At 45.5% G+C, this 288,358-nt stretch overlaps 1 protein-coding gene across 1 annotated transcript; it reads right to left on the reverse strand.

The window, feature by feature from the left end:
* Positions 1-95,247: 95,247 nt before the first annotated feature.
* Positions 95,248-227,457, reverse strand: LOC133349261 (eyes absent homolog 1-like). Its single transcript, XM_061562612.1, has 20 exons — positions 227,439-227,457; positions 167,578-167,633; positions 164,512-164,639; positions 163,449-163,532; positions 158,741-158,818; positions 156,624-156,690; positions 155,360-155,501; positions 154,867-154,870; positions 154,110-154,253; positions 140,683-140,768; positions 137,732-137,906; positions 133,266-133,402; positions 131,338-131,421; positions 120,769-120,858; positions 109,840-109,898; positions 104,379-104,539; positions 102,937-103,051; positions 101,939-102,060; positions 100,051-100,151; positions 95,248-97,990 (listed from the first exon to the last, which is right to left on the reverse strand). The coding sequence occupies exons 3-20, from the start codon at positions 164,633-164,635 to the stop codon at positions 97,910-97,912; spliced, it is 1,854 nt and encodes a 617-aa protein (XP_061418596.1). The 5' UTR covers positions 164,636-164,639; positions 167,578-167,633; positions 227,439-227,457; the 3' UTR covers positions 95,248-97,909.
* Between the last annotated feature and the right edge of the window lie 60,901 nt (positions 227,458-288,358).

Here is a 288,358-nt window from a genome sequence, read left to right on the forward strand (position 1 = left end):
GGGCAAACCGCCCATATATCGATTAACAACAATTGATAGTTGATTATGATTATAAAAAAACAGCAAACCTACGACCCACTCCTGTAATCCTCTGATATTCACTTTATATCAGAATATTTGCTTTGGTTAAATAAAACAATTGCAGCATCGGTAAATGTTCTTGACTTAAAAGTTTTCGTGACTGCATGAATTCATATTCTTTGGGTCTTTCAGTAAAGTCACGTCGATAGGTTCAAAGAAAATAACGAAACGTCGTCGTTTTTTGTTATTTTGTTTGAACTTGTATTTGAAATGTTCTGCGTGACTTTACCGAAAGAACCAAAGAATAGTAAATGTTCTTTTATGAACAATTTTCTTAGGATACAAACGTTTAAGTTAACTTTTATTATTACTTGTAAATTTTTTTACATGCATAACACCGTATAATGGCCAGCAGTTGAGACTAATAATAAAGTGGCAGGCTCAGGAAGAAACACAGAGGCCACCTACGGAACAGATGGAGTGATTACATCATCTCGATTGCCGGAGCTAAATTAATTGTTGCTTCGTAAGGCCATCACAACAGATATCAACAGCTTGGTGACGCCTTCATCCAGGAAGGATAGATAATGGCTAATGGTGGTGAGGGAGCATGAGTTTTATTTTTAAGCATCGCATTGCTCTTGATGTGTTTTTTAAAAGTTCCATCGAGTGCAGAATCAGCCACTCGATGGTCTAGTTTCCTCTACTCATGCAAGTGATTGCGCCACAAGAGCCATTCACTTCCACGTGCGCCCATGAAGACGGCAAAATTACGCAGAAGCCATAATTAACCTGCCCTTTGATGTCAGACATTTTATGTTTGAAGATTGGGTTTGAGTGCCCTTGAACACATTTTTTCCCTTCCACCCCTACAGCTAAAAAAAAGAAAAACATTCGGAGGACATCTGTTGAATGTGGTCAGCAAGACAACTTATTTGCGGGAAGCAGTTTTCTTTTGCAGAAATTATTATTCCTTAACGTTTTTGGGTTCAGAACTTGGACACTTTTTGAAAACAAAAATGTTCGGACCTCCAGCAGTGGTTTTTGAGACACGTAAAGTTTATGTGGCATTCGTCAATATATAAAAAATATGTCTGTGATCCTCTAAACTACTGGGCATAAAACATAACCACCAATTTAAGCAGCTACATTAATGTTGTGGGCCTATTGACCATGTGTCTACCATCAAATTTCTCACACTTAGTTGAAAGCTCACTCCACCTCATGCTACATCACAAACTTTTGGGATCTGCGTCTTTTAAAATCACATTGGAATCTCGTGAAATATATTTTCTACGTATGGATGTGCTAATAGAATAACAATCAATCTCTTCATAGCTGTGATCAATTTATATTATGTTTATGCACCAACTTGGAATACTAAGTTATTGTGTTTTTTGAGACCTTTGTTTTTGCACAAGCAGAGCCAATATAATTGTATTTTTACGATCAACATTGGAACTGCATTGGTGCTTACTCGCATGACAATGATTCACCACCCACGGGAATTTGATGAATCGCCGCCTTGCAGGGACCCGATATAATTTAATTGCTGATTAAGCATCGTATAAATTGGGAATGCCTATAAGTATCTGTCGGGGGGTGATATGAACCCATCACAAGCAATGTACGCGTACAGCCCTTTTGTCACTCCACTGCTGGATGGGTGCATCCCCACACCATTGAGGGTTACTTGACCACACGTCATGACACTGGCCAGTATGGATGAATGAAGATGGGAGGATATATATCGGAGCACAGTGCAAAGATTAATGTTGCTGACAATGTAGTCCCACAGCGGCCAACAAAATCCTGTTTTCTGCATGGTGGTCACCCATCCAAGCCCTCTTCAGTTTTCAACCCTGATAAATCTCCGAGATCTGACAAGATTGGGCGATTTGATCACAGCATCTTGGTTGGGGTGCATGTTGGGAACTAGGTTTGAATCAAATATAGGACCTGTTAACTTCTGACAAACATCTTAAGTCGTTTATAAATCTGCAAGCAAAATATGAATAGAAAAAAACATTCTCATAATTCGATGTTTGTATAATAAGCTTTAAGATGAATCGATTAATAGATACCGTATATCGTTCCCCCTAAAGTGCTTTTGGTAGATAATGGAATCAAGGCTGGAAGACATTGGTTCCCAATTTGAGGCCAAAGCTGATTCTAAGCTCGCATTGGTAGGGGCCTACTCTTGGCATTTTACTTGGCTTCAAAGGGATATGGGGTCCTGACCTTTAGAGAATACTGGGCCGTTGAACCTGGGCCCTCTGGGCTTTATGCATAGGTCAGAAGAGAACCACGTGGCGTTTATTATGCCCATCGCGTCAACAAAAAAAGCAAAATACAATGCTCACAGCACCAACGGTCTTTTCTTTCACCAAAAACCCCGACAATTATTCACTCCAAACCTTTAGCTACTGTTAATTGCCAACACGTGAACATTTTTCCTGTGCAAATGAGAAGGAAGGGGAGCGGAGGGAGGAACAAATATTAAGTGGTTGCAATAATGCACTGGTTGTTGGGAATCGCTTTTTTTTCTTGAGAATTGTTGAATGAGCAGTGTTTTCAAATAAACGAACCATTGTGTGCCTGTTCCAAAAGGTCAGTTTTTGTTTATTTAGAGCTCGCGGCATGAATACATTCCAGCGGAGGATTTGATGTAGAAATTCTTGGTGGGGAAGCACCTCCGTCCACAGTCACAATTCCACCCCCAATAACTACGACTTCTGGTGCACGCTCCAGCTCCCCCAACTGCACACCCACCCATCCCCCCACATTCCCCCAAGCGACTGGGACAAATCCAGCACTGCTCATTCGGGGATGCTGGTTTATTTGGGCAGCAGGATTTTAATTGACACATGACGAATGATGAAATTACTCATCACAGTTTGCTGTCAAGTATTTCCGGAGGAACCATTGCTGCCAATGTTTTCTTATTAAAGCAATGCCAGTTCCAAGCACTCGCAAACAAAGCGTCCGTCTCTGTGTGTATGTCTTTATGGGAGGGTTTTGCGGATGATGAGGTGTGTGTGTGTATATGCGGAGAGCAGTTAGCACACTGCGCTATGAACCTGGCGTCCCGAGTTTGATTCCAGCTCACGGCCAACATCAGTAACAAATATATAAAGCCATCCTGGGCCTCCCCTATGTCGACTTAGCCTTAAGTGAGGCTCCAGTGCGTTGTACAAATAATCGGCACTGGGGAGACAGCTGGCTTTATTGGTGCTTGCTAACAACACTCGCCCAAACACTCTGTTAATGGCTATACAGGGGATCTTAGTATTTGGGGATGGTTAGATGCGTGTATGTATGTGTAGTGACTAACTCGGAGAGAGTAAGACTTGGAGGCACTTATTTTATTTAACGAGCACCATTGGGATAATACACACCCTACGTGGGTACACACTATTACTGTTGCTAGCCTATACACAACACGAACCGTCTAACACTGACGGCGCTGAACGGAGACAGCCAACAACTATCTAGCAGCGCAATATCAAGTGAAGACGACAGCGACGATGGCGACGAGACGGTAATGACGAAGATCTTGAACAGCACGACAGGGATCCCACTTCCAGCAGAGGTCGCAAACGGGTTTTGATTCCTTACCCCTCGTACCCGGCCGCACCAGGGTCGCAAACGGGTACCCGTACCCGGCGGTACCCTACCCGTACCCGGCCGCACCAGGGTCGCAAACGGGTACCCGTACCCAGCGGTACCCTACTCGTACCCGGCCGGGTACGGGTAGCCGGGTATCGGGTAGGGTACGGGTATCGGGTACCCGGTTACGACCTCTGACTTCCAGTAACAGCCACGAGGTCCCCCACAGGGCCCCCTCTTATACTCCCAGCGTGGCCTCGCCCCGCCCACGGCCACGCCCCTCTCCGCCCTGGCCACGCCCCTCTCCGCCCTGGCCACGCCCCTCTCCGCCCCGACCACGCCCCCTTCTCTCTAGAACCTACTAGCGGGTTCCCCAAGCTTCCCGATGGGCCCCCCTCTGTGACCTTTCCCCCCTAGATGTCCCCCTCTCGTGTCTATCATGGCCTGCCGACGTCAGTACTGCCGTACACCACAGTTAATCTTTTCCGCCAGCAGCCAGCGCTATGCCACTACATATGTATGTGGGGAGTGGCGATGCAGTGGTTAACGCACTGCGTTACAAACCCAGCGTTCATTCTCATAACTCGATTCCCGGCCATTAAAAACATCAGCATTAAGTTCTTTCTTAAGCAGTACTGAACCACCCATTTTGGTCGACTCAGCCTAAATTAAGTACTTGCTGTAGTGTGTGTAGCAGCACTAAAGAGACAAAGGTGGACGAGCACAGCTGCACCACCTCATTCATCTATAAATGATCCTATATGGGGGACCTTTGTATTTGTATTGGGATCTTGCTAGAAGTCATTATGTTGACTTAAAGCTTTCGTGACTGCAGGAATTCATATTCTTTGGGTCTTTCGGTAAAGCCACGTAGATATAAAAATACTAATCAATATCACGACGTTTCGATCGCAACACAAACAATCGTCATCAGGTGAAAAAATATAGCGGGAGAGCTGCTGAGGCAGGATGTTACATAGGTTTGAGATGGGTGTAGCTCAAGGGTAAGTGGGCGGGGCTAGAGATGGAATTTGCGTGTAAACGTAAGATCAGAGAGCTGATATACCTCCACGACTATAAATCTGTGGAGGTGGCCATTGTATTGTGAGAGATTAGCATGTCAATCTGTTAATGTAAGATTAGCATGTCAATGTGAGAAAACCGGGTGCCACCGAATGTCAACAGATTGACATGCTAATCTCTCACAATACAATGGCCACCTCCACAGATTTATAGTCGTGGAGGTATATCAGCTCTGCGATCTTATATTTACACGCAAATTCCATCTCTAGCCCCGCCCACTTACCCTTGGGCTACACCCATCTTAAACCGATTCAACATCCTGCTTCAGGAGCTCTCTCGCCATATTTTTTTTCACCTGATGACGATTGCTTGTGTTGTGATCGAAACGTCGTGATATTTATTTTTATAATTTTTCTATCTACGTGGCTTTACCGAAAGACTCAAAGTATAAGTCATTATGTTGCCTAGCAGACTGATGTGTTGAATCTCAGAATCCAGCTTCGATTACTGGAATCGACCATAGTGTGCAAATTGTATTTGCTGAAGGAAATGTGGCCTGGCTCTCGCCTTGGTCAGCTTAGCCTAGATATCAACACGGGGTGTAGTTATGTGGTGAACAATAACGCTGGGGAGACAAAGGTGGCAGGGCACGAACAACGCTGGCTGTCTTTCACTCTGCGAAAAAATATCGTGATCGAGGAAGCTGTACTCATTGGAATTTCAAGGGGTGTTTTTTTCCAAACGTGTGGGATGCATCTGGGTTGACCTGAAAGTCACCCTACGACAGTATCCTCACTGATGCTTTTAAACAACAACTGCAATGTATATTACTGTCCATATTCTAGAGTGTGCTCCACCATTTATATAAATGTACACTGAGAGCTCAGTGTGCCTTATTTTTCCAAATTATCACGTGTTTACCGCTGTGAAGAGGAGTGAAAAAAAGAAAACGGTCATTTTAATTTTGAAGTGATTGGCTTCCACGTGCCATTCATTACATCTGGCTTTGGGAAAACATTTTCACTAGTTATAGGCAAGATTTACAAGTGGGGAAAATGTTGAGATTGGCCGATAACTTGTCAAAGCAATTATCACGGCAGTAAAGGATCTAAAACAAATACACACACCTTATTTCAATGAATGTAATTTGTGGCTACTTTGATGCCTCATAAAAGTTGTGCCCTTGTCGGCCCTTGGTTTATTTTGACAATGTGGCCTTAAGATAAATTATTATTTGTATATATGTATAAATGCACATATTGAAGTGCTAATGTTAAGCTCAATTTAATTTGCCCCACTCAGAGGTTTTATGAATCACAATCGAGCTAGGGTCAGATCACAACCTGACTATTCATACATGTTGTATTTTGTTTTATGTAATGTCAATAATTATTTACGCATGTAAGCCTCAGTGAGTCTCAATATTATTTTCAGGAGGGTCATGCATGGGGATGTATGGCCCGTACCATTAATTCGCGCTTTGTCTTGTTGTGGCAGGAATTTTTGAGAACTTGGAAAACAAAACTCAGCAGGATGGAGATGAGACTGCCGTTTCTGCTGTCTATCCTGCTGCTCCACACCTTCAACACCTAGCAAGCCCTGGTCGTCACCTATCCTCATCATGACCTAGGCCACCACCGTTTAGCTTTCGCGATCTGATGAGATCGGGCACATTTAGATTTAATTGGTCACAGATTTAATCGAATTTGACTTACAAACTGCGGTAGGTGCTGTGTTGCCAGTCTAGCATATCACAGCCAGTGAGCTCACTCTGCTCTTTTCTGGTTGGGACTCTACAATACCCATCGCGGTCCACCAAGACCACTTATTCTGATGTTGTGGTCAAATGAACAATGAGCAATAAGTGCTATCGTGCATTCTGTTATGCTTACATCCGAGTGCTCTTGATGAGGACAGTTTTGTTGTCCTACTTAATGTTCCGGTGCAAAGTTGTTCAAGATATATTTAATATTGCACACATACAGGAAAAAAACATATATGTGGTGGGATATACGTACAGTGTAAGTTACACAATGCATCTATTACACAAAAATTGTGATGTTGTTTGTATAAATGTTTGAATACATACTAGTATTTAATGACATACATGTACGTTCAAGACAATGATGGTGTATTTGCAAGAAAAAAAAATCAATAGCAGCACGCGATAACAGGAAATCTCGGCATCCTTTGCATGTCAAGAAGATGTCGCCATTCTGTCGCACTTTCTGCACACAGCCTCCTGACAGCCACCAACTCAAAAGAGCCGACATGGTGGTATTTCTAACTGTAATGCAGGTTTGTATCCTTCTCAACAAATCCATACATACAACTGGAGTTATCCAGGGCTGAGTTCCAGGAATATATGTCCCTGCCCCACCTCCAGCTGTTGGCGGTGGTGGCAGGTTATTTGGGGTTGGCGGTTTGGGGGCGACCCCTTGGAATATATTCATATTCCACGAGAAATTAGGAGACATGCATACCTTTGTGGACGCTCAAATCTAACCCTTGTCGTTAGCAAAGTCTTCCGTCGTCACTTAGCAAAACACTGCTCTTGTGACAGATTCCAGTTATAGAGAGGACATCAGGGAAAGGAGTAATTTAGTATCGAAATCTGCGAACAGATGTCCCGTACATTGCGGGATGAAATGTCAGTGTGTCCAAAGCCAGGTCTCCTTTGCAACAAAAAAAGAAAACGAAATAGTATTTCCCCATGGACTTTCAAATGTATTTACACGTGGCAATTGCGTTACGTGTGAACACCTCAGACCTCCGCATGAATCAGAGTTTAAGCGCAAAAATACACGAGCCGTACAAAACTGGATTGAATGACGACCAATTAAGTGGTCATTCGTACGAAAAAATACGGATGAATTCTTACATACTAGAAAAAAAAAGTCGAATACATTGGACGAAAAGGCTGTTGTTGATTGAAGGCTTTCATAGCTGAGGGTTGGGTGTGTGTGTTGGGGCGTTCCCCTCAAAGTGCACCTGGCCTGGCCCAGGCGCCGTGGTGACGTCCCCGCCACTTAGTGGCGAACGGCAGCTGTATTTGGTGTTGGCTTAGTGTGGGAGTGGATCTGAAGAGGAACCAGAACACGTCGTCCTTACTCGCAGCGTGACGAACATTGCGCACTGAGTGCAGCTCAAGTGACGTACGTATAATATGGGACCTTTCTTTCCAGTATTATAGCAACAGGTTTTTTACCCTTTCTGGCAATAAAACAGGTGTTAAGATGTTAACACACAAAACAGAATCTTTTTCCAAGGAATCCTGTCTGCATTAAGCACACGTACTATATGCTCTGATAACACTGGTCAACACACTTTTTCTGGCATAAGGTATTCCAACGGTTTTAAGGTATTTTTGGGGTGCTGATTCCAAATCTGGCAGTTTTTGTGAGATATCAAATATTGCATTTTCAATAAAAACTGCATAAGAAAAATATTAAATAAATGTGGATATCAACATAAAATTGTATTATAAACACACTATCCTAAAAATACAGCACCATATTTTAACACTAAAGCAGTCACTGACTCGCAACAACTTGCAATCATAAGTGACAGAGTTAATTTAGGGTAAAATCAATGAAAATGGGGTATGCCGATAGCATAAAAATGAGATGTGATAGAGCAAATCTGAGATCAGATTTGGAATCAGCACCCTGAAATTAGTCTAAAGCAGCTGCAAAAGTCCAGGCCAGAAAAAAAATGTTTTTTTTGTTGACCAGTGTAATATATGCATTGTCTTTGAAACTGTTTTATTGCCAGAGTAAAACATATGTTGACGTATGTTTGTATATTCTTGGGTCTTTCGGTAAAGTCACGTAGATAGGTTCAAAGACAATTTAACAAAAATAACCTATTTACATGACTTTACCGAAACACCCAAGAATATAAATTCCTGCAGTCACGAAAGCTTTAAGTCAAGATTGTGTGTATGTACTTTGAACTTTCAACGCACCGTAGGTAGCCAACCCCGCTAATCAGAGACGCGGGGGGATGACAACAAACTAAATACAAAAAGCAGTTCTAAAGAAATGAGTTTTCAATCTCGATTTTAAAGCTCCCAGCGGCTTCCAAATATTGGAAGGAGCGTTCAAGACGGCCGCAGAATCAGCATGTGAAAACGCGCGTTGCGAGGGTGACCGGAGTTTGCGTGACGGATTTATGCTCCTTGACGAGATCAACGTGATGGTCAAGGCTCACCGGTCACATCGCGCTAATGGGCAAACGTCCCACCACGTGTACCGTGACTTCGTTTCCGCTACACATAACTGAAAATCGACGACGGTGCCGAAAGATCGAGTGGCCAAGTTGATGCCGCTCTATTTTCGTTGGGCGTATGATAGTATGATAGTATGTACGTTGAACCTCTTTCGGCACCGTACGTAGCCAACCGTGCTGCTTTCACAGGGGGACCATGTGATCTTTACCATCTTCCTCTCTTTGAACTCTTGCCCGAAGATATACTTCACAAGAAATATCGATTGTCTCCACGTGACCACGGGGAGAACATGCAAACTCCAAATGTACAGGGGGCGTCAGGGTGGGGATTGAACCCACAACCTCCTGTAGACCAGGCGAGGTAGTTAACATCTCCTAGCCACCGTGAAGCTAGGACTTCGTAAATTGATTTTACAAGTTGTTACTATCAGTGCCGGATTAAGCTAATGCGGGGCCTTATCATATGTGATAAAGGGACCCTAAATAAATAAAAACACTTAAATATTAAAACACAAATGTTTAACTTGCATAGTAAAGTAATTGTATATTTTCATTTGCTATACAGCCAGATAATATGACAAATCGCTAACCTTAAACACCCAGTCGTTCAGTAAACTTGAAGGTAGTATAGTACTCTAGTAATAGAGCAAGTGCAGAATCACTGAACCGAAATTGATAGCTTGAAAGCATTTAGCGCGGGGCCCTTGAAAGTGCGGGCCCGTAGCATATTGCTACTTTTGCTACGAGGATCATTATCCGACACTGGTTATGATGAACTGGATGAAACCCTTGACTGAGTGTGAATATGCACATCTGCGAAGCATAGGCTGACCTTTTAAAATGTTACATCTTTGGATCCTTTCCTTAGAACAAAAAATAATAAACAGGTGCTTTGTGAATAAAGGAAAGGAATTGCTATTCTTAATACATATATCTTCTTAACAATGCATGCTCAGACGAATCACATTACCTAATTTGATAGTAATAAATGTATCAAATTGCAATTATAGCTTCAATCAAGGCTTAATTCCAGAGCTTTCATACGTAATGAATAGCATTGAAAGGTAAAATCATATGCTGACACTAGGATTTTTATAACAAGACGTGTTTCATTCAGCAGTCTGTAATGTCATTGTTTGTCAGTGTATATTTTAAGCAAGTACTGTACTGCATAACTATGTCACACATTTCTTTACTCTCTTATATCACCCGTTCTGTTTGTGTGTGTGTATGTATCTTGCGTTGTTTGCGAGCAGTAGTGTCGCAGTCAACGCGAGTGACGATCATCTGAATCCGTCCTGGGCGTCCCCTAGGTCGATTCAGCCTCAAATGAGTACCTGGTTCAGTGTATAAACATAGCCACTGGGGAGACAAAGGCGGCCGGGCGTGGTGCTGGCCACCCACCCCCTGGTGTGCCGTGCCGGCCTTCGTAGTTCGTAGGTGCTCGCTAGCAGCACTTTGTTTTTGTGTACTGCGTTGGTGTGGAGCGGTGGTGCAATTCCCGGCCACGGCTCACATCAGTGGCACGTGATATCAGAACTGGTCCTGAGTCCCCCCTCTGGTTTGACTCAGCTTTAAAGGAGTGTCTGGTGTGGTGTGTAAACATCGGCAGTGGGGAGACAAAGGTGGTGATAGCCCCCCCCCCCCCCCCTCAAGCGCCATGCCTGCCTTAATCAGTGCTCACTAGGGGCCATCCATAAATGACGTCACGCACCTGGGGGGCGGGGGAGTCAGACATGTGCGACGATGTGTGACGAGGGGGGGGGGGTATCTCGGCCTCGCTGTGCGCTGCGTTGCACCGCTAGTCGAGTAGATAACCTTGCGTTCAATAAACCCTCGGAGCCAGGATGAACGTCCAACTCCAATCGTCATTTATTGATTGTAACAAGGTAAAACTGGTGAGAAAACACAGATATAGCATCTGTTATAATCCGGAAACACCAACACAATGAACACCACAGCATCAGAACATTGTCTTAGATAACAATAGATCCTGGACGGACCAGGCCCCCACATTACCACTGAACAACTAGACAAAAGCACAAGCCGGTGCGTTGCATACAGGCTCATCGTGTATTCATCCCACTGCACCCCAAATGTACAGCATTACACATAACACTAAACTGTGGATGAGATACTTCGTCATCTTTACTCTCAGGATCGCAACATAGGCACAAGTCTGACTCGACCTACTAAATCACAAGTAACATCCACAATAAGGAAAGTCGCAGGCTTCGTTACTAACTAGGCCTCGTATTTACTACAACAACTTAACGGCACCATAAAGGCATTTACATCACTATAACGGTCATTCCAACATTACAACAGCATTGCCAATATTATATGAATATAAACAATTTACAGACAATGCTTCTTAAGCTCCCACAATGGACAAGTGCGGCTGTGGTCTAACTGAGATGCGATGCGTGCCGCCATCTTGACTTATCTATCGAATAAAAAATACTTTTCTAAACATTGTTTTGTTAAACATTTTCTTACAAATGATTCTTTCAACGTGAATTGCCTGATGAAGGTAACATTTTAAGTTGTTCGTATTAGAAACGGCTGCAACACCACGGTCTGACGTGCGTGCCTCGGGGAGGTCTCGGGGCGGCTGTGAAGGCGTCCGAGTGAGAGATTTCCCCTCGTTCATTGCGATCGGCTTCCAGCGTCGTAGCCGCGGCGTTTGAGACCCGTGCAGGATGGTGGACAAGACGCCCGTGGCTGTAACGAGACGACGTCACCGTGCAACTGGAGCAGCTGACGCACGGCTTGGGGCAGTGTCAAAGGGGTTGTGTGGTGTGGCCTTGAGGGTCATGGGGACAGCTTTTGAGTGATTTGTTGTTTAGTTTCGTATTGTTTATAAATTCCTACCGTTGATAGATAAGACATTTGTATCATATTCTTAGGTTTTTTTCGGTAAAGTCACGTACGTAAAAAATTAAAATTTATAAAAGTAAAAAAATAAAAATCACGACATTTCGGAGGCAACGCAAGCTTCCGTCTTCAGGTGGAACCGTCACAGCACGATTGCTGTATCAAGTGAGAGAAATTCCAAGAAAACCGTTCTTGTATATATACTGGTTGAGGGTGGGAGGAGCCAAGGCAGGCCCCTGGATATAATTATTATTGTGAAGTTGACGGAAGCTTGTGTTGCCTCCGAAACGTTGTGATGTTTATTTTACTTTTATTAATTTAATTTTTTTACCTACGTGACTTTACCGAAAAAAACCTCAGAATATGAATCCTTGCAGTCACGAAAGCGTCAAATCTACAGTTGTATCACTTTGACGGGAAGGCCAATAACATGACGAGGTTTTCCTTAATTAGAACGCAGTCTTTTCAGAGGTCACTCACAACAGCCCCACCTCGTGGCGATGTCACGAGTCGCCACTGGTATGTGTGTCCACGTGGGGAACAGTGGGGGGTCGTAGTGGCGGAGTTAGTGTGCCGCGCTACGAACCTGGCGACCCGAGTTCGATTCCCATTCACCGCCAACACCAGTGACGATTATCTGAACCGGTCCTGGACCTCCCCCCTTAGGTCGGCTCAGCTTCAAATGCGCACCTGGTGGGGTGTGTAGTAAACATCGCCACTAGGGAGACAAAGGTGGCCGAGTGTGGTGCTGGCCACCCATCCCCCCCCCCTCGTGCGCCGTGTCGGCCTTCATCGGTGCTACTCGCTAACAGCACTTGCCCCAACAGTCTGCGAAGGCTACACGAGGGATCTTTGTCTTACCACCGGGCGAGATAATAACGCCAACCCAACGTGCAGCGCGCAGTCGCGTGCTCCTCGCTCTCTCTCGAGAAGACGGAGGAAGCGCAGAGAATCGGTGGTGAGCCGGTGCCAAATCCCCACCCCACCCCGACCTGAAGCTCTGCGACCCTCTACATAACCAGCGAAACTCGAGAAAACTCACGCACGTGACCGGGGCAATACTTTGTCCCATACAGATGAATCAGATGAAGCTCACATTTTGTCTGAACCACCCGCTCGCGGCAAGGCAAGGGGTTATGGCACCTCGGCTCACGTGGGAAGGGAGTTTCACAACGCTTGCGTGATCCTCCAAGCCCTCGCCTCCACAGTGCTGGATTACAGGCGTGCGTGGTAAATACCTGGCCGTTTGCATCATTCTCTATTGGTATCTAAACCTGGCCCGTGCTTTCCCCGAGGTCAACTCAGTCTAAAACTAGCACGTGGTTGCAGTAAGCCAACATCTGAAGCTGTGCTGGTCTTAATAGGCGAATCAAACAAAACACTTTTCCTGACAGTCCACGAGGCCAACACGAGGATCTTTCTCGATCTTTAAACGTATGCCTTCTAAATATATTGCATTCATTTGTTGATAGTCTAACAAACCAAAAACTCGATGTACACGGTGCGCATACAGGTGATTGTCAACATGTTCTGAAAGTATCAAAACGAGTTCCCAGGTATCGCTAATGTTAGTTGTGGCCAGTGATAGACGTCAGGTCATTGGATTCGCAGCGCATTTTGTGTGTTTTTTTTGTTCTGTGCCTCACCACTCCATCCCAACCACTTTAATGCACTGTTATCATTAATTCATGGTACAATGCAATTCGTTAAGATTATACACTATGTAACACAATTTGTGTTCCTCGGTACTAAGTGTTATTTTTTAATTGGTTATGCCTAAAAGTATAGAAGATGGCTATTATTCCCCACAAATTTTGCTTTTGTGACCAGGACTTTATGTGAACGAAAGACACATGCACACGTTTTCTCATTGAAAATAGGTACATTTCAAAATATTATTGTCCTGGTCACAAAAGCAAAGGTTTTGGGGAATAATAGCCATTTTCTGTACTTTTTAGGCATAACCAATTAGGAAATAACACTTACTACCCGGGAACAATTTTTTTGTTTGTTACACTGTGATTGTGGTCGATTAACATAAAAGTAAATGAGCCCAGCGTTCGGTTAAGCAGGTCGAAATCTGGACCAGTTTCAACCGTCTCGGTCTTAGCTGCAGATTCAGGCTATTTTTTTACGCAAATACGGTTGTGTTTCCAGGCGTTATTGGTAAGAGCCTCCACATCTTCGCAGTGAGTGCCCTGTCAGCACAAACAACAACGCACTGTGTGCTGATGCGTGTATAAATTTGGAACGTCTTTCGGCACCGCACGTACCTAACCGCGATAATCGGAGGTGCGGACCATTGTTACCTGTAATGGTCCAACAACAGCACATATTTTGAGTCGTTATGTAATTATGTTGAATGGAAAATGTCACGTGTGGTGTGCATGGACGTGTCGTATCCTCCCCTCAAAGTGACTTGACCTCAATTCTTACCCTCCAGTAATATTAGAACACACATCCACGCACACACCAAATGTCTTTTTTCATTGCACGTAAGAGAAAGCGTTAATTAATTCAACTTAATAATTGTTTTTGACATCCCAGGCGGGGTCCCAGATGGAATAGTTGCTGGAGAGTTTAAGGTTGTGTGTGAAAGCTTCTCGAGTGAGCCTTTAAGTAAACACCTCCTGCTAGTTCCTACTGAATGGCAATGGCAGAAAGAACGGCAGCGTTCACTTTGCCAGAAGGAGGGCCTCGTTTCAGTAAGACTGCAATCATGGCCAGACCGATGAATATTAGGAGCAAAAAAAACAACATTCAAAAGTATTTTTACAGTGTGCCGCTGCATGCCTGCAATCAAAGCCACGGTCAGATTCGTTTCTTCTCTCTTTCTTCGCTTTGAAGGACCATTGCCTCTGTAGCTAACTGATTAACAACTATACAATACTACTTTACCACCATTAAATATATATATATACTGCTGGCTGAAAGTCTCCCCATGTCATATCGCTCATAGAGGTTGCTTGACCATACTTCACCACGCTGGTCAGTGCGGGTTGGTGAATTGGGGGGGGGGGGCAGAACCGGTTCAGATTTAGCTCGTCACTGATGTTGAGTTGGGGCCAGAAATATAACTCGGATAATTCCTTTTTTAACGTATTGGTGTTTACCACTGTGCCACCACAACCACCTAGTTACAGTATGTTTCATTACCGTGAAATGGCACAAGACAATTAGGAGAGACTATGGTGGTAAAATGTCCTCAGCCTGTGTATGTTGTTTGTAATATATAGCTCAATTATGGCGAGTCAAGGGATGGCTTTGTAACAGTCACTTCGTAGCCATGTGCCAGCTATGTGTGGTAATGGAAACATTTAAACATCGTATTCGCATACTAATTCCACGTAAACCTTTTGCCATGCAATGATAGTATTAACACAGAAATAACCAAGGGAAATTAGATTTTACGTCTGTAATTTCAATGTTGTCAATTTCTTTTCAGGGATTATTTGGGGCTGAGTTATTAAAATCGTCATGTGTAAAGGGGGTTGTGTTCTACCATATTTCATTGTAATTTAAATCAAAATCAAATATATTCTTATTCTAGAAATAAAGAAATGTTGCATGATCAGACTCGATGTAAAAAACCGACGTATTAAACATATATTTTATGGAAATAATTAATAATTTTGAAATGCTAACTCGTCTTACTCAATTACGACTTTTCAGACATCTCCTGATGGTGATATTGATTATTTTTATTCATATATCTTGCCCTAATGAAACCTACCAATCAATGCTCCTGTGCTCAGAAGCTCAAGTTGAGTTCTTAAGTTACAACTAAAAAATGCCATTGTTAAATTTTTTAAAGCTGCTTCGATTGATCTACAGTAATTGGTCATAAATGTATTAATACGTTTATACATGTATTCATTAATGGGCGCCTGAGCTATACATTGTTCATCTTGAAGCTCTTGCAATCCCACTCAAAACCAGCCTCTTGAAGCTTGATGTATAATATTGAGTGAGACATTAAGCACTCGTCAAGGTGTAGCTGGTGGGTTTATGATGGTCATTATGAAGTGAAGTAGTTGGGTTAGCTAAATGGTTGAACTGGACTGGCAATGTGACCCATGTTGGATTTCCGTTTTGTCCTTGGATTTCGGAGTGTCGGACTGTGGTGCCTACTGTTGCGTCCGTCTGTGTGTGGGTGGTGTGTGGGTGGTGTGTGGGTGGTGTGTGGGTGGTGTGTGCCTTCATAGGTGTGGGGAGCTGCAGTGTCGCAGTTAGTGCGCTGCGCTAAGAACCCGGCGACCCGAATTCGATTCCTGCTCACGGCCAACACCAGTGAGTATTATCTGAATGGGTCCTGGGCCTCCCCTAGGTCAACTCAGCTTAAAACGACTACCTGGTGCAGTGTGTAAACATCGCCACTGGGGAGCCAAAGGCGGATGGGGCCTGGTGTTGGCCACCCACCCCCTCGTGTGCCGTTCTGGCCTTCATAGGTGCTCACTAACAGCACTTGCCCCAACAGTCTATTAAGGCTATACGGGTGGATCTTTAACTCTTTTTTTGAGTGTGTTAACTCATCGTCATTTCACCAGGCTGCAGTGCCCTAATATATTTACTCTTTTATGTCTCGTCAGCATAATTACCAGCCACGACCAATCCAATGCTTGATGAAGGCCTCCTCGAGCCGTCAACAATTCTCACAATCCTGCGATGTGGAATTCCAACAGGCACCTGCGCGCCAGCTGATTCCGTCGCTCCATCTCCTCGGTCACACCAACTCGGAGGCGTTCCATTGCTGCGCTGCCACTCACGTTATTGTTGACCATCAGTCATTATCTTTTTCTGCTTTTTTTTGCACATTGAGCTTATTTCGCACCGTGCGTAGCCAACCGCCCTAATCGCAGGTGCGGGGGAAGGACAACAAACTAAAGACAATAAGCAGTTCTCAAGAAATGAGTTTTCAATTTAGATGTAAAAGTGCATAGCTCCAGTGGCTTCCTAATATCGGAAGAAAGAGCGTTTCAGAAGGCAGAAGAAGCGTCTATATCCCCCATTTGCCCCTTCTCTGCCCTTGATATTTTTACGTTTGTAAATCGCTTCAAGATGATACCTTATTTTATCGCGGAATGAATTCAAATCTGTATCCTTATTAATTCATCTATCTGTCCACCCATCCACCTGTTTACCATTTGCTATGCTTTCCAAACAGCTGCAAACTATCATGTCCTTTTGAGTAGATAAATTAATAGCTTATACAGTACAGTGATGTATGTTGCTTGCGATCAGTTATTCACATTGGCAATATTATTATAATTATTATACAGGGTGAGTCATTATTCATAGCTACCCCACTGAATCCCATTTCACAGATATCCCACTGATTTCCCAACAGGTGATTGACTTGTGAAAGCTGTGGCCTTGTACCCTGCAGAGGAGAGCGCTGAAAGAGGCAATAAATGTAGAGATTTGGTGGGCGGCATGCAAAGGCTGATGGTGCATGAATGTGTTGGACGGAGCGCAGGGCACGTCAACCACTGCACCATCACGACTCTACCCAGAAGAAATAACCCCTCACCACCCCCTCTTCCCCCCACCAGCACTTAAAGCATCTCTATCGGCGTGCACGAGTTGCTCAAACAAAGCAATCAAACTGCGGTGGGCATTCTCTCTGGGGCATATGCATGTACAATGTTGAACTTATTTCGCAGCGAACGTAGCCAATCGGAGGCGCGCGGGGAAGGACAACAAACTAACACACAAAACGCAGTTCCGTCATTAGTCATCAGCACTGGCCATGATCCCTGCTACCCAAGCCCTCTTTCTTTTCTTAAGATTCAAAGTTAAACATCCTTCAATGTCCACTATACTAGCTAAAAACACCAATATTTTCTTGGAAAGCAGCTGCTAACTTTTGGAAGGAGGCAACTCTTATATCAGCTATTGCCTGGAGGCAGTTTTGGCCAAGTTCCAACCATCATAGGTTGTAACTTTAAATGGAAGCAGTTGTTGCGAGGGTTATTTGAAAGTCTGTGAATGATGTTACATCAAGGCCGTAGCCATGGAGTCAACATTGGGGGGGACCAAATCTTCCAGGGGGTCTGCCCCCCCCCCCCCAGAAAAAAAATCTACATTTGAAAACTCATTTCCTGCCTAAAATATATAAAAATTCACTAACACATAGGATGGACTTTTTATTTATTTTTTACAATAATGTCTAATAGTGTATTGTATTTATTACATTGCTCTGTTTGTTTCTTTTTTACCTTTTCTTGTTTCATTGTATGTAATGGCAGAGATTAGGGATTAATAAAGTACAACCATAACTACAATCATATAAACAGAAATCTATTTTATAGCAATATATTGGGGTGGGGGGTTGGGGACATTTTGAGCATATTTGAATGTGTCCCCCCAAATATATATTATAATTACGGCCTTGTGTTACATGCCTTGGCGACAATGTCCGCTTTAAGAACAACGTGATGAGGGTGAAGTGACGAGCACGTGTGCCGGTGAGTCAGTGTCCCGGGTTCAAATCAAGTCACGGTATCAGGATGTCAACTACCTCGCCTGGTATACAGGAGGTTGTGGGTCATATCCCGACCCTTACACCTGCTGCTGTATGTTTGGAGCTTACATGTTCTCTCTGTGGTCACGTCGATTTTCTCCGAGTCCTCCGGTTTTTTCCTGAACATTTAGAATCAACATGCGTTTAGCGTATCTAGCTGCTGTACATTCCCACATGATAAGCCACTTCGTAAAGCTTTCATTTGTGGCCAGGTCGCTTCTGAAAAAGAGCTGTATAGCTCAGTGGCCCTTACCTGGTAAAATTTAAAATAAATACCCCTCTTGATTTAATAAAAAAGATGCGTGTAAGATCAAAAGCTCAGTAGTACATCTTTCATATTGAATTTTTTATACAGAACAAAATAAAATGACAGTGATTTAATAACCAGAACATTTGCAATATCCACCAATCCTCAAAATATTCTACTGTGCTGCTCCTACAAGGCAGTGGTGAGAGACAATGTTTGAGCTGCTGTGCTCACAATCTTGGTCTCAGTGATGCCCTCATTCAAAATGTCTGTGGTGAGGTTTCTTTAAGGTGGAGATTGAGACTTTATCTTGGTCTCGTGAGTTCCCGCATGGATAAATGTGCCGTAATAACGAGGCAAAAAAAATATATTTGCTTTGGTAATGTGATTGTGACCACTAATCGTCTTAATCGAATCGCAGGGGAGAGTGGGGTCTTGATCAGCATACGCCGTTCTCATTGGCCGAATGAATAATTGGGGCGGGAAGGTTTTTTCGACCGGTGCTGCTGTTCTTGTAAGCGCTTTATAGAAATTTGATTGACATGTCCGTGTAAAACAGAACATCTCCAGTGCTATAACGAATCAGAGTTATACGGGGTCGCGCTAAACGAGGTATGCCTGTACGTTTAAGAGTGAAATGGCAACGTCGAGCTCTGCGAGCCACGAGAGGGCTTCAAGAGAGTTCGTGTATATTTTGTATTCCACTTTATCAGTGCTTCTTAACCTTTACTGCAGCCTGCACCCCCCCTTTGGTTCTCAATAATTTAAACATGTAACATGTTAATAACTACGGAGGTTTGATGAAACAACGTAGGTGTACTTACGTGCCCGTGTTAAATTTGTGATTTCGATTATTTACCTTTTTAAAAAATCTGGCCACGTCTCGCTCCCCGAGCAAGGGCATCTTGCATCCCCAGGGGGTGCGTATACCCTCGGTTAACAACCACTGTTCTCAATGAAAGAGCAATATCAACATCCTACACTGTAGCCATTCGCATCTCCCAACAATGCAGCGTCTAAATATGTTTCTACTGCTTCTGTACAGCTTTCAATTGTCTATATATATCCAAATCGCATTGTCTTTGATCCCAGAGATTATGATGTTTTGCTTTATTATTGCTCCCTTGCTTGCATTGCCTCATGTTTATTTTGTTTCTATTTAATTTACAGGATGTTGTTATTTAGCATAACAATTTCGGATCATTTGATTACATCAGAAATAATAGATTTTAGCATACACACATAATTAGATATGCTTATTGTGCAATAATCAATTTGACTAAATTAACTGAATCATTGTTACTCGCTTAGTAATCCCAGAATAGAATAAGTGCATTAACGATGAGTCACTATAAATCCTCATCTGTATTTAATACATATTTTTTTGAAGTTTATTTGGCCACCCTTTGTCTTTCCCTGACGTAGAAACGATGATTTAACATTGCCAAGCAACTATAAAATAATAATGTTTCCCCCAAATTTATTTTATTAACAAAACGATTCAGGTACATAACACAGAGAATATGAATGGGGTTGACACCAGCACAACCATACATTACGGATTACAGTCCAATGGAGACATGTCTAAACCACATGTTTCAATAAACCGTTTCGATAAACTCTACAAACGAAAATACTATATTTTTTTAAATCACCAGGCAAGCCATTGTGACAAAGTATTTGTTGTTGAAAATTACACCTCTGTGTCACACTCAAATGACTACAAAGACACCATTATATCCTCAGAATCATAAATAATAAGAAATAATTATTTTACAATCCTTTGTCAATCCACTGCTGGATTAGGGCCTGCTCATTATGTGCTAGTTGTGGGAAGTTATTTGACCATTCTTCACCACACTGGTCAGTGTATGATGGCAAAGGGGAGTTTTAGATATCATTCTCCTCTGATATTAGCCACGACGAGCAATTGACACTGACAAAGTGACAATGTCATGTTTATAGTGGATTGTGCGAACCACAGCACCACTGCTTCGCCCCCGTAACTGTTATTATTTATGTATTGTAATGCCATTGTTATAGTTATGAGCAGTGGAATGACGTGTGATTTAATAAGCGGACATGTCTGTTGCTCAGCATGGATCTTGATTGTGGCAGCCACACACAAACACCTACACATATATTACTTGTTCTCCAGTGCACACACACCTGTGCTGACTATAGCAGTGCTTCTGACACAGTGCACGTGTTAGCAATAAGCTTAAGAGCATTCCATTTGCAGACGGGTTCCGGACTCGTGGGGGAGGTTTGGGGTAACAGTCTGCATCCGCAGCCGAGTGAGCTGACCTCTGTGTCAAAATTAAGCACCCGGCTCGGTGGTGTTGTCTGCGTTTTGCACGATGGCCCCCGCTAGGCACGTTAACGCTGCAACGATCCGTCGATTAAAGTCAGATCCTGAGCTCGCGATCATCACCACCACCACCACCACCATCGTCTTCGGCCCATCGTCGATCCAATGCTGGATGAAGGCCTCCACACATCACCGCCATCCCTCACGGTCCAGTGCTGCTGTCTTTCCATCTCACTTCTACGCGCGAACTTATCCCATCCCTCCATCTGCACGGTGGTTGAACCTCATGGCGGACGCGTTCTCTCCTTTGCGTGGCAGTATCGTCCATCAACCCACCGTGCGATGTGTTCCGCCCAAGCCCATTAACTTTTCTTCATGGCCAACGTGTCTTTTATTTGCGTTTGTTGTGTGTATGTACATTGAACTTATTTCACACCGTACGTAGGTGCGGGGAAGGACAACAAACTAAACACAAAAAGCAGTTCTAAAGATATGAGTTGTCAATCTATATTTATAAGTGCACTAGCGGGAAGTACCCGGCGTTGCCCGGGCGAAAAAGACAGACACACACTTACAGACATTGACCCACACACACAAAGACATCGACTTACACACACACACACATATGGACTCACACACACAGACATCGACTTTAGATACACACACATGGAGTTACACACACACATGCAACAACAACAACCGCCATTCGCCACTAAGTGGCGGTGACGTCACCACGACGCTTGTGCCAGGCCATGTTCACCTTGAGGCCACGTGAAGTGTCGAACACTCACTGGCAGGAGGTCCTGGGGCAGACCCACACACACACAGAAATATGGACTCACACACACAGACATCGACTTTAGATACACACACACATGGAGCCACACACGCACCGACTGACACACACACACATCGACTCACGCACACACACATAGACTCTCAGACACACATCGACTCACACACACACACATCGACTGACACACACAGACACATCGACTCACACACACACACATGCACGTACACACACAAAGAAATGGACTAAGACGCTCACATGGAACCACACACACACATCGACTCACGCACACATCGACTCACACACACAGACACATCGACTCACACGCACACATGTACTTAGACAGACATAAATATTAAGAAATGTAGCATTTTAATTGTAAAAATCTTAGTTGTCTACGCACACACAAAACACGCACACACATCGACTAACACACACACACATCGACTGACACACACATATATCGACTCATGCACACACACATAGACTCACACACATACATATCGACGCAGACACACACGTAATTATTTAAAATTAAAGTAACCTAATTGTTAAATATTAGTTGTGTACACACACACACCACGCACACACATTGACTAACACACACACAGCGACTGACACACAGAGACTGACACACAGAGATATCAACTCATGCACACACACATCGAGTCGCACACACATCGACTGATACACACACACACACACGGGCGTAGACACACTCACATGGTGGCAGACACGCACATGTACTCACACGCACACAAGGACTTAGACACAAAAAAATATATATTAATATTGACCAAGTACATTTTTAAATCTTAGTTGTCAGCACACAGACATTATGAATGTAATATTTGCAAAGTGATTCTTTAAAATTCAGGTTTCTGTCAACGTTAATAAGACTATTATTAATGACCAAGGTATCGAAAGAATATTCGTTATGAGCACAAAAAAATCAATGCTTTTATATTTTGAAGGAAATAATGAAAATGACAGGATTATATGTACGTGAGTTTAGGGAAAGAAGCAAGGAAGAGAAAGATTAGTTGTTTGCACACAAACAGTATTAATGTAATATTATGAAGGCGCTTATAGAAAAAAAGTTTTCTATAAAGGTGAGTTGACAGATAATAAATATAATGACAAAGTTATTGTTAAAAGATTAGTTGTGAGCAGGCAAACAAATATAGTAGTCTGCACACAAACATAGTTAATGTAATATTAGCAAGGTGATTATAAAAGAACTGGGTTTCTATCAAGGTGAGGTTATGGAAAGAAGCAAGGAAATGGTACTTAACATTGCCGTGGTGAGGTCTAGTCCCGCGCAGAGCCCCTGTCCTTGCCTAGAGTGCGCAGCCGGCCGAGGTGTCACCTTGGCAGGCTGGGGGCTGGGCCGCTTCGCCCGGCCGTGCTACAAAAATGCAATTTAAGCGCTATAATAATATGTAGGGGTTCTATAGTAGTAACAGGACGCATTGGGGTGGGGTGGGGAGAAGAGGACATCGCCCGTGCAGAAATAACCTCAGCGTTTTGTGTGTTTTAGTTGCATGTTTAACGCGAATGAAAATTTGTGCCGATCGTGTGTGCGTGGCTAGGGGCAACCCCTGTCAGCAGTGCAAAGTGTAATTTTACAAATGCTTATGATACTAATGTGTGCGACTTACCTTGTAGAGTGTGCAGGCGAATAAAAAAGGCCGCACACCTCCGGCGATGGTGCGTGTGGGTTGCTCGGGGCTAACCGTGATGAGGGTTGTGCGCATGCGCAACTTGCTGAGTTGTCCCGCCCCGAGCGGTGAAGGGAAATAATTAAATAAGAATGAAACTAAATCAATATAGACAAATTGCAAAAAAACGCTATTTAAACTAATTTAAAGGTGACGGATGGGAAAAAGAAATAGCGCTTGCCCATCGCGGGGCTTACGGCGTGATACCTGGCTAATTTTTTTTTACGTCAACCCCACCGTTTGAGAGCCAAATCCCTCAGACAGACGGACAGACAGACAGACAAAAAATGCATTTTATAGGCCAGTGTCTTTCTAATGTAACGACTCCGGACTCGAGCTGTAGAGGTTTATTTTATTGCACGTAATGTGGCTTAGGACCACGTCGTCATGAGATAATGCCGACTTGGAGATCGAATGACCGAGCAGACAGTGACGACGTGAAGACAGCGACGACGTGAAGACAGCGATGAAGGCCCGAGTCCCTCTCGACTGCCCCGAACTTCCCTTCTTGCCCTGCTTTTATCCTCGTGGATTCTCTGGGGGAATTTCTCCAGCCGTATATTTTGGACACTGGGGAATTCCCCAACCAAGATCTTCCAGACTTGCTGGCGCCTTGTCTTTGCATCCAGCCTCGCTGACACCCTATCTTCACATCGATACTTGCTGACACAGTCTTTACACTTATATCAAAAAGAAGAGCGGTCCAGACGGTCGCAGAAGCACATTTTAATGCGCGCGATGAAGTGACCATCTTTGTCCTATGTGTTCCGTTCACTGTCTCGCAGTCTTAATTCCAAGCGGGTATCTCTCCGCACTACTTTGTGCACTTGAGCTCACGATGCACGCATTTAAATGTGGGTGTAAGAACGTATTACTTTGTGCGTAATATATATGCAAATCACATATTAATGGGAAAAACCTTGTTTTTTTACAAACGAGGAAATAAAAATGTGACAAAAAAGATGCGATTTTTGAATCGAATCACTTCCCCGAATAACAATCATTCATCCAATAATTTTAAAGGGGAGAGGGAGGGGGGAAGAATGATGACATGCTGCCTACAATCCAGCACACCTCAGCCACAGTGCGTGCTTGCAAAGCGTGTAAGCAGTCGACTGAACAAGTTTAAACCCATCTAAAACGACACTGATTATCAAAGAAAAAAATGGCATAAAAATGCTTCATTCAACATTTTTATAAAGCGGTCTGATTAGCTTTTAAAACCACTGTGTGGTAAAAAAAGTATATGTTTTAGAAATTGGCATCCTCTCCCTTTAATTGGTTAAAACTTTATTTCTTGAACAAATGCTCTTGGATTAATATTGCACTGGAAACCCAATCGGCGATTGGACAGTAAATATATTTTTATTTATACGTGAGGAAAGAACGGGGCACTGCTTAAAATATACTTTCAATCAAAACTCCCCGTAACAATGCGTACCGATTTGTGTATTAAATCGGTAAGGTTGGCAACAATGGCATCGCGATGTTTTGGTCGTCATACGGAAAGAACCGCTTGATGTTTCTCTACGTCAGCCGATGCTGGGTCGACTTAGAGGCTATCTTTTTTCCTACGTTATGTCGCAGGAAGTCGACAGCGGACATAGAACGACAAAGTTAAGTTTGAAAATAAGCCATCTCTTTTGGTTCTTTCCGTTTATAGCAGATGGCATATTCCCCGTCTCTTACAAAGACATTGTCATAGGGGGGCATTGAATAACAAGACACTGATATTTTTGCACCAAACTTTCAGCGCGTTAGTTAATAACACTGCCGTAAAAATGAAAAATATATTTTTGGGTTAGATTGGATAAATATGAATGCGTCGTTAAACCCAACACCAACCGACACAGGCAATTAGTAAGGGTTGTCATGTAAATAAAACATGACAATTCGTTACTCGTACAGTCCACCGGTGTGTTGGAGAGTCAACTCACACGTTTTATATTTACAGTTGACCGTGTTGGGTGGTGGCGGGTTTAACGACAGCCTACGTGTTAAACTGACATTTATATTTACGCGATCTAACCCAAAACAACTCTTTAAGGATAATATTGGCTTCGGAAGTCAACGTGTTCAACAAGAAAATTACGTGTTGGGCAATAGACCGTCTCAACAGCTCATATGCTATGTCTTATGAAGAAGGGCGATTGCCCAATACGGCACCTATTATAAATCCTTTTAAGGCAGTATTATGGAAGAATGTGTTATTTAAGTTATATGTCCATGTAATTTGTGCTTGTGCACCACTGCCAATGCAGTAGCATCAAAGCATGTTTTATTTTATATTTGGACAAAGTATGACATAATTAATATTCAGTCCACTCTATAATTTAATGTAGCATGGCTATATAATGTGCCTATAAATGAGCTTTAAGCAGCTAAACAGTTGTGGTGCGTAGAGATTTTAGCATAAAACATTTAGTATACATCACTGGATGCAAATTATAAATAAAAATACAAATTCCTATTCTATTTACATGAGCATGAGCTGCATAGGGTGTCGTATCAAATCACCTGGAATGCACCCAATAATATAATATTTTGGAAGCTAAGAGTTGAGCCTGGATAGTGCTTGGATGGGTGATGGGTACCAGAGAGGGCAGTGCAGAAAAATCAATGAAAACAAATCATTAGTTCGTATGGTTTTCTGTCCATTTTACAATTTAAGGCTAATTCGTGAGAGTGGTACATTTTCACAGGCGAGTATAATCTGCAGTAGTTTCACAGCAAGGGGTTGATGTGGCAATGTGTATTTATCAAATTGGGTAATTTACGAGTAATCTTCAAATTTGGCAAAGTGGGAGCATGTCCACTGGCACACATGGACGATTCGTTTTTCAAATAACGTCACGAGATCTTTAACGTCCACTGCGTAGCAGACGTACGCATTATTTTGGTTAGCATGACACTCGCAGTATTAACCTGGTTTAGCCGCTGGGCTCAAGCCGCTAAACCTCCTCTGCAACAAGCAGCAAACGCGTGACCACTCGATGACCACGTTGCCTCTAGAACCCATACGCTGTGGGGGAGGGCCCTCAGCCAGTAGCAGATTCACAAAAAAGAGCTCTGAACGTGCTTGAGCTTCATGGTTTTATACTCCAGATTTTTTCTCTCTCTCATAACTTTCCCTAATTTCCGCCATGTGATGCAGTCATTTTCCTCGGTGATCAGCACAAGAACACCGCGTGATCACAAGCTGTTAAGAAGTTCTCAGGGCCTCGCCTCTGACATGTCACGGTGCTCCACTGCAGTTCGCGTGCGTCAGTCGAGTGCTCGTGTCATATTGGACGCGTCTCACACCGATTACGTTCACCTTTGGGCTTAGCACAATGCAAAGCACATTCATGTATTTGCCTCAATGGATTGGCCGATTCTGATGATGATAAGTGTGAATCTGGAAGGAAACTCGAGTGCATGGAGAGAACCCATGGCATGTGAAAGATGGACATTGAATTGTCTGCACAGATTCGGTCATAAACCTATTTACTGTACAGCGAACTTTTGGTCAACTTGTGGCTTCAGTAGAGTTAGAAAGTTGCATGATCCACAAATCTTTGCCTCCAAAATGATGAATTATAAGCATTCATACATACAGCGTATGCACCAAGCCTTATGTGTACCACAATATTGTTAATTACCACAGGATAATGGCTATAACTTGTTACTATTTAAGTCATGAACTGTGATTTTATTGTTGTCATTGATTTTGTGTTCTCCTCTAACTTTTCTGCGATGCTTATTTGAGTGTCATTTTATTAAAATAAATTGCAGGACAGGAAAAAGGTAGCATTGTGATTGATCTTTTTTTTACTTTACAATAATCACCTCTGTTCTATACACTCTCGGATAAGATAATCCCCCGTGCCTTTTTGGCCATGGGAGATGTTTGAATGTACGCCATCATGCTGATCAGTCTGGTGGGGTGGGTGGGCAGGACTAGTTAGGAAATCATTCGCCACTAATATTAGCTGTGAACGGAAATTCAAATTGAATTCAGGGCTTTTTAGAGCAATGAGCCACGCCCAATAACGCTGCGTCACAACTCCCACCCCACTGCAATTTACACAGGTACAATTTAAAATGTCTGTGTAATGTTACCAGCAGAGGGCCACATTACACAACAGATCACGGAACGCCGTTAACAGAATGTCAATTGTAGCAGCAATGGCCTTTAGCCGTTGCTTATACATTCACACAGCGAAGGAATGCACTATTTATTTGGTTGAGAAAAGGGGATTACTTTATTACACTGTTAAAATGCTCATGGTATCTTATTGACGGTCTATTCCCTGATATGTCAAGAGAGTGGTGTTGAACGCAAGTATTTGACACTCCAATAAATGGAAAGGATTGTGAAGAAATAAGAAGGGTTGATCTTCCCACGTGTGATTTCAAAGGAGGTTTGAGCACGAGAAGGCCATCATGAGTGTCCCAATACTTCTATATGCATATCCAAGTCTATTGCACCAGACACCACTTTCTTGCCATTATCTTGTGTAATGCAAATTCACCTTAAGGATACCATCATCATCCACTGTTGGATGAAGGCCTTGCCAAGCTGTCACCATCTCTCAGAATTTTGCAATGTAACAATCCACCTAGCACCTGTGCGTGATCTGATCGCATCGCTCCATATTATTTGCACAATAACAATGTAAAATGTCACCGCTACTGGCTTCCTGATCAGTCCTGTCTGTGTGACAAACACAGAGCCATTTTGCGCAGACGTAAAGGTTGATTCCAATGTAAACCAAGCACATTTTGACTCCCAATACTCCTGCAGACTCACCTTTTCTCGAGAACGCGACATTTCCAAAGATAGAATTTCCCCCTAAGACGCATTTCTTCTTTTCTGTTTGAGTCATGGCAGTAACTAATTTAAGTGACATCACTCTCGGTTAACAACATGATTATATAACGCATGTTAATATTTGGGTGCTCGGCCATTTAACTCTTTCATCCTCGCTGTGAAATATGTTTTCATGCAGCCAGAATGTCGCTCCAGGTTAAATCGACATCACCTCCAGTTGGTCGTGGGTTCGTGGTGGTTTTTAATATCCGTTGTCCACATTTGGGTGGTCTTCCCTCCCCCCCCCCCACTACTTCCCCAACCTCATCTTTGTGAGAAAGAAAAAACACATTTTAAATGAGCCCTACTCTGGATCGGCATCTCACTGCATCATTCCTCTGAAAGGGAAATTGTAGCTCGATCGAAAAAAGGCCTCACTCAGATTGCTTGACAAGATATCTTGAAAGCGGCAAAAGTTAAGTTGGCATCCCAGACTTAAGAAATAACATTGTAACATGTCAGTTTCATGTTAATAAGGCTAAAACTCAATCTTACAAATCTGACAGTCTTAATATGAGACATATAAATACAACTGACTTGTGGTTTTACATATTCCTTGGAATGATGTCTGGCCACTTGATTTCGGTCGAGTTTTTTGATAACTAGTAAGTATATTTACGTCGTTTTTCACCATGGGTTTTTCGGTTTTTGTTAATGCAATCCCAAAAAACTCAAATTGAAACTTAAATTACGTGTATGCAGCCTTTATTACAGCAACATTCTCACATTGTATGTTTTTACCACAATTGACAACAACAAGTACAATGCTACTATTATGATAGCAATTGCATTACCATAGTATTTTCCATGAGCCTAAAAATTCAAGGATGCCTGTCAGCAAAAAATACATGGCACAGTACAAACTAAACAAAACAATTTTATTTTTTATTTTACCAGGTAAGGCCCACTAAGACATATGGCTCTTTTTCAAAAGCGACCTGGCCACAAATGATAGCTCAACGAAGTGGCTTACTATGTGGAAATGTATAGCAGTCAAATGCTCTAAACGCACATTTCTAAAGCAAGCATAATGCGCGTTAACCAGGTTCTGGTGAGTCACCTGTGCTGGACTAAGTCTCCAAAATGCTCCAGTAAGACCTGAACAAAACCACATTGTCTCATTAAATGCACTAAGCTGAATAAAGCAATCAGCATCCGGGCTCCCGTTACAAGCTGGTGGAGAGAGAGAGAGAGAGAACACTGAAGGAAAAAAACAAAGAAATAAGAAGGCAGAGAAAAAAAAAACCTCCGCACGAACAGACGCAGTTTTATCTCTGCGCACTGGAGCGATGTAGAAAGCTGTTCCCTCTACAGCACAGCCGCTGTGCGGGCTTCTCTACAATGTGGTCCTAATTTGGCATCTTCTCCTAGACGTGGTGTGCGGAGCGGGGCTATGCACACACACACACACAGGAAAACAGGCAGCTGCCAAAAAGGCACCCACCGTCGCGGACAGGATTTTAAACACAGACAAGTCTCTGTGGCCAGTAGGGCTAGACGCAAGACAAAACAGCGACTGCGAAAGCAAAACAGTCCTTGTGCACCAGCTGCAGCATCTTATAGGAACAAATTACGCTCGGCCCGCAGGACGACGCGCTGCTAACGGGATTCAGCGAACGTAGTAGGAGGCGCGCGGAGGTCTCACTGTTTTGAACGGTTAGGTGGTTTCGTGCCTTCAAGCCGTGTGTTGAATGGCATCCACCTCCGTTACCTGCAATGTGCAGCCGTCCTTTTGCACAATCCTCATTCGGACGAAGTGGGGGGGGGGGGGGGGGGGGCGAGTCTTCCTAACACTGCACGCGTTTGTGATTAATTATTGAACCATACTTCACCAAACTGGTCGCTTCGGGTTGGTGAAGGCGATGGGGGCTGTCGGTGTGGGAACGCAGAAGTGGCACGGCCACGAGGCATGGATAGGGCCACGGGGCATGGATTGGGCCACGGGGCATGGATAGGGCCACGGGGCATGGATTGGGCCACGGGGCATGGATTGGGCCACGGGGCATGGATAGGGCCACGGGGCATGGATAGGGCCACGGGGCATGGATAGGGCCACGGGGCATGGATTGGGCCACGGGGCATGGATTGGGCCACGGGGCATGGATTGGGTCACGCTGCCGAACTCTGCTGCCCGCCACGTGGCCCCTGCCGCCCGGTACAATCCACTGGGCGCACGGAGGCCGGGGGGGGGGGGGGTCGCCATTCCAAAGCACTATCCAGGCTAATGACCTGCTGAGCTTCCAAGATCTAATTCGCCTGTGCGTATTGCGGTTGGTTGATCGGATTCGAGGTCACTCTAATGCACCACCTTTAAAATGTGTAGCTTTGTAGAAATAAATGTTTACAGTTATGCACTAATTACCTTTATTTACGATTTAACAACCTGATCTAATGGTACACTGTTGTAGTCTCAACTTCCACTAGTAGTCTCAACTTTTGTGATACGGTATTGACAAATTGCGTGTGTTTACACTTCTCGTTGTATACAACTCATACATGTTATTGTTGTAGTATTCCCTCATATCTCATTTAAAACGGACGGTCTGCCACGCAGTTATTACAAGCTCTTTCCAGCTGTAAGGTCAAAGGCCTTCATCGCGGTCACACGTGCGAGTTGCCTCATCACCAAATTGTCCCCACCGAGGGTCATTTCGTGGGACACTTGCATGGTCTCGTGTGTACCGAAAGGACACACCTTCGCCCGGATACAAAGTTCTCCCCTGCTTCCATGCCATTAATTTAAAAAAATCCATAAACAGGCGAGTGAGAAATGCGCAACGATGGATATAACAAATCAAAAAATGTGTTTACATGCCAAAGTAAAACATGCTGATCCCAGCAAGTTCTCAATGCAATGGCTCCTTAACCACAAGCTCAATCGACGATGACGACCAACAATGGCGACTGCACTTGTTTCCTTCAGCCGAGATGTGCTATGCGTGTGTGAACCAGCGGCAAAAGGGTCACACTCATCGCCAACGTGCACGGCCACCACCACCACCACGGAGAGTTCACATTTTTACAGGGAACAATTCTGATAATGCACGCCGAGTAAACATTCCGCTTCAAGCTTACTCTGCGTCCATAATATTTTTTGGGGGGGTTATTTCACGTAGATATAAATGTGTCGATCTAAACCCAACAACCTCTATTTTGGATCATATTTGTCGCGAAAGCATGTCCACAATAAGGTCCCACTTATTACACACAAAGTGCTTGCCACAAATGACCCGCAATACTTTGCTGATCTCGTTAAACAGCAAAAACCACCATCACGCGAACTCCGCTCATCCTCGCAGCGGCTTTTGGCTGGCCATCGAACAAAGATGACCACTGCATCGCGCGCTTTCAGATGCGCTTCTGCGGCCGTCTGGAACGCTCTTCCTTCCGATATTAGGAAGCCACTGGAGCTATGCACTTTTAAATCTAGCTTGAAAATAAATTTCTTAGGAACTTATTTTTTCGTTTAATTTGTGGTCCTTCCACCGCACCTCCGATTAGCACGGTTGGCCACGTGCGGTGCGAGAGGAGAGCCAAAAAGCACTCAACGCCACGGCAGCTGAACCCACGCTCAGGAAGCACAGGAGGGCCTGGAGCAAACTTGCGAGTTGGACGAGAGGCGCGAAGTATTCCGCTGAAATCCACTTGACTCGTGTCCAGGCGAAGAAGGTGTTTCCTTGAGGGACACGCGACACCATGAGAACGTCCCCTCGGTGGGGACAATTTGGCGATGAGGCAACTCGCACGTGTGGCCGCGATGAAGGCTTTTTTTACCTCACAGCTGGAAGGAACTTCTAATAACTGCGTGGCAGATCGTAATCAAAACACGCGCGAAGGAGCTCTCACACGCACGCATGCCCTGGTACACGACTCCCAATGTGAGCCACACACGAATGCTGAGAAAGGCAAGCCTTGAAAATTACCCCCAAAGCCAATTTTACATCATCAACCTTTCCTACATCACTGACTGCATCTCTCCTTCCTGTTTGCTCAGCACCAGCAAAACACCGTCTCTGCTCTGTATCCCTTGTGTCGACAGTCTCTCAGTAGAGGTTGCTCCTTCTCCGGGGCTGCCCCCACTGCCTGGAAATCCGTCCTCCTGTCTGTCCGCACTGGAAATTCCCCCCTGTGTTTAAATCCAAACTGAAGGCTCCTTCCTGCTGCATATGGTTCATCTCTCAACCCGTTACCTACTGTATTCTCATCCTATCCCCCATTCACATTTAAACCCAGCGCAGACTCATATTTTAGTATCATGTGCACTTTATTTAAGGGCTGTATTTTATTTTTTTAAACGTATTTTCCCAAATGTGTTACAAATGTGCTATCGACATCATGTTTTTATACAAAATGTCCATTTGGAATGCTCACAGAATGGTTACATCGCCTCGCGTTAGGGAACCTGCCCACAACACTTTAAATCACAAAATATTTCCAAGATCCTTTCAAATGATGTGTTATACATATTTGTAATACTCGGAGATGTAATTTTGTGCCATTAAGTGAAATACTAAATGTAATTATTTGTTGTGTGTGGGTGTCATCATTGGTAACCAGGCTGAGACCAGCAACTGGAAACACTTGAGGACCCGGTTTGCGCCTTTTGGCGTCATCTGGTCCAACACCATGTGAGACTGGGCTCTAAGAAAAGCTGTCTCGGGTGTGGACCAATCAATTTCAAGGCAAGTGCATACATTATCAGAGTTGTGTTTTTTTTGTTTGCATTCCGACCGCAGGTATTGTGGTCAATGCAAACATGACTCCTTGTATTAAAAAGGTGTCAGATTTGTTGTCAGATTAAAGGGTAAAAAACCAATTATCATATTTTGCTACTGGCAAAGGAGGCTCCAACGGTGACCCGGTTTAATCACGTGAGTCTCAAAACCCAATTCAAACTCAGGTCTCAGTGGTCCTGGTTCAAAGCTCTGAGCCTTCAGCCATCTGGCCACCTCTTTTTTATGTTTTTGTCAGTTTAGAGCGAATGTGCACTGAGACACTTTACATGCTGTGTTCAGCGGAGTATGCGTGCTTTCACACACTACGTAAACACAATTTATAAATACAATTTTTTTTTTTACAGGCATTGGGTTTCAGTTACTTCTGAGCTGACAGTTGTGGATAGCTTGGGTTAGAGATGGAAACAGAATTAGCTTTATATATTACCACATTGTGTCAGGGCAGCACACAAAGCTTTCAACGGGATAATCTTAGGTCATGTCTGGACTACCATTGCAATGAGGCAGGCTCATTGCACGTGGTTGGTGCTTATTCTGGTCACCGTGTTTTTTGGGAGCCACACACGTGAGCACTTTTCACTGGACGTGTTCTCGCCACCTGGTGTTACAGTGCGCTGCGAGCGCCATATCAGCATGAGAATGGTAGAAAATAGGGAAACTAAATATTTTTCGCGAGGCATAATCGCAGAAACAAAACAAGAGCCTCGTTACGTAGAGATAGTGCAACGCTTAATGCTGGGACTGTTGAATGCTGAAAATGTAAAAATCTATAAGTATTATAAATGAATAAATTCCACACGCAGCACGCAAAAAACAATAACATTTACATTCCTTTGTCAGTCCATCAATTGGATCGAGGTGGATTGGTGAAGGGTGTGGCCCAGGGTCTGTTCAGACATCACTCACCACTGGCGTTAGTCATGGCCAGGAATTGAATTCAGATTACCAACTTCATAGTGCAGTATGCAAACCACTGTGCCACCCTCCACACCAGATGTACACACGCACATATATATACACACACACAAATAAATACATACATAAAGAAGGACTGATGTGGATTTGTATCTCAAAACACGTGGATCGAATGTTTTTGTATTAACTGGCTCACGTGATCCCACCAGCCACTAGAGGCCGCTACATTTATCTACAATGTAAAACATATATTTGTTTATTGAATCGTAATCCATAATCGAGAAAAGTTATATATTCAAGACAGGGACAAACTATTACATCCATGATATCTCATTTTGTGTGAGAAACATGACAATTTTAAATAAATGTACAGTTTTTTTTTTATATTTATCAGCTGAAGCCTTCTTTAAATCACGTGACCTGTGTTTGGCCACCCCTACTCTGAATCCCTCTCTCGTCCCCGCCCACTTTGAAAACAGACGCCGCTCGTCGATGCAGCAGCAACGAGGCCCACGTGGAGCCTCTTCCTGTCCTCGTCTCTCCTGGCCCTTTGCTCCTGTCCCTCTGTTCATTTCCCATCCGTTTCATTTTATAATTTCCCATTCTTTCACTGCTCTCTTTCCTTTCCCATTCCTTTTTTACAGTAGCAGGCATTACACCCTTGACCCTACTCTCTTTCCTGTGTAGTGCCACAGGTACAAAGTTTGCTCGTAGTTTTAAAAACGTAGTTTTACTATTTGTACAATACAGTACATGAGTACGTTGTACATGCATATATAGTTCTTTCACCCCCCCCTCCCACCCTGCCCCCCCCCCAAATAACACATACGTATTTGTAAATGATGTGCAACAAAGTGTAAAAAAACTGTCAGTGGAGCATGGACATAAGGCACTGAATGAGAAGACAATAATTCTTTGGGTAACAGCTGTCCCTATAAATCACTGAAATATTCTTAACGAGAAAAGGTCCTACGTAAGAGTTTAAAAGGGAACCCTGAAAAAGTGGAGTGGTTGGACAGCGGTGAACGTGATGCACTATGAGCCTGCCAACCTGAGTTTGATCTCCCAGCAACAGCTGAAATAATCGTTCGAAAGTCTCACGATACCCAGTTAAATAACCCTTTCCTTAAATACATGCAATGTCAAAAAGTGTTGAAACAACACCATTCATGACAATTGAAACACCTTTTTGTGAGTACAGTGAATTTCCTTAAATATTTATTTTATTAGTACGTTGGATTATTTTAACCAACATTTGTATCCCTTGCAATTGTGGTTCGTTGCAGAATTTATATAAAACGCTTGAAAAAAGCACACTTTTGATATATATACAATTCGCTTAATCGAATTCTAGAATTCACCACATTTACAGATGCACCCGAGATAGCGTCATGAATAACTTCGCAAAAACAAACACAAATATGCTTCACGCAGAACATACATAACCAATCGCACACTCCTTATGCTGTTATTTTTTTTCTCAATCTCATTTGTGGAAAAAAAATGTGTTTCGGCGACAGAGCGTCCAAGGTCTTAATACATTAATCTCACTTCATCTGTGACCCAGGAATGAAATTTCTCGATTATCTATCTGTGGTTATTGGCTCAGAACCAGCCACTTCGGCGAAACTCCGTACGCATCATCAGCATGACTGCGGGTGCTCCGGTACATCTCCCGAATCCCACAAGCACAGCTGTCGCGATGCGACGAGGGCACTGCTTTTTCAGCTCCTTACGCACAATCATCCAGTGCCAATGAATGAGTCCTTTATTGAGGCACGAAGGTGGATTCCACCCCCCCCCCCGATGCATGCCACATGCTTGGTTGCATCCACGCTCACACACGCAGCTCCATGATTTCTGTCGGCTCGGTCATCCACCCACAACTCACCCATCACCCCCAAAGCCCCCCACCATGCACTCCTTTCCCTCCTCATCCCCTCTCCATATCAAATAACCTCCAGGTATTTCATTCCAGTGGCGTTTAATCTCGGCTTTTAATATCTCCAGATTAGCCCTATTTGCTGACCATGCAGCATACGGGGTGGGGGTCGGCCCCATGTGGAAGTGCAGTTGCCAATGCGCACATTAATTCCTCGCGAGCTCCCGCGACAAGAATTAGATCGCATAAGCCGAGCTGAATGACGAAAAATTACTTGAGATTTCAGCAAGTTTCTAAATTAAAGATCTGCGCACGCGTCTGGGCTTTCACTGTGGGAGGGCTCCAATAATGTCGCGTTTATCTGCGGGCATTTGCTGCCGATCAGCCGTTACAAAGGACCTACACCTGCGAGCCACGGTGGTCTGGTCCAGGGAATCAGTGGCAGTCGGAAATTGTAGGGGTTTAAGCCTCGCCGTATCAATTTTAGCCATGCCTACTGGCTCAGATAAGTATGGTGCCCACCCGCCAATTTAATCTGGGCTTTAGCATCACATTTTGGGACTTGAACCACCACATAATGTTCCAGTAAAGTTTCTAATTCCGGAATTAAAAGTAAAAAAAAGGTTTTTTTATGATAAAGCGCAGAGCACCTTAAAAGTTGTCCATGAAATCTGCTGCCCAGCCCGGCTCAATTTCTTAAACCGATGGCATTGAGAAGACCCACGTCCAATTTAAATAATAAATTAATAAACAGTATAAAAACATTATTTAAATAATACATTACCGGCGAAGTCAATGCATTTGCTGATGCTTTTTTTCTTAAGCCTCTTTGGATTTTCATTTAAAATATATATTTTGACTCCCTGGCCTTCTCAATTGCATTTTTTTGCATATTATTTGGAGGAAAAAAGAATGCTGACAGCTATTGTAAAAAGCATGCATGCAGCGGCCAAAACATGCAGCAGGCACATGTTTACCGATCGCTCATTTGTAAATATATTCCACCGTATCCAGTTCTTCACGTCCTCATCGGAGGAACCGCACATACACTGCCCCCAAGACACACTGAGCCTATGTTAAAGGACGTTTGTAAAAAAAAATAACATGCACGAGCGTTCTCACCCATACACCAGCAGCATTCCTGCATCACCAATACACGCGTGCAACGAAGGACTTACATTTTGATAATTGGTTCTTTACCCTTCTATCTGGCAACAAAACTGACACCTTTTTGCAAGGAGTCATGTTTGCATAGACCGCAATACCTGCAGTCATAATACAAACAAAAGAACATAACTCTGATAATGTGCACTGTCCTTGAAGTTGATTGGTCCACACCCGAGACAGCTTTCCTTCGAGCCTAGTCTCATATGGGTTGGACCAGATGACGCCAAAAGGCGCACAACTCAAGGACAATGCACCATCAGAGTATGAGAGCTCGGGGCAAGCATCTACACTATGGGGACCTCATTTGCCAGTAAAAATATGATAATTGGTTCTTTACCCTTCTATCTGGCAACAAAACTGACACCTCCTTGAGTTGTGCGCCTTTTGGCGTCATCTGGTCCAACCCATATGAGACTAGGCTCGAAGGAAAGCTGTCTCGGGTGTGGACCAATCAACTTCAAGGACAGTGCACATTATCAGAGTTATGTTCTTTTGTTTGTATTATGACTGCAGGTATTGCGGTCTATGCAAACATGACTCCTTGCAAAAAGGTGTCAGTTTTGTTGCCAGATAGAAGGGTAAAGAACCAATTATCATATTTTTACTGGCAAATGAGGTCCCCATAGTGTAGATGCTTGCCCCGAGCTCTCATACTCTGATGGTGCATTGTCCTTGAGTTGTGCGCCTTTTGGCGTCATCTGGTCCAACCCATATGAGACTAGGCTCGAAGGAAAGCTGTCTCGGGTGTGGACCAATCAACTTCAAGGACAGTGCACATTATCAGAGTTATGTTCTTTTGTTTGTATTATGACTGCAGGTATTGTGGTCTATGCAAACATGACTCCTTGCAAAAAGGTGTCAGTTTTGTTGCCAGATAGAAGGGTAAAGAACCAATTATCATATTTTTACTGGCAAATGAGGTCCCCATAGTGTAGATGCTTGCCCCGAGCTCTCATACTCTGATGGTGCATTGTCCTTGAGTTGTGCGCCTTTTGGCGTCATCTGGTCCAACCCATATGAGACTAGGCTCGAAGGAAAGCTGTCTCGGGTGTGGACCAATCAACTTCAAGGACAGTGCACATTATCAGAGTTATGTTCTTTTGTTTGTATTATGACTGCAGGTATTGCGGTCTATGCAAACATGACTCCTTGCAAAAAGGTGTCAGTTTTGTTGCCAGATAGAAGGGTAAAGAACCAATTATCATATTTTTACTGGCAAATGAGGTCCCCATAGTGTAGATGCTTGCCCCGAGCTCTCATACTCTGATGGTGCATTGTCCTTGAGTTGTGCGCCTTTTGGCGTCATCTGGTCCAACCCATATGAGACTAGGCTCGAAGGAAAGCTGTCTCGGGTGTGGACCAATCAACTTCAAGGACAGTGCACATTATCAGAGTTATGTTCTTTTGTTTGTATTATGACTGCAGGTATTGCGGTCTATGCAAACATGACTCCTTGCAAAAAGGTGTCAGTTTTGTTGCCAGATAGAAGGGTAAAGAACCAATTATCATATTTTTACTGGCAAATGAGGTCCCCATAGTGTAGATGCTTGCCCCGAGCTCTCATACTCTGATGGTGCATTGTCCTTGAGTTGTGCGCCTTTTGGCGTCATCTGGTCCAACCCATATGAGACTAGGCTCGAAGGAAAGCTGTCTCGGGTGTGGACCAATCAACTTCAAGGACAGTGCACATTATCAGAGTTATGTTCTTTTGTTTGTATTATGACTGCAGGTATTGCGGTCTATGCAAACATGACTCCTTGCAAAAAGGTGTCAGTTTTGTTGCCAGATAGAAGGGTAAAGAACCAATTATCATATTTTTACTGGCAAATGAGGTCCCCATAGTGACTTACATTTTCACAAAGATCACGTGTTCCGCAATATCTCGCTGCCATTCCTGTGCCATTACACGACATCACATTGACATAATAGGAATTTTATTTTGTAAGATTTAGATTATTGGTTTTGCCTGGCAGTACACGATACACGTGGAAATTCGAATTGTAATGAAACTTGGAAAGGCCAGGCTGCTAGCACTGCAATGTATTACACGACAATTCTGTCTACAATTGTCTACGAGAAATTAGTTTAAAGCTTCAAATCTAGAATTAAAACCATACCGTTTGCCATGTCCATATGCACACTTATTAATTAATTTGCAATCTTACCTTTTTTTTACACGCATGAATTTGTTGTGTATCCTTACATGGACATCAATAGACATGTGTGTACCCATATATGCAAGCATTTGACTATAAATCATGGTTGTGTGTGCTCATTCATATGCACGCATTTGTGTGTAGACACACGGCAAGTGTAACTTTGCACATGTAATTTGAGGCTGAATAGAGATAACAGATTGCATTTTACCTTTGTTGTCTACTTTAACGGGCTTTCACAACACGTGAACTTTGCATCTATGGAATAGCGCATCAATACGGGATATGAAATGTTGCACTCACCGTAAAAATATTTGATCAGATTTGGTGATTTTCGGGTGGTTTGGTACCGAGGCTTGACTCGTGTGTGTCCTATGCCACGAGTTCACGTGACCTGTGCAGCCATTAAAGGTGCTCCATTCGCCACAATAAAACAAACGTTTCATTGAATCCTGATCCCCGAATTATGAGAGGTCATCGCATCACGGTGGGGGCGAGTGAATTTTACAGACATGCAATTGCACACCACCAGATACGCGGAGGCCCCGGGGAAGTGAGGGTCATGAAACATTTTCGACAAACGAAGATAATTCCCCGCAGCTTTGGGACAAAGATGCGGAAAAAAGGGGGAGAAATTCTCGAGCAAAATGATCAAAGTGTTACACAAAAGGGCCACAGGTATGGAGGAAAATATCTGTTTCGCATTTACAGCATTTTGCCCTGATCACGCGCGCGCAAGTACGCGTGCACGAGTGTTCGTGGAGACGCACGGCAGCACCGCACACCGGCGTGTGCACTCGCTCTTGATTAATACTGCACGGACAAGAGCAGCCAGCAATTAAGAGCATGTGCGGTGTGGTGGTTGGGTCGTGGGGTGGTGGATGGGTGGGTGGGAAGCATGAAACATGAGGCTCCAGGGAGCGAGAGGCATTCTGTGGCTACAGGGTGGGGACCACCTCTGGGGAGACGCCCGGAGCGCACTGCGGCAACCGCGACGCTCACCCGCAAGGCGAAGGGCGGCGGGGGGGGGGGGGTCGCTACGGGAAGCAAGCCAAATGCGCCAAGCAGAGACCTCCCGATAAATAAATAATGCGCGCATACTCCGGCGCGAACGTAAATACTAAACACATTGAACCGTTGGAGCGCTTCCGCGCTGCAACGAGTGCTGGGTGGCGTTTGGCTCCATTGGTGGTCCTGCGGCGGTGGTGAGAAACAGAAAACTACACGTTGCTATGCCAAGAGCCTGGAATGTCCGTAGGGGAAACCACTGCTGACTTCGCACCTAGCGGGAGCCTCGTCTCGAGCTCGTGGTGCTCGTTTTGACTAAACCTCACAGTGACCCGGTGGCTGGGATTTGGACTCGGAATCTCGCAATAGGAATTCCCTACTTGCTGTAGCAAATGAGCGATTATCCGGTCTATGAAACACAACAACATAACCATAAATAACAAATACACACTTTACTGGCTTACTGATAGAGAACTCCAGAAGCAAAAAAACAATCCAATCATCAACCATTTTCTATTTATTGCGAGATGAATTATCTCCCGAACACGAGCTGATGTAATTGCTCATTTCCATGCCGGACATACTCTCAAGCAGGCTCCCTCCTTTGGCTGTCACTCCAACGTTAGTCTCAACCATCCGGCCATCCATCCCAAGGACATGTCCCTGCGAAATCCACTTTGTTTTTTCTTAACAGTCAATATGATCCATGTAACGTGCACATGGGATCGAGCCCTCTTTTTGTTTCTCAGTGCAGTTCTCCATGATTCCTTACACATTGTAATGATTTCATTATTATTCAGATTGTTTTCATTGTTAACTTTTCCCGAAAAGATCATTTGCAATGGAATAATATGTCAAAAAAATCTTCAGCCATTATTTTCCGCCATACAGTAATTTGAGACAAATGCACGCAGAAAAAACTTGACTAATATCACACTAAATCTGAAGTCTCCAAGTGGACATTTATTTTACAGAGCCGAGATAAAGCTAGCAACATATGTGGGGAAAAAAAAACTATTACACGTAATAATATATTTATAAATGTGCAAACATTGCTTACATTACTAAAAATCAAGATCTTTACAAATATGCTTCACAATAAGCAGTTTGCGATGCTTTATTATTTTTTTCACAGTTCAGATAGGTCACAATTGACGCAGCAAAATACTATAATAAAAAATAAACACAATATCAAAGTAAAGTCCAGGTTTATGAAGTTCTTATTAACTCTGAGAGTTGCTCGAATCTGCCACTGTGCATTTCCTTTCCAGGAACAACACAACACATTTTTACTACATGAGGTTTGCGTGCTGTTATCTCATCAATTTAAATCCGCAACGTGGCTGACAGCCTCACATTATTTTTCTGTTTAACCGCTCAAAGGCCACACTTTATTTGTGCGACTGGGAATGCTTACACTACCGTGGGCGAGTATCTCTTGTCCAAGAGCAATAATAGGACGTGGAAACTGACAATCACATTGAATTCCGCGGAGGAACGGTTTATCTGCAGTGAATCCGTAGGCTTTTGGGAATGCCTGCGAATGGTCCATGCCATGTTTTGCTCGACAGGAAACCTCCTCATTCGTTTTACGTCGGGGTTCAGAAAGTATTGCGTATTTAAGTCACTCACTTTTGAACAAGTTGGAAAGTTTCAGATTAGAGACATGCTTTGGTAGTTTTGCGAATAGCGCTTCATACTTTCAACGAACCTTGAAGTCATAATTTACCACAAGCCTTTAATGAAGAGTCTTTATTGAATGGAATAACTTAAACTTGCGCAGGTATTGTTATGACCGTATTCTCTTGATAATTATAAGATGCACCACTAACGTATATCCGGTGTCAATAAAGTTAGACAAACCTAGTCACACACAAACACACACCTACTGGGTTATACGACACACCTCCACAATCTTTTGATTAAAAATACAGGGGTGGGGGGGGGGGGGAGTGCTTCTTATTATCCAGAGAAAACGTTATTTTGATAGCATGAGATATTGATAGCATGAGATAGAATGTGAAAATCCACCACTGGCTCAAGACTGGCAAATGCGATTGGAAATGTCAATGCTCGTTTGAGCAAAGGGCTTTTGAATACTATCAGTGAATGTCAATAAAAATGAATGCAATTCACGCTTTTATGAGAAATACTTTTAAAATGACCTCATCTTCCCAAGCTCATATCTCGAATGCCTTCTGAGCTCATATCTCTAAAGCAGGGGAGGAAAAAAACCAAATGTTTTCAGATCCGAATTTGAAGTTTAAGGTTGAAACCTTAATAAACCTAATAAAACAAATAAACCTCATGGTTTTATTCGCAATACTCCCAGAGCAGTACTAGTCCTCCTCCGACGAGTCCCAGTCGACGCCCTCGGACATATGACTGCATTCGGTTAACGCCGCACAGTTGCTCTTGAGGTAGACCAACTTTTCCACCGAACTGGGTGCCAAGCTGTTCCTGCTGTGTATGAAGCCCATGTGATAATTGGTTTTTTACCCTTTTATCTGGCAACAAAACTGACATCTTTTTTTACAAGGAGTCATGTTTGCATAAAACACAATACCTGCAGTCATAATGCAAACAAAAAACATAACTCTGATAATGTATGCACTGTCCTTGAAGTTGATTGGTCCACACCCGAGACAGTTTTTCTTCGAGCCCAGTCTCACATGGTGTTGGACCAGATGACGCCAAAAGGCGCACAACTCAAAGACAATGCACCATCAGAGTATGAGAGCTCGGAGTAAGCATTTACACCATTAAACTTGGTCCAACACCATGTGAGACTAGGCTCTAAGGAAAGCTGTCTCGGGTGTGGACCAATCAACTTCAAGGACAGTGCATACATTATCAGAGTTATCTTTTTTATTTGCATTATGACTGCAGATATTGTGGTCTATGCAAACATGACTCCTTGTAAAAAAAGGTGTCAGTTTTGTTGCCAGATAAAAGGGTAAAAAAACAATTATCATATTTTTTACTGGCAAATGAGGTTCCAATGATGAAGCCCATATTTGAGAAGTTATGCTCCGAGGCTGCAGAGGATGTCGCCATCGTGAACAGTTTGACGCCGATCTTCTGAAGATCGGGCCAGGCCACGCCGTCAGACTGCCAATACTGCAAAGGTGTCTTACATCCCTTGAGCAGCATAATGAAGCTAAACCCGCCGGCATCCTTCTCCTGCTGCGTCGAAATGACGTGCTTGGTGAGCTGCATAAAGAGCGCCTCTCGCCATCAACCGCCGTCTCATCGTCGATCGGTGTCTCCAGTAAGATGTTCTCCAGCTCTTTTTGATTAGCCGGGCTCAAGCCCTCTCCAATGAAGCGAAGATCTAACAGATACGCCTGTCCATGGGCCTTTCCATACATGAACTGAAAGCGACTTGCTGCCAAATTGATAAGGTAGTTGATCTCTTCAGTGCTCGCATGACCATCTTCGTGCAGCTTGGCAAACTCAGCAGGGAGGGCGTGAAAATCCGGCAAGACTTCAGAGACTGGTACGGAATCGGGTTGATATTTGACAATCAATGCTTTGATGGGTGTGAGAATGGCAAGGGATATCTGCAACAGACAGACGAAGTCGTCGCTCGTAATGACGGTCTTGATTCGCATTACGCTCAGATTTCTGAGCTGCCATCCCCTTGATGAAGTCACGAGCTGTGACAATGGAATGCAGAATCCTCTCCGACGACAACAGCGTCTCACAACAGCCTTTGATCGTTCCCCAATGTGTAGAAGCCAGCCGGACCAACGCTCGAACGCCAGCGATCTTCTGTTCAGCCTGCAGCTTGTGCCTTGAGAACGTGACTGTTGTGAAACAATTTGACCGTTTCCTTGCACCCCACGATGAACTCAAGCAGGTACTCGAACGGATAGTCGATCGGGTATGTGTGTTCTGATTGGCCGGCTTTCCTCGTCTTCGTGGCAGAGAATATGTCCTTGACAAGCAAATGCAGACCATGCGACGTACAGCCTTGGAAATAGGAGGATGGGTGAGCCTTCGAGCGCTGGTGGATGTGTTGTCGGTGACTGTGCTAGCGAATGTAGTCTTCGGATGGGACGCCATCACACGGTGAAGATCCGAGGCGATCCAGTCAGCGTTGTGGCCCTGCTCTCCAGTAGACACCGACTCGAGAAACAACGTTGTGGACGGAGATGTGACCATGTAGTTCACAATCGGATCATTCTTGATGCTTGACCACGCATCAGATGTCAGGCAAACGGTCTTATTGTCCAGGACAGTGTCAACCTTCTTCTTCGTGTCGATGTAGCCCTGTCGATCAATGGTCTGGCGCATGCATTCAGGTGCCTCATCGCCTGCTCACTCTTCTTGTGATGGTTGAATCTGGTGCGACAATGTTTGCAGACGGCACTTTTCAACTCGGTGAAGTAGTGCCAAAACTGGCCCATCGAGCGTCCTCTGACCTTCCCTGCGTTCGCCGACGCCTCGTCAGCCACTCCATTCTTCTCCATCACAATTACAACATCACTATCACATTCTTTGGAATCTAGTTAATCCTCATCCAGGTCCTGATCCATGATCCTGCTCGCGGTTCGTTTGATGACACTAATAACTCAGGTAATGCCAAGATTTCTGATTTCCGGGCTCCGGCCTTCTGCAGTCCGTTCTTCAGTCAGACTTCCTGCAAAAACCAAAATGGCGTCTTTTATAATAAGCCTCAAAACCTCACCCTAAATGACCCTTGGGGATATTGAGTTTATATTTATTTAAACCAAATCAAACCTAATTGTTTTAAACCTCGCCTTGCCACCCATGCTCTAAAGCTATATTTAGCAATACAATTAAATATATAACAGGCGACATTCTGGACAATGGCCCTTCTTCATAACGCAGAGATAGGCCAGAGGGAGAGAGTGAATAAGGGTTGGAGGTCTGCACTTAATGCCATGGGGCCTGATGATAATTACATTTTTTTTTATTCCTGATGAACAATTTTGTAATTGGAATATGAATCGTTACTCGTACCCACTGAGCGACAGACAAACCTTTCAATGACATTCATAGCTCTCTCATTGCCAAGCTTGACAAACCTAACGGCACGCAGTATGCCGTAACAACTTGCTCCTCTCACGATTCGATGAGCGGTCATGATTAATGTATGTATGTTGAACTTCTTTCGCACCATACGTAGCCATCAGTGCTAATCGGAGGTGCAAATGGCACTACCAGGTAATGTGAACCAATCACGTATGCCACATATGAGTCGAGCCCATACCAAATCTCCTAGAATGCACCCGTTCTCATTATATCTTGCAAGCTATGCAGATGTAGTGACATATAATGGTTCACTACGGCGCCTATCGCCATCTACCGACAGAGAGCGGAATAGTGGGTATAGTAGCCCTTTCTGCCTGAAGAGTATATGATGTCATGGAAGAGGTCTCTGGGGCTGGCAGAGTAGGGGGCAATTGAGGACATAGTAGTCTGATTGGCCTGGCAGGGGCACGTGATGGGATGTAGGCCAAAGGTGACAGAGGGGACACGTGACACGTGTTGTAGGGCCCAGAACCTTCGAGTGAGTTCCAGAAGGGGGCGTGGCCGAGGGCGGAGCCAGGCAGGGGATGCCAGAAGGTTCTGGATGGGGGCGTGTCCGAGGGCGGAGCGGGGCCACGCTGTGGGGCATAAAAGGGGGGTCCCGGGGTTGCATCGGGGCTGTTTGCTGGAATGGAACCCGCCGTGCTACGTCTTCCCTTCGGTCACCGGTCTTCGTGCTCAGCATCGTGGGTCAGGCAGTGTGCCGACGGACCTGACCCGTTTGTGTAGTTACCCCATTGTGGTTCCTGTAGTTACCCCGTTGTGGTTGTAGAATAAATGGTGTTGCCTCCTGAATCAGTGTGTCTCTCAAGTGAACCCACTACACAGGGATGAGTCTGGATAGAACGTGGAAGTGCTGATCATTAACCACTCACTGTCACTCTCGCCATCGTTTATTTCACGTGTCATCATATCACGCACTGCCATCCATCTCATAAACTCATCTCATCGCACTATTCTGCTGTACAAAGTGTTAATGTTTTGTTCAGCACCTTCGTCAAGGTGCTATATAACTTAAAATAAGAAAGCATGCAAAACGCAGCTGTTATAGGCTGTGGCGGGACTACCTTGTTCACAGCGGAGGGCAGGGAGTCAAATGTTTTGTTGCAGTGTACTTCTATGTGTCTAGGCCCATGCTACCCACCTTTACCAACCCACACTAACTAAGTAGCATGGTTGAAACTAACGTTGGAGTGACAGCCAAAGGAGAGTATGTCCTGCATGGAGATGAGCAATTACATCAGCTCGTGTTCGGGAGATAATTTGAGTGTTGTTATGCAAGACATTGAGAGAATGCCGGTTTCGGGAGGCCTTCATCTTGCAATGGATAGATCATGGCTGATGCTTTGATATATGTTGTTTGCTCTTGGAGTTCTCTGTTTGCATGGTCAAATAATCCTTACGACCTGTACAGCATGCGAAGACCCTCACCCAGCATTGGATTGGCCCTTATTTATGAGTAAAAAATAAATAAAATCGATTCTCACACGTACAATTCAATGCTTGTCTCGTGAACACAATGACTCATTTTTATCGATGAATAAATTCAAAAATATACCCCGAGTGCCTCAGTAAAACAATGACATCTCTTGAATGCTAGAGCGGAATTCTTGCTCACCACATATTGGACCAAAGCCAATCAGCTCCCACGACTACAACAAACTATCGATGGAGCCTGAGAGACACCCTCCCACGTCTCACAAAGGAGTTACAATAAAAGTTTTACTCACTTTCATCACCGGAACCATTCGAAACTCTTTCATCGCCACAGTTTTCGCAGCGTGCGTGGAAAGAAACCCGCTGAGGCTGGGCTGAGCCGTACAGGTGTCACCAGTGTGTGGGGGGGGGGGCTTATTTAAGACTTCTATCAGCATTCAGGTGTTGGGAAGTTTTGTAAATAGATGTGTGTGTGATGTGTGTGGTGTGTGTGATGTGTGTGGTTTGTGTGATGTGTGTGTTTGGTGTGTGTGATGTGTGTGATGTGTGTGATGTGTGTGGTGTGTGTGATGTGTGTGTGTGGTGCGTGCGTGTGTGTGGTGTGTGTGTGTGGTGTGTGTGATGTGTGTGGTGTGTGTGGTGTGTGTGATGTGTGTGATGTGTGTGATGTGTGTGGTGTGTGTGTGTGGTGTGTGTGGTGTGTGTGTGGTGTGTGTGTGATGTGTGTGGTGTGTGTGATGTGTATGGTGTGTGATGTGTGGTGTGTGTGTGTGTGATGTGTGTGGTGTGTGGTGTGTGTGGGGTGTGTGTGTGATGTGTGTGGTGTGTGTGTGGTGTGTGTGTGGTGTGTGTGTGGTGTGTGTGATGTGTGTGTGGTGTGTGTGGTGTGTGTGTGGTGTGTGTGGTGTATGTGATGTGTGTGGTGTGTGTGATGTGTGTGGTGTATGTGTGTGGGGTGTGGTGTGTGTGTGGTGTGTGTGATGTGTGTGATTGTGTGGTGTGTGTGGTGTGTGATGTGTGTAATGTGCGTGATGTGTGTGGTGTGTGTGATGTGTGTGTGTGGTGCGTGCGTGTGTGGTGTGTGTGATGTGTGTGTGGTGTGTGTGGTGTGTGTGATGTGTGTGATGTGTGTGGTGTGTGTGTGTGTGGTGTGTGTGTGGTGTGTGGTGTGTGTGTCGTGTGTGTGATGTGTGTGTGGTGTGTGTGGTGTGTGTGATGTGTGTGTGGTGTGTGTGTGGTGTGTGTGATGTGTGTATGGTGTGTGTGGTGTGTGTGTGGTGTGTGGTGTGTGTGTGGTGTGTGTGTGTGTGGTGTGTGTGTGTGTGTGTGGTGTGTGTGGTGTGTGTGATGTGTGTGTGGTGTGTGTGTGTGTGTGGTGTGTGTGTGGTGTGTGTGATGTGTTTGTGGTGTGTGTGGTGTGTGTGTGGTGTGTGTGGTGTGTGTGATGTGTGTGGAGTGTGTGATGTGTGTGGTGTGTGTATGTGGTGTGTGTGGTGTGTGGTGTGTGTGATGTGTGTGTGGTGTGTGTGTGTGGTGTGTGTGTGTGGTGTGTGTGGTGTGTGTGGTGTGTGTGGTGTGTGTGATGTGTGTGGTGTGTGTGGTGTGTGTGATGTGTGTGTGGTGTGTGGTGTGTGTGTGGTGTGTGTGATGTGTGTGTGGTGTGTGTGGTGTGTGTGATGTGTGTGGTGTGTGTGGTGTGTGTGATGTGTGTGGTGTGTGTGTGTGTGGTGTGTGGTGTGTGTGTCGTGTGTGTGATGTGTGTGTGGTGTGTGTGGTGTGTGTGATGTGTGTGTGGTGTGTGTGTGGTGTGTGTGATGTGTGTATGGTGTGTGTGGTGTGTGTGTGGTGTGTGGTGTGTGTGTGGTGTGTGTGGTGTGTGTGTGATGTGTGTGGTGTGTGTGGTGTGTGTGATGTGTGTGTGGTGTGTGTGTGGTGTGTGTGATGTGTTTGTGGTGTGTGTGGTGTGTGTGTGGTGTGTGTGGTGTGTGTGATGTGTGTGGAGTGTGTGATGTGTGTGGTGTGTGTATGTGGTGTGTGTGGTGTGTGGTGTGTGTGATGTGTGTGTGGTGTGTGTGGTGTGTGTGTGGTGTGTGTGTGTGGTGTGTGTGATGTGTGTGTGGTGTGTGTGGTGTGTGTGGTGTGTGTGATGTGTGTGGTGTGTGTGATGTGTGTGTGGTGTGTGGTGTGTGTGGTGTGTGTGATGTGTGTGGTGTGTGGTGTGTGTGTGGTGTGTGTGTGTGGAGTGTGTGGTGTGTGTGTGCATTTGGTTTGGGGATCGATAGTGGAGCAGTTGGCGCACTGCGCTACGAACCCGACTACCAGGATTCGATTCCCGCTCACGGCCAACACCAGTAGCGATGATCTGAACCGACCCTGGGCCTTCCCTAAGTCGACATAGCCTCAAATGAGTATCTGGTGCGGTGTGTAAACCTCGCCACTAGGGAGTCAAAGGTGCCTTTGACTCTTGCCGAGTCGATATGCTGTGGATATCTTTACATTCGTGCGCAGGTAATGTAACTGTAGTGGGTAGTGAACTTATCTACCAAGGAAAGCTGAATCTCAAGATTCGTTCTTAGGAGGGTCTTACAGTCGACTGTTCGGCCAATTACATTCGCGAGTGTTTGACATGTGGGAGGAATCGAGAATGCCCGCAGAAGACTCACCACGCACACGCGGAGGAGACACGCAACGCTGCTATCTATGGGCCACGTAGCAGCCCTCTGCCTGCAACACCTGGCAAGCGCTGATGATCACCCATCCAAGCATGAATTGGGCTCGGCTGTCCTTCATTTCGGAGATCGCCATGAGAGAAGGGCGCATTCAGGGTGATTTTTCGTCGAGATTACTACCCCAGGATTCGATTTCTACTCATGCACGACGGTAACTGGTAGCACGGTTATTTTGCTACGTACGAAGTTCAACGTACGTACATTAGTGCGTTAGGGAAATGAGTGTGATGTCAGTGCAGGTGTGGAGATCTTTGCTTTGCCAAACCAAATTTCCACGTTGAAAAAAAAACAATAGTAATAATTTAAGACCTTGGCCAAACCTCACAAATTACGCCATCGCAAAAAAACGACGTTGCACGATGGATGCGTGCCAATGCACACAAGAGCAGTGACACCTACAAATCACTGGGAGCAGTCGGCAGTGTGGCGAATGTGCAGATCTCTTGATATAGAAGCAGATGTAATCGGCATGTTCATGACACATCTCCCTGCGAGTCAATGAATCGTCGTGATTTCCTACGTCTCATTTTAACCACATTGTTTTTTTTACAATTCCGTATTCGTTTCGTCTCCTTTGTCGTCTCGTTACCACCGAATGTGAAATTTGCATTGCAATTTCGCAGCCTTTGTATCCCCAGTGTGTTCACATGAACACTGGGGATGCAAAGGCAGCAGGGTGTGGTGCTATGCACAACCACTCCCTCGTGTGCTGCTGCCAGCCTTGGTGCTTGCCAACGCACTGGATCGTGAAACGGGGGGGGGACCTTTCCATTTGTGTGGGGATATGGAGCTGTAGTCGCTAGTGCACTGATATTGTTTAGCCAGGAACTCCTCAATGAGTCTCAAGATTGTGTTCTCTGCATCGGGATGTCGAGTCAAGTTTCATTATTGGTTGGCTACGTACGATGTGAAAGAAGTTCAACACACATACATCGTTTTCCTTTTAATTACCTACTTTGTTTATTACAATGGACATCAATTACGTAGGAACGGCATGTTAAGAGTCGACTACATTACACCCTCAACAGGTGATAATTGGCATTGGGATGCTTAATGTGATACTGCAGGATCAGCATAATTAAATTAACTAAATTTTGTATTTTAATGGGTAAGGCCCACTGAGCTATACAGTTATTGTTCAGAAGCGACCGGCCACAAACGATAGCTCAACGAATTGGTTTATCACGTGGGAATTTGTAGCGGCCAAATACTCGAAAGGCGTATTTCTAAATTGTGGAGGGAAAAACCGGAGGACCCGGAGAAAAATCCATGCGACCACGGGGAGAGGAGACACCGCAAACTCTGTCTCCTGGAGTGCCACTGCCATGTTGTGTTTCATCATGATGACGCGCCGATTGTCATTAAGCTGCAGGAGTATATTTCAGTTATCGCCAAGGATACGCGCTTTACTCCAACGAGTGTCTTGCGTGGCGAGGCATCATCATCATTATTCTTAGCGCCTTACTGCTTCGCTGTCTGATGAGTTCATCATCACGCACACAACGTGATAGAAATGGTTTGTTGCCTTTGGGCTGTGTCAGACTGTGTTTAAAGTGACTATGGAGGGCTTGTACACACACAACTAAGCCTCTGAGGCACAAGGCATTAGGGAATGATAGCTGGACTTCACTGATGAATCCTAACAAGTATGACACCGGTGTATAGTGTCTCACTGGCCTGCAGTCGTTTAAATAATATTTCTACAATTTAGACTCTTTTGGATCGATCTAAAACAAGGCTGCATGATGATATTGCATATTGGTTTTCTCGGGAGTGCTTGATGCGTTGCCACGTGTACCGTCTGTCACCATCTTCCGATGGTTCCCTCCACGTGCTGGGGAACTAATTCCGTGAGAGCCCAAGTAGATCATCACACAGCCTGATTTGACACCACCGTTCCAAACTCCCGAATAAGCTCCTGGCGCTTGGCGCCAAAATGTCGAACATCATGCCAAACAACACTCTTGTTTTGGCGATAATCCTGAGCGTGCATTTCTACTCTCGCAACGGTGCGGTGTGATTGCACCAGACAGAATCTGGCATGAGTACACCAGGTGGAGCCCAGGAGCTTCTACCGCACGTGGCATTGCACACTGCACCCCCCCCGCCGCCCAAGACCTGTACACAATTTTTGTTTCAAAAGGACTGCGACGTTAAGAATGCCTTATTGGTGTGGGTGGCAACTTCCCCCTTTAATTAACAGCCATGAATCATTTTCAGGAGCGGCTGACACGCCATCCGTCATCTGTTCACAGAGCCGACTACCATTTTGTAAATTTACCGAAGAGTAAATGTGCTCGAATTGAGTGCATTGGCGTGCTTCTAACGTTCAAATTAATTACCCAGGGCATCAATATTTTCTGAGCAGCCACTTTCAACTAATTCAAAGGTTACCTTTGACGTTTTTTTTTATTTTCGCAATTCTGCAAAAGAAGTGCACACGTATACCTACGGACCGTAACAGAAATGACACAATTCATAATTAGTTGGTATGATGTCACTATTTTAACTATAACCCTCCACCATCCGACAGAGACAATCAAATCAAGTTGTCACGTGGGCAAATATGCCAATTACATTTTTTTCTCCAAACTGGAATGTTAAAAGGCTAAATGTTGTGAAATTTTCTCCAAACAAGAAAATTAAAAAAGCGAAATTTACAGAAAACCTAGTCGCACAGTTACATGTCCTTCACATGCGCTCTCAATAAAGCTCCCTTAATTTCATTGCGATTATTAATAAATGCATGATGAAGCGGCTATACATAACCTCCATAAAACCTTGCTCGCCATTCTTGTCACCGCGGTTGCAACGTTAGTCACAGCAATTCCCATTATATCTCAAGAATCTGCGGTTTTGAACAATAGTTTCGTGTGACAGGATGTGAAGGGTGAACATTAAAATCATACTTTGGCACATAACCGCACAAGGCCAGCCACTGCAGATACACACGCAGCTTGTTTCTGTGTAATGCAGAGTTTTATTTATTTATCGCGTAATGTAAACATCATTAGCGCCTACTAAATCAGCCACCTTTGCAGGCGGTAGCCGGATAAGTCGCGCACGTGTTCTAGACAGTGAAGCATGGGGCGTCTTGTGTGTTCCAAACTCAGTGTAAAAATTGCAATAATAATAAAATACCCTCAGCGCTGTAAATTGAGAATATCCACCTAAAAACGCAGCCTTTATTGGAAACATACTGGCCAAGTGGAGCACCTACTGCTGCATTAGGAGCTGGGGCGAGCCCGCGTTGATAGTTCGGCTCTGCAGCGGAAATTACACTGTAATCTATAACACATGAATTATAACCCGGGGTTTGCCTTGCTTAAAAGTTTTAACCGAGTAAATCTTTGACCGAATGCTTCGGGGGGGGGGGGGGGGGGGGAGTTTGTTGATGAACATTTTCTTTTTGAAGAGAGAGAAGAGAACCCATGGTAACGAGCGAGTACGAGCAAAACACACGCGGCGCGCATAGGCAGCAACGATTACACGGATGTTGTTTTATAAATGAAATCTCCCATTTATTTGCGGCCTCAATATAATCAACAAAATACAGAAGCATGAAAACAAACGCATTTTTGCAGCCGTCCGCCGGGTTGCGCGTAAGTGGATGGGACAGGCCACACAGTAGTAATTCAGTACAGGACACGAAGCCCAGCCTCAGTTGGAGTCAAATTGCAACTACATAAACAAGGAGACGACAGCTTTAATTTTTCATAAGGTCCCATTTCCTGCCAGGGCATAGCCTTAAAATTGCATGGGGGAGCTCGGTCTGCTGTTATTATTATTATTGAAAAGTGGTACATGAACAACTACTGTGCAGGCTAACCAAACTACATGCATGGAACCTCTTTGAACAAATACACGTTTTCATATTTTAGGTAGATACATCTGCATACCATTCATAGTACTAGTTACACTTTAGAATAATACTAATAATAATTAAACAAATGGCGAGGACCTCAATGAGACCTGAGACACTTTTAAGGAGCGTCTTGGCTGCGATGTTTTGGGAAATCCCCTTTTGAGTACGGTATTTTTTCGTGACACACATGATTGATTCTCGGCCATGGCTAACCACCACCAGTGGCGTCCGATCTTGTGCCCCCCAACTCTTCACTCGCCCAAACTGACCAGCATGGTGAAGTATAGTCAAAGAAAAAAAACCTATGTGACAACAATGCACGGAGAGGCCTTAACCCGGTAGTGGATTGACAAAGGATTGTGTATCATGCAGTCAATAAAATCAGGAAAAGTTACATAGACAGAGTGCAGACATCTGAAACATAACATCAGAAGGCAGCCAATCATCAGACAGGTTTCAACACACTAGAGGAAGCTGCCAGGGAGATGCATCAGCTCGGCAGATGGATGTACGCTTTTAAATACCGACGTGATATTTTTACAATCCCTCATCAACATTTTGAGGGTTTTTCCACTGTTGTTACAGTGCCACCCATACCAGCACGGTAGGCAATCACGTTTGCATTTTTGTAATTTTTCCCTATCAACTTCAACTGTTTCTTTGCAGTGAGGTGAGACCGAGCAGTTACTACTGGATTTGCAGCAAGAAGTGGGAGAAATAATTCGACTTTAATCATACAAGTTGAGTGACGTTTGCCATTATCTAAAAGAGAATTGTTTCTCTGTGGCGGTCACGACTGGTGTTGCGTGCTGTGACTTACACATTATTTTTTAAGAGCAGTGTCCTCATCATGATCGCCATCGGCTTCATCAGCCATGATCTATCGACTGCCAGATGAGGGCATTACACTTCTTCGCCATCTCTCATGGCCTGTTCCGTATTAAGATCCTGCACGTGAGCTCAACTCATCACTCAAACTCCACCGTGGTCTTCCTCTAAATTGTGTTCTCTACCTTTGCTGCAAACCCATCATCAGTATTGATCATTGGTCACCATTCCTTCCAAGAAATGTGTAGCGCCAAAGCCCACTAACTTTCAGTCAGTCCATGTGATGTACTGTACTTTAACTCGTATTTGTTCTCAGATAAATGTGTATTCGACAAAATAAAAAGGACATTTCATTCAGCTTGCGAGTAAAGTTATTTTTTTAATCAATTATATATGTTTTAGTCATCCCAGTGATGTTTTAAAAAATGTTTAATCGAATAAACAGTGTTTATTTGAATAAATAAGTGAATTAATTATAAACCCGATAATTGTACCTCACTTCCAGAGGCATGAGATCCCCATCCTCTAAGTGGATTCATTGCTTTAATTCCCATGATTGTGACTAAGCTAAAGAAAGTCCCTCGGGGGTGGCTGGGTGGCTCAGAGTTCAGAATGTCGACCTGGTACTCCTGAGAGCCTGGGGTTTAATTCATGCAGTCCCACATGCTTCAACTGGGTTCTCAAATCAAGTGAGCTGATGGTCTCAGCTCGGTCACCGATGACTAAGCAAAAATAAAACGTTGAAATAATTTCTGTACTTAATTTGGGAAAAATTGCAGCTATCAGAATGAATTTTTTTTTACTGTCGTGTGATGAACATTACTCTTCGAAGCAGGGAGGGTGGGAAAAGTACGGAAAAAGGACACCAAACTCAACTTGTTTTTTGTGTGTTCGTTTGTTGTCCTTCCCCCGCACCTCCTATGAGCGCGGTTGACTACGTCCGGTGTGAAAGAAGTTCAACATACATAGAGACTATAGCACTATACTAAATTGAAAACTCATTTCTTTAGAACTGCTTGTTATTGTATTTAGTGTGTTGTCCTTCCCCCACACATCCAATTCACACGGTTGGCTATGCACGGTGCTAAATACGTTCACTATACATACTACCGCTTATTGCATAGATCAGAGATCACCTGAAGAGATTATCATAAGCATTTCTGCAAAAAAATTACCGTCTGTGGGCTATTCTCTAACGCGAAGGATTCCACTGCCCAGCGAGAATTGTGCATGCTTCTTCATCTCATAACAGGTGTACAGCCCATTTTTGTCAATCTATTTCTGGATTAGGTCATCCCCAGCCTCTATGCCTTGTGGGCCGTGTGGGATATTTGACCTAACTTCACTACGATGGTCGTTGCTCGCTGGGGAAGGTGGGAGGGGGAAGTGGAGATCAACGATGGGTATTGCTGCGGTGCCCTCTGTTGCCCGCAAGACCTATTGCACCTGGATTCTGCAACGGTGATTACCCATCTAAGCATTATTTAGGCTTACGCATATTTAGCTTCTGAGATATGATGAGATCGGCTGCATTCCAGGTGGTTTGGTCACAAGGCAATAGCACAATTGGGATACATTTAGGGGGGGGGGGGAGGTCACTAAATAAATAAATATGCACACAAATATGCACGCAGATTAATGTTTGTCTATGTCAGTGTCTGGTTTCTCACAGTGACGATCATATTCCCTGCCGTGAGAACTCTTTACGATAAAACCAAAAAAAATTGCCCTGTGGCTGAAAACCAGGATCTCAGAGTTGCTGGCTCGCTACCCAGACATGGGGCATTCATCGCCTGGGTCACCCACACGCCACTATATTATCACCTCCTAACAACTTACAACTTCCAGTGGATAACACAGTTATACAGAATGCAGTGATATGAGAGATACTTTTCTACATTTGCCCAGGGGAGCCTTTTTGAGTGTCGAGGCTTATTTTTCAGGAGGATCCTGCCTGGAATATTTTGGCGATTGCTTGAGTTTTGTTCTCATTAGAGAACCTGGGGAACGCATATTTACACTTACACGAGAAGATAAGACGCGATCATGGCCATAGTGGTTTGGGATGTACGATCGCAAAAGTGTCTCTGTTCACACGAAAAAAACTGGTTATGAATTCGCGTTAATTTGCAAGTTATTTGTCGAGTAAAAACATCATCCAAACACGTTGATTGTCGACTTGCCTTTATGTTTAATTGACTGAATAAATACAAATACAAACATTCATGAAATAATTTATATTGCCATTTCATTGCACTGTCATCGACGTGTGTTGCATGGGTGGAAAAAACCCGCTTTTTCCAGCGGCAGGCATCGGGTTTTTTCTTTAATACAATTAAACCCGATTTCGGGGAATTAAATACGAAACTCTGATCCAAGGCTTAGGCTGCTTCCTCGTCGGTGCTGCTATCGTACTCGGGGGGCCATCGGGCACGGGGTAGTCGTAGAATGCGGCGGGCAGGTTGGTCGTGATGAGCACGAGATTCTCCTCCACAATCGTGGGCACCGCCAGTGAGTTCCTTAGCTTGGAATGGATGAAGCCCATCGTTGAGAAGTTGGCGAAGTGCGGTTCTGCAATTAGAACCAATTAAACCGGATTTCTCCCAATCTCAGATGATCGGGTTTAATATAAAAAGACAATTAAACCCGATTGTAACAAACCTGACCGTGCCACCCTTGCTGTGTGGCACGTCAGACTGATTATGGGGCTTGAACTGATGCACTCTCTCAGTAATCAGCATTACACTTTGATGTACTGTACATGCATTGACAATTAGTCTTCGACATCAATTAGAAGCATGCCACCCATGAGGTGGGGGGGGGGGGGAATGGTTACGGCAAGTTAGGACAAGCTCTGTGACTTATCATTGAAAAAAAAATGTGCATGTTTGGGTTTGAATAAAAAAACATTACTTTGATGTAAACATCATCAGCTATTTAACACGTAGGCTTTCGCGACCAATATTATTAATAATAAAGGCTTTTGGGTTAGATCGCATAAGTATAAATGCGTCGAAAACCCTCCACCACCCGACACAGCTAATCAGTAAGGGATTTGTCACCTAAACACAACGCCAAATAGTTACTACTTTAGCCCACCAGTGTGTTGAAGAGTGAATCCACGACATGTGTTGAAGAATGGGCTGAAGTAGTAACTATTTGGCGTTTTGTTTACGTGACAAATCCTTTACTGATTGGCTGTGTCGGGTGGTGGAGGGTTTCGACGCATTTATACTTACACGATTCAACCCAAAAACCTTTATGATGAATGTTCAGCTATCTTGAGGAGGATGTTGGACAAGTTGATGGCTTTTCCAGATGCGAAGTCACGAATATGTGGTTATTTTCGTGCACAATCAACTGTAACGTTTATAAACTATACCCGGCCAAATATCTTAACATAAAAAAGTTAATTACCCAATCATTAATAACCTGCTGGTAAACTGCATCGTTTGAATGGGTCCCAGAGGGATGATAAAGTGTTCGGGCTTAATTTATCAGTTCGCTTCAGATCATAGTACACTGAAATGTGTAACAGTTTACACTCCAGAAAGAAACGTTTAATCATGGCAGTACCCATTTTTTTGTGTTTTTAGAAACAAAACATGTGTGTGCCTGAAATCTACGATTTTTTTTTGTGAGGTCATTCAGCTCGATTTTTTTTAAACATTATTTCAATTCCAGAAGATGCCTGCAGGGTTTACGAGCTGTGCCGTGAGAATTTTTTGTCAAAGTTTAAAAAAAAACGACCAAGTAGTGTCCCACTGCGATCTGCCATTCACTCTGAGTGGAGCGCACGTGAGTTTGATACCCGTAGGGTACAGAAAAAAGCGCATGTTACAGGAAAAGTCATAACTCGCTCTTGTAGAAAATGAGAGAGCTGCATGCAATTGCATTGCCCTGATCGGTGTATTAATATGATTCAATTGACAAAAGAAAAATTGGAAAGTCCTGCAATATTTCTCAGGACAGCGATGTCAAAAGGAGAGAGGGGAGGGGTGAGGCTGAGAGAAGGAGGGGTGAGAGGGGATGGGTGAGGCTGGGAGAGGGAGGGGTGAGAGGGGAGGGGTGAGGCTGTGAGAGGGGAGGGGTGAGGCTGGGAGAGGGGAGGGGTGAGAGGGGAGGGGTGAGGCTGTGAGAGGGGAGGGGTGAGAGAGGAGGGGTGAGGCTGTGAGAGGGGAGGGGTGAGAGGGGAGAGGTGAGGCTGAGAGGAGGAGGGGTGAGAGGGAGGGGTGAGGCTGGGAGAGGGGAGGGGTGAGAGGGGAGAGGTGAGGCTGAGAGGAGGAGGGGAGAGAGGGGAGGGGTGAGGCTGGGAGAGGGGAGGGGTGAGAGGGGAGGGTGAGGCTGAGAGAAGGAGGGGTGAGAGGGGAGGGGTGAGGCTGTGAGAGGGAGGGGTGAGAGGGAGGGGTGAGGCTGGGAGAGGGGAGGGGTGAGAGGGGAGGGGTGAGAGGGGAGGGGTGAGGCTGTGAGAGGGAGGGGTGAGAGGGAGGGGTGAGGCTGGGAGAGGGAAGGGGTGAGAGGGGAGGGGTGAGAGGGAGGGGTGAGGCTGGGAGAGGGGAGGGGTGAGAGGGGAGGGGTGAGAGGGGAGGGTGAGGCTGTGAGTGGTGAGGCTGTGAGAGATGATGTTGTGAGTGGTGAGGCTGTGAGTGGTGAGGCTGTGAGAGATGATGTTGTGAGTGGTGAGGCTGTGAGTGGTGAGGCTGTGAGTGGTGAGGTTGTGAGTGGTGAGGCTGTGAGTGGTGAGGCTGTGAGTGGTGAGGCTGTGAGAGATGATGTTGTGAGTGGTGAGGCTGTGAGTGGTGAGGCTGTGAGTGGTGAGGCTGTGAGTGGTGAGGCTGTGAGTGGTGAGGCTGTGAGAGATGATGTTGTGAGTGGTGAGGCTGTGAGTGGTGAGGCTGTGAGTGGTGAGGTTGTGAGTGGTGAGGCTGTGAGGGGTGAGGCTGGGAGAGGGGGGTGAGGCTGTGAGAGATGATGTTGTGAGGTGTGAGGCTGTGGGAATCGCGATGTTCCTAGCGGCTACAGCGACCCAGTGTGACCGCCGGGCCGGAAACGAAGCTCTCAGATGAGTGTCCGCGCCACGTCAGAGTGACACCTGACAAATTCATTTAATTTGCCGCACCTTACAAAATAAAAATATAAATAAAGAGCGTAAAGGTCAGTGCACCTCCTAGTTTTGTTCAAGCTTCAAATAACAGATGCCATGTGTTATTTATTTACTTGAAATAGTGACAGTTTACTGTTGGCAAAAAAAGAACGTTGCTGACTTTACTTTTTTCATTCGTAAACAAAAACAATTCGTATTAATTTTGGGAACATCGAAGGAAAGGGGGGTTGGTTGGGGGCAAACTGCAAGCGGTATCCTCTGCCCCCTAAATTAATCACATTCATGTACCCCCCTCGCTACTTAACAATGGCCTTCAGTGCCTGTTTGCCACCGAACGCCACGCCGCAAAGTATTTTTTGACAACAAAATTCCAATTATTAAGTGTCCGTATGTCACCACATCTCAAAAGACTGCACAAAAAGAGGAAGATTGTGCCTTGTTAGAATCAGAGGGAAGGACGAGCAATGTGTTGCTGTTGTTGTTCAGGCACAGGTAAAGTTGGAAACGAAAGGGAGAGTCGGGTTACTTCGGGAGAGTTCGATGTCAATGCTGTTCAAGAAAACCAGAAAGATGGAAAATGGCCAGAGTGGGGTAAATGCAGCAGTTCCGGACAACCAGAGAGCGTTCCACCCTAACCCTCATCGTCAACACCATCAACTACCTTGTTTTCCATGTTCATCGTGAGTAATCTCCTGTATGTGCCTCTCTCCCTCCATTGTCCCCATTTCTGAAAAGTTTAGAGCACCAAAAAAAAGTAACTGCTCTAAACTTTTTTGCAACGAGTACTCTGGAAAAGCCAAATTTTGTAACAAAAATATTGCCAATTGCAGGCCGCCAGAAATGCACGAGACAAATGTGTGCAGGATGGGGGTCGCCATCGCGCGCTCCTCAACTTTCCCTGCTCAAGTCGCCTCTAAGCCCTGCCGCCCAGAGCGTGATGCACGCAATTTCAGCACAATGCTGGAGAGCTTTCACGCGTTTGCAATCCACGTTCAGCTCGTGCCTTGGCTCTGCCCTAACCCTTGCCCACTTTTAGCCACTCTGCAATTGTGTCACGAGTGAGTGGCAGGGTTATCGTGGGTGTTCTTGCACAGAATTAGTTGCGCGTGAAATTCAAATTGTAGCATGATGCATTTTTTTCCCCACAACCTAACATAATTAATTCTGCTAAAACAAAAAATGGCAGAATGGCCAGAGTAGCTACTTTCATTGGGCCCACTGCCCAATTTAATGGCTAGCTATCGAAGCCAGTCACTGCATCGTGCTGCATTCCGATAAACTTCTACGGCCGTCTGGAACGCTCTTCCGATATTCGGAAGCCACTGGAGCTATGCACTTTAAATATAAATTGAAATCTAATTTCTCTCGAACTGCGTTTTTGTGTTTATTTTCTGGTCCTTCCCCCGCACATCCGATTAGCACGGTTGGCTACGCGCGGGGGTGAATGATGTTCAACACGCGGACAAACAACTCAACCTCGATGAGCAACTTGCTCAATGTTGCGTTCCCTTTCCAGTAATGCGTTGGCAGTAGCTCAACTCATTGCCGATCACCGTCTTGACTTCCTGCGTTTGCCCGACACCTGGCACATCGTAGGCCCCTTGACGACGTTTCATTGAACGAGGACGACCTCGTCAGCGTTCTCTGTTTACGAGACGCTCCGGTAAAGTGGCCCCGAGGGGGGGGGTGGGGGGGTGGCATTAATTTACACCCATCGAGCAATCCTTCCTCCTTTTCCTCTAACCAACGTCTCAGTCACTTGAGCACTTGCCATTGGACTGGGGCACAGTTGTGCCCAGCCCATACCGGTCATACCCATCGATTGGCACCAATACTACACAATCTTAAATCATCTTACAGTATTCGAAACCCATCTGATCAGTGCCTCGTCGCAATGCGCGCAGTCCCGCGTGGCAGACACATAACTCCTTAAACATTTATTTTTAATTCAGCAGTGCTGGCATCGCACAATGGTTAAAAAAAAAGAAAAACCGCTCAGGTTTCATTGAGGATGCACGTTAGGGCCTCTGTATTTTGAGAGGCTGAGAAAAAGGCCCGAAGAGGTGAAGGAGCGGAGAACAACAAGAGATGATGAAATTTGCCATGAATGCTCCATTGTCGCCTTCTCCTTTTTATTTTCTGCTGCGCCGTAGATTCTTTTGAAGCCTGGGAACTCGCAGGTATCAAAGAGGGGCGAGGGGTTGGGTGGGAGATGTGGAGGGTGGGGGGGCATTGGGGGTGGGGGGAGCTGGTGGGGTGGGGTGGGAGGTTGCATTTGTAGAGCGAGAATGAACCTGCGTGCTTTCACAACATTTTTTGGGGGCTTGACAAATCTGTGCCTCAAGGTGCCTTGAGGGTGAGGATGCGCTCTGCGTTTTTGTTGTTGTTGAGGCAGGGATGCGGTGGGGGGTGGTGGTAGGGGTTGAGGTTGGGGGTGTCGACGCAGGCACGGAACGACGGAAGGATGGAGAGAGAGAATTGTGAGATCATGTATGGACTTGGGAGAGAGTGGGAGAACGAGAGGGAGAGCAACAACTCGAGCGGAACGACCCACGTGGGACAAAGTCAGTGGCCGCATGCATCGCACTTTCACGCTCGGCTGCACAAACGACTTTTGAAAAGCCCCAAGTGCGTTCACAGGAACTATCTCAGATGAAAGCACGCACGACTCCCTGCTGCTACTTGCCGTTCAATTGTGTACAAAACTACTTGTCAAAATGTGCTTCCTATTACGGGTATGTGAACGCTCATCGTATGTACTACGTTTAATTTATGAGTGTGCTTGTTGGGACTAGTGTGGTGTTGTTATGTTCAGTCTTTCTTGTGCGTGTAATACCTGTTCACATGTGCAATTCTGTGTGTTGTTGTCCCCCCCCCCCGCGCCTACGATTAGCACGTTGGCTGCATACGGTGCAGAAGAAGTTCAACATACGTGCAAGTAATTGAAAAAATATAATCACCAATAAACAAATATTGTCCGTGCAGTCGACCCGGGAGTCAGCAGTGGGTCGCGAAGTTATCTTCGCACCGCTGTAGCCGCAGGTGAAGGAGGTCGGGACCGTGACTTGATGTCAGCGGGGACGTTTCCCCCGCACCACAGCTGAGATTGGCCGTGTAGGAGTTAGCGCCCTGTTCTCGCTCGTGATCAATAACAGCGGCGAATATTTGAATCGATCCTGATCCTCCCCTAGTTGGACTCAGCCTCAAGTGGTGCAGTGCCAACATCAGAATTATGGAAACAAAGGTGGCCAGGGCGTGGTGCTGGCAACCCCCCCCTCTTGTGACGTGCCAGCCTTTCTCAGTGCTCGCGAACAGCACTTGCCTCAACAGTCTGTGAAAAGGCTATACGGGGGATCTTTATATTTGTATTGAAATAAATGTTTGCACAACGTTTCAAAACATTATAGTGAGATCATATTAAAAATGTGTTTCCAATAGATTGTGTATAATACATAAGTGCAATAAACATTTTTAACTCAAGATATTTATTTTAAAACATATACTTTGATTTGGTCGCACATTGTGCACGGACAAAATATGCGCGTAAAACTATTTAAACAAATAAATGCGAGAAGGAATTTGTATGTGTTTTATATTACAAAGGGTTAGTCGAAAGGTTTTCATAACAGGATATTGAAAGTATGCACACATTTACACTCCTTGCTTTGTTTTTTTCCTGTACACTGCAGTAATCCCTATTAGCAATTCACATTGCATCACATTACATGACCACTGCATAAAGACACGGTGGGATGGAGCAGAAACAGGGTGGTGTGGTTCGTCATTCAAAATCTGCGAGTTCAATTCCTGGCGGTGATTTTGGCTCAATCCATTCCTTTCTGTGCGATTTATAACCAAAAATGTACACAACTTTGTGCGGAAGTGAACATTATTGTTTGACGAAAGAAAAAGATTAGTTCACCACTATCTCAGAACCTGAAAACAAGAGATGCATGTCATCCCTGTGCTCAATTGAGCAGGAAACCACGTTGATGTTTTTTTCTTCCTTTAACGGAGACAATGCTTCAAACTTCTAACTTAACATGAGGATGCTAAACCATACATTGGTGTCCGCATTCGGGTTACCGAAACTGATCAGTTATTCGCGTGTGTCCCAACAGCAGTTGACATCCTAATGCTGGTGTGGCTCTCCATCCTGAATGACTCCGCCTTGCAATGCGTCGCCACGTGCAGCATCGTGGTGGAGTCAACGCCACCGAGGGGTGGACTTGCATCACAACACTGTGACTATAGAGATGGTGAGCTTGGGGAGGACTTCATCCAGCAATGGACAAATCAAGGCTTGATGAAGACAATGGCAGCGGTGTAGGCGACTGATGAAGGTGGTTAGGCGATGCTTGGTGCTGGCATCACCAATCATGCCCTAGCAGGCTGCTCGGCTGGGCCTAATAGCTGCTCGCTAAGGGGCCGTCCATAAATGACGTCACGCACCTAGGGGAGGGGGGTCAGACATTTGTGACGATGTGTAACGAGGGTGGGGGTTGAGAAATGTGACGTCACTTCAAAATGCGCAACTTTAAATAAATATATAAAACACGTTCTACTTAATTAAATAGACTTTTTTAATAAATGTGTTCTCCTACAACATCAGAGTGCAGCGCCACATTAAATACGCACTACAATGACAAGAGTTTAAAGCGATTTGAAGCATGTTTTATTTTTTTTGGGGGGGAGGCAGAGGTTTGTGATGTCATATTTGAGGGGGGGTCTGACTTTTTGTGACGAAGGGGGGGGGGGTCAAAAATCGTCCAAAATCGCGTGACGTCATTTATGGACGGCCCCTAACAGCTCCGGCCCCTAGAATGTTTACGGCTAAAAGGGGGCCTGTTTTGTTGTTGATTTTGTACCAAAAGCTGTTTTCGGCGATACATTATTTCCAGCAATAACTTGAAGAGACCGGTCCCGCATAGCTTTAGGTCAACGGTCAAACACTTTAGCTGCCTGACGCTGATGCGATAGGCACTGATATGCAGCATGCGCGCACGATGGCAGTTTTATTTAAAACAGCAACTGACAGCTCAAACATGGAACGGAAGAAAAAATCTATAATCCAACACAAGTTTATGGATGTGGACGGCAAAAGCAGACCCAGTACCTGCCTCCCGCCCCCCCCGCTACAGCCGTGCTCCCCACATCAATCACGGGCTGACACGCGCATGCACGTTTCCATCTGCGATCGGTTACAAGGGTAAGCGCTGTTAAATCTGGAGCGGCTAATTCGTTTCACTGAATCACCTGCCTTCAGCAGAGTCCCCCCGGAGAGCAGAATAAACCGGAACACCGTTTTTAAATGTTCCACACGGAAGCCGCTTCCATCGTCCACGGGAGAGCGAGAGACAGGGGAGCGGAGAGTGCGAAGTAGAGTTGGGCATCCCAGCAGACTGTGCGCGTGTATCAATGTGTCTGCCGTGAGCTTGCCGGATGTAGCAAGTGCACGCGTGCTCTTCATCACGCTCACCGAACTAAACTCAACAGCAATGTTTTTAATTTCCTGGGTAAGGCCCACTGAGCTACATCGCTCTTTTTCAGAAACGACCTGGCCACAAACGATGGCTCGAAGAAGGTGGCTTATCACGTGGGAATTTATAGCAGCCAAATACGACGTGAATAAAACATTGCTGAAAGAGTATGTCCCGTATGGAAACGTTTTTGTACACGCACACAAACGTGTAAGTACGGTGTGATTTTGAAATCAATTACAAGTATACGCTGATTATGTAAATTATTTCAAAGTGTAAATGTATAGTACGTACAATAGGGCTGTGCTATTATTATTTTTTAAATGCTTGAATATGTCTTGAACATGTTATTGTAAATCTGATACCTTTAAAACTAGCTTATAGTTTGTGTATCACTCAAAATTATGTTCCTTCGTAAAGAACCCTATTAAATAATATATATTTTATCAATAATAATGTGTGCATATTCACATTTTCATTGTTAAACCGCATGAAAAAAAATCAAACCCGAGGACATATCTTTCATTGGGCTTAATTGCAGTAAACACATATTTGGAATGTACATTATGAAATGATATCACACCAAAAGTCAGTCGATATACAGAGTAGTGTATATAATTGAAGAGAAAGAATGCTACATTTCTAATTCTTTGGGATGCACTGCATATTGTAATAAACAAAAACATATTTAAGTTACGGAGCACGGAGACATTTATTGTTTCTTATCCGAATCTAAATCCACTTTTCATTTGTGACCAACAGCCAAAGCGTTGCCACGTTGCGGCGATGTTTGGTCACATTTGAGGTTATTTCTTTAAAGCTGTTGTGAAATGCATTTCAAGAAAAACCACAACTCTTAAACAAATCTGTGCTCTTTCCTGGCCTCCACTCTGGCAAATGAGGCACTTTTGGGCTCTTCTGTCCAGAGGCTTGTGCGCTATTTACAAAAAAAAAACAATCTGACAGCCCTGATCTCAGGTCTCTTTTAATCACAATTATAACAGCCAGCAGAGAATGTAAGGAAGGGAATGGAGTTGGGGGTGGCGACGGGGCAGGGGGGAGAAGCACGGAGCTTGTTATGCTCAAAACGTCTTGGAAACGGGCAAATGATCCACTCACACGGGCAGGCGCTCCCACGAGAACATGCGCGCACAGTGACGCTAATAAAGCGAAGCAGGAGCACTGCGGCGGGTGCAGATGTGCGGCAGCGGGCGTGCTGCAACGTTTTGCGACAATCGCTCACGGTTCCACGTGCGGGTAACGCGCCGCTCGTTCGGTGCCTCGTGGGCAACGCACCGTGCTCGCTCGGCGCCTGTGCCCGCAAAGCGTAAAAAGCACCTGCAAGCTAAAAAGGCATGAACGCAGTCACGCATGAAACTCGAACATGTGTCCAGACATGTACCCCATATATGCTGGTAAGAAAATACTACACGGTGAGGTTTTCGGGGGTCCCAAAAAACAAGGCATAGCCCAAACAGCACGTCTCGGAGTGCATCACACGTGACACATGCAGACTAAACAGAGCAAATAAAAGAGACCAGACCTTGCCACGTGAATTGGATTCGGACCAGATTATTTTTTTTGTGTGTCCGCTTAACCAGACGCGCGCTTGTGTGTACATCAGCGCCGTGACTCCGTCTCGCCAAAGTGACGGCGACGGCACATTTTGACTGGCAACACGAAACGACGGCGGGATGAAAACCCACCCCTCTCCCCGAGCGCTGCTAATTGATAGGAAACTGAGCTCAAAATCACCTACAAGTGTGTTGAGCATTCTTTTTGAGTAAGAAAACGAAAAGAAAAAATGTACAATGTGGTGTACAAACACCATCAAGTCCAGTAACAGATGTTAGCCACGAAGGGATTGTATGAAAGTAGGGTTTGTCACCTGTGATGTAGAACTGAAACGGGGACATTTGATTGGACCTTTTGCCAGTATCCAAAATTATGAAAAATAAGAATAGGTTTTACGATTTCTGGCAATTAAATAGGTCTTAAGACGTTCAAACGCCAAATATATACCATTTTCAAGGCATCAAAAGTCTGCATTAACCACATAGTTGTGGGAAACATGCAAACAAATGTGCTCTGATAATAGATAGGCATTGTCTTTGAAACTGATTGGCCTACACCAGAGACGGCCGTCTTTAGAGCCGAGTCTCAACCAGTGTCAGACCAGAGAACGCCGAAAGGCGAACAGCACAAAGACACTTCTAGCTGGGGTCGAGCAGCTCTATCTACGTGACCTTTTTCAAAAGCTATCTATTTGGTGTTTGAACATCTTAGCACCTGTTTTATTGCCAGAAAGGGTACATCCTATTCTTATTTTTAATCATTTCATGGGAAGTATAGAAGACCTCACAATTCAAGTAGAAGGGAGAACTACGTGTTAATACATCGTCTTGAGTGGCACATTATGACAACATTTAAAACACCTTGGAGCTTGAATGTCCTGGGAATACTTGCAATATTCCTAGGATAGCTACATGGAAAATAAAAAAGTGACGATTCCGGGGAAATCAAGACAGGTGCTAACCCTAAGCTATTGGGGTGTATTTGATAATACTGTTCAAATTGTATGTATGTACTTTTGGATCTCTTTCGCACCGTGCATAGCCCAACCGTGCTAATCGAATTGGGTATAAATATCACAAGAGCCGTATGGGGCACTACTGCTCGAGAGAAAGATGGGGGGGGGGGGGGGCTTGACTCACCTGAAAAGGATTTCGCGGCATGTTTCAGCAGCAGAGCACAGTGGTCATGAAAATGGGTTCGTTTTTGGTGGGCGAGATTCAATTTCAAAGTCACATGATGAACAGGGCTATTAATTATATATGCAGGTACATGAAACCTGTCAGGAGGGTCTTTCAATGAGGCATAATTGAGGTGTTTTTTTACAGGGGAAAGAAAGTTTCCTTTCGTTTTGCTAACATCATAAAACAAAACATGGCCACGGAAGATGTATTTTGTCTGCGCAGGAGGGAAAACATAAAAACGTCCGCACCCCAAGGTTTACGTCACGAGAGTTAATTTAGTTTTAATGAAGAGACCGTTGTTGTCTTTTTCTCTCTCTCTCAGTTATGTTTCAAGTGTAGCATCCTGCTTCATCGCGATGCCGTGAAAAGAGAAGACATTGGGGACTTGACTTGAAGCTTTCGTGACTGCAAGAATTCATCTTCTTTGGGTTTTTCAGGTAAATGTCACGTAGATAGGTTCAAACAATAATAATAATAAATTAACAAAAAACTACGACGTTTCGACCGCAACACAAGTGACCGTCATCAAGGTGATCAGGCTGATGACTGGTCGTTTGTGTTGCAACCGAAACGTCGTCGTTTATTTATTTTTATTCTAATTTGAACCTATTGACGTGACTTTACCAAAAGACCCAGAGAATATGGACATTTGGAACTCTCGCAAAGCAGCGGTCCACCACCCACCTTGTGCCAGAGAATGTGGCCTCGGAAGTTCGTGTCACGGGGGGCTTCTGAGGTCAATTAAGTGGTACCTATTTACCCATGCCAGTGGAACACCTCTTATAAGCCCTGCAAAGTAAGCCAAATGAGGACACACACACAAAAAAAATAAACCTAATTAAGTGTAATGCTTTTTGCTTACTCGTTGGTGACCAGGCTGCGACCAGCAATTCGCTAAACTTGAAGACCTTGCTCTACCGCTGAACTGGCGGTGATGATGCTGTGTTGGCAGCGGTGCACAAGCACAACTAACCAACAAACAAGTCAAACAAGAAAAACTCAACACATTTGTCAACAACACCGAGTTAAAAATACGACAAAATATCACAGGTGACATTTCAGTCGACGTTATTTCTTCATAGCACGTAAATGTTTTGCGCACTGGTGGTTCCCCAGATATGAAGTCAGCATCTCGTTTTACTGTCTCCGTTCTCTGATCGAGCATTGGGTCTTGTTGGCCACCCGACTGCCTCATTCACTATTTCTTTAGAAAGTCTTAAATAGCATACAACTTGGAGAAAAAAAACCACACAGGAGTTTAGCATTGCTCATAAACACACCGCTTTGCATTTTGTAACATGCATTTTGTAACACATCGCTACAATTTTAGTGGAATATAAGGAGGTCCACAAGGTATTGTGAATCTTGGAAGATACGAGGTGAGGAATGTGCCCAGCAGTAGTATGTTAAGGCTCAGAAAGAAAGAAGTAAAACACGTGCGTATATTTATGCGTGGTTTTTGTTTACGTGTAGGGTTATCAGAGCCGGCCCAGCCACTAAGCGACCCTTGCAATTGCAAAGGGCCCCGTGGCCAGCAGAGGGCCCCCTAGAGTCACTGCTAGCTGGTGGGTGAAAAAAAATCATACATCAAAGGGGCCTCCAACCAATTTTTGCTTAGGGCCCCCAAAGGTCTAGGGCCGGTTCTGAGGGTTATGTACTGCAAACACTCTTGGTGACCACCTTTTGCAACTGGGGCAGCACTAGGGCACACCTTGGTCCAACGCCTTCTGCACTCTGTCTCCCCAAAGGTGAATTAAAGGGATGCAGGCTGTAATGGTTGACGCATTGCAGGTTGCTGGTTCGATATCATCTCGGGGAGCAGCAGTTGAAACAATTGGCAAGAATGCATCTGGGAGGCTCGGTTTCAGTTGTACAACAAATCCAGGCTCTAGGAAAGGAAGTTATAGCCGACGTGTAGGTCGAATCATCGTAAATGGCCACGGTGACCTCTTGAACTTGACTATCACAATGAGCACTGACAGATATCCATAGAACCATTGCTCATTGTGATGAATGAGAAAGGGCCAATAGGGAATATGCACGTGAATAAAAGCAATTTCATCTTTACAGAAAGTCAGTAACGTTATTGAAACTGAGTGGCCAAAACAAATTTTAGAGAAACATATTTAGAATGCTCTCACCAAACAAGTTTTGAAAAGGCTTTCGCGTGGAAAAAAAAACTTCCAAGATTGAAGAGAATATTTCTAACAAGTTGTGGGCAACATTCCAAACCCCGCTGCTGCACTTGCAAATATATGTAAAGAGAACGTGACAGATTTGTTGTAAATAAAGGTATGTAATCAGAGAGGAAGGCATTTTTTTTGTCCAAGGCATGTCTGTTGATCAAATCTCTGAATACATGTTTGAACATCGTACGCAAATCTACATTCACGTGGCTCTCGTAAAGACTAAAAAAAAAGCGAACGCATGCGTGGGGGCGGGATAATTGGGACTCCGTTCCGCTGCTCCTTCATTTGTTGGGGAGATATCCTTACATTCCCCACCTAATTACATAGAATTTCACAAGCCATAGCAACTGGATGCATTGAAACAAGCAAATTATGCATTTTTTTTCCCATCTCATTTAACCGCGAGATCCTGCCATGATCTCGCCACGCCTACTCGGAGGCTTGTGGAGAATAAAAGTCTCGGGGTTAAAAAAACCTTTCACATCAAATCTCGCCTTCTCGCTGTCAAAACCAATCCCGCGGCCTTTTACCAAAAGTTTCTGGCCCCGAACTTGTATTTTACGCTTGCACAAGTGTAACGCAATTTTCCTGTCTGTCTGTCTGCACATTGCTGCTGATCCACATTAAACGCCGGGGTCATTCGGTTCTAACAAAGCCATTTGAAGCCAAGAGTTTTTTGCGATTGTGAATTATTGCTACTGACTCGCCGCAGCCTTTTCCCAACAGACGGGGAGACTTGGCCTGTGCGGAAAATTATTTCCGTGACTGGCTAATTACTTGGTGCCGTCTTTGAACGGCGCCGTAATGTGTAACGTCTGCCAAAGCGCCGGCCCTCGCAGATTTTGCTCAATGGCCAAGAGATAGAAATGATGCTGCGATTGTAATTACTTGCAAAAAAAAATCTGATTGCCTTATTGAATCCATAATAGAAATTATTATTGTTATTTTAATTTCTTTCTATTATTACTTTTAGTAATTTTTTATCTTATTGAATTCAGTTGAATTCTCCAGAGCGCCGTGGCATGGCAGTGAGTCGAACAATGCCATTGATTTCTGTCACGTACAAAGGCGTTTTTCAGTTATGCTTATTTAAAAGTATAATCCGTCTAACCTTGACATACAACGTAATTATAATTTACAGCCCTTTGTCAATGCACTGCTGGATGAAGGCCTCCCCATGTTGTCGGCTTTTTGGGGGCCTGTTAATAAAGCCTCACTCACCACCGTCAAGCTACCGACACGACCATAACCTGGAAAATGTAACAGGGAAAAAAGGGAGAGCGTTCGTGAGGCGGCATAGACTCGTGGGAACAAAAACAAAACACAACCCCCCCCCCCCTCCGAAACAAACAAAAACCGCAAAACCCATTCACTGCTCCGCGCTTTGAGGTTCTGCTTTGACAGGCGCTGACACCGAGACGCCCCGTGGACGCAAGGCGCAGAGGAGCCCCCCTCAGTCGGTTCTCTTCCTTTGCACGCGGCTCCACCCCCCCCCCCCCTTAGCCACGTGGGTCTGCGCCGGTGGCTCCTTCACCAACACCAAGAGCACCATCGCTGGTGTCAATCGCCCCCCCCCCCCCCCCAGGGACTTCACGGCCATCCATCATTCATCAGGTTTAAGCCACTGAACATTTAGGAGGTGGGGGGAGGTGGGGGGGAGGTGGGAGGGAGGTGGGGGGGAGGTGGGGGGGAGGTGGGGGGGAGGTGGGGGGGAGGTGGGGGGGAGGTGGGGGGGAGGTGGGGGAGAGGTGGGGGGGAGGTGGGGGGGAGGTGGGGGGGAGGTGGGGGGGAGGTGGGGGGGAGGTGAGGGGAGGTGGGGGGAGGTGGGGGGGAGGTGGGGGGGAGGTGGGGGGGAGGTGGGGGGGAGGTGGGGGGGAGGTGGGGGGGAGGTGGGGGGGGAGGTGGGGGGGGAGGTGGGGGGGAGGTGGGGGAGAGGTGGGGGGGAGGTGGGGGGAGATGGGGGGGAGGTGGGGGGAGGTGGGGGGGAGGTGGGGGGGAGGTGGGGGGGAGGTGGGGGGGAGGTGGGGGGGAGGTGGGGGGGAGGTGGTAACTTTCCCTGCGGTGCTGGGGAAACGTCCCCGCTGACATCAATTCACGGTCCCGTCCTCCTTCACCTGCGGCTACAGCGGTGCGAAGATCATTTCGTGACCCGCTGCTGACTCACGGGCCCACTGCATGGACAATGTTTGTTGATTGGTTATTATATTTGTCAATTATAAGTGTGTACGTTGAACTTCTTTCGCGCAACTACGTAGCCAACCGTGCTAATTGAATGTGCGGGCAAGGACTACAAGCTAAACACAAAACGCAGTTCCAAAGAAATTAGTTTTCAATCTAGATTTAAGAGTGGCTTCCTAATATCGGAAGGAAGAGTCTTCTAGACGGCCACAGAACCGCATCTGTATGGATTAATTACTTAATTTTAATTGTTTGCCGATGACGGTATCGCCCAAAATGCACCCCAATCTCGTTAGATATCGGAAGCTAAGCCGAGTTGAGCCTGGCTTATGTTTGAATCGGCAACCACTATGTATAACGGGTGTTACAGGTTGCAGTGCTACGATATGGGCGGCAGAGGAACAGTGCAGTCAAATTCACTGTTGTACTGTACCACACGTCTATGCGTCCCATATTCACCGACCCGCACTGACCGGCGTGGTGAAGTATGGTCACAAAACCACCAGGACTCGCACGGTATTGAGAGGTCCCCATTCAGCAGTGGATTGCCACTTTCTTTGGCTTCATTCATGTATCTGAAACGCCACCAAACTACTCACCTATCGGTATACTATAACTTCCTACCTGCCTGCCTGCCTCGCCAGGTACTAAACTGAGTTTTTTGTTTGTTGGTAAACCGACAGAAAATAACACGCACTTTCATCGTGGGCATGCAAAATGAGGCCTGGGAATGCATTCACTGCAGCTATGTTTTTGTACAAGCGTGTAAATTTGTACTTAATTATTTATATAACTTTCCCATTTCATGCTTGACCCATCAGTGTACAATTATGCGAGATGTTTCTTGGCAATCTCTTCTTGTTTGCCGAGGAACTTTCCTGTTGCACGAAATTCAGGAAGCTTTTCTTTGCGTGGCCTCTGGTTACAGACTTTGCCAAATCAGCAAACTTTTTTGTGACCGTGGAAAAGTCATTAATGCACAGAGTTGCTGCTCGCTTGAGCCACGCATGAGCGAGAAACCTCCCGCCCGAGAAGCGGTGGCACGAGAACGGGGAGGCTCCATCTAGATGTTGGCCCAACGCATCCATCTCACACTGCATTTTACTATCAGCTGATGAGCGCAGCCCTAGTGGGACAACGAATGTCGAAACCGACCCCAGATGTTTGCGGCGTATTGAATCAATGCTGCAGAAATGATGCACTTCCAGAAAGCTGTGTGGCTGATGGAATGTGTAACGAAAAAATACCGCTTAAATTGTTGTTATGTGGAGACGCAAATATAGCAACTTTGCATCATTTATTTTGATCATTCTTATCAGCATCATAAATGTTCATCCATTTATAGATATCCCCACGAAAATAATATGAAAAAGCACTGTAGAGTTAATTAAAACATTTTCTTTTTAAAATCCTTTATTAAATCCTTTATATTAAGTTCGCGTGCTTGCTTGCTTGCTTGCGTGCTTGCTTGCTTGCTTAGGACCGTGCAATTTTTTCGGTCGTTTTTTAACCCACTTCCCGTGATCCAATCGAGCTGACATTTTCCACACAGACTCGTTGTGCCAGACAATTATTGTTCGTGAAAAAAAATTGCCAAAATGTTACACTTTTTAGGCAAAAAAAATTATTTTACATATATTCAAATAGAACGCATTCATGGCTTTGGCTGAACGTCAGAGTGTAAGAGCACAGAGCGTAACCCCTCCACAGGCCGTGGCGGAGTAGCGCAGTTGGTAGCGCCCTCGCTTCCCAAGCCAAAGGTCGCGGGATCGATCCCCGCGTCCTCCACAGGCGAATATATTTTTAAATCCTTCATATTAAGTTTGCTTGCTTGCTTAGGACCGTGCAAATCTTTCGCTCGTTTTTTAACCCACTTCCCGTGATCCAATCGAGCTGACATTTTCCACACAGACTCGTTGTGTGTGACAATTAATTTTCGTGAAAAAATAAAATAAAATTTTTTACACTGTTTAGGGAAAACAAATTAAATATTTAATTACCAATTGCTTAATGGTGGCAGACAATCATCTGACCCATAGGTGGCAGCCATCTCAAGCCAGAGGACGAGAGGACTCTAGCCGCCACGCATATAAAGGATTTATAGTGAAAAACTTTGTTTTTACGGGTTTACTTGTATTAAGTTCACTTGCTTGCTTGCTTGCATGCTTGCTTGCTTGCTTACGACCGTGCAAATCTTTCGGTCGTTTTTTAACCCACTTCCCGTGATCCAATCGAGCTGACATTTTGCACACAGACTCGTTGTGCGTGACAATACATTTTAGTGAAATTTTTTTCCAAAATTTTACACTGTTTAGGGAAATTTTTTAAAATATTGAATTACCAATTGCTTAATGGTGGCAGACAATCATCTGACCCATAGGTGGCAGCCATCTCAAGCCAGAGGACGAGAGGTCTCTAGCCGCCACGCATATAAAGGATTTATAGTGAAAAACTTTGTTTTTACGGGTTAATTTTTACTTCAAAGCATTAAAATCTTGAGCACTCTGTAAGATGTAAGGTCGTCACTCTCACACGATGTAGCGACCTTCGTATTTGACGGAAAAAGTCAAAGGGACAAATGAGAAGTTATCACTTTGCTATTCGTTCATTGAAATGTCTTCGTTATTCCGCTCATACGGCTAGAACTGAAAGAAGTACAAAGATGAAGCCCTTGGGAGTGAGCTGTACAATTGTATGCATCGTTCAATATTGGTTTGAAAAAAAACGATGAGCGATACGTTCACAAAAAAATGCGCAAACAATAAAAGTACCTCGATTTAAAGCTTTCGTGACTGCAGGGATTCATATTCTTGGTTTTTTCGGTAAAGTCACGTAGAATGGAAATAATAAAATAATGTTAATATAAAACAATAAAAAAAAAATTTCTGTGGATTTCACACCTGATGATTATTGCTTGTGTTGCGGTCGAAACGTCGTGAGAATTTTTATTGTTTTATTTTTATTATTTTATTATTTCCCTTCTACGTGACTTTACCGAAAAAACCAAGAATAATAAAAGTACCCTTTCCAAAAGTTCATCTCTTCGCCGGGGGCATGACCTGACCTGGCGGGCAGCAGAAACATTTGAATGCTATTAGCATTGAGGAACGGAAATGTGTTGAGATTTACCCGTCGTGGCCACTAATCGGTAGGTCTCACCTGCTGTGTTTGTACGTTGCACTTCTTTGGCACCGTACGGAGCCAACCGTGCTAATCGGAGGTGCGGGGGAAGGACAACAAACGAAACACAAAAAGCCTTTCGAAAGAAATGAGTGTGCAATTTAGATTTTAAAGTGCATAGCTCCGGTGGCTTCCTAGTATCGGAAGGAAGAGCGTTCCAGACGGCCGCAGACGCGCATTTTTAAATCGCGTGACGCAGCGACCGTCATTGTTAGATGGCCTGAGCGGTAATTGACCAACTCGGTTGGGGGACGGGAGCTAAAAGTAGCAAGGATGAGCTCCTGTGCACACAGTCACCTTCCGGTCACAGTGGCGATTCACTGCCAAAGGAGACAGCCGATGGTGGTGACAATCTATTATTATTATATTGCCGCCTTAAGAGTGATTTTGGTGGTAATGATCGTTAAGTCTGCCCCACCTCCCATAAGCCCCCACCACTACCCAAACAAGCCCAACCCTGTGTCTGGGGGGGGAAGAGGTGGGGCCCAAACAGAACAAGGCGGGGCCTAAGGAAGAAGGGGTGGGTCCTGAAAGGCGCGGAGCCGAGAGAGGAAGAGACAGGGGGCCTCATCAGGAAGGGGTGATGGGTCTAAGGGGTAAGAGGATGGGATATCTATATATATAAAATCGTGCATGTCTGTCTGTCCGTCTGTGTGTGTGTGTGTGGATTTCGGACCATACGCACTTTCATTGGACGGCGGTTGCCCCTGGCAACGGATAGCGACGCCTTCGCCGCTTTCATTGGACCTGGCAACGGCTAGCCACGCCTTCGCCAAGGGCTGCAGTTTCATTGGACGGCGGTTGCCCCTGCCAACGGCTAGCCACGCCTTCGCCACTTTCATAGGCTCCGTAAATAATTAAATAATAGCCATTACACAGTATTGTTGGAGCGCTGAAGGGGGGGGAAGGCACGCCACCCGTACCCTGCCTCTGCCGGGTGGGCAATTTAGGCCAGGCCGGAGGCTCTGCACGCTACTAGGCCTCGACACCCACCACGCCACTCTGAGGTAAATTCATCAAAGTTTTTCCTACTCTTCACTCCACCCCCACCACAATGTGTGCAATTAATATTACTTTTAAACCCAACGCGCCAAACATCGATTACTTAAATGTTCACTGTACAAATAGTCATTAAGCTGGGTCAGCGTACTGCCAGTCTATCATGTACACTGTAGCCTGCTTATTAAACTCGGTGAGCGTACTGCCACTCTATCATGTACACTCTAGCCTGCTTATGAAGCTGACTGCGTGTACTGGCAGTCTATAATGTGGACTGTAGCCTGGTTATTATAATCGATTCTTTATATGTTCTTTGTACAAATAGTCAATAAGCTGGTTGAGCGACCCCAGTTCGATTCCAACTCACGCCCACCACCGCAGACGATTATTTGAAACGGACCTGGCCCTCCCCTAGGTCCACTCAGCCTCAAACGCGTAACTGCTGTCGTGTGTGAACATCGTCACTGGGGAGACAAAGGCGGCCGGGCATCGTAAATCCAAGTCTCGGGCGAAGCCGGGTCATGTGTATGTGTTTATGTGTATGTCTGTGTGTCTGTATGTATGTGTGTATGTATGTGTCTGTATGTGTTTGTGTGTATGTATGTGGGTTTTTTTGTATGTGTTTATGTGTATGTCTGCGTGTCTGTATGCATGTGTCTATGTACGTGTGTGTATCTGTTTGTGTGTATGTATGTGTGTGTGTTTCTGTGTATGTGTTTCTGTGTATGTATGTGTGTGTATGTATGTGTGTTATGTGTGTGTCTGCATGTGTGTGTGTATTGTGTATGTGTTTGTGTGTTTACGCTCGCATTACACAAATGTGTTGCAGGTCTAAGGCGTTCCTCGCGCATCAAGCGCGTGTATGTGTACCTATGGACGCGCATAAAGTGTGTTGTGTAGGGGGAACGGTAGTGTAGTGCTTAGCGTGCTGCCTGTGTCTGTGTGTGTGTGTCTGTGTGTGTGTCTGAGTGTGTGTCTGTGTGTGTGCGTGTGTGGTGTGTGGGGAGCGGTAGTGTAGTGGTTAGCGTGATGTCTGTGTGTGTGTCTCTGTCTGTGTGTGTCTGCGTGTGTCTGTGTGTGTGTCTGTGCGTGTGTGGTATGTGAGGAGCGGTGGGTGTAGTGCTTAACGCTACGCTGCGCTACCAACCCGGCGAACCCAGTTCCATTCCCGCTCACGGCCACCACCGGTGACGATTATTTGAACCTCCCCTAGGTCGACTCTGCCTCAAACGAGTAACTGCTGTAGCGTATTAACATCGCCACTGGGGAGACAAAGGCGGCCGGCCGTGGTGGATACAAGTCCCGGGCGAAGCCGGGTAGTACAGCTAGTCTATATATATAAAATCGTGCATGTCTGTCTGTCCGTCTGTGTGTGTGTGTGTGGATTTCGGACCATACGCACTTTCATTGGACGGCGGTTGCCCCTGGCAACGGATAGCGACGCCTTCGCCGCTTTCATTGGACCTGGCAACGGCTAGCCACGCCTTCGCCAAGGGCTGCAGTTTCATTGGACGGCGGTTGCCCCTGCCAACGGCTAGCCACGCCTTCGCCACTTTCATAGGCTCCGTAAATAATTAAATAATAGCCATTACACATTATTGTTGGAGCGCTGAAGGGGGGGGAAGGCACGCCACCCGTACCCTGCCTCTGCCGGGTGGGCAATTTAGGCCAGGCCGGAGGCTCTGCACGCTACTAGGCCTCGACACCCACCACGCCACTCTGAGGTAAATTCATCAAAGTTTTTCCTACTCTTCACTCCACCCCCACCACAATGTGTGCAATTAATATTACTTTTAAACCCAACGCGCCAAACATCGATTACTTAAATGTTCACTGTACAAATAGTCATTAAGCTGGGTCAGCGTACTGCCAGTCTATCATGTACACTGTAGCCTGCTTATTAAACTCGGTGAGCGTACTGCCACTTTATCATGTACACTCTAGCCTGCTTATGAAGCTGACTGCGTGTACTGGCAGTCTATAATGTGGACTGTAGCCTGGTTATTATAATCGATTCTTTATATGTTCTTTGTACAAATAGTCAATAAGCTGGTTGAGCGACCCCAGTTCGATTCCAACTCACGCCCACCACCGCAGACGATTATTTGAAACGGACCTGGCCCTCCCCTAGGTCCACTCAGCCTCAAACGCGTAACTGCTGTCGTGTGTGAACATCGTCACTGGGGAGACAAAGGCGGCCGGGCATCGTAGATCCAAGTTTTGGGCGAAGCCGGGTCATGTGTATGTGTGTATGTGTTTATGTGTATGTCTGTGTGTCTGTATGTATGTGTGTATGTATGTGTCTGTATGTGTTTGTGTGTATGTATGTGGGTTTTTTTGTATGTGTTTATGTGTATGTCTGCGTGTCTGTATGCATGTGTCTATGTACGTGTGTGTATCTGTTTGTGTGTATGTATGTGTGTGTGTTTCTGTGTATGTGTTTCTGTGTATGTATGTGTGTGTATGTATGTGTTATGTGTGTGTCTGCATGTGTGTGTGTATTGTGTATGTGTTTGTGTGTTTACGCTCGCATTACACAAATGTGTTGCAGGTCTAAGGCGTTCCTCGCGCATCAAGCGCGTGTATGTGTACCTATGGACGCGCATAAAGTGTGTTGTGTAGGGGGAACGGTAGTGTAGTGCTTAGCGTGCTGCCTGTGTCTGTGTGTGTGTGTCTGTGTGTGTGTCTGAGTGTGTGTGTGTGCGTGTGTGGTGTGTGGGGAGCGGTAGTGTAGTGGTTAGCGTGATGTCTGTGTGTGTGTCTCTGTCTGTGTGTGTCTGCGTGTGTCTGTGTGTGTGTCTGTGCGTGTGTGGTATGTGAGGAGCGGTGGGTGTAGTGCTTAACGCTACGCTGCGCTACCAACCCGGCGAACCCAGTTCCATTCCCGCTCACGGCCACCACCGGTGACGATTATTTGAACCTCCCCTAGGTCGACTCTGCCTCAAACGAGTAACTGCTGTAGCGTATTAACATCGCCACTGGGGAGACAAAGGCGGCCGGCCGTGGTGGATACAAGTCCCGGGCGAAGCCGGGTAGTACAGCTAGTCTATATATATAAAATCGTGCATGTCTGTCTGTCCGTCTGTGTGTGTGTGTGGATTTCGGACCATACGCACTTTCATTGGACGGCGGTTGCCCCTGGCAACGGATAGCGACGCCTTCGCCGCTTTCATTGGACCTGGCAACGGCTAGCCACGCCTTCGCCAAGGGCTGCAGTTTCATTGGACGGCGGTTGCCCCTGGCAACGGATAGCGACGCCTTCGCCGCTTTCATTGGACCTGCCAACGGCTAGCCACGCCTTCGCCACTTTCATAGGCTCCGTAAATAATTAAATAATAGCCATTACACAGTATTGTTGGAGCGCTGAAGGGGGGGGGAAGGCACGCCACCCGTACCCTGCCTCTGCCGGGTGGGCAATTTAGGCCAGGCCGGAGGCTCTGCACGCTACTAGGCCTCGACACCCACCACGCCACTCTGAGGTAAATTCATCAAAGTTTTTCCTACTCTTCACTCCACCCCCACCACAATGTGTGCAATTAATATTACTTTTAAACCCAACGCGCCAAACATCGATTACTTAAATGTTCACTGTACAAATAGTCATTAAGCTGGGTCAGCGTACTGCCAGTCTATCATGTACACTGTAGCCTGCTTATTAAACTCGGTGAGCGTACTGCCACTCTATCATGTACACTCTAGCCTGCTTATGAAGCTGACTGCGTGTACTGGCAGTCTATAATGTGGACTGTAGCCTGGTTATTATAATCGATTCTTTATATGTTCTTTGTACAAATAGTCAATAAGCTGGTTGAGCGACCCCAGTTCGATTCCAACTCACGCCCACCACCGCAGACGATTATTTGAAACGGACCTGGCCCTCCCCTAGGTCCACTCAGCCTCAAACGCGTAACTGCTGTCGTGTGTGAACATCGTCACTGGGGAGACAAAGGCGGCCGGGCATCGTAGATCCAAGTCCCGGGCGAAGCCGGGTCATGTGTATGTGTGTATGTGTTTATGTGTATGTCTGTGTGTCTGTATGTATGTGTGTATGTATGTGTCTGTATGTGTTTGTGTGTATGTATGTGGGTTTTTTTGTATGTGTTTATGTGTATGTCTGCGTGTCTGTATGCATGTGTCTATGTACGTGTGTGTATCTGTTTGTGTGTATGTATGTGTGTGTGTTTCTGTGTATGTGTTTCTGTGTATGTATGTGTGTGTATGTATGTGTGTTATGTGTGTGTCTGCATGTGTGTGTGTATTGTGTATGTGTTTGTGTGTTTACGCTCGCATTACACAAATGTGTTGCAGGTCTAAGGCGTTCCTCGCGCATCAAGCGCGTGTATGTGTACCTATGGACGCGCATAAAGTGTGTTGTGTAGGGGGAACGGTAGTGTAGTGCTTAGCGTGCTGCCTGTGTCTGTGTGTGTGTGTCTGTGTGTGTGTCTGAGTGTGTGTCTGTGTGTGTGCGTGTGTGGTGTGTGGGGAGCGGTAGTGTAGTGGTTAGCGTGATGTCTGTGTGTGTGTCTCTGTCTGTGTGTGTCTGTGTGTGTGTCTGTGCGTGTGTGGTATGTGAGGAGCGGTGGGTGTAGTGCTTAACGCTACGCTGCGCTACCAACCCGGCGAACCCAGTTCCATTCCCGCTCACGGCCACCACCGGTGACGATTATTTGAACCTCCCCTAGGTCGACTCTGCCTCAAACGAGTAACTGCTGTAGCGTATTAACATCGCCACTGGGGAGACAAAGGCGGCCGGCCGTGGTGGATACAAGTCCCGGGCGAAGCCGGGTAGTACAGCTAGTAAAGAGGTAAAGGTGGGGCATGAAGATGAAGGAGTGAGGCATTTCTGTAATTAGCAGACAGCATATTTTTGTGCCACAAATGCAGCTCCTGAAATTGTTAAAAAGCAATTAGAATAGCACCTCCGATTCCCACACCTCTGATTAGGGGCCGTCCATAAATGACGTCACGCGATTTTGGACGATTCCCCCCACCCCTTCGTCACATGACGTCACAAAAAGTCAGACCCCCCGCAAATATGACGTCACAAAGCTCTGCCCCCCCCAAAAAAAAAAACAAGACATGCTTCAAATCGCTTTAAACTATTGTCATTGTAGTGCGTATTTAATGTGGCACTGCACTCTGATGTTGTAGGAGAAAACATTTATTAAGAAGTCTATTTAATTAAGTAGAATGTGTTGTCTATATTTATTTAAAGTTGCGCATTTTGATGTGACGTCACATTTCTCAACCCCCCCCCCCCCTTCGTCACACATCGTCACAAATGTCTGACCCCCCCCCCCCCCAGGTGCGTGACGTCATTTATGGACGGCCCCTCAGTTGAATTTCAGGTTTACATTTCAAATGGGCATGAGTCTCATTTGCAAGAGTGACCTGAGACGTTAGTCTGCCAGCAGGGGAATATGATTGCTGAGTATAATTCCAATTGAGTAATTTGTAGTGACATTTTCGAAATTGGCAAATCATCATTAATATGGTGCCTGCAATGCAATTATTTATTGAGGTTTCAGGACAAATGGGTATTGGAGAAAGCTACTCAGTAGGGAATTGACTGAAGATCAAATGCGATGTTCAGTAACAACGCAGCGTAGGAAAGGGGCCGTCCATAAATGACGTCACGCGATTTTGGACGATTTTTGACCCCCTCCCCCCTCGTCGCACGGCGTCAAAAAAAGTCAGACCCCCCACTCAAATATGACGTCACAAAGCTCTGCCCCCCCCCCCAAAAAAAAAACAAGACATGCTTCAAATCGCTTTAAACTATTGTCATTGTAGTGCGTATTTAATGTGGCACTGCACTCTGATGTTGTAGGAGAAAACATTTATTAAGAAGTCTATTTAATTAAGTAGAATGTGTTGTCTATATTTATTTAAAGTTGCGCATTTTGATGTGACGTCACATTTCTCAAACCCCCCCCCCGTCACACATCGTCACAAATGTCTGACCCCCCGCCTCTAGGTGCGTGACGTCATTTATGGACGGCCCCAAATACACAGAACAAACATGGTCACTGCATCACTCGCTTTCAGATGCACTTCTGCGGCCATCTGAAAGGCTCTTCCTTCCGATACTAGGAAGCCATTGGGAGCTATGCACTTTAAAATCGAGATTGAAAACTAATTTATTTCTAAGTGTCTTTTGTGCTGAGTTTGTTGTCCTTCACCCGCACCTCTGATTAGAGTGGTTGGCTACGTACGGTGCAAAAGAAGTTAAACACATAAATACAGAACATACAACAGATGAGGAAAAAACATTGCAAAGCTAAACGCGTGCTTCAGTCTACCATAATTTCTGTCCACTACATTTCTGCGCTTCATAGGCTGTCTGAAAATCACAATCATCACGACACATTGATAAACACGGGAGTGCTTTTCTTCAAGGGAGAGAAATGGAGTGTGAAATGAGTCGTGAAAGAGATGTAAATGGCCAGTCATAAGCAGACGAGAAGAGAAAACTCTTATGCCTGGATTGCATTTGATCGTAATTATGCGATTGTAACATCCCACATGTTCTCATCACTAGAGCACATCGCGAATGGGGTTCAAACACACGCACTGCGCATTATGTCCCTGATTGATTATCCTAACCTGATGAAAGTATAACGTCCCTGCAGGAGAAGTAATAAAATACAGAGACATGCCGAACCTCGAATTGAACCGAATTTACGCCACCACGACATAGCAGTGTCACGGGAGTGTGTAACCGAACGCCACAGTAACTCCAGGCACCTCACACGCCACCGGGACACATAACTTAAGACTAAGACAGTGGGGGGGAAAAGATGGCTCGGGTACAAAAACCGCCCCAACAAATGGCTGGCTTTGAGGTTTTCTGGGTTAAGTCCCGCTGTTGTGCCAGGTTTGGCTGCAGGGCGATGGTGGGCAGCCCTACACAAAAAGAGCTGTGCTCTGCAGAGGCCTGTTCTCTGTCTGACACGGAGCTCTTTCCCAGGCTGTCAAATTATCTGGGCGTCGCGTCTCGCTGACACACCGCTGACGTGCACCGTTTAATGGGTCACACAGGTAGCCACATCTTCCCACACTTTTCACGTCTCTTTCGCTGTCTCCTGGCTCTCGCTCGCTCTCGCTCTCTCTCTTTTTAAAAAGAAAAGTAATTTTGCCTTACAAGCGAACGACAAGGAAGATGATACATTTATAGTCACACCTTGTAAAACAGACTCCACTGCATTCCTTTGTTTGTGAATTTGTGAAAGGCTGCGTTACAAAAGATTCTTTCTTTACGTCCCTTTTTTATCATCTCCAGTAGCTTGTTAACCTTTGGTATTTCTTAAGGCATATTTTGTCTTTGAATTCCAATGTAACCGTATTACACCCACAAAAAAAGTTTAGGTTCGCAGCCAGACATTAATGATCACATGACATTAACCTGACATTATTGTAAGACTTTGCCAAAAAAAAGAGCTTTTTTAAACAATCGCCTGTTTTAAAATGAATAACATACTGGACATTCTTTCCACTCAATTTAAAAACACTATAGCTGTACGTTACAGCTTTAAGATTGTCAATTTATAGAATGCCCAAATGCGTCTTAAGTGAACGTAGCACTGTGTAACCATTCATTAGATCTGTATGCAAATGCGGCGTGGATCTGTTTATTGCTCAGGCAGCAAACACGGAACACCAAAGTTAATTCCTCTCGTCCGAGATTCCACATCAGACACCTTGTCAATTTGATTTATGTGCGTCCACTCTTTTGGATTGCTTCTGGAGAAAAGCTGTTTTTCTGTCTCTTTCTCAAGTTTATTTGGTTTGTTCGCTTTGATTTCTCTTTTTCTTCAACGTTGTGCTTGTCTTTGTGTTATTGTTTTGTGTCATGATGACGACTTGGGTTGCTCTTGCAGATGTTAACTACGCTCGTCGCTTGAGTTCTCACCTGGTTAAGCAAAATAAACTAACTGGCGTGCTATCGGCCTATTCTGCTGCCCTGTGGATGCACTTGAAATATCCAATTTGTGATACTGGGCGAAACACCTTTTAATGTTGTCAAAAACAAATAACATAGATATATCATACTAGATTCGAAGCTTTCGTGACTGTAGGTATTACTCTTTGGTTCTTTCGGTAAAGTCACTTCAAATAAAATAATAATAGAATACGACGTTTCGATTGCAACACAAGCAACTATCATCAGGTAAGAATGAATGATAAAACACAGACACACACTAAGTCAAACAGAAGTTATTCTGTTCGTCTTGGTGTCTCGCTCTGTGTGTTTTTGTGTGTGTCTCTCTCTGCATGTGTGTATGCCCATGCTGTTCCCGTGGCTGTATTTTATCATGCATTCTTACCTGATGATGGTTGCTTGTGTTGCAACCGAAACGTCGTATTCTATTATTATTTGATTTGATTTTCTACGTGACTTTACCGAAAGAACCAAAAAATAGATATATCACGTCTGCATGTTTAAACAATCTTTAGAGCAATTTAACATGAATTACTTCCACATGAAAGAACTGGCCATTTGGCAAGAGGGGGTTACGTGCTAGTGTTACGGCAAAGTCTTTAAAAATTAAACCACGATAAATGATCAGGTTTGTGCCTTCCTGAAGGCATGTCAGTGTGAACACCTCTGTGCTTCGCTATTAATTCTCCCTCGGGGCTGAATCTGCCGAAAGTTAACGACACTAATACTCTTTACAAACTCAGAAAATCTCCACTGGGTCTCAAGACACTTTTTTTCCAGGGAGAGTGTAACATTGTGACTTTTGGTCAATTCTTGTAATGCATGCTTGGTTTCATGCGAGAGAACATCGAAGTTCCCAGAGAAAACCCACGACGCATAGCAGGGGGTGACCCCCTCAGCTCTGCCATCTCCACGACACACACCTCACAGCTCCGTCCATGCCTACAATACCTGGCAAGCCCTGGTGGTCGTCCATCCAAGGACTCACCAGGCCTTAGTTTCCACGAGCCAACACAATCAGGCACATGTACGGGTGATTCGGTCGTACGACGATGGTGGTAACGATGGCGGAGTAAAATATATTTACGAGAGGCACGTCGAGGGTGGTTAACAAGCGGGTGACACAAACACTCCACGCGCACAGTTCTGGTCCGCACGGCACGAAACCCAAATGACCCACCTGTTAATTATTTGGGGAAATGTTGCGTTTCGCCGAGGATGCCGGCATATCGGGTTCTCCACGCGCACCTGCAAGCCACTAGCGTCGCCACCGCACGGGCCCCAAAGATGAGAGAGCATTCTGGGCAAAGCAAATGGCACTTAGATTAGCTTTCAAGGCTCGAAAATTTGTTTTACAGTAAAGCCTCGGCGAATTTAAGAAGTGAAACCTTAGAACACACCGGAACTACGACAATCATGTTTTCAGCTCTGATTAAGATGGGAAGCCCCATTTCTGTTACTGCTCGTTTGTATTCCTTTTGTTCTAAGGCAAGTAAAAAAAAAAAATGTCAGTCTTATTTATTTAAAAAAAACAAGGAAACGTTCCCAGAGGTCAATTAGGTCATAGTACTAATGAAGCCTTAAAGAACGCTTGCGTTAAGCATGCTGGCAAGTTGTCGTAATAAACAGTGAAATATGATTAGAAACCCATTCATTGGCTGTATAGAATTAGATTGAGTGCATTATTGAATTTAGGTACAACGAAAGAATTTACTGATAGAGGGAATCGTATTATTCTAGATAAATACACATTAGGATAACTTGGGTAAGTAATGCACACACAATGATAAAGGTTACCATAATTAGCCAAATAAGTTATTTGTATCAATGCCCATCGACAAGTGTTTAACATTAAATGTATTGATTTACTACTGTTACATTTAACTTATATATTTAGTTTAGCACAGCAATAACATACATTTACAAAGCAGCCATGGCATATCCATGCACCATTAATGTATACAACGTACCATTGACCATTTTTATAAAATACTTCAACATAAAATTTTTTTGGCATGTTATTAGACCATACATTAAATGCTACTCCATTCAAATTCATGCTAAGACTAATTTGACATTGTAAAAGTGTGACAAATAACAAAGATTAAGTTTAACGCTCCATAAAAACTTGAAAACTACTGCACTCAATGTCCAGTCTAAGCCTCAAGCACTGAGTAATGGCGGAAGAGCCATGTGGTGTTATAAGGCTTGGCATTCATCCAGCATTTAATACCTTTTTTTCTTCTTATAATATATTTCCTTTGGCATGGTGAAATAAAAAAAATTTGCATTCCGTTTAGAATATTCTCCATTATTTATGGTAAAAATGTACAACACCAAATTAACGTACAAAAGCAGCACCACGTGTCCCCCTCACTCGCGTGTTGTTAAAGTGGGCTTGATAAACGCTCTTTAACTAAAAATGTTGCAAAATCTGTTTCAATGTAAATTTACTTTCAATCATCTATCGCCGTATTTTCTTTTCGACCTTTAAAGGGGTTTCACAAGGTGTGCCTTCACGCGCCGAATGTGCTCACCGTCACGCAACACAACTTTAAATTTACCGCACCGATTTTTTATTTTTTTGGTGGGGGGGGGGGGGGGTTAGGGCTGCCGTGCAAGAACATTTTTGTTCCATATTAACTTCGACAAAACATTTATTATACCAAAATGTCATGCGGCGGCGCACTCGCGCATAACACGGGCATTGATGATGTCGATTACTTTAGAAATATTCGTGCTCGTTTTACAAGTGGCAAAATGTGACAATTTTCCGTGAAAATGTTAGCTTTTCAAAGGAAGGTCTTTCAATTAACACAGCAGTCATCCTCGTTCTATACAATAAAACACCAGTAAGTGAGTTGCATGTCGTATATCAGGAAAAATCCAAACCCCTATCCTGTGTTTCTAAGGCCCCTCTGCACGGCAGGATTGTAACACTTTCCTGCCAAATCAAACATCGTATGCATGCATAAACACTGGCTTCACAAGGATTACAGTAGTTGCACAGTTACTAGCCGGAGATTGATTATTTGAAATGTCTTGCGAATGTTTGAGGGACAGAAAGCCAGATAAAGTCGTGGTTTTTATTACAAAACAGTCAAGCAAACTTGGTATTCAAAGAGAGAGAGAGGGAAAAACGCCTCCCACACTGCTTGCATCCCTTTCTGGTTAAAGTTAACTTGAATGAGTTTTGACAGTGACCCTGACATGAACTTCAAAATGCAGACAACTGTCTCAACTGTGGTCAAAATGCTCCGTATCAAGACAACAAATCACGATAAATTAAACAATAAAAAAATAACACTACAATTCCGAAGATTTTGAAATTTCGGTAACAACGATTTTTTTTTAAATCGCACAGTCGAGGTGTGTTGACGATTTTTCGCGGCAGATGCTTTGTTTGGTGTGCGTCTGCAGCCGGCCCTGACCCCGGAGTGCCCTGCCATTGGAGTCAGCAGACCAGTCACATTGGCTTGAGAGAGACTCCCATTAACTCCGGTGCTGAGTAACAAGATCCCCCGCTCATTTCTACCTTCAGCTCGGTCAAGGAAGTAATTAAGACAATAGAAAAAGTAATCCATCACACACAGGGCCTGATAATTGCCATGCTGTCGTGTGTGTGTGTGTTCTCGTGTGTGTATGTGCGAGTGTGTAGGGAGCGGTGGTGTAGCGGTTAGCACGCTGCGCTACGAACCCAGTGACCCAAGTTCGATTCCCGCTCACGACCAACACCAGTAACGATTATCGGAACTGGTCCTGGGCTTTCCCAAAGTCGACTCAGCCTCAAATGAGTACCTGGGGTGATGGATACACATCACCACTAGAGAGATCAAGCCAGCCAGGCCTGGTGCCGGTCTTTATAGAGGCTAACAGGACTTGCCCCAAACGCCTGTTGAGGCTATATGGGGGATCTTTGTCTTTGCATGTGAAAAGCAGAAGTGTAGTGGTTAGCATGATGCGCTACGAACCCGGCGAACCGAGTGACGATTATCTGAACTGGTCATACCCCCCTCCAGGTCAACTCAGCCTTAACGATTACTACTTGGTGTGATGTGTAAACATTGCCACCAGGGAGACAAAAGCAGTCGGGCGTGATGCTTGCGACCGCCTACTGCTCGTGGACTGTGGTGGCCTTCATAGGTGCTCGTTAATGGCACTTGCCCCAAAAGGCTGTTGAGGCTATTACGTGGGTTCACGTGTAGTGGGTTCACGTGTAGTGGGTTCACGTGTAGTGGGTTCACGTGTAGTGGGTTCACGTGCAGTAGGTTCACGCGAGAGACACCCTTGACTTTGGAGGAAACACGTTTATTCTATGATCACAACAGGGTAACTACATAAACGTAACAACGTGATAACTATATAGCGGTAACCACCACGGGGTAACAACAGTTAAGGCACTGCCTGGCCCACGATGTCGAGTGTGAAGACCGAAGAGACGTAGCATGGCGGGTTCCATTCCAGTAGACAGCCCGGATCGGATCTCGGGACCTCCTTTTATTCCCCTCAGCGTGGCCCGGCTCCGCCTCAGCCACGCCCCGTTCTAGAACTCCCGAGAAGTCTCCGGGCCTTACATCACATGTCCCTTCTGTTACCATTGGCCAACATCCTTCCCGTGTCCTGTCACGTGTCCTTGCCAGCCAATCGGGCTGCTACGTCCTCACATGCTCCTTAGGGACCATTTACCATGGCATAGCACACCCTGCTGGCAGAGAGGGCTACTTACACTCCAGTTCTCCTGTATAAGTAACTGGCACTGTGCGCCGTAGTGACCCAATATACGCCACTACATTTGTATTCGTGCGTGTGCTCGTGTGCACCATAGCCACCAACAGTAGCAAGCACAATATGAGCGAGCACATTGCCGGTTCTTTGCTCGGAGTGCTTTGCTTTTATACTATGAAGCTTTAGTGACTGCTCAGGATCACTTGGACTGTGTAAATTATTTTTTAAAACACAGGGCATGTTTCTCGAATACAAACCAGAGGTGCTCTTAAACCATTGTTTATTTTCACTCGTTCTAATTTTTGAGCCACGTATGTTGAACTTCTTTCGCACCGTACGTAGCCAACTGTCCTAATCTGAGCCATGTGAAAAAGGAAGCCAAAAAGGTAGGAAAGCCACTGGAAGTCCAATGACATAACTGCAACATTTTCCAATTTTTGACCTTTTTTGTTGGAGATCTTCAGCTGTAACAAAAAACACTTACTTTATTATTATAATACGATGAAGGGTGAGTGGCACAGCGATTAGCACACTATGCCATGAACCCTATGACCTTGGTTTTGATTCTCGGTCACGGCTGACATCAGTGGTGAGCGACGTCTGAGCCAGTCCCAGGCCCTCTCTACTTCACCAAAGCCGAACTGACCAGTGTGACGGTCAAACAAGCGCCACGATTGTTACAGTGAGGGGAGACGTTTATCCAGTAGTTGTTTGGCAAAGCTGTTAACTACCTCGTCTGGTATACAGGATGATCGGGAGTTCGATCCCGACCCTGACGCCTGTATATTTGGAATTTGCATGTTTTCCCCGTGGTAGCGTGGATTTTTTTCTCCGGGTCCTCCGGGTTTTCCCTACACATTTAGAAACATGCATTGAGATTATTTAGATTATTTTGGTGCTATAAATGTCCAAATGATGGGCCACATTGTTGAGCTATCATGTGTCCAGTTCGCTTCTGAAAAATAAGTTACTACCTCAGTGGGCTTGTCCTGGTAGGATGGTTGAGTTGTATTTGTATGTGTTTGGGTGATTTGTTTACCTTTCTCGTACTCTGTACTACTATCATGTTTTTGTTGTAACGTTCTTACTCGCTTCTACTGGACATCAATGAAAAATAGCTTCATAGCTCATCGGATTCCTCCAGAACAAAGCAATATTTTGATTCTGAATTATTGCGTGCCAGTTCGATGAACAAAATTTTAATATGCACCCGTTACCGAGTTTTTTTGTCATTTTCACACACAAGATAAAAATAACGATCTTGCTAAACGCTAACAAACGGAACAGTGGAATATATTGGAGGGGTTCTTTCTCCAGGTAACACGTGCGAAGTGAAAGCTGAAGTTGTCGTTAATTTGGGAAACTTTATTCAACGGCGTTTAACTACGTTCGACATAGCGAGTGCAGCGCACTGTGCAGAACAGTGAATAAGCCTCAGGGACACCATTGGAACCTCATTTACCAGTAAAAAATATGATAATTGGTTTTTTACCCTTCTATCTGGCGTCATCTGGTCCAACCCATGTGAGACTAGGTTCTAAGGAAAGCTGTCTCGAGTGTGGACCAATCAACTTCAAGGACAGTGCTTATATTATCAGTTATGTTTTTTTTTCATTATGGCTGCAGGTATTGTGGTCTATGTAAACATGACTCCTTGTAAAAAAGGTGTCAGTTTTGTTGCCAGATAGAAGGGTAAAAAACCAATTATCAAGCCTCAGGAAGTAATTCCTGCCCTGGGCCCAACTACGTCGCCAAAGCAACAGTAACCACGCCGTGAGCCCACCAACTTTCTTCTTGTGCACTTCAACCACCCACCCACTACGTGCTGTTTTCCAAACCCACGGGTTCTCCTCCTTAAAGCACCCATCCCCGCTCACCTCGATGTACAAACACGGAGGGGAATGAATGAATGACTTAATGTAGCCTATGCCCGCGCGTGCACTGGTGGTGGGGGGGGGAGCAGATGGTTGGGTGTAACAGAAAGGCTGCCTAATGGGTGACCCACAGCCACTTAATTGTCTTTACCCCACATGCATCACTGTCACCGCACACATGCTTTGCGCGGCGGCACCGCGCAAATGCCCCCCCTCCCCTCTCTCTCTGCCCGACTAAAACATGCGGCTCCGAAAATATTCCCTCCCATTCTAAATGGACAAGCACGGCGAGGAGCGCTCATTGACTTGAACACGTCTGGAGAAAATTTCTGACGTCGCCACCCAATTTTTTGGGCCGCCTACGCCGGCTAAGACAAATGCCGCAATGAGGCTCCAGGGAAGTGGAGTCGTTCAAACGTATCGCTTAAAATAATTTAATAAATAGCATAAAAAGAGAAAATGAGGAGGGCATGGGTGGTGGGGGGTGGAGGGTAGGGAGGGGGACAAAAATTAAAGAGGGGTGGGAGGGAGAAAAACCCCACTGAATTCTTTGTGTGTGTGTATGTGTGTGTGAGTAATATTAGTGGCAGGATACAGCCGGGATCACTTAAACTACATTATTCTCTGAAGCAGCTTTCAGATCAACCCCCGTGGATATCGGGCTGGCTTGCACGCCATTGTCAAGAGCAATAAGCAAAGTCGTATTTTCTTGATTGTGCGGACTTGTACCGGCGGGCGAGCAGGCAATTTTGCCTCCTTGCCAATGCCAGAAAAACAATCTGGCCTTTAAAGCAACTTGGCTTTTATAGAAACAAGGCAATTCCTTCTAATCATGTTTCCAAGGGGCTGGTCTGCTGTGGGTTTACTATGACCAAATCTAATAAACCAGCCGTCAAGCAACCGCCGTCAGCTAACATCATACTCCAGGCCTTGAGGAATGAGGGGCATTTTAGTTTACCATGATGGCTAAATTGGTTCAGCATGCTGCATAATTTGCTCCACTAAAGCAGCTGGAGATTTACAAAATGTTACTAGACGCTAATATTACGTAATATTGTGTTAACAATCTCCACTCTGATTCCCAAAGAGGGCCTACGTGTCAGGAGCGAGCGGACCTGAGCGGCGAGATGATCGACAAACGAAAGCAGAAAGGGCCGCACCGCTGAGCCAAAGTGTAAAGTGCCATTTGTAAGGTGCAACACTTTATCACTTTATATTTTCACTGGCTTGATTCCTTCGGTGTCGTTGGTTGGGGAGAATGAGCGTATACACATTTGGCAACGTGTGGTTTTCAACCCCAAATGCCTTTCAGCTTTGAAACTAGAATCCAGAGAACAAAGGCAGCACTGCTTAAACATGTCTGGTCACATTTTAAAAATAATTATTTAATCCTGAGCCCTTTGTTTTAAAGTTATGCGATATCTTTACAGTACATTTGTGTTAAATTAAGCAGAGCAGGGGCAGATTTTCAGCAGCATATATAGAAGAAAAAAAATACCAGCATGTTTCCATCCTAATTTAAATCTTCAAATAAACATACGTTACAAACGCAGGAGTTCAAAACATGCATAACGCAATGAAAATAATCAACGGTCATTTTTAATCACTCTCAAAAATGGAGCATTTAACCCGCCAATATTAAGTGCATTTTGTAAAGCATTAAATACTACTCGCTCTCGTTTAATACCCTTCATGCCCTGGCAGAAAATAAGGATGGGAAATGAAATGGAACACACTTTGAATCGAATTATCGCTTGGCTTTCAAAGCCACTCTGAATTATGTCCCACCTTGACGCCTCTCCTCTCATGAATCATTAAATGTGCAGAAAAAAAAACCCAACCATGCTGCACTCATAACCAACTGAAGTTCAACATCGTAGATTAAATTAACATTCAACTTTTTCTGTTACACACTACACCACCGTGTCATCATATAGCTCGCGGGTTACAATTACAAGGTGCAAAAGAAACGTCTCCGGTAGGCGCTACATAAATCCGACATGGAATTCACGAACCTGGCATCATAAGCAAACATTGTATCCCTGCCGGGATTGGAAATGTATAGGGGGGGGGGGGGGGGGACGGGACTTATGGTGTTAAACCATGTTGCGAATGGAGCAATGAGCAAACGTTTGATGGTTAGGCCGGCAATGAGTGGCAAGGGAACGAGGGCAGGTAATCGTTAAGCGTTACCACGCGCACCTCTACCTGGCTGTCTCGCCTCGTCGTTTCGTCACCGTGGAGATAATTGCACTTTAGGGTTTCTCACAGCTCACCTGGGGCGATTTCCGAATGAATAAACGAGGAAAACTGAAGAAAAAAAACCCATTTTCACTCTCGTTGCCGTTCACCCGACGTTTTTTTTGTAGCTTGAATATTGAAACCGTTCGCTGTTATCAAAACAAGTTGCACGTGCCAGTCGCAAGCTGCCTCGAGACAGACGCTCGTTGATCACCTCCTAAATGTGTTCGAAGAACCGTAGATAGGAGGCACGCACGTTGTGTTTGAGACCTTTAATAATGCTCTTCGCCGACCTCTTCATATATTGGGGATTATTTGTGATGCATGTGGGGTAAAGTCACATACGCGTGGTGTGGGTCACACATTCGGCCGCTTTTCTGTTACACCCAGTGCACACGCGGGCATAAAGTCATTCATTCCCCTCCTTTATGTTTGTACATTGAGGTGAGCGGGGATGGGTACTTTGTGGAAAACCCCCGTGCGTTTGAAAAGCAGCCTGTAGCGGATGGGTGCTTGAAGTCCCTCGGAAGAAAGTTGGTGGGCAAACGGCGCTGTTGCTGTTGCTTTGGCTAGGTATTTGGGCACACCAGAGCAGGAATTAATTCCTGAGCTGATTCACTGGCGTTTCTCGGTGTGCTGCACTCGTTTAACCTGCCACGCACAGCTGCTTCTATGCGCTTCCAAGATTGTCGCAGTTAACGGATTCACTCGTTTCTTTGGATAGAGATTTGTCAGCCCCATTCTCAAAACTCGGTTTCGATCAATATGGAGTACGTGCCGCGTACAGCGTTAATGGACCAGCCAACAGCACCCAATGCAATTGTGGCTCACGGTTAGAATATCTGAGTTGTTCAATGGGAGGGCGGCATTGCAGATTTGGCGTTAATATTCATTGCCAACGGAGACAAATATTAATAATTTAAGTATGGTATTGAAGACAAATGAATATTGGCAAAACTGTGTTGTAGTGTTCAACATTTTTGAACAATTGTATTGTAACGAAATGAAAGTTGATGCAAATAAGTGACGATTTCCAAAAAGATCGAATAAAACTGAGTCTTAACATGAAATGGATATTAATAAAACACAACTGATTTACAAAATACGTAATATAGTGCCCTGAACAAAACACCAACACTTTGGAATCACGGAATATTATAAATACAATACTATATAATCCTATCCACTAAAACAGCGAAGGTCTGTAGGTGCAGTGTGAAGAAATTATGCACGCAAGTAAAACTACAATTAATCGATGCTTCCCACACAAAAAAAATAAATAACTTTCATCGGCGAGTGTGCCTAGAGTCACAGACACCTATAATTATACTCCTTACACTTAACCACATCCTGTGCGATCACTCTGTATACGAACACACGCCTCAAGGGCAGACAAAGATGGGAAAAAGTTTGGGGCATCTGTAAGTTTTAAAAAAGTCACCTAAGGCCATTCCCACAAACTCTTCACAGCACATTATACAGTAGTTTTTGCCGAGCCTCAAGCGCACTGTTAAAAGACCTATACAGTATTGTACTTCGCAAGCTTTACTTTGAAAAAATTAAATAATGCTGTCAGCCGGCGTTAGAATTGACGTGGTGAGTGACAGGATGTGAACGGTGTGTTGAACTGGGCACTTTGCTAGGCCATTACTCAGTTGACTCTTGTCAGATGCAACTCAGGGGCTTTGGGATTTTCCAGAATAAACTGTAAAAAAGTGTTTTTTCTTTCTCTCAAAACACTTAAAAATTGTAAGAAGAAAAAAATCAGATTTTTTTTTGCCACCACTTTGCACAAACAGCGCCTAACTGCCGTTTTAAAATTGCAATCCTTATGTATTTGTGGGTTTCTGATAGTACATAGCAAAACGTTTGTTGCCGATGTTTTTTTTAATTGTGGCACAGGAGAACGTACTCCTCTGATTCATAACCCTCTCAGCTGCGAATAATATTATTGGTGGCAGCCGTGACATCCGCAAAACTAATTTTTCGCGGTCCTATTCTTCTGTTATGCACCGAAAATGTTCCCACGGATGGAGATAACCTCACGGAGCGTAGGATCGGCGTTATTGGTCCTGCACATTGCCGCAGGTAAGAGGAGTTTTCATTGACGTGTGACATATGCTTTGCCCGTTCATTCAGAAAAATTTACATCGGATAACTTTGTGATCAATCTTGATTTGAAGCTTTCGTGACTGCAGGAATTCAAACTCTTTGGTTCTTTCGGTAAAGTCACGTGGGTAGAACTTTGTGATCGTTCTTAAGATTGCTGTTAATCCACTGCTCGTCACACTTCACAGTGCTGGAGAGAATGGATGGGTGAAGGGGGGAGGGGACCCAGGACAAGCTCATACATCACTCGCCACGGATATTAGCTGTGGCAAGGAATCACACTTCAGTTACAGGGATTCTTAGTGTAACGCGCTAACTGCTGCGCCACTGCTCTGAACTTAAATTTGTAGATAAAGATGTTGAATTAATAAGTAAATTAAGTGTAAAATGTCATTCAACATACAACCAAAAAAAAATCGACTCATTGAAATATGCTATTTGAAATGAACAAAGACAACATTTGGTCACAGGACAAAAAGTGGTGTCATCTCAAACAACATTTTTATTAAATTAGCTAAACATATTGCAAGGCTCCTGTTAATTTTTTCCCAGACTAGAACACGCAATATATATAATACAAATGGAAGGCAAGCGTCACACGTCCCACTCGGGTCTCAGTGACGGCCACTCGCTCATCCGCGTGACTAAACGAAGAAGTGTGTATGGAGGAGGGCAAACTCCTACACCACGTCACCCTGAAATGTTTCAGTTCACAAACCAAAGCTTTTACGAGGTCAACGTCAGGAGGAAAAAGGGGCCTCTGTCTCCCTTCGCCTGGATGTCGCAGCAGTCGGCTGTTTTGACTCGGAAAAAGGAGACAAAACCCACGCCGACACGAAAACAGGGACGGCTTGCTCAAGCGTCGTCTAGTGCGTGTGATCACCCGGTTATTGTTTTTAAAATGTACTTCTCTCAAATGTTAGAAAAGTCAAAAGCATGTCCCTTTTGAATCTGCAATCAGAAGCCAGTTTCCCACAGACATACACGGCAGAGCGATATAAAATGCCTTGCGAACAACGAAACGTTGGGACATTTTGGCGTGGGTGAGAATGGAGCTCATATTCATATGGTGGCAATAAACGATCCTCTTTCCGTACACAGCATGACCCGAATGCACTTAAAGCAAGGCTGCTCAATGTGTAACCTTTCACTGCTAAATTCCTTCTGCCAACACATTCATGCACTTGTTAAATTTAATGCAAATTGTAAAGTTCAATATAGTTCGTACTCGTGCATGCCACTTTTGTTCATATTCGCGGATGTTCATTTTCGGCAAAGCTCGCACTCAAAATAATTGCTATGCGAGGCATTTTATTTATTTATTTAATCTGCTTCCAATACGAACCCCAGCGACGTCAAAAGTTGAGCAGCCGTGATTTAAGGGAACTTCGCAAACATTCATTTCACCAAACTGGACACGGCTAAGTTTGTTGGTTAAGACGTTTTACATTTATCCGGCTTTCAATAACGCACACAGAGTAATTCATTCTGGGAAAGATACAGGAAAAGTTGAACAACTTAAATGCAACAAATAATGAATTTTCCAAACAGAAGGCGTTTTGTTTTGCTTTTCAATTAATGCCAGCCACAACATTTGCTGAACTTAAAACTAAATATCGCACAATCACAGTTGAGAGTTCATTTAGTCTCGAGTGCTTACAATTAGAGATTTCAACTCAATTGCTGAACAGCGCACAGCTTGGTAATAAAAGGCACCACTGTCAATATTGTCTAATTATTTTAAAAAAATCCCTACGCCTATAAACGTCATGCTTGAATTGCATAGGAAACAGTTTGCTGCAGCAGCGAACAAGGTAGAACATTCTAAATGCTGACAGATGCTGTCCAAGTTGATATTGATTTTCTACACACAAAGGGAATATCACATACTTCCATACTTTACTTACAAAACGTTTTTTTTGCTTCAACCTTAGGTCTTTTTTTTAAACAACAAATACGTTACTCTTAAATGCACGAAACAGATCAATTTACAAATCAGCTTCCAATTTCTACAGTAAAAGATACACGAAAGGCGACAATTAAAAAATATATACTGACAATTCCGCGTGTCTGCCATCATCATTAACAGTCACACATGATTAGAAGCTTTGATTTCGAGTGACGCATTTTGGTCAAACAAGGACGGAAGTTAATTTTATTTGTATCTACATATTTACCCACGATGCATTGTGACATAGTAGTAATTCGTGAAAAACGTGGCACGACAGAAGCACGTGCCGACGTGATTTATCATTTTCAATGCCGACACACGGCCCACCCCCCCACAACTTACACGTCACGACCTTTTAATGTTTCGTTTTCGTTTCCATCTCCCCCCTTTCTTTTAAACAATGGGTTAAATGACGGCAGGAAGTGTACATTTGATTGTCGATGCAGATCTGCATGTTTGTTTTTTACAACATATCCGAGCATCTTGCTCTCAGAACCGGTCTCCTTTTTTTACGTACCTTCAGCAAATGACGGGGGGGGGGGGGGGGGGAGGTGAAAAATTACAATAAATACATTACAACGGTTTACATCTTCGCAAACACATTTTGATAACAGACTCCCACCCCACCAGCCCACCCCACCACCCCCCGCCCCCCTCCCTTTTCTCTTATAGTTGTCAACATTCTGATTTCTCCATCTGTGTCTGTCATTTGTAATGTAGCCTTTTTGTTACTTGAGCACTTAAGAGCAGATATCAAGCCACTGTTGAAACAATGAATAAAAAAACCCCAGAAAACACCGCATCTGTGGCTGAAGAAACACTCCGGGCTTCATCCCAAGTCCACCGTGAGTCTTGCACACCTTCTCCTTTTTCTGCCAGGCCGGTTTGGACGTAAAAAGGGTCCATGCAAATCCTTGGTAACATCAAGTAAGCTCCGTTCCACCATAGGTCCCCTTTCGTCCGGGGGCGAACAAAATTATCTGTAGATTTTTTTTTGTTTGTTAAAGAGAAATCACTTTTCGTGTCCCCGCCGTGGCAGAGTGAGGCACGGGCGAAGTCTTGCTTTGCTCAAGCCGTCGGCCTGGGGCTAAGAAGAGACTTCTTCACTCGGCTCCACCGAGTCCAGGCGTCTTGAGCTCCGGGACGACAGCAGTGGCGGCGGCGGTGGCGGCGGTGCGACTCAAGCGCAGGCACTACAGGTACTCCAGCTCCAGGGCGTGGTGCAGGGCCATGAGGTCCGAGTGGCTTGAGATGCGCCAGAACGGCATGTTGTGCTGGCGACAAGAAGAAAGCCGTCGCCGTTAACACTCGCGGCGTTCGGGCGACGTTCGCGTGCAACGGCATCGCTTTATTTAGCTCGCTCCGATACGGGTTTCGGGGTTCGTGCTGCCAGTTGCTCAGCACGGCGTCCGACGTTTCGCTCCACGTGATAGAAGCTTCGTCAGCAAAGCTGGGAGTTCCAAGCACGTGCAGTGGAACGTCAAGACACCACGCCGAACAACTTGCGGTGCAACCCGAAAACGCATCAGAGCTATACGGCAAAAACCTACGCAATAGCATCGTCATCCAGTTTGCACGAGGCATCAAGTGTATGCAGTCACGGATTAACGAGTGCTGGTTAAAAATCAATATATACACGTAGGTTTGAGCCTTCTTTTCAAAGATACCCCTCAATTTACCATGAAGCTCAACACAGGAGATCAAGTTTTCATCTTCATAGTGAACAACATAATAACGACGATTTTAGTTTGCGGACGACATATTAAACATGATTTTATAAGAAATATAGAATAAAAGGCATAAAAACATATTGGAATTGGGAAGAAAAAAAACCGCACATCGGGAGCAGTTTTGGATCATGTTTTCATCAAAGCTTACCACCTCCATCTACATCGTGTTATTTCATGAGCGCTGACCTTAAAATATTCGTGCTGATTTTAAGCAAACACTGAAAACTCTCTGATAGGATACACTTTGAAAACATCCAAAACAAAAGTACAAACGTATATGGAATTTGCCGATGGTAAAGTAATGTAACACAAGCCACGTCTCTCCCATGTGTACTTTGGAACGGCTTAAAAAACTTTAAAACGTGGAAACTGATACGTTAAAACTTTCGGCAAACGCCAACTTTCGCAGTTGACGCCCCGCGTGTTTTGTTGTCCAGCGCTTGCGAAGCCGTGGCAAAATAAAAAAAAAACGGGGGCGGACGGCACAAGCGACTGAGCCAGAACATAACCCCAGCGTGGGAACGCGCCGGGCGCGCGGCTCGGACTCACAAGGAGGGCGCACACCAGCGCGGTACCTGCACGGGTGCAGGTGGCACGCAGGCCCTCATGCTGGCGTTTGTGCAGGGGGCTTCAAAGGTATGGTGAAGGTGGGGGGGGGGGGGCTGTGTCAATTCTCAGCACGTTGGCCCCATGCAGGACAGTCTGGGAATGGTTATTCTCGTTAAGTAATGTTGATTTCTAAGGGGCGCAGTGGTGGCACTGTGGATAGGGCATTGCACCATTAATCAAACGACCCCAGTTCGATTTCCATTCGTGGCTAGCATGAGTGGCGAGTGATGTCTGAACCGATCTTGGTCACCGCTCCACTCCTTCCCCCGCCCCCATCCATGTCGTCCAACCGCCATTCCTCCTCTCCCTTCGCTAACCCACACTGACGAGTGTCGTGAGGGATGGTCAACCAACTCCCGTGGCCGACGAGGAATACGGAGGCCTAAATTGAGTAGCGGATTGACAATGAACCTCATTATATGTTGATTTTATATTATGTATACATATTAAAAAAATATTTTCTAAGAATACGTATAACTAAATGTCCTTTCTCCAGGAAAACCTTAAGAGTCTCAATACTCTTTTTCAGGAGGGTCATGAAAAATCACTTTGGAATGTTCGGCTTATTGCACCAACCACTTTAAGATTCAGCAGCTCTTACTGTAATTTATAGGTGGTTTAAAAGTGTCGATTGCTGACATTTTATACATTTTAGACTCAGATGGGAGCTAGGTCAAATTCAAGAAAAACAAACGCTTCGAAGAATCCGGCACAATTAAGGGTTTCCCGCTTGGATCCAATGCCGAGATTTCTGCCGTGTCAGTCGGTTTTCCAACTCGAACGTTTAATTTCCTGCGCTCGTGAACGACACCTTTCATATTTACGGCATTATCACATTCGCTCCAACGCTACGAAGGAAAAACTATTTTCGTTATGGTCACGTTATTCAAAACCTTCGTCGTTTCCGTTAAGACGATACGAGTGGCATGGCTCTCGAGGGAAGAGTGTGACACAGCCTGGCAGTGCGGTCGGTTGCTCTGCGACTCCTTGTTTACCTTCTTTGAGGCCTGTTCTTCCTCTACGCCGTCGCCCACAACCACATACACTACCTTCCGGCCAAACCGGGACATAATTCGCTCAAAGCAATTTTCTTTGCCTGGGGAAACACAGGGATAGGGTTATTTACCTGCTTGGATGTCTGTTCCTCATCTTGCCCATCTCCAATCACAACATATGCAACTTTCCTGCCAAACCTCGAAACTACGCGCTCAAAACAGCTCTCTTTGCCTGCAACAACAACATAATACTACTCAGCGACCCTAAGCACACTACAGTTTATGCAAAATTATATATGCTGTAATACTTTCACTCGCAAAAACAAGAGAATGCATAAATAACAATTTTATTCACCCGGGGATGCCTCACTGAGTATCAATGTATTTTCACTCGCATCCTGCTTGGGAGATAATGGCAGTGCTTTTTTAGATTTTTTTTTTTTTTAATGTAGTGATAAATGTGAGTGGCTTGAGTAAGCTCACACAATAATCTCCACCAACAAGGTCAGAAAAAAACGATTTGATGTGCTACCTGTTACAGGCACTATCTCATTGCCCTTTGGGGTGGGTGTTTCACACATTTGATGGCTTTGTCTCTGTGCAATCCACCAACCAAATTGCTTAAAAATCGTGGGGCGTGCCCAACCACACCTAGCAAATGAGCTTCCTTTCGAAGGAACGCAGATTTTTTTGGCATTCGTTTTTTTTTCCCTTGTGGCATGCTTAGGCGTTACCAACATTCAAGCGACGACATTTAAAGCCAACATTAAAAATGTTGTTCTAAAGGAATGGTGATGGACTTAATCATGCAACTACAAGCAAGAAGAGAAAACGCGCGTTTATGCAATACGTTAATATTTCAGCGGGCTGCCAACTGTCTGCAATAGCACAGAATGTTCAAACCGACACAAACCACTCGCCAAAAAGTCCATAAACAAAGCAGCCTGTCCCTTGTAACTATGAAATATAACAAGTTTACCTAAATCCGATTTAATTGAAAGACTTTATTCTGTTATGTTTATATTTATGAACCTGGGCGGGGGGGGGGGGGGGTTTGCCTGCTTTTCAGACGGCTACAAATAAAATGTCAGTAACTGAATTGAGAGTGAGCAGGTAATGTTTCCTGAGCCAATATGTCTACATGGCTCTATGATCCGGAGATTTCCAATGGTCCAGATTTGAACAGACTTCCACGTTACAATTTTTAGCGGAGGCCACTTTCTGACCGATACCATTATCCAAGCCCCACATTTGAATAAATAAAATTGACCACATAACTTCATGGACAGTACCACATTGCATATCCGACTAGCTGGGGCCTGAGATATAAATATTCTGGATTAAAGCGGGTGTGGGGTGTGGGCAGTTAATTGGTCAGGGCGGATGCGAGTCAGATATTTGACATCGTGCTTATTAGTAAATGTAATCAAGTAACACAGGCCTATTATACTATCTATAATATTTATAATTGTGCTCGTTTACCCAGGAAAGCCTCAACTGAATCACACCTCTTCTCCTGGAGGGTCCTGCCAAGTTTTTCAGGAGGAGGCAGAGTTGCTATCTGTACAGTCCAAGTGGGTAGTTTTCAGGTAATTATATGGGAATGGGATTTTTGGCGAGTACCTGTGATATTTTATGGGTTTTTTTTATCAATGGAGAACCCAGTGAAAACCCCATGCATTATAAGAGAACATATAAACTCCACACAGAGAGGTGGTGCTCGAGTCAGGCATTGAACCCAGGCTCTTCTTACTATGAGGAACAAGTGTTACCAACTGCGACATTCTTTAAAAGGTGGCACAATTAGGCGCACGAAACAGGGAGCAGGCCGTGGCTGTTACACCCAAGTTACACACAAGCTGGCCAGAAGATGAGTTGTAGTCCTTACCTATTTTTGTTGCGCTATAAATATTCTCTATGGGGAACACGATTCCCAGGCCGTAGAGGAGCACCTTGGCCAGGGCTGGCACCAGCTGGGTTGTGGTGACCAACACGTTGATGCAGTTTGACCTGTGCGAGAAGCCATCAAATGTCAGCATCAGTTAGCGCAACAACGCCTACAATCTACATCCACCGCGTGAGCACTCAAAGCCCACAGCCGCTCAAGCGTATGCGCTTTATCTACACAACTCACCGCCGTTACTAATTATTGTGATGTTAAGCTGGGTAATAAAAGTTCTGGCGGTCGTTCGTGTTGTGTTAATTAAGTGCACAAGGCACGCGCAATTTTATTGGCGAAAGAAATGCGACGCTCTATCCAGCGGGGTGGGGGTGGCCGCTTGTTAGGCATCACCCAAGCAAGTAACGGTTCAATCGCATCGGCGATTCGATGGATTTGCCACTATACGAGGCCATGATTTGATTCAAGAATAAATTATGTTCTTCGTCTCGTTTTTACATCTTGTTTGCATTGCTTCTCCTTGCTTGTTCTGTCTCATTTGTCAGGTTTTTCTGTCTCCGTTAACCTAAAATGTAGATTTTATTTGGCCGCTTGGGTTTTTGGGCCTGTGTTCGGCAAGTGTGATAACAACAAAAAATGGGCCAGGAACACATACATTGCAGTCGAGTACTGTACAACTAAATTTCGCTGCACTGCCCCCTACTGATAAATTAGCCTCGCAGCAGCCTATAACACCTGTTTTATACCTGGTGCTTGTCCATCTAAGCACTATCCAGGCTCATCCTGCTTAGCTTCTGAGACCTGACAAGATCATTTACATTCTAGGTGACTTGTTCATAGGCATAATTGGGCCTGAAAAAACATTCTTAGGCTTTAAAAACAACAATAACAACAACAACAACGAGACAATGAGGCGAGCAGTCTAAGCGGTCTGACGGAAGGGGGGGGGGCGGCGCGCAGCGTGGCGCAGGGGCGTCTTGACCGACCGGGAGTGGACGAGCGAGAGCGACTTGAGCGCGAGCGTGAGCCAGGAGTCGGTGAGGGCCTCGATCTCTGCGCGCAGCTGCAGCCAGGCGTCCCGCTTCGGTGGCCCGAGGAGGCCTGCTCCAACAACAACAGGAAAGCGACGGCGGGCGCTTACAAAAATAACTCTCGAGGAGCAGCACCGACGGCGCTCGTGTTTTCTCGAAAAATAACGCGGCCCCCCCCCCCCTCTCTCCGCTTTTTGGGTACCCCCGTGTTTCAAACGTGGAGTTCGGCGCGAGGGAGTGAAAAAAAGCAAGCTTGTGAAACTATAACGGAGTCGACTGAACAAAAATGCTTAAGCGTTGATATAAAACACGCAGTATTGAAATAAAAATGTAAAAACACGATTATTTTTTAAAATTGTGAAATCATTTCAGGGGTTGCAAATGTATGAATGTCTTGGTAAGTTGCTAATTCACACTTGCAAAGAGTGATGAATTATTTGCGTCACCAGAGCGATGGAAAATTTCGATTTCGCTTATGTAGTATTTTTTTAAATGCAATAATAGAGTTTAATATTTCACACTTTGACATCAGTCAGCCTGATATTGACTGCGAAAAAGTGAAACCTGAAAACGCCACATAGTTGTGACAATCCACAGCAATAACAGATTAAGTGCTTAAACTAAGCATGATTAAGAGTGTGAGCGAATAAATATAAACCGTGGCAGGCTTAATGAACATGTAACTTTAGTCCCAAGCAGTTCTGACATGACGCGACTGAGGGAGCTGTAAAGGGTGTTATTTCATCTTGTTACATGACCGTTAATAGCACAACAGGGATGCAGTCAAATAAAATATCATCTCCTGCTCATCTCTTTCTCAGCACTTCATGTAGTCTGCGAGCCAGAAAAGGAAATTCAAAATTTCCATGGTGAGGGCCAATCTGTCCAAAAAGGCAAATTACGTGATTGACAATTTTTGTTAAAAAATGTAATGATAAAAAAAACACACTTATACCGAAGTAGTTCAGCCGTGGAAAGAAAAATAACAAAAACTCTACACACGTTTGTCAATAACACGTCTTAGTTGAGAGATCTCTTATTCTTAGGTTTTTTCGGTAGTCACGTAGGTAAACATTTTAAATTAATTAATAAAAGTAAAATAAAACAAAATAACTAAAAAATTTTACCTACGTGACTTTACCGAAAAAACCTAAGAATATGAATCCTTGCAGTCACGAAAGCTTCAAATCTAAAATGAGAGATCTCTCTCTCTGGGATGAAGTAGGGCCATTTCCAAAACCCTTCGCTGGTTACATATTGTTTCTTCATTCGAGCAGCATTAAACGACGAACGTGTTGAGCTTTGACATTTTCGCCTGCGCTCCACCGTCAACGGAAAAAGCCCATCCACAAAACGCATTTCGTTTAATTCCGCGGGAGAAGGACCGCGGTGCTTGCCTCCGACGTTGTTTTTGTAGCTGTTATAGATCTCCTTGACGCGCCGGTAGCGGAAGGCGAGCTTCCTCATCCAGTCGACGCCGCCGCGCACGCCAGTCGCCAGGCACAGGTTGGCGCTCGTCGCCGACGCGTGGAATCCGTCCGTGGCGAAGTTGTACGTGCTGCGGCCAAACGCAACGCGGCAAGGAGCGGGACGCGCACGAGCGCGCAAGCAAAAGTCAGCGACGCGATGCCGCGGCGGAACCAGCACGGCAAGAGCGGTGGCCCTGTGCTCTCCCCGCGCATTGGCGGATGCGAACGCACGGCCGCGTGCGAGCACCACCGATTAGCACGGTCGGCTACGTATGGTGCGAAAGAAGTTCAACAGTTACATACAGACGGATGTTGCATTTGCGTCAACGCCACTTTACTCGGACACATGCCAGAATAACAATTAGAGGTGTTGTTTTTACTTTTCTTTATAGCTATGTCAATGTCGTGAATTATACTTTCTAAGCATCGCCTTGGTCACGTACGGTCTGAAAGAAGTTGAACATATATATATATATACTTTCCGATTCTACTATGTTTTTAAAAATTAACGTTGAACAGTTTTTTATGCATGGTTGGCGAGGTATGCTTTTTCTACTTACTAATTTGCATGGGTCATGAGTGTAAGAATCAATTTGAATCAGTGAACCAATTAATAGTGCATGCCTAATACTTACTCATGGCAACACTATAAGGGCATAAGCTTATTTCATACTCGGAGAAATGTTGATGACACGTGTCATGATTAACTGAATAATTAAGTAAAATAAATTCATATATCGCGATGCCAGCATCGAATCGTGCCAGTAACTTGCACCAGCTTTAGGCGAACAGATCTAATGAGACGCAACCAACGAGACAGAGAGGTAATTTATTGCTGAACAATGAAGGATCTGAATCATGACAATTCAATGAATTGCGGGAAAGTGAAACAATACAGGCCAAATGTGTACACAGTACATGCAAACGAAAAAGATCCCCGTATCGCCTTTAACAGACTGTTGGGGCAAGTGCCTGTTAGCGAGCACCTATGAAGGCCGGCACGGGTGGGGGGGGGGGCAACACCACAGCCTTTGTCTCCTTAGTTAGGGGAGGCCCAGGACTGGTTTAGATAATCGTCACTGGTGTTGGCCATGAGCGGGAATCGAAATCAGGGTTCGTAGGGTAGAGCACTAACCGCTACACTACCACTCCCCACTACATGCACGCACACATAACCATATTTCATAATTTACAATGAAGCTTCACATACAATGATTCCCAAGGTGAATAAAGCAGCTCGCAAGATCAACATGCACAAGACAGACAACACTTGTGGGCTTCCGTCTCCTTTCAGTACTGCATAGGTATATCACTTGAATTATGGCTTAGAGAGGAAATTGCCTTAATGCTGCTTACCTAGGGCAATTTATGGTTCCTTGGTGGTTACTAATTCAAGTACTTCCAGACCAGAGCCTGTTTGGCTCATGAGATCTAGCCGCAATGTGCTGTGGCCGCAGACCAACATGACACAGGAATACACTTTGGCGATGGTCCGGCTTCTACTGCCTCCCTTTTAAAAACAAGCGATGGACTCACAGTGGCGTATTGTCATTTGCCGTTTCATTTCCACGGAATGGAAATTAAACATTTGCCAAGCCAACCCCCCCCCCCCTTGTGCACCAATGTTGGACGTCTCTCTTCATTGCGAAAACCCTGAGCCGATGAGGTGATAGCAATTAATGCAGCCGAGGCTGCACTCGAAACCTGCTACCGCCCAATAATGTCACACGGATTTCACTCCGAACAAAGGCAGCTGTGGTTATGATTCATATAGGACCAGATTTTGTTCTTTCAATTTCATTTTTACCCCCCCCCGCCCCCCAACGTTGTTGTGCCATTGCTTCTTCTAAGCCAAAAAGTCACGTAATTGCATGGGGTCGGCTGCTCAGAGGCACATGGAGAAAGACAATCTCTTCTGCACCTCTCCTCTGAAGTCACGTCCACTGCCCTCCTATCCCAGTCCACCACATCCTCCCATCATCACCCTCGATCTCCTGGCCCCTGCAACTGGTCGCGTCTACATTAACCTTCTTCCTCATTGCCATCTTCTTAGCCTCTGCTCATCACGTGCTCATACCATCTAAGCTTAACCTACCTTTACCTTCGATAAAATTAGTAACCTCTGCTCATCACATGTACAAAACGCAAGACTATTGGTTGCATAATTGGAATGTACCAGTATATAGATGTAATCGCAAATTAAATGCCACCCTGGCTACTCCCGCTGCTCCTGGAATGCATTGATGAAGGACCCTGGCCCTCCAAGACTGGGAAACAGGAGGTCGTAGATTTGATCCCGACCCTGATGCCTACTGCATATTTAGAGTTTGCGTGTTTCTCTTCCCACGTGGATTTTTCTCTGGGTCCTCCGGTTTTTCCCCTCCACATTTAGAATCAACATCATGCGTTGAAGAGGATTTGGCTGCTGCACATTGCCACGCGATAAGCCACTTCGTTGTGCTATAATTTGTGGCCAGGTCGCTTCTGAAAAAGAGCTATACAGCTCAGTGGGCCTTACTTGGTAAAATAATAAAATAGTAAATACAATTAAAGAGTACACACAACTCTGGGACTCATCACAGCTGCTCTGGCTGCACCGGATGTCCCTGGTTGTCATTGATGCCCGACTGCATTCGTTGCCCCTGGGACTCTCATTGGTGTTGGGGCCTCCTGGTTGCTTTATCTGCCTAGACTCGGTCTCGTTGACCCGGGGGAGGGGGGGGGGTCAGTGCCGCGGGGTTGTTCTCTTCTCTAATCCCGAGTCTCACTGCCCCCTCCCCCAACCGAACCCCAAACCCTCACTTTACCTTCTTTCCTCATGTGAAGCATCTGAAGCATCTTGAGACCCTTTATAAGTTAACACTGCTGGCATCACATTCACTATTGATTTTGTTTTAACCCACTAACTCACCATGCCTGCGGTGTAATTAATTGCACACATTTTATCTACCTCCCTATGCCGACTATGACCCAAGCACAATGTTAGAAAATTGCTCAAGAAATTGCTCAAGAAATTGCCAGATAACAGGGATAAGGCCAGATTGTAAGGCCTGCATGGCATTATGAGTGTGGCATGGATTGAGCACTTTTATCCCCTCAGTGCTTGCCCAAGCAGACTTTCGGGAGGCCAGAAACCGTTTCAGACACCAGTTGCAACTGGTGCTGTGAATTCCAGCCCAGAATCAAACCCAGGCCATCAGGATTCTAGTAGCGGGGTGCACAGACTTCTACATCACTACATCACCAATCGCCACATTAGCAGAAAAACACATACACAGATACAAAGACAAAGACCCCCCATATTGCCTTAAACTGTTGGGGCAAGAGCTGTTAGCAAGCACCTATAAAGGCCGGGACAGCACATGAGGGGGTGGGCGGCCAGCACCACGCCCGGCCGCTATTGTCTCCTGAGTGTTGATGTTTACACACGGCACCAGGTACTTATTTGAGGCTGGGTCGACCTAGGGGAGGCCCAGAACCGGTTCAGATAATCGTTACTGGTGTTAGCCGTGAGCGCACAGACTTCTACATCACTATCGAACCCGGGTAGCCAGGTTCGTAGTGCAGCGCGCTAACCGTTACACTACCTCTCCACATACACAGATACACAAACAAACACACACACATAATCCAAGCAGAAGGAATGTGGGAGAGAGTTGTGAAAAATACAAAAGACAATATACAACACTGGTGAGTGGGTGGTCTTGAGGTAGGGCGCTTGCCTCTGAATCCATGGGGTCGCAGAATTGAGCCTCTGGATCCCATGACAATGCATTATGGGCACGTCGTCAAGAATCAAGCATCAACTCGCTCGGCCATGCGGGAAATATCCCACAACACCCTTCTTGAGAGAGGCCATTGTTTCTCGTTGTGGAGGCCAATCCAATTGTGCGCAAGTGAGCAAACATCTCCTAAATTACCTGAAAGACATTCTGGTGCTGTCATGTACAAAGGCTATAAAGACATTACGAGAATAATAATATTAATAAATCCAAGGAAGCGTTTATAGAAAACCTCAATAACTGGAAAAAAGATATAATTTGGCAAAGCCTCACCATTTAATAACAACGTACGCAGAATCAATGTTTTTGTTCGCTAACAAAAACAACCGAGGACAAAGATTGAACTCCCATTGTATTCTACGTATCGTTTTCTAAAGATTGCAACGAACAAAAACAGAAATCTAATGACAACTAGAAATCTGATTTCTGCATAATTTTTTTTTGTTAAAGCTACAGGACAAGGAGCAATGATTTTGAGATTCTAAAATTAAGGCATGCGTAAGCATTATGGCATGCAAGAGAGCATGAACTTGTGACCGTGCGTCTGTGTGTTTGCGCCTTGTGTGTTCAGTGTACATATCACCACTGGCAATTAGTATCTGTACCTTACATGGCCTCCCTTAGCTCCACTCAGCCTAAAATAAGTACCTCGAGCGGTGTGCTGTCATGTACACATTGCCGTTAGCACTGGGAATCAGAGGTAGGAGGTGGTAGGTTATTCGCAAAGCAAGTACATGCCACTCAAACCGTGTTGTCGAACACAGTTTGAGTTGTGTGTCCAGTTGTAGAACACCCAAACAATTCCGAGTATGTGTATTGTGGGGAGTGGTGGCGCAGTGATTAGCGCATTGCGCTACGAACTCGGCGACCAGAGTTTGATTCCCGCTTACGGCCAAGACCAGTGACGATTATCTCCACCGTTCCTGGGCCTCCTCTAGGTCGACTCAACCTCAAATGAGTACCTGGTGCGGTGTGGAGATATCACCACTCAGGAGCCAATGGTGGTTGGGCATGGAGCTGGCCACTCACCCCCTCGTGTGGCGTGCCGGCCTTCCATAGGTGCTCGCTAACAGCACTTGCCTCAACAGTCTGTTAAGCCTATACGGGGGATCTTTGTCTTTGTGGAACACCCAAACTGTTCCATGGCAGCCAATAATAGATGATCACTACAACACTTTGTCCCGTGGTCTGCATTGCCAAACGGGCGTTTATTTTGCCATTGTGCGCACGCGTGTACGCAGGAGTGCGACTGCGCACGCGTGTACGTAGGAGCGCGACTGCACAACCGCGCATGTGCAACCTGCACACGTTGGTCGGTGCAGGCGCGGATGGAAAGCCATCCGCGGGGATCCCGAAACTTGTGGGATGAGATGAGGACGTAGATAAAGCGGAGGTTCTGTCCAAGACTCGGCGAGGCAGCTGCGGGCTCCCCGCTGGGCCCCGCAGGCAGCGCCGTGTTTTCATAAGAGAGGGGAGAGAGGCGAGCGGCCTCGGGGGGGGGGGGGGGGGGGCGAGGCGAGAGAGCGAGCGGAGTGTTGGGAGCGAAGCGTTTGGAGCGGTGCGCTCGCCAGCGGTACCACCGGCGGGACGCAGGGGCGGGGCCTCACCTCAAATCCTGACCATTGTCGTCCGACGACACATCATCGATGTGCACCTGGTCGCACTCCTGTCAAAAGAGCACAGAGGTCGGGGGGAGGGGGTCAGATTTTGGTGGGCGCGTGGAGGGGCTGACCCAGGATCTCGCCGCGTGCGCGCGCATCACGTTGAAACACTAATAATATACTTCAGTTCCCTGCCACACGAGAGCAGTGGCAGCCGTGGTGAAGTCAGCGTGCAAAAGGAAAAATAATACAACGGCGTGATAAGTCTTTGCTCCACGTGTCATTCACAGAATGAGGAGAGAACTAGGCAATGCCGCATGGGTGGCGGCTGCACACGGCAACACTGATAGAGTTGCATTGTGCAAAGTGTGACGATAATGAGAGCTGACGCTTTACTATCCAAGAACTATAGCCGAGAAAATGAGTGCTCTCTCCCTCGGCGCACTTCTGCTGCTGAGGTTGTAGAGATGTAACCTGGCAAGCGTGCAGGATTACAACATTACACCTCCAAAGCCAACAGATTAAAGCTTCATGTATTTACAGTCATACATGCACACACGCACGCACACGCAATGTATCCATTCACAAATTTGTGCTGCAAGCAAAGAGAGCACATCCAACTCTTAGTTTGTGGATTTAAAAATGCATTGTAAAATGATCAACGAATGCAAACTTACAAACCTACAGTCGTTATGGTTTTCATCCTGGTCTATTATGGCATGTTATGCATGCATTGTATCGCTAGACATAGTTTGGCTGGCAGCCATTTTGAAGCCTCGATGTACATTATTGACTAAAATAATATAGCTTCACGTTATATACGACATCTTTAAACATTGGACTGATATAGAGACAAGAATTTTGGTTCAGGATCTCACTGTTGATTCAGCTGGTTTGAAAAAACCCAGTGGTGGTTGCATTTGCATGCGGGTACTTTGCAAAACAGACGTATTTTGATTAAATCTATTGGGGACCGTCGTATTTTTTTTAAGGGGGAAGAGCACATTCAAACATAAACAGACCGGGAATGGATACAGTACATTAAAGGTGAACATACAACACAATCAAAAACATCGAATAAGACTCGTAATGTATGTTTACCTCTCCGTCATCTTCGCACAAGAAGAAGGATATTCCAAAGCAAAATATGTACGTAAAATAGTTTTGCACGTTACAGCAAAAGCTTCAATATGCATTTCATGCGTGCAAGGCTCCTTGCAGTTCTGAACTAAATTAATTTGCTGAAATAACAACCCAGTAAACATGGAATTTGCGCCAACGTTGCCCCAACGTTGCATGTTTACTGGGAGCATAACCGTTCATAGTCTCAATAAATTATCAAGACGCACGACAGCAAGGCATGTACCTAATTTTGAAAAACTGCCCCCCCTCTGTGCTTAAAATAAAAGGACCTGCGGCATGATTACAGGTTCGAAAGAGCCCTTATTTGGTGCTTCCTGTGCTTGTCTGCGCCCATTACCTGCTGAGTTACAAGCTCCCAGGGAACACTTCCGACAACGGTAATCACTAGAGACTCTGGATTTCAAAACGTATGACCAACCGCACACGTTTGGCCAAACAGGACCACAACTTCACTTGGCGAGTCCGAAAGTAAATAATGAGAACGGAGTGCTGTCGCTCTCCATTACAACACAGGAGCTCAGGCGAGCCCCTGAAATCTGCTAAATGCAGGATTGCCGTGTTCCGAAAATGAAATGCAGGTTCCGCAAAGTCTGCCCCAATAATTATAGCCATTATCAAAGAAGCCAGGGGCTAATGCGTACATGTACGCGCGTTAATGCCTATTGACAACTTATGGTTATATTGTGAGTTTAAGGAAGCCGGCACAGACATAAAGGAAAAGTGTGCGATTGTATCGCGCCACGCTCCACAGAAAATGCTAATTTGCTGGCAATGGTACTAGCGCTTCGCATACCTAACTTCTGAATGCCCACGGTATTTTATTTCCTGACGTGTTGCAAGATAACCCAACGAAAACACTGCTCTCGGGATATTAAAACAACAACACGCAAGTGCAGCGGAGTGCTCGCGCTCCGCTGTGTCCGCCGGCCGCTGAGCTCGCAATTAAACGCGCAACGTGCTGGCACGCGCTCGCTCACGCGTGTTCGTCCGCAGCCTGCGTGGAGGGGGGCTGGCAGTTTTAACTTTGTGCTGCTCAAAAAACACGTTTCGTAACGTTGCTGCTGTTGTTGTTTGCCACACGCTTAATTGGGATTTTTCCACGCGGCGTTGTGCTACACAAGAGTGGGCTTGCGGTTGTGCGTTAGCATCGTGCCACCGAGTCAAAGGCTGTGTTCTTTAGCCCAGACTGTTGGCGAGTGAACTCGGGTACATTCTGATATTCTGATAATGCCAAAAGGGATATAAGCTCAGTATGGATGGTTTCCCTCTCTCAACAAATGTATTTGTCCGTTCATTTGACAAGGGTCATCCCACAGAGACAAAGACACTAACGACAGACTTCAGGAAAAGATTGACCAGGAGCCAGTTTGCTTTAGTTTCCCAGGAGTGTTGCCAGTTACCGTGCTCAAGCCTGACAAGAATTTGCCCATGTCGTCATTAACACTCTGCCGGACATCCGCTGTGGAGAATTAAATGTTGAATACCGACTTATGTTTGTGCGATATGCTCGATTTCTCACGTGTCACTTGATTTTGTGCCGATTTTCTATTTGCTCCATTGCTGTACTAACATTTTTTCTTTTGTAATTTTTAGGTTTTCTCGGTAAAGTCACGTAGGTAAAAAAATTGAAATTAAATTAATAAAAGTAAAATAAAAATAACAATAAATAAAATAACACGACGTTTCGGAGGCAACACAAGCTTCCGTCTTCAGGTGGAACCGTCACAGCACGACAACTGTATCAAGTAAATGAGAGATTGCAAGAGATACCACTTATTTTACTTTTATTATTTAAAATTTAAATTTTTTACCTACGTGACTTTACCGCAAAAACCTAAGAATATGAATCCTTGCAGTCACGAAAGCTTCAAATCTAGAATTTTGTAATTTTAATTACCCAGATTACTCTTATAAATTAGACTATCTCAGTATCTTGAGTTCTCACCTGGTTAAACAAAATATATTTGATAAACTAATATTCTGGGCAATGGCCATTGTTTAGAGCAGTAGTTTATGCATGAATACTATACATATATTTATAAATAAAAAACCACGTACCATATTTCATTATTTAACAAAAAATACCGCATGTAAACACAACTAAACATACACATTAACCAATGAACAGCTGCTGGATCCAAACGTTCTGACATTCAAATTCTACGTAAATTGCATGCAAAAGCACAAACCAAAGCAGGACCATACACCACACGCCCACAATGCTATTCAAAGTGACGTTAGGGCTGGGACAGATTTACTGATCGAACCAAATGAGCAACAAAACAAGTTCTTACGCCGCTGGGCGAAGGGACGCCCAGAGAGCTGGATCATTTTAAATCTCCCAAGTTCCACTAATTGACTCGCCGACAGTTACGGTGAATTTAAACAGCCGCATAATCAAACAGGTAAAGTTTGCACCGGGGAGCCAACGTTTTTACGCAGAGACAACGCCAACCGCCTCGCCTCGCACTTCCGACGGGCTCAAACAAGTAGGAGAGGGGAGGGGGGGATTTCGGCCTGCATTTCTAGTCCTGCAGTGCTAAGCACGGAGGCAAATGTTCCCAGAGCCAAGCTAATTTGAGTGCAAACCACACACAGCCCTGGCAGAAAGAAGCATTCCGATAAGGACAGGTGTTCGACGGCAGGTACTGGCAAGCGTCCTGCGATGTCGCCGCCGCCGCCGCCGCGGTGGTAGCCGTGCACACTTGCGCATCTGGAGGTCGCCGAATCGGTCTCCCGGTGCGGTGCAGCAGTTTACAACAATGCGGGAAGTTTTGTTTTTTTAATCCACCCACCTCCGTCCACCAAGCGGTGTAAATGGCAATGCCACAGTCCATTGGGGGCAAAGTGTGGAGTCTCACACCTCTTCCAAGACGTCTCGTCAACGTGGAAGAGTAGGCCAAAATCGCCTCCAGTGGAGGCCATTCGGACAGCAGTGGCGTGAGCAAAGATTTCAGGAACGCATCATTACCCTTTTACTCGCAAAGCATCATCTGCCAATGCGTAGAAAGGCAGCTGCCAAGCCAAAGCTACAGGACTTTGGAAGAGATGTAAGGTTCTATTTCACTGACAATAGGAACAAATTCACTGGATTCCTGATACAATGCTCTCCAATATTTTTTTAAGCCACAGTTGTCCGTGTTTTCTTTTTAATGCAAGGAAAAAGGGAGGGAAAACTTAACGATATTAATTTGTGGCAATGGATGTTCGCACAGCTTCTGAAGTCCAACCCGCTACCTCTTTAGCCAATGAGGGCGGCCATCTTCTTTCTCAAGTCTGCACCATTTACCCCACGCACGTAGATACACTGTTCACATTGAGAACTCTAAATAGTGGCAAAAAAAAAAAAAATCACACCTTGTTAAAAAAAAAAGAAGTCACATGAGGAAAGAACTATGTGGTGGTTGTGCACAAGCCAACTCATGATCACTGCCGAGGCTGGGTCGGGAATATTTGGGCACTGAACTCCTTGAGGGAAGGAGCACAAGCCCCTTGCATTGTTTCCAGTGGAAAAGGCAGCACAATCCAATTAATGAGGCACTCAACACCCCTCAAGTGTTTATAAAAGCAGATTCGGTGCCAGCAGCATACACACAGGCGAGGTGAGGTTTTTTTTTATATACCAAACGCTTCATAGGGCACGATAGAAATTTTAGTTAATGATAAAACAGGGCGACAAGAGATGGTCAATAGATACACAATCAGCTTAAGAATCACCGTGCTTAACAATACCACAAATATCTAACGTAACATTCCATGATAGCCCGTAAACGTCGTCTGTTATCGAGCGCAATATGAATTGTCCGAGTTGAAGAAATTGACAAAAGTCACGCACAGCACAACACCGTACACATCTGCACGTGCAATGTCTCCCATATAGTGACGAAATCTTGGCAGAGAATGGCTGGCTACCGCGTACGTGAAAACGATCGCCGCCACCGCCGCCGCCACCGAGATCAACACAAGCTCCCATTGTGGGAGAAGTTCGCAGCGCGCACAAGCAAAAAAAAAGGTCATCGCAAACGGCACCCTTTTTTTCCCAGTGCCGTGGTTTTCACACTCACGCAAGGCATTTGTGGCTCGCGGCTGCGCAGCTGAGCCCGTGGGACCCAGCTCTTCCCACAGCGGCGCTGGAACCCTCACCTAGCCAGTGACCCAGGAGACCCACCTTTCTAGCCTTCGCGCCCGCCCCTCTGAGCTGTCAGCGCGCTAATTGACCGTGTGCTGAAATACAGGGTCAAGGCAGGGGGACAGGGGGGCACCGCTGAAGGGCACTGGCATTGTCTCGGCCGGCCACCCTCCTTCTCCTGACAGGTTGAGCTGCAGAACGCTCCTTGTGTGGGGGGGGGGGGGGGTTTCTCATTCAGGCTCAATATGGACAAGCTCAATGTTATACCGAGCATTAGCGAGTGGGTGAAATGAAGCCTCGCTTAGTTACGTATGTGTGACGTGCAATGGGTTTGCGGGACCCCTCCAGCCACTACTTCAACCTCAATCGAATTGTATTGCGACCCTGAATTTGTGGCAATTCACTTAATGACAAGGTGGGAGGACGCAACGACTTACGCAGAATAACCTACAGAACTCTTAAGTAGAACATTCAATAAATAACCTATTGGGTTTGTAGCATGTACCACTACAAGACAATACAACTGTGTACTTGTTCTACTGAAATAACTTAACCCGCACACAAATGTGAAATGTCCTACAATATTTCTGGACGCAGCTGTATATATTTTGCATATTTCGATTAGTAAAACTCATGTATATGCAAATATGCAAGATAAAACACTAAAAGTATCAGTGTTAACTCACTTATGTTCATAAAGGCAATATTTTCGTATAATCCACACCTTTATGAGCCTTTTACATGGTGCTTGCGCCCTCGAAAATAAGACTACATATTTAAAAAAAGGCGTAATATCAAACGGTGCTTGGAAGGAATTGTTTTTAAAAAAAAATTTAACTTTACAAATATTTAACAACCAAGTGTAAAACACCTCTCATGGCTCAACATGCAATGGACAAGAATTCCACTCCGCTCTGCGAGTTCCACGACTGCAACGCGTGGAAACCGTGGACCCGGTGCCTCTGAGAAGAAGCGTAATGGAAATGGACATTTTGATTAATGAACTGCAGGGGGCAGGGGGGGGCAGGGGGGGGCAGGGGGGGGCAGGGGGGACGCGGCGAAGGCTGTCGTGCTACGTCACCGCGCTGGCTCCGCGCCAGCCGCAACGATAAGCGGCGTCTCAATCGGGCTCCACCGAGCGCGGCGTCCGCAGGGGGAGCACCGCCGGCCCGCCGAAGTGGCCGCCACGCTCAGACGTAATCAATTCCGCGTGTCTTTTGGTGGAGCGGTGGGGGCGGCCCGCATGGCAGTGTTTAAGTCTTCTGCATCAATCATCGAGTCGCGGCAATCTCCACGGCGAGAGTGGAAAACATTGGCTCAATTTTATTTGGATTTCCTGAGCAATGTGCCACATTCACGTCGGTTTAATGAAACAAATGTGAGCGCTCTTTGGCGATGAATTACAAATCTGAATTGTAAATGACAATCTAATACCAATTTAAACATTCCTGCTGCAGGGATTTGTAATATCAGATTCTGCGACGGTTGCTGGACTTAAAGGTTAGGTTCTGCAAATACATTTAAAAGCGTGAGTGGCTTTTAACATGTTTTTTTTAGGTCAGTGAACCTCTCCCATTGTGTGTGGTTACCAAGAACGCACGCAAGGTAAGCATCATAAAAGAACTATTACACAATAAGCTTTCACGACGGTCATATTTATAAAAGATAAACAGAAACCTGAGAACCAAATACATTTAAGTTATTCAAGGTTCTGTGTGTGTGTGTGTTTATATATAGCTCAAACCAAACCACTCAGAATACGCTTGACCTCGTGAGATCCTGGAAGCCTAAGCAGGTTTGAGCCTGGACGGCACTTGGGAGGGTGACCACTATGCACGGCAAGTTGTCATGGGCAGCAGCGGGGGCTCTGTTACGTGGCAGTCACCAGAGGTAGTGCAACACATTCTATGTTCCCCGTGGTGAAGTGTTGCTGCTCCCCACTTTCACCGAACTGCAATGACCAGCGTGGTAAAGTATGGTCAACCACACCCCATGAACCGACACAAGCTTGGAAACAAAACCCTTCATCCAGCAGTCGATAAACAAAGGGCTGGACATAATTATCAATTAATTTTCTGGCTGTTTTTGCAATTATTCATAACAGTTCGAAGGAAGTATAACCAAATTGTTGTCGCGAAATGGCGTCATCCTGAATGTGAACTTTCATTTGTTTTTAAAAGCAAAAAGAGGAGTAATGTTAATAGGGTGTGATCCTCGGCCCTTACGGTGACTGCCCATTTGGACAAGGCTTTCGATAAAACCACAAATAACCCACGGCACATACACAATGTGATGTGACGTGCTGGACACTGAGTGTCAGCCTTGCAGTTTCACTATGATTTGACTCTCATACACACGAAACGTTTACGAGAAGGGGACAGTTGAGGTCTAAAAAAAGCAGGCATGTAAGGGATTCATCAATTCACCGATTAAGATCAATTCTTCCGGTCACAATACGTACTATAAATCACACGTGCAAGCATGAAATATACATGATTTATGAATGTTCCGTTTTGGTTAATGAAGCAAACAAGACGGTAAAAAGACAATGAATCAAATCACAATCCAAAATTGTCACAATTCATACAATGGTAGGGATGGGGTGAATATTACATGCATTGCTTAAGGGTTACTCAAATTTACATTTTGTTGCAGCAAACAGCGGTTTAAGTCAGTATGGTAGCATTAGGCAGGGCTTTTTGACCCTGCTATGGACACATGGAAAAAAGAAATGGACAATGACAAAGAAAACAGAACAAAAGCTGGTAAGTGCACAAGAAGCTAGCTTGGATTTACACCTCCGATTAGCACGGTTGGATACGTACGGTGCAATAGAAGTGCAACATACATACAAAAAAAGTAAACTTTTTATTTGATCAGGTAAGGCTCACCGAGCTGTATAGCTCTTTGTAAGAAGTGACCTGGCCACAAATGATAGCTCAACAAAACGGCTTAACATGTGGAAATGTATAGCAGCCTAATACTTTAACCACATGCTTCTAAATGTGGAGGGAGAAACCAGAGGACCCAGAGAAAAATTCACACGACCACGGGGAGAACATGCAAACTGCAAGTATACAGGCATCAAGGTCGGGATCGAACTCAAGACCTCTTTCACACTAGGTGAGAGAATTAAAATCTTGTCACCACAGTGCCTATATTGACTGTCAACAATAATAATGTTGACTGTAAATAATAGTAAGTATGCTTTGGCGAAACGTCGCTACACGGGATGATGACCGGTGGTTGAGACTAATGATGCAGTGACAGCCACAGGAGGAGGGGACACTTCCGATGTGTCGTCCACTGGTGATGGAGTGATGACATCAGCTGGTGCGCAGGAGCTAGATGGTTTGTTGCATTGCGATATCATGAGAGATGGCAGGTGCTGGAAAAGGCCTTCAACCACCAGTGCGGCTGTCTCATCGTTGTCGACTGTGGTAGCATTTGACAAATCTAGTATGCATTAGCCATAGACTGTATTATACTTAATGGGTTACAAAACAAAGGAAGCAAACGCTTCTCCATTGCCCCATTTCCCTTCCTCTTCCCTCCCCTCGCCCCTCCACTCCATCCCATCCCTCCCCTGCAGCCCTTTCGTGACCCCCACCACGTGCCCTCTGTTACGGTCGCTCGTTCCTTAGCCCTTTGCACGCCGCTTGCCATCTAAAGCACTCGGATTTTGTTACCGCTTTGTACAACGCCTTGAGCTGAGGCACTCGATAAATATAAATAAGATAACATGTGAACATATATGTTCGACATACAAAAAATAGATATTATTTACATACCATGCAGTAAGCTCGTAGATTGCACTTGCAGTCATATTTGTCACATGTTTGGCTGAAGCTGCAAGACTAAGCTAACAACATTATAAAGAGCATACAAATATAAGGCGTACGTTAGTAACAATGATCGGTTTCATTTAATCTTAAGCAGAATGATCCTTTTGTTAGGATTAAGTCCACCCAAATCTCTTGTGCGCATTATAGCCACTAAACCTAGAGCGCATTATAGCATTGTATACAAGGTTACCTACTCTCCCTTATCAATCAACCGTATAAAATAAACTTTTTTTGTAACATGCTGCCTGTACTTGGGGGTTGTCCGACCATACATCACCATGCTGGCCACGTGGGTTGGCAGAGGGTGTTTGGTGGGGGCGAAGGGCCTGGACTGGTTCAAATAACACCCTGCCACTGATGTCGGCTGTGGCTGTGAATCGAACTCGGGTCATCGTGTACATAGTGCAGCGCACCAAACGCTGTGCCACCATTCCACCAATCCAATTCTACTTAAATGCTGATGTAAAAAAAAAGTCCATAAGAAAATTAAGACCAGTATGTCTAATAACGTCTCAGTAAGCTCATTGACTGTTCAGTCACTGTTCCACAGAATTTTTATTTGACCTTTGAAGCGCCCCCATTAATATTATTTATTTTAAATTATAATAATACTAATTTACAGCCACTATCAATCCACTTCTGGAATAAGGCCTCCCAACACCACGTCAATCGGAGAGGTTGCTTGAATATACTTTACCATGCTGGTCAATGTGGGTTGGTAAAGGGCTGGGAAAAGACTAATTTAGACATTACTCACCACTGATATTCGCCATGGCCCAGGTTTATAACACAGTGCACAAATCACTGTGGAACCACTCCACATTGTTCAATAAGCTAGTTTTAAACTGTAACATTATAAGATGATGGTTAGCAGGGTGCAAAAACACTCCTAACAAAGCACACCTGAAGAGTATGACACAATGGCTTTGTCAAAAGGAGTTTAAAGCATCTTGGACTTGCATGAATATTTTATGTGAGATTTAAATAAAACGTAAAAATGTTTACTTATTTCTGCAGAAATTTACCAAAACCTTTGGCTGTAGAAAAACAACCCAAAGTTATTATTTTAATGTTAAATACAAGTACCAAAAATACATCCAGGTAATGTATAATTTGGACCAGTGGGGGTGTGAATCGGCATCAGTTCCCATCGATAATAATACAGGCTAGATTGCATACCTTGAATTGCGTTTATAAGAACCCACGTTTCTTGATACGTATGTGTTGCATGTAATGGGTTCTAGTGACCCCTCCAGCCGCTAGAGGCTGCCGCTAAATTCCCCGCAAAATAACAAAATCCCTGCATTTCATCGTGACCTTGAAATAAGGTGAAATTGCAATTTACATTGCGGTTGCAATTCATTATGAACGACACTATTGCAACCGACCCAGGAGTCGTCACCCCCACCGACCCTGCCTTTTAGTGACCACTACCACCAATTTGTTGGCAAGTAAACATTGGTCGTTCTATGTATAAATTCGCCCCCACCATAGGAATCAGGAATTTCCACCACAGACTCTGTAAACAGGAGATGAATAACAACCTCAATGCTCAGTTGAGCTGGGAAATCACAGTGACTTTGATCGATCATCAAAAAGACTTTCAACAAGCCACGTTATTGTAGTCCGCAAACTTAATTGAGCAGCAGTGGTTTTTTTTTCAGGACATATGGACCCATCTTCTGGATTCATAATCCGCTGAGGAATGCTTTCAGGCCACTGAAAATAAATTAAATATGAAAGAAAAACAAACAGATACACATCTTAAAAGGTTATCTGTGGATTTTCCACAAGGGCGTAACACACGCGCGGACTCACCTCTAAGTCGTTGAAGAATAAGTGCGTGTCGGCGAGGTTGAAAATCATCTCCTCCATTCTCAGGCCTAACGACACGGACGTTGGAGGGTCCTGGAAAAAAAGAGAACGCCAACCGATCTTTCAATCTCACAAAATCTTTCATTTTGAGTCAGTTGATAGCCCACTTAGTCGATGATTTAAAAAAAAAATCACCCGGCGTGGCGGCGGCCTCTGATCGCATCAAAACTCGGAAGCTAAGTGCGGTTAAACCTGAATAGCGCTTGGATAGGTATATCGGCAGGCACGCAGCAGCAGCAGCGGGGCGCGACTAGTTGCTGCTTCTGCTGCTTCTGCTGCTTCTGCTGCTTCTGCTGCTGCTGCTGCTGCGGAGAAGCTACGCTGTGGGCAGCAGAGGAAAGTGCAGCAAAAGTCGTTTCTGTAACTATGCTCCACACGTTTACGCTGCCCCCACATTCACCAACTCCCTCCCCCCTCCCCGTGGAATTGACCAGCATGGCGAAGTATGGTCAAAATAACTCCCATGATCCGCACGGCATTGGGAGGCCCTCATCCAGCAGTGGATGAACACGTTGCTGTACATGAGCTCCCAACGACACTAAAAAGGTCTCTCTTTCAAGGGAGATGCGGGTCGCAAAAACAATACACAACCGCATATGATAAAAGATCAGAAACAGCCCTATCTATACCTTATGCAGGGGACACCATTTACAAAACAGGAAATCAAGTCCTTAAATGTTGCATAACATTAAGCATAATTATGCAATCGAGCAGTACAATATACAGTTAAAATAACATAGATTGTTTAAGTACTTTATGAAGTTTATTAGAGCTACACTCCTCCATTACCCAACAACAAATAAAGTTGTCAAGTGGTCAAATGCGCTATTTGATTCTGTTTTTAAGCAAAACGGCGTGTTAAAGAAGCAAGTAATTGAATATGTATAAAATATTTTCAACATAACCGGTTTTGCAAAAAATGATCACGAATTGGTAGACTTTCCCACATAACTTGATTTATGTGGCTTTGTCAGATGGTGGAGGGTTACACCTCTGACTTTATACCTAAACGATCTGACCCAAAAGAAACCAATTACGAATCTTATGATGTTTGGTTGTGAAAGCCTGAGAATAAAATAAAAATACAACCCTTTGTCAAGCCACTGCTGGATGAAAGCTTCCCCCCCAAACTGTGCTGGTTATAGCGTTGCTTGACTATACTTCACCACACTGGTCAGGACAGGTTGTCGATAAAAATGGGGGGTCAGGGAGGGGGTGAACCGAAATTGGGCCGCCGCGTTTTTAGCGCTGAAATAAATTCTTTTTTTTTACAAAAGCCTGATACAGAGCGCTAGCGATAAAAATAAAAGGGAGGGGTGCACAGATATTTATGCGTTTAAGAGCATTTGGCTGCGATACATTTCCGCGTGATAAGCCATTTCGTTGAGCTATCATTTGTGACAGCTTCTGGAAAAGAGCTCCATAGCTCAGTGGGCCTTAAATGGTAAAATAAAATACAAATTGTTTCGTTTATTCCACGAAAGAAAGCCCGAGGCCTGGTGCTCCCAGGGCAAGAGAAAGGGAGAAATGTGGGCTCCCTACCCTACTAATGTAAGGACAACGATCAGGAGAACATGGTATTTTTATGGGGAAGGGGATTTATTGTTTTATTATAATTACAAGCCCTCACCACAGCAACTTCAGGTGAGCACCAAGTAAATTAATCTCACAACACGGTTTCATTAATACCCGAATCACCAGAGCGCCGTACGACACAACCGCGAAAACCTAGGTAGTACTTTCCCAAGCGACTCACGGTCAGGAACTGTCTGTGCCGTGGTGCTTCGATCAGTGCATACGTGACGTGCAGCCAAAGCTCCCGACAGCGGCGAAACACACCCCCCTCATTGTACATGTCGTGCAAATGACATCGCCGAGAGGGAGAGATTGAAACACTATCCGACAAAGCAACTGCATCAATCTCAACAGATGGCAAGAGTGATGGCGTTTATGTCAAATATGACCATTCAAACTTGAGCACGTGTATTTCAGCGCTCATGTTTCCTTACACACCATGGGATTTCAAATAACATTAAAAACTACGGTCTGATAAAAATAGGGGGGGGCTCATCCTTCACAAACCCCCATAGGAGTGATATGGTTAAGTATGGTCAAAATCTCCCCCCATCTATGACATTGTATGGAGTGGCCTTGAAACCCACAGTAGACTGTAGATTATTATAATCATTAAATGCATCTAAAAAATGGGACTCAAATGTTCTCCAAGCCGTGGTACATGCTAGACAATCCAAAATGAGGTCTAATCACCAAACCCAAATATGTTCAACAATAAATACCTGAACAAGATCATTGCCCGAATAACACTGCCAGCGTGCTTCAGGCTGCCTTCCAATCGTGTTCAAGTGTCATGTTCCCAGCACTCTCACGCAGCATTTCTGAGATCGCCTATGAATAGGGTTGCCACCTGTCCTGGTTTTCCCAGGATCGTCAAACATTTTTTGTGGGTAGCCATCCCGCGAAATCCATAAGTTGTCCCCGGGACATTAAAAGTTTAGGTTTGTGTCAGTTGTGTAACGATACGCCGCTCGTGGCAATGCGTTCAAATGTAGTTCTCTACTCCTCCAGTCGGTCGCGTGAGATATTGTTCGCTCCACGATGTGACCCGTTCTTTCTTTCACCTCAAGAGGTGGCAGGCAACCAGAGCGACACATGCGAGTGACACGTGTCTGATAGATGCACCTTCTTCCGAAGCCAACACATGGTGTGCTATTGTTATTGCCAAACAGCAGTGACGTCATATGTCACAAGACTCCGTGAGTCTCGCCTAAACCCCCCCCCCCGCCGCCCCCCATGACCACGCAGACATGCAACAATATCCAAGCCTCAACCTCCATCTGCTCATCTGCTCCATCTGTCTCGCCACCACCTAGGGCCTCTCTCTGTGCCTTCAGGCAATTTCAATAATGCAGGCCGTGATTTACGACGACGATGATGATTTATGAGTGACGATCACATCCGACGATAAGAGGTAAAACCTGATTGATCTGTGAAGGCTGACGATGCTGACGAACGACAACAAATGCATCAAGACTGCCTCGAAGTAAATAAAGGGACAAACTGGAAAAACCACTGTCATCATTATCAAGAAAAACGTCTCATAAATTAAATGATTATAACTTTTAAAAACATTACTTTTGAACAGAATTAACGTGAGAAAATGTGAAGATTATGTTTCATTTTATATAGAGTTGTCCCGCAAAGACAACAACAATTATTTGATGCCATAACCCAATATTGATAATACACATGCAAAAAGTGTATTCAACAGGAGCACATAATATCATTCCCAGCAAGCATTGCAAGATGACATCACCAATCTTGTGCCTATTCTCGCGATAGTCACCAGGGGAAGACAGGCGAGGCTGATGTGTTTAATTTAGACACCACTAGAAAAATAAAACAAGTGGATACAGGTTTCATCATAATTAGAAGTCATCGGTCCAGTATCGCCATTATTACATGATGAGTTTGTGACACATACGACATGTTGGTGGTTAATGACCACACCCAAGACAAGCTGACATTAAAATAAATTAATGTTTGTCGATTAACAGAGCTTTAGCATCGTGGTACTCTCTACATATATGCATCCATATAGTGGAACATGTAATCAAGCACCACAGAACACCCCATCAATCAAACAAGTAAAACAAATGCACGACTACAGTAATTTAAAAAACAAGATACTAAATGTTTCTCAGTGTTTCCAAGTATGCACAGGGTGTGAGTCACTTGCATTAATGTTTTGTTTTATACTAAATGCGAATTAAAGGACAACTTTTAATAACGAAATCAAAATTTGTGAGGCAATGCTATGCATGCACATACGTGGCAGACTGAACCCAATTTTAGTTTGTATAAACATTAAATTTTTCGATGCTCAAAATCCATCTGTTCTTCATAAAGGAACAAAGGCCAATGTGTCTGTCCTGTAGAGCTTGGTAATATTGCCGAGTAGTTATATTAATTATTGACAAACATCCTCACTATAGCCTTCACAGACTATTTGGGCGAGTGCTGTTCACGATCAGCTATAAAGGCCGGCACAGCACACGAGGGGATAGGTGGCTAACACCATGCCCGGCCGTCTCTGTCTCCCTCATGCTGATGTTTATAAGGCTGAGTCGACGAAAGGGAGGCCTCCGCTCAAATATTCGCTGCCTGATATTGGTCTTAAGGGAGAATCTAACTGGGTTTGCCAGGTTTGTAGTGCAGTGCGCTAACCACTACACTAATCACTGGCAGGCATAAACAACACATACAGCATTTTCCCTCCTCATTATTGAATGAATTGCTGAAAAATATATTTTTGATTGCGCAGAAAGTAACAGCATGTGGCGGCTCGGGGGGGGGGGGGGGGGCACAAAAACGCATCGCACACAACACACACGGACCGGGAAAGCAGACATTCTTAAACACGTAACTCTACGCAAAGCATCTTGAGATTAACAATTGATATTTATTGACGAATCGATGCTTCATTAAACCCTCCCTCCACCACACGCAAATGCACGCCTTGAGTGTCTGCTCTGTGAAGCCCCGGGGGCCCCGAGATTGAATCCCACCACACATGTCGCGCACTGGGGCCAGACGTCTTTGTGCTCAAATGCCATAGACCTCTCTGGGTGCACGCCAATATTTGGTCACGTACGCGTGACGCGATACACACGCAAGTAACTTACTCACGCACACTGAACCTTCTTTTGTAGAAGTAAGCGGGTGGCATAGCGCCCTGCTGCTCCTTTATACTGCGACAAAGGTTCAATTGCAACCTTTGTAACCCGGATAGGGCATCCCCAAAGGTTGACTCGGCCCCAAATATTGGTTCCGCTGCAGTTGACGCTGGGTTGTGGGAGGAGGTGGGGGGAGTGGAGGAATCGTAAAATGTGTGCAGCGCTGGTCGACTCCTCCGTTGTGCTCAGGGCTAAGAAACGAATGCTCTCAGGCAGCCCAGTCCCTCATCACTCTAAGAGGCCATATGGTGGATCTTTATCTTCATAATCAATGACATGACAAAGAAGACGTTGATAATGTGCACTTAGTTGCACAAGCACTCGGGCGGTTACGATATGCGGTCAAATGCAAAATCACAGCCTATACGGTTTGGCATCTATTATGCAATATGCTTATACAATATTTTACCAGGACATCAAAATTTACAAGACGATCAAAACATTGATTTGTACTTAGCTTCAGTGCTTCACTCAATAAGCCAAACATGTGCCTGTTTATTGATTGCATTCAACATCTCAGGTTTAGACGAAAAAACTGCTGTCGAAAATAAGCACGTGCCTATCAGGTCTGGCACAGCACACCACTGAGTGGTATAGCTAGCACATGTAATGCACAGCCACCTTTGTATCTCGACTACAGAAGTTTATAACACTTAACCAGCACCGGTTACTCATTCTAGCATGAGGGACGATCCAGACCATGATCCGATACCGATTATAACTGGCGCAGTGCACCACTAGATGTTCTGAGAGAGAATGGATACCAGAAGGAATCATTGAGAAGTGTGATGAGAAGGAAGGTGGCTAATGTGCGTTGTATCGCAAGAGGTTCAGCTGGAGATACGATGAAGATTATTCTGCAAGGAAGGTGGATGGGAATATGTGAAGAGGAAAAGGAAACTCATCAGTTTGGTGGGACTATGTGAGCAGTTGGAGGTGCTTTGGGATGCCGAGCCAGTCAACCTCGCGTGAAAATCTTCGCAAGAGATTGCTTAGAAGTGGAAAGCATCCACCATGGAGATCGGACCCTCCGTTACGAGGATGATACGAGGCAGATAAGACAGCAACACCGTGGCCTCGTGGCCTCGAGTAGAATCACGGCGCAAGTGCCCGCTCGCCAACCATCACAGAATCACTCCCCTATACGTCCACGCAAGCACGAGCACGCACGAGCGCCTTAGCCTGTCACGAGCACACACGGCGCGAGGCTTAAGGCCGGGGCGGCCACACTAAGCCGCCGAAGCCGGGTCGAGGCATGCACCTGCGCACGCCCGTCGGCACCCTCCCCGGCCCGTGCTCTGTCATCGGGCGGCCGTTCCCCAGGCCGCAGCAGCTGACGCCGACCGTCAGCTTTATTGCCTCAGTCGCCAATTTACCGTGGCGGAAAAATAAAATTCCATACCATCGCACCAGGGCACCCCTATTTATAGTGTTCAGAGTTGTGCAGATGCCAGCAAATAGGCAACGAAATGAACGTTGTCCGCGACGACCGAAGATTGACGATCGCGTGTTGGTGTTACAGGTGGGCCGGGAGGTGGGGGGGGCTCTGGTGTAAAAATGACGCCCCAGGAAAATAAAAAAAACCCCATGAAATAAAGCAAACCGAATGTAAATACGGGACTTCTCCTTCTCATTCGATGACACAAAAGATTAAAACTAAGAAATACACATTCCACTTAAAGTGTGTAGTTCTGAGTTAAAAAAAGCATTAAAAGTGAACTACTTAAAAATACCCAAAACATTTCGTTTTATAAGCTCAAACTGAAACAACACTGTGCACACACACACACATATATATATAAACATGTGTACAAAGCCCATAAAGGCACAGAATGTTACTGTTTGTGTGTGCAAGTGACAACATGCCGACTTGATTAACCAGAGCAGTCGACTGTCAAACCCGATACTGATGCCCTGGTTTGACATTTTTGGGATATTTCCAACCCACCAATAAATTCCAAATGCCTCAATTCAGCTTCCAACAATGGGCGTCTTTTGTTCCATAACCAAAGCAATGCTTGGGGTCGGAGATAACGTCAGAGGACATGCAATAACAATAAACCACGATCACTGTCACAAAACGCGTGAAAAGCCGCACTCGAGAGCATCTGGTGCGCTTCATCGCGGAGTGAGCGTGCGTCTGCTAGCCGACACGCAGAGCCTCAATCCTCCAAAGTCTGTGGCGAGCTCCAGGCTCCTGTCGGCTTGATCTCGGAATAACAGACGATACGCCGAATCGATAATTAGGACCATACTGACCGCGCTGCAACAAAAACGCCACTCAAAGTGGTAAAAACTAGACAACCCAGAGAGACTCGGCGCGCGCGAGTGGATAGCTGCTCAACTGGCTTCTGCTTTGGCTTGTCAGGAGGTTGCTGGCGGCAGGGGAATGGGAGGGAGTGGGCATGGCGAGGGAGGGAGGTGGGGCAGGGTGGGTGGGTGGGGGGTGCAGGGAGCCAGGCATGAGGCCTGGGTAGGGGTAGCAAGTGGGGGGAGGGTAGAGAGGGGGGGGGGGTGATAGGAACAGGAGGTGCAGTCCAGACTGGCAGAGAGGGGAGGGAGGGGGCTGGATAAACTTATGCAATCTCCCGGAATACATTTCTGCCGCTCTGCTAATTAAAAATTTATTGAAGGAACAAGAACTGCTGACATAAACAGCTGGACTGGATCTGGACAAATCAGAGCTGGATGATTGATAACGCCTTTCCCCCCCACCCCATCTCTGATGCCAGGCCTCTTCATTAGACAAGGCCCTTTCTAACGGAATGATTGGAGCAGCTGCCTGTGCTCCCTGTGCTAATCTCAACCCAGGCTCTCCCTCCACGGCCCCACACCACCACCACCCATTACCCACAGCTTATTTGCTGATCCAACGGGCACAAACCCATCACAGTTATCTGCTCCTAAATCCTGAGTTTCATTTTAATTTCGAATTCCAAAATGTCTTATTAAAACATAATAATACCATGGCTCCCATCTAACAACAGAGCAGCGTTGACCCTTTATGATTTTCTTTCTGTTTCAAATTGGAAGAGTGGGCCAAGGCAAATATTTAAACGGAGATCTTGCGCGCTTTGCTCGGCCGGGCGACGCTTGTGACGAAACCCAAGCCGACATTTTAACTTATCGCCTTGGAATTCTACAGTTTGGAATTTCCATACTATCAGAATAATTATGCAAATGTCAATGTTGTTAATTCAATTTACTGCATGTGGAAATGCTTGCATGCTGTATAAGTAGTACTCGTTATTGAAATAAGTTTAAAGGTTTAAGTGATTCTTCAAGGACTAAGCAAATTAAAGACAAACTGTCCAGTAAGATATCTATGAGGCCTTTTTGCCAGTATCAAAATGATGAAAAAATAAGAATAAGCTTGACCCTTTCTGACAATAAGACAGATGTTAAGATGTTTAAACGCCAAATAGAAACCTATTGCAAGGCAGCAAGTCTGCATTAACCACACGTACTTGCGAAAAAACGTGCAAACAAACGTGCCCTGTGGTTAATGAAGATTTGTTGCCTTGCAATAGGTATCTATTTGGTGTTTAAACGTCTTAACACCTATTCTATTGACAAAACGGGTACGGATTTGTTTGAGATGGATTTGTTCACAATAAGAAACAGCCCAAACAGTGGAAATAAAGCCATAGATATTTTAACCAACACTAGCAATAATTTCCAGCCACATAAAATCAATGGCTACCTATATACAGGCATTTATATAGTAATTCAGTCACTTACATTTATACTTTGTGTGAACCAAGTCGAAAATCAGAAATATACAAGTACTGTATTAAAATAATGTAGAATAAAACTGTAGCTTTACTATCGCACCCCTGTGTGAAATTGATATTTGAACACCAGCACAAAAAAGCTGCAGTCGTAAGTCCATCATAATTTCCATTTGCTCCACTGGTACCGAGTGCCGATGTACCCTCAACAAGGCCAAAAGAGCCCGCCCCGGAGAAATGTCATTTTAAAATATTTAGCCTACAATATTCACCTTCCAAGCAATTTTGCAAATGTGCGGCCTGGCAATACTATTTTATGGACGGCATGTTTTTGAATCCTGTGCCACGAAGGAATGCTGTACAGCATAGCTGGTGTTGCCAGCAGCTGGTCAGCTGTCAAACAGCCGCTGACTTGCCAGAGACAGTCTCCGATGACGGGGCAATTGGAATGTTTCTCTTAGCAACTGGGAAACAGCATCCACTTTCATACGAAGCAAGGTAAGGGTGTGTTGCCCTCCCCCCACCCCCAGACATCGACAGCAGGATTTCTCAAACTCCAGTAGACCCACCACAGTGGCGAGATATTAACTCCCTCGCCGCATATGCAGAAGGCCGTGGGTTCGATCCAGCCCCTGACGCCTGTGTATATGGAGTTTGCATGTTCTCCCCGTGGTTCCGCGGAATTTTCTCCGGGTTTTCCCTCTACGTTTAGAAACATGCTTTTATAGTATTTGACTGCTATAAATTTTCACGTGATAAGCCACTTCGTTGAGCTATCATTTGTGGCCAGGAAGCTTCTGAAAAAGAGCCATATAGCTCAGTGGGCCTTGCCTAGTATTTTTTGTTGTATTATGTTGAACTAGTTTTAGTTTTATACCGTTTTACCTCCGTTCACATATACAATACACATTTACAAGCGTACGTGTCTGACGATTTGCTATAGACATTCTCTGCAATGTAGACGTACGTTGATTAATTTGAACCAGTGCTCTCTAAGTCACGTGGGACAATAGAAGAGACAAAGATCCCCCCATGCTCGGCTGCACCAGGTACTTATTTAGGCTGAAGTCCACAAAGGGGGAGGGGCCCAGGACTTGTTCAAATCTTCGTTACTTTTTATTGGTCGGGAGCAGGAATCGAACTCGTGTTGCCGGGTTCAGTGTCGTACGCTAACCAACACACATCCACCACATGTACACACAAAGACGTCGATGTGATATTGGAACGGAGTCGTGTACGTCCGGTGGGTCTATTTGAGTAATAACGACGCGCGTGCAGCGTGATAATATTTAATTTGTACCCCTACGGAGAATGGGTAAGCACAAAACGATGGACCATGGTGGGTTGCGAGGACTGGAGTTTAAAAAGAGAGCCCGATAAAGAGGTGAACCTATGACAATTTACCAGAAATGTGCCCCATCCCGTTGGACCTCAGAATGCTAAGCATTCTACACATGCCCACATGCACACGTTGTCCACATGTATGTGTGCATGATCTAGAGTGCACCGAGAATACGTTCCCAGACTAAACCCACTTTCCACCACCAAATCTCAGGTAGATCATTCGAGGAAAACAAAAAGTTAACCCAATGAATCGATGTTGGCTGTGACATCATACGTGCAAAGTTAAAATGACCTTGAACAGACTTGGTGAATCAGTGGTTCATCTTGCGTGTGCAGTATATAGATGTGTAAGCGAACGACATTCGCAGCGGCTTGTGGCTAACCATCGAACAAAGACCATCACTGCATCGTGAGCTTTCAGATGCGCTTCTGCGGCCGTCTGGAACGCTCTTCCTTCTGACATTAGAAAGCCACTGGGGCTTTGCACACTTTTAGGTTCATAATGAAAACTAATTTCTTTAGAACTGCTTTTTGTGTTTAGTTTGTTGTCCTTCCCCCGCACCTCCAATTAGCACGGTTGGCTATGTACGGTGCGAAAGAAGTTCAACATACATACATCACCGCTGCACGTCGTACATTTATCCAAAATCGCCGTGCAACACCGTGAAATGCAAGGCACGTACCTTGCCGTATCTTGTGGCGTATGAGCCCGTCAAGAGTGAGTGGAAGATGATAATCGTTTCATCCAAGTCCCAAATGAAAACCCTCTGAAAAACAAGCGCAAAATAACATTTTGTAAGATACAATCTTCACTGGAAATATGTCAATGGTCAGCTGTTTGTCAACTTTTGTTTTTACAACTCGTCAGTGAACAAGAAATAAACAGACCTGCTAGAACGGAATGTGCTCAACCATGCTCGTGTACCATGTACTGCGAGTTATGTGCTGGATTCGAAACCAATCATGGTGAATGAAATAAAAAAGCATCATAATTGTGTTCAGTTTCATTCCAATTAGAGTGGCAACTCAGTAAACTCCCGTAGTTATATGATAATGATGATGACAAACGTGTGTGGGTGACTAGCAAAGCAGATTTTTCAGTTATTTTCCAATGTATTTGATATTTAACTTTTTGTATCAGACCACGAAACAAATAATTACTTCATAAGTATTACAGAGCAGTGTGCTCTATCTGTTAGAAAACATCTGAAGAAGAGATTGTTGACAGGACTTAATAAATTTCAAGTGCATTTTCGCCCTTTACATCATAGCACCCTCAATAAACTGACATTCGACTGCAATTTGATCAAATTTAATGTGAAGCCAAATATAGTCTAACAACAGTTTGATTATGTAGCCACTGGGGGACCGGGGTTGAGACAATCAACTCGTGAAACTTGAAAGCCCCGTTTAATCACGGGCGGCTGCAACCCAGATCTGAACCCAGGATATCTCAGTGGTGCCCTCTCGGCCGCACGGACCTTTGAGCCAACCCCGGTCATCATCTCAGCAAAGCGAGATATTTCATAAACAAAATTGCAATTCAAGTTCAGACCAACAAACAAGACAGAAGCCCCACTTGGCAGAATTCCATGCACAGCGATGGTCATGCCCACGCGACCCCCCCCACCGCCACCACGTAGGAAAGAGTGAGAGAGGCACACGCTGCTTGTAAATCAGCGCCTGATGAAAAACACTGCCACCAAGGCATCTGTAACACGGGGTGTGCGTTCGCTTTGTTGTAATGTGCCACTAATTGATTTTATTTTCGTCGATTGCGCCTTCTAACTCGGATCCTTGCGCCTCCCTTTGAAGGTCCCTTAATACCATCACCTTTGATGATAGCGCATTAATTTTGGCACAACGGCGACGTTTACATTCAAACGACGGGCGTTGAAGCAGTGCGGCTCAACACCTTTGGTGAAGTGATTAATGTAAATGGGCTAATTAGGGCGAACCAATTTCAGCCTTTTAAGTTATATCCTTCCATGTGTATGCATGCAGGCATATACGTATGTTTAGCTACATGGGTGCAGTGTTGAGTGGACGGATGAATGGATGAACGGATGGATGAACACACAGATAAGGCAGGTATAGGCAGGTAAGTATGCATGCATGCATGAATGTACCGATGGGGGCATGTTTGTTGGTGTGGAGGCAGGTGGAGAGATGACTGTGGTGGTACTGTACACATTTAGCTGTGGTCGCTAAGGTAGGACAAAATAGCAAGGCAGGAAGGTGGCCACTGGTAAATAGATAAATACCACATACAAAAAGCATTTGTAGATTGGCATAAACACAAGTACATAGAAAATACAATCGAAGGCACATTATAAGACTGGTATGCCATTAGGTAGTTGGACAAGTAAAATAGGTAAGCATACGATTAGGTAGGTAAGTATATGATCGTGTACGGCAGTAGGTATGCAGGCAGCCAGGCATGGAGATAAGTAAATTAATAGGTTGGCAGTGAGCATGAAGTGATGCATTGATTCAACTATTGTGCAAGGTGCTGGGGGGAGGGATTGTTGAGCGATGTCGATGGCTTGGGGAAGCCATCATCCAGCGGTGGATTGAACATGACTGATTATGATGATAAAGGCAGACTGACCTCCAAGTCTCCATCGGGAGGTGGAGAGGGGTTATTCCTTCTCCCGCGACCCCTGGATTTTCCGCCGGAAGCGCGGCGCGTCCTCTCCTCGGACTCCTTCCCGGGTGTCGTGGGGCTCTGCAGGGTGCCGTACTCCGCTGCCGGGGCAGGTGGAAGGGAGACACACGAGGCAGCCTCGGATAACTCACGCTTGTATGCATGGCGTTTGTACAAACGGTGAACTTCTTTCGCACCGCACGAAGCCAACCGTGCAAATCGGAGGTGCAGTTGTCGCGGCGTTCAGGGGGGGGGGACATTGAGCGCAGCTTGGATGGTGCCGTTTTTTTTTGTCATAAGTGATGCTTATAAATAACTAAGCACTGGCCGCGCATTTGTGCAGGATACAACATTCTGCGCGGAGGGTGGGCCTTGGGGAGGGGGCACGAGGTCAGCGCGGGGCACAAACTCGGCTCACAACGATGCAGCATGCGGGTGACGTCACCGCGCAGGTGTGAGAGGCGACGTGACCCGCGTGCCAGCCAGCAAAACTTTTTTTCCGATATAGTACGATAAAGGATGGGATGAAGCAGCGATGTGTGGCCGTTTTTTGAGCGATGCGCTATAATCACGGTGACCCGAGTTCCATTCTTGGCCATGGCTAAAATCAGTGGCAAGTGGAATCTCAACCAGCCATGGCCACCACGCCCCCCTTACCAACTTAACGGACCACATGGTGAAGAATGGCCAAACACACGCCCCTAGCTAACATGGATTGGAAGGTCTTCATCCAGCAGTGGACAGATCATGACCAGTGATGATGATGATGACCATACATTTTCAGTGAAACACTGTGAACCAGGAAGCAATCTGGTACCTGGCTGACAAAGCCTTTAAGCTAAAAAAAAGATATTAGCCACTGCAAAACATAAATATGCTCCAAAATGAGAAGACGACTATTTAATTCCCCCATGGACACAGGCTGGGGGATACCACATTGGTAAAGAGCAGTGGCTTCCAATTTGATGCGTGCTTCTCGTGATTTGGGCAGCTTCCAGACAGATGTCCTGATAAACAGGACACACACGGGCCTGCTGGTTACGTAAAGGTTGAAAGACTGCAGAGACTAAAACAGAGGTCATGAGCACAGCCTCATTACTAGCTAGCGCCTGAGGAAAAAGACTTGGCATGGAAATGGTCGATGCCGCTCATTTTCACTTCATTCTATTGCAGTATCAGGAAGCGAGCAGTGGCAATGGAAGGCTTGGCAGCTTTTACAAGTCTATAAAACATATTGTTGCAAGAAAATTAACAGTGCTCACTTAAAGGAAGGTTCCACATTCATTTGCGGGCGCGTGTCTACCTAGCCTGGCACAAGCAACCTTCAGTAACACGAGCGGCAATGGCACGGCAGTGTTGCTGTGCTGTGCGCGCTTTTTTTTTACTGACGGCAGGAGAGCGGGGCAGAACTCTAAAGCGGGTAGCCGTTGCGTTAAACGGGTCAGGAGCCGTCACTTTGCAACCATTGGGGTAAGATCTTGTCAGATTGAAGATAACTGCGAAGCAGACTACAAGCGACCCCCCCCCCACCATGTTATTATGATGATGGATTCTGGAAAATAAAATTAACAAATAGTTTTCAACATTTGTGAAAATATCAATTCACCAAAATTTTTTAGTCGGCGGGGGGGGGGTTTGTTGTACTCAGATCACTCTTTCCCTCAGGAGGCTGATAATCCATCTTGTGATGAGCGATGATGATAGCAGTGGTGATGACGGCTATGTGAAACCCTCATGCTACACTGCTGAATGTACGATAACGATAATGAAAGGCTCAAAACTTCTTAATCTTGTGGAGAATGTTGTGGAACTTTAAATATCTGCACACAGGCACAGAAACGTGCCTTGTGACCCTCTCTGGAACCAGTCCGAACGCCAATGGTCAGAGCAACCATTAATAGGCATTGGAACGATAAGATATGTGAATGATGAATACTTGGCTACACCATCACCAACACTTAATTTGAATACAAAATGAGAGTTTGATGAGACTAAACATATATCTTTTTTTTAAAAGATACGAGTAATAAACGAGAAAGCCATTAACAATATTATGCAGGGTCAGAATACCACGGCGATAGACAAACAAAACATGAAATTAGTATGAATCAGTCAGGAAACTCTGCAAATGATATCAGTGGAGACAGAAGTTCCAATAATTTAAATTTAGCTTGGCTTAACATCAGTGCATACCGTGCCACACAGAGGTCCGTGTAAATTGTACCACACAGCCCAGCGCCCGACTCCTCCGCAATCAAATAAACTGGTAATTGTGGCCCGACACACCAGCCAAACCGGACTAAATTTTCACAAGGAATACAGGGTCAGAGACTGAAGGTCGCACTTGAACCTGACAAATGATGGTCCCCTGTAGGATTAACACCTGTTCCGCATTTCACAGAACCTTGCCTGATTTCTTGTCAATTTGAAACGCTCATTGTAAATGTGCAACAGGAATTCATAGTTATCGTGTGGCGACCGAACTTTAAACGCACGGTCAACAGGCATTACATGAAGCTTAAGCAGAATGACGGCGAGTAAAGAAACGTTCTAAAATAGCGCTCCCTTCCCGCGAGACTAGAACACAAATCGCATGTGCTGCACGGCGGACACAACACAGGCACCACCCCCTCATGACGAGCGTGCGCTCCTCATTATTCCGCTTCTTCTCAGCCAGAAGTCCCATTAATATGCGGGGTCAGCTGCTCCGATTGTGTCTCTCGATGAGCTTCTATTCGGCTCTTCTTCTTTTCGTCGCTGCTGTCGACCGTCCCCCCCCCTCATACCTCGCTCCCCCACATTCTCCCATCTCACCCTTGATCTCCCTCTGCTGCCATCTGCCCTGCACCGACAGTATCTCCAATGCCTTTCTACTAACTGCATCTTCTTTTGCCTGTTCTCAACGCAATCCCAAACTGTCCAAGTCTCGCCTCCCTTACCTACTCAACACTATCCGTAACCGCTGCCAAGGTGCCGATTGTTTCACATTCCACCTCATTTGTCAACATATATCTCTGCCATTTCAAGCACTCATCTCACTGTTTTGTTACCTCAGTGCCGAAGTCACTGCAGCATATAAACGATGGGCACACACACGTACCTATAACAGCACTGGTCGCATCATCACCCGACATATTTAATTATCAGTTTTACTGGCTTCTCTCTGCTTACATACAATTCCTGTAACCCTACTTCACTTATGCCATCCTGCCCCAACTCGTTCAAATCTGTTCATCTCAAATTGCGAGTCTCCAGTGAGCCTGGACGAATTGACAGCCCTTCGCTCGGCCAGTTATTAATAGAGCGGAGCTGTATATATTTATCTTTGCTGCTATTGTTCGTCAGGACACGTTGTGTATAGCGACTGCGCAGTTGGCAAACCCCTCTCTATTCAAGACAAGGCGAGGACAGGGCGTGCATACGGCAGCACTGACTCGGCGGGTGGCGGAGCGCACAACGCGGCCCAACCACAATTTGGATTCGAAAAGCATCCCGAATAGGGGTCGGCTACAAAAATAACAATACAAGCAATGCACGTGAACACGAGAGACGGTGGTCCTTACTAAATGACGTCACGAGGCAGAGTCGAAGGTTGCCGACGCCCTGGTCTAGATGCAACCACCGCCTCTCGCCAGACCCCAATCAATCGATCAAACTTTATTTCTATAGCACTATTCGTGCAAAAAAAATGCAATACGTTGTGCTTTACAGGCATGAACAGTCAAAGTGAAATTGTAGGCAAAATAAAATCACGTTGTAACACATTTCTAGCAAAGACATAATAAAAATAACACATTAATACAATCCTAATTAAAAGCAAGTTTCAAATAGTTTTTAGATTTGTTTTAAAAGTGTTTAATGATTCTGAAGCCCTCAGGATCCCCTGGCAGGCTGTTCCACAGGCAAGCACCGTATACACTAAAAGCTGCAGCAAGATGTGCACTTTATTATAATTATTATAATAATGCCCTGTGTTTGTCCCAGAGTGCCTCATTAACTATTCTTCTTCAGGAGGGTACTGTGCACTGGGGATGTTTGGCCAGTTCCACGAATTCATTTTTTTTTTAGTCTCCACCCTGGGAAAAAGCCGGAAGTGCCCGGAGACAACCCGTCATGGCATGCACTGGAATTCCTCGGCCACCACGCAGTCGCAGCATGGCGGGAGCCTCACCAATGTAACGTGACCAGCGAGAGGAAAAGGAGGGACGCGGTTTTGCCTTCAGGCTATAAGGGCGGCGGGTCAGGGGAGAGGAGCGATAAGAGGAGCGATAAACGAGGGTTACCCGCCCACGGATAACGTCAGTGGCGAGCGAGGCGCGAACCGGTCCTGGGTCTTCCTCTGCGCCAACCTGAACTGACCAGCACGGTGAAGTATGTTCAATCAGGGGGGGCGGGGGGGGGCAGGTCGCGGGCCGGTGGCGATGTCGTACCGGCCTGGCTGGTAGTGATAGGCGCCGGCTCCTGCAGGGTATAGGTGGCAGCCGTGGCGGGCGGGGTGGACGGGCTGCTGCTGCTGTTGGCCATGTAGGTGCCGTAGGCGGCGCTCGGGTAGTACTGCCCGACGGCGTACTGCCCCTGCGGGAAGCCGGCGTATGACGAGTACTCCTGCAGTTGCGGGGCGGCACACACGGCGGGGACGAGTTGGCGATGCGCGACATGCACGTTGGCGAAGACGTTAGTTTGTTGTACTTCCCCTGCACCTTCGATTAGCACGCTTGGCTACGTACGGTGCGCAAGAAAAGTTAAACATACGTACATTTTATTTTTGCGTGATGGCAATATGTTCAGGAGGTCAATGACAATGTCAAGGTCTGCTAATCGCGAGAGGGTGTGCAGTTTTGCTATTCCTCCTCCATGCAAAGATCACAAAGCTAGTGGTTTACTACATGGTTGATGGATTTAGTTGTATGGTGACAGTCGCACTGTGGTTTGTCTTTAACGTTCCATTTGTGAAGGGGATATGCATCGGCCTGTTGTTGCGATGTTTGGGTCTCGAATTATGTGTTTATTCTGGGCGATAGAAGATGTTAAGAGGCAATAGCGGCAGACCCTAGGGGTCTACAGCAGCGCTGTTAACTGCAATTACAATTTCATTGTGATGCAATTAATTACCCGTCAAGCAACTGCAATCGACCCCAGGTCTCAATCATGGCTGCTTTCTAAAAACAACTTTATGAATGATCTGTAATTAAACAGCAATGCCACCATTTATTTGCACCTGATAATTGAGCTAAAAGCCATCAAGAATGAATTACTCACCAACGCTTACGAGATGTAATTGACGCATCAGGGAATAATTGCTTAATGTCAGGCTACATGCATCGAATCACGTGTGTTACGATCAGTTTTCCGATGCAATAAACCCATTCCATGTTGTATACAATGAGTTCACGTGATCCTTGCATCCATTCGTGACCACTACATTCATTCCACTGGCAAAACATTATCAATTCTTTATCAAACTGAAACCTTGAACCATGACAATTAATTAAATCAATTGGGGGGGGGGGGAAGGCAGGCAGGTGGGCGGGGATCATTACGCCTATCATGCTGAGTGTTTGAAATTTGAAAAATAGTTTGAGATATCACTCGCTACTGATGTTGGCTGTGGCCAAAAAATCTAACTCAGAATATGATGGGGTTTAGAGTGCAGTGCGCGCTAATCACTACCGCCACCAACCATTTCCGATTCACATTTTCCTGAATGTATTGTCGTCCACGTTTCGTGTATTGTGTGCATCACAGGAAGGAGGGGCAGGAAACAGAGACTTGATGGACATGATGCTCTAGGGGAATCCACATTCTGTAATTTAATGTATGGTTTAATTTGAAACACCTTCCACTATAATCTGGACTGAACTTAATCTACTATAATCTGGACAGAACACTTGCAGTGATTTTTTTATCTGATCAAATAGAGCAAGACTGAGAAATAACTCATTCTAATTCCCTTCCCAAACCAATAAACGCCAACCATGTTGATTTTCACCTATACACCACCTGAGGAAGATTGATAAAGATACTGTATAATATAAAAAATTACGCATCAAAATTCGATATTATACATACAATAAAAAGGTTATTTAAAATAATAACAGGGTACTTATAATCAATTGTAAAGGAGTACCTCAGTATGTTTGCCAAATGGCCTTCCTTGAAGAAAACCAAAAAATATCAGGATTTATACCTTTTTTTTCATCACCTATTTTATCTTCCCTTAAAAAAATGTACGTTCAGCGCGAACATATTCTGCTTCATCCTTTAGCCGCGAAGCCAAGTGAGCAATCCACAACGTTGGGGAGACGCGGACACGTTATGCCCCGAGAAGGGCTCACTGGGGACACGTACACTGCCTACAGCATTGTGCATGTGCGAGTGCATCCACCACGAGCGTAACCAAATTTACATTGGCATCGGCGAATGTCCCGAATTTATAATTTTACCACGGCTCGCCACTTATCACATGCCGTCTTTACGTAACGCGTCTTGTACGTGCGCTGTCGCCCCCCGTATCTATTTTGGCTCGTGACTCCCACGATAAGGCCATCACCAGGACCACACTGTAAACATGGCACTGCATCTTAATCAGCGGCCATCAAGGTTAAAGTGTTTTTAATCAGCAAGTGAAAAAACCTAAGGAAAGTTAGCATTATCAAATTGAGTATATTAATATGCACAGCAGTTACATTGCACACAAACATATTACAATATACAGCAGTATGTTAACGAATGGGCTCAGAGTATGGCTAAATTTAGACGTTTTCCACGAAACTTAAAGGAATCACTGTGTCCTGTATATTTAAGTACGTAACATTCAAGGTTGTATACTTGGTGACGACATTGAGACACAAGTTTGCTCCTCTTGCAAGTGTTACTGGGGTTTCAAGGCCACATTTTCTCAGGTGGGAAGTCCCCAAAGCAAATATGCACTGATTCAATGTTGCCACAGCTCACTATCACGCAACATCAGTGGAGTTGTGGGAGGGGGGCAGCTGAGATCAGGCCTCAGAGTCGGCCACAGGCCGGCTGGAAGTAGAGAGAACCGCCCAGCCATGCCGCCCAGCCATACCTCACAACTCCTGGTATCAGCGGCAGCCGACCGACCGAGAGCTTCGCTACGCTGAGTGACGACTCTAACGTACGATCAACAACCTTGCAGTCGGACGTCACGGCGTCAAGCGCTGAACCCGCAGCGAAGCGAGAGCCCGCACACCCGCACGGACGGCCCCACCCACCCAGCCAGCATCGTCAGCCAAACGTGCGGCGCACACAGAGCCCAAACACACTCGGCCGCCATCACCAAGGAAATGGACACGGAGTCTCGTTTGAAAGTGCCAGAAAGATAGCTTCGGCAGATACCGCCAGCGTGATTACGAGGTACCTGTTGAGAGCTGCTGAATCCTGCCGAACTTGTGATGGAATTGCTCGGAGGGTATATCCCCGAAGCGGTCGTAAAGCTTCCTCCCGCTGCAAACAACGCGAAGACACAGTGGGTGGGGGGGGACAAGAAGGCGGCACGTCAAGAACTGACACAAAACAAAACAAAAATCCGCCTAAGAGAACCCGGCCTGGCGCCGCTGACACACTCTCGCGAGCGCGGGCGCGGGCCCGGGCGATAATTTTTCACGGTTATTTTTCGTACGCGTTCTGGTGGAGTGGCAAACACCGGGCCGACCGGACTGGCTTAAGACATAAAAAAAAACGCAAGAAAGCAGCTCGCGCAGGCTGCCGCTGGATTAAGAGCCGTCACATGCGGAGCACGCGCGTCACCTGCGCGCGGGACACAGGCGGGCACCTCGATCGGCGCAGGCCCCCAAATGGCTCCCAAGAACTTCCTGCGGCTCAAGCGAAGGGCGCGAGGAAGTTATTAGGGGGGCTAACGTGCTGCTGTTTTCGCTTGCTAATGGCACAAAAATGGATGCAGATGTCAGATTTTTCTTCGCGCACAAAAAAAATACCGGCCCAGTGGACACGCGCGCGCGCGTGTGTGTGTAAATGATCAAAAAATAAACACCGAAAATATGCTTGATGTTGAGTTTTGTTTGAATTAGCACTGCAGGTATAAATATCAACGTACATTTACTTAAAAAATAAAGGCAACAAAACATAATTTTATCCACTTCACAAATTCCACTCTATTTAGTTTCGTCTGCAAAAATATTCCAAGTTAAAATCCTTTCAATAAATATGGAAATACATTTTTGGGCTGGCTTTGGACGTGTTATTCTGGTCTGGGCAGGGAGTCAGCCAGTCAGGTAATTCCTAGCTGTGGGTCACACACACTTGCTGTCAAGAAAAACAAATACTCACACCTCATTCCACTTCTTGCTGCGCCGCGCTGACAAGGGGTTAACACCACATTCTCATCGTTGGCCTCGAAATTCAGACTCCACAAAAATCTCTGTAGATGCGCCAGAAGGTAACCTCGTTTAAGCCGCGCTTGTGCAGAGAGGGGAGCACCGTCATGGGAACAATGCAACTTGTGTGAGGCAGAGAATTTCATTGGACTCTTTACAATCTGGTCTTAATAAATGTAATAAGCTACAGAACGTTAAAAAAGGGGGAGGGGGGGGGGAGACGACGGGGTGGGTGGAGGGAAAAGGTCTTCACGTGCATAATCGTGACTGCTGGGAGAAAACAAGCCCTCCAGCGGTAAACATCTTCTGTTCGGGGTGACTTCAAGGGTCAACGTCCAAGTATTTACATAGCTTTGATGTTCACCAATTGCCTGGTCATGGAATTGGTTTGGTGGAGGCCCATTTTGACACTGTTGTTATTGATGTTGTGGGTGGGGGGCCTTTTATGCAGATCTGAGAAAGGCATTCTTAATTTGTAGTTTCCAAAACTAAAAACAAGCACCTCCCCCCGAATCTATGAGAATATTTCTCCCTTCCTGGGCAGAGCACTCCCGTAATCTCGTTTGGCATAAAATGAAAGGATTAGCAACCTAGACAATAAAACAAACCCACAATAAAAGGCGGTTATTATACTGCGAGAGCAATGGCTGCTTTGTGAAATAAAAACCGCACGTATTCATTTTTCCCGACACTTTGGGTACAATAAAGGCTCTGCCACAGGCATGCACTTAAATTGTTAAAACGCTCTCGTTGATTTACGGCGGTGTGCATTTCATCAGCGAAATCGCTCTTCCCATATGTATCCAGGAGTCAGGTGCAAGGACAAACACAGCGTTATACTGCGAACAGCTCAAGGTGTGGAGTGGTGGTGAAGTGGTCAGCGCACTGCGCTATGAACCAAGCGACTCCCGGTCTCAGCGAACATCAGCAGTGTATGTATGATGAACTTCTTTCGCACCGTATGTAGCCAACCGTACTAATCGGTGGTGCATGGGAAGGTCAACAAACTAAAAATAAACAGCAGTTCTAAAGAAATGGGTTTCAATCAAGATTTAAAAGTACATAGCTCCAGTAGGGTATCTAATATCGGAGGGAAGAGCATTCCAGACGGCCGCAGGAGCGCATCTGAAAGCACGTGATGCAGTGTCCGTCTTTGTTCGATGGCTAGCCAAAAGCCGCTGGGCAGTGGTGAAGTATGGCCAAACAACGCCCCATTGACCGACGTGGCATAGGTAGGCCTTCTTTCAGCAGTGTACTGGGCAAAGGGTTGTATGTTATTTTCGTTATACTGTTTCAACAACGCAAGGCTGTTCCTCTTGTGTTGTATTTGTCGATAACTACTGTAAGGCACACAAGTAGATGGGAATAAGTGTTTCACTCCTATTCAGCAACATCAGCAAAGATGAGCGTTTTGAATTAGCTCAATTAAAAAAGAGGGATGACATTGTCATCCTCTCAGCCGACAAAGGCAATGCCACTGTCATCATGGACAAAATAGAATACAACAACAAAATTCAAGAACTACTCAACGATGGCAGCTATACAAAAATAAAAAGAGACCCCACCAACAGCCTCGTCTCCAAAACCAACAACATCATTTCTGCTTCAACCGCATTAATTGATCAGACCAAACAGTTCTCGTTGAAACCTTCTGCAGTCAGGCCACCAAGATTGTACGGCTTGCCAAAGATACATAAAGAAGATACACCTCTTCGTCCCATTGTCTCTACTATCAACTCCCCCACTTACAAACTGGCTCGTTTTTTGTCCGAAATCCTACGGCCTTTCACTGGAAAAACCACCTCTGCAGTACTAAACTCTACTGACCTGGTATCGACAATCAAGGGGATTGCCCTGTCCCCAGACGACCTGCTTGTCAGTTTTGATGTGGTTTCCTTGTTCACCAAGGTGCCTGTGCCTGACACCATCGCAATCATTGAAGACTTGGTTCATCAAGGACTGAATGCTGGGGTACCCCCCCTGGTGAGACACTGCTTAACCAATACATACTTCACCTGGAATGGAACCTTCTACAAGCAAATTGAGGGCACCCAATGGGCTCCCCCCTATCTCCGGTTGTAGCCAACATCTTCATGGAGAAATTTGAGACGGACGCCATCCAGACTGCCACTCTACGCCCGACCTTATGGAAGAGGTACGTAGACGACACTTTTGTCATCTGGCCACATGGCCGGCCTGCTCTAGACCAATTTCTCGACCACATCAATTCCATGCACCCAGCCATCAGATTCACCATGGAAGTCGAAAATGATGGCAAGCTACCCTTTTTGGATGTCCTAATCAAAAGGAGACCTGATGGTTCAATGAGCCACTCTGTCTACAGGAAAGCCACCCACACGGATGCTTATCTAAAACCGGATTCCCACCACCATCCATCCCAGAAGAATTCCCTCATCAAGACTCTATATCATAGAGCCCAATGCATCTCCGACCATGAACACATTTCCAGTGAACTCAAACACGTACGCCAAGCTCTTAAGGCTAATGGTTACTCCGACTACACAATCCGCAAAGCCATCACTCCAACCATCAAGAAGGATCCTGTTGAGGAGCCTTTCAAGACCATCACCTTACCCTACATTGCTGGGGTCACAAAAAAGATCTCCAAAATCCTGATTAAACACAAGATCCAGGTCCGATTCAACACAGTACATAAAATCCGTGATCTGGTCCCGTCTGTAAAAGATGTGGTTCCAGACATACAGTATCCTGGCGTCTACAAACTAAGTTGCCTCTGTGGTAGCAGTTACATTGGAGAAACCAAACGACATGTCTCGGACCGCATCCGTGAACATAAGGCAGACCTGAAACACGGTAGGACAAACACCTCAGCCGTGGCAGATCACTGTTACAATTCAGTGGGCTCACATGACATTGACTTCTCCAAGACAGAGGTTCTCTGCAAGCCATCTGGCTATCATGAGAGATTCGTTCATGAGGCGATCCACATATACAAACACAGAGACAATTTCAACCGAGAAGATGGATTCTGGCTTAGCAATCATTGGAAGGACGTAATAAACCATTTCGGATCTTAACTGATTGTGTTCACGTTTACGGTGACTTTCAGACCGCGTTCCACTCACTGGCATGGTGCAGTGTGCAGAGTAATGTATGGTGTCGTAATTGTATAGTAAACATATAGCAGTGTGATACACATTAGGGTGGGTAGAATAATACATATTGTTATATTAAAATGGATAAGGCAGCAACTGCAGCAGCAGCAAGTGCAGCAGCAGCAGCAACTGCAGCAGCAGCAGCAACTGCAGCAGCAGCAGCAACTGCAGCAGCAGCAGAAACTGCAGCAGCAGTAACTGCAGCAGCAGCAGTAACTGCAGCTCCCTTTGATGCTGTTAATCCTGCATAATGCACATGCATATGCAGTACTAATCACATTCCTGCATTTCCCATAAATATGCTAAATTCCTTTTGCTATGCAAATTCCTTTGTCTATGCGCCCAGCTTATATATATGCTCCTAGCTCGTGTGCTGTTTCATTCAGACTGTCGCCTCGACGGACCTGGTTTTCACCTGAGGACGGCTGCTTGCGTTGTGGCCGAAACGTCGTGAGAATTGTTTTATTATGTTTAATTTTTATTATTTTATTACTTCCCTTCTACGTGACTTTACCGAAAGAACCAAGAAGATGAGATCATATATGTTTGACTCAAGACTTAAAGCCATTTCAAACGTTATGCTGAGCATGCTTTAACAGTGAAACCAATGTCCAGACATTGTTATTTGAAGACCCAATTTTGGTTTTAGGATTTCTATAGCTAAAGCCATAAAATCAACTACATTTGTGCAAGATTTCAGCTTTTCAGCTCTTTTTGAACATAAGTATAAATGACACCGGGCAGTCAATTACCATCATCTATATATATCGGATGTAAGTTGCATGTGATCTAGGGTGGACTGGTGACGCACTGCGCTATTAACTCAGCAACAAGTTCAATTCCTGGTCACTTGATATCATTAATGGCGAGTGATAGCTGGACTGATCAGCATGGTAAAGTATGGTCAAACATCCCTCATAGGGAGGTCTTCATCTAGCAGCTTATTGACAAAGGGCTACACTGTACATGCGCATATGCGATCTATCAATATAGATATTTTTTCATAGTTATAACCTAAATATTCACAAAGACAAAAGCCGTCATCTGGTACTACTAGCATCATGACTATGTATACAGGTACACAGTTCAATGCACTACACTGGTGCACGGGGGAGTTGATGAGTGCAAGGGAAAGCGATCGATACGTTCCGACTGTCGCCTTGGGTGCGACAAATGACTTGGCCGTCACGTGTGACGGCGGGGTCTCTCCGTGACGACGTGCCACGCATACAGGCACCAGGTGAGATTGGGTTTCAAAGCATGGGGGGCAAACATCCCCTCTTCTCTCCCTCTCCCACACTCCCAGGGAGGGAGACTCCAGACTGCACGCCAATTAAAGGCACAGTTCCGGCTGATTTATACACAAAAGGCTTCCCCCCCCCTGAACACCAACCAGCAGTCCATTGGAATGGAGCGGAGAATAATGCGATTAAACCACGTTCAGGTTTGGCATTCAATGTGCTGCCCAGTCGCACACCATATCATATTCACAGAGATAATCGTGAGCCGAGTGAATGAGTGACTTGTGTAGATGAAAATGAAGTTCCAGAAGGATTAGGAGAGCTTGCGTTAAGCACAACTAGAAGGTGCATGCTTAGAACAATAAAAATGCAAAAAAAATTACTTCATAATTTGGGTGCCAAAAATTTCAAGCGTGAAGATTGATTAGTTTCAATCACAAAGCCGGCTCAGCTTTAAGTTTCTTGTTTTAACACTTAAAACACGTGAAAAATCTAGTGCTAATAAAAAAACTATTGATATCAAACTTTCCTCTGCATTAATATTATTTAGAGTGTAAAAATCCCTTCGAGGATCAGGATTTGTATCAATAATAGATGTAGATGCTTACAATGTGGTGAACGTAGCAGCGTCTTGTGGCTCGCACGGTGGGCTATGAATGGTGTGAAAGAAGTTCAACATCCCTCCATACAGAGGAATACAACCAACATTTATGATGAAAAAAAACATCGCCTCTTACATACATGGCTCGGTGCATGTATCCGTCAGCTTTGAGAATATTAAATCATCTTTGAATTGATGCGTTGTGATTATAAAATTGCAAATGTCACTTGTACGAGGAGCTGAGCCATATGCGTGTTGTTAAACTCTGACCAATGTTAGCCTTGACAAAATGAATTAAGACATTCCATTTTTTTAATGGCAAATAATTTACGAATAAAAAAAATTTGTTTTGTTATTAATACTCTTGTATTCTGGTTGATGTAACAGCAGGATGAACCATAAAATAAAACATATCTAATCCCAATACGGTTTATGACATTAACTGTTTAATGCGACATGCACAGCAATAAAAACAATAACACACATATGAAAGAATACACAATATGAATGTTAAAAAATTATGTAAACTTATTCTAGGATTGCACGCAAAAGTATTTTCATGATCCATTCTATGTTCATGCAAATGAGAAATTCCTAAGATGTAATTTAAACCAAACTACTGAATTATGCATCCCATATGTAGTGTTTACATTCTGTACTGCCAAATAAACCTGAGCAAGAAATAACAAACTGATATGTTGACCAATGGCATTGCTTGAAACTCATCCATTTGCACCTCGAATGTGATCACAATCCCCTAACTTATACGCAGCAACACTGCAGATACACATCAGCAACGTTGCAGATACACATCGGCTCATACTTTCACCCAGAGGTGTTTTCGCTGCATAATAACGTTAACTTTACTCGACAAAAACACGCCGCGAAAACTGCACGTGCCTCACATTTCCCAAAGTTCGAACAGCCTCGCCTTGTGCCAAATAGGCGCGTAAAGCGCAAAGCCAAACAATTGTTAAAGAGCGTTTAAGGCAGGCTTGTCCTACATCTGGATCTATTGAATTGGCAGTAAAGTATAAGCACGCTCGTGAAATGGCAGGATGATGGCATGCTACAGCGAGTTTGCCTCGCACCGGCGAGCATTCCGTGCAATGCTCGACGCACTTCTCTTTTTAGCCGCACCGTTTAAAAAACAACAAAAAAAATCCACTCTTCTGCCGCCGCTTCACGTTCTTCCTCTTCCCTCCTCGGCGCAACGGGCTGCACGACCGGCGTAGCAGCGCCCGCCATCCCTGCTCCCTCCTCAACCCCACGGGCCATGGGCCACGTCAATCATCGGCGAAACAGAACACCACCCGAGGACGGCTCGCCAACATCTACAGGGCCGGCCTCTGGGGAGGAAGGAGCTGGTGAGTGCTTGCGTGAGAGAAAGCGGCGAAAAGCGGCGGATGGCTTGCGGAGGGATTGAAAAGTCGTCGAAGAGCGGAGCATGACAGACAGGGAAGCTCGCTTCAGAGCGGGGAGGGCCAAATTGAAATCAACTCGCACAGCCCGTGGGAATGGGGATTTCTGGGCAACGCGACGCACCCAACGCGGAACAGAAAACGCGCAATGCTTGGGCAGCGGGCCGCTCTCTGGGGGTGGGGGGGGGCTTCGTTAGCTTTGTTGAGAAACAGCCATGAAGATCTCCCGCGTGCGGGTTTCCATTTTATTCATGACACTGCCCACTTTTAATCACGTCAGACTGCGCCGGGTTTTGCAGTTCACTTTCCTTATTCGAATAAGCGCCAAATTTTAATAAAAATGATGTTTTGAAAATTGATACGATGGATAAACATGTGCTTCCAAACACATAATCCTACTCATAAACAGGACTAAAATTTACACGTCCTTTTTATTGATCTGATAAATGCATTTAACACATGGAGAATGAGTTTAGACCAACATAAGCTACAGATGGATTCTTTCCAATTACAGTTATAATTGGAATACTATTGTGAAAGCAATGTAATAATCACAGCAAAACAAAGGCTGTTAAAGGAAAACTCTGGTTATGCTAAATGGTAAGTTACTCGGAATATTCGAAAGAAAAGAGGGAAATATTGTTTCGATATTTTCCTACATCTTCACAAAAACCCAGCGACCAACAGACAAGCCCAACAGTGCTTGCAGGTAACTAGTTCTGTGACTTTTTTTCGGGTCGTACTGCAGCAAGAGAACGGTGTCAAGGTTTTTCTCCACGTGCTTAGAGTTTCTTTAGGTACCCAACGATTTCCTGAAGTTCCCAGAAAAGAAAAAACACATTGGAGGAACTACACAGCACAAACTGCAAACACCAAGTGATGGTAACACTGCTCGCAGAAGCCGGGAGGGGGAGGGAGGGCCTCACAGCAAGCGGATAAGACGCAGCCCCCCGTCATTTTGCCGCACGTCAAACGCACGCTAAGTCGCAATGCGGAAAATACACTCAGTGCTCTCTCGGAAACACTCTCCGTTTCAAAACCCGACTTCACTAACGGGGCATTCCGATCACTTAGTCCCAAATAAAATGAATGCACCGCTAATGAACACCACATTTCTTTGTTGACCATCAACAGGCCGCTAAACAAGACATCCTCTGTTGCTATTGAGCAACACTGGGTTAAAAAGCTAATATTTATTCCGAGCATGCTATATGCTAACCCTGTGGGTGTGCCGGTCAATTTCGACCCATGAAACACATGTAATATATACAGCATACACACGTGTGCCCTATTTAAAGGTGCTGGTTTATTAAAGGTCCATATTTTAAGCCAGCGGCTATTTTAAAAGGAGGAAAACTGCCTTGGAAATACTCGCTATCCACAAACCGCCGCATTTACAGAAAGTGGTATTGTAGAAATAGAAACCTTTCTCCCTCGGCTACTCGCTTCACACAGGTCCCCCACATTCTGGCGATGCACGAACAAATGGTAAAAAGGTTAAAATAATCTGCGATGAGATCTCGCGGCGGCGGCGGCGGTGGTGGGCGAGGAGGCACGAGCGGCAACGTTCTTGCGCGCGGGATCGGGTTCAGCTGGCATGGACACCGCGACCTCGGCAGACAACGGGCGGTTTCAAAACAAAATGTGCACGACGTTATTAGTGCTCGGGGCCACCGGACTGTTCCCAATTAATGGAGTGAGAGAGAGATGTTTTTCTCGCTCACATTTCATTACGTAAACTGGCCTCTCCCCACAGCCTCGCACGTGTTAAGTGTGTGCTAATGGCAAGCTTCCCCGCCCCCCCACCCCCCGTTCGAAAATTCAGATGAGCCAATGTCTAAAAAAAACCCCTCACCGTCAACACATTCACCGCAACCCTTTCGAAAGGCACAAGCGAGGGGGGAGGGGGCCACAAAAGCAGCTTTGATATTATACCTCCACGCAGATTTTAAATACTCCACAATTATACGTGCCCGATTGTGCCACGCACAAAACAATGTTTTAGTATCACCACCATCACGAGACCTTGGCCCCGACATGGCAGTAGCAGAAGGCAGCACAACACACGAAGGTTGCCAGGCCATCCGCGTGAATTGTTGAGTGCCATCTCCTTGCGTGCGCGCAGGTTTTCCCACTTCTAGCCCCGCCCACTCCCCCCCCTCAGACTCACGTCCTCTTCCCCAAGCGCTCACACGGCCCCCCTCTACCCCCCCCTAACCCCCCTCTCTCTCCCGCATTGCTCCTCCCCCCCTTCTTACCTATATAACCTCTTGCCACGGCAGCTCTCCCGCCCACCTCAACATTTTCTTGCTGTGGGTGTTCCACCTGATGAGGATCGCTTAACACGTCGTGATTCGTTTTATTTTATTTCATTTCTACCTACGTGACTTTACCGAAAGAACAAAAGAGTAAGGTTTTCTCCGGTTTCGTTCAGACGTGCAAAACTACTCTCGCTGGTGAATCCGGCCAAACATTCCACGAAGGACCCTCTTTTAAAGTCTTGGGACGCTTTTGTGACGCGATCCTGCATTGATATCCAATATTAATATGCTTTTTTTGACGCGATGAAAATAAAAATCTAACACATGATGCAAATTCCCAACACAAGCTTTTGATGTGTAAAATTTGCCGACTCAGTGTGTTACCTGATAATCACTTAATAACATTGCACAACCACGTTATGCAGCTTAAACTAAAAGTGAAAATTTTACATTCTGAGAGCTGTTTAAAAATTCGTTGATGCTTACGTAAAAACACCCAAACCCCAAAGGGTTTTTGAAAATGCAATAAATATAATACGAAATAAACTATTTTACTTATATATTGTCAATCCACTCCTGGATTAAAGCATCCCCAAAACATATTGCCCATACTTCAATATGCCTGTCAATGTGGGTTGGTGAAGGCGAGGCGGGGGAGAGAGGGGGGGGGGGGCTTGGATCGGTTCAGGTATTGCACACGTTACTATTGTTAGCCATGGCGTGGAATCAAACTCAAGTGTTCAGGTTCATAGTGTCGTACGCAAACCGCTGCGCCACTGCTCTCCACCTCTTTAATTCAAAATGTATACACATTTTTTTTTGGGTCTTTCGGTAAAGCCACGTAGATATAAAAAAAAAATCACGACGCTTCGATCGCAAACACAAGCAATCGTCATAAGGTGAAACAAATGTTTAACTTTTTTTTTTACAAAAATATATATATTAAAAAATGACAAATTAAAAATAGCCAAATTTAATTTAACAATTTTTTTTTCAACCTGATGACGATTGCTTGTGTTGCGATCGAAACGTCGTGATATTTGTATTATTTTTCTATCTACGTGGCTTTACCAAAATACCCAAAGAATATGAATTCCTGCAGTCACGAAAGCTTTAAGTCAAGATGTATACACAGTTTACAGCTTTAAAGTCGAGTATTTTTACTTTCATGGGAATTATGACAAACTTAACAGCTAATTATTGCCAGTTGACCAATGGGATTCAGAGAGCTCCCACTGCACCAACTGGTCAAGAGCGGGGGGGGGGCTTCTCGCGTGTGTTTTTTGCCACGACAGTCCTACACTCGTTATCCCTTTACACTTTTGTTCATGTGACTAAATAAACTCGTCCTTCCAGTCTGGCATGAAACATTAGCACAGCTGGTTGTGCGACAAATAACCTTTTTCTTTAAATATTTAAAAATAGCCAAAGGTTTCCAAATAAAATTTTTTTTTTTATAAAAGAAAGGTCCCATTGTGTAAATATTGGTATACTTTGGCAGACATGAGATGAACATCAAGTACCACTTTGCTTACGCATGCATTGTTACTGAAAGACGGGATAATGTAATTAATATCTCTCTGCGACACAACTCCACCGCCAGAGCAATTCGGACTCAATATTCGAATTCATACGCCGATCGGGGGTCAACTTGACCCATCATGCCACCAGCGTCAGTAAAATTAGTACCACTTCGGGAGGCTGCATCACTAGCTGAGAAGCCAACAGTGGCATTCCAGTGGACAGACTGGTCACCTTCACGGGAACACAGAAATTACACCACTACGTCCGGGCCAACAATGGCAACATGCAACATGTCCTGCTAGGTCCCTTCTTTCGACGATGGCGACCCTCACTATTCTGAACGTAACGTCGCAGCAAGCGTCAGCGCTTACGACGCTCCATAGAAGGTGCGCTGTGTGATGTGCGGCACGATGGAAGTGCCCAGCGCTCGGAGCGAAACGCCGGACGGCATGCTGAACAACCAGGCGGTCCGACACGAAAGCCCGGCGGAGAGAGTTATAGAGTGCAACTGTGAAAACGTAAAAACGTACCGCGGTGCTATTTTTATTTTATTTTTTATGCCGGTGCAGCGGCATAAAGAGCCCCCCCCCCCATCCATCGTCCCACAGGCCGACGCTGAAACTCTTGCTTTCCGCGCGTCAACAAGACACGTAACCCTGGCAGAAGTGACTCTCTCGACGGCATAGCTCAAGCATAACAAAACTCGCGGCCACGCCGCTCAGAAGGGCCTGCAACAAAAACGCACCTGCGACAATCTGGCACGCGCACGTGAAAACACAGGCTGGGGATGAGAGGCGCCATGTGTGCTGGATTCTGGGCATGGGTGTACCTCTTGGCTGCATCGGAACGTCCAGAGTTTCATTGCCGAGGCTTCAAACTCCACGTCGATATACAAGGAGTGGTCATAGCGGGAAACCCGCTGGGATTTTATGCCTTACACCCTGAGCACCACAGTCCAGATTTTTATTTTTCTCCCCACTCGTATTTATTTTTGCGCTAAAAAGGCCTCTCCTATTGTGGCAATATTGCGCATGTTGCTTTGGTGAAAAAACGTTTAAATATTACGATAATATACTGTAAATGTCACCGACTGCACACTTTGAAGAGGTTCTTTTATCGAATTTTCCTGATGCACTTACGTCTCAGCTCTGCTATTAATAAGCGTTACGTCTGGCAGCGAGGATAAAACGTCTAAAAATACATCCGAGTCCTGATCCGTTTGCAGGCTGACCACCGTGCCATGTGGACATCTGAACAGATCACTTCATTGTAAACGCACAGAAGTGAAACACACACCAAACTAAAGGCGAATTCTATACAATTATTAGGACACTGCTGCTTTGCAGTGTGAAATTGAGGAATTTCAACAATGGTTAAATATGGCAACCCCCCCCCCCCAAAGCAACATGCTCGTTGTTGAGGAAGGCAATGATATTTAGGTTGTAATCATTCAATATTCACCACAGATACTCAAAAGAGCAGTCAGCATATGACGTTAAAGCTTCAAGCCGATCCCAACAAAACCTACCCCCCTACAAGAATTTAAACCAAATGGTGCGGCCCATCCATCGGGCACAAGGGGCAGTGACCCTAACTTCAGGCACGGCGTCAACTTTGCAAGACTCGCCGCTTCTGCGCTCACGTGCAGCAAACGTAAATACACGCAAATACATGGATATATACAAATGTATTTGATGCAACGTAAATACACACATAGATGCAAATGTAATCGACGCCACCCATGCCTTGCCTCCTCCCCCCACCCCCACCCAGCAAATGATACCAGTGAGACACGACGAGTAAAAATGTGCAGTCGTTAAATCAACATTGGGGGGGGGGGGGGTTGTCCACCGTAGACACAGGTGGCTTGGTCGTTTGTTCTATTTGTCATCAACATATACCATCTTCTTGGTTCTTTCGGTAAAGTCACGTAGAAGGGAAATAATAATCTAATAATAAAAATAAAACATAATCAAATAATTCTCACGACGTTTCAGGCCACAACGCAAGCAGCCGTCCTCAAGGTGAAGAACCGGTCTGTCGGAAAGACAGCGTCTGAATGAATTCATTCAGACGTCCTCAGGTGAAGAACAGGTCTGTCTTTCCGACAATTATTTATTATGTTTTATTTTTATTATTTTATTATTTCCCTTCTACAGTGACTTTACCGAAAGAACCAAGAAGATGAATCCCTGCAGTCACGAAAGCCTTAAATCGAAATTCAACATATACTAATTATCATTATTGTTAACGCTCAAATACTGACCTTGCATCTGATACGAGTATGCCGTCTGTCCTGGCTGGGGCACGCTGAAGCCAGCTCCGTATGTGGTGAGGTAGCCCGCCTGGCCGGCCGTCTGACCCTGCAGCAAACCGCCCTCCGTCTTGATCCCTGCCCACAGTGCATCAGCTGATATTTTGCACAACCAACAAGTCCACGTCGCCAACCATTATCCTCGTCGTCGACAATCATAGCCACTAATTCTTCCTCAGCCACTCTCCACCACCCGTCCCCGTAGTGGCTATGTCCACACTCCACCTTGCTTGTACAATGTCACAAGTTGATACGTCAGCTTCGTCACTCTTCTGGATGCCTCTTGGAACACGTTTCTTCCTAAGCAAACATTTCATCCTTAGCAAATGGCTGCTCTTATTTGAAAGTGTATGATCACAGTTTATATTCTCCCCTTAACAGTGGATGAGCTGTTCTGTGTACCTGTCAGGTTTTTGATAAAAATAACAGCGATTGATTGTGTTCCTTATTTTTTGGACAACCATAAATTATAAACGGTATCAAAAGAAAAAGAACATGACGAAGCACACATTCATGAACTCATATTTTTAAGTTAGGTCAATTTGTGTCACCGAACGTTGCACTCGCAGTAATATTTAACTTAAAACCAAAAGACTCGATGAAAATACAAATAATGATAGCGGCAAAAAATTAGAATTACATGATCAACTTTGCGCAATTAAAACAACCTTCGTTCAACCAATCGTTTAATTACCACCATTTAATAAACATGCCTTAAACTGTAATGTAATAGAGACGGCTCAACGTCAGTCGCTGGAGAGGTGGACGGCGATCAATATATACGGCATGCCTCAGTGAGATTTCTGGCCGCAAAAGCAGCGGCACCCCTCTGAAAATCACGATTAAAACAAACGCAGAGTAGGACCCCCAGCAGTCGTGTGGGCATTGGAGAGATTCTGAGAGATGCCACTGCGTAGGATTTCGCGGTTGTGCTCTTGTCTGTCCGATGTGTTTTTGGGTTATATTGTTCCTGAACTGAACAATTCGGTCCTTGCAGAAGTTCCCAGGACGTGCAGTGAAACATCGGCGGTCACGATGCACGACAAACGGAAGCGAGTTATTCCGAAAACGGAACACAATATGGCTCCCGGCGGCACATGGAGCGAAACGTCGGACGTTATCGGGCATCGCGCCATACAACACGCCGCACAACCCCGATAAGCACACCGGACAGAGACGTGGAGAGATGCTCACCGTACGACTGGCAGACCATAGTGCTGCCCGGGCTGCGTGTACGTGCTGTAGGGAGCGGCCTGGGCCATCACCGCTGGGTACTGCGGCTGCCCCGCGTAGGTAGCCATGGGCTGGGCGGGTGGTGCTGACAGAATGTGGGGGTATGACCTGCTACTGGAACAAGTCGGACGCGCGCAGAAAAACCTGGCATCAGTCAACGTCACAGCTGGCCGAGGAGGCTCGGGGTGTTCCACTACATTTTTTGTGTGCAACTGTTTGAAGTTAAGCATGTGACCTTTAACCCCTCGCCAAACTAAAAAACCTTTACTCCGAGCCAAATATTCGGCAGGGAGCGAATGCCCTTGTGTAATTCGGTAGCCTGTATCCAATTAGTAATGGACAATATGGTTCTATTATTAGACTTGAGGGCTTTTAATTTCTCTCTTTTTAGAATTTTTTTTAATTGGGTGCATGTGCTGTTTTTCACACCACGCTGACAAGATGGATAATAATAATTAACAAGACAAAGTTATATTGTTACGCAAAAACCACATTTTAAAAGTTCATTTCTTAAATTCTAAACATGGGCAAACACGCACTGACTACGGACATTTTTTGGTTAATGTAACAAAGCATTTCTATATCATTGTGCTCTTATTAAAAAAATGCTCACAGAGCTTCTTTAACCAAATGGCATTGAATCGATCAATTAATCTATCTGGAGAGATGCAGCAGTGAAGTGGTTCGCACACTGTGCTATGAACCCTGTGACCTGAGTTAAATTCCCAGCCACCGTGAAACATAAGTGGCGAGCAATATCTCAAATGGTCCTGGACCACCACCAACCTTCACCAAAACAACACTGACCAGCAATGGACGTATGCTCAAACAACCTCCATGGCCGGCAAGGCAAGTGAAGGGGAGGCCTTCATCTAGCAGTGGACTGACAAAGGGCTGGACAAGACATTACATTATTAAATGGAGCAACACTTTGTTGGGAATTTGCTACCCTGCTGCTGCAACTCAACTGCCAGACTCATTAGCCATTATAACACACAGAATTTCGTTTTTGAAACATGCCAACACGTCAAAATACAATTCACAAAAACAGTTAATCTTTGCGATCATCACTAGCCATAGAAAGGTTCATGCAACCCGTTCATAAGTGCACTGGAGTGTTAGACACCACTGGAACACCATTAGTTGCTTTATCTTTGTGAAACCACAGGCCGAGGCTTGAAAAGCGGGCACAAACCCCTCAGTGCACCAAGAGAAAAGCAAGGGCGGCCTTACTTTGATGAGTAAATCTGCGGGGAATACTGGTGTGTTTGTCTTGGACTGTAGCCGCTGCTGGCGATAGCTGTTTGGAATGAAGGAAAGGAGAAAAAAATATCACAGAATTAAACCGAGTCTGGGACCTCCTTCCCAAGAGCAAAGCTGAACGATTCTGGTTTTAACTGCCAACAAAGGTCTGCGCCCTTTCATTGCAGAAAATCGCAGCTTATATGCGAAATGCACATAGTTCAACATTTGTTTATTTTACGGTCTCATTTCTCAAAAGCGATCAAATGTAGCACTAAATCGACGGTAGCATGCGGCACTCGGCAGTCAAGACAATTATTGCGGGTAAAACAATGTGGCCAACAGATTATTACGTAGAGCCCTGCAGCATTGCAGGGACTACGAGGACAAAATGTTAATGATGCAGATAAAATCAATTGTGGCTTTTTAATGTTCACAGCACCAACTTGCAGTCAACAATTTAACCCTGCGAACGAACATGCAAGTGACATACGTATAATGATCTACATATGCATATTATTATGTATTTCACTTATTTATTTTAAAAGAATGTGCTCAACAGAGCACCCATTGAACAGACACAATCAATAAACAAACTGAGCTGCGCCACTGTGGGGGGGGGGGGGGCGCGTGGAAATTAACTGCACAGCCGCAGAAACCCGCCAGAGACGTTCCAATTATTTTTTCAGGGATAAATCCTTGCTATGCTAAGGCGCTCCTAAACGTACGCGATCAAAGCTGCGGGCAGCTGAGGGTACGCGGTCGAGGACGGCGACTTTTAGGGTCTGCGGTGCAATCCCCACTGATCTGCGCCCGGCGTGCAATGATTTCGCGGCTATTTCCATTAGCCGCCTACACTCGGTGGCGTCTCTCGCGCGCTCCGCTCTCTCTTGCGTGCGCACCACGGGCAAACGCCAAGCCAATTCAACCGGAACTGCAAATGTGCGATCCTCAGCTTTGAAACTATTTAGCGCAATACAAATCCCCCTCCGACAAGTCGGTTCAGTGGACAGTTGAACGAACAATCGGCCGTTCGTTACTTAACCGGGCAGAAGCTCGTTTTGCTCGATCCCGGCGTTTTTGAAAGGGATAAACCGTGTGATGGTGAATAGGCGGAAACAGCTACAGAATTAGTTTTTTGCAACATTAACATTCTGGACTGCGGCTGTGTCCCTGGCCACATAATGTCCAGCGCTTGTGACATCTTAATGTCTGCACTGTGTTGTAATGTGGATGATTTCCCATAAGTAAAATTGATTTAAAACTCCAGATTTCACAGCTTGAATGTTGCTTGTGTCATTCAAGGCACATCCACAATGATAACAATATGCATAGAAAATGGCTTGTCTGGGCCTTTCCAATAAAACATTGAAGCTTTGTTAGTGCGACAGAGTGAAAAAAAGTATATATATGAGGATGTCCACCATTATACTGTGACATCACACCGTACCACTGCAGTAATATCAATCAAGTGCTATGCACCTGTCCTTGATTTTAAAGTGTTTTTCTTATGATTAACAAAGCTTAAAACGTTATGAATCAACATCTGTTGTATCAACAACAAATAGATTTGTTTGTTGGATTGCATCTTCTTTAAAGCAATGTATTTCTGAAGGAATTTGCCGGAAAGCATACACGGTAACTAGAACGAAGAAATTACTCAAATAATTGTGATTTATTCTTATTATTGCATGCTAGATGGTTCCTATAAGCATCAGGATTTCTTCTTCGTGCGATTCCAATGTTAATACCCCATGTCTCGCCCTGCTGTACTATGGTCCATGTATGCATGTATGTATGTAGAACTTCTTTCACACCATACATAGCCAACCGTGCTAATTGGAGGTTGGCCCAGACCAGATATTTCACTTTGTTGGTACCACCTGAAGTGGCATAACTTTAGTGGTTCCAATTATATTATGCGGCCAACAACCGTGAATTATTTTCTAACCATTTAAGACCATTGGGTTCTCTAATCATCCACTATTATTAGCCATATATAAATAAATTGGCGGTACTACCATTTTGCTACCTTAGATGGTACCAATTTCTGCTTTGGCCGACAGACTATTATGGATATAAGAGTAACGGCATTTGTGACCACACACCTGAACCCGAATAGCTGTCTAACGAGGCGTCTCCTGTGGAAGCAGGGATGTCACTGTTGCTCATTGGTTCTGTTTTAACTGCAGGAAGGAAACAATTGAACAAGCATTGCCGTCCATTAATACACGCATCGTCAGTCGGTACAATTTGCATGCATTAAAAAATATTTTAAAGAAATATATATATATGGTCTGGTAATTGATAATGCTGTTCAGTCTTCAAGTAAAAGTTGTCATTTCCACATGGAATTTAACAAAAATCACGAGGATTTAATTGATGTGATACGTATTATTGCATTCGAAGAAATACACAATGCTACTGTAGACGGTGTTCCCAAACTATACTAATATCGGCTCAAGGAAGCCAAGCATAGTGGGAGTGTGGTTCGAACTACTATGGGAGACTACTTCGGAATGAATACCAGGCCTAATAGACTTGGGCTACAAGGTTGGCCAAAAGATCGAAGTTCCGCAAAGGATCCTTGAATCCATCGGTGTGGAGCTTTCAGCATTATTCCCTCCACATGTAGTACTTGGGATGTTTCTGGGTGCTCCGGTTTGCAACCCAAGTGAAGCCAAACTCACGGAAGGAATATGTCAAATAACCTTCCTGAAAGAGAGTCTCAAGACTCGATGAGACTTTCCAGGGTCAACGGGTGTGCGCTGTTAACCGTATGGGAACATGCTGGGTAACATTTCTCAGTCGCCGTGTGCTACCTCGTCATTCAGGCGTCTGCACATCACCAAATCTTTTGGTTGGGTGTCAACGGCAACAATGGTCCAGATCACGGCTAGGAAGCGAGCGGAGGCACGCGTGGAATTCATGGACAATACCAATACCAAGCGCCCAGCGGGTCTGGGCCCATAATATAATTCAACCACCTTTAAAAAAGATCGTGAACAAAGCGATGTTGTTGAGACAGGCTAAGAATACGGCATTGTTCATTAATGCCGCACACAGCTGTGTGACATAATTATGACAATGGATGCTACTGTTCCGATTATCCGTAATAAAGTGAAGATGCTGCATTTTTATGTGCTTTTAAAACAAACAAAAAAGGCAAGTAAATCAATGTTATGGTGTTAAGCCAAATAACTGTCCCGCCGATATATCCCTCAACCGACAAAACCAGTCAGCTCGGTGCTCATAGCTCTGCCGACAGCATTGACCGATCGACCAATGTCGATTCTGAAGTTCACGAGACACAGACTGAAGTGCTTGCTTAAGAATCAAGTGTTTTGCGATAGGAAGACGTTATAAGTAATGGCTTCACGAAACCCCTCCAGCCCCTAGAGGCGCCGTAATTCCCAACAACGCTGAATAAATATAAATTCTTGAAAAGAATCACAAGGAAACGTGACAATTGCATCTCGAGGGGGTGAATAGTTAGACTCCTACTAATGCAGAAAGCTAATCGCAGATTGATTTAATTTCCACGAGACACTCCCCCACAACCCATCGCCCGCTGATAAGTAAAGCTTGTAATTATACCGACTTCTTAAAACGGCCACAGCTGAGGGTAAAGTTGCTTTCAATGGTACGTCCAAATTCACTGTGCTGTGAGGTAGTGCTTAGCACAATGAGATGCAACAAAGTTGTTACAAAACTAAGGCTGGACCCCAGGGGAAATCATCAAAGTGACTCGAGCAGCATTTGTTCCAATGTGGCTAGATAGACAGCCCCTTGAACCTGGTGTGATTAGACTGGCTACGTGCTCCATCAAGAGTTGTTTCTGCTTCAGAGGATGGTTCTCTGCAGTGGCAGTTGGTGCCGGGGCAATATAAGTTGACAGTTTTCAATCTGGACCAACGTGGGTACCGCGACACCGTCATGCGCACAAAGGCAGAATCGGTGAACTACAGTGAATGTGTCCTCTTTGGAAGCTAACCCAAACACCTTGGCACACCAATATATAGTTCTCAGTTTTTTTTTTCAAGTAGCAAGAGCATCGATTAAATGAGAATTAGTTGTGCTTGAAACATTAGACGTCAGACCTACAGCTTCTTTGGTACCAACAAGGCCGATAGAAACAAATATATACATTACAATTGCTTTTACAAACAAATAAAAATCGACTTCCAAACGTTCTAATTATTTAAATAACTAAAATTATTTCCTGTCTAGGTTAAGGTTTTTTTTTTCTCCCATTTCAAAAACTGAAAACTGTACAAAATGTTGTTGACCGCTCAATGTCCCGAATTAACACGAGTTTGTGTGGTGGACACCCGCAAGCACACACGCCTGAGAAAAATTAAACACCACCTCGTGTTCCTGCAAGACACCTCCACGTGTTCAAAACCTGTCAATTTGTACACAAAACCAGAGCTCTCACCAAGGTAACAAAGCGCACACCAGGGAGATGTGCTGTAAAACGTTGTGTTGTCCTCACACTTGGCTTCAACAGTGATCACAAGCACAAAAAACGACTGTGCTGGAGGACAGAATCACCAATTTTTCCGTTGACCAAATCACTCCGAGTTGCGCTGATCTTATCCCATCTCAAAAGCTACGCAGGGTTGAGCCACGTGGTACTTGGGTGGGAGACTTCCTGGGGATATCGGGTGTTGCAGGCTTGGACTACGAGGCCGCCTGAAGGTGGTGAGAGGACAGAAATGGATTTTGGAATCTGTGTGAAGCTTTGAGTGTTACCTCCTCATGTGGGTTGGCTCCAGAATGCTCGGGTTCCGTACCCCACGCGAAACACTCATGAATGAGACTAGCCAAACAACCCAATGTAGGGATCTACTGAAAAAGTCTTCCAACTCGGTGAGGCTTTCCTGGGTAAATAAACAGCTTCATTACTTGTGTACTGCAACCAAATAAATGATGCAGAGCTGACATATCTACTCATCTGGCCATGTGTTGCAGGTTTCTTCACAAACCGTACTTTGGAAGAAAATTGGACACAAGTTGAAACCGGCAGCTCTAGAAAACCAAGGAGCTTGCCTCCAACTAAGAGCAGCTCGCACATTCACTGGAAAGGTACGAAGTATGTTCACCGACCGTCTCTACATCAAATCATCAACACTCGCTGTGCAAATCCATAACTTTTAAACGCCCCACGCTGGGAAAGAGCTTTGAATAGTCTGCCGAATCTCCGAACAATTTACCACGCCACGCCAAACGATAGATATTTGTCCTATCTAAAACATTTTAAAGAGGTGTAAAAATGTGTTTAATTGTAAATGTCGGTTACGTAAATAATATAGCTTAACAGGTGACGTAATTTAGCTCAAGTAAACAGCGTTTTGGCAGAACCAACTGCCCATGCTACACCTTTGTTAAACCTATCAGTCACATACTAGACCATGTAAAAGGCAAACATTCGCGTGTCAAGACAGAAACCCACAGAAAAAATCCTTACAAGTAATGTGGTTGCCAAATTTAATTTTCCAACTTGCCTACACCGAGACGGTACATTTAATTATTATTATGAAAAATGTCTCCTCCCACTTCTCTCAATCATCCCGATTAACTCCCACATCCATTTGGCATAAATTAGATTTGGCCCCAAATCACTGCAGTCCTCACAACAACAACAAAAAATCTCCCTTTCATCGGATGTGGAAAGTAGAAATGTCTGCTGTGCCAGGAGTTGCCATTCATGGAGGAAGCAATGACTTCCAAATAGAGGGGTAATGACAGAGGCAGTACAATTTAAAAGTTAAGCAAAAAAAAACATAACTTATCATTACGTAAAAAAAAACCTTTTTGGCCTTCAGGCAGCATTTTAACACAAATAAATATATTGAAAACATGCTGCTTATTGTTTAATCTCCTCACTGAATAAGAAAGTGGAAGATCTTGACATAAAGCTTTCGTGACTGCAGGAATTGATATCTACGTGACTTTACCGAAAGACCCAAAGAGTATAAAGAGGAAGATGTTTGTTTTAAAAGTTGTTTCAATGTGTGCATGTGCATTCGTGTGCATGACTGTGGGTACACGTGTCCAAGTATTTTAAAATATAGCAAAAATAACATGGAGAAACTGACTTTTGGAACGAGCCATCACATGCACAATGGCTTAAAGTTATTTTCAATTATTTCTTCCCCAAGCAGTTAATCAGATGGGATTTTGAGATAAAGTGAATGCTGCAATTGCTCAGCCAATGACAGTCCTGGTTTGTTTATGGAAATATTAAACTGGGAGACCAACGCGTCACCAGATGTACAATGTCGTCTTTTTTCAAGGGTCACAGTTCGAATTTGAATTTATAAGCAATTTACAGTTGAGCAGCTTTGAATTCATTCAAATTTGTACAGATGTCCAAGCAGCTGTCAAGGCACACAACATTAGCATCGGAAAGAAAAAAAGAAGCTTTTCTCACAGCAAAAAAAAACACCGCACACACACTGTAACGCACCCTTTCTGCACATCCAATCAGGGTGCAACATTTACCAAACAAGACTCCATTGCGCTAAACTCGTAGAAATCAAAGCGCGGCACAAGAGAGGGCCTCTGACGAAAAGAAAACACAGCGGTTCGGCCTGCGTGCGAGAAGCCGCCTCTCTCTGGCACACGGTTAAGGGACACGCAGCAGCAGCGGCAGCAGCAGCAGGCAGCGACCAGCAGAGCGCAGCTGTCGGGATTAGGCAGCGCAGGGAGGAATGCTGTTTCATGTATAAGGGAAGCGGGGTCTATGCAAAAGCTCAGGCTTCGCACGGCACTCGATGCACAAACTGCACACGGGGGATGTGAGGCCGGTACCAGACAGGTTGGCACTCGCAGAGACTGCCTGCGAGTTACAGCTTAGAGCCCAGTCTGCTGTGTTTAGCATTGTCATGTTCTCCCCTAAAAAAAATAAATGAGACAAAATATTATATTGTTTTCGCTTTTTCTCTGCTTGAGATCGCCGAAAGTCTTCCGTACATCCCGCCGCGGTTTATGAGGAACACACGAGGCATGGAAAAGCAAATGAAAGGTGCACACACGTTACATACACTGCGTGAATATTTAGGAAATGTGGCAAATGGTGCAATGATTTTAATGAAGCAGATTTATATTGATTACGTGTAAGTTTGCATTTTATCAAGTGCATGTATCTATCATTGCGTAAGCCAACGGCCGTAGTAAGACTTAAACATTTCTCTCAAAAGATAAGAATGTACTTTGAAAGCCATGTCAATAAGAGCACCAAACAAAATATCAACTATTTCAGGAACACCTTCTGTTAAACTGGGAAAGTAAATTGTGGTTATAATGGATAAAAGGACATTGTTGTTGTTGCTACCAAACAACAAACACCAGGAATAAAAAAAAAATAGTCCATTATCTCAATTAACCAAAATGTTATGAATATTATTTAATTTCTTTTACGCAGTCAACCGATCCCTGTCTGTCTACTTTTGCATTTCTCACAAACCATCGTGATGGCACGAAATACCTTCTGTACAATTAATAATAATACTTTAATTTTATATAGCATAATTCATGCAAATAGAATCCTATAATGCTGAACATTAATTGCGTATAAGGACCAAATCTCATATAAAGCCACTTCCAAGCAAATAAAAACTCTACTACCAAGTAAAATTAAAAATGGATAAACTAATTAAGAAATGGAACCAAAACAAATAGCACAAACAAGAAAGTTATCACAACAGAGAAATTAGTCCATGAGATCACATCCCTGTTGGTGTTGTTGACGCCCGCTGCACAATGAGACGTAACGGGGGAACTGTGTACGTATGTACGTTTAACTTTTTTAACACCGTAAGTAGGTAGCCAACCGTGCTATAATCGGAGGCGCGGGGTGTACGACAGCACGCACCTTCCGTCCCATCAGGAGTGACGGAGTTCGTGGTAACGGTCGAGCTGCCAATCTTCGCTCCGCCCGGAGAGTCGCTGCTTCCACTCAAATGACTTGGCGGGCTGGCTATCTCCTGCATTTCCATAGACCTGCGGAGAGACGCGAGTGCGCGCCAACGGTGGAGCGACGTGATCGCTAAATGCAGCGAAGGGATCGTGGGGAGCTTGCGACACAGGGACGAGGGGCGCTCCAGGAGTCCGGCCACACAATTTGGGGGGTGTCCTACGAGCCGATGGTTCCCTGTGGTCATTTAGTTAGATTACGGATGCAAAGTCGCACGGTATTTGCAAACGCTATCGTTATTTACTCTTGCCGTGCTGTGCGGCACCGACAACCCATAGTTAATGAAAGAAAGTCATGTGAATGGCCCAATGACGTAGACATCCCCGATTAATAAAAGTTTAAATTTGACCAAGGCTTCAAAATGTTGTGAGCATCTCGCAATCGTGAGGGAGACTGTTGGGAGGGCGGGGGGGGGGGAATCTGTATACCCACAGCGGCTGCAGCGCTGGATAATTGCACACGCATAAAAGAGACGTCAAGCCAGAATAAGAAATCCTCCATCGGACTGCAGCGCGGTAACAGGTTCATGTCCGCGTTATTAAGAGACTAGAAAATCACAAGTTACCATGCAGGCGCTCCCATCTCATCGCTACACAATGCATCTCCCCTACTCAAAACATGAATTACGTTAGTCGAGAGTGAGCAGGGATGCACACAAACGTATTCGCGTGCGTTGCCATAGAGCCGCGTCAACCGGGGCGTGCGAGAGAAATTTTGAACGAGCTTACAACGCGAGTGAGAGCTTAGGACGAGCGGGAGCTTAACCGAGCCCTGCTGCGGGCGCTGGATTTAGGACGCGTAAATCGATGCTGCTTGACCACCGAGCCAAAAAATATTGCGCAGCTGGCGGCAGCGAAGAGCACGCAGAGGCGTGCATGGCAAAACGGGGGCAAAAAACCCGACAACACGATAGCAACACCAAGTCCAAGACAGCAAAGCGGAGCATGGTCAATATGTGCCAGCAACGAGATGTGCCACTATTCGTATGTATTCCTCCCCAAACCCCACAATCCACCCCCCCCCCCCCGCAAACTGTTGTGCAAGCAGCGCCCAGGGAGCTTCTCAGGCCACGTGTGTTTTGCAAGGACGATCTGTGGCTAATTTTAACAATGAGCAAGCAGAGCATCATGGGAAGGAAAGAAATCAATGGATTAAGATATGTGCTTTCCCTACACAATATAATGTAGGGTTATCTTAATGAGCGTGGAGGCACAAGCACATAGCTGTATTCATTTTAAAATAAAGGATTCATAATCTAACTTAACAGTAGATGTACTCTCAATTAAAAACAATATATGGATTATATAATTGCATAGAGGCCTCACTTGTCAACGAAATGATAATAATGCACTATTTCGTCCTGCATTTGGATGTTTGGCCAGTTCCATTAATGAGAAGTTTGTCATTGGGAGGACGCCAGCGTACATGTAGAACCCCAGAAATCTGTCATTCAAATGTTAACCTAGAATTGAGCCTGCTTAGCTTCTAAGATCTGATGGTCAGGGTGCATCCAAAGTCATTTGGTTGCACTATTTTTTGAGCAATATATATGGCTAAATTTGGACACAAAAAACGATTGGAGTATAATGAATATTACTTGTTGTTATATTCTTATAACTTACTGGTTTTTTTTAATCTACCCCTTACAGCAGTGTGGGGTATATTTGTCCAACGCTATTTTAATGTATCCGCTGGAATGCTGTTCTGTGTCAAAAGACAAAAAAAAAATCTGCTTTCTTTTCTGATAAAAAAAACCCCTGTAACATGACGTGTGTGACCTGCAAGGCTGGACGGTGTGTTTATTGTTGTAGTGTACCGTGCATCAGATACGTAAATAAAGTACAAAAAAAGAGAAACCCCCGTGGATAAGTTCCAGGAATATGAAAAAACTATTCTTAGAAAATGTAGTAATGGCCCTTACGACGTGACCTTCAGGCCCACACAGAGAAGGCTGCTCGCTGAACCACTCTGAGAACTTAATTCGGCTACTGAATGCTGCAACGTTCAAAGTTCATCATTTGCGAGGCACGGCAAGCGCTCTTTGCTTATGCGCCACAATGCGAAACACGGCGTGGTTACATTTTCCACCGCGTAGCGCAATTGCCTACGTATGATTTTATCCCCGCCTAGAGGATAAGAGAGCATTAACACATGGCATATCACTCGGCTTTCAACCATGCACTTGTGATAGCGAACCAAATTTTTTTCTTCCTTTTTCTTCCCTTTCACAACCAACAAGGTCCACGTATACATTCGTCAAATTGTGGCCCACAGCAGGGTAATGGGCGTGGAAGGTGGCACGGTGAACAAGCCATTGCAAAACGTAGCCTTTTTATGCGGGTTTTTTTAGTTCCAATAAGGGCGGACCATAATGGCATGCGATCAAATGACAGACTAATCATATAGTACCCAGGAACAAAAATCGTGTTACATAGTGTTACAAACACATTTATTTACAGCCCCTTTTTATCAATCGACTGCTGGAGGAAGGCCTCCCCATACCATGTTTGCCTTTGGTATTTTTCTTATCCTACTTCACCATGCCAGTTAGTGTATGTTGAACTTCTTTCGCAACGTACGTAGCCAAACGTGCTAATCAGAGGTGTGAACTCAGGTTGCCGGATTCATAGCGAGTGCACAAACTACCGTACCACCAATGCACCCCACCAACACATTCATATATATCTATACGTATGTTTGTTGCTTTACATTTACTGTGACACAACACCCTATACGAGTGAACTAAAATGAATGGCAGACGTATATATATATTTTTTAAATTCAGGATTTATATTTAGAAAAGAACTAACGTTGCAGGCAATTTCCCTTTGTAAATGTTAAAGTAACTAACTTTTGTGGTTCACGTCCCGTGTAAATATGAAACACAAACACTGGTTCTGTTGGGTTCACGAGGTCAGGGGAGAACACACGCACGGATGACCCCACCCCCCCATTGTTCCTTACCTCTCCTTTTGAGGCTCTGAGGCATCTGACTCGGAGTCAAGTCGAGCCTTCTTCGCCTGCAACACAAAAAGGGTACGGGCGCACGTTGAAGAGCAGACCGCGTCACCTTTCTTCAATGCGCACATGCGCATGGCTTCCAACACACCACCGCAGCGGAGATTTCACGGTTGTGCTGCAGTACAGCTCTGCCATGTTTTCAGGTTGTGATGTCTCACGTGAATTCAGTTCCCCGAGGAAGCAGCCAACCAAGAGAGTAATGCCGAACGAGTTTGCGGTTACGGCTCGAAAAAAAACACACGCATCGTAGAAATTCGACGCTGCCCAAAGGCACAGCCTCTGCTGCCACCCAAAGTCGGGTCTGCGAGCAGGACTGCAAACGTCGGAGGTTCACGCTGCGGGTGAAAAATACATTTACGAACTCAAAGTAGAAAGTGTGGCTGCGGGAAGGAAGGGAAAAAAAACGCACTCGTGAAAATAAGTGTGGCCAACCACCCCCTTATCTAACGAGTAAGACGTCACCAGCCGAGGGAGGAAACGCATCCGAGATGACGTCCATCACGGAGATGGAGCAGATCAAATCAGCTCGTGTGCAGGTAGATAGGTGGATTGTTTAATCGCAGGTCCATGAGAGATGGTGACCGCTTGGAGAGGCCCTCGTCAAGGCTGTTGATGATGAGATGTTATCAACTCGACCATGGGGGGGGTTCCCTATTCAAAATCAGTGTGAAATTTGCGGACGTTTTGCCATGGGCTTTAATTATGCCCGTGCCTACCAAAGTCCATCGCCCAGATGAGGAAATTTGAGGCCTATGATGACTATGATCCCCTTGCTGCAGTTGGAAGGTCTCACTTGTTTAGCAAAGAGGCTGCTGTCCCCAAAGTTATCGTCACGAGAATAATTACTGCGCCCTGCACAATGCTTTGGGGGGTGGGGGGGGTACAGATGACCCAGCAGACACCGCAAACCAGCGGTTACAAAAACGCTTCTCTCCCCGTCCGTCACGGCCGCAAAGCTCTCACACGCTTTAATGCAGACTCGTCTTCTTGTTTTCACAGCTCACAGGGGGGGAATTCGATAAACTGCAGACCGATTTGAGGCACGACGGCCTTCAAGTTATAAACAAATGTGGATTACTCACTTACGGGCAAACATTCACAATCAGAAAGCGCGCGTCAATTAGGTAATGTTAAAGGACCAGCGGCTGTTCCTCTCATGTCCTGCCACCACAGTCGTATGGTTACCCAGTAATGGGGCGCATGATACATACGCAGGAGGGTTGACGTGGTGGCTCCCGTCAAGATGGTTCGAATCTGTGAACGCTGCCAAACACCGACCACCACGAACGATGGATCAGCGGCCGAATGCTGCACGACATCAGGGAGTGCGTGGAGTGTGCAACGCGTGGCACTTCAGAGCGTCCCTTCCGCGTGAGGAGCAGTAACGAGTGCGACTCGTGCGATGTTCTTAATATCGGGAAAAAACGAATCGTTCAGCTGTGCCCACATTTGTCCCGTGCGTGCCAGTGACGAGGTGGCCATGGGATCCACCACCATCGGATCGACCGCACGTGTCGTGCGGACCGGTCCAGTGGCGGCTCGCTATGCTGTCCGCTCAGCCTCGACCGGCAGGCGCCTGCGACTGCAGAGGCGCAAGCCAAATCGCGCAATTAACTCTTAATGGCCACGCCTTTCTTCGTGTGTAAAAGAAAGACCTCCGGTCTTGCTTGTCGAGGGGCAGGTGAGCAGGTGAGTGCGGTTGAGTCCCGTGTCACTAAGCAACTAAAAAAAACACTCGGGGAGTCTGCAGTAGAATGTCACTTGAAGTGACCGCGACGGAGCTTAATATATTTAAGGATCTGCATTCGTCTGTTTGTTCGTGGCATCTTCTGCCAGGATACGCAATACTCAAAACCTATTTTTTTTTACGTAACATACAGCCATCGAACGACCGTCAACAATGGCCAATGCACCACAGTGGTGGCAGCATACACGAACCGTGCCAGCACAGATGCGCACGAGGCCTTTGCCGATGTGGTGCTTGTGGGATAATCTCAATTCCTAAATTGACCAAACGATATTGAGCTGCATTCCTTGCTCCAATCAAGACGCGCGCAGTGTTCAGTCGGAAACCATCCTGACCGCCAGCTGATTACTGCGATTAATACCAAACTTCGAAACGCTCCAAAAGCACCGTGTATTGACCCACGCGACACATTCCGCACGCATGCACGCGCACACACACAGTGATAATACGCCCGAGCCGATCTGGCCAACAGCTACAAACGAAATCACTTTAGCAATCAGTTTTTTTTCTTTTGTAATATTCACATGATGTAGATCTGCTAGGACATCATTACACACTTGGACCATTACCTCAAACCACATCAGAAACGATGTGGCGGCATTGGCATGGCGCACGGCAGCATTAATTACCCCGTTTTATAGAATGAGCGCGAGGATTTTAACAACTGCCGCGCTAATTAAAACTACTTCTGAGCAACGCACGTCCCGCACACGTGCGTGCTCACGGAATGTAAATCAAAGGGAGCCTGGGTTTGGACGGCGAACAAAACACGCGGCGGGGGGGGGGGGCACAGCAGTCATCGCACGGCACATAAACAATAACGGAGCATCTGGTGATGCGACCGTGACACGCTGGAACGCAAACTCCACCTACGCCAAGATTCCCCACTGTCGACCACTGCCGGGTTTGGGAGGGGGGGGGCCCTCCGAATTTGGAGCTGACGTGGGCGAGGGCCGTTGGGGAACAACAGATACCCGAGCGCAACCCGTCGCTTGCACAAAAGAGAAAAAGTGTGCCAGCCAACATCGAGCCACAGAGGGGCTTGCCGTGCAAATTTAGACATGGATTTCGAATAGCTTACTCGAGCACATACGGCTGAAACATTTCTTGTCATCCATTTGGAAATGAAACGTAAAATGCAATTGTCGAATGTTGGTTTCACTATGGTGTTTTTTTTATTGTTTTGTTCAGGCAGACACTGCTTCGTGACCCAGGTCGATGTGACCTATGTTCCTCCCCACCCCCCACCCCCCCCCCCCGAAAAAGATCCGATTCGTCTGAATCGGCTCTCACCTGGTTTAAATAAAGTTGATGGAAAAGACTTGCTCACATGCAAACGTATTCCCAGCTATGCCCTACTATGGTGAAAAATTTGACAATGGCCAATTCATTTTTTTTTCTCATCTGAGCTGCGGAGTTTCATAACAAAGACAAAATAATAATCATCTCCGTGTGGCTCATAAACAACACAGCATAAATCTCAGTCACGATGCGATTGGCACATCTCTCTCACACAGGCACAATCAATACCGGCTGCCCATAACTCAGGGAATGTCATAGAAGGGCACAGCTCCTTCCGCACGTGACCCATCCAACCCAGCCTCTGCGATAACCAGTGGCCAGTTGCATGGGACACCTCAGGTGATAATCACCCTTGCTTGACATTGGCTTATATACTGAACAGCAATTTTCATTCGGGTTTTTTTTTTACTGGATCCGGCAATAGGTTCACACATAGGCATTCGTGCTGTCCATTGTCATCATCGTCATCGACTACCATGTTCTATGCACTGCTGGATGAAGACCTCCACACCTGCAGTCGCCATTCCCCGTGGTCCTGTGATTCCAAAGTAGTTTAATGTATGTAGAACTTCGCTTGCACCATACATAGCCAACTGTGCTAACCGGCACACGAGCTAATCTCAACAATGGTATCAGATGGGGCATGTTCCTCGTTACGTCACCCATTCTGTCATTGGTCTCATCCACCAGACATTAACCCTTCTGGAGATGGCCAAGCTCAATTACTTTTGTTACAAGTGAAAATTATGACTTTTGAATTGTCCTGCGATCCATGTGCTCCTCAATTTGTCTCTCCGCAGAATTCCCAGCACGCATCTCTCCATGCTTCGTTGTGCAAGTTTCAGCTTGTTCCATTTTGTTTTGTCACTGCTCATGTTTCGATCCATATGGGTCACGTGGCATTGCTACATATTCTCCGGCACGTAAAAGCTCGTCCCCAAGATGCCATTGCTGCTTGTGCCCGCATTTTCCTTACAGATCTACTGAACGATAAATGCAAAAGTGCAATCAGGCAGCGGATGTATGCATGTATATTGAACTTCTTGGAGGTGAGGAGATGACCGTTGATGACGATGGAAGATGGCTGTTGATGACGAAAGCACGCAATAGTGCGGCGTTCCGTTTGTGCACTGGGGAAACTGAGCCCTCCCGAGCGGCGCGGCCAGGCTTTTGCCGCTGGTTTTGACGACTTCAGATTAGGCGGGTGGCACATTCGCCCACGGAGAGTTGGGTTTCGGGATACCCATGGGTGGTGTCGAGTTTATCTCGATGAGAGCACCAGCGTGTATAGATATATTTAGGGCTATGCGCTACACACGTGCTGATTGTTGTTGTTTCGGCGAACCGCGCATCATCTTCGATCATCGATTTTTACCAAAATATTTTTGTGATTATGTTATGAGCACACTTTTTTTTTTACTGAAAACAGTTTATTTTCCTTGACGCCAATGTATATATTTTCAGTTTAACACGGAGGCTTTCACGACCAATAGTCATTTTACGATCCGCTGCTGGATGAACGTATGGGAGCTGTTTAACCATGCTTCCTCATGATCGGTACGGGTTGCCAAAAGGTGGTGGAGTTCCGGGCCCGTTTAGATAACTAACTTGCCAATGGTTGAGAATGAAACTCAGATCATTGCGATCAGTCCAGCAATGTGCCACTACTATCAGTTTTTATAATGCAATTATTACAAAATGGAAGGGGTTATTTAAAATTTCCCTGATTAAACCACATAGCCGAAGTGAATTTATCAATTTTAAATCACTAAATGTAAAACAATTACAAATACAACATGATACCAGCGTGCAATCATACAATTGCTACGTTTCAGTTCATCCTGATCTGGTCCCATGGTGTAAAGTACAGCTTGCAAGTCTTATTATCCTCCCTCTCTCTCTGGTGTCTCTATGTATGTGCTATGAAGAGGAGCTATTGCCGGAAACATCACCTGTTATATAATTTCCCTTTCTAGGCCATCGCGTTGCTGATGAATGTTGATTTTTTTGTTATTTGCACTTGTGTGTACCACTGCAAACTGTTGCATTCCCAAATTATGTATTTTTAATCTTTCAGTTGGATGCGTAAATATTTACGCCACTTGAGCAAAAAACAATCTAACTCAGCAAATCTAATTAATTCACAAACATCAATCACATGTGAAACAATTAACAAATTCAGACAGTCACCTAACCTGAAACTCCAGGCCCAAAGTTAATAACGACACGTATACATTTGACATCGAATGTAATCCGCACTCGTTATACACTCAAGTTTATACGAATATAAAATGGATGTGGAATGGTTAACACTTTCGCGTCAACACAGTGTGCTCGTGCGGCTAATGTACATCTACAAAACACAATCTCTGCGGAACATGGCGTCCCACGAACTCACGTGTTAGCCTACCTTCAAAAGACACTGTGTAAACTTCAAACTCACCTTGCATTACCAAACTACTGCAGCACCAGGGTGCGATCCCCCCCCCACTCCGACTTCCCGCCGGAGCCTATATCCTTCAGTGAAGTCACTCAAAGCTGGCGTGCAGTCTACCCTCGCACTGCCAACGCAGACAACGACTGGCAACGCTCATTCCGCCAGAGAGCTGAACCTGGTGTAAACAAGCACTTGTACGCTGCCGCCCTGCTTTAACCAAAAAAAGAAGAATTGCACGGACCCTGGCTCCGATCCGCTATTGCCAATCGCAAACAATTCGTAGCCTTGTACCTGACCCATTACGCAGACTCTGCCCGCGAAGCTTTCAACACAAGGGCTCTGGCCAGCATCTTCGGAAAGCAATACAAGTCAACCACAGCAGGGACTGACGCTTTGATGTCTGGGAGCGAGGAGGCCACGGGAGGAGGCGGAGGAGGGGTGCAGGGAGAGAGTGGGAAGGAGAAGCGCTGGCGGGTGGTGGTGGGGGGGGGCAAGGGAGCCGCCGGAGTTTCCCCCCCCCCCCCCCAAGCTTATCTGCCCCGTTGCTGTCACTGCAACGAGGATGTCCGCAGGGGAATTTTTTTTTTGTTGAAGCTTGTCAATAATGGGAACAGGAAATGGGGAGTTTGCCAGCTGCAGCGACAAGGTAAGGGAGAGCGAGGAAGGCGAGGAAGGCCGGCCTTCCTCGCTCTCTCCGGCTCGTCGCTCCAAGGACACGCGAAGATCCAAGCCGCGTGGAGGACTCCAAGCGCCGGAATCCATCTCCGACCCCGCCGTCTCCAAGCAGCGTTGTGACAGTGTCCAGATTTGACTTCTTCATCATCATCATCTTAAGTTTTCTGCCCAAAGGGGCAGGTCCGTGGCTCAGGCTCCATCCCATCTGATCCCGCCCGCCCCCTCTTGACCCGACCGCCTCCGCGCTCTGTACGAGGGTTCTTGAACTAAAACTACGGGGGGGATAGCCGTGCAGTTTTTCCTTTGCCGTCTCCCCGGCAGTGCTGTTAAAACTACACACAGTATTGCACTGCGCGCGTGACACACAACAAAACAAGCTAAAAAAAACTTGTCCAGAAAACTGCCTGAAAAAAAACAACCGATGAAAGTCGAAATAATGGCACGAAAAATGGAAGTGCTATGAAGAAACCGTTCCGTTCATTTCATGCGGTACGATGAAGGGCCATTGCACGCAACATCACCGATGGAATATTGTTCCTTTAAAGGCAGCGTTGCTGACGAACGTGTTCAGTGTTTTTTTAAGATTACAACATCGCTGAATTGTCTTAACATGTTTAAAAAATATGCATATATAGCTAATATAGAGAGCACATTTGCGGTTCTTTTAAGTGGTGTTAATTTAATCTGATGTCACCTGCTACATCGGAAACACATTTATTCTAAGTCGCAGTGGCCGTCAATATTTAAATGTTGTAAATGTGTTGCAGTATATCATTATTTGAATAATTGTATTTTATTGTGCAAAGACAGATTAGGAAATAATGTTGCTTTAGTTGTGTGTTGTGTGTGCAATTTCGACAATGTTTGAAGACTTGGTATGATGTCTCTGTTTTTGGAGGAGTTTTATAATCTCAGACAGATATAAAAGTACATGTGGAGTTCTTTTCGAAGCAAAAAGTTGAAATATTCAACAACGAAATAATACATCCAACAACTAATTTACTCGACGTAAAACTTATTTTAATTAAAGAAGCACATTTTAAAATTCATGTTAGCACTTTTTTTCCTCCATACAACACAGACACACAATCCTTCCACTCCTAATCCACAAGATCAAATGACGTACAAAAAAATCGAGGCTGCGCTTTAAATAGCCACTGGGCTACCTAAATAATGAGACCGCTAGGTAACGTTGGGTCAGGCTTAACGGAGACCAACAACTCACACTCTCTACTTTAGTCAAACAATAAAGATCAGTTCTAAACTCTTTTAATCTTTGTCCTAACAGTGATGGGAATTAAGCAATTACCACAACCTCGGTATGGTAATTTAATTTAAACCCACCAATCATGTAACCGTGTTAGTCGCGTCAATTTTTCCTGGCTCTGAATTTTCGCGGCCAATTGAAAATATGTTTTTCTATTTAATGTTTACGCTGAATAACAATGTTTATATTTGCTGCATATTAGCACCGCTTACATTACCACTGTAACCGTATCTGTATCACTGCACTAGCGTAGGTATTTGTAAACTAAGTAGCTTCACATCATGATCAATGTATTTATTTTCGGTGGCTTTCGGAGGTTTTTCCTTAATGTTGGTGATTTTCCACAAAAGGTACGCAAACAATCATCGTGAATAGAAATCGAATAATACAGCACTATTATGATTGACCATAACCGCTGTTTGTCAATGCGCTCCTGGATGAAGGCCTCCCCAAGCGGTGACGGGGAGGAAGTTTGTCCATACTTCACCAAGTCGGTTCACAGGACGTGTTGGTGAAGATGTCAGTCACTGCCAGGAATGGGGGTGCTACAGTGCCTCGCCCGGGATGGGTTCGATCCCGACCCTGACGCCTGTATATTTAGAGTTTGCGCGTTCTCTCCGTGGTCGCGTGGATTTGTCTTCGGGTTGTCCCCTCCACATTTAGAAACACGCGTTGAGACTATTTGGCTGCTATACATTTCTCAGTAATAAGCCACTTCATTGGGCTATAATTCGTGCCCAGGTCACTTCTGAAAGAGCTATATAGCTCAGTGGGCCTTACCTAGTAAAATAAAAAATAAAATCGTTTTTAGACCTACGCCGAGTTATTAACACAGTTTCCTAACCACTAGGCCACTACTTCCGAGCCCAGTTTTGTTATAATAGTTTGCCATGATATATGGGTTTGTGTGTACTTGTCTGTACAGTGTATGACGCACATATGCTCAATCTCTGTGTGGGAAGCGTAACCCTTCCAAGGAAAAATAGAAAACTGGACGCACGTCTAGAATTGTTCCAATAAAACTGTGCGAAACAAAATCGTAATCACAAACGTATTGACACGTATGAACCACACATTTTAAACACGACAGCGCAAAGCCATGTTCATCCATGATACTGTGTTACGAGATAGTCTGCTTTCTTTTTCAACAAGGGCTTTATATATATACAGAGCTGTGTAAACTCACAGAAGCAGAAACTACTATACGTGGGTTGGTATAAATCGTAACATTTAAACACCTGTGCACATGCCTCTTATTGGGGAAAACATCAGATTGCCGAAGATGGCTCCTTCAAATGCACAAGAATTAAAATCCATGCCTTACTATTACATTACAACACAGTATTAAATAACTAGGATAAAATCACATGGCCTAAAATCAACCGTGCCAATATATCAACGCATTATTTTCCCTCTTAAAATGTTTTGCCCGCTTCGAACGTACACAATTTACGACAGCATATGGAGTTTAAAGCAGTGGTTCGTGTGCGTGTATTCGATGCATTGCCGTACGCGCGACGCATTTACGAATATGCACATTTAAACCCATCGCAGCCAGTATCACTTTGAAAAGAGTGCTGGAGGTGCTTCGATCCGCCTGACGTTGCACCGTTGAGCGGTAACCAACACACGTTGTTTCTGCGGGAAAGCGATTTGTCAAAAAGTAATGCCGCCGCAGCCGTACGGCTCGAATATAAAACTTCTGTCTGATAACCAGCGAAGCGAGGGTCAATGCAACCCCTACATTTATGCTATAAAAAACAACTCCACAAGAGAACAATGCAGTCCAACACCACTCAACAGGTTTGCTTGGACGGCAGAGTTTGGGCATTTCAGCAGGTTTTAGCTCTTACTAAACTTCCATCGAGAGTGCGCTCCTCACAATGACGAATTCCACGTCTGAGCAAGGGAACAATCGGAGCTGTCTGCAAGCACGCGACTTTGCACATGCCGAAGCATTAATTAATCTGCGGAGAAACTAACCCGGGCGGTGGGTGGGAGTTCCGCTGCTATGCCACCCGAGTCCAATACAAAGGCGAACACGGCAGCCGAGTGTGCCCGTTTAGCCGGGCACAAGGGAAACGCACGCAGTTCGTGCGGGAAGGATGCGCTACGGCTGGGTCAATGTTGTGGTGTTCCTTGTTGAAAGTGGACAGTAATAAATGTGGCTGTCTAGGCATCTTGACCTGTGCGCTCAGACTGTATCCTCTATGCATGCACCTTAGCAGCGTTCCACCATAAAACACCCAGCAAGCTTCACAAAACACCATTTCGATTGATAAAAAAACTATACACAGTTCTGAGGAATTGATAGATGCCTTGCACAGACCGTCCACTCACTGCATTTTCATAAATATTAGTGTCTGTTTTCTTTCACTGCTATGTTCTGTTATTGTATGCTTTCGCCAACAACATGAATATAAGTAAAACATATTATAGGATGTAATAGGATGATTCTGTTTAGTATAATGTATTCTGTATGTGGCCAGAAAATACATGGATGCCTATTTCCTTTGCAGCTATGCTATTGCGTATGCTGTATTAATTTTGTGTTTGGTTGCTATAATAATCACCAAATCGTCATTTTAAGAATCTACAGCTGGAATGTACACGAATATTGTTCGTCAAATATTACGACAGACTTGGGCGATTAAATAGGTGTGCATATATAAACAGAGTTACAGCATTTTTGATATTTACATTGATATGTAATATTTACCCAGATATGCAATATGCATAAAAATAAAGTTATTTATGTTGTTATATAATACACATTAAAATAAATAATATCTTTGGCAGTGCCTAGGTAAGGTTTTTTTTTCCCTAAGCATTGCTTAATAAAGTCAGTGTTTTGGCCAAAAAACCATGAAGCAAGCTTTGAAAAACTAAATAAAAAGCAGCCACCTTGCTCCATCAGCAATAATTTCAATATGTACTGCATAAACACCCCAACAACAGACACACACACACACACAAATGTACACGTACACCCGCAGAAAATCCACGAGAAGAAAAGAGTTGCTCGCCTACAGTACTGCAAAACAAAAAAACTTGGTACGAACCATCTCATCACGTGCGCACGCTGTATGATTTATAAAATGAGAAGGCCAGCATTTTTTTTTTAAGGCCAGATCGCACAGATATTACAGTCATCTCCATTATAGTGTTGTGTTACGCCGCAATTTTTACCATTCCTGACGGTGCGGAAGACAAATGAACACCCACCCGTGCACCAAGCACTTGACCTTACAATACCAAATTATGCTTTGCTCAGACAGCTAGGCACGCTGCCTGCATTCTGTACACATGCCCCAAAAGTTTCTTAGCGCGGCCGGGTGTCCGCTCCGCTCGGTTGTTTATTCAACGCATTATTAATGTGCCGCGCTCAATCGCGAAACACTTGGAAGTCTGTGGCGAGCTCCGCGTGCGCGCCTGCTCGCCAATTTCCTCAACGCAACGGAAGACTTGCCGCAGACAGCACCGGCACAGAATTCCCGCATTCAAGGCTAAATGCCTCCAAACGTCTTTCGCCGACAGCTCCACAGATCTAAGGTATGAATTGCAGATGCAGCCGGGGTGGTTTATGTCGAAGGAAATGCAGCTGCTTCTCCTTCAATACGAGATGGACAAAAGTTAACAGAAGCCTATTCTTCAGATTATAAGAATTAATTTCGCGCCCTCCGTTGTCGTATTTCAAATAAAAAGTTGGCGGTGCGTATTATAATCCCGTAAGCGGGTGTGTGGGACCAGATTTGTAGAAATTAAATTGACAAGTTTGGGTTGAGTCTTACTCTCCAGAGCATCTTATAACATGGAGAATCAGGAAATCATTTTGTGAATCATCCTGATTGAAGAAATGTATCGCCAATTAATATTTTTCCCACGACATCCTTCAAACGGCGAAAATACACCTAACATGTTTATTTCAAGTACACTGTCACGTCATATGAAACAGAGTGGAAAAAGTGCAACTAAACAAAACCTTCTTATTGTACGCAAACATACAGTGTCATGATGGAGTATGGCCACTTAACTTAAAAAATGAAATATATTGCCGAAACACTCGGGGCCCTTATTCCGTGAGAGTTCGCAAGTACAGAGTTGCGCCACTGGCAACATTTCCTGGTAACTGTGGGTCGGGCACTGGGATGGCATTACCAGCGGAAAGAGAGAAGGCAGATACAATCGTGCACTTACATTTAACAGGGGAAAATACACGTGTTGTCTCTCTGCTCGAGCAAAGCAACCAAAACAATAAAAGCTTTGATAATGTTTTTAATTTTTCTACATGCGCATATTTAATAGTAAGGTAAGAATAAATAACAAGGCATTAAGAAGCAAAGGTTTAATCATTTGGAAATAGCATCCTGTAAAGTATGATTAGCATGGCTATGTACGGAGCAAAAAAAGTCCTACATATAAAATAATAAAATAATAATTATTATTTTCTAATTACCAGGTAAGGCCCACTGAACTAAATAGCTCTTTTACAAAAGCGACCTGGCCACAAGTGATAGCCTAATGAAGCGGCGTGCCATGTGGAAATTTATAACAGCCAAATACTCTAAACGCATGTTTATGAATGCGGAGAGAAAAACCAGAGGACCCGGAGAAAAATCCACGCGGCCACGGGGAGAACATGTAAACTACAACTATTCAGCAGGCGTCCGAGTCGGGATCGAACCCATGTGCTCCTGTAAACCAGGCGAGAGAGTTAACATCTCGCCACCGCGGTGCCAATGTACATACATTCTGCCAACTAATGAATTGTAAGATAATACAAAGCTGGAATTTACACATTTATATCACATGTTTCATTTAGAATTCAATCACCGAGGAAATGTTTATAATTCAGAAGAACAAGTTAATGTTTACATCTCACCATCATTGTCTACTTTAACGTAATTTTTAGCACCACCATAACTACCATATGCGTATTACAATGAGAACGATCTCACATTCACATTTCTCCAGTGCCTAACCTGTCAACATCGATGATCACATTTCTCCTCCAAACTACCAGGCTGAAAAACTTCCACGAGTAACATTCTACAAAGGTAAACAGGATTTTGAGTTGAGCGGTGGCGCAGTGGCTAGCGCACTGCGCTATAAGTTCGAAAGGCTTGAAAGCTCATCGAAATCCTCCAGTAAAAATCTAGAATTTGATTCCCGGTTGAGATTAACATCAGTGGTTCGTGAAATTTCAACCAGTCTCCCCCGCCACCAAACACCCAAACTCTCTATCTATCTGCTATGACCTGCGTGGTGAAGTATGCTCAAATGACTGCTATGTTCGACATGGCATGAGGAGGTTTTCACAGCCAGTAGACTTAGGGTTGTAATAAATATTTTATAGTTATTAAACAGTCTGCGAGCGAACTCACAGCGTGCGAACGAACTCGCAGCCTGGACTCAATCTTACGTCGTTTCACCGCCGCGCCAACACATCCAGTCGCGCACACTAAAAACAATGGCCACTCGTATGCAGGCAGCGCTAACGAACGGATGGGGACCAGTCGAAAATGATAAAAACTGCTGGTGGTCACTAGGCCCAAAGAGAAAATTAACAACAAACCATGCATTCCCCCCTCTGCTTTTCCTTACTCTCCGAGACCGCAACTCGGGGCTCCTTTAGTTCCACCAGATTATCCCGGTTGTGTTGATCCCGTGTAGCCTGCGTGTGTTTTTCGCTGTTCGTGTTGTTGAACATATAAATAAAAGGAAAACAAACAATACGTGCAATAGTTTAAAGTTACTTTTCCCAGGCCCCATGGGAACACAAATGCTATTTTGATGCTGCCCTCTTTCTATAACGCTAGAAACGATCTCGATAACTTTAATGCGGTCAAAGCGCAACTCTGCCCGGCATGAATGTCAGAGACGTGAACGGCAAGCTACACTTTTACAAGACAAATTATTCGCCAATCTAGAAATTGCACAAGCACACGATGTGCTCTTGCAAATCATGTGCACGTCGCAACATTGAGCATAAAAACCCTCACACTACGCTTATTGTACTCTCAGGCAATTTAAAAGTCAACCGCAAATGGTATTATTCTTAAAACGAGACGCTTTAACTATTGAAAATGTTTTGGCAAACCACGTCGAAAAATGAATTATGTTTTATGCATAGCTTTGCCTTTATTCCGCTGACCTTTTAAAACAAACTTAAATTATGAATACGCACCAAGGTTAAATGTGCAACTCATTATAAACACATAGCCAGTCTCTATTGCAAGCAGAGGGATGGCCGGCACGCCGTACGCAATTAGATGCGAGCCGCACAAAGGTCCTGTGTGTTTCACCAAATGCGAGCTGGGAAACGAACGCGAATTAGCGCTGAACACATTGTACGGCAGACGGATAAACACAACAGTGGTGTCTACATCGTCTCACTGCTAACCAGAACGCACTGCTGCGGACCAATGGCCCGCAGCAGTGCGGACAGAGAAGGGGAAAAAACGTAAGAGCGACAAAATGGAACGGGCGCAAACACCAACTCGCCGACTACGACTGAGCAAAATCATTCAAACAGATTCTGAAAAAAGTTCACTATTGCTCGACACGATTGCTAGTTCCCTGCCTGTGGCGTCAGACTGCGCTGCTCGCTGGGAGATCTGCGCTTTCACCGGGACTGCTGCTGCTACTGCTGCTGCTGCTTACCGTTCGGGATCACGGGCCGACTGCGCTCCCGTGCGTTCCGCAAACCCGCGTTTCCCGACACTTTAGTCGCCGCCGTCGCTGCCGCCGCCTCCACCACCGCCACCGTCGCATTAACAGTCCATTTCTCGCGCGCGTCAAAAAAAGTATCCCCAGCAGCCGAGGGCAATTGAAACAAAAATTAGCCAAAAAACTTCCACATGGTTGGACTGCGGGCAAAGGCTGCGGGCGGACACGGCCGAGCTCGGGGCTTCAAAAAATAAAAAATAAGGGGTCGGGAGGGCCGGGCGGCCGCCGCTTGAGGGACCGGGAGCTGCAAGGGAGCGACCTCGCTCCGGCGCAGCGTGGCGGCGAATGAGGCGGCGCGAGCGCTTCCCGGGCAGATAGCGGCGGTCGGTCGGAGCGGGGGGCAACGCAGCAGCAGCAGCGGCGTCCGCAGGAAGAAGCCCCCCCCCCCCCCCACTTCGCCTCTCCCTCCGAGCGGCACAGACTTAACAGACTACGAGGACGAAGCTAATCCACTAAACAAAGGAATCAAAAAGCTTCCTTCAGCATCATTCATTAGCTTAATCCTCCCTCCACCCCACCGGACTCTCCTGCCATCGCCCAAAGGGCCCTGGGCTGAAGCACCCTTTGTTGTTCTTTAGATTGATTTGCAGTTAACGAAAAAGAAAGAAATAAACTAACGCCCCGGCGCAAGGCTCCTGGTTTGTTTTGCTGGGTTTGGAGGAAGTTTCAGGACGAGTGATCATACACATGCCAAGCAGTGCAAGGCGTTCTGTAGGAAAGTGCAATGGAAGGAAAGAAAGATTCATGCATGGATTCTCAACGTGCGCGACCATTACAATTTCCCATACACACAGCGCTTGCAAAAGTTCGTGTGTACATGCATGCCTATGCACATCCTGCAACGCTTACTTATAAAGGTAGAATATATCTACAAATGTATAAATCATATTTATTTTCAAGGGAAAGGGGGAAACATATGCTACATATTAAAACACAATATTTAAAGGTAATAAGTATAACTTTAAGCAAGCTCGCAATTTTTATTTTTGACCAAATCACAAATCTTAAGCGATGACCATAGCCACCACCACACTGATGACGAAGATCATCGTCATCATCATTATTATTATTTGTAAAGATCCTTTACCTTGTAGAGCGTACAATAATGTCAGTTCACGGAACCTATGTTTGGGAATCTATTTCAAAGGCACGACAGAAATAAATCTGCATGTCAAGCATTCATATGCGATGCGTCTGCAGGGGCTGCATGATCAACAGCAGGCGTGCAACTATAAAAACCTGCCCAAGACATCCAGAATATCTGTGCTGAATATCTGCGCAACATGGCTATTGGTGGACCCTAGGGACCGAGCTCTCTGTGTTTCTCTCTCTCTCCTACAGACGAGGGAAGCACTTGCCAATAGCCGTACATCTGCACTGGAATGAAAAATAAAACTGGCATCTTGTTCCTTTCGACGTTTGTTGCATGCACTAGCTCCTTCCTACACACTCGTGACAGAGCAGTATGCGGCAACGTCTTGAAAACAAACAAAAAAAGTAAGCGTAAAAGCTGTTTTAAGTGTACAAAATTCTATTTCGGAGGCCATGCGGACACAATAAACGCGGTGCACATTAACCGAGCGTAACTTTAACCTTTCCTTAATAAATAAAACTTGTCAGCAAATAAAAGGGCTCTGTATGAATGTATAAATATGTTCTGACCAAATCGTATCAGCCGAGCTTGCAGCTCGCATTTGGGAAATGAAAAACACGTGCAGGAAGAGAACTCGGTGTGCGGGACAAATGAAGCGCCGGGGACACATCTCGTGATGCGTTGTATTATTCCCCATGTGATTAGACTGTTAAATGAAGTGAAGAGATACGAAAAATCGTCGCCGCTTATGGTCAATGTTGATAATTGTGTATTATTATTCACATCAGGTTGAAATGCATACAAAACGTAACAAATACAAGCATGTAAAACATTGATAAGCACACGTAAGTATCCGCATTGCATCTGTGTAAAAACAATTCAGATTTACACATTTCTATCGCGATGTCAATTCACCGTATTCTCTCAGTGCCCCAGAGATTTCAGAATTGGACATCCTTTGCAAGCAAAGAAAATAACCAGAAAGTAAAAGTGCATGATTCTCAAATTTTTTAATCAACGCAGAAAGGAAAATAAATTGAAGCCAAGCAATTTAAAAACCCCAATGCATTTCACCGGTCACTGACGGCACCCCACGCAGCCTGGCGCGTGGGCTCCCGCCTGGGCCGAAAAAACTGGCGACTGCCCGACGCGTCTAACTAAGCCGTAATCGCGCAACGAGCACCATCTCGGATACGGTGACCCCGGGCTCGCAAAAATCGGAGTTCATAAACAGACAAGCGGGCAAACCCCCTTCCCCCTTTCAAAGCTGGGCGAATATCTCGCCTTACCTCGAGCGGCTGAGACGCAACGGCGGTGGCGGTGGTGGCGGTGGCGGCGGCGTTGGTGGCGGGTGCACGCGCGATCTGCGTGGCTATCCTATAGCCTCCGGTGCCGCGAGCAACATTAACACCCCGCGAGCCAGCGTGCCGAGCAGCTGAGCTAACCGCTCGGCGCGTAACCCAAGCCCGCCCGAGGAGCCCTCTTGTCCCCTGCGGCCGGGCCAACAGGGAAGGGCGGGGAGGGTGGTGGTCGTGGTGGTTGTGGTGGGGGTGGGGGGCCGGTGGTGTTGGTGGAGGGGGGGAGGACGTTCGCCGCCGCCGCTGCTGCCGCTGCTAAGGCCGCCTCAAATATCAGGGCACCTATAATTTCACCGTCACGCGCACTCTGCGGCCCACGCCGCGGGAAGCCCCACCATATATAGGGAGTGGTTAGAGGGGACCGTGCGCAGTGACGTTCTCGTCGAGGAAGGTGGGTGGGTGGGTGGGGGGCGAGAGAACGCGCCCGCCTTCCCCAGCCGGTGAATGTTTTTTGCGCACCGGGGATTCACGCGCCAGCGGCACGGGCGCAGCGCAAGAACCCCCCGCGAGCGACGCCGCCGTGAGCCGGAGTCGTGCCGCCGCTACGGCGCACGCGGCGCAACGAGCGTCCGTGGCGTCGATCGACGGCGGACGGGTCACGGGCGTTAGGCGAGGAGTGCGCGCGCTGCGGTGTGCTTGTGTGTATTACAGCGAATGTTAAAAAGCACTGTGTGCGTGTGCGCTCATATGTATAAGGAGAGCGGTGGTATAGCAGCGGTTAGCGCGCTGCGCCAACACCATTGACGATTATGTCAACCCATCATGGGCCTCCCCTAGGTCGACTCAAATGAGTACCTAGTGCGGTGTGTAAACATCGCCACTGAAAAGACAAAGGCGGCCGAGCGTAGTATTGGCCACCCACCCCCCTCAGTGCCGTGCCGGCCTTCATCGTGCTCGCGAACAGCACTTGCCCCAACAGCCTGTTTCGGCTACACGGGGGATCGTTATCATATGGTGATAGCTTAAGAAGTAGCATGCTGCGCTACGAACTCGGCAACCCGAGTTCGATTCTGGCTCACAACCGACAACACCATTGACGATTGTGAACAGGTCCAGGGTCTCCCCTAGATCAACGCAGCCTCAAATGAGCACCTGGTGCAGCGTGCAAACATCAGCACTGGGGGAGACAAAGGAGGCTGGGCATGGTCCTGGCTACCACCCCTCTCGTGCGCAGTGCCGGCCTTCATTGGTGCTCACTAACAGTACAGTCTGTTCGTGCTATACGGGGGCATCTATGTCTGAGACATATATCGTTGGCAAGCGGGCTAGGACGAGAAATAAAATGGCATGTGGGTTAAATTAAGGGCTTATTCTGTAAGAATAGAAAAAGGGCAGTAAAGGTGTCACTGGATTAGAAATCAGGTGACAAGATGATGGCGCAGGAATCCGCATTCACACATTCACGATCAGCTGTGCTGCGAGAAGCTCCACGCATCGCTTAGTTCCTTGTGTACACACACACACACCTTCCTTGTTGAGCAAGAGTTGTTTTCTTTATTAATATATATACACGCTACACGTATTTAGTTTGCATCGCTAAACTAAATATTTACAAGCAGCGTGGTGTGCGCGTCGAATAAATTTACGTTTATTAATTGCCACAACAAATTCACGACAGTTTTATTATTCTTCACGCAAACCACCAACCTGCCACCCCCCCAAAAAAAACCCATAATAGAAGCATATCGGTTAAAACAAAAGGGGGTAAAAATCTGGCCGTGGAAAAAGCCCCCCCATCCACCCACCCACCCCTCTTTGAAGCGCGCTTTTGAAGCAAAATTAACATTTTACCCGTGTCACGGTGCCGAGGCCGGACAAAGCCGGCAGGAAGAGGGCACCGCACGCTTGAGGTGAGCCTGGACTGCAGGCTATTGTGGCACGGCCAGAAACCCGATCTGCGCCGCTCGCCCGCTCGCCCGCTCCGCTTTCCCAGCACCGCCGCCGCCGCTGCCGCCACGACTCTCGCGGCGGCCTTTGTGACATTCTGCTGCAGGGAAACCTGCGCTGTCTCTGCCCCCCCTCTCCCTGTTCCACCACCCCCCCCCCCACTCCCAACAACCCTCTCTGCTCCGTCTGTCCAGTCCCGGTCGTACTATTACGATTTAAACTATTTTTTTTTATTTTACCAGGTTAAGGCCCACTGAGCGATTCGCTTCTTTTTCAGAAGCGACCCGGCCACAAATGATAGCTTAACGAAGCGGTTTATCCTGTGGATATTCATAGCAGCCAAATACTCAAAAAAGCATGTTTCTAAATGTGGAGGGGGAAAAAACAAGAGGACTCCGTACGGAGCCAGAAAGCCGCGTGTCTTCGAGCAAAAGAAAGAGCGAGAGTACGATGGGTGAGCTAACGAGCGAGCGGTCAGCAAACTTTGTCTTTCGCCGAATGTGCATAAGGTTTACTCGGCATCCCAACGCACTTTTATGCATTCATGAGATCGAATGACAAACACGGCCTTGACTTCATTCACAGACAGGCTTTCTTGGCCAACTCGTGAACAGCTTGTTTCGTGGAGGGAAAAATGCATTTAAATTCATTACAAAGACGCTCATAAGGTTCCGGCTCAAAGGCTGTAATCAAATCGGCGAGTTTGCTGAAAGCTCGATATTTTTTCTCTAAGTGTTACTGAAATGGCAACGTTTTGGATAAGAGTTTAAAAAATTATACCCATATGCTTGATAAAAATCGGTGCAAGTTATCACAATTATCGTCAATTTGAGTAACTTGATATGCGTTTTTTCTCTTTGGAAAATTGTTTTACAGTATGTACTGGCGTTATTAGTCCTATACAACGTTATAGTCTTGTCAAATTACACACAGCTAAAGCCCCATGTCCCACCACCATTTCTACCCTGGTTCACAAGCCAAATGTAACATTAGTATTTTCAATAGCACATTCATAAAAAAAGAAAAGAAAAACCTATAAATACAATAAACGTTCAAGTAAAAAGAAGCATGGCATTTTAAAGACGTACAAAACCTGAATGCTGACCACATCACTCGGTATCAACAAAAGTGTGAATGAGAAAGTGCCGCTGGCCAACACTTGCTTCCCGGTTCAACCACACAAGATGATGGGCGGCTTTCGCGGCGTGCCTTTTGTCTGCCCCGACGCACAAAGAACCCAACGTTTCAAGCCAAGCCGCCGTGAACAACGCGCATTCGCCATGAGCACAGCTTCCAGAACATCGCCACAACCTTCAAGACCTGGAACACGCGAGCCGTCCGGAGCTGGTCTGAAATGCACTGACTAGGATCCACTGGGAGCAGTGGGGGTGGGGGGGGTCCTGATTTAATTACGCCCAGAATAAATTAAACTAACACTTGGTTCTGTGTGTAAAATGAGCTTTATTTGCCCATGAGGCTGCAGTACGTTGTTATTATTGACTGCTGTCCTTGTCCACAGTACTGTACTCCAACTATCCCAGGCAAAATTACAGTATGTAACTTAACTCACTTGACCATTTTTTATTTTACCAGGCAAGGCCGACTGAGCTTTATAGCTCTTTTTCTGTAAGCCACCTGGCCACAAATGATAGCCCAATGATGGGACTCATCACGTCGAAATTTATTGCAGCTAAATAGTGTAAATGTCGGGAAAAACCGGAGGACCCGGAGAAAAAATCCACACGATCACGGGGAGAACATGCAAACTCCAAATATACAACAGGTATCCAGGTCGGGAACGAACCCACGACCTTCCGCATACCAGGCGAGGTAGTTAAAATCTCGCCACCGCAGCGAATGTGCTTTGGCTGTGCCATGTTTGCTCCAAGGGCAACACCACAAAGCGACCGTAAATGAAATGAAAACAACACAACACAACGCGAGTGGCGACGGCGGCGTGCGGAGACAACCCTGAGAACTTTCTCTCGCTCCGCACGATGCGTCGCAACTGCCTACACAACAAGCTGACCAGTGCGGGACGTACAACACCAAAGCAACAGGCAATACGGGAGCCTCAAATGGCACAACGACGCAAGGTCTTGCCACCACTTCATTCTTTCAACCTGCGCTGCCGTTAGAGACCGCCGGTGCCACAGCTCAATTGCCAAGTGTCAAAAGAGCTCGCAACGAAACGGTACGATCGATGTCTGCACCGGTGCAATTAAAATTTCCCAGATGCACCTTCAATTAACACGGTTGGCAACGTACGGTGCGAAAGAAGTCCAATATGCATCCGTATAACTTTCACAGATCTCCTTTTGCTAAAGCGACATGACATCTGAAAGGGTTGTCACCTGATTAAATAAAGGTCGTTACTCAATCCGAATAAAGACACCTCGATGATGAAGGTAAAATAAAATACAAACTAGGTGGCAATGGGAAAAAAAACTGGGATATAGGTTTACAAATAATTATAATCACACCGATGGGAATTGTTTACAATAATGTTTCAATACCAAATACTCTACATAAACAGACACACGTACAGATAAACACTTCAATCTTTTCATTGCCACCGATTCCATCAGTGCTGAGCACAGTTGCTATGGCAGGGTTTACACGGCCACCGCTAAGGCTCGCTCGCCCTCAAACACCGGCTCGGGTTTCACTTACTGGGAGGCAGAGAGAGAGAGAGAGACAGAAAAAAACAGTCTGCAGGATTCGCAGTGCACAAGAAGAATGTTTAGTTTAAACCCAAAAGCAGAAAGTGTCAACAATGCACGTCCTTTGAAGAGAGGAATGGCTACTGGATGGATGGATGGAGCAGCGCGTCAAAGTCGGTACTGGGGAGCGAGAGAATTGAAACCTTAGGAGGCGGCGTCTCCGTTTAGCCAGATGAGACGCAGATCTGGCAGCACGGGTGCTTTGCTTCCAGCGGCACTGGAAGGGTTGCCCCCCTCTTAAGGAGGAGACGAATCGCACTGCCGTGGACTGTGGCGCGCTCGGGGGACGCGGAGGCAAAACCTCGCCGAGGCCGGGGGTCGAGCCGGGAGACGACGCCACGTGGAAACCCGTGGGGAAACCCGTGGGGAAACCCGTGGGGAAACGCGTGGGGACACGCGCGGTGAGAACGAGGAGGAGGAGGGGGGGCCGCCGTGACAATCACGCGAACGGGAGGCGACGAATCCGCGACGCGACTTTTGATTGCCGCGAGCGTGCATAACGATATCGATGTCCTAGGTATTAATAAGCGTGGCTAGCTTGAATATAAGTGTATACAGTACAGATGTATATATAGAATACAACGAGATATATATGTAAAACATACTTAGCTGCATCTTTGATACACGGATTTAATGGGCATTTAAAAAGTAATTTTGTATTCAATTAAATTCGATGTGAAAGTGAAAGTCCATCAATGAACGCTGTGTAAATCAATGAATGAACGGACGTGTCTACAATTTCATGGAATTTCACACAATAGTGCCCTATTAAAACCTCGTGAGTTATGGGGTGCATGACGATACGTAGGAATTGGCACATCCTCATTGAGCCAAATCAAAGCACTCCAACGAGATGGAGGTTCGGTACTGTAGGAGTCTTTCCTTGAATTATCATGGGGTATGGTTCTTCATTTCAGATGTAGTTTTACGGAAAAATGTATTTCTAAAAATAAATTTGGTTGACTTGTATCAACGAACGAACAAGCTATTTAAGCTTTAAAATGTGTGTATAGATGTTCAAAAAATGTTGCCATTTTATATTAAATTTATGAATATGCATGTTTGCACATTACCACAAACATATTTAAAAATAATCAATTTACAACCCCGTTGTCATCACACTGGTTTGATTGAACGCTTCCCCACACCATGTTGGCCATGGGTGTGTGTGTTGACCACACTTCACCACGCCGGTGAGCGCAAGTTAGTAAGAGGGGCCAATGGGACCGGCCAGTTCAGATCTCACTCGCCACTGACGTTCGCCTTGATCGGAAATCACACTCAGCTCACGAGGTGCATGCCACAAATCAATGCAACGCTTGCCAATTATGCTACAGTTACAAAATGGGACCTTTTTGGCAATATCAAAGTATGAAAAAATAAGAATCGGTTTAACCCTTTCTAGGCCCTAAAGAAAGCTGTCTCTGGTGTAGGCTAATCAAAGGCAATGCATATATCATCAGAGCATGTTTGTTTACATGTTCACAACAAGTACGTGTGGTTAATGCAAACTTGCTTCCTTCCAAAAGGTTTATATTTGGTGTTTGAACATTTTAACACCTTTTTTTATTGCCAACAAGAGTAAAACCTATTCTTGATTTTTCAAACGGTGCTACCTTGTACTCTCAGCGATTACAGCGATGATTCTGCGGTGAACAGAATGACGCAGTCCGCCACTCTGTGCTGTACACGGGCGCATTCGTTTCATCACATTCTCCAAAATAAATCGAAATTCCGAATGCTCACCTGGCTTCTCCGTACGTACACATTTGAGCAGAAACCAAGAGGGGCTATTGACGGGCATGTCAGGGGTGAATTTATGCGGGCACACATTCTGATGCGCTGGACAATTTCCAGCCAGGGGCTGTTTTCAAATATGCTTTTCACATGCTGACACGGAGTATCAAGTGAACACGAGCCAAACAAATGAAACATATGTGCGGCAACGTGAAAAAAAAAGTCACGTGAGCGCTCGTACCCCCGCACAGGTGCGTACGCAAAACACGGACATCTTCCGTTGTAAGTCTTTAACAGACTCGTGGAGTGAGCGCTATTAAGGTTGGCACAGCGCACAACGGGGGCGGTGTGGACAGCCGCACGCTTGGCCAACCTTCGTCTCACCAGGTGCCGATGTTTACACACCGTACCAGATACTCACTTAAGGCCTAGTTGACCTAGAGGAGGGGGGGGGGGAGAACCGGGGACCAGTTCGGACAGATTCGCGCCACTAATGTGAGCCATGGGCCAGGAAATGCACGTGGAACGCCAGGTTTATAGCGTAGTGTGCTAACCGCGGAGCTAAACCCCCCTTCGCCACACACACAATGCGCTACCGCTCCCCGTGCACGTACACACGCATCACAGCGGTCCCGCTAACAAACCACTCCCCGGTTAACTCCTCTCGTCCACACGGAATCAGCAGAGCCCGGGGTATTTATAGACGTCAGATGATTTCTGGAAACTGCCTTGTCAACAACTTTTTTCTGACCTAATAAACAACAAACACGCGCTCGCAACTGTCCGCTTCTGTCAAAGCCGCATGGCGCGCGCGCGCGCACGCGGTCCCTGCCTTGCTCCGCCAGCCGTTCCACGAATAGAGGGGGGCGCACAGTGGGGGGGCGTCTGGGGCGAGGGCCCAGCGAGTGGTGGAAAAAAAAAACGCCGCTCAGAAATCTCGCAGCGATTCCCCCAGTCACACCTCGCGCAGAAAGAGGGGAACGCAGACTTCAGTCCAACTGTTGTGAGCGTGCGCACGTGCCCACACCTCGTTCTCTTGTGCTGCCCCCATTGTCTGGAACTACCTTCCCCCTAGACGTATGTTGGCAATTTGAACTTCTTTCGCACCGTGCGTCGTCAACCGCGCTAATCGGAGGTGCGGGGGAAGGACAACAAACTAGACACAAAGCGTAGTTCTAAAGTTTTCAACATCCCTGATATCCAGTCCTTGCAACCTGCCTTTCTTTTCTACCAAATCTTTATCGTTATTAAATATAAATAAACATATCACCTCTCCCCAGCATACTCATGTCCCGATGCTTCGTACAGCGACTCGAGATGCAGCTGCAATTAAGTGTTAGATGGATCAAAATGGCATGTGTTCATTCTCAATCTCATGATGCGTACATTGAATCGCACAGGTTACAATGCATTTTTCTCGCTGGTGTATGCCATGGTTCACTTTGCTCCTGCAGCTCCTCGGCAACTGGAGGTGAAAGCATTCACGGTAATGTTTAGACCAACTGCCTCTCTATCAAATAAATATGCCCACCGATTCTGTACAGCCTCTCCAGATTTAGACCTTGTGTAAATCCAAATTACATTGCATTGTTAGGCGCCCTCTCTTACGCAGATTCATATTTTCATATTTCCCTTTCTGCCGTGGCCTTACCTAGAGACGTGAGACGTCTCTAAATCCAGTGTTGGGGAGGTCTATTGCACCGTGGTGCCAATGTCAAATGGGAGTAAACACCATCGCTAACACAGCGTATCACTTGCATGACGTCCGATGTTGATATTGGATGCAATTTCGCACAATTTTGAGTAATGCGTACGACAGGTAGTGCCGCAAATTGCTTTATTGGTGTTCGCCATCACTCAGACGAAGGGGCTCACGATAAATAAATGAAGCGCTCTGCCCAAATGTAACTTGCTAAAATCCTTCTGCTCTGTACAGTGGGTTGGGCCACTTCGAGAAGTAAAACAGATCAGCTTCTGCAATAAGTATATTTCGAGTTCCACTCCAAGCCAAGATGCACTCGGCTTAAGTAACTGCCGAACCAAGTCCTCGGCGGCGGCGCTGCCATGAATCACCGATCAAAGATATCGGCTTCGCCCCCAGATCTCAAGTAACAATCAAGAGCTCCACAGTTCATTCCGTTTGTTTAAACAGTCTGGGCCTGAGCGACACTTAACAGTAATGGACCAAAGGGGCTCTTCTCTCCAGTTCAACTTGAGCAGTGCGCGTGCTTGCTCGCATGTTTGGTTCACCCTCCCCCCACCCCCCCCCCGCCCCTCTCATTCATTCCAAGTTCACCATCCTGCGGAGAAGATCAGCTCGCGATCCCGGGCCGTGATGAAGCGCACGTCCCACCTGTCCCACGCTCCTGCACCAATCTGTCATCTTGTGATGCCTCTCTCACGGCAAGGCCTCTAATCGGGAATGCCCGCCAACCCCCCCCCCCCCCCCAACATCTCCTCGCCCTCCCCAAGAAGCGTGCGATCACGCGGTTTGTCCACGCTGACCCCCCCCATCGTTCCTAATTACGGCCTTCCCAGTGCCAAGGTATTATTAGCGTTGACGGAGCGTCACGGTGACACTTGCGCGTTGCTTTTCTCCCTTGTCCCCACCTCGCCCTGTAGAACGGACAAATAAACGCACCCCCCCTTTAACCGCACGCCGAGGGCTCCGAGTCCTCACGCGGCCAGCAGGAGGGCACAGCGCTGCCCGTGGCGATGATTTACCTGTCTGCTGCCTGGCGGCGGACATCTGGTTAAGTCGTCGCGGGCTGCGTTAATATACTGCGAGGAGCTCGCATTAAAGTTTTGTGTAGAATTCAAAGCACGTGCGCCGACTGGAGGGGCGGGGTCAACGACACGGGGGGGTCCATCGCTCAGGATTCCTCCGTCTCAGGGCAGCCGAGTTGGGGGTGCGAGTTGAACCCCCCTCCAAGGGGTCGGCGACTCTGCTTCGTGTCCAGCATCCACACTTGGACCCCTTGGACACACCAGCGGTGGGTGCTAGCCCAATGGGGGGGGGGAGGAGGGCCACCTTTTAAATGTATAAAATACTAGCAGGATGACAGAAGAGATACTGTATTGCCAGGAGATTTAGATGTAATGATAGAAGGGAAATGTAGACAAAATAAAGATGTGGTGAGATGACAGGAGAGAGATGTGGGCAAGATAGGGAAGAGATATTAATTCGGCTGTTCATCTTAATTTTCTTGATATGTTTTTTGTTTTTTAGGATTTAAAATTTGAAATGGTATTTTACGCACACCAGATTTTGAGTTTTCTTGATAAACCCAGGGGGGCCCTTGAGCCTCTTGGGGCTCCGAGCCGTCGCTGGGTTTGGCTTCACGGCCCCGCAGAGCTCCGGCCGGCAGCTCCTCACAAACGCGAGCGGACGTCGAGACAGACGCGTACAGTAAAAGCCGATATAGCCCGGCGTCTCTACGCCGCTGCCAAGTTGCCAAAGCAAGTCCCCCCGGCCACCCCCCCCCCAATGCTTTACACTTTTTTTAAGCTTTAGTAAAAATGTTAACTCCGTATTAATGTCAACCGTTGAACACATCGGGGTGGGAGGGGAGGTGGAATAAAAACTCAAGGGGGTTCTCCTCAAGGAGATTTGTTGCAACGAGAAGGGGGGGGGGGGGAGAGGTGTCACGACAGAGGTGGTTTGTTTCCGCATCGGTAACACTTCATAACTGTTCATCTTAAGTTGCAATCGCACCTATAGCGCACGACGCTGGGTGCGTTTGATCTCAAAAAGTCGTCTATTAGTGTGGGTGCGTTTGGACACACTTGGTACACACTTGTTCATTTGTTTTTTCTTCATCGATTTTCGCCGAGGTAAAGCTCACTTAAGGAATTTAGCTCCGTGTCACGACTTAACATGTTTAGACCTAAAACCCCTAACTTGTCATTAAAAACACCAGCAAGAGCTATTTTATTAGATTATTTAATTAATTTGGGGGGGGGGGTACGTGCAGTGGTGTAAGAAGAGAAAAAAATGAGCACAAAAAACCTTCTTGGAAAACCCCCTTGACTAATTTTACAAGATAGTGTTTCACATATGCTGTTCAATTTAGTGGAGTCAAACGTAAAAAATAAACCTTGGGAGAAAACCACCCATGAATTCCATAATTTTCTTAATGCTTTGTTCATCATAAAATCACTTCATATAGTGAAAATACGCATCACGTTTAATACCCAAGGTTCCATAGCGTATCCACAACAAATCCAACAACTTGTTAATATATTACGTATATACATTTACGTATAAATACCCCAAGCATTTGTTTTTCTTAGACAAATCTCTTCAAGGGACCACCAAGCCAAAACTTGTCATTGTTCAACCTATTTTGGGGCTCGATTAAAGTGGCACACAACTTAACACACATGCACAGAGACTATACCCTGCTTGGGAGTGAGAACAAGAATCAAACAAGCAAATTCTGCTTTAGTTTTGTAAAGACATTTGATCCTCGGCCACAAACGTTACACATGTGTAACGGCAATTTCCAGCATCCCGTCTTGGGCAGGAGGATCAGATGGCCCTGGTAAACCACAGCTTGTGTGTGTGTGTGTTGCACCACACACACACAAATTTAACTTTTGGCCAGATCAGCAGGTGTAGGGCCTGAGTCGCATGACTAGTTCATTCATTCACTGCTCCTTCATTTGTGGCGCATCTCACACTTGGAACGATTCTTCAATTTAAAGAATGTATGTCTGGCCTCTCTCAGTCGGTCTTGCCGTGATAAACCGAAATCATTGCGGAGATCATTTGATGGCAAATGCTTCGTCGGGTTTGTCTATCGAATTTATTTATTGTGTGTTAATGTTTTCACCTCTGTTGATCGTCTTTATTTGTGTACAATTTTTAAGGTTTATATGCATCTTATACTCCATACTATAAGTGGTTTGGGTTAGATCGCGTAAATATAAATGTGTCGGTAAACCCGCCACCACCCGACAAAGCCAATTAGTAAGGTTTCTCACGAAAACAGAACATTCAAATCAAGTTAGAACATGCCAATTCGTTACTAGCACACCGGTGTGTTGGAGAGAAAATCCACAACATTTAAAATATATCATCCTGTACTTAAATTTCCTGTTCTGCAAATGTTTCCTATTCTTATTTTTGCCTTGTATTTTCTTTAGTCTCCATTAAAAGATAATTGTGGTCTCCACGATTTAAAATAACGCAAGAGAATGATTCAAGCAGTCCTAAGGAGATTGATGGATTTTCATTTTTTTTGGTTCATCCTCCTCCAGACGTTGCGTCGCCGGTACAATTATGCTCATTCTCTCCTCAGTATCATTTAGCGGTGGAAATATTCACCCCCTCCCATCCCCCAACAATTCAAGAAGGTGCCACAATTCAGGGTCATCATTCGATCCAACAACCGATTGTTTTTAACATTGCGGTGAATGGTAGCGCCTCCAGTAGCTTACAGTGATAATGTGAACCCATTACACACGACTTCTACACATCGAAAAACCATCGATCCTGTCACAAGCAATTCAAGACGTGTGTCAAGAGCTTAAAAATCGATACTAACCGAAGAGTCTGCATCGTTTCACCCCAGGCCATCCTTGCGAATAAGACTGTCCTGGTCTAATGAGTTCTCACCTGGTTAAGTAAACTAAACCGATCATCACCAAGTTTATAAAACGCACTGTGCCCAAATTGCATTTTTTTTTTAAATACCCGCACATGATTCCATAAAAGATAAGAGGCAATCGGGAAAACCTGTTCTTCTGGGTGACGAACGAGTTAAACCACTTGTTTTTTTTTTATGAACGCAGCCATCAACAAACCTGTGACAAGGACACGAGAAATCTTGATCTCCAACAAAGCAACGCCCGACTGTGGTGTGGCAAAGCTGGGGTGGTGGCGGTGGTGGTGGCGGCGGCCGCCTGGTTCGTCACGTAAAGGACATCACGGAACCAGCCAGGAAGGAGCCCGTTCCGTGATGCCACCGCCGCCGCCGTCTAAAAACGTGGTCGGCCCCAACAACCGCCGCCTCCCAACGCGGCGTGAGCGGAAAGCACTCGGGGCAAATGTCTCGCGGGCGGTGATTTGAAGGCGCGGCCGAGAAGAAATTCGACCGCCCCGCGCGCATTCGTGGAGGAGAGTCCACGTACGATGTGGTGGCGGTGGTGGTGGGGGGGGAAGTTTGATGTGCGGATTTGCACCCTTGTTTAGCGGCACGCCGTGCACGATGACGGCCGTGCTCGTTGCGATAATGATGATGTAGTGGGTGAAGATGATGGTTCTTGATCGGTGGTTCTTAAACCCTGGGGGTGCACGCAGCCCTCTCCGGTGTGCGAGATGCCCTTTTAGAGAACCACAGGGGGTAGCAGGATGCAAGTAAAGGTTAAAAACCACCGCTTCTGATGATGATAGAAACCACGTTAATGCGGGCTAGTTGCAATTACTGGCGAAACGTCGTGCCAAGATTGTAAATGTTGTGGCTTGGCTCTCCAACACACCGGTGTGCTGTACGAGTAACGAATTGGCATGTTCTGTTTACGTGACAAACCTTACTAATTGGCTGTGTCGGGTGGTGGCGGGTTTAACGACACAGACTACCCTGTCTGTTATTGATGACTGTATAATTCTACATCGACAGTTGTATACTGTAGAAAAATTCTACATAGCGACTGAAACACATAGTGGGTTCCTGCAGACAGTCCACCCTTGATACTAGCTTTCTTGAGCTGTGGACATGAATGTTCAACAATAAGAAATATCCAGGTGCCTTATTTTGGCTCTACGAGCCTCGAGATATAAGGGAGCATTGGGCAGTGTCCATGAATCCCACGAATTCTGCTCGGCCTTTGGAGAATAACACTGAACCCTAAAAATCCTGCAGGTGCTTTAATATGGCTCCACGGGCATTGTATGTGTACGTTGAACTTCTTTCGCACTGTACATTGCCAACCGTACCTAATCGGAGGTGCGGATCATCCGGAGCATTGGGTGATACAAATGAAGCCTTAGAGTCTTAAGTGCGAGTTAAATCTAACTATACGACCCTTGGGCAATTAAAATAAACCATATATATTCTGAAAATGCTTTTGTCTGGCGCTTTGTGCACGACTTGTGAATGCGCGAATGTGTGCGGCGACCGCTCACGTCGCCGTGCCGGCGCCTGTGCAGAAATCCCAGTGTGACACCTAGAACGCAAAGTCGCGCGCCTCAAAACAACATCTGGCCGACGTTGCGACGTTGTCACGTGAGCCGCGACCGGGTCCTAGCGTGCCGACGACGGCAATCCATTGGTACGGACGCAGGTGCCGATGTGCGCTTCGGCGGGCGCAAGTAGCCCGACGGAGAAACGTGTGACCCAAGCAAATGCGGCTCGGCGAGTTGGCAAGGTTGCCAAGGACGCAGGCGAGAGAGACGTAAACGAAGCGAACTGGCACGGTCGGTCGCGTGCAATGGGCTTTAAAAATAAATTAATAAAGGCCCCACATCGACCCGGATGAGGAGGTGCGAGAAGAGGGCTGTGGAGAGACGACATCGTGGTGCAGGGAACGCGGTATTGTGAAATACGCTGCTATACACAGGTACATAACCCCAAGCCACCGTAACTTTTAAACCGAGCGGACAGCATTTATAAGTTTTAAACTGAAAAAGAGCTCAACAGGATCACTGGCTCGTGGCTTTATTCAATTTGGAGATCTACGACTATTCACTTTTGAGATGGCCATTTTTAGTCGGCAGGACCCGTACATTCTTTTGGAGCATTAAGAAAATATGGGCACGAGAAAAAAATGTAGACAGATGACAGAGTTGTATCATTTTTCAGCAGTCTTTCATGTGGAAGTGTACCTTACAGAAAAAAAGCTGAACATTCATTTTCATTAACGTATTGAGGGTATCTTATATATTTAATCCTGTACCCCCCCCCCCCCCACCATTCCATTTCAAATGCTATAATTGTCTTAGCACTAAGTTACATTTTTTTGTAGAAATAAATGTAACATTAATGACAAAGTATTTGTGCTCTTCTTCGAATATAAAACAAATGGGGGCGTCACGAAACACACCCCTCACCGACACCAAAATGGAGGGAAAAAAATGTAACCATCTTGCTATTCAGTTTTTTTACGGCTTTAATTACCACAGAAACGGCACTGGAATTATCGTAATGAAAATCCCATTCAAGCTCAGGAAGGCAAAAAAAAAAGCAGAAGGCGCTGTCCCAACAGATGGTGAAGGGGGGGGGGGGCGCAGAGCGCAACACACATGAGCAGTCTGGAATAATGCGGCAGTCTCCCCCGAAAGCCGCAGAAGCCGCGCTCGATCGGCCCACCGTGCCTGGGAGCCTGGCCCACCTGAGCAGCTGTCACAGCCTTGCAACGGAGCTCCGCTGCCCCAACGAGACCACCTACCCAGCACCCCCTTGCCCCACCCACCCCCCACCCCGGGCCACCCCCCCAGAAAAAAAAATCCCAACTTCCACTGATAGCAACCTCCCAGCGAAACTTCCAGCAGTCAAACTTAACCTACCCAGCCTTGCCGCCCCCCCCCCCCCAAACCCACCACAACTCCGGAGGATATTTTTTTTAAACCCCATGGAGTGCATTCATGACTTGGGAGAGAAAGAACGGGACAACTGTTGTATATCCTCGGCTGTCCATCACGGCTGCGTAATCTTGAGATGATTATCAGCCACTGCATCGTTTCCTCTCGCGAGTGCCTATTCGGACAAGAATGGGCCTTATCATTCTGTGGATTTCACTGACAGACTTGGAAAGATGGAGGGGGATGGAGAAGGGGGGGGGGGCAAGCAGTTGGTGGTGAAATGAGGTGGGGTGAGTTTCGCATTGCACGCAAGTGGTAGAGAGAAGAACTGCTGCAGCCTATTCTGCATTTGACTACCGATCCAGGCGGTCATGATCATATTCGGTGTCGTTATTGTTCGGGTAGCAATGTAATGTCAATGTAAATAGTCATCATTTAAGGAGACACAACATCGTGCTAAAAGGGTCTCTAATGCCGAGCGCCATCACACACCGCGCTTTGTTCATTCAATTCATCTGCAGGTCTCGCTTGGAGTGGCTGAACTCGGGGCGTGCGTTTGTTCTCTGGTTTGTCCGATGGGGGTTCCACGCGACGGGGCCGTATTCTGCAAAACGCGGTCCACGAATGTATTTAGACGGGCTCGTGCAACTACAAGACAGCCACCACGAGCAGAAGAAGCTAGGTGTTGCCGTTTCAGGTCATAGGCAACAGGCGTGCAGTGAAATGCTGAGAGCCCCCGTCTGCATCACCCAATGCATCGACGAACACGGATACCGATGTGCCCCTGTGTATAATGATAATTTGTGACCATCTGTCAATCCATTGCCGGATGAGGGCCCCCCCCCTCCCCAAGTTGTGTCAGTTATGAGAGTTGTTTGACTACACACATGACACGAGAGGGCAGCTTTTTAAAGGGATACATTGGTTTAAGACAGATGGCGATTTAGGATGTGTCCCCGATTTGGGGTGAATGTTTGAGAGCTCACAATCAATTTTTGGTTGCGAGTCCATAGCGAGGTTCACATAGACCTTCTTTGCCGTGTCAAGGGACCTTTAATGCCGGCAAGCAGATGGAGATGGGTTTAACGTCCCTCGGAAAAGTTTGGCACCCTCCCAAGATCTGTGCATGCCACGCGGGCAATGAACGCCATAATTGGATTTCGAACCAGTGAGACTATATTCAGTTCATCAACTTCAAATACGTGTACACATCTCAAAACACGCTACACCGAAGAATGTGGTCAGCTCTTCTACGCGTGATAAGCACAAACTGATACAATTGTCGAGATGGCTCATTATTACACAAACACACATCACCAATTTCCAATGTTTTTTTTCCCTATACATTATCGAAAGTTGCACAATCCCGAGAAGCGAGAATTGCCAAAGGAGACCGCAGGCCTATGGACAGACGAGCAGGAAGCCGCGATCGCACCCGGCGGCCGCGATGTGTGACCCACCACGTCGCCCACGACGACCAAACGGAACGAAATTTCCATTTCGTTTTAATTCCACCCCCCCACCCCCCGCCTGATGCACGTTAGGCACAAGCTGGCAAGCTTCTTCTAGCCGTGAGTGAAACGAGGAATGACTGGCATTTCCTCGCCTTCAAAAAATAAGTCCAAATCCAAACCCTGTGTTCCGCGGACTTGCCGGGGTGCCGTGAGCGCGCACGGCTGGCAAAAATCACGCGATTGTTTACAAACGAAGCGAGGCTACCGCTCGAACTTATTGATTAGCGGCGGCGCGCAGAAAAACGTGCGACAGAGATCGCCCGGGCGCGTAGCTTTCCTGTGTTCGCTGCAGTCCTTCGCGCTCCGAGCTCCGGCCCCAAAAAACTGCATCCGTTTTTTTAACAAGCGAGCGACAGAGCTCGCTCGCTTAATAATTCACAACGCGAAACGGGAGTTGTGTGACTAATCCGGCGTCGTAGGAAGGGGATCCTGAACATCCTATTCACGACATATGTCAATGTGACACTACATGAGGTTCCACAGCCAGGACATGCCTCAGGCTATTTTTGTTCATTATTATTGCTGTATGATTTATGCTCTGCATCGCCATCTTTATTTATAATGCACAATTCACAACACAGGCCTCTGTTTACAGAGACATGGATCGTCAAGTTCAGCCTTTTGCACTGGCAGACAAGTGCTGTTATCAAGTACCGAGGTATCTTGCATCTCAGCCTCCTGGAGTCTTCAAAGAGCTGCCGTAAAAATCTAAATGCACTATACAAAGTACACGGCAATTCTTCGTTTAGCCCAAAAAAGTCTGAGACTCAAGACGTGTTTGGACGTTTGACCAATTCCTTGAGTGTTTTTTTTGCCTGGATTGCGCACAACCCATATTAATTACATGTGTTGTTATATCAAGAGGCTTGTGAAAAGCGGTAGTCATACCATTGACATTTACTGTTGAATGTTCCCGTTCACATAGTGATTGCACAACGGAGATTGTTATAAATCTAAAGCAGACGAGATGCATGGTGGTTGGTGAAGGATTCTCTGAGTATGGATTCTCAGATTGATGACTAACAAACAACGAATAGCATCGACGAGACACCAGGGTTGTTATTTTCAAAACCGCTTCTGAAAAAAACAGAACCTATTTTTCTTTGTTATTCTTCATTTTATAAACAGCATTTTGGAGCAAAGGGAAGTTTAAAATTATTGTTTTTGGTTTGTTAACGTGATTTTTTTTTAATGGCACAAAGAACTACTTGTTACACAGCTAAAGAAACACATGACCCATGCAAAAAAGCAGCAAAGAAAAACAAAACAAAAAAAAAGCCACACTTCTTGGTAGCCAAACCCTGCGCGAATGGGGGCCTCGTTGCAGCTCCAAAAACAATGTTTGCGAGTCCTTAACCGCACTCGCGTTGAAACCAGGCGCTCCCGTACGCCTTGGGATGGAGGGGGCACTTGTGACGATAGAGGCGCGGCCTGACATTTCGCTCGCGACCGTTAACCACGGTTCCGAGCGATCGCCGCAGATGTGCTCATTAGCCAAGTAGCGCTCAGGAATGCCACCCACAGTAAACATTCCTCGCTTTGACAATATTCCCCCGTGGGATCCGTGTGCGCGCGATTAATTAGACGGCTAGGGAGAGGGGGGAGATGGGCACGGAGGTGAAATAGCGCTCTGCCGTCACGTCGCCAAGGCTGCTCGCTCCAGCGCTGTAATTATCGTTTCCTCTTTGCCGTGAAGCGTGCGAATGTGTGTAATCTATTAAAGGCGACTTTCGGCCATTAGAAATTAATATGCGAGTCGAGAAGCGCTTATATTTTTTCAAGTAACAATTTCAAGCCATTCCTTGGAATTTTCTTTAACATCGTGGGGTTTAATGTAATGCAACAACTGTAACTAATGTATTAAACGGCGTTGACATTACCGGGAATTAAGGCAAATATGGGTGTACGCAAAGAATCAATGTCACTTATATTTGTAACAATAAAATGTGAAATAAAACTACGAATGGCAGTGCTTCGGTGAAATTTTTATTAACCGCTAATGGTCCAGGATATTTGTTAAATAAGGCAGGTTGTTTACATTTGCGTATTCATTCCAAGACATTTACAAGTACAAAATTAATCAATAATCAGTAGATAATAAGCAGACGCATTACAATTTTGGGGGGGAAAAGCCTCACATTTAAATATTACAAGATATAATATTACACCCTCCACTGAATGTTGTGACGCATGTCACTTGTAATGGTTCCAAAGTGAACAAAAACACATTTTGTTAAGTTATACATTTTTGTTGTACGGTAAAAAAAAATGAAATTTACAAAGAACTCCATAGCACAGCAAGTAAATTTGTTTTTATCGGACCAAATGGCAACCGGTGCACCGGCGCGCACACCGATGAGCGCTTAACAGTTACCATCCCGTACCGGGGACAATGAGCATGTTGTCACAATTTCAAAGAACTTCTATTTTCCATCGCATCGGTCCCCCCCCCCCCCCCACCAATTCCTCCCCCTCCGTAGCTCAGCAGAGCTCCCGGAGTTAAAACCGCCGACTCGAAGTTCAGACGCTGCTCTGCGGTGGCTGCGCTGCGGTGGCTGCGCTGCGGTGGTGGCAACAGCGGCGCATGTGGATCAGGGATGGTGGGGGGCATTTCCCCGAGTGGGTCGGGCAGGCGCACGCGTGCGCGGGGGGCCCACGACGCGTGCGCCCGCGAACCGAGAAAATAAACGCGTGTGCGGGCGAGTCCCTCGCCTGTGAATCGAGGGTGCTGAAAGACCAGCGACTGTATGACACTGTAAGCCACAAAGCGCTACTGTGGACCCTTCAAACTGCTTGCCACCCCCCTCCTCCTGCCACCACCACATTTCGCCTCTTTATTGAATCAACATGTAAAGTAAAAGTAGCGAATGGCCCCGCAAACACATCTCACGCCTCGTGTGTCACGTGGGCCGCACCGACCTGCAAAGCGGACCCAGGTTGGCTCGGCGGTAGAGCGAGCGGCTCACAACAGAGAAGGCTGCGAGCTCTTATAGTCTGGTCGGAGGGATTGACTGCAACCCATCATAATTTCTCTCCTTACCCCCCCCCATCCCCCCACGGTCAAAAAAAAAGTAACACTTTGTGAGCAGTGGTAATTCTATAGATAGACTCACCCCTGGCCATAGGAATGTGTAAGTTCCACCTCTGGCTCAGGGCTGTAAGACAGGATATGAGCACCACCTGAATGCTCATTGGAGAAAGGAATCAGCGACTTTGTTTTTACATTCAATGTCAGGCTGGTTGGCCCCGACTAGCGCCCACTGGTTGATCGTCGTTTAAATGACATTGAAGAGTACTTTTAAACGTTCACAAAACGGTGACATGTTTAAATGAACAAACAATAAACAAATTAAGGAATTTTATAATTAAATATGTATTTCGGAGAAGTTCCGTTATCTGTGGTGATGTTGGGAGGACCGATATATTGGATCCTACTATCCGTGGCATTTTCCGCAATTTTACTTCACGAACGTTTTTTTCTGAATATTGTGGATCACAAGATGAATTTTCCACATCGCTCCCCTTATCTCTGAACATTGAATATCTCATGGGAAGCTTTTCCGCAACGCAGCACAATAAAAACAGATAACTGCGGATAATCGCAAGAACAGGGACACAGATAACGAATTTTTTGTTGTTGCAAACTTACATTTCCCAAGGATAATAAGAATCACGGCTAATACGCCCGCAGATGACAGGATATCTGCAGTAGTCAGGTATACATATATATTTTGTTTACCCATTATAAAAGATAAGACTTTCGTTGTTCTGAAGCGAGACCATATGGCTTTGTTATTAGGCACTGTGCTGCCAAAGCTGATAGAATGGCCAAAAAACACAACATCTGCAGGAATCCGTAAAAAACCCAGGAACTTACAATGAGTAACACACAAACCCGTCTCTCGTTGCCGCCTTCGTGTCAACTCAATTGTCATGAAGGGGGTTTTCTTTTCTGTTAAATTGCCCCAAGCTGGACGCTGAACTAGTTTATACACGAGCGCATGACAACAGGCGCTGGGAAGCGGCCCTTTAAAGCTTTCGTAAGCGCTCTAATTGTTTATTTATTCGCCGACGTACTTAATTTGCCTTGTGGAGCCGTCCAAAGTGAACACTCACAGAAATAACGTTACCCATGCGGAGCTGGCTTGGGAAAACAAACAGGTGCAAGCCTTTATACAACACGTCATCTCTTTTTTATTTGTTGCTTTTTGGTTAAGCGTACCAACAACACCCTCGGTGCACCCGACTGGTGCCGAAACCGATGCGGTTAATGCAGTGTATACAAATATAGCGCGAAACATTTAGTGCTGGGAGACTTTGCAATCATGGGAAACCAACCGACAGTCCTGCCACCGGCTGTGGCGAAGCTGCAAGGCGCGCTTTGGAGCGGATCGACGAAATCCACGGGGGTCTGCAAAAGTGTCCGAGAGAGACTTCATGAATTATTGATGCAGTTTTCTTCATATGCGTGCCACTGGCTCTTAATCAATAATTAATGCTAATCTGATTAGGGTGCGGGATTTCATTAGGCTAGAGTTTTAATTAAAACGGGGACAATGGTGCCTTTGACATATGAACCGAGAGCGAGTCAGCAGAACGCACCCAGGAGAGAAGAGCCACACAATGGTGGGACGCGTCAGAGGTGACTGCATGCAGAATTCATGGCCTCAGAGAAACAAGGGGCACAAGCAAGGATCGGATGGCAGCACTGAGTGCAAACCTTGGAACCGATTACCCCTCCCGTCAGCACAGCCCATCCCCACCCCCTTCCTCCTACACCCACCCACGCCACGATTTGACAAGATCTCATCGGCCGCTTTGCACGGTGGCCCATGCCGCTGAATTGCGAGAAAACTAAATGGTCATTTCGATATTGCAGCCAGAGAGAGGCGGATGTCATCGTCAAAACACCCCCATGGCCCACCCTGTGTTGAAGCAAACTAATTCAAACGTGATGAACCGAGCAATGTTTTATAAACAGCGTTGGGGCCGCAAAGAATGATTTTGAATAAAAGTTACATTTTGTACCTCTGCATCCAATGTGAACAACGACAACAACGTTGAATATTGTCAAAACAGCGCTAACTTTTTTCACATCGATGTAAAAGTGGTAATTGTATCTGGGAGGCATTATTTCTTGGACACGGATTTCACTCGTGCAAGAGCGATTCAAACACGATTAGGAAGCGGACCTTGAATTGGCGACAGTAGAGCTGTTAACATCATTGTCTCTGCGTTTATTGAAAAAAATAAAGGAAATCTGCCGTGGCGCAATTGTTGACACTCTGGACTTGGCAATCCAGAGGTAGCCAGTTCAATTCCATCTCCTGGCACGGCGGTTGAAACAAAGGTGCAGGTATTTTTTTTTTAAATCCTCCACACACACACCTCTGTCCAGCCTACGGTATAAATGGCTACACCACAATTAGTCGGCCGGCAGATGCTTGAGGTGGGTGGGGTAGAATGTGGCCATGTCCAGCTCTATTAAAGCCATCTACTCAGTGTGAAAGTGTAGGCCGAATGCCCTCTCGACGGCCCTCTGGTGAGAGCTGGCAAGCAAGCGATTTTAGGTGTGAGCAAAGCAAATTTCCAGGCTGCACCTTTAACCAAGAAACAAGGACAAACGTACCGTGTGGCGACTTCGGCTGCCATGCGGTTTTTACATTCGCGTGTGCCAATTCGGTGCATTCATCACAGGAGGATTAATACACTTCTCACGGTTACCGGTTCCTTACTTTTAGAACCGGGAAATATTCATGACATCGGTTCATAAACGCCGGTTAACAACCAGAGTTAATATTGAACGTTACAATTCCCAACCAACGTTGGTGCTCATTTCACTCGACTGCTTAGCAAAGTGAGAAAACTAAAATAAAAAGTTTTTTTTTATGACCCCGTTGTTTTACTCCGCGAGAAACCTGCGCAAGTGCACCTGCCAGATGAAATTAATTACCTGAAAACAGTGCAGTGTCCAGAACACAATCATATTGCCTTTCTAAGCGTGTATAGAAAATAAACCAATTCCAGCCGGTTATGACCTCGGCAGCAAATGTAAATTCATTACGAATCCTACAGTGCTGTGATTATTAACTGTTTATTTGATAAATGGGCTGCGCTTAATTTTTTATTTTAATTGCAGGTCCCTTTTCTTTCACCCAAGGAAACCATTCGACACAAAGTTTGTTTTCACATTGTAAGCTGTGGCGGAGGAGGCCGGTCTGGGGGGGGGGGGGGGGTCCGTGAAATTAAGTGCGTGTGGCAGTTGGCCCAAAAGTCAGTGGCGGTCACACATCTGTGATAAGTGGCATGATTGGGGAGCTTGTGAACAAGCTGTTACACACCTGTATCCAACAAACACACAGCAGGTCCATTTAGACCACAACTCTCTTTCGCAGGCAGCTTCGGTAATGGCAGCAAACTAGCGCGCAACAAATTTATCATGAGTTGGTACACATTTTTGGAAGAAAGTTCTCACTTTATTTCGTTCGGTTGCACAACAAACAGATGGAAATAATTTCTATGCATGTACGTATACTAGCTGTTAAATACTAGCCGAGCAAAATCAGCTGGAAAAACATTTCCCCCCCCCCCCCGCTGGAATTTTTCCGACGAAGATTAAAACTTATTAAGGACAAGAGTGTACTAAAAACTATAGGTTTGTGTGCACGCGTGTGCGTGTGATGCACGCGACTGCCATGGACGTGTCCACATGTTCCAATAACCAAATGCGCACATGCAAGCGAAAACGTGGATGAGAATCCATCAACATGCAAAGCCTTCTTGCGATGAAATGTTAAAACTCTTATTAAAATGCATTGATTGAGCGATTTATTTTACTTGTTTAGAACTTCGTGCAACTTCGTGCAAATAAGGAAGTTAGAACATATAACCATATATATTTATCATCATCATTATTAGTCATAATCAGTCCACTGCTGGATGAAAGCCTACACAATCCATTCCTTGCCATCTCCCAGGGTCCTGCAACGCAACAGACCAACTAGCACCGACACACGAGGCGATTTCATCGCTCCATCTCCATAGCGGGCGTCATGAGCGCTACGAAATTGCTGACATCAACAAACTGAGAATCGACAGATATAGCGGCATGCACATACAATCCAGCGACTCGGAAATGGGGGTTGGTGAATCACGCTGAGATCACACGGGTCAATACACGAAATCAATACACAGCTGCATGGGTGGCGAGGTGTCTATACGAGGCAGTACAGCAAGCAGGTTCGTCTCTAATTGTGTGCAATTTCAGTTGTCTTTTCATATACATGAAAGCTTCTTTTTTTTCTGGGCATTCCAATTTCCTGCCACACTCAAAAAGTCTCAAGAGGGAATTGGGTCAAACATTGAAAACACATTCCGTAACCTTGGTGAGGCTTCCCTGCGTAAATGCAAGTATTAACAAGTCCTCGTCTGAACAAAGTGGAAAGTGTACATATATAAGTTGATCTTCTTTCACACCGTACATGGCTAACCGTGCTAATCGTAGGTGCGGGGGAAGGACAACAAACTAAACACAAAAAGTAGCTCTGAAGAAATGTGTGTTCAATCTAAATTTAAAAGTGCATAGCTTCCAGTGGCTTACTAATATCGGAAGGAAGAACGGTCCAGGTGGTCGCAAAGCGAATCTGAAAGTGTGCGATGCAGTGACCATGTGTTCAATGACCGGAGTTTGCAGGATGGTTTATGCTCCTTGATGAGCTTAGCAAGGTATTGTGGTTCATTTGTGGCAAGCACTTTGTGTGTAATTAGTGTGACCACCTTACGAACATATTCGTTCAGCAACTGGAAGCCAATGCACAAATGTGTGCTCGGTTTGCCACCCATCCTAATTTTCAGAGAATTATCTTCTTGTTTGAGGTGGATGTCCTGGTGTGAGGAATCTATAAAACTTCCCGAGACATTTAGCCCCAATTTTTGTTATTGGTGTAATAATGACCCAAAGAATATGAATTCCTGCAGTCACGAAAGCTTCAAGTCAACATATCTCTTTATGTAGTTCTACCCTTTCACCGTATTGCAAGGTATTCTTCTTCCCAGGCGTTATTTGCACAGTACTTGAAACGTGGCAACGCTTCGGACAGCACGGATAAAGATTGCGTGAGCCTGGTCCCACCAAAGTTGTACAACAGCACGAGCATCAAACACGGACCGAGTTTCTCCCACCGCCCTCCCGCCCCGGGCACGGCAGCAAACAAAACACTTGATGCACTTGGGGCGCGTTCTTTCACAGCGCAGAGAGAAATAATGCGAATCCACACATGACGAGAAGGCGGGCGGGCAGGGGTGGGGGAGAAACTCGATCACCGGCCACTGCTTCGTCATTCTCTGCTGCATTATTTATGAACACTGTACTCAAACCCCCCTTCAAGGGGGGTTGGGGGGGGGCCCTCCTCTCCTCTCAGATTTCCGCCAAGAGCCTCGGTGCCATTTAAAGAGCTCCGGTTCGTAATTTACACTTCACAACAGACAAAAAGAGTCGCCCGAAATGCCGGTGCCACTGCAAATTGAAATACAACAAAACGCAATCGAACCTGTTTTTGCATTGCAAAACAAAACGAAAGACGGTGGAGGGAGGGGGAGCTGTGAGAGGGAACCTAGTCTGATGAAATATTCTGGTCGAACATGTTTCTGACAAACGTTTCTAATGGCTCTTTTGTTTTAAACGCAGCTTAAAGACAAAAAGCTACCGGTCATGGGAACACCTCCAAGCTGGCCCAAACCTCCCCCCTCCCCATGGAACTGTGTGAGTGCCAACATGAGATAGATGCCGACAGAGCAGAGCAAAAAGGACTCCAAACTGACCGCCCCCTGCCACCGCCGAAGCGTGACCGGGTCCCCCTTTCCCCCCACGGAGTTTGTATCTCTGCATACAGACCCCCCGCTGCTGGGTGAAGGGCCTCTCCCAACACCGTGCAGGTCACCGTGGGGGTCGCTTGACCATATTTTATCACGCTGGGGTCGGTGTGGGCTCGGAGAAGGCAGCCAGTATAAATGTGTGGAGCATGGAAGGACGAATATCTTCTAGATACTGCTCGTTGGTTTTAGTTTGTTGTCCTTCCCGCGCACCTCCGATGAGCACGATTAGCTACGTATGGTGCAAAAGAAGTTCAACATACAATGATGGATTTTTCTGTACTGCCCTCTTCTGCCCAGCACAAACCCATGCAACAGCCCTATGACAACCTGTTTTATGTATTACGCGTGGTGTTTTATGTATAGCCTTTCATGTGTGGTGTTCATCCATCCAAGCAAAATCCGGGCTCAACCACTGTTTGGTTTCTGAGATCTGGTGAGATTGCCGCATTCCGGGTGATTTTGTCAAAGGCTCTGGAAGGCGTGAAATCTATCAAGAACGATAGAAAAATACAATACCACCTGCTTACCATGTGCGTTTTGCATTAATGCGAGGTATGATCAATAGAGAACTCTTGTGGAAATCTACTTGAGTGCAAAATGTGCGATGCGCCACCTTGCTGGGTTTCTATTTACAGCCGTTTTGTCAACCTTCTACGGGACAAAGGCCTTCTCACTCCGTTGCTCAATGGTGCTTTCGTGACTATACTTCACCACGCTGGAGGGCGCAGGCTGGTGAAGGTTGAGGCAGAGGGCTGGAAGCCAATTCAGATATCACTCGCCACCGATGTTAGCAGTGGCCGGGATTTCAACCCCATGTCACCGGCTTAAATGGCGCAGTGTGCTCACCATTTCACCACCTATCTTGGTAGACTTTTCGTAATAGATCAAAATAACTAATAAGTACATGGTCACGTTTCACCATGTATATTTGTCTGGAACTGGTCATTCATTAAATCGTGAGACAAGCCAATAGCCAATTTGTTAATACCCCAATTAATCAGGCACAATACGCAAAACGTTTGAAAGCGATAGATTTCTATTCACTTTGATCACATGATCTAGAATGGATGAGGGTGCTGGGATGCCTCCCGTATGCAGACGGGTTTTCATAATCTGCTGCAAAGCTATTCGGCGCGCAGCAGAGAGCACTGCAGAAAAGCCTTTTTTATTGTGCTGTACTTCTATGATCTCACATCCGCGCTCCCAGCCTTTACCAACACGTGTTGACCAGGGCGACAGAAGGGCGGCCGAACAACCCCCACGACCCCCACGACCCCCACGGTATGGAGAGGAGGACCTCATCCAACAATAGATTTACAAAAATGGCTCTGCAGATACTCTTGTACATTTGAAAACAGAGTTCCCATTTTTTGTCACGAAACATAAGGTACAGATTTTGCCCATTGACCAACCCATAGTAGAACACCATTCATAGTTACTTTGCGCAATGCCAATAATGATAACTGGCCGTCGCACAAGCGCGGCTTTGAAAAGTCCAGTCCCGCTCCACCCGACCTTCAGCCCAAACCAGGTTTGTCAAAATGCTAAGGTCAGCAGTGGCCAATACAATTCAGTGATGAAAACTGTGTGTGTGCATGTGCTTCATATTACTGACCAATGGCCACAACCCGCCCTTGGAGATCAGAAAAACCTTGAACGAATGATGAACCGGCAGTTTGGAAGAGACCTTTGAAGTTGTTAAAGGCAAGACAGCAAAGTGATATTTTCTTGGCTATTGGCGTTGGAATGATTTGCCGGTCATGCTTTAAAAACGTATCGTTTTATTGTCAATGTAATTTTGCTCGTGTGCTCACTTGGGAATGAAACGAATGATTTGCGGTAGACGTGAGGAGCTACAATACAGGAGTGTGGCAATTCCACTTCAAAGATATGAAGACCTTTCAGTTTGCAATTATTAATCGTCTTCAAACACGTTTTCCGTAGGCCACATGATACCACGAGAAGGAGGGATGGATATACTCTCTAGAGACGTAGGTATGCATTTATACATTGATTAAAATCAATGAGATACATGCACCCAATCATCCTTGTGGAAATATATTAAATTTGCACACTTGTAATCAGGTCACATGAACCCCGCAGACGCTGGTTGGCTACGTACGGTGCGAAAGAAGTTCAAAGTACATACATAACTAAACCATACTATATTTTAAGAGGTAAAGCTCATGGAGCTATATGAGCTCTTTTTCAGAGGCGGCCTGGCCACACGTAATAGCTCACATCGTGAGAGAATATAAAGTAGCAGTCAAATAATCTAAACGCATGCTTCTAAACATGGGGGATAAAACTGGAGGACGTGGGGAAGAATCCACGTGACAAAAGGAAGAGAGAACATGCAAAACTCCAAATATAAAGGCATCGCCAGGGTCAGGATGGAACCCACGACCTCCTGCGTACCAGGCGAAACTGATCTCACCACCAAGATGTAATGGAATGGAATAAAAGCATACCGCCACTGCAATGCACAATGTAATGTATGTACGTCCAACTTCTGTCGCACAGTACATAGCTAACCGTGCTCATCGGAAGTAATAAAAAAAAGAACCGACTTGAATATGGTCACGACCCTTAATCGTGCCAATTTATCTAATTGCTGGGGTGGAGGAGGGTGGCGGTGAATCACTACACCATGTCATGTACACGGTGCAAGTCTAACGATGCACCGCTCTCTCTCTTAAGAATCTGTGCTTAAGCTTACGATAGGTACGTCCAATCACTCGTGTGGCGATCAATATTTCTGATTCATACATTTTGTTACTGTATGTGATGGGCATATCCTCTGCCAGCGGTATGGTGGTGGTTTTTGGAACGTGACCCCTTCATATCGGGCCACCACAACATTCACCACTATATATAAAATAAAGAATCAAATTATGGAATTGAATTGCAACTCTGAATGGCGACAATGCATCTAATCATAATGGGCCAAAATCGTTCAAAAGGCAAACGCACCTGAGCGTGTATAACACTGCGTGCACAACGCACGATTGAAGCACACGATCGGGAGGTGAAAACATCTGAAGCGCATGTGCCGCTTGTTGTGCGACACTTCCTGGAAGGGCACCCAGTTCCCTACAAGCGTTCGGCTGACCCGCCATTCGCTGAAAGCCCCACATTGTATGCCTCTTTATAATTTATCCCAATATGCAGTTTTCATTTAATTAACTCCACCCTTCAAAAACCGCATGGCATTTTGGCGACGACCCAAAATTTGGCAACAGTCTCACTTTATAATTACTACAATTATATATAAGGCCATACCCCCACCCGGCTCTACAGAAAACATGCACCGCACACCACTGCTGCACTGACCTCCAGCTATTCTGTGTATTTTGACTGCAATTAAATAGCGAAGGCCCCACTCTGCAGGACACTCCCAGAAAAGTTCGCGTTACATAATGCACACGGCTACCTTCTCAGCAGACCCAGCTCGTGACATCGTGCATCGGTGTGCCGTTTCGTCGGCGCGATCGTGACGGTCAGAGTCGTGGTTTTTGTCGTGAGGGGTAGAGAAAAAACGATCGATTCATCAAGAAGGCTCGCTCTGCTCTGCGCCACCCCTCCCAAATTGTGTCGTTTCCTTTGCCCCCACCGTCCATGCGGTCAACTCCCTGCCCCTGTTCAAGTCCAGGATAAAACCCCCTTCATTTTCTCCTCTGTCTATGACCGTCTCTCTCTTTATAAAAGTACAAAATAAAGAAGCTTCCTCTTCCCAGGTAGCCCAATTTCCCACTGTTTTGTACAGCCATGTGTTATATGAACATCTAAATATTGGATTCTATTAATTTTAAAGCTCACAATATCAGCACCGAATCTGCATGTGTAAGAAAAATCCATGTTTCTCGATTCGTACATGTTGTGTGCGTTGGGGGTCACATCGCCGCTGCATGTACGAGAGGCAGTACCGTAACAATGCGTCACGTAAACACAATTGTGTGCACTGCAGGCAACTTAATAATAGAGGACATACAGTAAAGAACACCCTCAAAAACTTAAAGTGATACATTTATTTGCTTTATTTATTAGGATTACAACTCGGCCAGTATTTGTAAGGTTACTCAAACCACCAATGAAAATTTTCACGCAACTTTAAAATGTTTCCTCTCTGCGCACAGAAGCGCCCTTCAACGCACGCACTTCCATCCTCCGAAACCTCCTTCCTCACCCCCCCCCCCCAATCCCACAATCCCAACAGCTACTCCCCCAAAACTCCTCATTCATTCCCATCACTCTATCCCTAGCAGCATGGCATCTCTTCAAATCCACTGTCATCTCAATGGGGGTGGGGGGGCCGGTGGCGCAGTGGTGAGCGTTCTGCACTATGAACCCTGTTTAGCGGAATTTGATACCTGCCCAGGGCTAATATCCGTGACAAGATATTGTGAACCAGTCGGCCCCCTTCAGCAACATGCACCGAGTAGAATGGTGAAGTATGGTCCAACAAACGATCGTGACCAACGGAGTATGGAGACGCCTTCCACTAGCAGGTTGACAAATGCTTGATTGTAATTTTTATTATACTCCGAATAGTGTATTACATCATGCGCATTTACACAAGCTTACTCGAATACTACGAGTTTGTTATTATAGAGAGGAAACCGCACAAGAGTACATTTACTCAGATGATACATTACTGGTGCCAGAAAGATGCTGCACGACTTGAGTATATTGGCACAAGACAGAGGAAAGTGGAAACAAATGACGAAATGTGCAGTGGACACCAATCTGCCCATGGATCGTGATGATGATGATGATGCCTTACTAGGAAATTAGTTGTAACACAATAGTGCGTCACGATTTACGACGCAGGAATTGGCTCGCGCTCGTCGCTGGCCTTCATCTCGGAGGGGATGAGAAGGGGAGGCAATTTGTACGTCGTAAAACGGCGCTTCTCGTGCCCTGCAATGACACGCGGCGGTCGGTGAAGAGCGTCGGGGCGCTCAGTGGTGAGGAGTCGTGCAGCGTAGTGCTGCACACGCAGGCGATGGCAATGTGGACACGCACATCGCTCGCTCACACACGACACGCACATCGCTCGCTCACACACGACACTCACTCACACACGACACTCACTCGTGGCACTCTCCTGTTTCACGACACTCACTCACAGAAAACAAAAACAACCCCACGCCCCCTTCCGCTCACTCCCCCCCAACCTCCAACACACTCATTCGCAGGCTACACTCCCGTAGTACAATCACACTCCCGTAGTACAATCACACTCCCGAGCCGGGCCCAAAGTGCCGCCTGCAGGAAACTGCACGTATCATGAAGAAGTGGGGTAATCGCCATCTACCCGGGTCCCGACTGGCCTGCGGGATTACACAATGGCTCGCCCTCGGCCCGACTCGAGCCGCGCAGAATCAAAGAGCGTAAGGGCAACGCCGAGCGGCGCGAGTCGGGTTTCCACGAGGTGGCCGAGTTCATTCGGCCAGTGACGTTGTTTACCACGTTTTTTTTCATACGATTCCCCGGCTCAGCACTGCCAGCGCGCTTATCAACAGAAATGATTTACGAACGCACATTGGCCAGGTTGTTTCGTCTCACGCATCGTTTCTACTTATTAGTCGTTACTGTATTGCACGACGGGCACGAACAAATTACACGGAAAATGCATAACTAGCCTTTCTCATAACGGCATACTAAACTCTTTTTTTATTTTACCAGGTAAGGCCCACTGGAGCTATATAAACTCTTTTTCAGAATCGACCTGGCCACAAATGATAGTCAATCTAAGTGGCTTATCACGTAGAAATTTATACCGGCATGTTTCGAAATGTAAAGGGAAAAAACGGAGGACCCGGAGAAAAACCCCACGACCACAGGGCAAACATGCAAACTCCAAATATACAGCAGGCGTCAAGGGTGGGAATTGAACCCATGACCTCCTGTATACCAAGCGAGGTAGTTAGCATCTCGCCACTGCGAGATGCTAACTACCTCGTGGACAGCTATGCCTATAAACCTTCAAGTTGCAGCGGCATGATACATTTATAAATGGGCTAGATATCCAGGCTTAAATATAAAATAAGTATAACCCGTAAAAACAAAGTTTTTCACTCTAAATCCTTTATATGCGTGGCGGCTAGAGTCCTCTCGTCCTCTGGCTTGAGATGGCTGCCACCTATGGGTCAGATGATTGCCTGCCAGTATTAAGCAATTGGTAATTAAATATTTAATTTGTTTTCCCTAAACAGTGTAAAATTTTGGAAAAAAAATTTTCACGAACATTAATTGTCTCACACAACGAGTCTGTGTGCAAAATGTCAGCTCGATTGGATCACGGGAAGTGGGTTAAAAAACGACCAAAAGGTTTGCACGGTCGTAAGCAAGCAAGCAAGCACGCAAGCACGCAAGCAAGCAAGCGAACTTAATATAAAGGATTTAAATACGAAATTATACGTATTAATAGAGCACCTCAAGTGTACCACATCTCAAGGTGCTGCAAGGGGAAAATGGAGTTGTACGTTTCGATTTAAAGCTTTCGTGAATGCAGGGATTCATCTTCTTGGTTCTTTCGGTAAAGTCACGTAGAAGGGAAATAATAAAATAATAATGAAATATTTTATTATCTTATTTAATAATATAATTTTCTTTATTATTGTATTTATTATATTATTATATTATCATTATTATATGATTTTATTATGTTTTATATTATGTTTTATTTTTATTATTTTATTATTTCCCTTCTACGTAACTTTACCGAAAGAACCAAGAAGAGGAGTTGTACGTTTTATTTTTTTCCATGTGAAGAGACAGTCCGCCATTGGCAGAGCAGATAAGGAAGTTCTTAAGTCTGGATTTGAACATCGGCAGGGAGTTAACAGCACGAAAGGCTGAAGGACATTCCACGTTAGGAGATTAGGAGGGGCAGCAGCTGAGTAGTATGATTGACGTCCCACTGAACGAAGGTTGACTGGGGGGGGCTCCGACAGAAAGCTATGGTTGCCGAGGCGGAGAGTGCGTGCCAGAGAGTTCGGCCGGATGAGAGGGAAGAGAAATCTGTGAGCAATTCCACGGAGAAACTTGTAGACGATGATGGCGACCTTGCAATCGATCCTGGATTGGACTGGGAGCTCGTCGAGCGATTCGGGTATTGAGGTGATGTGGCCTCATAAACGGGGTACAGTTAAGGAATGTGGCAGTAGCATTTCGATCATCTGGAGTTTCAAGGTGAGGAATAAGATGGGGAGGCCACGGAGCGGAGGTCCTATTGCTCGTACAACTGGCAGTGGTTGTTGGACCTTGCAATATAAAAGGCACGGTGGTAAGACACAGGGCAGAGGGATTGATCGCCACTTGTCCAAGCAACACAAAGAGGTAATGAATTCAAAAAGCCAAACTACTACTGGCTAAGGACCAGCAATGGAGGTACTATTACTGCCCAATGAGCTGGTCATTGCGAACGTGAGCCTCCCCTTATGGGAGGAAAGTCAAACTCACCACACGCCAAATACCGTGTATTTATAGCCATATAGACGAACGGGGGATGTGCTGGTAGCGAACACCTATTAAGACTGGAATGGTGCATGAGGGTGTGGTGAGGCCAGCACAACGCCGGCCATGCTTTGTCTCCCCAGTGCTTGTGTTTACACACTGCACCAGGTACTCATCGTTCATGTAAGGTTGGGTCGACAAGGCGGGGCCCCAAGGCAGATTCTGACGCCACTTGCCACAGACATTAACCCGGGCTGAGAATCATACTCAAGTCGCCAAGTTGTGCAGCACAACGTGCTAATCACTGCGCCACCGCTCCTAATGCTACACACACACACGCGTGCGTGCACACCAATAGCCGGCCACCATCGCGTGGCAAACCAAGAAAGATATAAGGTTAACCGATGCCTATTAATCATGTATGAGAATTACATTAATTGTATGTAGTGTTCATAGCTTTGACATTAGGTAAGAAATATTTGAACGAGATGGTTAATTACCATGGTAAACGCCCCAGGCAGGATGACGCTCTTCCCAATGACAAGGTACATACCATGGATGCCGAAAATCTTACCCACTTCCTCCAGGAGTCACTAACAGGCAGCAGTTGTGCTGTAGTTTCCTCTTGTTTCCTTTCCTCATCCCATAACATTTCTTAACCCATTTCCAAACAACTTGCCACAATTAAGGACCGCCACGAAACCGTCAAAGGAGTGTTCGACTGGCGAGGGGGCATCCATGGAACACAAACAACGGGCGTTTGTATCTTTTGTTTACGTTTTTTTTGCTTTAGACCCAAGCATTTGAGAACATCGTGAGATGTGTCTGGCGCATGAGCCACCGAGGAGGGGACATCTGTTTTCAATACCACCGGTGACCTGTGTTACCACTCGCAGCCACGCTGCATGACCAGCTCGGCTTTAACTGCGGCTCTGTCGGCCCATGCAACAATTCATTTCCCTAGCGATGAAAATCGGCAAAATTCAAGCTGTAGAAAAAAAGTATTTTCATTTTTACGGTCTCAATTACACAGGTTTCGATTGCTCCAATAATCTACATGTAACACAGTTATCTAATTTATGCAGAGTTTGCTAAAAGTAAATATTAAATTATTGTTTAATGCATGTAATGTGAGCTTAATAATCGATAGTACTCGATGAATGGCTGCATCGCATACAACTTGTTTCTTAATGGTCACTTGGAATGACAAAGTAAAAATTGTTTGTAACCATAATGTGCCCAAAGTTTCATAATCGATCCTTTACCTTTACCAGTGACTAGAGCTGACCACCACCAAGAAGAAAGGAAGGAGCATGGATGGGGTAATTACTCACTCAGCTCTCACACACACACACTCCTTCACTCCTTCACCCACTCACCCACTCAAATACTCACACACTCATTCACCCACTCACCCACTCATACGCTCCCACACTCATCCACTCACCCACTCACACACCACAACTCCTTCACTCACTCACCCTCTCACATTCTTGCACTCACCGCGCACACTCATTCACCCACTCACTCACACCCATTCACCTACTCACACACACACTCATCCACACCCATTCACCTACTCACACACACACTCATCCACCTGCTCAATCACACACTCCCTGTCTCTCACTCACCTACTCATTCATCCACGAACTCACCCACTGAAGGACCCACTCACTCGCACACTCACTCACACCCATTCACCTACTCACACACACACACTCATCCACCTGCTCAATCACACACTCCCTTTCTCTCACTCACCTACTCATTCACCCACTGAATGACCCACTCACTCGCACACCCACTTATCTATATACTTGTGGATCCACTCCCCCGCACACCGTCTTGATGGCTAACCATCGAACAATGGCGTTCACTGCATCGCACACTTTCAGATGCGCTTCTATGGCCGTCTGGAATGCTCTTTCTTCTGGAGCTATGCACTTTTAAATCTGGATTGAAAACTAATTTCTGTAGAACTTGATTTTTGTGTTCAGTTTGTTGTCCTCCTACACCTCAGATTTGGCCGGTTCGGCTCCGTACGGTGCAAAGAAAGTTTAACACGCCTACACTCAATTACTCAGTCACCCACTCTATTGCACAGACACACAAAACGCACTCCCTCTCTCTCACTACTCATTCACCCACTCACCCACACGCTCGCTCGCTCACTCACTCGCTCTCTCGCAGCGGGGCTCAGGGCACACATCGCGGCTGCCCTCCGTGGTCACACCGCTCGCCCCGTTTCCTGGGCTTGATTCAAACCAGCAGCCACGACCCGCCCCCCCAGAGTTGACAAAACGTACATCGGGAGAGGAAAATAACAGCTTTGCAGCTGTCCTGAGCTTGACAACTAGGGGTCAAATCCTACTACCCATAAAACACGGTTCGCGAGCCAGTTTTTTTCCGGGGGTTTTTTGGTACCCCCAACTGCATTGCGGGCGTCCGAGTTTGTTTTCGCGTGTGCGAATGCGCGCGTAGCTAAATTTACGCGTGGAAGCCTACGTGAGCGAGCGCAAGCGCACGTGCCAAACGCGCGTCGTCTGCACGTCTGTGAACGCGCGCGCGCATCTCCGCGTGCGTATTTACATGGGCAGATTGCGTGCAGATCAATGTCACCGCGAGCCAACAATGTCGTTTACAAAACTTGCAGTTACATTTACTCAATGCACGATGACGGAGAGAGAATTTAAATATTAGTTCAGGAATTTTATGCAGTTCTAGAAATAAATAGAATTCAGAGAGCTCAGGAATTGAACCGACTCTCGGATGAAGAGAAGAAAGTTCTGGGCGTTACACCTGTAGAAATCAACTCTGCCATTCACATTGTGAAACAGGGGAAGCTCGTAGACCAGATGGTATAACTGTGGACATGATCAAAGAAGCGGGACCAATTGCTAGATAAACATAATTCGTCTTGAATCTTGACTTAAAAAGCTTTCGTGACTGCAGGAATTCATATTCTTTGAGTCTTTCGGTAAAGCCACGTAGATAGAAAAAAAATATGACGACGTTTCAATTAGCTATTTTTTCACCTGATGACGATTGCTTGTGTTGCGATCGAATCGTCGTGATATTTTTTTTATATCTACGTGGCTTTACCGAAAGACCCAAAGAATATCATTCGTTTTGTTCGCAAAATGTTTACACGGAAATGTAATGCCTCAATCATAGAACGATACTTCAATTATTATTCAATAAACAAAAAATTTTTTTTAAATACTTCAAAACTACACATCATTAGCCTCTTGACACACGGATGATACACATTCAGGAAAGGTCATTGGAGACAGAATAACGATTAATCTAGTCGCCACCTAACAACGAGAGGAAGTAGGTTGAGGAAAGGTTTATCTACGATCAACTACATACATATTGTTAACCAGATTCTGGGGGGAAAAGGTAATAAATTGTAATTACAATTCTAACTAGCCTTTGTAGGTTGTGAAAATACATTCGATTTGGTGTAAATTATGTGCAGTTACTAAACTGAATGCATGACCCCATGGAGATAAAATGGTGCCTTCTGATGACCATCCTTTCCACAAATTGTAATAACGACTTCAGAGTGAACTCGGTTTTTGAAGATTTTTTTGTTAACCAATGAAACCTCCATCAGTAATTTTTTTTAATCTATATCACACGAAGCTTCTATTTTTAAATGATAACCTCTTTAAAAAGTGTTTTTACACCAAACTGATTCAGGTTTAATAAAAACCGAATCAGAATTCAGAGTATCCGTGGAATGCATTGGCTTGCACTTTGATGGACAAGGTCGTTGCATGGCAGTTGTGGGAAGCGTGGCAAACCGGCAGTGAATCACTCGCGATGGGGGTCTTAGGGGATTTGTTTTTACAGAGTCATCAGACAAAGCACGCACTCATGGCCCCAACACGAGTGCCGATTCCCGATGCCGTTGCGAGTCGCGGTCAATGAAATGCACCCTGTCTTGCTGGGGATCGTAACTCAATGTGAAATCTGCTATGACACCATTCCCCCACGGCAGGTGCACACGCACAGGCCTTTTGTCAATCCACTGCTGGATGCGGCCTGCCCCACGCCGTGCGGGTCGCAGGGGACTCGGCAGTACGGGTTGATTAAGACGAGGAGTATAGATGTGAGAGCATAGTACAGTACAACAATAGATGTTGATGTACTGCCGCCCTCTGCAGCCCACAAAATAACAGCGCAAGCCATATCACGACTGGCTTATGTAATATTAAAGTGCAATCCTGCTTAGCTTTCACGATCTGACAAGATGGGCACGGTTCTAGATGTTTTGGTCATATTTATGCACGAGACAAATACAAAGAAGCCTGTATAGCCTTAACAGACTTTTGGAGCAAGTGCTGTTAGCGAGCACCAATGAAAGTTGGCACTGCAAGGAGGGGGTGGGTGGCCAGCACCACCCCTGGCCACCTTTGTCTCCCCAGTGGCGATGTTTACACACCGCACCAGGAATTAATTCCAAGACTGAGTGGACCCAGGTGGAGCCAAGGACTGGTTTAGACAAATCGACACTGGAGTTGGCCGTGAGCGGGAATCAAACTCGGGTCGCCAGGGTTCAGAGCGCAAGCGCCACTAATCGCTACACTACCACTCATACAGACACACACGCACAGCAAAATTGAGAAATAAAAAGTAAATGGGTATTGCAAAACGTGAACTGAAACCACAGGACATACCGACACAACAGAAAACATGAGGACGTGTGCACGGTCACCTTTTATTAAATTCCAGCACAACGAGGTGCACCGCTCGAGATGGACATGTGAGCGCCATGCGAAAGGGCGCAAGGCATTTGGAAACGGGCACCCAAGTGTTTTGAGGGATATTGAACGGGAGACTTGGAAGTGAAACGCAACACCGCTTGCATCACGCGAGGTGTAACAAATATGCGCAGAAGCTCACGCAAATATGTGAGGGGTCAGAGGGCAATTAACCAAGTGGTGGATTTTAAATGGTAGCGAACGATTTGATTCGTATGAACTATCGAGAAAAACTGAAACGTTTATAAATTATACCCATTTTGCCCAAACATTAAACTCGAGAATTAAAGGACTCAATTGTGAACAGGTTTTAGGAAAGGTATACTAAATAGTGCAATCAAAATTTTGCATACCACCAGTTACGCATATTCTGAAAAACCCAATATCGTATATTCATGGTGGCATATTATAGTACACCGATGTTTTGGGTTACTCCGTTGAAAAAGAAAGCCGGAAATGTATATTTGCATATTTAAATAAATATATACACAGGGTGGGCGAAAAATCAGGACACACAGGGTTATTTAATATATTTTAACACTGTCATTAAAACATTTTAATTGTTTCAGTTAATGTTAAGTATTATGATTATTAATAAAAAAAATTCTTCTTCCTTATCAGATGACATTTCAGAATGGAATGACAGCTGACTGAAGATGAACGAGTTCAATTGGTTTGTATGCATTCTTATATTTCGAAACGTCCTAAATTCATTTCAAAAGATAATTCACGCATGCAGTATTGTTAATGGCAGTCAGTTTGAAACTTTGTTAAAATAAATTAAATAACCCTATGTGAGTTGTTGAAATCAATATAATAACCCTGTGTCCTGACTTTTGAGCCACCCTGTAAAGTACAACCTGAATAGGCCAGGCGGTTCAAAGGTCAGAGCACTCTGGCAGCATTGCCGAGGGCACCTGGGTTCAAGACCAGGTTTCAGCTGCGCAACCACGACAACACCAGGTTTCTCAAACGTAACAGGTGAAAAGTCTCAGCCTGGTCACCAAATGACTGCACACCCCGAGTTGCCGAGATCAAGCCACCAAACTCTTAAGCCCTCCCAGGCCACAGCGAGCGCAGCACCCCCACCACAGGGGAGCCACGTGGCCCAGGCGACACACACACATGGGGCGGACACAGTTGAGTGCGCAAAACAGCCACGATCTGCAGTCCCCCTTCGTTATAATTATCATCGTCGTCGGCATCAACGGCAATGATCAATCCACTGCGATCGCCCACGGCTTTGCAATGCAACACTCTGGTGAGCACCGACACGCACACACATGAGCTGATCTCATCTACGCAGTGGAGGTCCTCTCGGACACGTCCTTTCCTTTGGCTGTCACTCGGTCGTCGGTCGAAATCATCGGCCATTATTAATTATCCATGCCAAGCGACATTGCACAAACGAGACCCCCTTAGCAGTGGCGTCACTACGGTTGGTGTCACCCAGTGTGGTAACTCATGGCGTCATCCCCCCATGGACCTCCTCCCGTACCAGACCATTCAGAATCCTTCGTCATGTTTTTTTTAACTAATGTTACTCGTAAATCGTAATTCCCGTATATCACTGGATGTAATGACAATAGTAGTGACGTAAACAACTAGCAAAATTAAAATTACACCTTTAAATTACAATGTCATACGTACAGCCTAAATGTACTTATACATAGTTTCACGTGGTTAAAGTGCAAATTCGGTAAGAAAACAATAGAATTCGAAGTAAAAAAACGTTAAAACATATAAGAACTACATAAAATCAGATATATATTTGAAATACAGTGATATTTTTAAAAACATTTTTTAAAAGACTAGAATGAAAAAAAAACACTAATTTAAGATTTAAATTATATTTCTAAACATGTATCAAGAAACATAACATTTCCCTCCACTTCATGTTTTAAATTGTCAATTTCTCTATTTAGTTATCAAAGAGTTATATAATCAATAATTGTTCTACATGTAAGTTTATATCAATATTAATCATAGAATAACAGGTTATATAGTTGTAAATTGCTTAAATGTAATATTTCTTAGATTATGAATACTAACAACAAAATTGTTTTGTAAAATCTTTCTAAATTGAATTACTACACTATTAGTTACATTATTAGTAACCGAGCGTAAGCCTTTTGTTATTAGTCTCCTTTTCTTTTAATTACTACTTAATTCTCAAAAAAGTTACTGATATAGGTTCACAAATACTAATTACCACAATATTGTAGCTAAAGCATCAGAAAATGACAATCAGCGACTATTAAAACACGAGCAGCAACGAACACAGCAGCGCGTGTTTGTAGTGCGTGCAGACACCACGTGACTCGAAGCATCACTGTGATTGGGTAACAATGACAGCTCTGACCGGAGCACATTAGAAGGTTCAAAAAGTAAATTAGAATAGAGTTTTAGCCTTGTAGGTATATTGATACAGTACATGTTAGCTGGGCTTACGAAAACAATTTTGTTGTTATAGCTATGGGGATATTTTTTTTATAAAAAATAAATAATTTCCACTGCACAAAATTTGTATAGGCAGTCATTTTGGTGTCACCCCCTCTGATGGTGTCACCAATTGCGGTCCGCACCCCCCAAGTGACGCCACTGCCCCTTAAGGTTTCTGGTCAGGGAATATGATGTCCCTAAAACCTGCGCATGTTCTCAAATCCACGTCTGCCACTTACTGCCTCTCAGTGCAGATCTCAAGTCCGCACCTCACCACGCTTCTTTGTGCACTTTTCAACATTTTTTGCTCCATTTTATTTATCGACGTCCGTATTTACGATCCGTATGTCATAGCGAATAAGAGTATACACCAATTTAAAAAGTCTTGTTCAGGCACATTCATTTGTTGCTTTTCATTCAAATTCAGTTTAATAATACGAATTTTTACAGTATGTTGAAATTATTTTGCACCGTACGTAGCCAACCGTACTAAAGGAGGTTGCAGGGGAAGGACAACAAACTAAATAAAGTATTAAAATCATCTTAAGTCGCTGTACAGGAAATATTTTTTTATCTGTCTTAACAGACAAAACAAAAAAATACCGAAACAAGAAAATCAAAACAAAAAACCACGAGTTGGTAAAATCGAACAACGCGGCGCACAGCAAACCAACCGTCCCAACCACCATGACCAAACGCAGCCAGCGGATTGTATTGCAATGTGTAGTCACCGATTGGCACTTCAACACCTCTAATTTAGGCAACATGGTGGGGGGAACGATAAACATCACACCTGGGGCAAGCAGCGACATCGGCACGGTGTTCCTCGTCGCGATACCACAGGCCCGAATTGCTAAAATAAAGAATTGCGCCTCGGGCCCAAAACCGGCAAACGGTGCAAGTGCACACGTGCAGGTTTGCCCCCCCTCCCTCCGACAACAAACTTGTTAATACATTCAATTAATGGTTTTATAGCCTACTTGCTCAGGCAATAAATATACAGAGTGGAGCTTTATAAACATGAGGTGTTTTATTTGGAGGAGGAAATAAAAATGTTTTCTTGCTTCATCAGCACGCCACACAACGTGCAAACGATCACCTGTGCGTGCTTACACGCTAGCGGTGGGGGGTTAGCACGCTGCGCTTATGAACCCGGCCGCGTGAGTTAGATTCCCCGCCACGGCTGGAGTGATGTCCAAACCGATTCTGGACAGTTCAGGTTCACCCTACACCAACAAGCACCGACCAGCATGGTGAAGCACAGGCAAACGACCGGTTCCATGTCTGGCACAGCATAAGGAGGCCCTCATGCAGCCGTGTAATCACACAGTGATCCAAATTATTGCTGCGGTCATTATTATTAAAAACACAGGCAAACACAGGCACACACCGGTGTGTAGCATTTATGTTTGGACGAGCAATGACGGTGCAGGTAATTTACTGTTTGGATGTGCGGTCATGTTTAAATGCAATAGGCCTAATCAAGATTTTAAAAACAAACACCACCCTGCAAAAATAATTGCAAACAAGCAATCAAGAGGCTGATCAATCAAGTTAAATAAAATGGCACCGTCAGGCTGGAGTTAATGCATTGTGGATGTTTGGGATACAAGCGCTGTACCTATGGATGGAATAAAGGATTTACTGCAGGTAATGGGGGGGGGGGGGATTGGGTCTTGAGCTTCGAACAAAATCAGCGCTGGGAAGTCACGGTGCTGATGACAGTCAAGCAGAGGCGATCCAACACAATTGAAGGAGGGGGACAGATTCCAACCCAAACGGGTCGAGGCCAGACACGCGACCGCGTTCCGCCCCAATGCGCCACGACGAGTCGGGACTGCGTGACACCGAGGGAGGCACTGCGTTCGTTTGCAAAGCAACCAACGGGACAGAGAGACGGCACCCCGCTCCGAGTGTGTGCTCGCGTCCAGGTTTAGAGCGGAGTAGGGGGCGGGGGGGAAGGACTTGCCAAATGTGAGGAAATTATCTGACGCGTAGGTTCCAGTGAACAATCAAATTCTAAAAACGGTCTTGAAACACACAGGGGACAAAAGGACGGGGAGAGTCAAGAGTCAAGACGCCATCACAAGTTCAGATAAAAATACTCGCAAACGTCCGGGCACCAAGCTCGTAAACCGACATAACGAACGGGGCATCCAAACGCGTTTTTTCCCACCACTAAATTATCCGTCTTGCTGCACAGAATTCATGGGAGAGTCACACTTGCCCTTTAAACACTTTACAGTGGGCATCTATAAACGCGGCCTCAATTACGCATCTAACCTCACGAGCCGATTGTAATTTAACCGCGAAAAGCGTAACGAGAATGCTGCACAACATCTCGGCAAACCAGGGGATAGCACAAGCGGGCTTTTCCTTCAACAATGACGGCGGCTGCCGGCAAATTAACACACGGGAGCACAGCCGTAGCAGTACCTTAGCAGGAACACGAGTATATTAAATCCCCATGTTGCTTTAAATTAATGGCCTGTGTCTGCTTTACGGCCACAATAAAAATATGGCTCAGCTCGTGCGAGAGGAGGAACTTGCAACACCCACCAAAATAAAAAAAAATTGTGGCGGAACAGCTTATTGCTACCGGCTCTGGACGGAGTGCGCCGCGGAACAAAGCCTCTTCTGAGAGCGGGGGCGGAAAGGTGTTCGAGTGGAGCGGGCGAGCGCTGCAAAACTGGCTGCCGGGAGCCCTTGAAAGCAATATATCGGCCAAAAGCAACAAACCAGACCGCCCGGGTGGAACAATGGCTCTGGCCACCCGCCGCAAAGACAAATAAACTGACCTGCTCACAAAGCGCCGGGTGGGGGCCAGCGGCCGGATCGGGGGGGGGGGGGTGGAAATTATAAATTTAAGCAGAAATGATGAACGTCAGCGCACCGTGCAGGGAGGAGGGGGGGGACAAGCGACGTGGGGGGAACGCGGCGGCAAAGGAGCGCCAAGGTGCGAGGGACGCTCGGGTGCTCTGCAAGGGCCGGGGACGCGGAAACAAAGCGTTACATGGGGGAAGACGGGAGGGGGGCTTCTATCTTTCGCACGCGCGGCAGTGCCAGGCCTTGCATGACCCCCCCCCCATCTGCCGTTCGTACGGGTGCCAGATTCTGCTGACCACCAGTGCCCCCCACCCCGAGCCAAATGTTTGAGCCAGCACGCAGCTGTGCACGTCCCTCAAAACGGCGGGTGTACAGTGCTCGTACATGCGCGCGTGTGTGTGTGTGCTCGTGTGCGTGCGTATATATTTATACTCACTTTATAGCATGTGCGAGGCCCAGCGCGCGCGTTTACTCGAATGCTCGAAGCTGGCGCCGGTGAGGAAAGATGGTGTCGAACGCTAACGCTCCGGTGGGCTCCCTCTCTCATGCGTACACACGCCAGCCAAGCACGGCTCCAGGCAAGCACAGAGCCGTGTGAACACAAAGCAGGTACAAGCGAGCGAGCTTTGTCACACGGCCATGAGCTCCACCTCCGATGAGAGAATAAAAGCAGGCGAAAGAGGACACCTTCTATAAAACAATAAGCGCTTCAAATCAAGCAGCGTTCATCCGTTTCAATTGGGCTTCTCTTTCATGAGCCCTCCCCCGTTATTCTAATAAATAGGGCTGTTTGGGGCGAGGAAGGGAGGGAGGGGAAGGCAGGAGGAGAATCCGCAGAATTGAACTTGGATTAGGATATTGTTTATGGTCACTTTTTTTTTTCGCAAAGACAAATATCCTGCATGGAAACCTCGCCCAGGGTGACTTTCTTTGTCTTGGGAGAACGGAACCCCGTTTTACCGAACCATCGCTGGGAAGGATGAGCGTCGCCACGAAGACGAGTGCCTTCGCTCCGGCTGCGGCGACGGAGCGAGCCGCACGCTCTCTCGCAGTTTTGAGGACCCCTTGGAACCGTTCCGACGCCAACATCGGGGCTCCGCTCGAGCAAAGCAAAAAAAAATCCGTAGGCCTCAAAGCGACGGTGCCGGAGGTTCACATCCAAATACGGGCGCGGGTTTAAAATGTCACCCCCCCTCCCCAACCCCCGGCACTCTACAAGCCCCCCCCCCCAGACCAGAGCAGCATCAACCTAAATCATTTCAATGGGCCGTCGGTCACGCCGTTTGGACACAAAACGACGTGCGGCTTTGATGCAACGGTATGCCTCCTGCATCAGATAAGCCCCTACGCGGGTACGAGCGCATTTTGAAATTCCTGCTACCGAACCGAAGCGGATGTCGTTTTGAGAGCTGGACATTTGACAGCTGCCAGTGGTCAACTCGCATCTCAACTCTTTTGAGTGCACGAGGAGCGGTCGGTAAGTTTTCTAGAACAGGATATTAAAAATATGCACAGGCCAGTGCTTTATTCTCCAAGAGCGAGTGAATGTACGTACGAGGTGCGCTACCTGTGTACGTTTACGCGAATGGAAATTAATGAGCATGTAAAAAGTCACATCAGCAGGGATCGGGGGGGGGGGGGGGAAATCAGCTCAACATCTGCCAAAGTGAAATGTTGAGCTCTATATATATAGAATGTAGTATTATTTTATTTTCATGTTTCGCTTAAGCTAAAGTGACAAGTAATTATTTTCATTCAAGTTCTACTGTACAACATATTAAATTAATATGCAGTATACCACCCGAATGCTAATGAATAGTATTCAGGTTAAAACGCAGAACATAAGGAGCCCTTATTTTCCACCCACATGATTGAGGCTCCCCGGCATTGCAATGGTGCTTTCTTCGGTAAGAGCCCCCGGACCAGGCAAGAGTAAACCCTCGTTTGTTTAAACAAGAATTCAAAACTGCCGAAAAATGAGATCCGCGTCACTTGAAAAAAAAACGCCACTTCTCCAAGCCCCGTCTGCTACCTGACCGTATTTTAGTTCAAACCGGTTGAAAGCCTTAAAAAATATTTCTCGCTCGGGAGCCAAATGCAAATGAGGTCGGATCGAAATTTGCTTTGGCAAGGGCGCACACCGACTCGGTAGTCTTGCCGCAACGAGAGCCAAGATACGAGAACCCCCCAGAATGCCTTTAGGCGTGAATTCACGCGCACCTGCAAGATGGGGTGGAGGGGGGGGCGGCTTCAACGCAACACAGCTCACCCCCAGAGGAGGCACCGTTTAGTGACGTCAGGGGCCCGGCGGGTTTTTTTTTTTTGGGTCTCGCTTGGCGGCGGCCCCGCGGCCCTCTTGTTTATCTTGGACGATCCCCTCCCACTTTCGGGTCACCGACTTCAGCTTGACCAGCCGAGCAGGTTGTGCAACGCGTGAACAGGCGCTCGATTTACGCCGGTGAGATCTTGCGACAGCCCCTCCCGCCGGTCGCTGGTGTGCGAACGCATCTGACATCATGAGTGACACTCAATTAGTATTTATCAAGTGACTTACGCAAGCAAACCGGCGGACGGCCTGCCTCGTGAAAAAGGCATCGTTTTTTCGTGAAAAAGAATATATTGCGCAGAAAATGTTAAAACTTTATGAAGCTGCTGTTTGAACGGTGTGAAATTGTACCGTTCCACGCATTTACATTTGTTAAATCAATGCGCAACGAAGAACAAATAAGAGAACATGTGGAACAAATAGAAGGTTGGGCGTTGCATCAGTTGCAAAGCCGCTTATGTCGATTGTGCATCAGCGTGCCCCGGTTTTCCGGTAGGGATGGGTTGTGTAATTTGTGCAAATAAAGTGAGTTTTTTTTCTTTTACAGGTAAACGAGGGGGGGCTGGCAGGGGGGGCATCCTTTACTTAAGCCAGGCTTAAAAAAAAGTGAGGAGCATTTTCTCTGCTCGGGTTATAAATAGGCAAACTGAACGCAGCGTAAGGATTACGCTCGTGAGCCAAACTTGAAGGGGCACGCTGGACTTTTGCTTCACGTGTGCAACGCAGCAGAGCCACGAACGTAGCAGTGCCATGAAGGAGGAAGCGGCTGCGGCCCTGGTTTGACGATCACAACCTCAAACAGCCACTGGAAGAGCGTCCACGTGATAGCTGGTGCTCCAGAGTTATTACCTGTGCTATCGCCAACCTGTGCTATTAACACCAACTAATGTCTGTATGTTGCACTTCTTTCGCCAGTATTCCACCGCTCTCCACACCCATCCACAAAACAAAGACAAAAATCCCCCCCGTATAGCCTGAACAGACTGTTGGGGCAAGTGCTGTTAGTGAGCACCTATAAAGGCCGGAACGGCACACGAGGGGGTGGGAGGCCAACACCACTCCTGGCCGCCTTTGTCTCCCCAGTAGTGATGTTTGCACACCATACAAGGTACTGAGTCGAACTAGGGGAGGCCCAGGACTGGTTGAGATAATCGTCACTGGTGGCGAGCGGGAATCGAACCTCGGTCACCAGGTTCTTAGCGCAGCGCGCTAACCACTACACGACCACTCCCCACACACCCATCCACACTCAGGGTCAGGGTCACCCAAGTTATCCTACCGTGCTGCGTGTATGGAAAAAATAAAATTCACAAAATGGCAATTCTTATTTTAAACTCCACTATTAATGCATAAATCATGTAAATATATTTACTGTATAAACATTGTTGTGGAGTTCGAATCCCGGTCACGGCTAGAAGTCAACAGTTGGCTGTACTGTTTGTTGAACTTTTTTCGCACCGTACGTAGCCAAAACGTGCTAATCGGAGGTGCGAACTAATACAGATCGGCCATGAAAAGTACGTGCTGCATTGAGCAAATAAAACACATCACCGTGGCGATTTTTCCCAAGAAGGACCATGCAAGTAATTGGACCAGAGAATTTTTAAAAAATAGTTTCAATCATAACAACAGCTCAGTGGACAATGGTGCGTGGTATGGAAGATACGACGACAAGCAAGTGCCTGCGTGCCGAGCCGTCACAACACACTCTGGGGACAAAACAGCCGCAAGACAAAAACTGGCACGTATTGGTAATGATATCAATGCACATTGGCAATGCAGGAAAGCCTCGAGTTATTTTTTTTCCAAGGAGGTCCCCTGCCTTGGGATGTTTGGCCAATTCCATTGATGAGCATTCAAGCATGTGGGAGGCAACAAGAGTCAACGGAGAAAACCCAACGTAAAGCTCCACACAGATGGATATCCGAAATCCACTCGCTTGGCTGCACTGCCATTTCATGGTCACCTCGCTGCCCAACAGGTTTGGAAAACTCGACAGATCTGTGCGATCCACTACACCACGCCTCAGAAGTGCTGGATTACAAGGTGAGCAACCGTAGACACATCACATCAAATGCTAACTGGCCCTTCAACCTGGGTTCATTCCATTTATTTTTTTAAACATCACCAATTGAATCACAATATTAGCATACCCGATATGTAAATACCCTGCTGGATGAGGGCTTCTCCACACCTTGCGGGCTATGAGGAATACTTGAATATACTTCACCTCGCTGGTCAATGCCGATGAGTGAAGCGGGGGGAATGCACAAGAATAGCGTTGAATTTTGCCGATCTGCCCTCAAACACCCACAACGCCTGTCCATGCCCGTGTTTTATATCCACACGGTGGTCACCCATCATCCTAAATAACTTTAAACGCGGCATCCTACTCAATGTTTCCCTTTGGGTCACCCCCCCCCCCGCTTCCCCCGAACGCGGTGAGAGTTTTACAACGCAGTGACGAGCCGGAGAGACGTGAATGGGAGAGAGAGAGAGGTGCTTCACACTCACGGGCGATTCACTCGATTCCCGAGCAGAGTCCATGGTCGGGCGATGAACGTCGTCGTCGCCCCGCCCCCTCGCAGCTGACGGATCGAGCCTCCCTCACCCACGAACACCCCGAGCTGCGACGTAAGCGAGATGCAGCCAGAACGCGAGCTGGTGGTGGAAGAAGAGAAACTGGCGTAAAACACCAAAAATGCACAAGTATAGTCCCCTGTTTGTCATTCCATCCACTGCTGCAGGAGGAGGCCTCCCCACACCGTGCAGGGCATAGGAATTAAATAACCATGCTTTACCGTGCTGGTCAGTGCGGGATGGAGAAATAAACAGGCCCCAGCGATTGGTGTATTAGATATCACCTCGCTGCTGATGTCACCCATGGCCAGGAATTCAACTCAGGTAGCCAGGCAATACATAAGTGTGTATTACAACACACGCGTCATAATGAGTTTATAAAATGTGTGTCCCTGTAACACGAAACTTCCAAAAACTGGCAATGGCTGATATTTTAACAAAATTATTGCACAGTACGCATCAGAGCATTGAATGCATTGCCAATGACAACCACCACACACCAAAGCACACTCGCACAGATAAACACACCGGATTGAAAGGGTTTGGCCCAGGGCAGCAACTGTGTAAGTGTTTCCAACAATCGGGAGGCATCAGCTTGATATAGAGGTGCAATAGCCACACACATCAAATCCCCATTATTTTCTATAAGTAGAAATTCACCCTATTTACATTCAATTAAATGCTACTTTAATAATTATTTTTAATCACAATGTTAAACACATAATAGAGCTGCTTAACGAGGTGGGTCAACATTGGCGATGTTGAGAAACACATCATTTCGATTCGTTTTCGTCTTAAGTGGTTGATTCAAATTGAGCGTGTAAAATGGATACATTTCCCTTGTTTCTGTGCTGTTATCTAAAAAACCCAAATAAGCATAATGTAAATTCTTACTTTCCACACTTAAAATATATTTTCTTTCACAATACTCTCAAGCAAGATCCCTTCAATTCAAGCTGTCGTATTACGACTTCACCGTAGCTACGACACAGCGCAAAACCTCGGAAAATTTTAAACACATTCATTTCACCGACCACTGCTTTACAGCTGCACGTACATTTGCAAACAGTCTCAAGTCATTTTATTGGGGATCTTCCATTTCGGCGTATTATATTGGCAACAGTGCGGTGGGGGGGGAGGAATGGCAGGTTACACGGCACATGAAAGTCACCGGGCGGTGGGGACGTCGGGCAAGCATTAACGGAGGAGTCCGCTGTCAATATACGCACGCCGCCTTTGCTAGAGAAGGACCAGAAGCCGCACGAGCGTGAGCCTCTCCTACCTCGGGAACGCGCCCACAAGGCAACGGTGTGCGTTGCAGGATACGCGCAACGCTGCACGCCCGGTATGCTCGCGAGAAAAAGCCGTTTGCCAAAGAGTAAAGAAAAAAAGAAAATAAATCGATCGCACGGTCAGTGACGAGAGGGCCGCGGGTGTTTGGGAATTGGTCACGCCCGACACAGACTGCGGGTTTTCGCGGGCGAAGAGAGACCGCGCAGGTGAATGCAAAGCGCCTGGCGGAGCAAAGGAGAAAAATAGAATAAAAAGCATCATTGTGAAAAAGGTGGCAGTCATTCCGGCACTTTTTTTTCATGGAATACATTGCACGTGTATACACGTTAGTTAAACCAGAGGTACGCCCGTCGATTATTGGTGGTGGGGGGGGGCAGTTATTTCACTTCTTATCGTGTTAAAAGATGAACCGTGGTGGTCATTTTGTTTCATGTCACATGGCAGACATTGTCACATACAGTACTGTGATAATGTTTATATGGCAGGTCGTGCAAGTAAAAAGGCCATATTTTTTTATTTTAATACATTGAAGTGTAGGTGGTCGGCAGATTGTAATTTTAAAATTAAGATTTCACAGACAAATTCGATAAACTGCAATGTGTATTCAGGTTGCAGGGCATTAGATTCGACATTTCGTGCCGGGAGCTTTGTCAGGAACTGACCACAACCTGAAAACACACCCAGAGCTACAGAGCGCGAGCTCGAAACTTTACGCATGAGGGAAATCCTATTATTGTGATGACATTGTTCATACACAATAATAATGATGGATATATAAACGATTATACACATATGCCCCGTATAGTACAATTACCAACAACACTGACTCTTATTCTTACAGCGTTAATTTATTTATTTCATACGTAAATCACGACTTCTGCGTTATCACCAATTATAATTATTATCCGACACGACAGCTCCGCATTAGATTGCACGCAGTCCCTTAACAAAAGCGCTCATGTTTTACAAGGTACGTGACGTACATGGAAGCAGGTGGTTAATTTGCGCCGTGACGCAATTATACTGCGGACGGTAATTATAAGGCCGGGGGAACATTTTTTGCAAAAACTTAGTATGGGCTGTTGATTTGCAATGCCCGGGGTGATCCTGCATTTTGAAGCGAAACGAAATTCACCCCTTTAAATGTGGATATTGATGCGAGCGCTAAATCCGCGGCCAAAGTAAACTGCGAATGCCAGTAATGTCAACCACAGCAATTGAAACGCTATACTTGAAAATACGCCTGCAACATTCTGTCGTGTCATTTACACTGCTCTCTGTATTGTACGAAGCGTCAAGACATTGAGGTTTGGCAACTCTGTGTGCACGTTTGGGAGGTGCCAGAATGCTAGCCGAAATCTTTATTACATTATCACTCGGCAACTTTCTATCCACTGCTGGAAAACGTTATCTCTATGCCACCTCCATCTCTCAGTCTTATGCATGTATGTTGCACTTCTTTCACACCATACGTAGCCAAGCGTGCTAATCGGAGCTGAGGGGAAGATCAACAAATTAAACACAAACAGCAAGTTGAAAAGAAATGAGTTTTCAATCTAAATTTAAAAGTGTATAGCTCCAGAAGGAAGAGCGTTCCAGACGGCCACAGAAGCACATCTGCATATTGCCATATCTGAAAATATTTTACATCCGCTTAGTGTTGAGTGCTAAATATGGTTCCGAACAGATTTTTTTTCTAGGTTGAAGATACCACTGCTTGTGGGATTGTGGAGCACCACTATTGCAATCGTGCTGCCAACTTCAAGTCTTGGCCAGGCACAACTCAGTCCGTCAGTCTACTGGGGTAGGTAAAATAAGCACCACACTCTTGAGGTTATTATTCTTCTTTTCTGAAGTTATCTTCCCAAGAGCAGTTCAACGGCTCAAGATTCCTCCATCCCATCCAATGCTCTGCGATTGTCGCATTGCGAGATTCTTAGAGGTTGCAATGGCTTAGGGAGGCCTTCATCCAGCAGTGGAACGATCATGGCCCATGATGAATGAACACCGGCCATGGGGCACGTTAATCTGATTTGAGAGATTTAAGGAAATGTTCTTCCAAACCCTGGCAATTCGATTAAATTTTTTATTTTACTTTTATTTATTTTCATTTTATTTTTTACCTACGTGACTTTACCGAAAAAACCTAAGAGTATGAATCCTTGCAGTCACGAAAGCTTCAAATCTAGAACTAATCCAGGTAGCCGCACGTGACAAAATCAAGTTTTGAAACGTATTAAGATACGAATTGCCCAATTATCAATTTACTGCACACAAAAAACGATCTTACTAAACTCGGGTTTATACTCAATTTGGATATATTCCAGCTCTAAAATGTAAAAATAGCTGGCATACATTGAACAGTACTCTAAGTGGCAGGGCAGGGGTGGAAGTTCTGCCCCCTACTGTGTGGGTCAGGTCACTTACAGGGAGCTTGGCAGTAGTTCTGGGATATCCGCTTCTGTCAGCCATTCTCTGCGAGAAATCTGATTGATTTCTTCATCTCATGACATAACATTGATAGCAAAATGAGATTTGGTGGGAAGTGGGTAAAGGTGGTGGGATGACCCTAATTTAGACACGTAAAAAAAATCCTACGTGCATGAATGTATGCATTCATGGGCAGAAAAATCCATTTGTGGATTTGAATCGATGCATTGTGGCATACCTACTGAACACCCAGCAACCCTTATCTCACTGATCCTCATTCCAAGCTCAAAGGACAACACCGCCAAGCTCCAAAGATGTGATGACATCAGACTCCTGCAAGGTGCAGCACAGGCCCATTCACCGATCCGAAAAATAAAATAAAAAGTGCAAACGCTTCAGATAAAACAACCAATGTGGCAGCGATCATAGACTCTTTGGTGGCGAAGAGCCGGTGGTGGAAATTCCACGTTTTCCAGTACGAGAGCAAGTCTATCCATTAGGCTACTGGTACTTACAGTGGCAGGAAATGTACACGCGTGCATGTGTGTGTGTGTTAGGAGCGGTCACGTACGTGTCACCAAAAAAACCCAGGGTTTGTTATGAAATTGCCAAGGACGCATTCATCACCTCTTGTTTATCTGCACAGTGAAAAAAAAATCACCTTTGTTGGCTAAAAAAAACTTTATATAGCGTGTTCTTGACGCATGCTATAACCTGTCAACCATCCCCAAAAAGGAAATGAAATGGCGTGCACACTGGGGGAATGTTTTGATTTACAATGCTGTGGTTTTTGTGCATTTGTATACTTGTTATCATGCACACAATGTGGGGGGGAAACACTATTTACATAACAACGCAGAAGACAAACGCTTCACATTATTGAATCTTGTCAAATATGGTCACCAAGAATAAATGTAAAAAAGTGCTTTACAATTTTTTTTGCTATTTAATTCGTGATACCACACATCAGTTGGTTACGAATAATCCCTGGTGGGCAGTGTGGAACTGTTATTCCTACCTATATTAGTTTACGTATGAAAAGGCTACTGTAAACAAAACGCCACATATAAGTGAATTCAAGATCGCAGGCCAGCAAAAAAACAATAATTTAAAGCCATTTATTCACTGATGGATGAATCCTTCCCCCCCATGCTATGCCGGTCATAGGTATTGTTTATCCATACTTCACCACACTTATCGGTGCAGGTTGGTGTGGATGGCCGGGAGCCTGGAACCGAATCAAACATCAATCGCTACCGATTTCAGCTTTGTCCAGGTATTGAACACGGATTGCCAGGTTAATAGCGCAGTGCAACAACCACTGTGCGCCTCCGCTGCCACATCTCATTATTACTGCCTATGTATTTGTGACAAGCACAAAGACAGCCAGCTTTATTACACTTTGTGAAAAGGGAAGCACTTGTGAAACTGATTGTGTTTTGGGGATCTGTGTTGCGGGAATCAACTAAATAATGATCACCATCGTCTCGTTGGAGATTATAACTCCACCAAGGTGGCGAGACGTTAACAACCTCGCTTGATATACAGGAGGTCGTGGGTTCGATCCCAACCCTGACACCTGTTGTATATTTGCAGTTTGCATGTTTTCCCTGTGTTTGCGTGGCTTTTTCTCTAGGTCCTCCAGTTTTTCCCTCCAAATTTAGAAAACAAGCGTTTAGAGTATTTTACTGTTATACATTTCCACATAAGCCACTTCGTTGAGCTATTATTTGTGGCCAGGTTGCTTCTAGAAAAGAGCTATGTATAGCTTAGTGGGCCTTAGCTAGTTAAATAAAAAACAGTTTCGTTTTTAGTTTGGTTCTGTTTTGGGCAATCTGTGTTGCTGGAATCAACTAAATAATCACCACCATCGTCTCGTTTAAGATACTCTTAACTCCACCATCACGTAACAGTTGCAGGTTCTCAAACCAAAATATGAATTACGAAACTAAAAAAAGTGACTGCATCAGCAGCAGTAGACAGACCATGGCTGATAATAATAGAAGAACAATATATATATATACTCTAGTAGGTTAATGTTTTTAGCCAAACCGTTTTTTCAGAGCTCAAGGTTATTGCCTTAAATGTCAGCCTATTACACATTTTAGTTCTGCACTAAGTGTCTATAATGAATGTGGTGATTGTAGTTGTGTGGGCTCATTACATGTGTGTTTAACCACTCTGCTCTGATAAACATACTTTAGTCCAGACCTTGTCTGTCTGAAGGAACCAAAAACGACATGGGTCTGTGAAGTCATATCGTCAGTGGCCCAGCTTCAAGCAGCCGAGCCGGCTTCAACAATTTGCCCCGGCCTGGCTTTCCTACACGAGGCTGAACTTTGACCCTTGAGGTGCAGTGGGTTCAGGCAACAGACGAGAAGACGAGAAAGCTTTAAGATCACCATTTCACACCACGGCGACATTTATACAACTATAGTGTTTCACTCCACTATTTTTAAACTTGTAACTATTTAACATCTTTCATAATCACGCGAATGATGAAATATCGCAAGGCTACACAATTACATTTTTATCAAGCTTCTCCATGACTTACCCTTTACGGCATCGACTCACTCCCGCAACGGACAGCGTTTCCTTGATAACTTCTCTCAGTGCGTCTCAGTGTTTACGCGACTCAAGAAACACATTAGGTGTTTGTGCACTTAAAATAGTCAAGTGAAACACGAGATTGCGAGGGTGCGCAGCGGTAGGGAAAGTGAAATGGCGGCATTAACCTCTCAAGTCTGGCCCCTCGCTTCGTCGGACCAAGAGCTTGTGCCAATTTGGAGAACTGGGTGGAGGTGAAATGGGCCTGAGCTTGCGAACCATAGCAAGTGAGCAGGGATGAGCACCTTTAAGCCAGGTGCACGGTGACAAAAAATATATATATAACAGACTGCGTTGGCAGTGGCACACACAACCACAGATTTTTTAAAAACCACCGCATTTGTCAACAACAATTGTGCAGTCACAAGCTAACAGAAATTTCTAAAAACGGGCTGATGCTTCAGGCAACGAATGAATCTTCTTTCTTCAGAGCTGAGAACAAAGAGACCGATCGACTTGTACCAAATAATCTGGGGTAGTGTAAGGAGTTGGCCTGGGACAAAGAAAAATACGTATAATACAACACGTGCGTAGCTTAGGCTCTAGAAACTTACCTGTTGTAGAATGAGGGGTGTAGACTTAGAATAATGGCATCTATTTTATTGTACCTTAATCGGTTTACTTGTCAACATGCCTGCGGTCAAGTGGACACCGAGCCACTGATCTCCCCCCCCCCATGAGTGGGAAGCAGATAACGAGTGCAGGATGTGAAGATATTATAATTTTAACGATTTTATTTTCACAAGCACAGTTGCTCTACCAACCAAATATGCCACCCAACCAACTGGAGTTCAATATCGCAATTTGCAGTGATACCCTGAGAAAAAACTGGATTCAGCTACGGTCGTAATGCTGGCCATCTAATCATTTGTGGCCAGGTCGCTTCTGAAAAAGAAGCTAATGGCTCAATATGCTTTACCTGGTTAGATTAAAATACTTTAGTTTTTTTGTGATTCGCTTACCGTACCTATACTGTACACTCCTATCCGTGTTTTTGTATTATATGTTATAACTTTATGACCCTCCCTGACTGGAAGCATGTGAAAAAGAGCTGTATAGCTCATCCGATTCCTCCAGTATATATATACAAATATTCTGATCTTCTGAACCGAGGGTTTAAAAAATGTGGAGATAGATCTTTTTTTACTTCCACCCGGTGCCTGACCAATGCGGCAACACCAATTTGCTGGTCCTTGCCACAAAGCGCTCCCAATGTCCCCATCACCACCAGCAGTTCACTCCCTTGCCACGCTCACCCCCCACTCGTAACGCTTAAAGACACCCGGGGAGGGGGGCACGCGACAAAAAAAGGTGAAGGGGGAAAAAATAAATTTTAAAAAATTACTTCTCACCACGCCCTTGGCGATCTTAATCTCTGGCACAGTGCACGCACACACACATAGGGCTTTAGGACCGCCAGCCAAGACCAATCAACCACTAACAGTCATTCCTGTGAACTCGCACAGCAACGTTTAGAGGGGTCCACACCGCGAAACCAATGGGCCATAAACAAAATCTCCTCTCCCACCTCTTGTCCATCTAGCAGGTTTTTTTATTTAAAAGCGGGTACGCAACACACGCCTACACACACACACGCGGTTGGGTCGACTGGCACCGGAGTGTAAGAAGGGCAGGACCAAATTAGAGTTGTGTAGAGCTCCCGTGTAGCAGACGGGGTGTGAGCACCAGCAGTCGCAGAGGGCTGGAGCTTTTGCATTTACCTTTTAGTTTTACCGAAACCATCCGTGGCGTGACGGACTTAACAAGATCCCTGTTAGCTGCGTTGACTGGTTTACTGCGCACGGGCTGACAAGCCAGAAATAAAAGTTATAATTACGTCGTGAACCCACACACACACTGGGGCATCAGCCGGTTGCGCAATCCAGCCAAGTGTTGAACATCTTCTGTGGGTTTCGATTTAAAGCTTTCGTGACTGCAGGGATTCATCTTCTTGGTTCTTTCGGTAAAGTCACGTAGAAGGAAAATAATAAAATAATAAAAATAAAATATAATAACGTCGTGTGAATTATTTTATTATGTTTAATTTCTATTTTTTTATTTTGTTCCTTCTACGTGACTTTACTGAAAGAACCAAGAAGATCTTCTGTGGGATTGTGAAAGGGAGGAGAGGAGAGAATAAGAGGGTGGCGAGAGACTTTTTTGTTCTGTGCGTTGTCTTTGAGTTGTGCTGTAGGCCTAGGCAAGGTAAGGTAAACGTTAAAATGTAAAAAAGAAAAAGCCTACCTTTACCTTACCTTTCACCTTACCACAATACAATCACTCTACCCTACCTTTTACCCTTTAGCAGGTAAGGTAAAAGGTAAAAAAGCAACGAGCCTACCTTTACCCTACTTTTTACCCTTACCCCATACAAACTACCCGATTACAGGGTAATTACTAGGGTACTACTACACATGAACAAGGTTTATAACGGTAAATGCTCGGTAGAGCGCTTTACACATATAGAATACTCTCGATGATTCCAATTTTACACGCTTTCTTTGAACTCACTCTGTGTTATTGTTGTTGTCGTTGTTGTTGTATCCTCAAATCTTGTAACTCAATTTTAACCCACTTCCCAATGTGGTATCGGCTGCAAACTTGGTATACTTATGTCATACTGATGACAACACTATATTCTATCATAAAAAATATATGTATTTAAACATTATTTTTTATATGTTATGTTTCGGCTTGGGTCTAATTGTCCACGCTCAACTGACGTTGGCTGTAATTGGCCACGGTCCCTTACGTTATGGCAAGCTTCGGGGCCCCTTCCTGGAGTCGTGGAGTTCTGCTATTACTCGTACATTTAATAAAAGCGTGTTTTTTAAAAAGTAATTTTTAAATATTACTTATTAAATGGAGGCCACAGACTGCGCCACGGATCGTTTAGCGGTAAACAAGGTACCGTATTTACCGGGTAATACTACGCGCTACCTTTACCCTACCGGGTAATTCTTCCGAGCTACCTTTACCTTACCCCTTGGCATGTCGACACCTTTACCCATTACCTTTATCCTTTTACCCGGTAAAAAGGGTAAATTACCTTACCTTGCCGAGGCCTAGTTGTGCGCCTTTTGGCATCATCTGGTCCAACACCATGTGAGACTGGGCTCTAAGAAAAGCTGTCTCTGGTGTGGACCAATCAATTTCAAGGACAATGCATACATTATCAGAGTTGTGTTTTGTTTGCATTCTGACCACAGGTATTGTGGTTAATGCAAATACGATTCTTCGGGGAAAAAAAGGGGGAATCTTTCTAAAAGGCAACATTTGAATTGCCACGATCCATCACGGTAGTTGTGATCAGCCTGTAAATTACAAACGGAGCTGCCCGCAAGCCCTGCCGTGGCAGGGAACTTCATGTGTCCCGCTGCTTGGCACGAGGGTTGATGTGATGATACGGTGGATGTGTGTATCAGGTATTACCGGCTGTTGTACTCTGCGTATAACAAAGTAATGTGGTCGTGCCCGCCAAAACGAGTGGTTGCGGGGTGGGAGGCAGAACGCCATGCAGCTGTAGTTGTGTGATCATTCAACATAGAGAGAGGTGGGGGGGGGGTAATTATACACCGATAAATGTAGGTAATGTATGTTGAACTTCTTTCGCGCCGTATGTAGCCAACCGTGCACATCGGAGGTGCGGGGAGAAGGACAATACACGAAACACAACAGGCAGTTTTCTAAAGAGATGAGTTTTCTATGGATATATATTACAGCAAAGTAACCCTATAAATAATCACTGCACCGCGTTCAGGATTAAAATAAGCGTATACCACCTTTAGTCTGGACGTGGCATTATTACATCCATCCGTAGTGTTATGTTCCATAACCGATCATGAGTAGCAACAGCCCAGCAGCTACAGTAACAAGAGTCTAAACTCTCAAAACACGTGGAGTTGTGGTGGTGGTCTACACGTGGAGCTGTGGTGGTGGTCTACACGTGGAGCTGTGGTGGTGGTGGTCTACACGTGGAGCTGTGGTGGTGATGGTCTACACGTGGAGCTGTGGTGGTGATGGTCTACACGTGGAGCTGTGGTGGTGGTCTACACGTGGAGCTATGGTGGTGGTCTACACGTGGAGCTATGGTGGTGGTCTACACGTGGAGCTGTGGTGGTGGTGGTCTACACGTGGAGTTGTGGTGGTGGTCTACACGTGGAGCTGTGGTGGTGGTCTACACGTGGAGTTGTGGTGGTGGTCTACACGTGGAGCTGTGGTGGTGGTCTACACGTGGAGTTGTGGTGGTCTACACGTGGAGCTGTGGTGGTGGTCTACACGTGGAGCTGTGGTGGTGGTCTACACGTGGAGTTGTGGTGGTCTACACGTGGACTTGTGGTGGTGGTCTACACGTGGAGCTATGGTGGTGGTCTACACGTGGAGTTGTGGTGGTGGTCTACACTTGGAGTTGTGGTGGTGGTCTACACGTGGAGTTGTGGTGGTGGTCTACACTTGGAGTTGTGGTGGTGGTCTACACGTGGAGTTGTGGTGGTGGTCTACACGTGGAGCTGTGGTGGTGGTGGTCTACACGTGGAGTTGTGGTGGTGGTCTACACGTGGAGCTGTGGTGGTGGTGGTCTACACGTGGAGTTGTGGTGGTGGTCTACACGTGGAGTTGTGGTGGTGGTCTACACGTGGAGCTGTGGTGGTGGTGGTCTACACGTGGAGTTGTGGTGGTGGTCTACACGTGGAGTTGTGGTGGTGGTCTACACGTGGAGCTGTGGTGGTGGTGGTCTACACGTGGAGCTGTGGTGGTGGTCTACACGTGGAGCTGTAGTGGTGGTCTACACGTGGAGTTGTGGTGGTGGTCTACACGTGGAGTTGTGGTGGTGGTCTACACGTGGAGTTGTGGTGGTGGTCTACACGTGGAGTTGTGGTGGTGGTCTACACGTGGAGTTGTGGTGGTGGTCTACACGTGGAGTTGTGGTGGTGGTCTACACGTGGAGTTGTGGTGGTGGTCTACACGTGGAGCTGTGGTGGTGGTGGTCTACACGTGGAGCTGTGGTGGTGGTCTACACGTGGAGCTGGTCCACACGTGGAGTTGTGGTGGTGGTGGTCTACACGTGGAGCTGTGGTGGTGGTCTACACGTGGAGCTGTGGTGGTGGTGGTCTACACGTGGAGCTGGTCCACACGTGGAGTTGTGGTGGTTCGGGTTAACAAACCACCGCCACGATCAGACACCGACCGACGCTGAACAAGCGCGACTCGTCGTGCACACAGCGCACTGCCCCAGACACACTTCCCCCGGCGTGCGTGCACACAACGTGCGTGTCGATAAAGTACACGTGGGAGAGTAGCAACAAGAACACCCCCCACACACACCCACACACCCCCCCCACACACACGCACCCCCCCACACACACGCACCCCCCACACACACCCCCACACACCCACACTTCCCCATGGCCATTGATCTGCGCGCACCGATACAAAGTCACTTCCCTTAAGCGTCGTGCTGCGTTCATCGATAGCCGCCACGACGCTCGCTCACTCAACTCACGACTGCTACCCACCAACCAACACAGAGAGAGGAGGGTGCCACAGCTAACACCGCCGATAAACACTACACCACACACAGCAGCAGTCCGTAAACCACCACCACCACCACCCCCCCAGGGCTAGGCCCCGCAGCCAAGCATAGCCTAGGGGTGACATTACACGACCTGCCGGCGTGGTGGACGAACCGGCAGAGATGGATGAAGGTGGTGGTGGTGGTTGTTGTTGGTTGTTGGAAGCAGAACCACCGGACAAATACTCACAACAACAACACACTCTCTCACTCACGCTGCGGGCTTGCTGTAACAAGGGCGGGTTGCTTTGGGCAGTGGTGGTGGTGGTGGCTCTGCTGTTGCTGCTGCTGCTGTGGTGAGATGGAGGCCGGTTGATGAGTGTGAGTGAGTGAGTGTGGTGGGTGGTGGTGGTGTGCAACGAGATGAATGAAGCAAGCGGCGTCGCTGCCTGTCGTGCGTGCGTGATGTGTTTGGTTTACTCACAGAACCCTCCTCCTCCTCCACCACTCTCATCACCAGCCCCTCTCTCGCATTGCCCTCTCGCTCCCTTCCCCGACACGCCACTCGACATTCAGCGCAGCGCCCCCTCCGACAGGCGCTGGGCTGAGCGGCTTCGGTGCCAAACCCTCGGCGCAGATTTCAAGCCGCGCCGCTAGGATCCGTGGCTCGCACGGCTCAACCAGTTCAACGAGAGCGGTGGCTGTGGGCTGTGTGGATGATTATCTCTCGCTGCGAATGATGGCCCACAATTGTGTGTGCAGGAGCTGAATTGGGAAATGTCCATGGTTTTCAACCCACGCGGTTTTATTGCCCCGTTATTCGGGTCCATTACGGCGTTACGGGAGAAATTGAGTTTTCGGGTCCGTACGGCGTTGCAGTTGTTTCAATACGGGCAAACTAAACAAAATTGTGTTTCTCCCTTGTGATAGGACTTTGTCGGATGAACATTGAGATTTATAAGGGCACGGGGTGACCAATAAGGTCTGAATTGGTCTGTAATAAAGTACGCACTTATAAGGGGTTGACAGGTATGGATTTCCAGGGTGTGTTGGTCAGAACGAAGAGGGATTACAGGAGAGAATTCGTGCAGGTTTGCTCCAACTCATGTGGAGTCTGCCTTACCGGTCCTATTTCTCCACAAATTCTTGTCCTGAGCCATCTCCAACATGCACCCTACAATCCTTCATATCCGAGCTGAGTGTTACTCGAATTGCTATATTTTTTTTAATATACGACAGCTCGTGGTGGCGACATGTTAACTACTTCGCCTGGTATGGAGGAGGACCCTAACGCCTGCTGTGTATTCTATGGTTCTTTCGGTAAAGTCACGTAGATAGAAGAAAAATAATAACAATAAAATAATAAAAAAATAAGGACATGACGATTGCTTGTGTTGCGATCGAAACGTCGTGATATTTTTTTTCACTTTATTTATTATTATTTTTTTAAATTGTATTCTTTATTATTTTCTATACTCTTTGGTTCTTTCGGTAAAGTCACGTAGGTAGAAATAAAATACAATTTATTTTTTTCTATCTACGTGACTTTACCAAAAGAACCATAGAATATTAATTCCTGCAGTCACGAAAGTTTTAAGTAAACATGTAACTGCCTGTTGTGTATTTGGAGTTTGCATGTTATCCCCGTGGTCGCGTGGATTTTCCCGGGTTTTCCCTCCGCATTTAGAATTAACATGCATTTAATAGTATTTGGCTGCTATACATTTCCACATGATAAGCCACTTTGTTCAAGCCATCATTTGTGGCCAGGTCGCTTCTAAAAAACAGCTATCTCCGTGGGCCTTATTTGATAAAACAAAAAAGTTATAGTTAGTTGGAAGGAGCACAAACTACAGTGCTTAATTACAGATTAACTTTGCCCATACACTACTGTATTCTATTCTTTTGTATGGCAACATTTTCATGAGATGAATGCTAATGTCGGCGTCTGATAGGCACGAGAGGGCTTCAGAAGTGAGTTCGTGTAGTTTTGTTATTCCTCTGCTGAAGGAGTACAGTGGTTTACTAAATGGGTATACTCTTTGGTTCTTTCGGTAAAGTCACGTAGGTATAAAATATAATAAAATTATTTTATGTATTACCTACGTGCTTTTCCCGAAAGAACCAAAGAGTATACCCATTTAGTAAACCACTCTACTCCTTAAAACAAAATAAATAAAATTACATTTATTTATATTTTATACTTACGTGACTTTACCTAAACAACCAAAGAGTATGGATCATTGCAGTCACGAAAACTTCAGATCTAGATTACTAAAGGGGTCTATAGTTGAGTTTGTCAATTTAACACGTAGTAGGCTTTCGCGACCATTATCATCCATAATATAGGTGTTTTGGGTGAGATCGTGTACACATAAATGCGTCGTTAAACCCGCCACCATCCGACACAGCCAGTTAGTAAGGTTTGTTACGTAAACAGAACATGTCAATTCGTTACGAGTACAGCACCCCTGTGTGTTGGAGAGAAAATCCACAACGTTTTCAATCTGAATACGACGTTTCGCCAGTAATTACAACTAGCATTATCAGGCGGACAGCCATACTTGTGGAGAAATCCTCCTCCTGTTTCGTTCCTTAAATAGAGGATAGATGTGATGACGTTACTTGTAAGCCCTTTACGTGCGAAGAGGGGGTGGGATTAATGAATGCATGTTAATTACATGGCCACAATCGTGCCACTGTGGCTTGTCTTTAATTTATAGAGATAAACTCCACGTATAATAAAATAGGGAAAATTTGTTTTTGATCCATAAGCGTTTTTTTTGTGGTTAGATCGCGTAAATATAAATGCGTCATTAAACCCGTAACCGCCCGATACAGTCAATCAGTAAGGTTTGCGACATTAACAAAACGTGCCAATTCGTTACTAGTTCCACACACCAGTGTGTTGGAGAGTAAACACAACATTTACAATTCGATTTAAAGCTTTCGTGACTGCAGGGATTCATATTCTTGGTTCTTTCGATAAAGTCACTTAGAAGGGAAGTAATACAATAATAAAAATCCAACAATAAAATTCTCACGTTTCGACTGCAACACAAGCAATCATCATCAGGTGTGAAAACCACAACAATAATTTTTTTGAAAAAAGTGGCGTTTTTTTCTTAACCGCCACTTTTTCAAAAATGTTGCAGTCGAAAGGTCGTGAGATTTTTATTGTTTTCTTTTGATTATTTTATTATTTCCCTTCTACGTGACTTTACCGAAAGAACAAAGAAAATACAATATTTACAATTCGAGTACGAAGTTTCGCTGGTAATCACAGCCAGCCTCATTAGGCAACAGCCAGAATTGTTGAACACTGCTGGCGTCCCAAAGTTGTCACCATTTCTCGTGATCCTGCAATGTAAATCACCTTTACCACCTGCAAACCAGCCTGTTTCACTGCTCCATCTCGCCAGTGGACGTCTGGCAACTCCGAGAGGCCCCTTGAAGTGACAGACAGACACGACTGAGCAACTAAAACGTAAGAAGCAGTGTGGCCAAGATGCTTGCAGTGAACGATACCATTTGGGGGCCGTTTCAAAGAAAGCAGGCAATCGTGTGGCCGTGGGCCCTATGAGACGGCCTACGCTCCACAGAAGAAATAGAAGAGACCAGATAAACCTACTCGTGGAAGAGGATAATACAATTTTGTTCCATTGACAGCCAGTAAAAAAACGAAAACCTACTTGCTGTCCTGCCTCCTAGCGGCACCTCGTTCACCTGCAGGTGAATATTTCACGCTGACTCCATCCCTGTGTGATCCACCAACGAAAGGGCATTGATAAAACAGAACGGCATCAAACGACAGTGCCACTTGATGATTTGTCACGATTCAGTTCCAATTCGATGCAAGAGTCGATTTTTTTGGTTTAACATTCCGGGGAGATATAGCGGCAGTTTGCGGCCGCAATGATTACACGGATCTATTATTGTACAGCCATTGCAAATTCGTCAACTTCGAGATAGATATTGATTAAAAAAAACATCTTTAAACCCCTCGTAAACTATCGTGGGTGATAGTGAGTGCATATTTATCCAACAGCTGTGGCGTTTGGAAATGACATTTGGAAGTTGCGGTTTTTTGTCAATAAAAATAAAATCGGAACTGATTAAGTAGTGCCACTTTAGGTGGATGAAATTTCTGCTGTGGCTTAGACTACAGTATGACAAACATAATTTGTACTTTTATTTTAATCTTAAACTGTAAGGTTAGATATTAAATTACCGTAAACAGCAAAGTTAGAAGTAATGTACTGTAATTTTTTGTAATTTTATCCCAACTCCAAACATTTAAGTCATACTATAATAAATCATATATTCCTCGAGTTTCCTGGCTGGCTGCTGGCTGGGCTCCTCTCCAGCCCAACAATAACCCTATTGTTGTGAGTGGCTACGGGCCATTGCCACCGACATAGCTAGGTAACTGGCTAGACAGAATCTTCTGCGTTACAAATAAACATTGCCTTGAAACGGCAAAATTAGTTCGGAAGGCAATACATAGCGACACCGAAGAGGTGGGATTAACGAATACAGAAGACTGACCACGGTTCATTTAAAATTTATCTCAATTTGTCATCCTAATAATGCCGCTCTTCCACCAGATTGTATTTAAAACCTAGAGAATATAACAAAAACCTCACACTACGTATTATTTTGTTTTTTTGTTACGTCAAACGGCAGATTATCTGAGTGTTCCGAGTACAGAATTGTGAGGAGAGTATGAAAATAACATTTGTCTCTTAATTTATGTTGCAAAGCAACGGGTTCACTACTAGTAACCATTAAACATATGATTCAAGAAATATCCCAGAATTGGTCATATTAAACATGATAGCCACTGGTTTAACAGAAATGAAAATGTGGAATGAACCGACGGCTCTTAGTGCATAGCACACACCCAATAAATTGACAATTTATACATTATGTAAAACTGACCTTCAAGCAGCCCACGATAAAAACGGGGGTTTGAAGTGCACAAAAACACAGCATATTTAAGCTTTCGTGACTGCAAGGATTCATGTTCTTAGGTTTTTTCGGTAAAGTCACGTAGGTAAAAAATGTAAATTAATAAAAGTAAAATAAAATAAAAATCACGACGTTTCGGAGGCAACACAAGCTTCCGTCTTCAGGTGGAACCGTCACAGCACGATAGCTGTGTTGCCTCCTAAACGTCGTGATTTTTATTTTATTATTTTACTTTTATTAACTTTATTTTTTTACCTACGTGACTTTACCGAAAAAAACCTAAGAATATAGCATATTTAATTTGCTTTTGACTTAAAATAATCTTAGTTCCCATAATGTTTAATATATATGAGAAAAGGTTTGATTGAGACGTGGTGAATAGTCTCTGCATGGCATGCACCAGGTTTGTCCCTGGAGTGGATAAAGGTGCATGTTGACATTATTGGAGAAGTAGTTATGTGATGTCAATATACCCAGATCACACTTGCAATTGAGACTCTCCTGTTTAACACGTAGGCTTTCGCGACCAATATCCACAATAGATGTGGTTTGGGTTCGATCGCATCGATATGTGTCATTGAACCCGCCACCACCCATAAAGAAAACATGCCAATTACCGACTCGTTCAGCACATTGGTGCGTTGGAGAATAAACCCACAACATTTATAATTCGAGTACGACATTTCGCCGCTTGAGTTCTCGCTGAGCTAAACGACATCAACTTTACAGTATTTGATGTCATCTTCCGGTGCTGTTCCTCTTATCTACATACGCTCCAATAAATGCTTAATTATGTGACGTCATTGCTTAATAGCACAACTGTTAATACAATTGGATGGTTAAACGTCTTAGTACTATATCCACAGCTTAATATCTGAATTTTGTCCGGATTGCTGGTAGATTGGAGGAGACACGTAACTTGTAGCAACATCCATAACAAAACACATTTACTGGATGCAGTGTGCCGGATGCAGAAAAAACATATTACGGGTTCCAGACTCGGACAACTCTGGCTGAAATTAAGCACCGTCTATATCCCATTCTCAAAACGTTTGGCTTGACCGTCATTGTTACTCAAAATTTATCCTTTATCATTTAAGACAGAATACACACATTTCCACGGCATCCTTAAACCTAAACGCCGAAAGCGTGTAGCGTCACATGGCCGCATGTTGCTCGATCAGCCGACAGACACAGAAGGGTCTTGCGCAGGGAATGTCACAATTTCACCAAAGTGTCCTCGTCTTTCAGGCCACATTAACCGTCCCGCATTAATGAGGCTCATTCATATCCCTTCTTGGCGGACCCAAGCACTCCGGACTTTCTCCCTCGGACATCAAACAGCTGCGGGTTATTAATCAGAAACAGGTTTGCCGCTAAACGTCTTCCCGTAATTACCATCATTAATCACAGACCTGTTTTCATGGCTTTTAAAGGTAAGCTGTGGGGGGGAGGGCATACAAGCGGCATATGCTTGTGGCCTGGAGGCAATTACAGCTAATTCAGCTTTATAATGGTAATTTTCACACAAGAGCGCTATTGTCCCCGATGCTATCCATTAAAGAAAATCACTTTGCAAAACGTTCTTCTTTATGTACATAAAGTTAAATAACAGCTGGTTTTAGACACCATTTTGCTTCCACCTCTTTGCTTTGCTAGAAAAATAACAGACCACTTCTTAGCTTAAACGCTGGGTACATACAAAAACACACATTAGCGACTTAAAATTGTTTAAAAATATACAATTAAATGTGCCCTTCGAGTGAGCGTTTGGCCACAATGTTTATAGTTATTTTTTTTGTATTTCACATGGAAGTCAAACATCACGCACACAGAATTTAGAAACACACGTGCGCAAAAAAGCTTGATTTGCACATTTTCATTTTAGCGAGATTTTTTTTTTAATCAAGGAAGTGTTTCGTTTTGTCCCCAGAATCAGTAAATTGATGGGTGGTTATTAGTTAGCTCCACTGTGCGAATGTTAACAAATGATGGGTAGCTAACAAATACAGGTGTGGAGTTTATGGATTTGGAGTGATGATCGGAAATTGCAGAACTGTGTTTGATGCCAATCCATTAATAGTTCCTGGTTTTTCAAGCCACTGGAGCACAGAGTGATTTTCAACGTAGCTATGCAACTGGTCTCTAATAAGCACCATTTAAAATGTGATGTTGAAGGTATTATTTTAATTGGTGCACACGAGTCAATTTTTTTTAAACGTTGCACATTTTTGACACCTGCCAGAAGTAGGAACATACTGGTCAGCTGTTAAGGATATTGCATCGCCTCTGTTTATCATTTTCACGTGAAAATATTTTATTTCTCTCCTGCTTGTGACACGACGCACCGTGAAAAAGTAATACGATTACAAACTGGTTTGAGTTCCAAAACAAAGTTTTTATTTTGACCCGGCTGATGTCATGAGAAAAATATGTTTTAATTACCGAGCTATAATTGTGCATTCCATAAGGTAATTTGTTATTTAGGCCCGTGTGCTTCTAGCCGTGATTATGTTATATGACAAACATTCAAGCGCTCACAATTAATTACCGGCATTTCTCAGAACATTACGGGTTTTTGCAAAAAATATAATTTTTTGTGTGTCACTGGTGCCCTTTCTTCTAACTTTATGACTCCTACTGCACGAGCTGGCACGCTCTCGCGAGTGTTAACACCCCATTAGTACGCCGCTTGAACGGGCACCTGTTTGTTTTGGAATGCCGACAAATAGGTCTGAATGGGATCACTGTGGGATGAAAGCTGAATTTACAGTTCAGCCCTTTAAGCCGCTGAGCCCTCTAACGTCTTGGGAGAAACCAGGGTGGCTCCACAGGTTCCCTGGAGGTGTAACAAGGGTGAGATTTTTTTGCCACCAACTCCCTCCCAACACTTGGTAAAGGGGGGGGGGGTTAGTTAATTATACTGTTAAATATGCTTCATCCACAAAATTCCCCAGTGTCATTCATTCACGCGAACTATTCATATATAGCCGCACGAGGATCCGGAGACACTTGAGTGTGCGTGTGTGTCAATGGAGACCTGTAGCAATATTGTGGGGAGCGGTGGTGCAGTGGTTAGCGCACCGCACTACCGTACCTGTCAACCAATATGGCATACTCGTATTCTTGTACAGGGAAATTGAGTTTTCAGGTCCATATGGCGTACAGCCGATTCAATATGGGCAAAACAAATCAAATAAAAATTGTCTATTTGTTTGTATTTCTCCCTTAAGATGGGATTTTGTAGGATGAACGTTAAGGTTTATAAGGGCACGGGGTGACCAAGACGTTCTGAATTGGTCTGTAATAAGATAGCCACTACGACGATTATCTGAACCGGTATTGGGCCTCCCCGAGGTCGATTCAGTCTTAAATCAGTATTTGGTGAGGTGTAAACATCGCCACTGGGGAGACAAAGGCTGGTCATGGCACTGGCCACCCACCCCCTCGTGTGCCGTGCCGGCCTTCATAGGTTCTACTCGCTAACAGCACTTGCCCCGAGAGTCTGTTAAGACGATGGCTATATGGGGGGATCTTTGTGTTGTATGTTGCAATAAAAGTGTAAGTAAGACTCCATGCTCTTTAAGAGCAGATAAGAAGATTGACACGAAGCAGTGATCTTGGAATATACTTGAGCAATTACAATTAAAGACACGACTTGTGTAAATGTAATCACGTGCAATCACGTTTCTTTATTTAAGACCAGTTAATAAACCGTTAGGACCAGAAGTGTCTTGTTCAAGGGAGACCTGGGTTAAAGAAAAGCCACTGGAGTAGCAGAAAGCAGATTTGGCTGCGCCAGATTAGGATGCCGAGTTAAAACGTCACAGTAGCATCGTCGTATCCTTGATTTAACCAGTCATATCATATAATCACGGGTCACCTGCATGGGTTACATAAAGTCATTTAGAATACAACTGAAAATAAAACTAAAACATCATGGAGGCAAATATCTTAACAGCGGAACAATTTAAAATGTAGCGTGAATCACGACAGGAAATGTCACAACAGCTAAAAGGTTTAGCCACACAAATAACAAAAAAAACAGAATGAAACATTATAAACGGCAAAATCTTAAACACCAATCAGGTTCTAGTGTGACACATCACAACCCAGAGATAAAGATCATAACAGCAAACGTCTATACATGAAAGGTTTTCATGTACAGGATGATCCAATCACATGTTGTGGAGAAAGACGGCTCGTTAGAAATCAGTGGGGTGTCAATAAATCTATTCCCCTACAGAGCAAATGTAAACATAGTTTATAACATGTAGGAGTTCGCGACCAATATCATCCATAATAGAGTGGAGTTTGTAATTGATCGCGTAAATATACAACGTAACAATCGTGCGTTTCATTTGCATTACGTCCACGAGAATTGAAAAACAAAAAGTCACACTCCACGCGAGCCTCTTGCGCACAATTGAAGATGGAAGACGCCTTTGGCTGTCAGACCACCCGAGCAGACCAGGCTGGTAGCAGACGTGTCTGGAGACACATCGCACCCACGTCACCACACTGCGCTCTCTGTGCAGTGGCCCGCGCGTTAAATGGAAAAATGGACCGACTCCCTCATGAGCGCCACACGCACACACACGCACGCGCGCGCGCACCCAAAGTACATATTCAAATATAAATGAATACAAAATTCCATATTTTGAAATGGAAAGCTGGTACCCGTACTTCGTGAATGTACAGACTGCACAGTTGTTTTGGCGCAGAGATTTGTAATGCCTCTTTTGGATTTCTATAGAGGTCGGCTACTCGACGTGAACTGTTTGTAAAGCCCGAGAGAATTCTCATGGATAGGGCACAATGTTTTCGCTTGGCTCCTGACAACGTAAACTAAGCTACTGAGTCAAAACCCAGGCTTTATGCAAAAAAACGACTCCGATTCGGAATCAAATATCCAACAGCGCAAACACTTAATCCTATAATGCCACCAAATATAACTTTAAGAAGCTGTGCCAAAGTATATGAAGTTAAACAAATAGCATTAGTTACAAATCTTTTATTAATATTTAATATGCACATTTATTTATTTATTTACAGCAGTGGAATAATTTCACATTGTGTCCCACTGCATATAAATTACATTGTTCTCATTTCATACAATTCATGACAATGGCAGACACCGGTACTGAAAACATCAACGTGAAAAAATGGGTTTATGAGTTTTATTCATGCTACATTAATTAAAATCACCTTTTTCCTTAGGCAAATCAGTCCCTAATTATTTAAAATGCACAAGCCCCAGTCTCCGCGGGCCACATGGCAAATACAGTACAGGCCCTGCTGCTGCTCTTTATACATTTGCAGTCCAGGCACATTCCACTGGTCTTACCTAGTTTCCTTGATGGAGCCTACAGGAACCCTCTGGTGGCTTGAACCACCACTGCTGCCTTCCTACGCAGACCCACGCTGAAGAGAGCCAGGCTCTGTGTTTACTTCGGCAGAACGCCCTTTTACACTGGAAACGCAAAGGCATCGGAGGGTATTTTTTTTCTTTGCAAGGGCAGAGCATCTGGGAGAGTAGGTAGGTGGGTTTTTTTAGGGGCTTGTTTATTTTTGTTTAACTTTTTTTTCTTTCAGAAAAGTGCACGGGGGGTCCCTTTTTTGGGGGTAGGGGGGGGGGTCTGGGGGGGATCCAGAGGTTGATGAGAAACAAATAGGCATGGAACGAAACAAATAGACGAGCTATTGCCTCTAAAGGGAGGCGGGTTGAAAGGTCTGGCCAATTACAGGCATCCTGCCACCCCCCAGCTTTAATCAGGCGAGATGTGAGCCTTAAAGCCAGGAAATCTGCACCTTCCTTCGCCAATCAGGACCACGAGAGGGCCCCCGTCTGGACCGAATTACTGCGGCCCGGGTTTAAAAAGTCATCGAGTCAAAAGCTGTTAGCACTCGGGACCTAAAAAGGGAGTCGCCAAAGCATTGCCACCCTCGCTCATGCCACTTCCTGAAAAGTGGCAGGTTTAATTCACAGGTCCACAAAGCAAGTCACAAACTTCATACGTGTTTTTTCATTTTGTCACCATAAAATACAAAGATTAACCTGGCACTCATTTTCACAGTCCAATATCAACACGACCATTTCTTATTACAATTTTTGTGGCCAAAAATATTCAGTATGCAGTATATATATATAAAAAAAATACCCGTCAATCCTAAAAGTAATTATTAATCCCTCTGGTCAAACCACTTTAAACAAATGGATATAATTGTGTTTTTGCAACGCACAAGGTGCTGTTTGTGTTGCATTTGGACTGGACCCTTTTGGACTGTTCTTCTCTCGTCGGAGATGTTGCTGTCGTGTCGTTTGTTAGCACTCTGGACTTGTAATCCAGAAACCACAGGTGAAATTCAATCTTGCAGCATGGCAGTTGATACGATGGTGCAAGTTTCTTAAATCCCCACCACCTCTGTCAACCAATCGGTATGAATGGGGACACCGTATAATAAAGCACTGGAATTTGCTATTCCTTCAGTGAAGGAATAGCAAAACTTCACGAACTTGCTTCTGAAGCCCTCTCGTAACTAGCAGACCTCAACATTGGCCTTTAGATCCTGGACATATTGCCAGAGTGGAATGGCTATAACGCAGTTGGTTGATCAGCAGGTCGCGTGTGGTGGCACCAATGATGGTAATGGTCCACCCTAAACCGCATCCACACAAACCGTGGCAGATGCGGATACCTGATGCCCAAATGAAAAATTAAAACTCTCCAGTACGCGACTGTGGTCATCCAGAACAGACCATACAACGTTTAACGAAGCAATGCCTATTCCACAAATACAAAGGAGACATCACGGCGATAAACCCACTGCTCCTGACGCGGTTGTCTGGCTTGACCACCTGAATGTGAAATTGTAGTTGTTGATCTGTATCAGCCGTATACCTACTATAATCACCCAGGAATGTCTGTCCTTAACGCTCGTGACGTCACTCCACATCGACCAGCCCCCCTCATTAATATGCATGAGCAGGTGACGGCCTCCAAATGGACCCCCCCCCCTCTCATTAATAATCATCATGAGCAGGTGACGTCACTCCACATCGAACAGCCCCCCTCATTAATAATCATTATAAGGTGACGTCCTCCAAATGGACACCCCCACGCCCCCATTCATAATAATTAGCGAGTGATGTCACGCCACATGGGGGGCCGAGGCGCCTCCTCCCCCCTCCTCGGCGTCAACTCACAACCCTCACTACAAAGGCAGAACCCTCACGTCACGTGATCTCCGGAACGCTACTGAGACATCAAAGTAAAAAGGACGTCATGATGAGCAAGGGATTATAACCTTAAAATGAAATAGGTCTGTGTCACCGCGCCCTTACAAACTGCACACGCATTGATGCAATGAATATCACATCGTGGTCTGATTTTCGCTTACAAGTTTCAGATTTACTGCAATACACCCGTCCTAGGACGGGGCAAAAGGCTAGTGAAAGAAGAATTATGGTAATCCCACCTTTTCCAAGATGTATCACCAGTGTGGAAGAGTTTTTCAACATCCTTCCAGCAAAGGCCCTTCCACCAGTCATGGCATGATCAAGCAATTTCAAGGCTGCACCTTTACCTCCCGTTTCTCACACGAAAAACCAAACTATTTTATTTTATCAGGTAAGGCCCACTGAGCTATATAGCTCTTTATCCGAAGCGACCTGGCCACAAATGACAGCTCAACGAATTGGCTTATCACGTGGAAATGTATCGCAGCCAAGAAATCTAAACGCATGTTGAGTCTTAACTGTGGAGGGAAAACCCGGAGGACCCAGAGAAAAATAAACCTAACCGCAGGGAGAACATGCAAACTCCAAATATACATTTTAGATTTGAAGCTTTCGTGACTGCAATGATTCATACTCTTAGTTCTTTCGGTAAAGTCACGTAGGTAAAAAATGAAATTAAAATTAATAAAAATAAAATAATATAATATACAGGCGTCAGGGCAGAGGTGTGGACTCGAGTCATGTGACTTGGACTCGAGTCAGACTCGAGTCATGAATTTGATGACTTCAGACTCGACTTGGACTTGCATAACAATGACTTTGTCCCACCTCTGAGGTGTGGACTCGAGTCATGTGACTTGGACTCGAGTCAGACTCGAGTCATGAATTTGATGACTTCAGACTCGACTTGGACTTGCATAACAATGACTTTGTCCCACCTCTGCGTCAGGGTCATGATCGAACCAACGACCTCCTGTATACCAGGCGATGTAATGAACATTTAGCCACCGCAACGCCCTATGTGTGTGTTCTTCAGATACTTTACCCGGGTTTCCTCCCCTCTTAAAAAATACTCCAAGGTGGCCCAGCAACTCAAGCAAAACCGCCTTGGAAAATATTCTGGGATATTCATTATGGTTTTCCTGAAAACATATTAAACTGTTTTACGAGAAAATGTACAGCATATTAAGTTGGAAAGAGGACGTTTACGTTCATGTAATTTAAAAGAGCCAAAATGCACGGAAATTAAAACGTACCTGTTAGAATAAAATTTTATTCAAATACTGTATGTTTATACAAAATGTTTTTACGAATTTACTGTATATAATTTAATTGTTTGTGATTACAACGTATATGCAGGAAACGAAAGTTCAATGGTTAGTGCACTGCGCTATGAGAAAACAATGACCCGAGTTCGATTCCCGCTCATGGCCAACATCAGTGACTAATATCTAAAGCTGTCGTGGGTCTCCCCTAGGCTGACTCAGGCTTAAATTAGTACCTTGTGCATTGTGTGTACATCAGGGGCTCGGCAGCCAAAGGTGGCCGGGCGTGGTGCTGGCAACCCACCCACTTCGCGTGCCGTGCCGGCCTTAATAGGTACTCGATAACAGCACTTGCCCCAACAGCCTGTTAGGCGCTATATAGGGGATCTTTTCCTTCGTGTGTAATTATACAGTAGCACTGCTATCCTCAGTGTGCCAAAAGACATTTGTATAATAATCAGGCACGGTCTAAATACTGCTGGATGAAAGCCTCGCCAAGGCATCGCACCCTCTCACAGCTGCGCGATTCCCCAACACGTTGAGCTTCTGCGCACGGACCGACCTCGTCACTCCGTCTTCTCGGCGGCTGTCCTCTGGGGCGTGTTCCCTCCTTTTGGGTCGCCACTTTGTTGTCAGTCGTCGATAAACATATTAGACAGATATGTGTATATTACGCGCTAAGACGATGATTGTATGTCAAGTGCTTGTCCCTTAGCTCCTTTTTGAAAATACTAACAGCACCCAGTGGGTATGGCTTAAGTCTTTCCCTCCCCTCAGAATGATGGCAATTGCAAGCAAGTTAGCCACTGGCTCTTTGGGGCAAAAGACCCGTCTTACTGTCAAGTGGGATTATGGGTGAAAGTGAGTTCAGGACGTGGAATCCCTGATGAGCCAAAACATTAAAAAGGGCATTGAATGACACGCAGATGCTCTGATTCCTCCTCGTCGCCGGGCACGTGTTGACTGAGCGCAGAGCGAGGCAGAGAGGTCGTCTCTAAAACAACACGATTAGATCTGAGACCGTCGGTGCAAAGACGAGAAACAAAACTGTTCCCTTTCTTAAACTTGGCAACCAAAATGCATAACATCCAAAATTGCCTCGATTTTTTTTGCCACAGACAATGCCATTGCTTTCTTTTCCAGAGCTGGGAGGTGTTTACAAAGGGTGGAGCATCCTCGGCATGAGAGCTCATCCTGATGATTGGGCATTGTGCTTGAGAATGTGCGGACAATCAAACGCAGCAGACAGCACAGATGAACTTAGCGTGACCTTTTGGAATTAAGCAAAGGCAATAACTGCTCGAGCTGGACTCGCTGCTAGAAGGGATGATGATGGCTGATGGTCAGGAATAATGTTAGTGCGGAAGCCACGGGAAGGGAACGCGTCTGACAGATGGAGCGATGAAATCAGCTTGGGTCTTTGTGTTGGGTGGTTTGTTGCATTGCGAAGTTCAACATGCATACACATGCGTGAGAGATGGTGACTTGGGAAGCCATTCATCCAGCAGTGGATAGATCATGGCTGATGATGATTATGACTCATCACCTTAAAGGTTTCCAATTAAAATGTTGATTATTATTGTTATATTTTACATGCCATTTTTTTTACATTTGTTTGTGAAATTGATTGCATGAATAAAAAATGTACACTGTAAAATTTTCAAAGAAACGTATCATACCCACAAAACAACATACAAATATATACTGTATGCTGCATACATTTCAAATAAATGCACTTGGGATTAATAGTGAATACGTATGAATTTGAAATAAGCTGCACATTTTGGATTCCATCAAAATAGTTATATCTGGACACTACTGAAAAACAGTGTAATTTACATTACATGATGCCAGCACTGGCTGTCACAGAGAATCAATTACATTTTGAAAATGGTAACTTAACAAATGACAATCTCACTTCTACTTCTTCATCAAAACCCAGTGACTTGTTCAAACCTGCTGATGATGTGCTGGTGGCAGTTATTACAGGGTTTGCTTGGTGGCAGGTGTGCTTGGTGGCAGGTGTGCTGGTGGCAAGTGTTACAGGGTGTGTTGATGGCAGGTGTGTTGGTGGCAAGTATTACTGAGGCTGCTGGTGGCCGGTGTGCTTGTGGCAAGTGTTACAGGGTGTGCTGGTGGCAAGTGTTACAGGGTGTGCTGGTGGCAAGTGTTACAGGGTGTGCTGGTGGCAAGTGTTACAGGGTGTGTTGGTGGCAAGTGTTACAGGGTGTGCTGGTGGCAAGTGTTACAGGGTGTGTTGGTGGCAAGTGTTACAGGGTGTGCTGGTGGCAAGTGTTACAGGGTGTGCTGGTGGCAAGTGTTACAGGGTGTGCTGGTGGCAAGTGTTACAGAGCGAGCGAGCGGCCTGCTCGATGGGCCTCCACGAGAGGCATTCGGGCGGCCGTCACGACGCTCGCCTTTTGACACTCGCGAGTGGACGTGCGTCAGTCAGGCCCGTACACGTCTACGGCGGCGGTGGTGGTGGTGGTGGCCTAGACCTCCAGCCCTGGCGACAGCGAGACTGTGGCGGGGAATGTGCGAGTCAGACCACGGGCAGGGCTCGACAAACAATAGCATGGCCGTATGGGCGACGCGGTGGCTAGGAGATGTTAATAACCTCGCCTGGTATGCAGGAGGTCGTGGGTTCGATCCCAATCCCCACCCAGACGCCCGTATGTTTTGACTTTGCATGTCTGTCTCCCCGTGGTCGCGTGGATTTTTTTCCAGGTCATGTTTTTTTTTCCCCTTTCCACATTTAGAAACATTCCTTTAGCATATTTGGCTGCTATACATTTGCACACGATAAGCCACTGCGTGGAGCTATCATTTGTGGGCAGTTTGCTTCTGAAAAAGAGCTATATAGCTTCGTGGACTTTACCTGGTCAAATCGCCCGATGATGCTGGATGTAATTACCAGCGAAACGTCGTACTCAGATTGTAAATGTTGTGGATTCACTCTTCAACACACCGGTGGCAGGGTTGCGATTTCCGCACCAATTTCCGCAAACATGCTGTTTTCGACCGCATTTTGCGGTAGTTTCTGTGACCCTCTTCCGCACAAATTTCCGCAATTTGCGGTGATTCCTGTGAAGATTTCCGCAAATCGTGACTTCGATTCCCGCCTTTCTCGGTGCCGTACTCGCGCGGTTGGCGCACATATCTTGCGTATGCCCATTTGGCTCTGCTGACTTCTGGAAAAAACGATATGTATATATGAACTATGGATTCCTGCATTCAGACAGCGTTGTTGGTGCGCACGAACTGTGAAAAAATCAATGAGAGCCGCGAGCTCTTGTGCGTCGAAGTACTTGTCGATGCCGTCGATGAAGCACACTTGCCACAAGTACACGACGCCACCGTTGACATGTTTGTCGCCGATAGGAATCCCTACGGTTGCATCTTTCCGGATCGACGCAACCCCCGGCGCTGTGCTCAGGCCCTTTTGCCCAGCCCCATGATGTCTCCTAGCGTCTGCCATTCGGAGCCCTCGCAGTACTCGTAGCGACAAAGGAAAAACAAAAAACTGTAGCATTTTCTTTATTCATATTCTGTCGATATGCAAAACTATTCATCGTCGCTCAGATTGCAGCGCGTTGGGAAATCCACTGGTAATTTTGGCCAAGCGCTCAGATACCCACGCTGTTTTCGATACGCTCAGATACACACGCGTTTCCGCTCAGGTAATATCCTTGTCCAGCGTACGCTCATTTGCCTCTGTCGTAGCTACTTTATACCTCCTGCGAATATATACACTTTACTGCTAACGATTAAAACTTTGGCGCACAGGTCGGTCGGCTGTGAGAGGGCTTTCTCTCTGCAAAACAACATCAAGCCCGAGGAGTGGTTGCTCCTCTCGTGCAAGCAGTTGAACGCGCTTATAGTTTGCGCCCGCGACAAGCCAAAACTCAGCATCTTTCACGCCGAAGACGACATGAAGCGCTGGAAGAATGCGAAGAAGTGAAAGTACATGTGCTCGTAATCACGGCTCCGCATTTGAATAAAGTATGTGGTTCTTGTGCGGAAATGCGGAAATCATATATTCATTCCAATCAGTAACTCAAAGCCCTACGTGATGCTGGGCCTTGCATGTATCCTTTCCAATAGAACGCATTAACGTGTTGTTAAAAGCGCGCGGTCATAGGAGTAGTCTTTCCACCGTTTGCGGTTGACTTTAGCAAAAATGCGGGAAAATTTGAACCCTCCTTCCGCATTTTCCATGCGGAAATCGCAACCCTGACCGGTGGGCTGAATTAGTAACTATTTGGCGTTTAGTTTACGTGACAAATCCCTTACTGATTGGCCGTGTCGGGTGGTGGAGGGTTTCGACACATTTATACTTACGCGATCTAACCCAAAAACCTTTATAATGAATAATATTGGTCGCGAAAGCCTATGTGTTAAACAAAAAAAAATCGTTTAGTTTTAATATATAAGTTGAACACCGTACATCACCAACCATGCCAATCGGAGGTGTGGATCGATTCCAGAACTGAGAGTTAACAAAATATCAATTTAACTGCCTTACGACGATGTCCTGTATCAAGATGTGTGGGGAAATGCCCCCCCCTTCCCCCAACTTTACCTTGTGAATACAAACGGTGATTTGAACGGACCTCAGAAGTAGCAAGTAAATCTGTGATATCTCCTTTGAGGGCCATTCTCTAACATGAGGTGATGCAACGTTTTTGAGATGCCAATAACACAAGTGCAAATATATATATTTTTAAAAGGCTTTTTTTTTCAACCAGCCGATAGCCCGCTGAGACTGAGCAACAGCATAAACAATTAAATGCAATTTAAATGTGCACAAGGTACAAATTATTAAGTGGTGGCGCCCTGGCTCACGCACTGACCTATGAACCCCGCCGCATGAGTTTCATTCCTGGCCACGGCTCACACCGGTTCTGGGTCACCCCCGTTTACCAGTCGGCAATGACCCGTGTGGTGAAGTATGGTCAAACAACCCTCCATGACTGACACAGCATGAGGAGGCCTATATACATCAGTGAACTAACAAATGGCTGTTGTGGGCTTTTTAAAGGTTACAATAAAAGTATTTGATGCATTGTAAAACTAATTATCATGCAAAAACGCAGCTATCAAATTGGCTGAGGAGTCAATCTAGTAGGCCATGAAACACTGATTGGGAAGACGTGGGTGTCCTTTGGATTGGAATAATTAATACTCTCGGCGGATTTATGGATTGTTGTGATTCAGTCTCAAGATTCAATCCAGGAATCGATTACGTTTTAACCAAGCGGTGTTTCTTATTGCCTCTAGTGGCTGCAGGGATGACGAAAGCCTTTAGACATACACAACACATACACAACACATACACAACACATACAAAACACATACACAACACATACACAACACACACAACACACACACAACACATACACAACACACACAACACATACACTACACATACACAGCACATACACTACACATACACACCACATACACAACACACACACCACATACACAACACATACACAACACATACACAACACATACACAACACACACAACAGATACACAACACACACTACACATATACAACACTTACACAACACACACACAACACATACACAACCCATACACAACACACACCACACATACACAACACATACACAACACACACAACACATATACAACACACACACAACACACAACGCACACAACACACACACAACACATACACAGCACATATACACCACATACACAACGCGTACACAACACATACACAACACATACACAACACTTACACAACACACACACAACACACACAACACATATACAACACATACACAACACATACCCAATACACACAACACATATACAACACACAACGCATACACAACACATACACAACACATACACAACATATATACAACACACACAACACACACACAACACACACAACAAATATACAACACACACACAACACACACACAACACATACACAATACATATACAACACACACACAACACATACACAACACACACAACACATATACAACACACACACAACACATACACAACACATACACAACACATACACAACACACACACAACACATACACAACGCATACATAACACATACACAGCACACACAACGCACACACAACACACATACACAACACATACACAACACACACAACACACACACACTACAATCACAACACACACAACACATACACAGCGCATACACAGCACACACAACACATACACAACATACACACAAAACATACACAACACACACACAACACGCACACAACAGATACACTACACATACACAACACATATACAACACACACACCACACACACACAACGCATATACAACACATACACAGTACATACACAACACACAGCAACTTACACAGCACATACACAACACATACACAAATCGCAAAGCATGGATTATTTCCAGCAAACTTTGATGCACCTCCGATCAGCACGGTTGGCTATGTTTGGTGTGAAAGAAGTTCATCATACGTACTTACGTGAGTCTAAGAAACTACATAAATCGATATATTGATATGTTATTACACCCCTAGATGTTTATGCAGACCAGAAGCAATGTTGTTCAATGTGTGTGGAACATCACTGACGAAAGAAAAGTGATCACATTTAGTATGTATCACTACTAGATGAAGGCCCCGACACGCTGTCAGTCATGAGGGGTTGATTGGCCATACTTCACCACGTTGGTCAGTGCATATTGGTGCAGGAGGAGTGAGTCTGGCCCAGGACCAGTTCAGATGTCACTCACCGTGTTCCACATTCGTACAATATTCAAGCCTCTGTCACGGCATTGATGGATGAAAGCCTCTCCACACCGTGTTAACGACAGCACGTGTTGTTTGATAATGTAGAGGTGAGCGCTACGCTGCGCTAACTGCTGAATTTTATTTGTGGTTAGCCTTGTAAAAATACATTTGATTTTTCTTTAACTTTGTTTTCGTTTTGAAAATATTATTGGGGGCCTCGCAGTACCTGTACCCCAGGGGCCGACACAATATTAATCCGGCCCTGGTTAAGGCTATACGGGGGACCTTTGTCTTTGTTTGGCCATATTTCACCACACTGGTCAGTGCGGTTTTGTGAAGCGAGAGCCAAGGACCAGATTAGATGTAAATGGCTCCTCGTGTTAAACTTGCTGGCTAGTAGAATTCGGATCGTCGGGTTCATCTTACCACTGCTGCACCCCATACAATATCTCCAGATCGGTAAAGTAGAAAGATACAAAATTGCACAGTTGTAATCATGTTGATGTATGTTTTTTCTTCTATGTTTGCTAATGTCTACGTGCGTGTGTGTATGCGTGACAGCGAATGTGTGTGTGTGCGTGACAGCGAATGTGTGTGTGTGACAGCGAGTGTGTGTGTGTGTGACAGCGAATGTGTGTGTGTGTGACAGCGAGTGTGTGTGTGTACGTGACAGCGAATGTGTGTGTGTGTGACAGCGAGTGTGTGTGCGTGACAGCGAGTGTGTGTGTGTGTGACAGCGAATGTGTGTGTGTGTGACAGCGAGTGTGTGTGTGTACGTGACAGCGAATGTGTGTGTGTGTGACAGCGAGTGTGTGTGCGTGACAGCGAGTGTGTGTGTGTGTGACAGCGAATGTGTGTGTGTGTGACAGCAAGTGTGTGTGTGCGTGACAGCGAGTGTGTGTGTGACAGCGAGTGTGTGTGTGTGTGGGTGACAGCGAGTGTGTGTGTGTGACAGCGAGTGTGTGTGTGTGCGTGACAGCGAATGTGTGTGTGTGTGTGACAGCGAGTGTGTGTGTGTGTGACAGCGAGTGTGTGTGTGTGTGTGCGTGACAGCGAGTGTGTGTGTGTGCGTGACAGCGAGTGTGTGTGCGTGACAGCGAATGTGTGTGTGTATGACAGCGAGTGTGTGTGTGTGTGACAGCGAGTGTGTGTGTGTGTGTGTGACAGCGAGTGTGTGTGTGTGTGCGTGACAGCGAGTGTGTGTGTGTGACAGCGAGTGTGTGTGTGTGTGCGTGACAGCGAATGTGTGTGTGCGTGACAGCGAGTGTGTGTGTGTGTGCGTGACAGCGAGTGTATGTGTGTGACAGCGAATGTGTGTGTGTGTGTGACAGCGAGTGTGTGTGTGTGTGACAGCGAATGTGTGTGTGTGACAGCGAGTGTGTGTGTGTGTGTGCGTGACAGCGAGTGTGTGTGTGTGTGACAGCGAGTGTGTGTGTGTGTGCGTGACAGCGAATGTGTGTGTGCGTGACAGCGAGTGTGTGTGTGTGCGTGACAGCGAGTGTGTGTGTGTGCGTGACAGCGAGTGTGTGTGTGTGCGTGACAGCGAGTGTGTGTGTGACAGCGAGTGTGTGTTTGTGCGTGACAGTGAATGTGTGTGTGTGCGTGACAGCGAGTGTGTGTGTGTGCGTGACAGCGAGTGTGTGTGTGTGACAGCGAATGTGTGTGTGTGTGACAGCGAATGTGTGTGCGTGACAGTGAATGTGTGTGTGTGTGCGTGACAGCGAGTGTGTTTGTGTGCGTGACAGTGAATGTGTGTGTGTGCGCGTGACAGCGAGTGTGTGTGTGTGTGTGACAGCGACTGTGTGTGTGTGTGACAGCGAGTGTGTGTGTGTGCGTGACAGCGAATGTGTGTGTGTGTGACAGAGAGTGTGTGTGTGTGTGTGCGTGACAGCGAGTGTGTGTGTATGCGTGACAGCGAGTGTGTGTGTGTGCGTGACAGCGAGTGTGTGTGTGTGCGTGACAGCGAGTGTGTGTGTGTGCGTGACAGCGAGTGTGTGTGTGTGCGTGACAGCGAGTGTGTTTGTGCGTGACAGCGAGTGTGTGTGTGCGTGACAGCGAGTGTGTGTGTGTGTGTGCGTGACAGCGAGTGTGTGTGTGTGCGTGACAGCGAGTGTGTGTGTGTGACAGCGAGTGTGTGTGTGTGTGTGCGTGACAGCGAGTGTGTGTGTGCGTGACAGCGAGTGTGTGTGTGTGTGACAGCGAATATGTGTGTGTGCCATCGGAATTTCCATTACCGGTAATCCGAGCGGCACACCTTTGCTGTGCTCACACCAACAATGTGTTTTTCATCAGGAATGTCGGTGGAGGATGTCACACCAGTGTGTGCGTGTGTATCGCAAGCTCCATGGAGACGCGCCTATGAATAAAAATGATTGGTCACGCGGTCATTATGTGCATAGCTATGCCAATTACCATAATTGTTTTTAACCGTTGCCCATTGACAGTAATTGTTTCCTAGTCAATCAAGGACATAATTGCTAAAACACTCAATGGGAATTTTCTTCTCGGAATACTTGAAGGTGTATTTGTTTTCTGGAGTTTGTAAATTGTCCTCGTTGCGCTCTTTGTCTCATTGCAACGTTCCAAATGTCACTTAGGGATGTTTTAGCAGTGGGCAAATGCCGTGGACAACTTACGTTTCATTGGTCAATTTTAAGCCAAGCGATTGGAGGTGCTCACGGATTGCCAGCCAGGGAACGGGACCCATCCAAGAGCGTGTTCACTAAGCGGATGGAGCGATGCAATCAGCTCGTTATGCAGGTGCGAGGCGGGTGAATCCCATCGAACGATCGTCAGAGATGGTGTCGGCTTGGGAAGGCCTTCGCGAAGCGGTTATTATCCGTGGCTGATGAGGCTGAATAAGGGACTCACCTTAAACGCTGACATCATATGGTCCCTAATTAAAATTCCTTCCGATGCCAAACCTATACATACCGTTCAGCCCGATACAATCCACCGATCCAATACCGAGGGGGAGGGGGTCACTTTTGGAACGGCTACCCCTTTTGCGAACTGAAACCCGTGGTGTGGGCTCACCTGCAGACTGGCTTGCCCGGCTTGTTCTTCATTTGGCGAAGGTGTAACAAAATAAGAGGGGGGGGGGAGAGCGGTGTAGATGGAGGAGGGGAGGGGGGCGACGTACCACCTATGGTCACCGGGGCCCAGCTCCCACGTGGCGTCTCTTCAAAGGGCAGTCTAGAAGCGGGTCACTCTCAGAGGGTGCCGGGTCTCCGTCGCGCTGTCTCGCCGTCCCATGTCCAGACGCTCACCTCTCAAAGGGGTGGGTAAGGCCCCCCCCCCCCCATCGCTCTCCGGCAATACCGCAGCACCAACTCTTCATTTGCTATTGGTCTTTGGAACGAGGGAGACGGGGGCGGGGAGAAAGACAGAGAAAGAACCACACACACAAAAACATCCCACCAGTCAACACATTCAAAATACTAAAGCAACAATGACTGCATTAAAGCCCCGTCGCGGCTTGGCGATAGCAAGACGTTGTCCTCGACTAAGTGCACTTGCTTGGGTAGCTGCGCGTCGTCGCTATCAAATCTTGCACGCGCGCGTGCTCTGCGTGCGCGCGTGTGCAACACACACATATATATAGACGTCAAATGTACATAGATCAAAGAGAGCGTGATGCTTTTATCGTGCACATTCTTTTGTTTTCTAAGCTAACAAAAAACGGTCTCATTATTGCAATAGTTTCCCCTGTCTCTCTTTTGCACCTCTTAGTCACACCCACCGTCCTCGTATCTCGTTCCGCCGCATAATTGCCGCCCATCTCGCCCTCCCGTCTCCCCTCTGCTACTTCTGCCCCCTGCACGCGCGGCATCTCCACAGCACCCCCCCCTCCCCCCGGTGATTTGCATCTTCTTTGTGCTGTGCCGTTCAGGCAGAGAGCACGGTGTTCGAAGGCTCTGCGCGAACCACGAGCTCTGCTTTTCAAACGCATTGATGTAATTAAGCTGGTCGGAATGTAGGATTACAAACCAAAAAATAATCACCCACAGTTATGTACCTTCGCCGGCACCATTAGCAGTGAAAGGTATAAGGCTCGCCGTGAGAGCATCTTAGGTTCCATTGTTCCATCATTGCCCCCTTAGTTGAGCAGCTTAATTGCCTCTGCCACAGCTATTGTTCCGGTAAGCACTTGATCGTGTGCTTGGACGGCACGACTACTTCTCACAGTGATAATGTACAGTATGCGAGAGGAGGTGTCTTCAATGGCAAAGGTGAACAGGAATCACGACATGCTTTGCATGTCAGGATGACAACACCATTCCAGCACATCCTCGCAGCGGGTTTTGGCGAGCCAGCGCATCGCGCGCTTTCAGATGTGCTTCTGCGGCCGTCTGGAACGCTCCTCCGTCCGATAGTTTAGTTTGTTGTCTTCGCGCACCTCCAATGAGCACGGTTGGCTAGGCACGGCGCGAAAGAGGATCAACGTTCATACAGCACATATTCCGCACGTAGTCCTTCTAATAACCACCAGCCCAAGAGCTGAGATTGTGGATATATTTATTTTTATTTTAAGCAACAAAAGGCCAGACGAGGCCACCCTATACTGATGGCCCTCCTTAACAGGACTCATCAGTGCAGTATCGCCCTGTCTGTTGCTGCCATTTACGTCTGCAGCATTGCGTATTCTGCGATAGAAAGTGACCGAGTTTGCTCAGCACAAGTTAACATTAACCGTGGGCTCTCCCTGCCACCAGTGTCTTGAGGAATGTGCCATTATCAAGGTGCGCAACTGCTATTTGTGAATCTTTAGAGTAGAGTAGAAATAACGGATTGCTGTTTCAATTTGACAGCTCTGTCTCCATGGACTTGTTCCCTTAGTTTCCCCCACACCCGTCAACCTCTGACATTAAACAACATTGTCATGCTTGCTATCGTCACATTATTAGAACATATTCTTGGTTCTTTCGGTAAAGTCACGTAAAAGGGAAATCATAAAATAATAAAAATATTAAACTATAAAACAACAATATTTTTTTATTATTTTTATTATTTTACGTGAGTTTACCGAAAGAACCAAGAATATGAATCCCTGCAGTCACGAAAGCTTTAAATCAAAAGTATTAGAACAGTGATAATTGTTTTTTTACCCTTCTATCTGGCAACAAAACTGACACCTTTTTACAAGGAGTCATGTTTGCATAGACCGCAATACCTGCAGTCATAATACAAACAAAAGAACATAACTCTTGTTTGTATTATGACTGCAGGTATTGCGGTCTATGCAAACATGACTCCTTGTTAAAAGGTGTCAGTTTTGTTGCCAGATAGAAGGGTAAAAAACCAATTATCATATTTTTACTGGCAAATGAGGTTCCCATAGTATTAGAACAGTATTACCCAAGTCGCCCTTGGCACAAACACATTTGGTCTTCATTGGCTCTCCAAAAAACAACTACATCTGTAACTTACAGCCCGTGCCATGAAGGGGATTGTTTGGCCACACTTCACCAAACTGGTCAGTGCAAGGTTGATGGAAGGAGGGGGAAGGGGCGGGGGCGCAATGAGCCGATGAGATGTCACTTTTTTTCTTCTTCTTGGTTCTTTCGGTAAAGTCACGTAGAAGGGAAATAATAAAATAATAAAAATAAAACATAATAAAATAATTCTCACGACGTTTCGGCCACAACGCAAGCACCCGTCCTCAGGTGAAGAACAGGTCTGTCGAGAAGACAGCGTCTAAATGAGATGTCACTTGCCACTGATGTTCGCAGGAATCAAAACCAGCTCGCTGGGTTCGTCGTGCAGTGCGCTAACTGCTGTGCCACCGCTTCATCCTGGTTGAGTGGTCGTCACGGTCTTCCACCGACTTATACATTAATGTAATTTATTTCTCCATTCCCACTCACTACTCGACCTCCCAGGACCCCATCTCCTTGCTGTGGGCCTCAAGGATGTCAAGTCTGTGTTGGGAGCACAATTACATTTCATTTACCTCCATTGAAATTGACGCTTGCCTTGCAGCTCGTATGTTGCTTACAAGTAGTTTTAACTAAAGTGCAGTATTTTCTATGTGCATTATTTAAATATTGAATTTACACATGGAAACCGTTACACAATGTATAATGTGAATAAACACAAAGGGGTTTGATGAAACAAAGTCGTTGTACTTATTCGTGCCCGTGCTTAAGTTTTGTTTTCGAAGATTCACCTTCTAAACAAAAATCTGTCCACGTCTCTCACCCCCAGAAAGGGCATCTCGCACCCCCAGGGGGTGCGCGCACCCCAGGTTTAGACCCACTGGGCTAAGGGCTGGACTCACCTACGATGTGTACATATATATGCACGCCACGTGCAAGTTTGGAACTTGCACAGACCCAACTCTGTAGGCAGGTACACCACCGCACTCGTTGGAGTCTGCTCTCTTTCGATTTAAAGCTTTTGTGACTGCAGGGATTCATCTTCTTGGTTCTTTCGGTAAAGTCACGTAGAAGAGAAGTAATAAAATAATAAAACATAATAAAATAATTCTCACGACGTTTGGGAATTCCATTCAGACGCTGTCGCCTCGACAGACCTGCTTGCGTTGTGGCCGAAACGTCGTGAGAATTGTATTTTATTATGTTTTATTTTTATTATTTTATTACTTCCCTTCTACGTGACTTTACCGAAAGAACCAAGAAGATCTGCTCTCTCTCTGTCCGTGCCCAGTAATTGCCAACAGGCGAACGGTAGAGACCCGAGAGGGTGTTTACTGAGTTCCATTTCTTGCTCCAGATGCGCCGCCAATGCCACCCAGATGTCCAACGGTGCGTCCGGCAGCCAAGGTCCGAGATGTGATTGGCGAAGACGTGTGGCAGGAAGTCATATTGTTAGTTACTACAGCATCACCATTACCATCACCATCATCACTTACATTGTTAATATATATTGCACGCGACCATGCCCTAACGCTTAAAGTGCGTATGAAGTCGTTTGGATGTGTGAGTGAACCATGAGCAAGACTTTGCTAAAACAAATCAACGAAACCTACCAACCAAGGAACTAACGCACTGTATGTTGATCTTCTTTTGCACTGTACGTAGCCAACCGTGTTAATTGGAGCTGCGGGACAGTATTTAGTAATGAACGTAACTATTTACACAGTAGTTAGCGTACCGTGCGATGGACTCAGAGACCTCATTTTTAATTCCCGGCCCGAGCAAACGTCAGTGGCGAGTGATACTTGAACAAGTCCTCTCCCCGTTCCTCACCACCCCACACTGATCAACGTGATGAAGACTGGTCAATAACCCCACATCACTCACATGATGTGAAGTGTCCCTAATCCAGAAATAGACTGACAAGAGTTGTGAATGTTTATTACATCTCGTTGGTGAAGGATCGATGATTGACAGAGACATAACACCCAATTTTATACATAGTGGTTAAGCAATTGAGGGACAGTTTTTTTGGTAAGTAAACTGTAATTTTCTTGAGGCTCAAAGTTACAATTTTCAACACTTGCTCGCAGTATATCATAGACACGTGTCAAGAAAATAAACCAAACACAAGATGGTGTCTGGTTCAGTGTGCATTACGGAAATGTAGGCTGCTAGTTTAGGTAAGATATGTGCTAGATTTGAAGTGTTCGTGTCTGCAAGGGTCCATACTCTTTGTTTTTTTCGGTAAAGTCACGTATATATAGTCTCGTGTCTCTTAGAGCTCTCTTCACTTGATACAGTAATTTTGCTGTGACGGTCCCACCTGAAGACGGAAGCTTGTGTTGCCTCCGAAACGTCGTGATTTAATTTATTTTAATATTATTTTTCACCTACGTGGCTTTACCGAAAAAACCTAAGAGTAAAGATATGTGCTATTGTTGTGTCCTTTTCCAAAGCTATTCCCTGACGTGATGTCAACATCTGCCATCACTTTCATTCACGTTACGATCCACGTGCGGAGAACGTTACAACGAGCAGAGCTAATTCGTGCGGTTCCTGCTGTATCACAACGAATGGCCAAATGCACGTTCTCTCGGTCTCTCCGCGGCACAACGAGACCGCTGAAACATGTGGGCGGTGAACCTTGTGATCTCCTATTCGAGCGAATGCAACATTAATAATCCGGGCAGGACCTTGGCACGGGTAGCGTCAGCGCGACGTGCGCGTTTTTAACTCGCGGCCGACGCGACCTCCCCTCCAGAGGGCCCTCTGTGTGAACAAGGCTGCGGAATTGGTCTTCGGGGCACCGGGGCCAAACGGCCGCCACTAAAAAAACAAGCCCACACTCATCCCATTGTTCCCCAGAGGGTACATTCCAGCGGGCCACCCTCCCCAGCCATAAGTCCCAGTTGTTGGGGGGAAAACAGTAGAACGCATTAAATTGTTTGCAGATCGCAGGGGCGTTCACATGATCACTGGCCATTATGCCAATCTCCTGTCGGACCCATTGAACTGGGAGCAATGCCGCAGCATTAGGCTAAGATGACTGTTTATTAAATAGTGCAGGGATGACAGCGGTGCCAAGCTTTACAAATGAGGCCAATTTTAGGAGCTTCGCGGTGTTTATTTACAAAAAAAAGCTTTTAGAAGCATTTTTTTCCCCCAGCACGCTTTGTCTCCTCGAGCCGGATGATTGGGCAATGGCGCACCGGGACACGAGCGCGTGCACCCGACCCACAAAGGTGCCCCTCTGTGCTCGGGAACGGGACGACTCGGGCACACAAGCGGCGACACGGGGTAATTGCGGTCGTCCAGTGTGCACGCCAAATAATTTGTTGCGTTCTGCGTAGTATTATTATTATCGTCCCACCCGTTCATTGAGAAGTGCGTCCGGAGTGGAGACAATAAAAACGGACAAACTTCGATCTCAATCTGTAAATGCAACCGAGGCATCTCGTCAAAGGGTCTGCGATTGCCCCATAGTACACAAGCATGTCGAGTTTGTGGGTTTTTTATTTTCTTGCCCTACGGAGCAGGGGCGGGGATGGTGCAATTGAAATGTTTAACAAAGGCTTGAGATGATACACTTGGAATAGAAGTTTAAAAATAATCGTCTTGACTTCTCTGCAATGTTTGACATTGGATGGGCAAACAGACTAACCGACAAACAAATGTCAACTTATAGAGAGACAATACATTTGAAAATATATTCATATATATTCCTATTTCATGCAGGCCTGTTTCGCAAATTAACTCGCTTATCTCAGTGAGATCTGACCAGGGTGTAAAGTATAACAACGCACCTACCTGCCCACCGACCTGTAAAACACGTGGTATACATTCTCACTTAATACATCAACTTTCTTGTGTTGGATATTATGTTGCCTGACATTTAATAACCGTAAATGAAAGTTATGTTGCACAAATGGCACGGGAAGGTTGCATTGCGTTATTATTATTTTTTGCCACTACACATGTATTACTTGGAAACTCTCAGTAAACTAAACTTCAAACTAAAACTATGAAAATGTTATTTTATTTTACCATGTAAGGAGCACTGAGATATATAGCTCTATTGCAGAAGCGACCCGACCACAAATGCTAGCTCAACGAAGAGCCTGATCATGTGGACATTTATAGCAGCCAAATACTCTAAACGAATGTTTCTAAATGTGGAGGGGGGAAGCAGATGACCCGGAGACAACTCCACGCGACCACAGGGAGAACATGCAAAACTCTAACTATACAGGCGTCAGGGTCGGGATCGAACCAACGCCCTCCTGTATACCAGGAGAGGTAGTCAACATCTCGCCACCGCGGCGCCCCGATGAGGTTAATTCACTCTGCGGCTCATGTCCACCTTCCATAGAGCAGCCAGCACGACCTCCCTAACCCTCCCCCCTTCCTGCTGTGCCACCGTCACGCCGCGTGAACCTTGGCGAGTGGCGGGTGAACAGAACAGGGGAGGGTAGAAGATGGATGCGTAGAGGTGGGGGCCAAGGGCCAAGAGGTGACCGCGCCGTTGATGACACCGCGGGGCGACGCACCGCGACTTCAAACGGGCGGGCGGCGTGCGACAGAACTGAAGAGATCGCCCAGCCATTAACCCCCCACCCCCACCCCACCACACCACCAAACGGACGCCAGATCTCACGCCGCGGCACGGCCGCCTGCTGCCGCTCGCAGCGCCGCGACGCTGCACCGGCAGGCAGAGAGAGAGAGACGCAGAGAGACTGACAGTGTGGAATTTGCCCATTAACGATGAGAGAGAGAGAGAGAGAAAAAAAAGCACAGAGAGTGAGCAAGAGAAAGATCATATCAAGCACAAAGTGCTGGTTGGTTGGATAGGGTAGCTTTTTTTACTTTTCTCTCTCTCTCTCTACCCTACAGAGTTCTTCTCTCTCTGGCTCGCTCGGAAAAAAAATGACATTTTGGTCTGGCAAGTTTCGGCATCTGCGCTGCGACGCATTGAGGTCAAAGGCACTTAAACCAGAATTGCTCCTCACTTACAGCTTCTGTCGTTACCTCAACGCGCCCGACTAAGTGTCTGGTATGGCCTCCGATTTTTCTCATGGCACTCGGAAATTCTTCCGCCGCCACCGCACTGCGAAAGAAAGCGGCGGGGTGGAGTATGAAGGGAAGAAAGAAAGCAACGACAAAAAGGCGACAGCCGCAAAAAAAATCTTGACACAAAATGAGTGAAGCCAAGCAAGTGTTCTTAGAAACAATGTAACTAAAGTGAATACCTGTGTTTTTCTTACACAATGAGTTGTACAACAAAAAAATCAAGTTTGCAAACAGAGTGCTGTGGTCAATGGAAAACAAGTCACCTCAACGCTTGCCCACACTAGAACAGGCGTTTGGAAATGGAAATGTCCACATTCCCATGGCAGAGACTCGTCTCACCATCGTATGCCACGCCTAGTAAGTGTCTTAGTAGAGCAACCTCAGCAAACACATCATGTTGAGATGATGATAACATAAAGAATAATTCTAGATTTGAAGCTTTCGTGACTGCAAGGATTCATATTCTTAGGTTTTTCGGTAAAGTCACGTAGGTAAAAAATAAAAATTAATAAAAGTAAAATAAAAAATAAAATAAAAATCACGACGTTTCGGAGGCAACACAAGCTTCCGTCTTCAGGTGGAACCGTCACAGCACGATTGCTGTATCAAGTAAGAGGCACCACCTGAAGACGGAAGCTTGTGTTGCCTCCGAAACGTCGTGATTATTATTTTATTTTTTATTTAGGCTTGTTCTCAGAAGTGGCCGAGAGATGGAAGTACAGCAATGAATTATTGACTCAATCTGTACGAAGCTTTGAGTGTTACCCCCGAGCAAACATTGGATTTCTCCAAGTGTTCTGGTTTTCTCCGGCACGTTAAACACTCATGCATGGTATTGGCCAAACATCATAATCCAGGACCTTCCTTGAAAATCGTCTTGAGACTCAGTGTGGATTACCCGGGACAAATAAACAGCATCATTATACTGTGCCGGTGACCATATTATCCAGAATGTGCCCAGCCTCATCAGATCTCAGAAGCCCAGCGGGGTTGAAGGTCGGTTGATTCTTGGATGGGCGACCACATTGCATTGAACAGGCGTTGTCGGCTGCTGCGGTGGCGACGCGGTGGCCAGCAGAGGGCAGTGAAGCATTATGATTGTTCCACTCTACTTCTATGCTCCAACGTTTACGCTTCCCACCTTCAATAGCCCGATTAGCACGGTTGGCTACGTGAGGTGCGAAAGAAGTTCAACGTACATAGATACATACAGGCTGAGCAGTAGCTGAAGTATTCATCAAATAACGAGCGTGACCCGCACGGCATGGCAAGGACTTAACCCAGCAGTGGGTCTTGACAAAAATGGGATGATCGGTATTCAAACCAAATAATGAACATAAGTGTCATTTGTTTTATTTAATGGAGTGCCCTGCATTTTGATATTTGGCCAATTCCGTGAAAGGAGCATTTGTCACACACGAAGTGCATCGCTGTGTGCTGTTGCCCACACACAACCAAGTCGACATTCATCCACGCCGCTGGTCGATGGAAAACAGAAGGAACGTGATGGACGGATTTGGCCGCGTTCCGATCACAGGGTTACGCCAACACGGGGTTACAATCACAGGGAAGAGAGAACTGTGGATGGTGGAGGGAGGAAGAGTGGAAAGGAGAAGCATGGGGAGGGGGGAGGGGGGGGGGAGCTGGGGGGGGGGGTCACCGGTTAAGCCTGGGAGGGAGGGAGGGAGAGTTGGGACTTCCTCGGCAGTTCAGCGCGGCCGGTCATGCGGAGGTGAGACGGGCTCCTCCCTTCCCAGCCCTCCGACGGCCTCTCCTCCACCTTCCCCGAGGCTTCCTTTGGTCAGTCCCTCTCTCCGGCAGCCGCCAGGAAGGAAGGAAAGCAACCCCCCCTCCATCCCTTGCCTGGCCCAGCTACCTCCGCAGCCCCCCCCCACCTCCCCACGCCACCCACACCCCCCAATCTTACCCTTTTGCAATCTCCCAGGTCGAGTGCCCCCCCCCCTACAACCCCGACAACCCCACCACCAGCACCACCACGTCCTCCTCCCCCCGACTGATTGAAACAACCTGGGCACGAGCGTTCACCAGGTTTTGGCTGCCAAAAGGTCTTTCGTGCCCACACACGCGAGGTGCCGAGGGTTCCTCTGAGCGCCGAGCAGTTTCCCAGCAGCCCTCCGTGACATTAATAATCATGTCGTTGGGTTCTTGAAGCTTTCCCCCCGTTTTGAATTTTGGAAATCCACTCCTCCACCTCTGCACGTGTTTAGCAAATGTGCCCGATTTGACAGGTGAGTGCAGGTGAGTAACGAAAGCACATCTGTGGCCAGTGCATCGAATTGTCTACGTACGAATACATAACTAATGTTACGATACTTATACGATTAAATAACATCCCATTGCCATGTAAATGTGCGTTATATCAACCGTTATGGCGATTCAATATTGAGACAAATGGCACGAACAAAAACACACAGCTGAGAATAAGAGGTAGACAAGGAACACGATTGAAATGAGACAGTGCGAATTAAATTAAAAGAGACTCGATTGTGAAAGCTCATCGGGTAATGACACTCTTCGTCGCAATAGACTCTCACATGGTTAAAAAATAATGGATCAGTCTGCATGCCTGAGCAACTACTACAACTGGGAAGTCAAACAATGGGACTGTAATAGCCAGAAACGTAGCCAGGCCACCTTTGTCTCACCAGTGTTGATGCTAACCACGCCGCACCGGCGTCGACCTGGGGGAGGCCCAGACCAGGTTCAGACTCAATTGCCGCTGATGCTGTGCATGGCCAGAAATTGAACCTGGAAAACTGGCACCGTATCGAATTGTGCAAACCACTTCGCCACCACTCACCGGAATGTGTAGTGAATGGTGGCGCAGTGGTCGCAGTTGAAAAATAAATTATCAGCTCAATGGGCCTTACCCTAAATCAACCGACTGTTAACACAGTCGGTTTAATTTGAAGGCAGAGTCAAGACACTTTTGTACAAATGAAGTTGAAATAATCTAGGTATTTGCATTCATGTAACACGCAATGCATGTAAAATGCATTCAGAGATCTTGCAGACCAGTCAATCATCCCGTGTTCAGAGAATGATTCGAGGAAGGAGATGTCACAGAACTACTTCTGAAATCTATTCGAGTGACCTCATATCCACACTCTGGGGCAGGACTTTCCAACCCACCCTGCCAATGTTCGTTGTACCATTTTTTTTATTTCTCACAGCTGACGTTTAGACAAAGTATAGAAACAATTTATGTTTTGTTTTTGGTGCAGTCATCGGTGACCACGCTGAGACCAACAAGTCACTACGCTTGGAAAACCTGGTTAAATCATGGGTGGCCTAAACCCAGATTCAATCCATGATCGAAGCTTCATCACCTCGGCACTCTGACCTCTGAACCACCTGGTTACCTCAACTCAAAGCTGAAGAAGCATGTGTTCTTCTTCCCGGCGTTATTCCCACTCACGTGGCCTCTGCTTTCCTGCTCTTTTCTCCACTGAATTCCGCTCATTCCTACCCTGACCATCATCCCCACGTCCACTCCACGATCCTTATATATCCCGGCTCCTCACTTTGAACCGACCCCATTCCAAGCCTTGCACTCGGTCTCATCCATTGCAAAGCTCCCTCTCGGTGCCAAACATGTCCATGGCGCACGGATGCAAATCTGCGCGCGCTGCCAGCACGGGCTCCCCTCTCTGGCACGTCCATCGTCCTAACTGGGTCACTGGCAGAAGCTTTACACGGGCCCCATTATTCGCGGAGTTGTGGGCTGGGCGCGTAGGCTCTTTCTTATCTGGGTGCCGAGCGAGGGTAATTGAAAGATTGCGGGACATTAAGTCGGCGGACGGAGGAAACGCGCTGTCTTGTAAATGCAGCAGCTGATCTGCACCTTGGCCGTTCCCAACGAGGACAAATAATGAGGCTCTTTCATAAGGCCCCCCCCCCCCCCGTGCCGATTATGCAGCAATGCGCTGGGCCTTGAGAGGGGAGGGGGGGAGGAGGGAGGGGTGGGCAGACAAGGGGCAGATAAGGCTGCGTGGAAACACAGCTCTATCAAGTCTGAGATCAGGGACCCGTGGCCTTGAATGGACGGTGCCAAAGGTGCCGGAGAGCATGCGTAGGCCTGCATCATGTCTCGGTCAGCAACTCTGAATGCACGGACAATTTGCATGCGGTAAACTTAATGCACGTTTTTTTTTAATTGAAGCCGTAGTTCACCTACCCCAGTTGTCTTAATTTGTTTGGAGCAACCCCATGCACGGCTTTTTTTTTCCAAATGCCGCCTCATCTCGGTAATAAAATCGCTCGATGTGATAGCTTATTAATAACCTGCGTTGTCACACATTTTAGTTTGTTTACTTCTTTCGCTGAATAATTCACCTTGTGTGCTAAGGCTGTTGTCATATCATCATCACATCGATTATAATAGCGTCCTGCACTCACATACAGTCGTAATATTCTAAACGATGACGATAACAACAACTGTTTCCTCTCCATCAGTGTTCATTGCACCGAATAGGCTTCATCTTCAGCATACAATTACATTTTCACGTCATAGAATTTGTGTCCATGTTCCACTGTGAAAGTTTAAATGACATCACATCAAATTTCAGAGTTCGTTAATGTCCCATAACATTCTAGACTTGAAGCTTTCGTGACTGCAAGGATTCATATTTTTATGTTTTTTTCGGTAAAGTCACGTAGGTAAAAAATAAAAATTAATAAAAGTAAAATAAAAATAAAATAAAAATCACGACGTTTCGGAGGCAACACAGGTGGAACCGTCAAAGCATGATAGCTGTATCCTCTCACTTGATACAGCTATCGTGCTGTGACGGTTCCACCTGAAGACGGAAGCTTGTGTTGCCTCCGAAACGTCGTGATTTTTATTTTTATTTTACTTTTATCAATTTTCATTTTAATTTTTTACCTACGTGACTTTACCGAAAAAACCTAATAATATGAGTCCCATAACATGTGTATGCGTGTGTTGGCAACTATTTCACCTCTTGTAATCTTTCCGTACCTGCTTTAGTATTTCCCTTTGTAACTCAAGTCTCTCTCGAACAATAGACTTTTGGACTGGTTATAAAGAACGATTTATGTTTGTCTTATCATCATGATGATCATCATCATCATCATTGCCAGCCATGACCCATCCACTGTTAGTTTGAAGATGTCCCCACGCTATCATGTTTCCTACCCACGCCCATTTCTATTCTGAACAGTCAATATGCTGTATCTAATTTTGCACGTGGTCTCTGACCCCATGTTCTCCTCTTCCTGTATTTCAGTGTAATTCCAATCATGCCCTTTCCTGACTTCTTTGTGCGTGCTTCAGCTTTTTTTCCCTCATTTTCTTTGTCAATGTCGTCTACATGTCAGAGCTGGTAACAAGCACTAACTATTTGCATAATGGTTAACGCACTGTGCTATCAATTCGTCGACCCATGTTCGATTCCCGGTCATAGTTAATATCAGTGGCAAGTGTTAAGTTAATTTACCAGGTAAGGCCCACTGAGCTATATAGCTCTTTTTCAGAAGCGACCTGGCCACAAATGATAGCTCAACGAAGTGGCTTCTCATGTGGACATTTATAGCAGCCAAATAATCTAAACGCGTGATGTTCATTCGAAAATGTGGAGGGAAAACCTGGAGGACCCGGAGAAAAATCCACGCAACCACCGAGAGAGCATGCAAACTCCAAATACACAGGCGTCAGGGTCAGGATCGAACCCACGATCTCTTGCATACCACGCCACCGTAGCAAGATGTTAAACCAACCACAATGACCAATGTGAAGCATTTGTTAGAAAACCTCCATAATCGTGACGGCATGGGGGAGGCCTTTAATCCGGCAATTGGATTAACGAAGGGTCGCAAATTGTTCGATTGTGATAATAAGATCTTGAGTTGCTGCTCCGGAGACAGGGAGTTAAGTTGATCGACGTCGAGTCTCCGGATGTATCTGCGCGACTCCTGATGCAATCGTCTGGCTCAAACCACCGCAAAGTAAATGCATGGTTGTTGATCTACGACGGCATCAGCCTTGCGATGAATAACAAGACCTTCTCCTCCGCACTGCGGTCTGCCCTGCGACCGTAATGAAACCGTGCGCACGACAGAGCTGCGCTCAATCAGCGTGGCATTGCCAAGCGTGACAGCACGTGGCAATGTTGCCCTCCCAGGACTGCTCGACGGCTTTGAGTAAAAGCAAAAAAAAACACGGGGCGTCTGGTGAAAGTAATTGGAAAAAATGTCTTTCCCCCAAGTCGGTCATTAGCTTATTAAGCACCCAACATTAACAAGCGAGCATTTTTTTGTTTGCCTGCTCATTAATCACGGCGCGTTGTCTCGTTACGCGGTGGTATATCATTGTCACGGTCCTAAAATGCAAATGTTGTTGTAACCGACTCTTGGAAATGAGTTTGCACAGTGGCTGCGATTCTTAATGTCACATCGTTCAGGGCGAGCAGTGTGACCTGGGCTCTTTGTGTCACGCTGCCTGCAGTCGTTTGGTTGCCTGAGCCAAGTGCGTCAAATAAGCAGTTGATAATACATTTATATGGCAGAGTTTGAGTTAATTGTCTGCTGCGTCGTTAAGAAAGCAGGTAAAGTTTTTTAGATTCAAATTCCAACTTATTTTATGACTGCATATATCTTACGCACATAAGGCCTGATTTATGTACTTTTCCGTTGATATGTGGTGGTTATTTCCAACAAATGTATCCAGTTTAATGCCAGACATTATTTAAAACTGGTTTATTTCACCAATGCATAAATCAAGTAATTTAGTATTGTGTGCACATAATTTCGTTTTAATGTTAAAACTTCACGAACCATTAAAAGTATGCTGAACTTAACAAAAACTATATGTAAAAAATGTGTTCCAATCAATTTCATACATTTTAAATGAATTCATCACAAATATTTTAACAACACTCAGTTATTTTTTATAGGCTTAAATATTAAGGCTGTTTAACATAATCCCAAATCAACAACAACATGATTTGTAAAAATGTTGAGACAAATCTTACATTCTGTGCAGGGAATAGTGTTTGTTAACCTCCAAGACGTTATTGCAGTACAGTATAGAGGGGCTTGTGTAAGGTCAGATGGATTGATGAAATCAGCACCCAGAGCGGGAGTGAGATGGATTGCAGTGGCACACATTCATAGGCGATGGCGCCAACCTGAGGACTTTGTCCAGCAGTTGATAGAGAATGGCTTATGAAGATGAATGCGCTCATTGTAACACGTGTTAGTGAAGGAACATGACCCTATGTCATCGCCACGACATTGTAAGTGAGATGTTACATACCAAGCCTATGTCTTGGTACAAAAAATTATATATATAAAAACAATTCCAAATCTTTAAGAGTCCATAAATTCCACTTTGACTAAATATATATTTTTTACTGCCTCTAATACGACAAAAGAAAGAGGTATGTTTGATTTTACTCCCTCTTGGAAATAGCTGCACGGATTGGAGAAAAACATATTTTACATTAAGCTCTCCTGATTTTTAAAATGTCCTAAATTTCATGAAATGGCAATTGTACTCCATCAGTCTCCGAACAATTAAAAAAAATGTGCATGGACCTTTTTTCCGGTGTCGTTAATGACTCCTTCCAAGCCACGGGCTCTCTTAAAGGAGGGAGTTTTTCATAATTATTTTCCGATTAAGGGGGAGATTTTCAGCTCCGTGAAACCTCCCTGTTCAACGTTACGCTTTCGCAGTGCACCCACTTGATGTTTCTCTGTTTTTCCCCAACACACATTACTCTCTAAAGATAACTATTCGTATGTTTTACTTTATTCATACCCACTGGATGTTTACAAACTAATATACAAACCTGCATGGCACGTTCACGTTACGTCTCTTAACGGGGGTTATTGTTTTTGACGCCTGGGTGTATTTTTATGTTTCATTTAAAAAAAATGAGTCGACGGCCAAACGCGATGCGTTCAAGTAGCCGTGGAAGGACGACGTTCTCTCATCGTCGGCTCGTCCTTTGACGCGTTAACCTCACGCTCGTGACGCATGCATTGAGACTCGTCAATTATTTACAATTCATGCAAACTACACGTATATGCAAATTCAGGTAAATGTTACACTGAGGCAAATGATAAATGGGAAAAGGGTAAATAACAAGTCCGACAACCACCGATTCTGGAATTTAATGGGAACTCTTAAACGTAACAATTCACAATGTGCATACATGCCTACTACATAACACGCAATCCACGTGTAGTAGATACATATTGCACGCGCAACATATATGTATAAATGCGTGCATACTGCTGTACCTAGGGTATTGTTTTATTTAGTTGTATCTCTATGCGGCACGCATAGTGGTGGAGCGGTAGCAAAGTGGTGTGCACTATGAACTCGGAGACCAGAGTTTGATTCCCAGGGCTAACATCGGTGGCGAATGACATCTGCACCAGTTCTGGGCACCCACCCCCTTCATCAACCCCCATGGACCAGCATGACGAAGTATGTTCAAACAACAACCCATGACTAACACAGTGTGTGGAGGCCTTCATCCAGCAGTAGACAAACAAAAGCACTACACGTGTATCATTGTACATATGTACAAGTAATGCATTTCTAGCTCCATATTTAATCAAGCAGTTACATTGGATAAGAGCAAACGTATATTAAACCGCTATGAATAAGCTTCGCAAACATTAAATACATAGACCATTCTCTTTCATCCCGATGTACGGATTAGACGCACTAAGAGACTGGCTAAAGCCGATCAGTGCCGGGAGGGTGGGGGCGGAGGGGGATGGGGTGGGGAGGGGGTGGGGAGGGGGTGTGAGGCTCACGAAGTCTCTGGCCTTGGGCTCAGAATTTGCGCGGTTCCTTTGGGAGGCCCCTGGAGAGGGTCTCCCAACCAGCCACGCTCCTGATGCCCTTTGCCTGCACAAACAGCCCCGGTGGCCCAGCCTCGGCTGTGAGACGCGAGGCAGCCGACACACTTGGGTTTAACAAAAAAAATTGGTTGGGGGCGGTGGGGGGGTGGAAGAAGGGGGGGGGGGGGAGCTGCCCTATGTCTGGCTCTGCGCTGTGTCAGAGACCCAAAATCCACTTCTCCCCCACCGCCGCCCCCGCAACTTGTAACTTGTGAGCGCAATCCGTGTGCTGCACGCGCGCGTCTCGCTCGCCCCCCCCGCCTCTCCCTCTCGAGCGAGTTTGACTCCGGGTCGCGGCACATGGACGCGTGGGGGAGGAGGCGTGGGCGAGGGGGGAGGTTCGACCTGTACAGTCTCATCAGCACGGCAACGGCTGCAACGTTGAAATTGGATGCAGCACCCAACAAGTGTGCGGGGTGCAGCACGGAATTTGTGAAATCGAGAACGCAAAAAGGTGGGGGGGGGCGGTGATTGAAAACGCACGCGCACGCATGCACACGCTGGACAAATTACTCGTCTTGAACCTGGAATACATTGGTCATCTTGTCTATGACTTTAAACCACCTCTGCTGATGGTGCCACCTAAACAACACCGTCGAGGAAGGTAAGGGGAAAACCACCCCATCTATCCTTCCCAATGAATGTCTCAATACAACTAAGACGCGGCGCGGTCGTGCGGATGGGAGAAGGGAGCTTGAGCTCTGAGCCTGCCCTTGGGCAAGACAACTTTAGAGAGATATTGTTCGCAAGAGTGCTGTTATCGAGCACTTTACTAAGACAGCCGCCGTATACCACACAGCTGGCTGCCGTATTGTCGCCACGGTGTCGATGTTTACACAACATCCGGGAGTTTGTTTGAGGCTGAGCAAACCTAGGAGACGCCACGGATAGGTTTTAGATATCATATCGCATTATGTTTTAATAAATGAGGCGGAAGTCAATGAAAAAGTAGGTCAAAGGAATGATGAATACATATCATGGGACCCTATACTGCTATTTCAGCAGAGTGCAGAGCCCACTGCCGCCACGCTCACACACCAACCACACTCGCAGAGACCAGAGTCAATAAATAATGCTTCACCACGCACATTAAATCCCTCCCACGAGATCGTCCCACCAAGACGCGTACACATTTAATTCCGCGTCAACCTAGGAGAAGGGAATAACCCATTTCAGATAACGTATGTTTGGAAATCAAACCCACTCAGGTCACTGAAATTGTAGTGCACAAAGATCCTCTCGTATAGTCTTAGCAGACTGTTGGGGCAAGTGCTGTTAGCAAGTGCCCACCTATGAAGGCCGGCACGGCACACGAGGGGGTGGGTGGCCAGCACCACGCCGCCCGCCTGTCTCCGTGATGGCGATGTTTACACATCGCACCGAGTACTTATTTGAGGCTGAGTCGACCTAGGGGAGGCCCAGAACCGGTTCAAATAATCGTAAATGGTGTTGGCCGTGAACGGGAATCGAACTCGGGTGGCAGAGTTCGTAGTGCAGCGTAGCGCTAACCTCTAGCACTACCACTCACCCCCCCTTATACGAAGATAAAGATCCCCCGTATAGCCTTAACAGACTGTAGGGGCAAGTGATGTTACCGAGCACCTATGAAGGCCGGAACGGTACACGAGGGGGTGGGTGGCCAGCACCACGCCCGACCGCCTTTGTCTCCCCAGTGGCGATGTTTACACACCGCACCAGGCACTCATTTCAGGCTGAGTCGACCTAGGGGAAGCCCAGGACAGGTTCAGATAATCGTCACCAGTGTTGGCCGTGAGCGGGAATCGAACCCGGGTCGCCAGGTTCATAGCGCAGCGCGCTAACCTCTAACACTACCGCTCCCACCCCCTTATACCCACACACCCACCCACACTCACACACGCAGAGGCCCGACTTTTGAAAAAAAATATGATATTCAAGCACGCACAATTACATCCTTCCCAGGAGATCGTCCTGCCGAGGCGCGTGGCAGGCAGGCAGGCAGGCTGGGAGGCTGGGAGGCCGGCTGCGCAGGACGGTGGCTCGGGAGTCTAATCAGCGGCGGCACCGGCCCGTGGGAGCCCCGGGGATTAGCCGCCAGGCACAGCGCCCATTGCTCACTCCGGCGCTGTGCGTCCTCCCCGCCGGCCACGTCGGCACCGCGGGGGTGCGGCCGCACCACCACCACCTCCTCCTCCTCCTGGCGCTCGCTGCGCGCCCCGCGTGCAGATGTTACGCGTTGTGCGTCCGCGCTGACCCCCGTCACGAGTGATCAACGGGTCCCCAGGCTGGACAGCGCACAAACTACAATGGACAGGGTTTGTTGGACGTGAAATATTGCGGGGCCGCTCGCAAGGAAACCAATTAGCGCGCTTGGACCACCGGGGCCGTGCGTGGCGCGACCGGATAAAGGCGCGTGAAACAACGAAGCTCCCCCCGAGTGTGTGGACCAACACCGCGTCTCGACCCACCGTCAACTTACAAGCAAACCCCTGTGATTGTCGTTGCTTTCGTACCGATTGTTCGCTATTAATTTCAGCAATCGTCGTTTATTCATTGGCCGCCTCCGGGTCAATAGTTGGCTCCACGAATTAAGTCATGCACTTGATTTCTTTCTTGCAAATTGCAAGTACGATCCTGCTTTTTACTCGTTATTGTCGCGCGGCATTGGTAGGAACGGCGGAGCTCTGACTATGGGGCCGTCCATAAATGACGTCACGCGATTTTGAACGATTTTTGACTCCCCCCCCCCCCCCTCGTCACACGGCGTCAGAAAAAGTCAGACCCCCCCGTCAAATATGACGTCATAAAGCTCTGCCCCCCCCCAAATAAAACATTCTTAAAATCGCTTTAAATTATTGTCATTGTAGTGCGTATTTAATGTGGCGATGCACTCTCATTTTGTAGGAGAAAACATTTATTGAAAAGTATGTTGAATTAAGTAGAACGTGTTGTCTATATTTATTTAAAGTTGCGCATTTGGATGTGATGTCACAAATGTCTGACCCCCCCCCCCCAGGTGCGTGACGTCATTTATGGACGGCCCCTAGATGAAAAAAACAAGCATAGGTTTACCCTTTCTGGAAATAAAACAGGTGTTAAGATGTTCAAACACCAAAGAGATACCTTTCGCCAGAAACTGAAGTCTCCATTAACCACACGTGCTTGTGGTGAACATGCAAACAAACATGCTCCGATAAAGTCACATAGAATGGAAATAATTAAATAAAAATATAAAGCAATAAAATAATAAAAAAATCTTTTTACTTTTTAGTGGAATGGAAATAATAAAATAAAAAATATCAAAAATTAAATATTTTTTATATTATTAAAACAATAAAACATATTTTAATGTTTATATTTTATTGTTTTCTATTTTTTATTTTATTATTTCCCTTCTATGTGACTTTACCGAAAGAACCAAGAATATGAATCCCTGCAGTCACGAAAGCTTTAAATCGAAAAATGATCCGATAATATTTGCATTGTCTTTGAAACTGATTGGCCTACAACCGCGACAGCTTTCTTCATGGCCTCGTCTCACCAGCGTCAGACCAGAGAACGCAAAAAGGCGAACAGCACAAAGACAATGCCACACGTATCAGGGCATTTATTGCTCGGGGTGAGCAACTATATCATGGGACCCATTCTTATTGTTTCATACTTTGTATGCCTGATTAAGATGTAAATATATTGACACATTATTGGTGATGCTGCGTTGGCAGTGGTTGCGCAAGCACGCCCAACACATATATTCCACACATTTGTTGATTATACTGCCTGAAGAAAAAATGTTTTGCAGTATGTACGTATGTAATAATTTGGTTAATGGCTCTTCTTCACTGTTGTGCTATGAAGGACCATTGCCCGAAACGTTGGCTACTATATATTTTTCTTTTCAGGCCACAGCGATTTTTACGCGTATAGTTGTTTTTTAGACGTGAGCAGCTCACAAATGCAAATAGTTTTGCTGAATTTGTACATTGAATTGGTACATTTGCAACAACACTTCTCTTTAACCCACAGTTAAAAAATCTGCCTCAACAAACGCGCTCTTGGCCAAGAAGCAAAGCTCGCAGGTTGTCGTGGCTGCGCGCCTATGCGTAAAAGCTGTGTTTTACATTTTTAATGCCACTTTTAACCCAGCGACGGCACGCAATTAGGACCCGCTGACGTTTGCTGGTGAGTGCAGCCAAAGCGTCGAGCCTCAGAGCCAGCACTCGCTGCCCAAGAAAGAAGTCGGAATAATTATTTGGAGAATGTTTTTCTCTCTCTCTCTCTCTCAAGTTTGGAAACTGCTTGCCACTAGTGCCTTCTGCTTGGGTAGCAGCCAACTGCAGACACGCGGCATTTCTCATTTCCATTTTTTTTCTTCTGAAAAACCGACAACTTGTGTACAATAATGATTTGTTGCACGAGGCAAATGCACGTTGGGCTTGTGCGAAATGATTATATATGAAAGCATCCGAAATAAAGTAGGTCAAATCAATGATGAAAATATTGCACGCAATAATATTTTTTAACTCACATATATCAAAACAATGTTCTTAGTTGACATTGTATTCAATCGTGATATGCAAAGGTTTAAATCAAATTCAATAAACACACAAACTTGGAAAGGAAATTGTAAAAACTTTGTTTTAAATGAAATCGGCAAAAAATGCTAACTGTACATGAATTACTCAGCTTGCAATGTTTTAATCATTATTTCCACATGGTAAATATCTTACTGGCAATTTTCTTCGATTAAAAACAGTATGTTGAATTTAACCGTTGAAGTTTACCAATTTAGCAAGCCGGCTTTAGTTTATCAAACAGTGTTTAAATGAACATTAATTCACGTGATTATTCATGTTCAGCTCTTTGTCAATCCACTGCTGAATGAAGATCTTCCCACGCTGTATATATATCATAGGTGTTGTTTGACCATACATCATCACACTTGTCAGTGTGGGTTGAAGTGAAGCGCCCAGGCACAGTTCAGACATCACCTGCCACTGATGCCAGCAGGTCACTGAGTTTATATCGCAGTTTGCCAAC

This window comes from Lethenteron reissneri, chromosome 29 (assembly GCF_015708825.2).
Source record: "Lethenteron reissneri isolate LAM-NWPU_2019-01 chromosome 29, ASM1570882v1, whole genome shotgun sequence".
In the NCBI taxonomy this organism is placed as follows: domain Eukaryota; kingdom Metazoa; phylum Chordata; class Hyperoartia; order Petromyzontiformes; family Petromyzontidae; genus Lethenteron; species Lethenteron reissneri.

Coding starts and splice junctions, on each gene's coding strand:
- LOC133349261 (XM_061562612.1), bottom strand. CDS start 164,635: ATGGAAATGCAGGAGATAGCCAGCCCGCCAAGTCATTTGAGTGGAAGC. Junction 109,899..120,768: donor TATTCTTCAACGACTTAGAG/GTGAGTCCGCGC, acceptor CTCTTTTGACAG/GAGTGCGACCAGGTGCACAT. Junction 102,061..102,936: donor CTCTCGCTCGTCCACTCCCG/GTCGGTCAAGAC, acceptor CTTCTCGCACAG/GTCAAACTGCATCAACGTGT.